This window comes from Miniopterus natalensis, chromosome 9, assembly GCF_054644295.1.
Source record: "Miniopterus natalensis isolate mMinNat1 chromosome 9, mMinNat1.hap1, whole genome shotgun sequence".
Lineage (NCBI taxonomy): Eukaryota > Metazoa > Chordata > Mammalia > Chiroptera > Miniopteridae > Miniopterus > Miniopterus natalensis.
Window position 1 is genome coordinate 5,347,875 of NC_142089.1, and position 240,865 is coordinate 5,588,739.

Below are 240,865 nucleotides of genomic sequence, written 5' to 3' on the forward strand. Positions count from 1 at the left end.
AGAGCTGACCCTAGCAGGTCAGGTGGCAGTAAGTGGCAGAGGGAGGCTTCAAGCCCGAGGCTCATCCACTCAGCCCTCTGTCTTGTATGCCACTTGTTTTATCTTTCTCGTGCCTAGCACAGTGTCACGCCTGCAGTCGGTGCTCAATCACTACCTGTCGATCACCATGGAACAGGGATGGGGACAGGCCTGGGGTCGGAGCGCTGGGGCGAGGCCCGGAGCGGTGTTGTCTTTCTGTGCATCTGTCTGCAGAACGCACCTGTCTGTCCAGTGAGGCACTGCCTCACCCGAATTGAGCCCTGAGCTGGCAAAGGCCGGAACGGACACTGCCGGGCACCCCTCCCAGTACCTTGGAGAAATCTTCTTGCTGACTCCTTGGCCAGATCCACTCCTCACCTCGATTTCCAAGGCCCTTAGACAGAGGAAAACAAACAGCCACCAACCTGGACCCCTGTCCGTAGGGAGAGGACAGGTCCTGCCAGGAAGAGCTGAGGCACGTCTGCCTTCTGGGAAATGGAGGAGTTTCCTCCTCCTGTGGGGTCTCGGGAGGGGTGGGGGGACTGGCTCTTTTCCTGGAGGGAGCCCTGAGTCAGCCAGGGTCTCCCATCCCGTCCAAGTCAGGCCAGGTCTGTCTCAGTTTCTGAGGTGGGAGAAGAGAGGACAAGCTAGGCATGGGACCAGGGCGGCACCCGGCAGAGGACCTGAGGGCCAGGGCTGGCCAGTCTGAGATGGGGCCGGAGGGGAGCGAGACGCCTGAGGCTGCCGTTGAACCAGCGAAGGTTTCCCCGCTGCAGGTTGGGGGTCAGCTGGGTACCTCCCGGCTTACTTATTTATTCATTAAAATATGTTCCCTGAGCCAGGGCTTGGTGGGAAAACCCCTTGCCTGTCCCCGAACTACCGGAGCCTCCCTCTTGACCCTGGACAGCTTTTTCAGGATTCCGGCCAAATTCCAGCCTGGACTGTGTTTGCAAACTCCCAGAGCCAATCCCGAGACCTGCTCGACTCCTGGTACTGGCGGCCCCCCTCCACCCGCCACCTGCCTGCCTTGGGGTGCTGGCTCCTTTCCCCAGGCTGGGGCAGGCACCCCACCCTGGCCGCTGCGTCGTCCAGACCCGGCACCTGCTGGCTTGCGCGGGGCCCTCGGGCCCTCATTGTCCTGACCGCTGTGGAAAAGTTTCGGGCTTCCGCTGACCTTTCTGTTTTGCCTGGTTACGCGGTGGCTGTCCCACTGACACGCATCCCCCAGCGTCATTGCCGGGGTAACTGCTCGGCCCCTGCCTGCGGCCTTTCTCCGTGGCCCTTCTCCCCCGGTTGGATTTCTCTTCTGCCTTTCTTGTCCCCTCTATTTCTCCCTCCTTCCCTCCCTCTCTCTTTTTCCACTCTTTTAACATGGTTTTCCTAAAAAGTTTTTTAATCAATCAAATTTGAGGCAGAAAATAGGTTTTGTCACGCCTGGTCCCGGGGCGGTGTGGCTCTCACTCAGGCTCCTGACAGCTCCTCAATGCAGGAAGGAGGCCAAACAGAATGTTTCTTGGGGAAAGTGCCCGTTTCCATGACACTGCCCCTTGCTGTCTGTGCTGCCCCCCTTCTCAAGCTGCCGGCTGACATGGCCTCAGCCCCCTCTGAAAGGCGGGCCGGGAGAGGGTGTGTGAGGATGGGGGAAGGGGGCAGGAGGCAGCGCTGGGGGGTAGATGGCAGCCGACAGCTGCCCCGAGCCTCCAGCCTCCGTGGCCTGAGAGGGCTGGGAGCAGGTAGGGGTGCAGGGAGAAGGAGCCTGGCCCGGTGCTGCATAATCAGCTGAGTCTCATAAATATGGGGCCTGGGAGCCGGGGCGAGACTCTCAGAAGCCAGGTCCTGGGATGTTGGTGGCTCCACAGAGGGGACTGCAGATGGATAAGGCCTCTTCAGGTCCTGGTACGCTGGTCCCAGCAGCTTCTTCACCCTTCCCTCGGCCCCTTCCCTCCTCCCCCTGGCCCATGGCAGCCCCTCTGCACCATCTCTGCCCTCCTTCCTGCCCTCCCTCCACTCCAGCATCTCTATGCTGGGCGAGCCTCTGGTCACTCCCCGCTCCCAGGCCCACGACCCCACCTTCGGCTCCCTGCAAGCTCCCCGGGCCTTCCTCCTCTAACCCCCTCTCCCTCTTCCTTCTTCCCCTCTCCATTCCACCCTCTCCTCTCTCTTCTTGCTCTCTTTTATAATTAATGATCAGTTTTAATTGGTTTGCTTAAGCAGCCTAACAGCAAATTAACAGAAGCCAGGCCAGGGCTTCCAGGCTCGAGTGGAAGACCACCGTGCTTTGGGCCTGGCCGGGGGAAGGCTGGGGCAGGGCTGACCGGCAGACTCTGCCTTGGCCGGCGGGCTGCCTGGGCAGGCTCTCAGAGGGACGGTCAGGCCACATCTGGACAGGCGCGGCGGCCAGCGTGGAGAAGGAGGCAGGATCCTCGTGCACAGATGGGCTCACGTTTGTGGCTTCTCTGTGTTCTTATTTCTCCCTCTCCATGTTCTCATTCATAGGCACGTCTTTGGAGATTAGGGTCAGGTGAAAGGGGGACGGGGTCCCACCTTTAGACTGGGGCAGGGCTTGATTTTTTTTTTTTTAAATATATCTTTATTGATTTCAGAGAGAGGAAGGGAGAGGGGAGAGAGAGAGAAACATCAATGATGAAAGAGCCATCCATCAGCTGCCTCCTACAGGCCCCACGCTGGGGATCGAACCCACAACCCGGGCATGCGCCCCGACCAGGAATAGAACCGCGATCTCCTGGATTCTAGGTTGACTCTCAACCGCTGAGCCATGCCCAGCCGGGTGGGGCAGGGCTTGATTTTGACCCATCGGTCCTCACTCATGCCGTGAGCAGAGGGGGGTAGCAGCTTGACACCTCGGGGGCGGCCATCTACTTTTTCACACGGCCAGGAGGGAGCAGTCGCAGGCAGTTGCTGTCGTTAGTCTGCCCGCGGTCAGCCACTACAGCCCGTGGCATGGTTCTGGTTCTCATTTTCTGGTTCTGGTTCTCATTTGCTGGGTACCTCAACCTCTTGGTCTTCAGTTTCTGGTCAGAGCACTTAGGATAAAGAACATTGGATGGATGGATGGATGGATGGATGGATGGATGGATGGATGGATGGATGGACGGATGGACGGACGGACGGATGGATGGATGGACGGAAGTGTGGATGGATGGGCGGGTGGACAGCTGGCAGAGAACAGATACATTAGTCATGATTCCTGAGCACGTCACTTCTCTTTCCGAGCCAGTAAGGGTGCTCTTAACTTCAGCCTTCGGAAGTGTAGGGGCTCCCGCTCCCCTCTGTGTTTCCCTGCTCTATGCCTCTCCCCTGGCCTTACAGAATCCTTCCTTAACTAAGGCAACTTTCTGGTTCTTTGCTGGGGCCCTGGGTGTGCCCAGTCACTCCCTCGCATGGCCCAGAACCAGACATCAGGGGCAATGAGAGGCAGAGAGAGACAGGAGAAGATGCCCGGGCAAGAATACAGAGATGAAGTTTAACTTCTCGGGTCCCCACTGGGGTTCAAAAACCACCCAGTGTCCCAGATCCCACCCAGATCCCACCTCTCTGCTCCCGTCAACCAGGCCACCTGCTCCTGGGGCGCATGAGGGACAGAACCTCAGTTCACCTCCTGGTCCCCACCCGGTAAACATCTCTGCCCCTCCCTATCCCTCCTCCACCCGACCAACTCCTGGAAAGTTTCCTCCCCGATTGTTCCGTGTGATCAGATCTGCAAGTTGCTCTCTAAGCTTCTTGTCACATTTTGACTTAATGAAGTGCAACTGCTGAGGGATTTGGGTTCAGCGCTCCGGTCTCCCTCGCTCCCTTGTTGTCAGAAAACAGGGTTGGTTGGGGACGGCAACACTGAGCTGCAAGTCGTTATCATTCCGGTCAGTCTGTTTAACACAAAATTAAACAAAGAACTAATTAGTGCCTCATGAATTAATAAATGCACAGTTGCTGGGGAGGAGGGGAGGGGAGAAAAAGGTGCTGGAAGGGAGATACTGGAGTTGTGGAGTTGGGGGGCTTTGGGGGTTCAAGGGAGGCCAGCCAGGGCGCCTTGAGAGATCTCAGTCAGACGAGTGTGGGATGGACAGGACAGTGATGCCGCCCTGCCGGGTCCCTGGGTGGCTGGGATGTGAGCTCTGACAGCCACGCCTGCCAGCGCCTGGCAGTGGAGCGCCAGGTCTCCATCGCCTGCCCCGTGGCCAGCCCTGCTTGGCCTCCACTTCCTCCGCTCTCCTCTCCCGCTTCTTCCCTGTCCCACTCTTCCGACCTCTGCCCTCCCCCGCGTTGGCGTGGCTCCCCCTTCCTCTCTGCTGCCCCCTGTCTCCGTCAGCCCAGCTCTCTGCAGACCCTCAGCTTCTCACCATCTGGATTAGATGGGCGGGTCTCAGGGGCCCACGAAGCAACCCTCCCTAACTTGCTCGATGCCCACCAGAGCCCTGTGTCCAGCACGGTGGGCTCTGCCCAGGCAACCCAGCGAAGGCAGCAAAAGCTGGCAGAGGACCCAGCCCTCCTTAAGAGGACGTGTCAAGTACAATTAATATTATCTGTCTAAATATGTCCTGAGAAAGGCGGGCGGGCAGAAGGACTGGGTGGCATTCCCCGAGCCCTGCACAAGGTCACCTCACCTCTCTCAATCCCCCAAGCTGATTTGGGGATTACACAGCCTAAGGAAATTGGTGTTATTCCTCGTGCATCATTGATAAGCCTCAAATGAAGGAGTGGGGAGGAAAAAACATAATAGAGAAAACTCATTCCTAATGTGGGTAGAGTTCTGAGGCCCAGGGGTGGGGGTGGGGCGGAGGGTGGCCAGGCCTGGCTCAGGCAAAGGCAGGGGGCCTGGTCAGCAGGCAGAGGGCTCCTTGGGTTTTCCATCCACATAGGGAGTCTGTCCCATTTGACCCTGGCTCTCCAGACTCACTCTGAGGAGCAGGGCCTGAACCTGGCAGGCTGGGCCGAGTATGAGTTGACTAAAGACCTCCATTCTCGCACCGTTTACCCCTCTCCTTATGTGGCCCCACTGCGGGTTGTTGTGCCTTGTGGGTAGCACCCCAGGGTAGAAGGTGATGTCAGCAGCCTGTTCCTGGGAGTTGAGGTTTCTCAGTGCCATGGCCCCTGGTCCACCCTTGACCCTCTGTCATCCACTTGCTGTAGTGAACAGCTTGACATGTGTCATTTTTATTTTCAGGGACCAGGGGAAGAGAGTAAAGGAGTGGGTGCCGCTGGATTCTGTCATTGTCCGCAGGCCCCGATGCTCAGCTTTCAGCTCATGGGACTGCTTCCACCCTCACGCTCCCATCTGTGCCATTGATCTCTGGTTAGGGGTGTCCTGAGGACCCTATTTCCACTGTGATGAGCCCCTGACAAACTCAGTGCTCACTCAGTGTGTCTGAATTCTTGACCCCCTTGGCTGACCCTAGACCAGCAGCCCCCCCACCCCCCCACCCAGAGGTGGCAGAGAGCCCTTGGGCATACAGCAGAAGACTAACAGGCTCCTCTTTCTCCCTCCTCAGGATGAAGTGACGCCCCTACTGTGCAAGAGGAGCCTCTAGGACCCGCCACGAGGTAAGGCCTGAGCCCGCTCCCCCATCCTGCGTCCTCTCCCTGACCGGTGAACCCCGGCCTGGGGCTGGTCATGCCGAGCATCCAGGAAGGGTTGGGAAGACTAAGAGAATTGGAGCCACGTTGCCCATTTGAACCTGGTGGAAAAGATGGCCTCGGTAGGAACGTCTCAGATTGGCTCTTAAGCTGGAAAGGGTCTGGGAACATCTGGATGGCAGTCTTTAGGCACCGACCGTGTTCAAGGCAATGTTGGGCAAAGCGGCATCGGGTGCCGGGGCTCGCCTGCCCGGGGGTGCCATGCACAGCTGTCTGCAGCTCAGTGTGCCTGCTGCGGTGGCCGCTGCCAGCTCTCCTAGAGGCTCCCGGTGACTTGAAAGCCCTCTCTCCAAGGAGGCTGCCGGCCCCCAGTGGCCTCCTCCTTCCTCCATGAGAGGCTGGCAGGGAAGAGGCCTCAGGCCATGGGCCCAGAGCAGGCCGCTGTCTTGCCCTTCCCCAGGCCCCGGGCTCCCCAGGCATGGCTGGGCCTTCACAGGCTGCCCCAGACCCCAAGAGGCTCCAGGAACCTCAGGGCCGCCAAGTGGCTCCAGGAACCTCAGGGCTGCCAAGTGGCTCCAGGCACCTCAGGGCCACCGGGCCGAGGCCCCAGGCAGCGCCATGTCAGAGGTGACCGGTGGAACGCCAGTGTTATGTAAATAGCGGGGCCTGCCCGGCAGGCGAGCCGGCTGGCTGCAGCCATCCATCATCCTTGCTCCGCGGGGCGGGGGACAGACACGGCACCGTGCGCCTGGCTCCAAACCTGTTTGTTTTCCCTTTGTCTCATGCGTTTTGGGCCGGCTGCGACTGGCTCCGGGTTTTGTCCTGCTGGCCCCCTCCGCCCCCCACCAGAGGAGGGTGGGGGGTGGGGGGGTGGATTCAAGAGGCTCCCACCGCGGCATCTCTTTGGGACTTCAAAGGCTCCCCCAGCATTGTCTGTGCCGGCAGGCAGTGGCCCTGAAAACGTGATCAGAGGCGGCCAGTGTAGGGCAGGCCCGGCCCGCGCCCTGCGCTCTCGCTGGGCCTCGTGGATTCCTCCCTTTGCCACCAGCACCACCCTGGTTACAGCTCTGCTCCCCAGGCCTCTCTCCTCGCCTTCCTCTCCCCTGGCGTCCCTGCTGGCCAGCTCGGCCCGCCACTCCACTCCCGTCTTCCTCTCTTAGCCACAGCCTCACACCTCTCTCACGGTACTGAGCCGCCTAGAGTGGTGGGAGCTGCAAGTCTCCACCTTTCATATCATCCAGGGCATCTGAAGCACAGTGCAGGGCTTCTTGGGATGACGGGGGCCGGGACAGATGGGTTGCTGGACATCAGTTTCCCACGCCAGCACTTGTTTTTGTTCCCTTCTTTTTCTGCATCCCCTGCTGGTAGCGAAAGCCTGACTTTCTCCTGAGGCTTCTGCCCATCCCTTTCCTCCACTTGTTGGCAAGGTTCAGATTGGATAATTCTGTCCCCCAGACAGTGGGACGGAGCTTGGCATCCCTGACCCTGAAAGTCAGCCCTAGGTGTTGCCATTCTCTGGAGCAAGACTTGGCAAAGTACAGCCTATGGGCCAAATGTGGCCCACTGCCTGTTCTTACAAATAAAGTTTTATTGGAACACAGCCACGCCCACTAGTGTTCGCATTGGCTATGGCTGCTTTCACTCTACAGTACAGAGCTGGGTAGCTACAACAGAGGATGTTTGCCCACAAAGCCTGAAATATTTACCATCTGGCCCTTAACAGAAAAAGTTTGCTGGCTCCTGCTCTGGAGGTTCTGGCTCCTGCCTTCTGCTCTTTTTTTCTTTTTAAGTGGTAATATACAAAACATGAAATTTAACGTTGTAACCCTCTTTTTAAGTATACAGTTCTCTGGCCTTAAGAACTTTCACAGTGTTGTGCAACCATCATTCCACCCTGCGCTCTTATCTTCCGTGGGATTGCTCTGAGGGGCCCAGGCAGTTGTCTGAGAGCCCTGTCCTGAGGTCCTAGGCTGCTTGCAGCCCTGATCTATGGGGGCCGCCCTCTCTCTCTCTCCTCTCTGCAGGGCCTCATCCTCTGCTCAGTCCCATCTACCTGAAAGTCCCCTCTTGTCCTCTCCTCGAGCTCTTGCTCCCCGCATCCCGTGTGTCTATCCTGTAGCCATTAGCAGATTCTCAGACCCACGGTTTCCTGTGCTGTAAGGTGAGCAGCGTATCTGCTTTGCAGGGTTATTGGGACAAGTAAGTGAGTTCATGTAGCCAAAGGTGTCTAGCCTGGGGCCTGACAAGTAGGAAGTCCCCATGTTCCCTCCTCCTCTCCCTGGGCAGGTTCCACGGAATTCCCCGCCTCTATCCCAGGACCCCTGCGTCTGACTCCTTGGAGAAGGGGAGGCTCCTGGGTCCTCCACGACTGCCGCCGGGGCCTGGGATGCTGCGTAACCTCTCTGAGCACCAGTTTCTCCATCTTGTAAAAGGGGTCCCGACCACACCACGCTCTCCCGTCACAGGCTTGTTGCAAATAGGAACTAGGACGCTTGGGGTGAAGGCGGGGGGGGGGGGGGGGGGGAGGAGGAGGCTGTGCAGGTTGTGTTGGGGCTGCTGCTGCTGCTGAAGAGTAAAGCAGGAGGCCACGTGGTGGGCACCTGCTCGGCGCAGGGGCAGGGACCAGGGACACTCTGACACATTGCTGGTGCTGTGAGCCAGGCTCCAAGCCGGGGAGGAAAGGCTGGCAGGGAGAGAGGACGGGGGAGGGGAAGGAAATGAAGCTGTGCAGCAGTCAGAGGTCTGAGATGGGAGCTGCGTCCTGGCACAGTTCACTGGCCGCCCTCTCCTGCTGCTTCGGCGGCTGCTGTCTCCCTCGCTGTCCTCTCTCCATGGGCTCCAGCCTCCTGTATACCTCGCTTTCCCCCTCCAGCCTTCTCTCTGCGTCCCCCTAGTTTCTCTTCCTCCTCGCCTTCCCACCACCAACTGCACCCCAACTCCATGGTGCGCTCTCTCTCTCTCTCTCTCTCCTCTTTTCATCTACTCCGAAGGCTTTACTTTACTTCCTTGTCACCCTAATTGATTGCATTAACCTTTCAGCGTATTGGATTTCCTCGGCCTCGTGCAGAGAGCCCTGCGCAATATGCTTATAATCTGAGCCATAATGGACAGTTTGCAGTCAACAAGCCCCTTCTCCCATCTCTGCCATCGGTCCCGTTGACATCTCTCTTGCCCAGGCCATCGTGGCCACTTCCCCCCACCGGCAAGGGTGGGGCAGTGGCATTGGGCTGGAAGGAAGCAGACACAGCTTGATCCCTCCATGGATTTCTCTGCCTCTCCCCTCATGGCTCTGCCTACCCCCCTGCCCCCCTCCACCTCTGCTTTTCCAAGCTCCCGGCCCAGGTCCTTGCCAGGCCTCTGGTCTTCGTGAGTCCTCTCAGCTGGGCACTCTGCTTCTGGGACTCTGCACGATGGGCCCAGCTTAGATTTTGGGAATCAGAGTCCCCTGGCTCCACCAAATGATTGTCAGAGCAAGCCGTGGCTCCCTAGCTTGCCTGGGCGGCTTTGAGGGGAAAGATGGTGTTGATCAGGAGGTAGAGGATGGCTGAAGAGTCTGAGCCCTCTGGGTTCTCCTGGCCCCTGAACCCACTGGAGGCCTCTGTGGACCTTCTGGAAGCTCAGCCCACTCCTGGAAAGGGTGTGGGAGCACAGGGAAGTCTGAGAGAAGGGGATCTGCTGAAGCCAAGGGAAGAGAGAGACAAAGACCTTGCTGGGGCAGGTCATGGGCATGGGGCAGCAGCAGCCTCTCCCAGTGGGCAAGGGAGCAGGGGCTTGAATACCCAGTTTGGGCCCTTTCTCCTGCACCGGTCCTGGGATTGTGATTTGGGTGCTCGGTGGGAGATGTCTCAGAGTCTCTATTTCCCATCCGATTTGGGACTAGCTTTGAACATATCTACCGGCCTTCATCAAGGGGAGAGAGACGTGATGTAAGCAAGAGAGAAGTAGGCTGGAGAGAAGCCGCTGCAGGGCGGGATGGCTCCGCCTGACAGGAGACTGGCAGGGGGAGGCAGGAAAGAATGAGAGCTGGCTTCTCACTTGGTAAGAATGAGCTCCCTCTGGTCGGTTCCCTGATGGGCACCTGCTTGTCTAGGAGAAGGTGAAGGAGCCAGCTCATGCCAGCGGCCTGGTCCTGAGAGCTCAGCGAGTCCTGGCCCGTAGGTCCTGGCTGGGGCTGGCAGCCCTCAGAAGCACAGCCCCGTCTGCCGAGTCTTCATTCATAACAGGATGGATGTCGGGTTGAATACATTAATGTCAGGCCGGAGGAGCAGGACGGAAGGTCCCCTAGCCCTGGAACTTCCTTTCTTCCGCACGGGTCTCTGCCCCCCCCACTCTGCCCATCATCTTCTGACCAACTCCCCGCCCCCCACCATCACTCCCATCACTCCGAAGGGCAAGCTTTGGCAAGAGAAGGCCGGACTGGGTCCTTCCCATCCTCTCCTAGGGATTTTGGGGGTGGGCAGAGGGCGCAGCAGGGAGAAGACAAGCAGCGAATTAAAGTTTGGTGATTGTCAGTGTCAGGAGAAGCTAAATAACCCTGTAACTAGTATGAAGGTGAATTCACGGTCTGCTGCACATGGAAAATATGAGTGCTCTGTGAGACGGGGAGAGTGAACGGCAGTCTGCCTGCCACGGTGGGCAGCCTCCTCTCCAGGGACCCGGGCAGGGAAGCAGGAGGAGGGCCATGCACTCTCCCATCCCTGCCAGGGAGCAGCCACCCAGGAGCCCTGCAAAGTACAGGGGCAGCTCAGCTGCTTGACAACCTGCTGGCTGGGCACCGGGGGCCCAGGTAGACGTTTGTAAGCACCAGCAGTATACATTCATGGGCACCAGCCGAGGCCCTAGGCCAGCCATCTAGGTCCACGTTAGTCACTAATCACTAATTCTCACTGAGCTCTCACTCTGTGCCAGGCTCTCTACTGCATGCCCTCACGAAAACTCTATGCAGTAAATGCTATCATCAATCCCCCTTCTGTCCCCACTTTTTAAATAACCACTTTATTGAGATATCATTTACTTGCAAGTGTACAACTCACAGGGTTGTGCAACCATCAACACCATCTAATTTTAGACTCTTTTCATCACCCAGAAAGAAACCCTGGACTTATTAGCAGTCTCTCTGCATTCCCCTCGACCCCCAGCCTTAAGCAGTCACTAGTTACTATTCCCTCTGAGGCCCAGAGGAGGATCGGTGACCTGATGAAGGTTGCACAGCCAGTGAGTGATGGAGCTGGGATTTGAACCGAGGTCGTGGGTCTCCAGAGCCACAGCTCTGTGAGGGACTGCCCCGTGTCTTGGCTGCCCTCCCCAACCCCAACGCACATGCCATGACGCATGTTTCCAATAGCATGGGCTCAGGCGTGTATGAGCACCAACCGAACAGGTAGGCCCAGGCGGCAACACGCATCTGTCTCCCCAGGTACACTTGCGATTCCATACAGAAAAACCTCACACCCGCAGAAGGGCAGCCAGCCTCCCCTCCTCTTGAGCCTCCTGTTCCCCAGCCCAGCTTCTGGCAAGGAGGGTTGGCACAGGAACCAGCAGCCACAGGGAGCTGAGGTGGCCAGTGAGACCTGGGTGGTTTCGGAATTTTAAAATGAGAAATCCCCGTATCTCCTGTAGCCGATAATTGTGACTGAAACGAAATGCCAACACAACATTCCAGAGCAGGTCCCTGCCCAGGTTGGGGCCACAGGCTGGGCCGTGCCCACAGGGGCAACGCGACTAGCTCAGCTCCCTGAATCACTCTCTGGCTTTCCTTCCATCTCGCACTCTCTCCTTCGCTTCTGTCGTTTTTCCTACTCACCCTTTTCTTCCCATCTACCTCTTTCTTCATCCTGCTCTCATGTTCCTACCCCAAAATGTAAAAAAAAAAAAAAAAAAAAAAAGGCTTTTGACCACACTCTTGCGCTTGCAAAATTTGGGAATTAATGTGAAACTGCCTGCCTCCGATAAGAGATAAAGACAAGGGTGAGAGACAAAGGGAAAGGTAGGCAGCAGAGACTGCCTGTTGGATTTGGTTTGGGGTTTTTTTCCTTCTTGTCTCTCCCTCCAAAGTGGAGGATCCGGCCGGGCCAGTTTGGATATTTATTAAGAAAAAGCCAAAGATAATTAACTTTTTTGTTTTTGTTTTGTTTTGCGGGTACCTCCCCTGCTGGCACTCCTGACTGCCTGGCAAATTAAACCTGCTCCCTGGGTGCTGGGCTGCCGCAACTCTACTGCTGGCTGCCCCGAAACTGCCGGGCCATCAGCTGCCCATCCAGCCACCCACCTTGGGCTTCAGACCTGGGGTCACTTTATGCCACCATTGATGCCACCTCCCCAGGTTCTTTTGACAACTAGAGCAGCCTTTAGAGCAGGGTAAGTGGCCTGGGTGGGGGAGGGGGGAGGGAGGAGGGGCTCCCATTGAGGTTGTGGCCATCGCTTTCCTAAAAATAGATGGGTGAAAGCGTGTGCTCTTCCTTGGGGCAGGGGTAGGTCTTCTGGCCAGTTCAGGGCTGTTGGCTTCCCCAAGAGAGTGAGCTAAGAATGCAGGGAGAGGCCAGATCTGGACCACGTTCATCTTTAGCTCTTCTCCCAGGAGGGTGGTCCACACCAGGGCCCAGGGCCCTTGGCAATGCTCCGGAGAAGACTTGGGGCCATGTAACCATCCGTGATATCTGTCCACCCTCGCCACCAGGCTCGGTTCCCTCCCACCTCTGACCCAGCCCAGGCCATCTGGGGGCCCCCACAGGGTGGTTAGAGACCTGGCGCTTGGGTAAGAAGCTAGCTGCCTCTGGTCTGCTGCCCTAGAACCAGGAGAGCCCTTAGGCCAAGCTGTGACCTGAGCCTGAGCCTAGTCCCAGGATCAAGAAGGTGGCAATTATAGACTTCTTGGTTAGGGACAGAGTTGAGGGCTTCTCAGGAGTCAGCATAGCCAGTAAGGAAGGCAGGTCCTCTCCAGGGGTCAGCCCAACCCCGAGCTGCACGGGTTTGGAGGTGTGGTTTGCCCCTCTGCTAAATGAACATGCCTCAGCCCTTCCCCTGACAGGGCCCCGATCCTCTGCCCACTGGCTCCATCCCCAACTGGGCAAGCAGGCAGCGATGCGAGGTCCCTCTAGGTAGAGAACCTGCTTTGGAGCTGGGCACAGAGAGGAGGGCATTTTTCAAGGATTTTGCTGGCCCTTTTTTTTTTCTATGAAATACAAGGATGTGCAATTTTTTTTGTTTCAATTTAGCATTGGAGAATTTTATAATTTAGTAATTAAAATCTCTGATAGGCTTTAGAAATTGCGGCTAATTGAATTTAATGGGAAGATGATTTTCAATTTTATTTGATTACCGGGACCCCTGGCATCGGTATTTATGGGAAAAAAATGGGAAATGTGCTGTGTGGGCTAAGATGGCATAATTGAATTAGGGATAATCGGATTTCTCCGTCATGAATTTCACTATAATTTTCCTATAATTTTCCATTAGATATCTAGTTTACAAATATTCACAAAGAAATGAAGCTCTTTCGGAATGGAGATTGCTGGCTAACAGGATTACGGGGCCAAGCGTGCGGCTGTGCCAGCCCCTATACCACCATAATGCAATCCCTGGATCTGCCTTACACTTAGCTCAAGCCTGGCCTCAGCCCCTCGCTCCGCCACCCACTTTGCCGCTCCTCTCTGCCCTTTGCTTCCTTCGTCCCTGTTTACCGCCTGCCCTGACAGCCGCCCTTCTGTGGCCCACCGCCTCTCGGGCCCTGGCCGACTATCCTGTCCTTGTGCCATGGGATCTGGGCTCTGCCCTCTGTCCCCGCCATGCTTCCCATCCACACTTTGCTCACTGCTCGCCCTGACACCCTCCCTCCGTCAGCCTGGGGAGCGCACTCACACACAAGCACACGGACTCCCTCGCAGGTGCGAACATGCTTGCTCACATGCACACACAGTCCTTTGGCCAAGGCTTCTGTGCCCTGGCCCAGTCGCCTCGGAGGGAACCAGTTTATTGGGATCCTGGGGTGGGGTGCAGGAACAAAAGGAGCTTTGTTTAAGTTTATGTGAAAGTTACAAATTCAAAATGAGAGCAGATAAAGCATGAGATACCTGGAGTGTAAACAGGCTGGTGAGTGAGAAGGCCCCAGGCTCGGGAGGGAGAGAGAATGAGTGGGCAAGCTGGGGTGTGAGGGGACTGGGAGCCAGCCACTGAGGCTTGCCTGGGGAGAGCCCACAGTTTCTCCTGGACTCATGCGAGGGCCTGGGGGGTGGGATCGCTGTGCAGGTCTCTACTTTTTCCCGTGGAGGTGAGGTGTGTAAGGAGGAGCTTGTGGCTCTGGGCCCAGGGCCTCAAGACCAGGAGAAATTGTGACGTTGGGCTGCTTGTCCCCCAAGTCCCAAGCACAAATGTCCTCACTGGGGCCTGGCCTCAGGGTCTAAGGAGGTATCACCACATCAGGATCCTCAAGTCAGAAATGGGCCATAGATGCCAGAGTTTTGGGCCTCTCCCCATCCTACGAGCACACACCCAAAGAGAAAGAGACAGATTGAAATCTGGGACCCCTCCATTACGCGGCCTCTGACTCACACCCAAGACTGAACTTGATGCCTCGGCCTTCTTCTCAGGCCTTCTCAAATCAGAACACAAGCTGGCCTCATTGCTGTGCCTCTCTGGTCTTGTTCACAAAGGCCCCTCACCCTTGGGCAGGACTTCTTAAACCTACAGTAGCTGGTTGTTGCCATCGCCTTGGCAGAGCAGAGTCTCTCCGGGCAGCTGACACCTCCCTCCACCACTGGCTGCACTTGGCGGGTAGCTCTGCCTGCTCTGCCTTCCTTCCAGCGCTCTTAGTTCTCTCTCTTCAGTCTTTCCTCCCCAGTTTTTGTCCGCCAGGGGCCTCAAAGTTACTGTGCAGCCAATCCAGTTGGCCTTGCCTCAGTGACTGGAAGGCAGGTCCTTCCGTGCCCTGATCACCATCAGCAGAAGCCCCAGAAGGACTTCAAAAGGAGCCAGCAAGCCTGTGGGTCACATACGCAGGGAGCTCCCCATACATGCAGACGCCCTCAAATGCTTCTGCCCCTGTGTCTTCAGGCTTCCTTCTGCGTCCCCGTTGCCCAGGTGGGGAAACAGACGCTCAGGATTGGGGTTTGGGATTGACGGTCGGTCTGTTGCTACAAGACCTTGCTTTGGGAAGTCATGGATGGGGGCAGTCCTGGACGCAGAGATGTCCTGAGATCCTGCATGGGGAGCAGAAGCTCATGGTCCTTCTACTGCCTGGCTGCCCTGGGCCAGCAGTTGTACCAGCCCCTGGGTAGCATGCGGCTTGGTTTGTTTTAAAGAGCTCTGCTCCCTTACTCAGAGTTTTAGCGCCAGAGGACACTCAGGAAAGCTTCTGGGCCTCCACCAGTAGGTTCCTACATAGGGATGGGGCAGGCCTGAAAGGTGGAGGCTTGTGTGACAACCAGGAATGCCAAGAAGGCATCAGGGAGAGCAGTGAAGTAAGCGAGGGATGCCAACCTCCCCGGTGAGGCCATTCGAAGGTAAAGAGCAATCCAAGAAAAAGAAGAAAAATAAAGGAAAGTGGGAGGGAGAGTGGATTGTTAACTCCCCCACTTCTTTGCCCCAAGGCCTCCCTGGGCCCTTGGCTTTGCAAAATAGAAATATTGCAACAATAGGCCAGTGCCGTTTTGCTGAAGACAGCCCGATGCCTAGAGCGAGCCCGGGGTCCTGTTCTCCTACCGCAGGCAGGCGGTGTGGCCTCGCCTGAAACAGAGGGAAGGGCGGACGCAAAAGGGACGGAGGGAGGACTGGTGGCAGTTGGATCCGGGTACTGCGGGAGCACAGCTGCCCACATTCCTGCGAGCTTGGCTGCCTCCTTCCTTGAGCCCCCCGGCCCAGTGAGCAAGTTGGCTCCCTAAAATTTAAGGAATCTCAGCTTATCCGGTGGCAGCAGGGATGGCTGGGGGGCCATGGCAGAGAGATCCACCAAAGTGACTTCTCTAGGAGAAAATGAGGAGGAGGGGCACTGAGTGGATGGAGGCGCAGGTGGCAGGACGCTGGCTCCCTGGTGGAGGGGTGCCTGTGCCCCATCTGCCAGGGCCGGCGGCGGAGGCGAGAGGGCGGGAAGCAAGCCCAAGTGATGGTGCTCGGAGTTCAGGTACCAGCTTCTGCCCTGGCGGGGTGAGGGAGGAAGGAGGTGCTGGCCCCCCGCGAGTCCCAGCTCCGGGGCTGGGGGCTGAACTTCCGAGCAGGAGGAGGAAAGAGGCCCCGAGAGCAGGGCTGTGCAGCGGGCCCGGGGTGGGCCCGGGCGGGGAGGGCACCAGGGCCCATTTTCAAGGCAAAGCCAATGCCAAGTGGGGTGCCCGCACTCCCGGAGCCCGGGGCCGGCGCGGGGTGTGGAGCCGCACGAGGCCGGCGCGCGTCTTTCCCGACACACCCAGCCCCACCAACCCCGGCGTTTTTTCTTCCTGGAGCTAAAAAAAGCAACACCTCCAGCAGCGTGAGGTTCGGGTACGAGGGGGAAACGGAGCCCCGGCACCCAGAGCCCACGGGCCACACGCGAGGGGCGGCCCGGCGGCGCGACCCCGCGGCGCTCACACCTGCGCCCGCCCGCGCGGAAAAGTTTGCGCGGCCGCGCGCGCCGCGAGCCCCGGGCCGCCCGGCGCCTGGGAGGGAGCCCGGCCGCCGCCGCCGTCGAGTCGCGCTCGCGCGGCCGGAGCGCAGAGGGGAGCGCGCGCCCGCCCGCGTCCGGCCGGAGTTGGCGCGGGGTCGCGAGCCGCGGCCGCCGAGCCCCGGCCCGCCACTCCCCCCACCCCCCCGCCGAGTCCCCGCCTCCCTCCTCCCGAAGTCTGAGGTTTGGGGGAGTCGCTGAGCCGCGCAGGCCGGCCGCCCGGGCCGGTGCGCGGAGGCCTGGCGCGCACTCGAAGGAGCCGGCGCGTGGAAGGGAGCGGGCGGGGGCGCGCGCGCGTGAAGGAGCGGGCGCGTGGGAGGGCGCGGGCGCGGGCGCGGGGCGGGCGAGCGCGAGCCCATTCACTCCGGCATCCCCGCGGGCGCGCGCGCGGGCGGGCCGAGCTCTGCTCTTTCACCTGCCGGGGCGGCGCGGGCCGGGCCCCGAGGAGGCGGCGCCGCGGCCGCCCTGCCAATCACCTCGGCGCCTGGCAGCGCCCCGGGCCGCTCCCGCCCGCCCGCTCCCTCCTGCCAAACTGTTACCCTGAGTGTTACCGTCAGGAGCAATGACATCAGGGCTTTAAAACAACTTGTTATTCGGGGAGTAATCAGTTGCAATTAGGCATTAATTAAGTATTATGAAAGTTGATTATTTAAGTGAATTCGGCTTTCGACTCTCCGACTATGGTGAGTACCCGAGTGGGGCGGGGGAGGGCCGGGGGCGCGCCGCGGGGGCTGCGACCCCGGCGCGGGGCGGGGGGCGCGGGGCGCGGGGCGCGGGGCTCGGGGCGCGGGGCGTGTGCGGGGCGGGGGCGGCGGGAGCCGGGCCGGCGGGCGGGCGGGGGCGCCCTTCGGCCTCGTGGGCTGGCCAGGCCCCGGGACCCCGGCCGCGTCTATAAATAGTTTCTCTTTTAGTTTAATAAACTCGAGAGCAGAGCGGAGCCGCTCTGCGTGCGCAATGCCGGAGCGTGAGAGCGAGCGGGGAGGGAGGGAGGGAAAGTTTCGCTCTCCCTCCCCGGGCCCCCTTCGCGTCTCTCCCCGGGTCCCGGGACGTGTCCGCCCCTCGATGGGGGGCGCGGCGAGCGGAGGGGGCGGAGGGGGCGCAGGGGGTGTGGAGTGGGGAGCATTGCGAGAGACTAAACAGATGGTTTTTTTTCTTTCCTCTTTTTTTTTTTTTTTTGACGGCGATCCTCGAAGAGTTTGGGACCAAAGAGAGGAGAATGGATCTTGGTACAGGTACCGGCCGGTGGGAACCGGGGGAGGCTCTTTCGCTTTTCTTTCGGTTCTTTTACGGAAGTTATTATTTTTAGCCCAATGAGGCGGCAGCTGGGCAGGGGCGGGGGTGGGCGGGAGGGGGTCCCGGCGCCGCGCCTCTCGCCCTGGTTTCTGGATTGCGAGGCTGCGGATGATATTGTTGTTATTTGTTACTTGCTTAGTGACTATGACTAATTTGATGCTTGTCATTACGAAAGAACAGAGGGGAGAGGGAGCTGGGGGGCACCGAGGGAAAGGATTTAGGGGTTTTTCGTGGGGGTTTTTGTTCTCCATGTTTTTTTGAATGGCTCCGTGTGTTTTCTGTGTTCTCTCCCCCCCCCCCCCCCTTCGCAAAAGATCTCTGAGTGTCTGGCTGTGGGGTGTGTGTTTTTATTTTTTTTAGTGGGGGGTGGTTTAGTTTTTGAAAGCAGCGTCCTGTTGGGAAAGGTGGTTAGTCTGGTTTCGGGGCGACTGTCTCAAGGTAAAGGAATTTAATTTATTTGGGACAAGGCAGTGTCGGATGATCAAGCTGCTTATTATGGCTAATGAGTATTTTTCACCTGGGAATCCGTGGGATGAGGCGGCTGTTATCAGTTCAAAGTGTTGGGCCCAGGACTCTCTTCCATCCCCCTTTTTAGCCCCCATCCTGGGAGGGGGGTAGACCAAACAAACTACTATAAATTTGGACCTCTGGGTTTTGCGGGGGCCTAGATGGTGCCTTGGCTAGGGTTCCAGATTGCACGGTGCTGGCCTGAGGCAGAGTGTAGCCAGAGATTTGGGTGTTTTATTGGTTTTAATCTAATTTTACTGAATATTTCTCTTCATTTCCCATCTGGGGTTCCAACCCAAGTCCAGAGTGAGATTTACCATAGCTCCTCAGTCTTTCCATTAGCCTCTCTATTGAAACCAAATTTTGACCGGGACCCTCAGATCCCAGGCTGACGAAAGCAGCTGGCTTCTTCCTAAATGTTTTTAAAAAGAATTCAGTAATAAATGGGTTGATAATTCGTTGAGACTGACCTCTGAACCCTTCAGTTTCATTCCTAGAAGGATAAGTGGTATTGGTGGCTATTAGCGTTGTTGTTTATAATGGGCCCAAGTTCATAGTATTGTCCCTTGGGACCCATGAGCTGACATTTGACCTTCTGAGGTCAAAGGGAATTGGGCAGAGAGGACTAGAAGGCTGTACTTTGGGGTCCAGGGTGGTGACATGGTGATTGGCTTGAAGTAGGGGATATGTGAGGGAGGAAGGGGTCGTTCACAGAGTGTTAAGACAGTGTCCAGCCAGGTGTGCTCTTGGTGTATCTGATGTGGAGGTCCTGAGGACCTTTGTGCCCAGGAAGGGTGTGGCACCCCCTGCTGGGCAAAGTGGTGAAGGTGTCTAAGGCCTGTGCTGCCACCCTGCCCCTCCCTGCCCCTCCCTGCCCTCCACTCCCACAGAGGAGGAGCCCGCCCCCACCTCTAATCAGGTGTCTCATCACCTCCCTCTCAGGCTCCAACCCCTTTCTTCCGAAATGGGGCCCCCACCCATCCCTATAAGAAGCAGACCTTACAGATGGGCTGGGTAATGCACCACTCCCTACCTGGGGCAGGCGAGCCTCTGCTTGTGGGCGGGCACACGAGACCCAGGTATTACTCAGCTGGAAGGCGGGGCCTTCTTCGTATTCCTCCTTCCAGCCTGGGTACCAACTGGAGCTGGCTTCCATCTTCCTGCCCTACACCTACCAGTCCTTCCCAGTCTACTGTGGGGACACAACCTCAAAGCCCTTTCTCCAGGGTGTCCCTGGCTAGGGAGAGAACTTCCTGGGCTTGTGGGTGACAGACTCTCTTGCAGCATCTCTCCTGGAACTTAGGGAGACTCATTGCTCCCAGCACTCCAGGGACAGGCTCTGGAAACTTTTCCTAGAAGCTAGAAGGGCCTCTGAGGTCAGCAGGTCCCTCTTGTAGCTGGAGTGAGGCACTCCCAGCAGGACCCAGGCCTGGGCTCTGGCCAGTCAGTGAGGGGAGGTCCAGGGTGTCAAAGTTCTGACTGTTTCTTGGAGGAGTCATCTGGTGATACCACCTCAGCCTTTTCTTTGAACTTGGAAGTTTCAGTTAATCTCAGAACTTCAGAAGAAAAACACTTTTTTCCCCTCTTTACAAAAAAAGGGAAGCAGGTGGGAACTCTGAGATCCCCTCTGAGCCATCTCTGGCTAACTCCATGGCCATCTTCCCTCCACCTCTGGGATGTACTCCCAGACACAGCCAGGGCCAGGGGCCTCATTTGTGGCCAGGATTCATTGCTGGTGCGGTGAGGGGCTCTCTTCTTTTGTGGGACTCTGGGCAGTTGCCACCCAGGGCCTCTCTAGCACAGTACAAGGCTGGAAGCACCAGGGACCCAGTAAGCATAGGATCATGGGTTAGCATCACCTCCAGCCTCGGACAGGTCCAGGTCCTGAAGTGCTCCAGCTCTAAGCGGTTCAGTAGTGGGAGAACCAAGTCTTCTCAGGAGAAGACAGCAGGACCTCCAGACCCTCAGGGGCACGTGGATCCCTTTTCCCCCCGCCATAGTTCAGCCAAGGGCTGGATCAATCTGGACGTCTTTAGCAATAAAAAATGCCGATGTCGTCCTAATTCACCAGGCCCCGAGATGACAGCAAATTTACATTTTTTAATTAAACTAGCAGCCAGTTTTTATGAGAGGGGGTTGGGTTATGCAAATCAAATGGTTGTGTACGGAAGATTAGGAGAGTTTGGGAATAAATTCCACAAATGCTAATAAAAAAAAGGAAAAGGAAAGAGAGGGAGGGAGGCAGGAGAGAGGAAGAGAGGAGGGCATAGTTCCATTAGGCCCTTTTAGAGTGATTTCCCTGGAGGAGGGGGGAGGGGAGGCAGGAGGAAGCTTTCAGACACAGGTAGGTGGTTCCTGCAGTTGGGAAGCTCCCCAGGGCTAGGCCCCCACTATGCTGATCCCTAGGCCCTGGACAACAGGAGGCCAGGTGATCATGGCTGCAAAACAGCAGTAGAGCTTTGAAAAGGAACTTGCCCTTGATTTTCTGGGATCTGGCTCTCACTGTCCCACTCTCCCTAGGGGGGACTTGAAAAGAAGGGGAGGAGCCATTCAGGGTTAGAGCTGTCCATCAGAGGATCCATGGCAGACTCTGACAGGTGAAGGGCCAAAGAGGCAAGTTCAAAGGGAAGGCCAGGGACCGCAGGGGGAACTAATGAGGGGCTGCACTGCCCAATTGGCGCCACGGCCATAGCCAAGTTGTAGCGAAGAGTCAGTGAGAGGAATCAGTGCTGCTCGCTGAGCCAGGCCTGCTGCTTTTTCCCTGGATTAAGCTCTGCTGGGACTCTAGGCTGAGTCCCCCTTGCGTTGCATACAGATCCCCCATTGCTTCTTGCTGGCCTCAGCAGTGGAGGAGGCCAGGAAGGATGGGGTCAAGGGAGCTGAGCCAGGTTGGCTCAGTAGCTTGGTTCTTGGAGTAGAATTTCCTAGTAGCCAGGAGAGCTTGGGAGGGCACACAGTCTCAGGGTAGGGGAAAAAAAGGCTACAGACTTCTTCCAGGTGGTGTCTGGCCCCTGGGGGCAAAAACCAGCTTTCCCAGCCCAGCCTCTGTGTGTCCTGCTCAGGCCCTGCTGCCCTGTCAGCCCGCCTACAGACTCTCGGGACCTCTGTGAGCCTTCTGTGCAAGGCCAGCCCCTTGCCAGGAGTGGAGGCTTCTAGGAACCTTGCTGGCTCTGGTTACACCTTAGGCCCGGTGTGTAATGAGGATTGGACAGGTTCTGGTGCTGTTTCTAAAGAAGAGATCCCCTGCTGGGTTTGGGGCAGAGCAGGTTGCCCTCAATTTTCCTTCCTCAGCCCTTCACTTGGCCAGATCCACCCACTCGACCAGTCTAAGCTGGGGCCAATCCCTGCAGTCAGGTTGGGCACCGGTTTTGCCAGTCTGCTGCAGGGGGTAGGTGCTTCAGTGCCATCTTGGCAAGAGGGAGCAGTCAGAGCCAAGGACAGAATGGGCTCACCTGGACGTAGCGAGTTTCCTGGAACCGTTCAAACAGAGGCTGGCTGTGTGTTTGGAGAGACTTGAGCATCAGATGACCTTTAAGGTCTCTGGCTCTCCGATTCCCAGTGATTCCCAATTTGATTTTACCAGGAGGGTCCAATGGGGCAATCTTGTAGGCAGGTTGAGTGGATGAGGTGAGAAGCACATCATTTGGACCTTTTTTTTGGAAGAGAGCATTTGAGATAGGTAGCTGGGGACTGTGAAGTTTGCTCAGTTATGAGATGTCAGAGCAAACTTCAAGATGAAAAGCCTGGCGCCCAGGTTCCCTCCTACAGGAGACGGAGGCAGCGAGGGCAGGTCTGGGAGGATCCCTACGGGCCCACTCCAGGCCCTTTTTCCCTGTAGGGACCAGCCAGGGAAACCCATTAACTTTCCTCTCCAAGAGGGGCACTGGGGCCAGTGGGAGTCAGACCTCAGCAGGCCTTGCTGTCACTCCCATGCTCCCCCATCCCCCATGGCCAGGGAATCTGGCTGAGTTGCAGCTCGGGTTTTTATGATGGAAAAATAAAATAAATGGAGGCACCTTTGGAGGGCTGAGTCACGGCAGCAGCATCTCCTCATTAAAGCTGCTGCCCTGGCTCAAGTCCCTGGGCAGGGGATGGGGCGGAGCCCGGGAAGGCTCCAGGCGCTGACTCCTCCTCTTCCGAGATCCTGCCAGGTTAGTGATGCCCTTGCCCCCCAGTCAGCCTCCAGCTGGCCCACCATTCTCAGAAGGGTCAGGCCATTTCTCCCACCCCCCAGCCCCAAGGCTTCCTCTTTAACCCTGCCCTCCCCGCGCTGCTTTTTAATCCTTGAGCGCCCTAGCTGGGGCCCCTCCTCCCCCCCACCACCCTCCTCACCCTCCTCCTCCTCCCGGGGAAGGAAGTCGCTCTGTAGTAATTACAGCCTGTGGGTCCCCAAGGCAAGCAGCAGCTGTTCCGGGATAGCTGGGCCAGGGTAGGCAGGAGGAGGAAGGCGCTAGGGAGGAGGAGGAGGGCTGGTGGCCCCAGCGTGCAGAGGAGGGGACTGCTTCCCTCGGACTGGTTGTGAAAGGTGGCACCTTGGTGGTCCAGCACTCACCCCTGTCACTGCCCGACTGCAGCATAGCATCTCCACACCCCAGCTTCACCAAGACTTTCCGTCCCCTGTTGGAGAAGAGACCCCATTCAGGCACTGAGGCCTGCAAGTCAGAAAGCATTCGGGAGCACCCCTGTGAGAGCAGCAGAGAGGAAGCCCGCTCGGCCCTTCCCAGGTTTTCAGGGCCTGGCTGGTGGAGGGAGACAGGTGTGTTCGTCTGTCGCACCAGACGGAGCAGCACAGGGATAGAGGGCCCAGGGAGCTTTGTGAAGGAGTGGCCTTTGAACTTGGTAAAGGATGGGAGGTATTGGGACTGATAGAGATAAGCAGACGACATTTCCTGAACCGCCGACACCTTCCAGAGTTCTCTTCTCTCTCCTGTCCTGTCCTCCTCACCCGCCCTGAGAGCATAACTCTTGGTTCCCATTGGGCAACCACAGTTTTCTGTTCTTATTGCCCAGGCTGCCCAGCTCCCTAAAGCCAGGCCCGCCTGCCTACCTTTGCCCCCCACCTTTGCAGCCTCATACCCAGTTGGCCCTGGAAAGAGATAGAGGCTGGCTGGGGATCTGCTCCTCTGAGGATCTGGTCATGCCCATGACATTGGTGTGTCGGGACAGCACTCAGACTGTGTACCCTGCCCCCAGTAGGCCAAGGCCAGGAACCCTGCTTTCTCTGCTGCTGCTGCTCGTAATGGCGACCATTAGTTAGCTCTGCACCGACATCTGCCAGGGCTTGGTACGGGGCTGGTCTTGGCCTTCCCACCGTTAGTGCGGGTGGGATGGATTGATTGATATGCCTCTTCACCAAGTGCCTCCTCAGCTTCTTAGTGGGGGCAGAAGGAGGCAGGCAGGAAACATCGGCCCATTCCCTGGGGACTTTGGTTTTAGCTCCTCGAGAGCTTTCTACAGCCTGATTTATAGGAATGAGCGGGGCTGGGATCAGGGATGACATGTAGGGAGCAAAGGGGCATAAAGATAAAGATGGCCGTTGGATGGTTGGATGGAGGCCCCGAATTATCTACTAACTATGCGTGTGGCTTGTGGCTGGGAGGGTCTGGGGTGTGAGGTCAGACTTGGCACATGAAGTCTGTTGCCTGGGCAGGACAGGAGGGCAGTACCCGGTGGGTGGTGTGGGACTCTCCTCCACTGCCTCCCTCGTCCATCTCTGTCTCCCCCAAGCAGGCATCACTGCAGCATGCCCATCCTCTCTAGGTCTTGCTTCCAGCCCCAGGATCCCTCCATTTGGTAGACCCAAGGCCAGAAAGAGGATCCACCCCACATTGCCAGGGCAGAGGCCCCCTGGTATGATGTTTTGGCTACTCCTGAGCGAGCTGGGGGGGTTTAAAGCTTCCCACAGGCAGCCTCCTGAGGGCTCTTCTGACCCCATAGTCTTGGGGAGCACCATCGGCTCTTGGCTGCTGGGACCCCTTCCTAAAGTCAAGAGGGCTTTCTCTGGGTAGAGGGCACTGCCTGGTTTTGGGGTAGAGGGGTGGAGGAGGGGAACGGGCCAATTCTGTGGTTCCAAAGACCAGGATTTCCAGAGGAAACCTTTCCGAATTGAGCTTTGACCTCTGTTGGCCTTTTCTTATAGGGCTTTCTCCATGAACTAGGGGTCCCAGGGAGGGGAAGAGTTGTATGAGAACAGGAGATGCATTAGGTCCTGGAACTCCAGTACAGTGAGAAAGCAAGAGGCCTCCATGAAGCCAGCGGGGAGGGAATCCTGAAACTGTGTGTGCTTCTCCTTGGCTATGATTTTCAGCTCCCTCTAGATCAGGGCCTCCCTCCCTGCCATTCATTCAACCCAGAAGCCCAAAGCCACAGCCAGCCTGGAGGGCTGCCTGGCGGACAGGGGAGCCTTGGGGAAGGACCGGCCAGGTGCCCCACTGCCCAGCAGGGGGCGCCCCACTGTACTGCCCTAGTACTAGGGATAGGACGCTGGTCCTGGGTCTGGTCCAAGCCTTCTGGCCATGGGTGGGGGGAAGGGAAGCCTACCTTCCCCACCCCCAGAGGTTCCTTGGCTGAGTTTGTTTTGCCAGGGTGACCTGTTTAATCATCTCATTTTCTGGTGGCCGTTTATTCCTCGTTTCCACGGTTACGGCCCCATTAAGGGGAGAAGCAATAAGGCAGCGAGTCAAACAGGTAATAAAAACATTAAAGCCCATGTGCACAGAGGGAGGGCAGGCGGTGGGAAGGGGCTCAGTGAGGTGAGACGGCCTGGGGAGGCCGCCAGGCCCGTCCTCCAGAGGCCACCGGCAGCTCCTGGCTGCAGGGAGCGGAGGACCTCTCCTGTGCCCCTGCTGCTGGGCTGTGCCCTCTGGGGGCCAAGACTTAGTATTAGCTTAGAACCATCCCCAGCCCTTGGTCCCCTGGCAACAGGCTCTATGTTGGGAAGTAAAACAGGAAGGAGAAAAGTGAGAGTGAGAGTGACAAAAGCCTCCCCCAGGACTCTGCCCGCTGCTTGGGTGACCTGTTTGCAGGCCCCACCTCACTCTCACTTGGTGGGGGTGGGGGGTGATTTCTGACATTGTTTTGAGCTCTAGAACTTTTTTTCTGCCAACTTTATCAGAAAGCATATTTGTGGTGAGTGTTGCTAACAGGGCCAGTCTGGTGAGTAAATATTCCTGGTGTGGACAGCCCCGTGACCTTGAGAGGGAAGCGCATGGCAAGGGGGGCCAAGGCCATGTAGGGAGAGGAGGCCAAGGGGCCAGGTGGCCCCTGTGCTGGGTGGGAAGCCTTCCTGGGATGGGGTGAGGGAGCCAGGGGGTTGGGTTTGTCCCTAGCAGTCTCTTCCTAGCAGGTTTGTCTCAAGCTTGAGTGACACTTATCTTGGGCTGGGTTGTATGACTTTCTCACTGGTAGGTTGGGCCAAAGTAGTTGCTGGCAGGTTTTCCTATGGGCTCCGTAGGGATGCTACCATCCTTTCCTCTTGGAAATGGAAGCTAAAAGGAAAGTCAGCCTTTTGCCAGCCCCTCTGAGCCCAGGGGCATGTGCCTCCCTCCCAGTGTCCCCTCTCTGGGGACCTCCTGAATGTCCAGGTGCCTCTGCTTGGCCCTTGAAGTTGATGTGAGCAGACTGGGTCAGTGGGGTCACCGGAGAGGAGAGGATGAGGCTGAGTCTTCCATCAGCCAGGAAAAGTAGGGGTCAGGTTGGAGTGGCAGCGCCTTTGGACCCTGAGCCAGCCTGTCCCTCAGCGGCTCGGAGAGCGCAGAGGTTTGCTGGGGCCCTGGTGAGGCGCCTGCTTTCTTTTCCTCCCCAGCGCACCGACCCTTTGCAAACTCATGGGGTGTGTTTCCAGTTATCATTTCAAAGTCGGTTTCTGACTAGAGAGGGAGAAAGAGGGGAAGGTGGGGGAAACCCTTGGCCGGGAAGCGTGTCTTGGGAATGGGCCTAGATGAGTTAATATTCTGACCAAACAATTAAAAATAGAAAATGCTCCCGCGGCACCAGCTGCTGAGGCTTTTCAGCAACTGTCACCAGCAAGTTCATGGGGCAGGTGGTGCTGGAAGGAGTTTTTCCACAAACAGCAACTATCAGAGATTACGGTGTCCCCCACTTCCCTCCCAGGGCCAGGACAGGTGTTTAGGGGGCCCCGGTCTCCTTGCACTCCCCTCAGGGACCTGGAGCCAGGGGTCTGCGCAGCCTCAGGACCGCCCTCTCCTCTCCAGGGCCCGGCCGCGGTGAAGTCATTGCCAGATGCCTTGGTAATTGCTTTAAGAATCTAACTTAAACTAAGATGAAAACTTAAATTCCTGGGTGAGGAGTAATTTTCCATCCAATAGTAAATTAATGAAAGGATTATGGCAGGGGCCTGGCTGGGAGGCTGTGCTCATCTGATAAGTCCGAGTGACTCAGGCAAAACAGCTCTAAACCAGGGGGCTCCCCCAAATCTCACGCCAGGCCTCGCCCCTGGCACCTTTTGGGCTCAGGGTCCTTCTTGATGATGGGGATCCAGCTTTTTAGAACCGCCAGGTGAGAGAGGCGCATATGCAACCTGTCTTGGGCATGAGAAGGCCCTTCGTCGTCAGTTCACCCAGGAGATGGATCACTTGTCTTGAAACCCAAGCAGGAGGGACTTTGGGAACAGTTTCCAACTGTCGTACCATGTAGGTAGCAGTGTGGTGACCAACCACCCCGGTTTGCACAGGACTGGAAAGACCCACGTCTTGTGACCCCTCCCCTACGTCTTTGAGGCAGGAGGAGGTGCTGATTGACATACTCCTCCCTCAGGGTCCTGGGGAACCCAGGCACCTTGTGACCTACAAGAGCCTCTGTCCAGGAAGGGTTACTTACAACTGGCTCCACCTAGAGCTGTCCAACACTGACCACGGCACATTCCGTGGGCTCTTGTGTCCCACTGGGTAGTGTGAACTCAAGTGGGTGTGACACATGCCTCCCGAAGCATGGGAGAGCAGGCCTGAAAACCTCTCCCAGGCATAGAGAAGGCCTTGCAGATGTGACCCCACCTCCTCCTCACCCCCTAACATCCGTGGAGAGGACACGGTACATCATGAAGATGTGGCAACAGAACCCCATGAGTTTACCTAGGGCTTCCGAGGGACTCAGAGCACACCACATATAATATCCTAATTCTTCCTTGGAGAAAAATTCAGGGAGTTGTCCTGTTTCACAGGTGGGGAAACAGGAGGCCTGTGGACACTGACAGGTTTGCTCCCAAATGCAGAGAGACAGGCACCGAGTCGAGCTTCCTGCCCATGGGGAAGAGGGGCCTCCCCAGGACCATTCCAATGGCCGTGTTGAGTAGAGGACACTTCCCGTGCCGCATGGTTACTATGCCGCCTGGTCCAAGCCTCTGCCCCATACATATCCCCCCTTAACATGTGAACGCGTCCCTGGGCCTCCTGCATGAGAGGCAGTTGTTGATACAAATGCATTTTGAGCTCTTTGGAGGAAGACTCCTCTAACGGCGTTCGTTATTGCCTACCTCCTGAGAAAGGGGCACTCCTGTCTGTTTGCGGGGAGGGTGAAGGGGGTTGGAAACATTCTGACTTGTCCCTGGTGAAATGGAAATGAATGGACTAGACGTAGGGCTCTTCAGGAAGAAGTCTAAGTGAACGGGTGTTCTAGGAGATGGGTTTGCAGCTGCATGTTTGCTGAATGTGTTTCTGTGCAAGCATGGAATTTGCTGGAAGGGAAGATCGGGACATTACACCTGGTTCAGTGGGAGACCCTTACAGCTCAGCTCACCACTGGCTGTCATTGCTGCTAAAAGGAATGGGGCTGCCATGGGAACTGTGCAGGATAAACTTGCTGCTTTGCAGACAGCTGTCCCTGCTCGGGGTTGAGCCTGGGGGCTGTATTAAGTTTGCGCAGGTGTAATCTGAGTGAGGACCCAGCTCTTCCTGGCATTGACCACACTGTGCTTGCAGAGGTGGGGACAGCCAGGTGTTCTTGGGAAGCCCCGCCCTGCTGGAGTGGCCTATTCCACCCTCCCACCCCGAAACTACCCCCACCCCAGAGGAAGGAATTATGGGGCAGTAGGACTGAGAATTCCTAGTCTAAACAACCCAGCAAAGCATGCTTGGAGAGAGAGCCAAGCCAGAGCCACAGATGGTGTGATCCGGGATTGTAACGAAGGATGGTGGCTTTGAATGTTAGATGTTATGTGGCAGTTGCTGTTCCAGCAGACAGATTGGTGAATTCCAGGCTGGGGATCTGAGTGGGCCCTCCTTTATTTATCTTCTCTCACCCGCAGGGTGTGGGATCGGAGGTGAACTAGACAGAACGGACAGACAACCCTGGAAAGACAGACAGAAGGAGCAGGGGAAAGGCAGTCAGCCGGGGCATGCCCCAGCCCCTCCAAGTACATCCCCAGCTGGAGGTCACAGCCCCTTGCTAGGATCACATGGGCCCCTTTCCCTGATAGGAAAAGGGTCGCTTTGGGGCTCCTGGGAGGCCTTCAGATGGATGGCAAATGGAGCTCCTCCCTGGAGACCCTGAGGCAGGGCCAAGAACCCAGGGAAGGAGACGGGGATGTTTTCTGTTTCCGGGTCCCTTGGGGGCCCAGGGGCAGATTGAGACAGGCTCCTTGCAGGGAAGGTGTTAACAAACAGCAGGTGATTAAACATGACAAGCGGTGACATTTCTGTGCAGGGTTCTCAGTCCCGGCAATGCCAAGAATGAAGCTATAAACCCTGACATTTTGTGTTATGCACTGAGAGATTTTTAATAGACCTCTCCCTCTTCCCCAGTCAACTCTCTTTCCCTCTTCACCTCCCCCCACCCCATTGTACCCATTGCCCCCTGTAAACCTCCTGCCTCCCCTTTCAGCCTGGCCTCCAGGAGCCTTTCTGGGCCCTGCGATTCCTGGTGTCTGGGCAGGTCTCTGGCCTCTCCCTCCCCTCGTCCTCACAGCCCCCTTCCTGCAGGGCCAGGTGCTCCACTGCCCTCCCATCTCTTCTCTCCCTTTCCTTTGATCTTTCCTATTGCCTCTCTTCTCTTGTCCCAACATCCCCCCCCCATCCTTCACTCCCTCACCTCCTTTTTTTGGGTCCTGATCTCACAGCTTCACCCTTTGCTGCGGCTGTCCCAGTTGTCTGCAGTGGCAGGTGGCTGTCCCTGTGTCCTCTTTGTGTTAATAACACTTTCAGACAGACTTGATCGCGAGTGTAGGGAGATTGCGGGGCTTGGGATGGATTTGCCCCATCTTTTTTTCAGTTGCCTTTTCTCCTTTTTGGGATGAGATGGGAGGTGGAGAGAGTTGCACCGCACTGCAAACAGTTGCTGGCTTTATTCAGAAAGGGCCTGGCTGGTAACAGTTGTCCCTCTCCCAGAGAAACGTTGGAGCAACTGGGGCCTCTTTTGTTCTCTGGGCAGAGCCCTGTGAAGGGCATTTGGAGGTGAGCGTGAAGCTCAAAGAGGGTCAGAGGCCTAGAGAAGGGGCTTCAGCCTCAGTCCTACCCAGGGAGTCCCCACCCTTGCAGACAGGAGAGGTTGCTAGAGCTCCACGGGGCTTGATACAAAAGTCAACCCCCCCCAACCCCCTCCCAATCCCAGCTCTTACCTAATGAACTTGAGAAGCACTTAGTTTGCTGTACTCATTCAGTAAATATTTATTGGGCCGGGCGCTGTGCTACAACAGTGGTCCTGTTGCGGATCCTGCAGTTGAGCGAGACGAAGGATGATGAAAGGAGTTACTACAGAAGTGCCATTGCACTGAGCAGGGTGCGATGAGCGGGAGGAGAGGGAAGGGGGCCCTGCAGAGTGTGATCATTTTGGAGAGCTTCCTGGAGGAGGTGACCTTTCAGCTGGGACCTCTGAAGAATGCCCAGGAGGGAGGGGTAGCCAGGCCCTGAGTTAGAGGCAGGTGCTCCCTGTTGCACAGGTGCTGGCGGGCAGGCCAGAGATGGACTGCGAGTTGTGCTACCTCACCGTGGCTGGGCCCCTCTGAGCTCTGGGTAACTGTTCTTCCAGCCACCTTCCTACCAGCTTAACCCATCTGTGCCTGGCATGGTGAGCAGAGGCAGAGCAGGAATGTGGCTCAGCTCTGCCCCAAGGGGATGGAGAGCGATCGGGAAGTCAGTCAGTGCCACCAAAGACTGGGGTTGCTCCTGCCTTTTCTGCCACCTGGTCTCCTGTGCTGATGACTTACTGAAGAGGGGGCAAGAGAGAGGACAGAGACCTGGCTGCAGGGCAGAGCTGCAGGAGGAAGGTACCCAGGAGAGCCTGGCTGGGATTGGCAGGGTGTCTGTGTGTCTGCTTGCCTCCCTCCTTCCCTGTGCACTAGCCTGGGCCTGGACTCCAGGAAGCCTTCCTTGAACACAGCTAGCCTCTCATGCCCTCACTGGTGTATGCAACCCTCTGGTGCTGCTGTGTCTCCCCCATTAGACTCTGAGCAGCCTGACACCCGAAACCATTCTCCTTGGGTCTCCACTGCCAGCAGGGCCAGTGTTAGTCGGTGCTTGGGATGTCTTTGAGAAACTCAACTGGAAGAGGAGGACTTGCATTAACCGTTCGAGCAGGACTAGTAAGGAGCCTGCAGACTGACCTGTGGGTCCCTGAGGTCCAGAACATAGGCTCCAGAGGTCTAGGCTCAGCTTCCTCGCCCAACCTCAGAGCTGGCCTCACATCCCAGAGTCACCCGGCCATAGCGATGGGGCAGCTGGAAGGCCTACTGCCTGGAAGGGCCCCGCAGAGCCGTAAGAGCGCTTCCCTCCTCGCTGTGCTCTGCCTTCGCCCAGAAGTCTGACCCAGGACACCCTACCTCCAGACCAGTTCTCTGAGAAGGAGAACCAGGTTGGCTTCCTGTCCCCATAAAGGATCTGGGGCAGGTTTCAGCTTTAACCTCCCCCCCCTACTCGGCCCTGCCTTTCTGCCAGACTTGGGTCCCATAATGCTACCCCTTGTCATCCACTCCCCAGAGTCCAGTGAAGACCCCACGAAGGGCCCAGAGGCTCAGCCCTCCCAGGCACTTGGCAGCTGGGAGGGAGGGGGCGTGCCAAAAGGGGAGGGGAGGGGAGTCCCAGAGACAGGACTTGGCCCTCTGCCCCTGTAGATCCGGAGCCAGGTTTTACTGTAATCCTTACATCCTGTTGCAGATCCTTAATCAGCTGGTGCCCAGGTTGGGCTGGACCCTGTGGTGACACTCAGGGCTGCAGCATGGAAAACCTGAAGTGGAGCTTCCGGAGTTGGGGTTGGGGGCTGTGAGGACGAGGCAGGTGGAGGGGAGGAGAAGGGAGCCAGGGCAAGCACAGGATATGGACAGAGCCCAGACCCACCACCCACCCACCCGACCCGGGCTGGGGGTGGAGGAGCAGCTGTTGCAGGCTGGGAACCAGGGATCTGGGAGGGTGAGGAGGGGCCCCCTGGAGAACGCCAGAGTCTGGGGGGTAGCTGCATTGCCTGTTAGCACCATCGAAACAGCTGGCCCCTGAGTCCCTCTGATAGTGAGCAAGGACTTCAGTCAAGAAACAGCAGAGAGGGGACCCTGGGTGACATAGGTTCTAGGGGTCTATACTGACCAGGGCCAAAGTCCAAGGCTGGGAGGGCTCCTGCCCTGCTGGGAGCTCTGCTTCCTGAGGAGGATGGGGCAGAGGGCCCCTGGAGAACTGCATGACCCAGGTTTGGACAGCCAGGGGACTTGGCTCTGTCAGGGGAGCCGCAGGGGCCCCCTAGCAAGGATGCAGGATCCCAGAATTGGCCATGCCTTCTGCCACAAGCAGCCGGCCCTGGTAGCCCAGTCCGGCTCTGCAGGGCCCGCATGAATCGTGGGGAGAGTTGGGGGCAGAGTGTACCCCTCCTGGACCTCAACTCCTTCAACCTGGGAGCAGGAGCAGTGGTGGAGGAGAGTGAGGGGAAATGTGCGGGCCAGAGACAGCCGCGGAGCAGAAGCCAGGCGGGAGCTGGCTGGCAGCGGGCGGGCAGACGGGCGTCTGTCCTGCCAGGGGCCCAGGCTGGCTATGCAGACAGCCTCTTTTCTATATGGAAATGAAGAATTTAGGCTAATGGAGCTCAACCATCTCTAATTTTGCGATGGCAGGAGGATTTTGATTGAAAGTAATTAAGCAAGCTAGCTGTAAAATTAATTAAAGCAAAAGGGGGGGATTTTTTATTGGATTGGATAGCGATATAGCGTCTGTCAGGCGGGGGACGGATGGGGGTGACCTGAATCCTCTGCCCTCCCCCCTCCCACTCGGGACGTTTATGTCACTTTAATCTCCTTACAGCGGCTGCTGTGCATTTGTTTGAAATAATCAAGGAAATATGGTCAGAAATTGTCAGCTTTCAGATCTAATTTACCTGACGGCCCCTGCGCGAGCCGGCGCGGCCGAGGGAGCGAGCGTGCGTGAGCGGGTGGGGGAGCCTGAGTGGGCACAGAGGACACTGGGCTCTCCGGGCTGTCCCTGGGCGGCAGGCCCTGCCCAGGGCAAGAGAAGGTGGGTGCCTCCCTGAAACAGGCCCCCATCCCACCTCCCCTCTGCCTCCCCCACACGGTGTAACCAGCTTTGGGTTTAGGGACTATAGGATCAGGGAGGTGACGGTAATTCCTTACTCCAGATGGCTGACAACTGCTAAACCCTCCACCAGGGCCGTAGTTTTAAAAATACTCTAAATTAGTCCCTTCATGTCCTCATTGTTGGCCTCAGCAAGGGGATTGTGGAGATGGGCTGTAGGGAGGGTGAGTCGGCAGCACCGTCCATAGCACCCCTCTGCCACCTGCTGCCCTCCCGATCTTCTCCCCGGGGGCTGCCTTGGGAGGCCTCTCTCCCCCAGGCCCTTCCTCTAACCCCAGAATGGTTCTTGTCCTCTCTCCCCTTCTGAGCACACCTCACAAGTTCCTGCAAGAGGAGGGCCCTTCCCTCTGACACGGGCACTGTCCTCCTGACATGATCACCCATTCGCTTGTCCTGCCCATTTCTAGTGGGTGAACCAGGCCACAGAGAGACAGACCAGGTGTGCTTCCCTTGGAGAGTTGAGGAGCCTGAAGTCCGGGCCCTGCACCCCAGGTGCTGGTTCAGAGCTCTTGAGGGTCCTCCCCAGATGGGCCAGTGGGAGGCTTAAAGCCGGTCCAGGTCCAGCAGAGAACACTGTGGTGCTTGGGGCTGGTGGGCCCGGAGCAGTCTCCAGAGGCTGCAGGAAGTTCCCCTTAAAACACAATTGTGTAGCAGTTTGATCTGGTAATAAGAGGGCCCCAGCTGGGAGCTGGGTCTCTGGATTTGTCTGGTCCTGACAAGTGGGTGGCCTGGGCTTTCAGCAAGTCTCCCAACGTCTCGGGCCTCAGACCTCTTCCAGTTCTGAAGGTCTGCGCAAAGCCTTTGCCTTGACAGCTGCCACTCTGGGGAGCTCCTTGTCCAGCCAGAGCTCCTTGCCACACCCCCGGGACAGGATAGAAGACCGGGGGTTCTAGAAACAGCCTGCTCCCAGTTGGCCCAGCTTAGAGCATACCTGTTAGGTTTCTGTCCCTGCCAGCCTTCCTCAGAGCCTTGCCTTCTGCCCACCCTTCTCCTAACCCTGAGTGCCTCCCATGCCCCCGTCTGCCAGCTTTGGTCCTGGGTGACACAGTCGGCTTCCTCCAGCAGCGAGGGGGTTTGCGTGCCACTGGTTCCTTCCAGCCTGGCTCCCAAGCAGAGCTGCTGGGGCTTGAGTAGCATCACCTACTCCCTTGTTGATCTCTCTGCCTCGACCCTCCAATCTTTGTTCACATGAGTCACTCATCTTAGGGCAGGGGCTGGAGCCCCAAAGAGCTCAGCCCAGGAAGGGGGGGAAGAAAGCTGCTGGCTCCTACTCACATTTTCAGCGCAAAGTTCTTCCTGCCCAGAGCCCAGGTGGCACTGAGGTCCGTGGGGTCCTGCACTTCCGTTGCTGGCTGTGTCCGCAGGGACCTTGGTGAGAGGCAGTGGCATGGCCAGGCACCATGAGGGCCCAGTCAGGGCCAGAGTTCCTGCCCTTTGTGCCCACCAGCTGCCCAGGAAATGGATCTCTGGAGACACGAGGTTAGAAAGTCTCTGGCCTCAGCCCAGCATCTCACCTCCACGTGTGGCTCGCAGCTGCTCACATCAGCCCCTGAGTCTGTGATGCCGAGGAGCCTGTGCCAGGGACTCGGTGGGCTGCTTGCCCTGTGCCAGGGGCTGGCTTCGGGGCTTCATGCTGGTCCAGGCTGTCAGAGGGAGGCGCCAAGGTGGACCGAGGCTATGGCAGGCCTAGGCAGGTTGGCACGCTAAGGCACAGAGGGAGGCAAAGAAGGCCAAGAGGAGGGTGGGGAGTGTTCACATGGTCCTCACGGTGTCCCCAGGTGGACCCTTTGCTCTGCCTCATAGGAAGAACCTGTGTTGGGGATGCTATACTGAAACCACTTTGGGAAATTAATGCTGTGTGGCGAGGAGAGAACTTCGATTCAATAGTGGCTCTACTTAGAGAAGGGCAGGCATGAATGGTGGGCCAGCGAGGGCAGCAGAACTGGCCATGGGCTCTGGAGTTGTAAGGTCAAAAGACAGCGATGGGAGAACACCCCCCCCCCACACACACACACACACCCCCCGACCATAGCCTGTGACAGACGGCCCAGAGAGAGGGAAGAAGTGAGAGGGCAGCTTGGGGGGCTGGTAAGTCCAGGGCCAGCCCAGCAGTACCTTGGTATCCGTTACCTGACTAGCATGAGATAACACGCATGTGTTGTGGCCACCAAGGGTTCCTGCTGTCCCTTCTTGCCCAGCCCCCAAGGCCGGCTGGCCTCCTCCAGATGGAGCCCCTCCTCTCTCTGGCCCACAGCCAGGTGTCTAAGGCTCTAGATGGAACTTGAGCAGGGAGAACAGAAAAGGCTGAAGGATGGCTGGCTGGGCCTCCCTGCCCCGGGGGCATCCTGGCCTTAGACCAGCACCCCAGGCCCATCTCCCTGAGAACCTTTGCAAATGAGGACCCCACCGGTGGGGGCCCACCCAGCCCAGCTAGCCAGGTGCTTCCTCCCTTCACGTGGGGCCCAGCTGGTGCAGCTGCTCCCATCCTCCCAGAGGGAGAGAGAAAGGCCTTTCCCCTGAGTCCTTACTCGCGCTAGAGGCCAGGGGCTTCAGGAGAGTTCTCAGGTGTGCGCTGTACTGGCCCAGCCCCGGGAGCAGGGAGAGCGGCCTGTCCGACTGGGAGAGAAGCCCAGAGTGGCTGGGGTCCAGCCCAGGAGTCATTAACTGCAGGGTCTGATGATGCCGCATTACCTGACACCTCCCCCAGCCAGGTCTGCACTGGAGCTGGCTGGATGTGACAGAGGCCCTGGGTTCCCTCCCGGAAGTGCCTGGGGCCAGTCTGGGCTCTGGCATCCCGAAGCTTCTGCAGCCAGCTTGGTGGATTTCCTGCTGATGTCAGACCTCGCTCCCGCTCATACTATCCCTGCCCACCCACTGTTCCAGATCCCGGGGGGCTGGCGGCCTCGCACAGACCCCAGGCGAACCTCCCGGACCCCTCATCCCTTCCCTCCAGCCTGGCCTTAGTTTCTTGTCCTTTAGGCCTGAAGCCTCCCTGGCCCAACCCTGGCCCCGTCCTCTGTCCCCCTGGCTTCCCAGTCACATTTTGCTGCCAGCGCAGGGCACTGAAAAACTGCTGGCACTGCCAAAAACCCTGTGTGCGCTATGACTCCCCAAACATCCCTTTATTTTTATTGTTCTGTTAATTACTGTTTAAACTTTAATAAGTCACTTCGTCAGGAGGGGGGACCTGCCGTGAGCTTTTCTGTGCAAACATGGGCCCGGGAGTGACTCGGGTGTAATATAACCCTTTATGCGATGTGGGAATGTTTAGATTGTAACAGAAACTTGTTATTTTAATGACGGTGGGGGGGGGGGGCGGGGTGATCAGAGCCCAGAAGAGGAGGAGGGTGGGCACGGCCTTGCTCCCCTCAAGTCTGCACCGGCGGCTGGGGGTGGCCTGGCCACACTGGGGTGCTCCCTTGCTGCTGCTGCTGCTAAGCATCCCGGATGCCGTGGGGCCCTTCCTGGGGCTGCCCACAGTCACGCTCACCCCAAAGGAGAGATGCCTCCTGAGAGATGCTCGGGGGGTCCAGGGCGAGAGGGTTCTTGGGCCTGGATGGCCTGGGCAGGTGAGGACCCAAGGAGAAAGTTGGGATTTGAGAGTCGGGAGAAGCAGAAGGACACCAAGAGCTCTGAGATCCCTGGGCAAAGGCAGGGCTTTGCGAGGCTGGACTCTGCCCCCAGGCTGGGGAAGAAGCAGCCCTTCCTGCTCCGGAGGCGGAACCATGCTCACAGTTACCACCCAGTATAGTGCCAGGCACCATGGGCTACACGGCTCTGTGCAGACACGTCACCCCATGTCACCCTTTCGGCAACCCTGTTTCACGTGAGAACACCAAGGCCCAGGCAGAGACGGAACTGCTTCAAGTTTCAGATGTCGCTGTGTTATTTGGAAGCTGCTGAAGTCCAGGTGCCCGAGTGTGGTCTCAGAGGACTGGACATTGTCCCGCAGTGACAGGGTGGGGAAGGGCTCCAGGCTGGCGCTGGGAACAGGACCATCCCTCTCAGCCCTCGGGCAGGGCTCACCCCTCAGGCCCCTCCTCCAGCTCCCCATCAGGAGGAAGGGCTGCAAGGTGAAAGGGACATGGAAGTAAGGGCTGTCCCCAAGACTGGGCAGGGACCACTTTTTGTTTCTCACAAGGCCTGGCTCCATCTCAGGGAGTAGGGACTTGGGGCCAGGATAGGGGTGATGGTGGCTGAGCCACCCCCTCTCATTCTGGTCACCCTGATCCTCTACACCCAGAGGCATTCCTACCCCAGACCTGCTCCAGAGTGGGTGACATCTGGAGAGGAAGCCTTTCCCCTGCTTGGGCGGGTCTCCAGAAAGGACCTCAGGACAGCTGGGCCTACTTTCCTACTTTGTCTGCCCTTGGTCTGTCTGTCTGTCCATCCATCCACAGAGCTGAGCTTCTGCTCGGTGCCAGCACTGGGTGGCAGAAGTGAAGAGCCCTGTGCTTGCCCTCGAGGGCCCATACCTGGTGGGGTTAGTGAGGGGCTGGGAGGGGGCATGACCAAGGGGGCCCAGCCCCTGCTTGCTGGGGTGCTCCCTTCTAGCCAAGGGGAAGACCCTTGCCTGTGCTCGTCTGGTCTCACCCCTCCCTCTCTGGCTGCCTCCCACAAGGGTTCCTCCTCCCTGCCTCCGGCCTGGCTGGGCCCGAGGTTCAGGGCCCAGGCTCCCTGGTGCTGGAGGCGGGAGCCCCCCAGATGGCAGCAGCGTGGGCCACGAATCGCTGAGGTTTTCCTTTTCCGAGCAGCGCGTTTCCCTAAATTGTCTTTGACTGCGTGCATGGGTAATGAAAGTTTATGCCCTTGTTAGAAGGACAGGCGGCCAGTTCCAGTTAGAACTGGGGCTGTCTCCCTGCCAGCCCCGCGGCCCCCCACCCCGGCAGGGGAGAGTGAGCACCGGTGTGTGTGTGCGCGTGTGCGTGCCCGCGAGTCCACGCCTTCTCCCTGGTGGGTAAGAAGGCTGTTAGGGGAAGGGAGAGGGGACGGGGGAAAAAGGAAAAAAAAAATTTCCATATTTGTGTAAGTTGCTTTAAAAGCATTTTATCATGTCATAAAAAAGGGAAAGTACTCTCAGAAATTGATCCTCTCCGCCAGCCCATTGGACAGAAGGACGTTGGGATGTTAATGGCCATCCTGCTCCAGGGTGGCTTATTAAAAAATTTATACATAAATGCTTAAAATTGCATAAATTATTTAAAAAAAACCAACAAAGTAAGCAATTTGAATTCCCTCTTTTCCTCCCCTTCGCTCGGGCCCGCTTCTGCGTCCCCCCTTTCCCAGCCCCTCAGCGTGGCCGTCCATCCGGGGTGTCCCCTCCTCGGGGCTTTCCCCCTCCTCTCCACTTCCCGCAGCACCCCCGGCACCACCCCGCCGCCCTCCCCGGGGTTTCCCTGCCTCACCCACAAATTAACGCAACAGCCAGCCCACCACCAAACACTCGCATGCACACGCACTAATAAAAACACCACTAATAATGCCCCAAATCGAGAAATTAAATATTAAGGCCAGAGGAGGCGGCCGCGGAGCGGAGCTGCCGCCACCGTAGCCGAACTTGGAGCTGATGAGTGTGTCTCTTGCAGGCGTGGAATGTCACCCACACATCCCGGAGACCGGAGTGGGGAGTTTTATGATGGTTTTTCATTGATTTGTTTCCCCAGCGCAGCTGCCGACCTCTATTGAGGGACAAACATAATCAGCACTGACGCAAATTAGATGGTTATTCGTTTTGAAAATTGACAGAAAAACAATAAAAAAGATGAAATGCTCCCAAATCAATAGATATAATGAAATTCAAATAATCCGAGAGATGAGGTCTCCATGGCAACTGATAATGTGGAAAAGAAAACAATTTAATAAAGGACAGACACACTTTGAAAACAGATTGGGCCCAGGGAGGGGGGCGGGCAGGCGGGTGGAGGGCTGGAGCGCGGGCTGGCGAGTGAAGGATCACTGTCCGTCCCAAGGACACCCGCCATAATTAAGCGAGGCTTTCGGCCCCAGAAAGTGCAGATTCAGGTTTTAATACACAAAATTATTTCAGGAGCAGTGAATCGGAAAGTCGTTTGTAATGACCTTCCTGAGAGGCCCGGGCGCGGGGCATGTTGGAGGCTGGGCGGCCTGGCCGGCTGAGTTATGGCATATTTGTGTTTTTATAGTGCGGAGGGGAGGGGGTGGGGGGGAGGGGGGGAGAAGGTTAAACAGTATTTACAGCTCAGTTGTTTTCAGAGAGGAAAGAGAAATAGAGTTCATGGGGAGATGCAGCGGGCAGGCGGCGGGTGAGCCAGGGAGGCCTCCGGGGTGAGGTGGGAGAAGGCGCGGGCCTGGGGGCCTTCCGCCCTCAGGCTGCCTCGCCTGGTCTTGGGGACCCAGAGGGGTGCCCCGGAGTGGCCTCCGCGCTCCTTCCTAATGGGGTCTTCTAGGTCTGGGGCTCCCCTGGGGGTGAGGCGGGAGCCTTGTCCGGGCTCTGTGCGCGTCCCGCCGCTCCGGGAGTGGAGAGTAGGGCACTGCTGGGCCACTGGAAAGGGCGCCTCTGCTTGGCACTCCGGTGTTCTCTGCACGGCCGCTGGTCACTCCTTTGTACTGTGCTGCCCTTGTGGGGTCCTGTGCCATGTCTAGGGTGTGCCCGGCCTAGGGCAGGTGGGTGAGGACCTGGGACAGCAGCAGGCCCGTGGCAGTGGCCTGCAGCCGACAGCCTCCCTGCCCCTTTCCTTGGCTTCATCTCCCAGCCAAGTGCTTCCCTTGGGCACACAAAAGGGGAAAGCTTGGTCCCTTTGGGCTTGGCAGAGGCAGGGGCCACGGAGAGGGACCGGGACCGAGCAGAGCCCCTTCCTCCGTAGCCCTTCTGAGCCACTTGCCTGGGCAGTGCAGCGTGAACGCTGAGAGCCAGTCCCCCCGATACACCCCTCCAGGCCCCGTCTCCCCTCCGGGCTGCAGGAGTCGCGTCTGTTATGGGGCCGCCACACGCAGCACTGCCAGCTTCCAGGCTGCTCTGCATGTGCACGTGTGACTGTAATATGATTGTACAAACGCGGGGATGCCTGAGTGTGTGCACGCGCGCATGGCCTGTGTGTGTGCGCCGCGCGTGTGTTTTAAATCTCCCCTGGGTGGCAACTCTTTTTTTCTCCCCTTCCTGTTTGGCTGTGACCTGGGGGAGATTGATAGCCAGCCTGTGCGGTGGATGCTAACAGTTCCCCTGATTTATAGAGTTACTTACGCTAAGTGAGGCCACTTAGACGCGTCTGGATAGTAAACCTTTTAACTGGACTAAAAAATCATAATAAATAAATAAACAAAAAGGGGCAAGTAGGGCTTAGCAACCCCCGCCCCCCAGCTTGGAGCTGTTGGGGACCGGGGGACCAGATGAGAGCCCTGGGGAAGCCAGGGACCGCTCCTCTCATCCGCAGAAGCCGGGAGGCCCTTCTGTTCCCAGCTAAGGGTGGGATTGGGCCCAAGAGGGAAGGACACCCCTCCCCTGGAAGACGGGTCCTGTTTGGAGGAGGGGCCGCAGCTGGAGGAGTTGGGGGAGGGAACTGTAAAGACGGAGCTGGGCTGTGTGCTGGGGGAGGAGAGAGGTGGGAGGGATGGCAGAGCCACCCAGAGAGCCTGTGGGGAGCAGGGGCTGGAGCTCATGTCTCTAGGACTCCTCACTCCTGTGGCACCTAAACTTTTCACCAGTGACTTTGCTTGTAATGACTTGAGCGTCGCCCCTCGTCTCAGTTGAACAGCCCCTGATGCCAGGGCCAGGATAGTCGGTGTTGCTCACATAGTACCCTCAGGGCTCAGCCCAGGGCCTGGCCTGCAGAAGGTGCCCAGAGAGGGTGATGAATGAACACAGGCACAGCACCAAACACTGGGCTGGGAACTGTCCAGTTCAAGTTCTTAAGGGTAGCAGGGGCAAGTGGGGCCCAGCAGGCCCCCGACACTGCTGCCGCCTGGATGGGAGGCTATGGGAGGTGTGTGGGGAGATCTCAGACCGTGACCTTGGACGTCTGAGTCCAGTAGGAGTACTTGGCTCCAGCACTAACGCTGGGTGACCGTGGGCAGTAACTAACTCGCTTGGTTCTGCTGCTTCATCTGGAAATGGAGACAGGACAATGGCCATGTGGGGATGTTGAGGAATCACTGAGGTGACACTTTGAAGGGCCCAGCACTGTCCCCTGCACCAAGGATGTGCTCAGAGGGTGCCAGCCACTGTATTGCTCTAGGCAGTGTGGACCAGGGCAGCCACCAGGGTGACCCATCAGCGCCCATGGTCCCCCAGCTGCCTGGCAGCAGGCAGGCAGGCACTGGACCACCCCCACCCCAGGGGACAGGTGCCTGGCCCCTGCCTCACCACCTCCTGATATACAGCGGGCATTAGGCCGCCCAAAGGGGACACTGCATCCTTAGGAAGAAATATGTCCTCATTTTTCTTAAACACCGTTTCCACTGAGTGAAATGTTTAGAAGGGACGCGCAGGGAGAACTTTATTTCCTACCAGGGAGTTCAGAGCCACCAGGCAGAGCCCATAAAGCACCCAGAGCCTGGTAGCTGACAGGCCGCCCAGCCTCGAAACACATTACTCACGGGTGGGGAGGGGCTGCCAGGCCTGCCCAGCCCCTGGGGATTGCCCCCCCACACACACACACACACGGGCAGGATGAGTGAATCTGAGACCTGAGCCCTGGGCGCTGGAGGCTATGGTCCCCCTGAGCCCAGGCCGGGGGAAGGCCTGGCCCTGACCAGGCAAGAAGGTGGAGGCTTTTCAGCCACCCCAACACCTTAGTCCCTAGAGATTAGGATGAGGGGCCCCCGTCACCCCCCAGAGCTGGCAGGAGCCCTGGCCTTCCCTAGCCTTTGGAGGGAGTGATGAGATTCCTGCCATATCGGGCCCTTCTCTTGAGGCCCTCCCTTCATTCGATTTCTGAAGCTGGCTGATTTGAATATTTATAAATATCAGTAAATTATTTATTGTAGCAATCTGCTGCACCATTTTACCCGTCGCAGTTAACACTTTAGGGGGCTCCGTGTTCTGGGAACCCGGATGGGGTGAGGAGGAGATGGGCAGGGAGGCCAAGGACTTCCCAGAGCCCACCCAGGGGACATCATGGCACCTGCTGAGCCGTGGCCTTCACGAACTCGGGCTCTAAGGTATCCTCATGGCTCCAGGATCAGTTTCCTCCCCTTTCAAATGGGACAGTGACGGCACCTGCCACACTGGCTCATTACGAGGCATTGTGAGATAGGCCATGAAAAGGTTCACGGCCAGCCCAGTCTCGCCCTCCTCTCCCACCCCGAGCAGGACCCACTCAGGTCAGACACGAGAGCTGCCGGCTGGGGGCTTGTTGAGTTTGGAGCCCTGGAGGGAAGCTTCAGACCCTGGGAGCCAGGGAGGGGCCATCCTTTGCTGAGAGGGCAGCTGCCCCAGCCCTGCCCTCTAGCCTCTCCTTTCTCCCCTACCCCCTCCGGCCAGGTGGGGTTTTCTGGCCTCAGGATCTTGTGCCCAGGTTTAGCACCGCACTTGCCTATCTGTCCCCTTTTTCCAGGTGCTTGCTTGCCAGGCCTGTGCTTGGCACAAACAGGCACCCTCTCACCTTACAGTCCTGCAGCCCTTTCAGAGGAGCACAGCTTGCCCAGGGCCCGGAGCTAGCGAGGGGCAGTGACAGGCTATGCACTCACTACTGTCTGACCCCAGGCTGTAACCATGATGCTGTGCCACCTGCCAGGGTTCGCCTCAGCCCTCCCAGAGCCACTGGGCCAGAGGCTGGAGGCTGGGAGAGCCCCGGGCTTGCCGCCTGGGTGCAGGCACCGGCCCTACTCCGTTTCCCAGGCCTGGCCAGGCCCACTCAGCTGCCTCACCCCTCACCTCAGGGGCGCCCATCCTGGGTAAGCAGCACGGGAGTCCCCCGCCTTCCACCCCCGAGCCCAAGCCTGCCTCCTGGGCAGTATTGTTCCCAGAGGAAGTGTCCAGTGTAAATAGAGCAGCGGGCAGGCTGGTGGTGGGAAGGAGATGAAAGGGGCAGTGACAGGGCCGGGGACGGATGGCTTCCTCCCATTGAGGCCTGGCCACGGCGTTTATATTCTAGGGAAGAAAGTCAGGGAATGTTTACACGGACAGGAGCCTGGGGTCAGACCACGAGGGGGGTAGTCTACAGGTCCCAGGGCCCTGATGGACAAGGGAGGGGAGAAAGGCCCCATAGGGTGGCGAGCAGGCAACTTGGACCTCGGCTCTCACACACCCCTGTCTGCTGCCCCAGCCTCACATGCTTTTCCACTTAAGGCCAGTCCCTGCCTCCTGCCCTGCACCCCAGGCCCACGTGCCTTCTTCACCTCCACCCCTGGGGCCAAGAGTAGAGTCAGAGGGAGGGCAACATCTGGAAGGCAGGTGGGCTGGGGCAGAGCAGCAGCTGGAGGGCAGGTGTAGGGGGTGTAGGTGGAGCAAAGGGGCCTGCAGGCTGGGGGTGGGCTCTGGGTGCACAGCTGCATCGCAGCTGGTGGGGGCCCAGGAGGGACCAAGCCAGGCACACAGTCGAGATCAGGAGAGGGGTGGGCTGGGCTGGGCTGGGTGGGCCCAAGTGCGGCGAGGCTCCAGGATGGGTGGGGGCCCAGGGAGGGGGGTCACCAGCAGCAAGGGCAGCCCTGGGAGCCTCTGCTTCCCTCTTCCTTGGGATAAATATTTATAGATTCATTTGCCGTCTGCCATACACACTTGGCTGCTTACCTCCCAGTAAAAATAGAGCAGGCTTCCCCACTCCCACCCTCCCCTTCCCCACAGGGCAGGGGACAGAGGGAGCAGGTGAGGCCTGCTCTGCTCTCCGTAGCCTGCAGGAGGAAACCTGGTGTCGCGGAGCCTGGAGGCTGGCCCGGAGGTTGGGTGAGATGTGTGATTAGGGGCCCCATCACTGAGCTTGGAGAAGGAGCCCCATGTCGGTGCTTGGAGACTTGGGTGTGGGCAGCACAGACTTGGAGATATGGACAAACATGGGTAGAGTGGGCATCCGGCTTGCAAGGGTGGGGCCAGCAGAGCCAAGGCCACAGGACTGGGAGGACTGGAGTGAGCCAAGCCGACCTTCCCTGACACTGGGCTGGGCTGGGCTGGGCTGGGCTGGGATCACTGGGCCCCTCTGTGGCCAAATGAGGCCATATACAGGCAACTGGCTTCAAGGCAACGATCTAGGGCCACTGGGCATTGTCTGTATCATGGGGGACAACCACCCGTGTGTACAAGCCAAGTCTACCTGTGGGCAGGCACATGTGTGACTGTCCCTGTCTATGTCTCTCAGTGGGCTTCCAGGTGTGGGGGTTTTTAGAGTGTTGATCCATGATACTGAAGCTTCTTTTAACCATGGACAGGGGAGCAGAGCTCCTCCCTAGTTTTTGACCTGTGTGGGGACTTGGGCATGCCCATCCTGTTGGGGGACATGTAAGGGAGTCCTGATGCCAAGAAGCTTCGATGGGGCTCCCTGTGCACAAAGTGTGAGCCTGGAGTGGCCACCACCCTGCTCCCAGCTCTACCACAGGGACACAGTAGGAGTAGCTCACTAAAAGGATGGATGGGCCGATGGATGGACAGGCAGACAGATGCACCCTTGTTGGCCTCTGTGGCAGGTCCCAGGCTGTACGGGACGTGTTCCTGTCATGTGCAGCCAGGCCAAGACCCTGGGCAGCCTGCTCAGCAGCCGTGGGAGGCGGCTAGCACTCAGGCGGCTTCCTTAGATTTTGGAGTGTTCGCGTTGAGCTGTCGTGTTTGGGGATTAGGCACTGCGACTGCAACTCTCGGCTGGGGAGTGGGCTTTTGGGGACTGGCCAGGCTTCCAGGGCTGCAGGAGCTGGCCAAGGCAGAGAAGGCAGAGCGAGGGCCTCAGGCAGGGATGGGTGGCCCTCAGAGGGGCTGTGAGGAGCTCTGTCCTTGGACTGCCCTGATTGAGGCCTTGCCCGGAGAGAGGGGGAGGTGATAGGAAATGGCCGGAGGAGACAAGAGAGGGCTGAGAGGACCCTGACAGGAAAAGCTGGAGGAAAGGAGATCTTCAGGCTCTCCAGTGAGCAGAGGCTGGAGTTGGGGGGGGGGGGGGGAGGCAGGGACCAGGTGGGCCAGGTAGAGGAGCTGCCAGGGGTGAGATGCCCAGGTAGGGACAGGTGCCGACCAAGTGCTGCTGGGACAGTAAGGTTGCCATGGCTGCCCCCTGGCACTTAGCTGTCTGCCCCCCATTGGGCCGTGGGGTGGGATCAGTGCTCACAAGTGGAGTCGGGCTGCTTTCCTCACCAGCTCTGCCACACGCCCAGCTCCTAAACCTGCGCACCTCCTTTATACCGATGAGGCCTGGCTGGCCGGCCTCTCAGCGGAGGTGCCGAGGACCAGACAAGTGTAGGAAATGCCTCCAGGAGCCAGGTGCTGGGAAGAAGACTGGCCCTTGCGTTTGAAGGGTCGTTGATTCCATTCATTCGTGTACAAAATACTCCTCGAACCAGCGTAGAGCCAAGCTCTGGGGTAGAGCGATGGGCAGGCTCACCGCCGGAGCTCACAGCCTAGCAGGGGGTTCAGACCCACGCCAGGCGGTCTCAGGGCAGTGTGACAGGTCGCGATTGGGAAGACCTTTGGCTTGGGGATTGGGGCAGCCTCCAGCCTGGCTGTTGACGGGGTGGCCATCCAACCTGTGTGCCTCTGACCTCTCTCCTCTCCTCTGCAGCTGAAGGCACCCGGTGCACCGACCCACCCACAGGCAAGCCCGCGATGGCGGCCAAGCGCAAAGGCGGCCTGAAGCTCAACGCCATCTGCGCCAAGCTGAGCCGCCAGGTGGTGGTGGAGAAGGGGGCAGAGGCCGCCGCCCACCCCGTGGGCAGCCCACTGAGGCCCCAGGACAAAGAGCGCAGTGGCCCTGAGTCAGGGGGGGCCCGGGCCCCCCGCAGCGAAGAAGACAAGAGGCGGGCAGTGATCGAAAAGTGGGTCAACGGGGAGTACAGTGAGGAGCCGGCACCCACCCCCTTGCTGGGCCGGACCGCCCGCGAGGGCCTGGAGCTGCCCCCCGAGGGCGTCTACATGGTGCAGCCCCAGGGCTGCAGCGATGAGGAGGACCACGGCGAGGAGCCCCCCAAGGACGGCGTGGCCGAGAAGGACGCAGACCGGGCAGCCTCCAAGGACAGCAGTGGCCCCAGTGCCAAGCAGCCTTCAGGTGGGTGTCTGAAGCCCCGGATGGAGCATAGCGGGGCGAGGAGGCCCAGGGGTAACGAGGGGTATGTCCACAGAACATGCTCACTCGCTCCCTCTTGTTCCAAATGTTGGCACCTCGTTCCAACCAATGAGGACCCCTGAGGAGGGGGGCTGGGGCCAAGCTGATGACTAGAATGGGGAGACGAGTTGGGCAGGGGTCCCAGTGAAGCACCAGGGGTGAGAAGGGAAGGGCCTGAGAAGGCAGCTTCCCAAGTGTGCGAGCACTTGGTCTGGGGGTGGGGCTGCCAAACACACAGTGGGTCTTCAGGAGGCAATGAATGGAGGGACAGATGGGCGGACAGGTAAGGGGATGGGTGAACAGACAGCGTGTGGGGAGGAAGCTACCCGGGCGTGTGTAGAGAGGAGCCTCCTGGAGGACGCAGCGGTGGGGCGTGCGGCGGGGGAGCAGCGGTCAGAGCATCGAGAGCCGCAGGAGCTGGCTGCCTGCAAAGGCCGCGTCTCCAGGAGGCTCCTCCGAGGGGCTCTCCGCCAGGCCTGTCTTCCCACTCTCCTTGCCTACGTCCCGCCATCTCCCCCACTGTCTCATGGCCACCTTCTCCTTCCCAGGGACCCCTGCTATCCTCAGCAGCACCTCTCGGGCAAGACACAGGGCCAGAGCGTGGCCCAGCCCCCATATCCCATTACACCCACCTGCCCGGGACATGTCCTCTGGCTGACCTCTTTTCCACGAGGTGGCTGAGGCCCAGCTTTTCTAGTGTCTCCTTGTCCTTAGACTCAGAGTAGCCCTGAGCCCCTTCTGCTCTGGGGAGGGAGGGCGTCACCCCTAGGCCCGTAACTCCAAGATTTGGCGTCTTTTCTCAGCTCCCCAGCCGTCTTCCCAGGCCTGTGCCTGGTGCCCCAGCCTCCCTTGCCCGCTCCCCTATCCCCTTCCCCTTCCCCCTGCAGTGAGGGGCACATCTCCTCCCTGCACGGGGAGCCCTGCGCAGCCACATAATTATGCATATAAGATATAAACAGAGCTGTTTAATTATCCTTCGCCACATCAGTGACAGAGTAATTAACAAACATTGCAAGATCAATGAGGAAAAGTGTGACCTTCAGTTTCCTCTGATAGGAAAGCCCTTGCCTTTCCCAGACACAAGGTGATTGCACTGGGCCTGAGGAGAGGGGAGGGACAGGGAGAAGGGCCTCTGTCCTTTCAGCGCCCAGCCCCTCCTACACCCAGCTCTTGTCGTCTCCCACCTCTGCCTGGACTTCTGTCTCCTGCCTCTTCTGCTCTGGGGGAGTGGAGAGCTGGGATGGCAGGAGGCAGGGCTGAAAACTCCAGGAGCCTCATGGCCCCAGGCCTCACCCTCTGGTTTGAGACCTAGTGGGACTCCAGTCAGACACCTGGGAAGGCTCGCTCAGCCCTGGGCTCTAGAGAAAGCCAGCCGGAGCCTGAGCTACCCACTATGGGCTTGGCCCCTAGGCCACCTTCTCTGGGCCCTGGGGCTGGGGAATGCAGGCCTGTGAGCTGCCCTTGGGACCCCGGCCTGGCCCCCTCCCTGCTCTAAGCCGCCTGCCCTTCAAAGCCTTGTTTCTCTGCCATATATAGTGAGGGCTCAGCTGCCTTCAGCTATTTTTAGCCCCTTTCCCTGGTCCCTGAGCCACTGAATCTAACAGAGAGAGCCCACTCCTCCCAGGCTGGGCCTCAACCCCATGGAGCTTAAGGTCAGGACAGCAGCCCACAGGTCACTGCCCCACCCCCACCCCCAGGGGCACAGCTGTCTGTTGGCTCTTTGAGCCACTCTGCCCACCTCAGGTGCCAGGTGCTGCCCATGACTGTCCTCTCCTCACCTGGTAGGGGTCCCAGTCCTCCCAAGACTGCTCTCCCTGCTCCGCCAAGGAGCTCAGAGCCTCTTTTTGCACATCCTGCTGGGTTTTCTCTGGTGCCAAGTCTTGCTCTATGAGACCGCCTCTGGGTGTGGTCTGAGAATCCCAGACCCGGCAGGTTAGGGTGGGAATCGGGAGGCGACCCCCCACCTGCTGCTCTGCCGGAGTCTTGCACCTCCCACCCCATCTTCAGCAACATCTTCCCCTGACTGTGCAGTTAGGACCCCCAGCCCAGGGTCCTACCAGTGAGTGTGCCTGAGTGTGCATGCTCTGACACAAGTGGAGAGGACACGCACATCTGCGCCTGTGTGGGTCTCACCCTCCTGTGTGCACCCATCCCTGATTCAGGGCAGAGCACATAGTAGGTGTTCAGTGCAGGAAGGGGTAGTGTGTGCTGAGGAGCCACATGTCTGCTGGGTAGAAGGTCGTGTGTGGAAGGAAGGGTGTCCCAAAGAAAAACCCCGGGGAGAATCGGATCATCTTACCTCCTGCCATCCTAAGACTCGGGGAGCTGGGCATGGGGCTTGTGTGGTTTGTGCACCTGCGTCTGTACAGTCGGGAAGGAAGCAGGGATGTGAGCTTGATTGTGAGCATGTGTGCATGTGTTTCCGTGTGGGGAGGTTGCTCCGGGGTTCTCAGTGTACCTGGAGCAGACTCAGGTGGGGCAGAAGGATGGGTTGCACTCAGGCCTGCTACCCTGGGCCAGCAGGGCCAGCCTCTCGGGCCCTCACTCTCCTCAGGGTGACCCACCCTTGCTCATGAGCACTGGTGACCAGAGGATGACGGGAGGTTTGAAGGACTCATAAATCTTGGCTGCTGGGGTGGGGGTACCTGTGTGAGTCCAAGCAAGCACATCGACAGGGTCTCCACTCCCCCCACAGCCCTGTTGTCTGGGACTATTAGTGATCTGGGTTCTGGGTGGAGCCAAGAGGCCAGGTCCTGCCAGGGATAAGGTGCCTGTGTCCATTGTGGGGCTCAAGGAGGGCCCTCCAAGCAGGCTCATCCAGGCCCACCCCAAACCCACCCACAGTGGCTCCCTCAACCCCTGGGCTCTCGCCTGACTGCCCAGCCACAGGCCCACGTCCCTACCTGTCCCCAGCCCTTGTTTTCACCCCCACCCCTGGAGGCAGGTTGAGATCTGGCCTTACTTCCAGTAAAATGACTTCTCTTTCATATTAGGCCAAGGCGAGAGCGGAGACATTTATGAAACTTTGTTTAATGTACTGAAAAGCCATCGGCCAGAACATTTAGGAAATTGATTTTCCTGGCATTGATGAACTCGTTTTATTTTACCCCAGTATTAATTACTTTTTTTTTTAAACAAATTAATTTAAGAGTCGTAAAACCTAACAAGTGAGCCAAATGTCCATAGATCATGTCCTGCTCCGCCCCCACCCCACACTGGCCCCCACCCTCTGTGGATGGGGGCTCACATGCTTGGGGGGGGCTCCTGTCCCTTGGCTCCCCTGCTCCCTCCCAGAGGTGACCGCCCATCCCCTCTGCCGCAGGAGAGGCCTCCTCGCTGCGGGACTACGCGGCTTCCACCATGACCGAGTTCCTTGGCATGTTTGGCTACGACGACCAGAACACGAGAGACGAGCTGGCCAGGAAAATCAGCTTCGAGAAGGTACAAGCAGGCCCTGCCCCTGAGGTGGCCGCCTCCTCCATGCTGCCCACCGCGGAGGACGCCCTCAGCAAGCGGGCGCGCTTCTCCAAGTACGAGGAGTACATCCGGAAGCTCAAGGCTGGCGAGCAGCTCTCCTGGCCGGCCCACGGCACCAAGGCCGAGGAGCGCGCGGGCAAGGAGGCCGTGGGCGCCCTGCCCGGCCTGCGGCTGCCCAGCAACACGGCCCACCTGGAGACCAAGGCCACCATCCTGCCGCTGCCCTCACACAGCAGCGTCCCCATGCAGGGCCTGGTGGCCCGTGCCTCCAAGTATGACTTCTTCATCCAGAAACTGAAGACGGGCGAGAACCTCCGGCCCCAGAACGGGAGCACCTACAAGAAGCCGTCCAAGTACGACCTGGAGAACGTCAAGTACCTGCACCTCTTCAAACCCGGGGAGGGCAGCCCCGACATGGGCGGGGCCATCGCCTTCAAGACGGGCAAGGTGGGGCGCCCCTCCAAGTACGACGTCCGGGCCATCCAGAAGCCGGGCCCTGCCAAGGTCCCTCCCGCCCCCAGCCTGGCTCCTGCTCCCCTCGCCAGCGTGCCCAGTGCTCCCAGCGCTGCCGGGCCAGGGCCCGAGCCGCCCGCCTCCCTGCCCTTCAACGCTCCCGAGTACCTGAAGTCGACCTTCTCGAAAACAGACTCCATCACCACGGGGACCGTCTCTACCGTCAAGTAAGGCGCGCCCCAGCCCCGCTGCCAGCTCCCAGCCCAGGCCCAGGCCCTGCCTTTGAAGCTCGCGTTTGTGGACACACACTCACACCTCCTGCATATCTGTGCACCCACACACACTCCTATTCTCATGCACGGGCTTCCGCTCACATGTGTGCTCACACGCACATGTACACTTGTCCCTCTGCCTGCATGAGTGCTCATGCTCAGTTCAGGGACCCATACACTACACATCTTGCTATACACACTCTCACACACTGGGTACTTCTGTGCATGTGCTCACGTGCTAACACACGTACCACAGACTATTGTCACCCCATTTGCCCGTGGTGGGCTTTCCCTGCCTGCCACCTCCAGGGCCAGGTACATGCAGGCCCCACATGTGGTTGGCTGGGATAGCTGTATCTGGCTTGCGGGTTCTGAAGTCCAAGCTGGTGGCCATGGCTCCTGGGTTCAGAGCCTGGACCGTGGGGAAGGCAGCGAGAGAAGGTAGGAGGCTGGGGTGAGAGTGGGCACACTCAGCGCTAAACCCTAGGCCAGTGATTTTCAACCAGTGAGCCACCAGAATTTTTAAAACATGCAATACCTGGTCTCTTTTCCCTTAGATTGTCAAATAAAAAAATGACAATAACCAACACAGCAGTAGCCGTCTGGTGTGAAATGAATTAAAATTATACCTTTTTTTTTTGGTCAGATCAGCAAAAAAATATATTTTTTGGTGTGCCGCAGAATTTTAGTGATTAGTTTATGTGTGCGGTGAGATGGAGAAAGTTGAAAATCGTTGCCCCGGGCAATGGTAAAATGATTGGCCCCAAAGATGGGGCCACAAACCTGGGAGCAGATCTGGGGAGCCGCCCACCCTCTGGTGCTGTTCTTGCCCCTTCCCCTGGGGTCCTCCCAGCGATACCTGGTGCCCTTCCTCAGCCAGCAGCTTCCTGGCTCCCAGTGTGTGAGGGGGGTCAGGACCCAATTACCAAAGCTTCTGCCCAGTTGGACTAGGCCAGACCCAGGCCCAAGGTGGAGCCCTCCAGCCTCACCAACTCCAGACTCCTTGCTGGAGTGGAGCTCATTGAACCGATGCCAGACTTCTGCCATCAGACCTGCTCAGTCCCACCCCAAGTGCCTCAACACCACTGAGCGAGGGAGAGAAAGGCCAGGGCCCCAGGGCAGGGAGCTGCCCCCAGTTGCTCCTGGGGCATGAGACCACCCCCTGTCCGCTAATCGGCTGTGCCCTGTGTGTCTCTCGCCAGGAACGGATTGCCCACAGATAAACCAGCTGTCACCGAAGATGTAAACATTTACCAGAAATATATTGCCAGGTAGGCCCCTGGGGAGGAGACTGCCATGGAGAGAAGGTCGGGGGGCACCAGGAATGCCTGGGGACTGTGGGACCATCTGTCCATATGACCACTAGTGCCAAGGTACCTGCTGCCTCCCCATGCCCACACACTCCTGCCCCCAAACTCCCCGAGGGACTGCCCTCAACCTGCCCTCTTGATGTGATCCGGGCCACACACCCTTAAGCAGCTTGTACCCCAGGCAGGATGGGGTACCTGAAGGGGCCCAATGGCAGGGTCCGGCCACAGGTGAGTGCAGGGCCCCGTCTACAGCTTACATGGGGCCCTGGGTGAGTGTGGACCACTGTGGAACTGGCCGGAATGAGAAGGGGATGTGGCCTTGGTGTGCTCCTTGGGCCAGGCCTTCGCCCTCACCACCTGGCTCCAGACCTGCCCCTTTACATCCTTAAGGCAGCAGGATTGGTAGGTAAAGAACCTTCACCTCAACAGATTCCCCCAAATCAGGCCCCGGCTGCCAGTGCCTGATGGGGCAGCACATGGCAGGGGTTGTGCCCTGGCAGCTGTCTTTCTGCTGATCATCCAGGTTCTCCTGTCCCTCTCTGTGTCTCCACCTCCCCTGTCCTCCTCTGTCTTTTCAGCTTTGCTCCACTCTCTTTATTATTATTATTATCATTATTATTATTAGTGCTTCAGCAGATGGCCCTTTTGGCAGCTTCAGCTCAAATATTTATTTGCAAGTGGCTCTCCCCCTACAAGGGGGTTTCCTCTCACTCCCGCAGTCTCACGCCATCCTGGCGGGCAGGCGGGCTGAGCCTGCCACCTTCTCCGCAGTTGTCATGGCATGCTCTCCCCTGGGTGGCCGTCCCCGAGGCTGTAAGGACCACACCCTGCAGCATCGGGGCCTGGGGAAGGCATGGGGTTTTCTGGGAGGTGGGCAGTGGCCATGCAGCTGCGGCTTCTGGCTACAGAGTTGGCTGGAGAGTGAGCTCCCAGCCTCGGGAAACCAGACAGATGCTGTGCTTTAAAAATTCATAACTCTGCACTCTTTCAAGTGTCAGGAAAGCCCAGGACAAAGAAAGCTGTCTAGCATCTCTCAGCAGTAGAGCCCTGGGCTGGCTCAGCCAGGGTCCCCAGCACCTGGCCCGGTGCTGGGCGGGTGGGCAATACCTGCACAAAAGGCACTTGGGCCACCTGGGGGCCTCCTGCCTTCACCATCTCATCCCATCCCATCCCAGGTCTCTTCCCTTCTCTGCTCTGACTTTTGGCCAGCCCAGCTTCTTCCTCCCACACTGGTGCCAGGCCTCTGTGCCTTACCTGGCACTTACTCCCAGGGCGGATGGACTCCTGGGACAGATTGACTCCCAGGGCAAATGGGCTGGCTCTGCAGCTCAATGGCTTCCTGATGGGCTCCTGATGGGCTCCATCACTTTTCCTGGCCTCCTCAGGCCTCTAGCCCTTCACCCCAGCAGACCACCTCTGCCCTCTACCACCACCCCTGGGCCCTAGGCGCTTCTCTGGGGTATAGGCTCTTCTCGACTGCTCAGGCCAAGACCACTGAAAGATTCCTCCCTGGGACTGGCACCCAGAGGTCTGAGCCTGCCCCTCCCCTCTGCAGGTTCTCGGGCAGTCAGCACTGCGGCCACATCCACTGCGCCTACCAGTACCGCGAGCACTACCACTGCCTCGACCCTGAGTGCAACTACCAGGTAATGCCCCCGGGCACCTGCCGGCTCCTGCTGCGGACAGAGCAGAGGAGCCTCTCAGAAGTGGGACGGGGAGCTCACTTCTGCTTGAGCTGCCTGAACTTAACTCAGGGAGGCAGAAAGGCCAGAAATCCACCAGCCTGTCCGTGTTCCCAGAGTCCTGCCTACAAGGCATCTAGTAGGATCGAGAGCTCTCTGCATCCTGGTGATAGTAATTCAGATTCCCATTCATTGAGCCTATCTCCCACCGAGGACCATGCCAGACAGCCCAGGCACCGTATCTAATTGGTCCTCCGCTGACTGTCCTTATGAGGTTGGTATTACTGCCCCATTTTATAGATGATAACATCGAGGTTCAGACAGATTGTCAGTTACATTCAAAGCCACCCGCTGGTGAGCCCAGAGCTAGTGAAAGTGATGGGAGTGTAAGCAGCCTGCGCAGGGGCTGCTCCCTCTGTCTCTCCAGGGAGCCCAGCCTGGCATAGCCCATAGATGGCACTGAGCGAAATGAGTTGTCTCATCAGAGCCCCTGCCCTAAAGGCTTGGTCCAGTTCATCTTCTCTGCACCTGAGCATGGCTATCGGGAGCCTGGGGGGAGATCAAGGAAGAGTCTGTGGTTCTGGAACCTTTGGAATTGTTCCAAGGGCCGGTGTGCTGGCCTTGGGGCAATCTGGGCTGCCTCAACCCCAAGCAGGGTTATTCATAGGGACACCTGAGGGCCTGGGGCCAGCAGCTGGCCTGGCGCTCTTGGCCTTGGCCAAGCCAGGCTCCTGCCAACTGGTCCTCTTCCGACAGAGGTTCACGAGCAAGCAGGACGTGATCCGCCACTACAACATGCACAAGAAGCGGGACAACTCCCTGCAGCATGGCTTCATGCGCTTCAGCCCGCTGGACGACTGCAGCGTCTACTACCACGGCTGCCACCTCAACGGGAAGAGCACCCACTACCACTGCATGCAGGTGCCCCCCGCCCCCCCACCCCAGAGGCAGGACTGCCCTCTCTCCCGGGACGGGGAACAGCGGGCAAGTGGAGAGTCCTGGGGGCTCGGGCTCGGGCAGTGGCTGGTGGGCCAGGACGGGGCCTCCCCCATGGCCATACTTGGTGCGGGTGAAATTCAGCGAGCTGTTTATACAGACCGACATTTTTCAGGCTTTACCACCAAGAGCAGCATTGCAAATGGTTCCTGAGGAGGTTTTTGTTTAATTCTTTGTTTTAATGCCACGCAGAGTCTGGGCTTTTTCAAGGTGTCAGGTCCAGGAGGAGCAACTTTGGGTTGCAAATAGCAGCCCGGTGCCTCCCCCGGTATTTGTCAGGGGGTTGTTATGGCCTCCGTGAAACAACCTGGGCCAGGAGGGGAGGGGGGCTTGCTCTCTGGGCTCTGAGATGGTGCAGACACTGGCACAGCCCAGCCTTCCCGAGTGGTCAGATTCCACTGGTTTTTACTCAATATGGCAACATTGCCTGCCTCGGCCCAGCTGGGGTGGGGTGGGAAGGGCCCTATGCCAGGAACCATCCACTGAGCGAGTCCCTGGGCTAAAGGTGACCACCAGGCCCCAGGGTCCAGCCCTGCCCACCCCTGGGGACTTTAGAGGTGGAGCCACAGATTGGGACTCCAAACCCACCTCCTGCAGGAAGGGGCTCCACCTATGCCAGGGGGGTGTCCTGGATCCCTTAAGACAACCCGACCCTCAGCACTGGCAGGGCCAGGCCCTGGAGGCCTGACAGGTCATGAGAGGTTTTCTACTGAGCTTCCTAAGTTGAGCTCGGTCCCCCAGCTGGGTGTGCACAGGTGCAGAAGCCCCCCTGACTAGGGAGGCCGGCGGCCCCAGCCCCCAGGCTCCAGCCGCACCCATCAGAACAGCCTCTCTGCCCTTGCCCGGGGGTGCCTGGCCCCGGCTCCCCTGACTGCCACCCTGGCCCCCGCAGGTGGGCTGTAACAAGGTCTATACCAGCACGTCGGATGTGATGACGCACGAGAACTTCCACAAGAAGAACACCCAGCTCATCAACGACGGCTTCCAGCGCTTCCGAGCCACGGAGGACTGTGGCACAGCCGACTGCCAGTTCTATGGGCAGAAGACCACACACTTCCACTGCAGGTACCTGGAAGGCGGGCCAGGGAGGCTCACTGGTGGGGAAGGGACAGAAGGCGGGAACCGGGCCCAAGGACCGGCTCGGGCCCTGCATCTTCAAGGAAGCAGGAACAGGAGGAGAGGGCTGCTCAGAGGCCCCGCCTCCGTGTCCATGGGAGGCCCAGACCCCTTGGGCCCTGGTGAGAGCAGGGCAGGGCCGCTCCCTGGCCCCACGAAGCCCATGACAGGCTCCCAATGTCCCATCCAGGCGCCCTGGCTGCACATTCACCTTCAAGAACAAGTGTGACATCGAGAAGCACAAGAGCTACCACATCAAAGACGACGCCTACGCCAAGGACGGCTTCAAGAAGTTCTACAAGTACGAGGAGTGCAAGTACGAGGGCTGCGTGTACAGCAAGGCCACCAACCACTTCCACTGCATCCGCGCCGGCTGCGGCTTCACCTTCACCTCCACCAGCCAGATGACCTCGCACAAGCGCAAGCACGAGCGCCGGCACATCCGCTCCTCGGGCGTGCTGGGGCTGCCGCCCTCGCTGCTGGGCGCCAAGGACACCGAGCAGGAGGAGTCCAGCAACGACGACCTGGTGGACTTCTCTGCCCTGAGCAGCAAGAACTCCAGCCTGAGCGCCTCCCCCACCAGCCAGCAGTCCTCTGCCTCCCTGGCCGCCGCCGCTGAGGCCGTGCCCGGTGCCACCAAGCCCCCCAACAGCAAGATCTCCGGGCTCCTGTCCCAGGGCCTGCCCGGCTCCATCCCCCTGGCGCTGGCCATCTCCAACGCAGGCCTCCCCGCTGCACCCTACTTCCCTATCCTCCCGGGCAGGGGGAGCGCCTCCCTGCCTGTGGGCACCCCCAGCCTCATGGGTGCCATGTCGTCCGGGGCAGCAGCCTCGGCAACGCCTGACGCATCCGCTCTGGCCGCCTCGGGAGCTGGTGACTCGGTCCCCACAGCTGCCACCTCTGTCTCGGTGCCCCCTGCCTCCATCATGGAGAGGATCTCTGCCAGCAAGGGCCTCATCTCGCCCATGATGGCCAGGCTGGCCGCGGCCGCCCTCAAGCCCTCTGCCACCTTTGATCCAGGTGAGCAGGCTGGGCCCTGCCCAGGAAGCAGGCACCTTGCACACCCCAGGAGCTCCCTGGCCTTGGGTTGCAGAGCAGAGTGGGGGGGTGTGTGTCAGAGGCATCTTCCCACTGCCCACGCCCAAGTCCCTTGCCCCTCGAACCCTTCCCTTTGCCTTGTCTCAGCCTCCATCCTGTTTCTTTCCTATTTGGGGCTCCTCATTCTGACCTGCCCGCCCCAGGCAGCTCTTGCTTCTGTCTCCTCTTCGGTGAAGTGGGGCAATAATCCTGGCCTCCTGGGGTACCTGTGCATCCCGGGCAATTGCTAGCTGCCCCCGCCCTGGCCTTCCCGCCCTGCCAAGTCACAAGCCTGGCCCCTGATGGGAGCAGCCCCCCATTCCCAGTTTTCCCTAGAGCTTCCTCCAGGTGACATGGATGGGACATGAGTCCAGCCTGGTGGCAGGTGGCTACATACACTTCAGAAATACTCAGGGAGATTCATGCCTGGACAGCCCTCGAGGCTGAGGATGCCCTTCCCTAGCTCGGCCTCAGTCCATCCCGTCCAGTAGAACTTGCTGCAACAAGGAGATGTTCTAGTCTGCACCGTCCACATGGCAGCCACAGGGCCCATGTGGCTGCTGGGGCTTCGGTTTGGCCAGTGTAACTAGGGAACCAGAAACACTGGAATTTCTTTCGTTTTAGCCACACCATTGGCTCCCATGTGGGAGCCGTGGAGCCAGTCACATCTCTGTCCCTGCCCTGGCTCACCAGGTGGGGTGATCTTCCTTTCTCTCAAGTCTTAAAATTGTTTCTGCTTTTTTACCTCTGGAATCTTTTGGCTTTTCTGTTTATCTCACTCCTCTCCTGTTTCCACCTCCGGGTGATTAGCATTAGTTGAATCCATGGGAAGAGTCGGCTCAGGTCTGGGATGTGGCTTACGTCATTCATTCATTCATTCATTCATTCATTCATTCATTCATTCATTCTTTATTCATTTGACAACCACTGGTGCTTGCTTAGGGCCAGGCACCAAGCAGGTGCTGGGGACATGGCAGGGAAGAAGAGAGACAAAAGTCCTGCCTTGTGGAGCTCACGGAACAGTGTGGGGCTAGTCTTTTCCCGGGCACATAGCTAGAAGGTGGCGAAGTCGAGACTCGGACCTCAGCAGTCTGGCTACTGAGCCCCTGCGCCCTGCTTCCCTGTGAGACTGTCTTGAGACCAGCCATGACTGAGGGTCCCTGTGGCCCAGACCTCCCAGAGGGTTGCCAGTGCTTGACAGGGCTGGTCCCCCTTTCCCTGGGGATCTTGGGGCAAGTGACTTTGGAGAGCTGCCGGAATGTGGACTCTCAGTTCTGAAAACTATCATGTCCCCAGTGGGATGCTCCCATCAGCTGGCAGCTTGGAGTGACTCACCTTACATTCCTGGGAGGGGCATCGGGCACTGCCCGGGGCCACGCCCCTCTGGCCAGGTGCCTGCAAGCTGGGGTGGGGCCCTCCAAGGCCACTCTGGGCCCAGTGGCCAGACTGTCAAGTACTTCCTTTTCAATAGAAAAATCTCCTTTCCCCCAAAGAAAGGTCAAGCAAAGAGGAGAGGGCTCGATTTCCTTTATTTTTTAATAAAATGCCACTTGCTGTCTGTGAAGCAGCGCTCTGTCAGCTGCAGCGCCTGGGGGCAGATTAATATTTCAGTCACTGGGGGATTATGGACAAAGGCTCCGTGGACACGTTCCTGTCAGCAACTTCTTGCGCCCCTACTCTGCTTGGCCTCCCGAATCCTCTGCCCCCCGCCCTAGCCTTTCCCCCACGCCCACGCCGCCAGCTCCCGCCTGGCCGCCAGGCCCAGCCTCACGTCGCTGTCCGGGACAGCTTGACGGGCGAGGTCACACAGTTTGAACCGCCCTGATTGGCTGTCAGCTTCCATCGCCCTGACCCAGCAGATGCCCCTCCTAGGCATGCTCAGTGGAAGGCAGGGCCGTCACCCCGGCAACAGTGGGAAGGGGACCTGCGGAGGGGCGCAGCTCCCAGTCTAGATCTGCCACTTTCCCTCAGCGTTAACAGAGTCTTTAATAAAAGCCTAAGCGGCAGCCGCACAAATTGACTGTGACAGTCAGTGGAGAAAATGAAGGGCCCCCACACCCGTCCCGGCCCCCTCCCCAGCCTCCCGCCCTTCTCATCCAGGAGGCCCTGAGCCCGGACAACTTGGACATAATTTTGCAATAATTATCACTTGAAGAATTGCCACACAGGGGTAGGCGTCACAGGCGATCATGTCAGTGGGGAGAATCGCTGACCAGCAGCCAGGGCTCCCCGGGGGCCCCAGCCCACCCGGCGCACTGCCCTCCCTTTGGGGGGTTCCGGTTTGTGCCCGTATGAAGCCCTCAGCCCCTCTAACACCATCTTCCCTCCCCTCCCCTGTAGGAAATGGGCAGCAGGCCACCCCTGCCAGGTTTCCCCCGGCCCCGGTGAAGCAGGAGCCTGGTGAGAACGCTGGCGCCCCAGGTTCCCACGAGGCCTCCCAGGACCGCAGTTTAGACCTGACTGTGAAGGAGCCCAGGTGAGGCGAGGCCGAGGCTCCCGCTCTGCTCCCCTGCAGGAGGCTCGGGGTACAGCACCCTCAGAGCCAGACCCCACAGGGGCAGGGGACAAGTCCTGGCCAGGGGTCATCTCCCTCCGGGCACCTGTAGCAGGCTGGCTGGAGCGCCAGGGCCGGGCGGGGGGGTGAGGCCCTGGGCTCGGTCCCGCGTACGTCTGAGCTCAAGCCCCTTGGTTTGTGTGTTCCAGTAATGAATCAAATGGCCACGCAGTCCCGGCAAATTCATCTCTTTTATCTTCGCTTATGAATCAGGTAAGAACCATCCATCACTCGCCTCCCACTCCCCCACCCAGAGAAATTAAAGCTGTGTTGGGGGGTGGGGGGATGTGTTTGTTTTTTAATGTTTTGCCTCTAATAAGATGAGTTTGTACCATTTAAATTTTGAGGCCATTTTTCATCGGATATAATTTCAGAGCCACTGCTTACAAATTAATTTAATGAACTGGCTGAAGAAATATATTCCAGCCTCTGACACCCTTTTTTTTCCCCCTTCAGATGGAGGGCTCCAAAAGCTTTCCCTGAGCCCTCCAACTTCTTTCGCTGTTAGTTATTAATTTTATTTATTTATTTTATATATATATTTTTTGTTTGTTTAAAAAGGGGTGGGGGAGGGGGACCAAAGTGGGAGCAAAGCATCAATTTCCACTTTTCGGGTTGAGTAATGGTCTCGGACGCCTTCCGCAGAGGTCGCTCCGGAATATTTATTTTAAATAATGCAGGGTCTTTGTAAATTATACATCATCTCAAATATATTTTCCCCCTTCACATGATAAATTTGACTACAGCAAGATTAATTTGGTTACTGTACACAAGTGACTGTTGAGGAGGGAGCCGGGCCTGGGCCAGACCTCACGGGGTGGAAGCCCTGGCTGGGCCCTTGGCAGGGAAGGAGCCTCCGGCTGCCCTCTGCCCTCTGCCCTCTGCCCTCTGCCCTCTGCCCTGCACCTGGTGCCTCTTCCTTCCCTCCCTCCTGTTCGCTCTGTGCTCTTCTTTCTCGTCTTAGGTCACCGCCCCCCACTGCACCCCCGCACCCCTTCCTTTCGGAGCCTCCGTCAAGCCTTTACACACACCCCCGCTCCCCCTCCTGGCCCAGCAGCATCCAGCTGTCTCCATCTGACCCCAGGAGTCCCCCTCCCTCCCTCTCTGCTCCTCCTTTGTGTGCCTTCTCTTGTTCTCAAGGAATTCGTAGGGGTTCCCCCATCCCTCCTCCTCTTGCACTTCTTTTGAAAACCTGGCAGGAAAATAACCAGGGAGCCGTGAAGTCTGGGGAAAGCTGGGCTGCAGCGTGTGCCCCGGGTCTCGAGTCTCAGCCTCAGCTTGAGTGATGGTTCCTAGCAGCACGGGGTTTGTGTGCAGGAGCCCTGGCATCTCCGCGGGCCAGGCGGCTTCCATTCAGAGGGCTCTTCCCTAGCCAGAGCCGCAAGGGGCAGGTCTCCTCCCCTCCCTGCTGCCAGCACTGCTGTCTGGTCAGGTGTGAGAGGCCCCAGTGGCCCAGAGCTACTGCTGCTCCCAGGGCAGCCGGGTCTGCGTCCTGAGGTCCCCCAGCCCCAAGCATGGCCCCTGTCCTCCTCACAGATGTCTCAGGGCAACCCCAACCTCGGCAGCCTGTTGAACATCAAGACGGAAGCAGAGGGGAGCCCCGCCGTGGAGTCCTCACCCTTCCTGGGCAAGGCCGCCAAGGCGCTGGTTCAGGAGAAGCTGTCAGAGCCCTGGAAGGTGTACCTCCGCAGGTGAGCGGCTGTCTGGGAGAGCAAGGGGGAGGGCGGGGCCGTGCCCACCTGTCCTGGTGGCTGTTGCCCAACTGCACCACACACCCTGGCCTCACCAGAGCCCCAGGGTCTCCTCTAACCAGCTGGCTTCTCTGGCCAGGTTTGGTACCAAGGACTTCTGCGACGCCCAGTGTGACTTCCTTCACAAGGCCCACTTCCACTGCGTGGTGGAGGAGTGCGGGGCACTTTTCAGCACCCTGGACGGGGCCATCAAGCATGCCAAGTGAGTTGGGGTCCTCAGAAGGGGCCCACTTAAACCCAGCCCCATTTATCCATGCTCAGCTCGGGGCTGGGTGGGGCTGGAGGCTGCACAAGCCTCTCCCTGCCTTCCGAGCAGGACCCATGTTCATTTCCCATCAGACCCCAGAAGCCGAGCTGGCTTCTTAGAGGGTGCTGCCCAGAAGCAGGCAGGTGTCCCCATCCTTCCACCTGCTCAGCCCCCAGCCAGGCCCTCTGAGCTCACCCAGGTCCAGTGCAGCCCTCAGCCCTACCCCAGTGGCTCCCTGCAGAGCCAGCTGCAGAGACCCAGCTCTGACCCAGGCAGGGACCCTCGGGGAAGGCCTTTCCAAGCCCAAACATTGCATGTGTAGATTCTCTTTGACCTAAATATAATGAAATTAATTTGTGAAACCCATTGAACTGAAAAGCGGCAAGCCCGGCGCCTGTTGTAATTGAACCCAAGACTTATAAACATTTAGAAGAGCTCGTCACTGCTCCCTGAGCCCTGATCAGGCTCACAGCAAGGCAGCGCCAGCCGCTAGTCTGCAGAAGAGCCGGCTGAAGACTGAGACCCTCCTTCAAATTTCGGTTCTGGGAAGACGGGCATCAGGAGCCAGGGCCTGCTGTCCGCCAGCCCCCTCCAAGTGGGGAGGAGCTAGGGACAGACAGACACATCGGGGAGGTCACTGCAGGAAGGCGTAGTTAGGACTGAGCCAGGAGCCAGCATTCAGGCCTGGGGGACACTGGGCCCCTAGGCTTCTGAGGCAGACAGGCAGAACCCACCACGCCCAGGCCTGCCCAACAGGGAAGGGCTGACCTGCTCGGGGCCCTCTCTGCTGCCCACCTGAGACACCCCACTCTGCCTCTTGCAGCTTCCACTTCCGGACAGAGGGAGGAGCCGCGAAGGGCAACGCAGAGGCTTCGTTCTCGGCCTCGGCTGCTGAGACCAAACCTTCCTTGGCCCCTTCGTCCCCTCCGGCGCCTCCCATCACCACGGCCACCGTGTCCTCTCTGGAGGGACCCACTCCCAGCCTGGCCGCAGTGCCCTCCACCCCCACCCTGCTCGCCTGGAAGCAGCTGGCTTCCACCATCCCCCAGATGCCTCAGATTCCAGCGTCAGTGCCTCACCTGCCCACTTCGCCCTTGGCAACGACTTCTCTAGAAAACGCCAAGCCCCAGGTCAAACCCGGATTCCTCCAGTTCCAGGAGAAGTGAGTCCCTCGATGAGCCGGGAGTCCCGTGTCCCCCGCGTCTCGGGAGTAGGTGCTAGCAAGGACCGCCAAGGAGGCGCTGCTGCCCAGCCTGCAGCTAGCCCGGGCTGTCCTTGGCCTCTCTGGGACGCCGTCACCAGGCAATGTCCTTCTAGCCAAAGATGCTGCTGCTCTGACCTCACTGCCTGTCCCAGAGCAGGTGGCCAGGGTGGGGGAGACGGTGGTGGTGGTGGCCGCTGCACCAGAGGGCCGGCGGTGGCCTGCAAGGACTGACTTGGGTGGGCCGGGAGTGGTGGGCCTCGCCTTCGAGGAAGGCTGCATCTCCCTCCAGGCCACTTGTTGGTCTCTTCTGTGGCTCCCGCCCTGGCCGAGTCTCTGCTGGGCAAGCGAAGCCACGGGTGGGGGTGAGGGGCTAGGCCCCGCTCCAGGCCCACATCTACCTGCACAGTGGCCTGAGCTCTCGGGTGGAAGGGACCTTCCTCACTGGATGGTGGTGGCACTTGCGGCGAGAACGGCGACTCTGTATCATTATGTGTGCGGCTTCCTGTTCTCAATAAAAGTAATAAATTGGATGTGAACATACACCGCCTGAGTGGCAGCTGTCCTCCCTCTCTGAGCACCGGGGCTGGGCCCGCAGCCTGGAATGGGACCTGCACTGCTCTCCCCCTTGCTTCCCTTCCCCCTCCACCTCCCCACAGGGGCAGCCCTCTGAGTCTCCCGGACTAGGTCAGAGTCCCCCCGGGGCCGGTGTTGGGGGCAGCCGTGTTGCAGCCAGGGCAGGAGGCCGAGCGCAGCACCCTCCACGCCTGTCTGCAGCCCGGGAGGCCAGGTTCTGGGGCAGGGGCTGCCACTGGCAGGGCAGGCCAGCCTCGGGGGCTGGGCCCCGCAGTCCTCCCGCCCCTGCCGGGCCCATTACTCAGCTGACTGTGAGGTTCTGTGAGGGGATGGGTGCCCACGGCCCCCAGCTGACCTGGGAGCCCAGCAGTTGTAACCTCAGCGGGACCGGACCCCAGGCACACATTCCCACTGGCCGAGGCCCGTAGGAGCAACGCTTCCCGGGAGGGCTCCCCGCCCATCTGCGCCCTGTCAGTCAGCCACATCCAGGGCCTTGCCTGAGCCATGACAGCCAGGCCTCGCTGGCACCCCGCCAGGGCTGGCAGCTCCATCCCTCATTTTCATATCCAAGAAGTTATTGCAGACAACTTTATCTAGAATCCTGAGGTGCGGCCATGGAAACTACGTGTCCCAGCATGCAACGCTCTGGGCAGCCCATAGACTGTAATCCTTTATGTACCTTCAGAGCTCCAAAAAGAAGGCAAGAATGCATGCTGGGATCTGTAGTCTCCTCGGGCTGACTCATCCTGTTGAGCAGCAGGGCAGCCCAGGGGCCATTCCTCTTGATTACACCACCAGTGACTGGGGAGCAGAACCCCAACGAGAGCAAATGTCAGGACATCGGCGGGGAGGGCACCAGGAATGCCAATGACCTTCTGGGCTGTGGTTTCATTCCAGCGATCCTTGTCTCGCGACGGACTGCAAGTATGCCAACAAGTTCCACTTCCACTGTCTCTTTGGGAACTGCAAGTACGTCTGCAAAACCTCCGGCAAGGCCGAGTCCCACTGCCTGGACCACATCAACCCCAACAACAACTTGGTGAACGTGCGAGACCAGTTTGCTTACTACTCCCTGCAGTGTCTCTGTCCCAACCAGGTCAGCACTGGAGAAGGGAGGGGCAGGGGGCAGGGATGGGCAGGGGGCAGGGAGGGAGGTGCAGGCCTCAGGACCAGCTGCTCCTGGCAGAGACTGTTTCTCAGGCCCTCTTTGAATTGGCCTCCTCCAGACTCAGGAAGGACGCTGTCTGCCCCTGGGCCCTGGAGGCCCCGGACAGGGGTTCAGATTGGTGCTCAGTTGGTGAAGTCTGTCGTTTGGTCCTAACCCTCAGTGGTGACTATATGCTGGGCAGCCAGTGTGCCCTTGGCATCATTCTGCCTCCTGGAACTAGCGAGGCTCCCTTTGCCCAAAGGCCTAGATTTTAAAATAGGCACATCGGCCACATAAAGAGACAGGAAGGGCAGATCAGATTCCCCGTAAAGGCCGCCCCTTGTCACGGTGAGCATGTGGAGGAGTCTGGACCTAAATCTGGATACAGAGAAGTGCTAAGATAGATTAGCGATGTCTGCCTAGGTTTGGGCATACAGAGAAGAGTGCTAGGATAGATTAGTGATGTCTGCTCTGGGTGTGGGTCTAGAGATGGATGGCAACAATATCAAGCAGGATGTTTCAGTCAAATGACAAAAGGGATGTACTGCTTTTTAACACATGAAAGGTCTTTACCCAATTGCGTTTTCTGATTCTGAGCACAAAGGAGCACATGTGCAAGGGGCCCACCACAGCCCGGGGACAGGTGGGACTCACGGAGTTGGCCTACCTGGTCCTGACCCCCCTGCCTCTCCCCGCAGCACTGCGAGTTCCGGATGCGTGGGCACTACCACTGTCTCCGGACCGGCTGCTACTTTGTGACCAACATCACCACCAAGCTGCCATGGCACATAAAGAAGCACGAGAAAGCTGAGCGGCGGGCAGCCAACGGGTTCAAGTACTTCACCAAGCGCGAGGAGTGCGGCCGGCTAGGTACCGGGGGCTGGGGCGGGCGGTGACTTGCAGCAGGTGGCAGGGCTGTGGCTCTGGTCCCGGAGGGCCTGGGCCGCCTCTCTGGGCACCCACCTCCTGCCTCCACGCATCAGGCTCCATGTTTTATTAAAAACATCACAGATATCAGGTCAGACATTGTCAAACTAGGAAAACAATCAAAACCCAAGAGCCCATGAGTCGGGGATGCGGGTGACTGGAGCACTGTAACCCCCGGGCAGAACGCCTGGCCTCACTAGGTGTCTAGGCACAGACTTGGTACTCTTGTCTTTCTTTTTCAAGAGGCTTTCCAGTGAGTGTCAGGAGCTCCCGAAGTTCCCGTCCTAGGACATTTGTCCATGGCTTTAACTGCAAGGGTTTTGTCTAAAATGTGCCGTGGCTTATTTGGTGGTTCATGCATTCGTTCCAGCCGATGTTCATTGAGAAACGGCTGTGTGCTGAGCTCTTGCTGCTGCAGGAGATCTGGGGGCTGGGGGGGGGAGGGGGCAGCAGCAGCTAAGATGTTTGTGTCATCTACCGTGGCCAGCACTGTGCTCAATGCTGGGGACCTTGGGGACAAGCAGGTACATGGTGGGCTAAGCCCAGAGCATCTCTGACTTGGGCTGACCCAGAGGGAAGTGGCCACGGGGCTGGGAAGAGGGGGCGACAAATGGCCCCGAGCTCAGCAGCAGATGCCTCGGTGTTAACTTTGCCACCGGGAGTTGGGCCCCAGCAAGGAAGCTGCCCACCAGCCCTGGAGCAGAGCCTCCCAGAGCTTACCCTGGGGGTACCTGTGGGGAGGTGGGGGCAGCAGGCAGGAGGGCAGAACCTCATGTTCACAGGCCTGTAGATGTGGGGCAAGAATCTGCCGAAGAAAGGACAAGCCTGGAGGGCAGGTGGTGGCCAAGCAGCCTGGGCAGAGACACATGTACTGTAGGGGAACCCTGCTGTGACTCAGGTGGTCATGGCTGCAGGGTCTTGGGGGAACATCGGTGGGCCCACTGCCGGCTGCAGACTGGCCCTTCCATGGGGGAGGGTGAGATACCCAAAGTCAACTGCCAGAAAAAAGAGGGAACAAACCTTTCCTTCAAGTATTAATTCGGAAAGAATTCATGGCCTGGGAGAGGGTTCGTAACCATAGCAACAGATGTCAACATTTGGTGGCCTATGCTGTTCCTGGGCTCGGTTTACAGGTGTCAGGAGGGTATTCTGTAGTTGCTGTTATTTACCCAACTTTGGGTGTTTTGGGGTGGTAGCTGGGGCCAAACAAAGCTGGGGGATGACATAAGACACCTGGCCAGCTCAGGTGCCATGGCAACGGACAGGCCTTCACCTGCCCTTTGCTGATACTGTTTCAATCCCGCCTGTTCTGTTTGTTCTCAGCCCAAAGCAAAGCAGAGGTGGGAGGGGGCAGGGCAGAGGGCCCGTGGCCTGCAGCCATCTAAACAAGGTCTGGGGCAGGCAGCACTTGGCTCCCCAGAGATGTGACAGGTGGCTTACTGGGAGGCGGCTGACCTAGTAGACAGGTCATTAGAGCCCCTTTCCCTGGATCCCATGGACCTCTCAGTGTTTGGGGCAGGGGATGGAGTCCAGCCTGTCACTGTCACATGCCTCTATGCTATGCTGGAGGGGAGGCCCAGGCTGTTGACAGCCAGGTGGCCTAGGACTTCCTAGGGGTGAGGTGGGGTACAGGCCCTCCTCATAGGACTGCCACCACAGGGAAAGTGCCCTTTCCCTAGATGCCATCCACCCTGGTGGCAACACTTCCCCGTGCCCAGAGTAGTGCCCGGCACGCAGTAGGCGCCCTGAGCTTTGGCCGGCCCGGGGGGCTCATGCCGGGTGGGCTGTGTCCACAGGCTGCAAGTACAACCAGGTGAACAGCCACTTCCACTGCATCCGGGAGGGCTGCCAGTTCTCCTTCCTGCTCAAGCACCAGATGACCTCCCACGCCCGGAAGCACATGCGGAGGATGCTGGGGAAGAACTTCGATCGAGTGCCCCCCTCCCAGGTGAGAGCCCCCCCAGGCAGGCTGCCCCTCCCCCACCCGGGGTCCCACTCCTGCTTCCAGGCCACCCGAATCGACAGCCACCGACAGCCTGCCCCGTGGGCAGCAGAGTCCACAGCCCAGCTTCCTCAGGGTGCCCGCTTCCTTCCAGGGCCCCTCGAGCCTGATGGACACTGAGACGGACGAGTACATGGACTACACCGGCTGCAGCCCGGGCGCCGTGTCCTCCGAGTCATCCACCATGGACCGAAGCTGCTCCAGCACCCCCGTGGGCAACGAGAGCACAGCAGCAGGTGAGCGGGACAGGGACAGTGGGCGTGGCAGGCAAGAAGGGGCAGAGGGGACCCAGGAGCTTCCAGCCTGGGCCAGGCCCCTCCTCTCAAGACCAGCGCTGCTGGGCCCAATTCAGGACAGGAAGTTCATGGTCAGGTGGCCACAAAGGAAGACAGGCCAGTGTGTAGCAAAGCCAGCTGTCTGGGACGTGGGTCAGTGAGGCCACCTCCCGCCATCCTGACCACCTCCTCAGCGCTCTGCCCTCGGCTTCGGCGTCCAGGAGGGGGCCGGGCTTGTCCTCTGAGCTGTGGGACAGAGCAGCACAGCCCCAGCCAGTGAGTGGGCACCTGCCTCGGCCCCGCCCAGCCCTGGCGCCTCCTCTGGCGCTTCTGCCATTGTCCCCAGCACGGCCCTGGGGCCCTGGAGCTGGGTCCCACCCAGGCCGGGCTCTGCACAGCCCTCGCCCAGCCCGTGGCCGCTCCTGCACTGCCTCCCCATCTGTCTCCTGCCCCCTCCTCCCCTCTCTTCTCTGTGGCACTTCTCTGCTCATCTGTCCACATATTTTCATATCATACTTGCTTCTGCCATTGGGTTTCTCATTTTGGTTCTTTTTGTTTGTGTCTTCTTTGTTTTGGTTTTTGTTTTGTTTGTTTTTTTCTGCTTCTCTCCACCCTCTCCAGGCTGCCCGGCTCCTCCTCCTCCTCCTCCTGCCGCCGCCAGCGACCAGGCTGCCCGGGTGGCCCCACAGCCCCCGCTGACCCCACCTTTCTCCCCGGCCCTGCTGCGGGCGCCCCTCCCCTCCCTCCCATGCCTCTTCTCTCCACCCTGTCTCTCATACTCTCTGCTCAGTGCCACTCTCGGAGCCACCCGGGGCCTGGCCCACCCCATCAGCAGCCCGCCCAGCTTCCCGCCCGTCACTGCCACTCCAACTCCAGTAAAAAGTGACGTCCCCCTAGTTCAGGATGCTGCAGGTAACTCACACACGCCTTCTCACCAGTGGCTGTCGCCCCAGCCAACCCCAAGGCCGGGACTCAGGACCTGACCTTTTTCTGTGGCCTGCCGGGCCAAGGACAGGGCCACCCCTGCCCCTCACAGCCCAGCACCCTGGACACCAGAGAGCCTGGTCTCTCACCCCAGGTCTGCTCCTCAGCTTCTGCTCAGCACTGGGCAGGCCAGACCACTGATGCTAGGGTCCCCTGGGATTCACCCCATCTCCGCAAGTGGCCAGAGCCCTGAAATGGCTGTGCCCGCCCCACCCCCAGCTTCCTGCAGCCAGGCAGAGCCTGCCCCTTCTGCTCTTGGGAGTTCACCTGGGACCCGGCACAAGGCAGGCAGAAGGGATTCTTGGGAAGGTTGCTGGTGCCTGGGATGTAACCAGGTTTGGAGGGTCCCGACACCAGCCTGAACCCCCAACCCTGGAGCAGGCAGGAAGAGGGAGACTCTGTGGCCCAGGCCCGCGCAGTGCTCAATGGCAGAGATGCCTCCCATCGTACCCCACGTTTGTTGCTCCTCACAGATGGGACCTGCTCTCCCCTGTCCCGCTGTGTCACCCCCTGGCTCTGCCTCTCCCTCCATTCGTTCGTGCCTCACATTCTGCCTGAGTGCCAGGCACTGTGCCAGGCCCAGGAGTATGACCAAAAGCAGGGCAGGGGGTCCCCCCCCCCCCGTGTGGACTCAGCCCCTGGAAAGCTCTGTTGCTGGCATAACCAGATGGAGCCCGCGACCTCACACCCAAAGCAGCCACTCCTCACCCCACCTGCATCTCCAGGCCCCAGGCCCTTGCCCCCTGCCAGGGACCCCACCTCAATTCAGTCCTTGATTTCATCTGCTAAGGGTGGGTGACTGGGTCCCAGGTGGACAGTGCAGCAGGGTGGTGCCGTGGGGGCTGCCTTCCAGGCAGGTCAGAGAGGTGGAGCAAGTTAGCCCCCACTCTGGGCGGGGCTAGGCCTGAGGGCTCTCTGTTGTTTCTGGGGTGTGGGGCAGGAACTGAGGTCTGCTGCCCCTTCCCTGTGACTCTGCAGCCTGGAGCTGGTCTCCCCTCACCCTGAAGCTCTGAGGGTCGCTGTGCCTCCCAGAAAGGGGGTGACAGAAGCACAGCCACAGTTGATTGGACACCTCTGGCAATGTGGGGCATCCTGAGTTCAGGGAGGCAGGTGGGGCCAGGACAGTGGGCACAGATAGGCCCTCATCCACACCTGAGCCCCTGCTGAAGTCCAGGCCCCTCAGCAGAACTGCCCTCTCCCGGCTTACTGTGGGCAGAGAACCCCAACAAGACCTTCACCTTCTGGTACCAAGGAGAAGACGGCGCTCCTCGGGGCAAGGACTTACAGCCCCAGGGCACTTGGCATCCCTTTTTCGAGTAGGCTGGTCCCACTGGAAGACAAGTGGGCCCCCAGGAAACTGGTTAGCGGGCGGGAGGAGCCACCTGTCCCTCATTAGAGGTCGAGTGTGATGGCGTCCTGGCCCCCATCCAACTTGGGTAATTACGCTCCGCTGACCTAGATTCCCCCTTCAGCTTCAATTAGCGCCGGGACGTGTCCTCACTTCCCACCCAAACTGGCCAGGAAGCGGCCACCACATCCCCCAGAGCTGCTCGCTCTGCCACAGAGGCAGAGGCCTGTGTGGTCATCCCGCAGACATGGATGACGCAAGGGCACAAGGGGAAGCCTGGGGCTCCCGGGCTGTTCTGGGAGGGGGTGCAGTGGGAGACCTCCCCCAGCCATGGGCAGGTGAGGGGCTGCCCCTCAATGCTGCCCTCTGGCCACCCTGCCAGATTTGGGGACCCTGCGTGGGTGGGATCCTGGGAACGGTGCCCACAGGGGCACTGACTTCCCCTCCCCCTCCCCAGGGAACACCATCTCCATGCCGACGGCCTCGGGGGCCAAAAAGCGCTTCTGGATCATTGAGGACATGTCCCCGTTTGGGAAGCGGCGGAAGACGGCCTCCTCGCGCAAGATGCTGGACGAGGGCATGATGCTGGAGGGCTTCCGGCGCTTCGACCTCTACGAGGACTGCAAGGACGCGGCCTGCCAGTTCTCGCTCAAGGTCACCCACTACCACTGCACGCGCGAGAACTGCGGCTACAAGTTCTGCGGGCGCACGCACATGTACAAGCACGCGCAGCACCACGACCGCGTGGACAACCTCGTGCTGGACGACTTCAAGCGCTTCAAGGCGTCGCTCAGCTGCCACTTCGCCGACTGCCCCTTCTCGGGCACCAGCACGCACTTCCACTGCCTGCGCTGCCGCTTCCGCTGCACCGACAGCACCAAGGTCACGGCGCACCGCAAGCACCACGGCAAGCAGGACGTGATCAGCGCCGCCGGCTTCTGCCAGTTCAGCTCGAGCGCGGACTGCGCCGTGCCCGACTGCAAGTACAAGCTCAAGTGCTCGCACTTCCACTGCACCTACCCCGGCTGCCGCCACACGGTCGTGGGCATGTCCCAGATGGACTCGCACAAGCGCAAGCACGAGAAGCAGGAGCGAGGGGAGCCGGGCGCCGAGGGCCCCGCGCCCGGCCCGGCCGGCGGCCTGGACGGCTCGCTGTCGCTGGGCACCGAGCCCGGGGGCTCCCTGCTCTTCCTGCAGCGGGCGGCCACCGGCCTGGGCCTGGAGCCCGGCGACGCGGGCGACCCCCTGCCCGACCGCCCCGCGCCCCGCGACGGCCCCGCCGCGCCCGCGCCCGGCCCCGCGGCCGGGGAGTCGTCGCAGGAGGAGGAGGAGGAGGAGCTGGAGCTGAACGAGGAGGAGGCGGAGGACGACGACGACGAGGAGGACGACGACGAGGACGACGACGACGACGAGGACGACGACGAGGACCTGCGCACCGACTCGGAGGAGTCGCTGCCGGAGTCGGGGCCGGGGGCGCGCAGCCCGGAGCGCGCGGCCCTCGGCGCGCCCGCCGCCCCCGCCCCCGCCCCCGCCGCCGCCTCGCCGTAGCCGCGGGGCCGAGCGCGGTGGGACGGCCGCCCGCCCGGGGCTCGCCCTTTCTTCTTCTTATTAATTTTTGTAAGAAACGGTATTTATACGTCAAGCTTCCCTCTGTACAGAGCTAGGTGTCTGTCGCGGTTCCGGCGTCGGGGGGCGCTGCGGGCTCGCCCCCCCCCCCCCGCCGCCCCGCCGGTGCTTCCGGACCCCGAGTCCGTCTCAGGGCAGAGGCGGGGCCCCGTCTGGTGCTCCGGGGCCGCCCCGCGCCCGTCGCCCGCGCAGCTCCGCGGCTGGAAGGACAGGCTGCCGAGGGCCCCTTTCTAGCCGCAGTTCGGGGATCTTCAGGGAAATAGAAGGTGCTCTTGTCCGGGGCGGGCGAGGGGAGCAGGGGTCCCCGGGGGCGAGGCGGGCGCAGAGCCCGGGCAGCTGCCCCAAGCGATCCTCCCCGCGGCCGGACCCCGGGCCCCGCGCCCACGCCCACGCCGGTGGGATTCCTTATTGCTCAGGACGGGACGGGTGCTGGGGGGCACTGGGACCCCCAACCTGACCCCCAGAGGCGGCCGGCACCGGTGGCATGCCAGGGACCCCGTGCCCCCCTCCCGGCCCTGGGGGCGGGCGGGCCGGAGGCGTCAGCACGTGGCGCTGCGAGGACCGCGGGGCAAACCTCGCGGCGGGAGCGCAGCCGGGAGCCCCCGGTCCCGCCGCGCCCCGCCGCGCCCCGCGCCCGCCGCGGGGCCTGGACCCGCTCCCAGGGGCCGGGAGGGCGCGGGGCGCGGGCGGACCGGCTGCAGGGAGGCCGCCTTCCCTCCCGACGGGGCGGGCCTCAGCCCCGGGGGCGGGGACGCGAAAGATGCGACTGTTTGGGGCTTTCATATTCAAAATGGAAACAAATGCGAGAAAGCTGTACAGTATTTTTCCTGTCAAGGTTATTATTCTACAGAGAACAAAACAAAAAAAAAATCAGGCGGCGGGAGGTGAGGGCGCGGCCCCGCCCCGCCAGCCCCGGGCCGGAGGGCGCGGGCCGGCGGCCGGAGAGGCCTTAGCAGTCGGACGCCCCGTCTGCACAGCACTGATGGGAGCTGCGTGATTCCAACGTTAACTTGAATTTTCTAGAGGCCAGAGAAAAGAGACTTATTACTGTTGATACAAGTTTGTAGTTAATTTAACATCTGAGTTTTTCTCTCTTGGTTATGCGTGTGGCTTTATAGGGCTTTTCTTTCTTTCCCAGTTTATTATTTTGTTGGGGATGCTTCTTTGTTGGCGCCACCCCCCCAGATTTGGTTCCCTTTTATGCACACGCCCCCTCCCTGGAGACCACCAGGTCGCTGAGCCCAGAGCGGGGAGGCCCCACCTGACCTGCGCTCGCCTGGCCGGTGGCTATGAGGGTGACAAGAGCCCAGGACAGGCAGCCCAAGGCCCCTCCTGTGCACCTTCTCTCCACCTCAGGCCACCAGCTGGTCTCAGGTTGGACCCTGAAACTCTGGCCACAGGCAGAGAGCAAGGCCCGGTCCCGGGGAAGGCCTGTCACCTAGAGCCGCCTCCGTGCAGACCTCCAAGGGGAGCCCGACCCAGCTGGGGGCAGTGGTTTCCTTTTTCTTTCCTTTCGTTTTTCTTGTCCTCCTGGCTGCCCACAGCCAGAAAGCCAGGACCACCTGGGCTGGGAGGGGTAGGGAGGGAGGAGCGGCCAGACGGGGCGGACCTGGTTCCACGGGCGACGTGTTTCTAAAACAGCCCCCCCAGAGCCTCCCGGGCTCTGCGGGCACCACGTGCTGCTGCTGAGCTTTCGCCCAGACTTTGTGCCCGGCCACAGAAGCGGTGAGTCTGTGGAAGGAGTTTTGTAAAGGAAAAAAAAAAAAAAACATTTTTCAATGTAGCAAAATCAAAAAAAAAAAGAAAAAAGAAGACCCTGAGAGTGCGAAGTCTAGCCTTCTGTAACCTTCATATTGCACATAGGACTACAAGCCATCGCTAGCTCATTTTGAATTTTAATGTGTAATTTTCGTTTTATTTTCTTTCTGTGGGGAAAACAATGCTTGATCCACCAATGCTCTTTTTAATGTTTTATAGCTATGTATGTGTATATATATAAATATAAAATAATATGTATGCACATATGTGTGTATATATCTATATGTATATACATATATAGATATATAGAGATATATAGAGAGGTTTTGAGACGAAAACTGCAGAACGTGAGAACCGAACTGAACAGCGTGTGCTCTGATTACTTGAATCTGGTCTCCTCGGCACCTGGTTATTAAGAACTGAATATTTTTCCACTTGAATTTAGTGCTATTAGAAATTTAATATATGTGTTTTATTTATTTGATTTTTTTTTTTTTTTTTTTGCATGACTGATGCAAGGTTTGACATTTTCACTCAATAAAAACTGGAAAAAAAATCTATCAAGTTATCTTTTATTTTGAAATCAGCCCCAAGCAGCTGGCAGGACAGCACAACCCCAGGGAGCTGTGTGCTCCAGGGCAGGGGGGAAGGAGGGAGTCAGTGACCCTTTGACCCCCACAGGGAAGGGGAAAGACCCGTTTTGTCCCTGGGATCAGGTCACGTTCTCCTAGGTGGCTGGGGGCAGATGGTGGGGGTCTTGGGCCTGGCAGGCCTCAGGGGTGACCTCCTCTCTCAGCCCTGCTAGAAGGCCCCACGAGACTCGGGAGCCAGCTTCGGGCAGAGGCGACTGGCATGGAAGCCTCTGGCCTCCGGCAAAGTCTCCCCAGGCTTCAAGAGCTCCCAGGCCCCCCACTCGGGGCAGCCCCCTCTGTCAGCCAGGGCCACTGGCAGGCGCTTGGCAGGGTCATCTATCTGCCTCCTCCCTCGGCTCCTTCCTCCTTCCTGCAGGGACCTGCCCGGGCTGGGAACGGCCCGTACCCGGATCCGATCCGGATGCTGGCTCGGCTCCTGCCTGCAGCACGCGGGGGCAGAGTCAGAGGGGGCCGAGTCCTGGGTCTGTAGCCACAGGCCCCAGGCCCTGGTGGCACCATGGCTGGGGGCTCCCCCAGAAGCATGGGTGGCAGGAGCCCTCCCGAGGGGCCTCACCCAGAATGCAGGCCTCCCGCCTCCTTGCCCTGACACTTCTGAATGGTGACCATCATCGGCACCATCCCACCAGCCTTGCCCGGAGCTCACCTTCAGGTGGCCAGACATCCCAGGGCCTCGCGGAGGGGAGGTGTGTGCCCACTGCCTTCTTCCTCTCTGAGGACATCTCACTGGATGTCACACTCTGGCAGTGGCCACACCACTGTCCTGAGGGGGGAACCGGGGCTGGGAAGGTGAGGTCCACCGCATTCCTCCCTTGGCTGGGACCTCGGCCAGGGGCTGCCTCGCCCTCACGCCCCTCGGGTCCACACCCGCCCAGCTCAGTACCATCCCCACCGCAAAGTGCCTCCTCCCCCCGCCCAGCGCAGGGCCCTTCCCTTTCTTCTTTCCTCCTGGAACGCAGCCCACAGGCTATTTACATAAATATGTTTGTAACAGACGCGAAAATATATACTTTTTTCTGTCTTATTAAAATGTTCAAGTTGGAACTCGCCTATTGTTTGTGGATATCTCGATTCTGTTAAATAAAACAGTGACTAATTTATGGGATAAAACACAAGTTCAACAAATTAAAACCATTATGGGAGCTTCACGGGCCCTGGTGGGCCGAGCAGCCCTCCCATGGGGCGCAAGGGGAGGCAAGGAGCCAAGCCCGGACCTCAGCTGGGTGGGTAGGTGGTGTGACCACAGGGCTCCCTCGGGTGCTGCAGCGGGGGGCAGAGGGGTGAGGCCCACAGGGGCTTTGGGGGGCAGCTCCCAGGGGCTCCAACTTTGGCTGCTTCTCAGGGACTCCTGGGGCAGATGGGCACTCAGGGCAGACACCCCAAAACTGCCCCCTCCTCAACTGCCCCCAGGTCTTCTGGGCCCAGGGTGGACCTCAGCAGACCCCCACACAGTGGACGGGCAGGGCCAGCACCCAAGTGAGATGCAGGACAAGGCAGGGCCCTGTGCCCAGCCCAGGGAAGGGGCACTGGGTACCAGGCACCCCTCAGGAAAGCCTCCGTGGGACAAGCACCTGCCCACTGTCCTTACTCCCGCCCCCAGGAGGGAGGGGCCTGCAGCTGGGCCGGTGCCCCACCCTAGGGGTGCGGAGTGGGCGCAGGCCCCACAACCCTTCCTGTGGTTGTTGGACTCAGTAGGAAGTGCAGTAAAACATGTTTTCACCCTGGGATTTAATTAGCGGCAGTGGTGTGAGGCTCCTACACCCCAGCTGGGGCAGGTTCAAGACTCCCGTAGCCGCCTGGGAAGAGCCAGAGCCAGCTGCACAGGCTCAGGCTGAGCTCCACAGCCTGCCCACCTCCCACAGACCTGGTGGGGCTTGGGTGCTACTAACAGCCGAGTCACCCACAGGAGCCTTGCCCCAGTCCACCTGGACCGGCGGCGACAGGGCAGCCCCCTCCCTGGGTGTGGGGCCGGCATGCCCAGTCAACCTGGGTAAAGGCAGCTTGTCCGTCCACCTTCATGAGAGGGGGACCTGGCCCCACAGGTGGCCTTGGCCCAAGCCCCAGGGTCAGGGTCAGGCCTCCAGGGAGCAGGTGGACAGCAGTCTTGGGGATCTTGCTAGGGATGAACGGGCCAGGCCTGCAGCCCCTGGGAGGGAGGAACCACCTCAGGCCGTGGGAAGGGCAGACGGGGCCCCCAGCCAGCACGGGCAGGTGGCAGCTGAAGCACCCGCCTCACCTGCTTCTGCTGTGCACCGTGAACCCCAGCCCCTGGAGGAGACCCCCACCTCGGGAGGCTTCTTCCCACCAAAGGACCCCTGGCCCTGCCCTGCCTCCCCAGCCCCTTGGTGGCCACTCTGGGCTGTCCGAGGCATCCTGGCACTGCTGGCCCCTGGGGACAACTCTCCAGGGCTGTGGGATGGGGTGGGGGAGCCGGGCACCTGAGTTTTCCAGATGCATTGAGAACTGTAAAGAGCCTTCCAGACTTGCCAGGGAGCAGGGGAAGGCCTCAGCGGTCTCCGTATGAAACAGTAAAATCTCTCCTAGAGGCACCAACTCCAAGTGCTCGGTGGAAGTACGCTGTTCACGATTCAGGTGAGAGGCACCCAGCAGCCCAGAGCGGGGGCGGGGGCTGGGGCTGGAGTGCGGTGGGGATGGGGCAGCAGGTGCGAGAAGGCGGTGGTCACACCTCAGCACGGCACCCTGAAGCGTCTGCCCCAGCAGGGGTGGGAAATGCCTGTGTAGGAGGAAAAGCAGGGGCCAGAGAGGGGTACAAGGGGTCAGCAAGGACTCAGGTCGACCCCCAGGTGAGTGCTCGACCTAAGGCTGAAGTCACACCTGCAGGTTTCAGGGGCGTCCTGCGCCTGCTCCGTCTGGAGCCTCCGAACCTCTTCTCTGGGTGCCTTGGCAGAAACAGCTTTAAACAAACAGACCAAGAAACACCAAGGATTAAGTAAACTCCTGAGGATCAGGTTGGCAGGCCCCACATAGAACGTCTCCTGCCTGCCCTTCCTCCTTGGGCTTTGAGGCTGGACTGGGACAGAGGCAGGGCTGGGGCTGGGGCTGGGCCGGGGCAGGGGCAGCCTGGGGCAATCATCAGAGGAGAGGGGCAATAAGCCTCAAGGACCAGTGCTTCAGGGTCCTGGCTGAGCACCGAGGGCCAGGAAGAGCCTCTAGAGAGCCCTCCACTCCACCTGGCGTGAGTCCCCAAGGACACAGGACTCACTTTCAGTGAGACAAGCAAGTCACACAACACTGTAGAGGAGTTTCCCATTTTTATTTAATAAGAGACACAGAGAGACACAGACAGTGAGCGAGCCCATGGGCACACCTATGAGCACACCTGCACCTGTGAAACCACATGGGGGGAAGGGGTTTGTACTCTGTTCCCTTTAAACACCTTTTTTTGTAAATACGTTTACAAATTCAGCACCCCCTCCCCCAAGCAAGTGCTCCCCTTCCGGGCCCAGGTCCCCTCAGCGGAGGAAGGCCAGCTGACGGCTCGGCAGCGGAGGGGCAGCCTGGGATGTGCCCGATGCACCCAGCGCCCCGCCTGCCGGGGCATTGCAAACCCGGGACCTGGGGCAGGAGGGTGCAGGCAGCCTCCCAGCTCCCAGCACTGGATGAGGGCTTTCCTGAAAGACTACAAAAATACATTGTAATTGGGTATAATAATCTCTCCCTTCCAGAAAGGGCCTGACAGGCGCTGCCTGCTGCTCACTTCTGCCCCATTCCAAATATTTTTACCTTATTTGGATGAAATGCATTATTTTTCTAATGAAAGGCTTTTTTTCAAAGGGCTGTTTTCCCTCCGTCCACAGCTGCCTTTATTAGGCAGCACTCACGCCGTTTTGGGGAGGGGTTTTCTGCCTGAAATCAGGCCAGGCTCTCTATGCTCAAACTCCAACATGGGCTCAGGACCCGCGGGGCCAAAGGCCTGGAGCCCAGGTTTCTCCTCAAGGAGTGCCTGTGGACCCTCTGCTGGAGAACACGCCCCCCCACCCCGCCTCCAGACGGTGAGGCCCCAGGGCCACCTCTCACCACTGCAGGTGCTCCCCGCTGCACCCCCACAGCTCTGGCTGTGTCTCCACCCAGGCCATCTGCCTTCTGGTCATCCTGTCTGGTCCCACTGCAGGACAAACCCCTAGAAAATTAGAGATGATGATAAATGGTCACCAAGCTAAAGGGAGAGACCCCCATAATGGCCACTCAGGACTGGGATCAGAGGCCCGTCCCGTAGAGAGGGCTTCAGACCAGCCGTCTTCTTGCCTGGCTCCTGGACAAGGGGGTGCTCATGACCACAGGCTAGTGGCCCAGGGGACCAAGAACCTGGATTCTCTGGGAACAGCAGGGAGGCAGAGGTTACTCTCAGTGTGGGCTCTGCTTGTCCCTAGCAACGCATGGCGGGAAAACATACTGCAGGGGTGTCACGTGAGGTTGCAAGAGTCAAAGATAAGACGTGAGGAACCAAGCCAGGGGTGGACACTCAGGTCAGAGAGAGGCCCAAGTAGCATGACCCAACACGTCCGTAGTGGCCCCTGGGCCAGAGTCAGGAAGGGGTTTGTTGCCAGGGCAGGGGGTTGGGCCCGGAGCCCTAGAAAGGAGCCTAGGCAGGAGGTGAAATGTTTCGGAGACAAAACAGTCCCAACACCAAGTCACTCACCCCTTGGCCCTGGGCCCTGGCTGTCCTCCCTCGCCAGGGCTGCAGGGCCCATGGTGGCAGGCAGTGGTGTCAGGAGGCCAGGGGAGGGCTCCCTGCAGAGGGGTGCATAGCACTGCAAAGAACCCACCTCCGCAGCAGCCAGAGCAGTCTCTGCAGTTTCCAAAGCCTTTGTGTCTGCACAAGGACCCTGATGTGACCATGCCGTCCCCACGCCTGCCCAGCACAGTGCTGTGGCTGCAGGGTGCAGAGCACTCCTTGGAAGGAGCCTCGTGCTGTTTTCCTGGGTTTAGCTAAATGCTGTGAAGGTTAAAGGGAGGCAGGGCGGGAGCGGGAGAGGAGACGGGGGAGGCAGAGCGAGTGAGACACTCTCCTGGGAGCACACTCATCCATTTAAGGAAGGAGAGCTCATCACACTCACATCAGGTCTATATACAGTAACAGGAGGTCCCTTCCTCCTGGACCAGAATGTCGCCCTTCGACACTCGGCTGAGGCTGAAACCCTCCAGGCTCAGGGTGAGCAGCCTGAGAAACCTGCCCAGCTGGGCCCCTGCATCCCCTCCTTCCCCTCCGGGCCCTCCCAGGGCTCACCTGGTGCAGCCTCAGCCATGACCCACCTCCCAGGCACTGGGAGCGCTGTGAGCAGACAGGGAGCAGCAGGCAGGAATTAAATTGTGGCAACTCAGATTTATTACAACTATGTACAGTCGTGTCTTATATTCTGAACCTATACCTGATCGCACAATGCACATGTGTTTCTGACGGGAAGGACAGACAGAGAGGCCCGATGCCTGGCTCCTATGCAGGAGTCACAGCCACATCTCGCCACAGGGGCGGTAGCTGAGCCACGACGGCAAGCGGGACAGTTGGAAGTGCAGTGTGATTTCATTGGTTTGGGAAGACAGGACATGGTGGGGCTGGGACAGGCGGCATCAGTCTCCCAGGACTTGGCTGTGGGACCTGGGAGGCCCTCGCCAGAGAGAAAGAAGCCCTGGGGGCAGAAAAGAGCCCTGGCCCCGGCAAGAAGTGAAGGGAGGAGCCACGGGGGGAGGGGAGGAGGGGGACAGCAGGCACCTGGTCAATGCAGCTCCTCCAACTCTGAGGGCAGGAGTCAGGTAAGAGCTACCTCTTGTCATGCACGGTGCTGGGTTAGCTAAGATGCTCAGCAGACACACCTGGACAAGCCCGGGTCCAGGAGGCCGGCAGAGGGGCCTCACTGACGGAACAAGGTCAAGGCTGCTGTCCGGGCTGAGCTGAGGAAGCGGCAGGTGAGAGGAGGCTGGGCGGACAGAGTGCAGCCCTGCGTGCAGGCGCCAGGGTGCCCAGGCCTCACACTGCTCCAGGCCCCAGGCCCCAGGCCCCCAGCTGGCTCAAAGTGCCTCCCGGAGCCCCAGGAGGGGCTAGGGCCGGGCGTCGGCCACCTCCAGGGACACCTGGGCCTAGTCCCGCTCGTTCTCGTTGCTGGCACCCTCGGGCCGCCGTAGCTTGTCCACCTGCTCGTTGATCTGCCCGTCGCCGCCACGGCGATCCTCCCGCTGCACGCCCCGGCGGTCCTCCCCGCCCACGTGGCCCTCGTCCTCCTCGTCGTCGCTCTTCTCTTCGCCCTGCACCTCCATCCTCACCTGGCCCTTGACATCCACGTCGCCCTCGCCCTCCTCTGGGGGACCCAGCAGGTGGTAGCTGGCAGTGGAGCCCTCGGGGCTGTGGCCCTCCTTCACAGGCGAGGGTGACGTGGACTCGTTGCTGACAGGCGAGATGTCACTGCTGCTGTGGTGGTTCACGGCGGCCGGGCTGGAGGGTGACGGTGACTTGACTGGGATCTGCCAGGACGGGATCTTTGGGGCCGAAGGGGAGGGTGGGAACTGCCTCCTGGCGGAGGAGGGGGGAGAGGGTCATGACCAGTCCTGGGGCCCCCACCCGCAGCGGAGCCACACCCTCCTCTCCCGATCCCAAGTGCTCTGAGACAGCGCCACCCAGCAGGGGACTGAAGTGAGCTCAGTCAGCCAGCCTCAGCTCCCCTCCAGCCTCCTCCTCTCAGAACCAAGGCCTCTGGAGGCTGGACCGGCTGAGATGAGGCCAGGGCTGCCCGCAGAGTGCCCTGCCCCACACAGAGGGCCTCCTGGACCCTCTTTACAGCTGCTGGACAGCCACCCTGGGGGGTCTGCCATGCCCTGGAGCCTGCTCCCCCCTGGTCCTTACACCGTCCCCACCTCCAGCCCCAGGAGAGGGAGCAGATGAGGATGGGGACCCCCAAACACCTGGGCCTCCAACTTTAACTTGTCTACTGCACTACAAAAGGGGGCCACTGCTCTGGGTCAGACACATAAAAACCAGAAGGGTGGCACTGGTGCACTTTCTTAGAAAACCTCTGAGCTCAACACTTGACAGGGAAATCAGCTCCCCAACCCTGCTTCCCGCCCCAGGCCCCGGGCCACCAGCCAGCCCAGACCAAAGCCAAGTCCGGGAGGGACCTGGGAGGTCAGGCCCTCTTGGCAACAGCTTGGAAATCGAGCTCTAGGGCAGGCGGCCCATCTCTGCCCGAGCCAAGAAGACAAAGGCCTGCTCCCCTCCTGGCTGCCCCTGTGCCCCCCAGCACTGGGGCCGGGATAGCTCTTCCTCCTCAGATCCCACCCATGGAGAGCCTCGGCCATCACCAGCATCATGGACGCTAAGGAAAAATTTAATTTACAAATTTCTTGGCTCCAATATTAGCCAACACCTGCTCTCTGTCCCCTGGCTCAAGGGCTCCTGTCTCCTAGGTTTGGGAACACAAGGGGTTTCTCCTAATGACAACCCCCAGCTCAGCCACACCTCCCTCAAGGCCAAGTTCTTTTCTTCAAAGAAGGCCTGGGAATAGGTGGCTTGGAGAGCTGGGTCCTCTGGTTGGGACCCCATCCTTGACCCTGAGTGAAGAACCACCTTGTGCCTTCGCCTCACACAGCCCCCACTAAACGCTGGCCCTGCAAAGTAATGTGAGCCCGCACAAGGCCAACCTGGGAGCCCCGCAGGTCAGGTGACCAACCCACCCCATGCCCCACGGCACAGGCCTTTCACTTTTAAAACTAGACAGTCCCTGACGAGCTGGACTGGCTCAGGTGGTTGAGCACTGTCCTGTGCACCAAAAGGTTGCCAGTTCGATTCCCAGTCAGGGCACATGCCAGGGCTGTGGGTTCGATCCCCTGTCAGGCATGTGTAGAAAGCAACGGATTGATGTTTCTCCCTCTCTCTAAGCATGTCCTCGGGTAAGGATTACAAAAACAAAAAAAATCCCAGATGGTCCCAAGCAATCCATTCAGAGGTGAAAGCACCGCCCCTGAGGAGCTCATGGAAGGTGCTGTCTCTGCAGAGGGAAACTAAGGCTAGGGGTGGGGAGGTAGGCATGCTCTGCCCCTGCCTTGAACCGTAGGATGGTCCAAACTAAGGATCCCGGCCCTCTGTGGGGACCTTTTCTGGGACCAGCTGGGACCAGGATGGAGGAGGAGGTAGCCCTGCCTGCCTGGAGGGATGGGACGCTCTCCTCTGCTCGAGGTCCTGCTTTCCTTGAGCAGGTGTTGACGGGGCCCAGAGACTGTATATATTTCAAAATTCTTATGGGCTCTGCAGACTGTCACCCTGGGCAGGGGAGGGAGGGGCCCACTGGGGATGGAAAGGTGAAGCTCAAAAGATTCCCAAACCCAATGCCTGAACCATGCAGCCCAGCCAGGGCCCCTGAGCGATGCGCCCCCTCCCAGCCATGGGCAGGCAGACCACGGGGAGCTCCCACTCCCCAGCCCCATGCCAATCCGAGCAGAAGCCCCGCCTTCTCAACTCCTACCGATTTAAAAGAAGCCCTTTGAGGGAGTTAATTTCCGACTTGAGTTCATTGATATTCTGGGACTCTAGGATCCAGTTGGTGGATGTGGTGGCCTGAAAGTCAAAACACAGGGGAACAGGATCACAGTGCTGCCTCCCTTGCGCCCTCAGAGCTGGGGTGGCAGGAGGGGTTGGACCTCGAGGACCCTGGGTATACCCAGGGCCACTCTGTCCTGTGCACCAGCCCACTCAGGAGACTGTCTGCCTGGGTCTCTCCGTTTAAATGACAGTATTAGGGAATCATTACAGGTATTTGGGTGGAACAATGGCATTCTGGTCATGTAAAATGAAATGACACAGTGACAAGAGTCCGTATCTTTTACAGATACAAACCAAAGTGTTTGCATGGACTTGAGAGGCTGTCCAGGGGTAGGGGGGTGGGCAGAGATGAGGCAGGACGGGCTGAAGCAGCAGCTGCGGCTGGGAGGGTCCTGCGGATCGCTGTGCGGGGCCTCCACTGGGTGTGTTCCATTAAACAAAACTAGTAAAATAAGTCAATTTCCACTCCCACACCAACTAGCCGGTTCCCCAGCTGCATCCCCAGCAGGCCCCGCAGACAGGCTGCACCCAGGGTGCACTTCCCAGAGCTGCTAAGAGACCTGCAGCCCTGGCCCAGTAAGGTCAGGCCCCGAACTGCACCTTGCTGTCTACAAAACCAGGCCGCTCATCCACAGCCGCTGTTTTAGAAGCACTGAGGCTCAGCAGAGAAAAAGGAGCTGTCCTAGGACTGAATGTCGATTCCTTCCCCGAGGAGACTCGCGGAGGAAACAGCCACCACAATCTCTGACAAACACCATCCTTCCTCGCATACCTTTTCCTCAGAGTGTGACGCTGTCTCCATATAAACTTCAGGGACCCCCTTTCTCTGGCAAATCTGGTTGGGATGGATGGATGGAGAAGAGGAAATTGGTGGTTCCCCCAAATGGCAGCTGCCAGTGGCCAAGCTGCCTATGAAGTGTTTATGGGCCTATTCCAGGTGTGAGGCCTCAGGTATGGGGGCCTCAGGTGGTGGGCCTGCACCATCCGGGCTGGGGGCTCCCCCGAGGTGGCTGCAAGCGCACAGGTTAATCATGCAAGGCCCCTGCCTCCCTGACACAAACAACCCAGACAACCCCAGAGGTAAGCTGAGGAGGATGTGGGGGGCCCAGGCTGTGGCGGGGGGCGGGGGGGGGGGACAACAGGACATTCCTGCCAGCCTCTGTTGGGCCCCTGACATGGGGCGGGGCTCGCAGCACCCAGCACAGCTTTGCAGGGAGAAGCTCCTCTGAGAGGCCGCAGGGCTCAGGAAGGAAAAGCTGGGGAGTCTGAGAGCAAGCGTGCAAACGCCACCCCCACCCCCGCCTTCACACACACTCCCTGGGGGCCCCACTCCAGACCACCAGATAGCACAGGCCCAGGAGCCACTGTTCTGGCTTCTCTGAAGCCTTGAAAGCTATAGCAGCCCATTAACAGGGGAGCAATTTCCACTCACCGGCCTACAAAGGACTCAGATTTCCAAACGCATGTGGTGCCAGATGCCAGGATTTAGAAATAAAATCTGACATCTGGGGCTTTTTAGCCAGTCTCTTTAAAAAACAGTTGTAGAAAACTCCCAGCCTTCAGTTTTATGTAGGTTTTTTAATTACTTAATGCTCTTCTTTTTAATTTTTTACAGTGCTGCAGTAGGAGCTTGGAAGCCAGATATAAAAACTTATATTACAGCTGAGAAAACACAGCTCCGAGTCTTTGGTTTATGGGGTAACCAGTCTTCACACATATGGGTTTAGTACCAAACCTACAAGCCTCGCTTCAGTACAGGAGAGAATGGGTGAGAGGGGGCACGGGTGGGGGACCATCAGAAAAACAGCATAAGAAGCTCAGGCGCCTCTCAACCACCAAGCACCATCCTGGGCCCCCTCCCCTTTTAAAATGCAACATGTGGTCTTAATCTTAATGGTTAAGGTCTGAAAACAGTTTTCCAATTTCCGGAATGGCTTCTGGCCATTGGCAGGCCACCACTCCAAAAGATAATAGAGGATCGTAGGGCAGGGTGGTAACCGGCCTTCTGGGTGCTTTATGGGCCACCCGCCCCTCGGGCGTACATGGTGGCTGGAGGTGGCCACCCAGCAACGGCACCACCTGAGGAGGAAGTGCAGGCAGCCCCTCTATGTGGGGATATCTGAGGTGGGGATTCTTGGGGATCCCCTTCACAGGAGGCACCCCTGATTCCATGGGAAATGAAAAGATGCCCATTTCGCTGGGTTTTTACAAATGCAAAAGATCTGAGAGAGGCTCACATCCACTGGGGTGGGTCCTTCCCTGGGAGCCACTCAGAATGGGGTCCTTAGAGCACTGGGTGGTGGAAGCAGCCAGAAAGCAACACAGGAGACAGGCATGGAGCAGGGCGGACAGTCACTGGACCACTATCTCCTGGACCCGTCTGTCCAGGACAATGCCTCAGGAATGACCTTGTCACACACCCACAGAACCCAGGCCAGAAGCCTGAAATCCTGGAGCCTATTCAGAGCATATCAGGACAATGAAGGAGACTGCCATTACAACTCCATTTTACAGATGAGGAAACTAAGACCCAGACAGGCTAAGTGCTTTGCCTGTGGTCACACAGGTAGCATGCGGCAGACGAAGATTTTAAGCCAGGCAGCCTGATCCCAGGATCTGATATTACTAAGACAGCTTCAGATTTCGGAAGTAAGACATGGAAACTGCCCCAGTCAATTCCAGCTGGCACTATACTCCACTGGGGGTTACCTGACCCCGAGACCTGGGCTTCGAGAACCTGGGTGTCACCACAGAGTTTGGCCCAGTGCCTTGGCACTCCCTCCACTTTCTACCCCCAGGCGCTCTTGGCAACTGTGACCTGCAACCTAACGTGCAGGTGGAGACCATTCTTTGCCTACAGAGCTGGGGCACCTGCGACCATGAGAGGCCATGGGCAGAGAGCTGCTGCTCCTCCCTCCTGCTGGGAGGTTGACAGGGAGACAGGAACGATGGCCTCCATCGCTGATGCCTCTTCTCTACGAGGGCAGCGTGGGCCTGTTGTATAACCAGCATGAGAAAACACCAAGTTGGACTCCAAGGAACGTGGTGAAGGGACAAGAGCAAAGAGCCATGCAGGGCATACCTGGAAGGGGAGAGGGGCAGGGACCAGTACCTTGGCTGTGGCCAGTTCATGGGCGAGCTCCTGGACTTTCTGCTGCTGCTGGATCAGCAGCTCCTGGACAGAGGCTAACGTCACCTGTAACTGAGTCACTGGGAGAGAAGAGCAGTGGTGTCTGTTAAATGACACACAGATTCTCCTTAAGCTGCAGCATGCAATCTATCAGCAGACACCGAAGCCCATAGCCCAGATGATTTATCTGCACCCTGGGCAATCTACCTGTACTGCACCTACCCTCCAGTCTTTCTGCTTCATCTTCCTACTGTGCCGTTGTCCGTGGTCAGCAGTATATCTGTCCAAAACCTCTCCCCTCTAATTAGATCTGCTGATCATTTGCCTGGCTCTCCAACTTCTGTCATGTCCGCATCCTAGGCCTCCCTGTGTCCTTGTAGAACTCATGCAGTCTCCAGTCCCGGGAGAGATGCACCTCAGATCCCACAACCTCCATGAGTGGTTGAAAACTGCAAATCTCGGTTCCCTGTTGCTCCTTCCTGCCCTCCCCATCCAACCCCAAGGTGGCCTCATTGGGGCCTCAGGGCCACCACGCTGGGGGATTTCTCAGGCTGCCTGGGACAGCAGCTCTCTCGCTTGCCTGAGTTTTTAGATTCAGAGACTCCATCTAGTAAACAAGTTTATCAAGGAGAAAAGCCACCTCTGGCGCGACAGGTCCCAGCTAATCTGGGCCATCATCGGGGCACCGGGTAATGAACGCGAGCCCCGGGAGTCGATGACAGAGGAGGTGGCCAGGGTCCCGGGAGCCACAGTAATTACAGCCTCTCTTGACCCTGCGACGGATTCTTAGAGGGAAGGGGGAAAATCGCTGAAAACCCCCCTGAAAACCTCATAGCAGCAGAAATTAAAAATGAACTTTACAGCCCTTAGAAAGGCTGTCATTTTATTCCCCTTATTAATATTCTGAGGTTGGGAGCCTTTCCGTAAAAACATAATTAATTGAGGCCGCGCCGACAGTAAACAAGCAATTTCAAATTAAACCGAAATGACGGCGGCTTCATTTGCAAATGTGAACAGATTCTCAGAGCAGATAAATGAAGTCACCACATAGAGTGGCGCGGAGGGGAGGAGGCCGAGGAGGGGCGCGCGGGGCGGGGCCATCAATCCTCACCTGTCTGCGCCACGCGGCCGCTCAGCTCGGCGAGGCTCGCCTCCATCCGCGCCAGCTGCTTCCTGTCCTCCCGGCCGCCCGCGATGAGCGGCAGCAGGTGTTTCTGCAAGAGGCAGGGGCGGTGAGGGTTTGGGCTACTGTCCAGCGATCTCACTGCAGACCGGCTTTCTCTCTGCCACCCCCCGGCTGGAAACTCTCTAAGCAAACACCATAAATGAAGGAGATGTTTGAAAGGTACCAGACTGTGATTCCAGCCGCGTAAAAAGTCCGTCTGCATAAGGACAAGGGCCAGGGACTAGAGATGAGCAAAATCAACCTGGTTTATGCCTATGAAAACTTTTTTGGTTCTTTTATTTAGTTTTCTTAATGGTGTTATATGCACTATTTCTGTAACAAAAATATTTCAAACTCTACTTTAAAACTTGTAAGACAAAAATGTGAAAGGCTATTCAAGAAAGTGATTCTGCTGGGAGGGGGCAGCCTCTGTACTTCTCTGAACCACGTGAATGGGTTATCCATTCGGAAACAAGTGAGTAAAAGTGAATGAATAAGTCACTTGAGAAACTAGATGAGAATCCACAGCAGGTTTCTGGACCTTTGGTTCTTTTATGAGGGGAGAGTATATGGATATGCTGAGGCATTGGAAGGGGTTCACCTTTCTCTAAACTGAGCCTTGAATCCTCACAACAAACTTCCTTTGAGTCAGATGCAGTCAGATTCCCCCAGAACTGAGACCAGGGGCAGAACGGAGAAAGGGGCAGAATCTGAAGGAAGTGACCATGGGGATAAAGGGCAACCAAGCTGGGGTCCCTGAATGCGGGAAGCCAGACTGGGGAGATGAGGCCGTGGAACATTCGGGAAGAGGCAGGTGGGGCGCAGCTGGTAACTGCTGCCTGCTCTGCAATGTGAAGGAGTAGCCAGTGGGCAGCGGCGGCCACTGGGAGAGCTGGATGAAAGGACATGCACTCTGAGGTCCAAGAGCTCAGGGCCCGGTGCCCCTCCATTTCAGAGGCTGAGACGAGCCCTGGTTAGCACCGTGTGGGCTGATGGGTGTGGGAACTGGCTGGCATGACCAGGGAGAACTTCGGTTCTGACTCCACTTGGGCCCCAGGTAGGAAAACAGACAGCAACATCTCCATTAAGGTTCTGAACTGGGAGGAAGAGCGGCCCTCCCAGGGGCTGTGGGAGAGCACACTTCAAGAGTGGCTCCTAAGTGGGGATGGTTTACTGGGCTCACGCGCAGAAGCACTTTCTATTCTGCAAAGTGCTTTCGACCACCATGTGAGTCATTGCCTACGACTGAGCCGAAACTTGTCCAATGCAGCCTTACACTCCAGGTAGAAAATTTCCTAAGTACAAAAGTTAAGAAATTCTTGCCCAGCCAGGCGTGGCTCAGTGGTTGAGCATCGACCTAGGATCCATGAGATCGAGGTTCGATTCCCAGTCAGGGCACATGCCTGGGTTGCCAGGCTCAATCCCCAATGACTTTCTCATCATTGATGTTTCTGTCTGTCTCTCTCTCCCTCTCCTTTCCTCTCTCTGAAATAAATAAAAAAAAATATATATATATATATATTTTTTTTTTTAAAGGAAAGAGTAGATATTTAAAAAAAAGAGGGAAAAAATTCTTATACATATAACAAACTGAAAATTCCATTTCCGAGATCAGAAATGCCAAGGGGAGGGACACATACACTACCCCAGCCTAAATCTTTAAGTATTTATAAAGCAAGATGACAGTTTACCTCTCCTTTTCTTTTTTTAATTTAAAGAAACTATCAGCAAATGTTTTAGAAATTCTCCTGTCACCACTGTGACCGATCTTCCCACGTCTCTCTTCTTTTTTACAGCCGAGAACTGATCTGCTCCCTGTCTGTTAGACCACAGGCCACCCCAGGACAGCCCCAGACGGTCAGTGCTAAGCGCAGCCTGAATCTGTGCCGTCAGTGATCGGAAGGAGGTTTTCCACACACAGGGTAAGGAAGAGGAGGCATCAGGGTGAGGGAGGGGCGGCCCAGAACACAGAACATTTTGCTTCTGGATTTCTGACACAGAAATTTCCAACTCCAAGAATAGATGTTACACAGAAAAAACTGTTGTACATTCTGCTACAACTCTGTCATTAGCTTTTGTATGAAGTCAAAAATTAAGAATCCCAGAGTGCAACCTTGAAATACGGTTCACGTGCTGGAAGTTACAACAGTGAGCCTGGGGCAAGGTAGCAGGTGGCCTCGGAAGGAAGGGGGCTTCTCCCCCGGACCAGGAGGGGGCAAGTCCTCTGGCCATGTTTTACCTTCTGTCTCTGGGGACCCACCCTGGCTCTGTATCTTCTAGAAGAGACTCATGTGTTTCCAATCAGTTAGTGCCTAGTAGCTAGTACCTGGTATCAAGGCGGTGAATGCTGGCTCATACCTGCAGCTCTGCTGTTAGCAATGATCTCTGGACCCTGAGGGATGACTGTAGAGTCTGGGGGAATCCTAGATTTACATGGATTCCAACACAGTATATAGGAGACAAAAAGTAGACCCCATAATGTGATTATGATAAGATGCTCAAAACTGGTTTTAAATACTAAAGTAGAAAAAATGGTGTACAAAGCACTTGCTATGTGCCAGGCCACAGCACTCCTCAAAGCAGCACCTTTGAGCTTCACAGCCGTCTCTTGAGGTAGCTTCTATTGTCCCCATTTAACAGATGCAGCCACTGAGCCTGTGGTCACACATCTATCATGTGGTAGAGCTAGGATGCAACACCAGCAGCTGAGCTCCACTGTCCAGTTCTTGACGGCCATGTCACTCTCTCAAATGTGGGGCTGCTTAGCACGTGCCAGTCACTGTTCTAAGTACTTGACATGGCTTGCGGCTTGATGGGCCCACAGTCACTATGGGGCAGAGACTCTGAGGAGAGATGCCCAGTCCAGTGGATGAGGTGGGGCCTAAACCTGCCAAGCACGCCTGTCCAGGGTGGGGCAAGGCCTGGACTTGAACCTCCAGAGAGTGTTGGTTAGAACATTCTGCCTCTATACATAGCCCCACTCCTGCCACGGTGCTAGGGAATGAGAGCCTCCATCCAGATAAAGCTCAGGAGAGGGGAGAATGGGGCTGAGTGCCAAGGGGGCCGTGGGGAAGGGCAGACCTACCTTGTAGAGGTGGTGAAAGCCGAATGCGATGCCCGCCATGATGACAGCCAAGGCACTGTAGTCTCTCCATCGGGAACCCACGGGGCCTGTGGTGGGGAGACAAGGCGAGTGAGGAGAAGAGGCACACGGGTCCTGCCCAGGGCTGGGAGACACGGACCAGCACCCTCGACTGACAGTGTGGACAGGCAGTGATGATAAGGCCCCACCCTGTCTTGCCCTGCTTTCCCAGTGAGCCCGTGAAGAGGAGACAACCTACAGGTGACAGATCGATAGAGCGAACTCCAGAAAGATGCAGAGGCTAAGCAGGGTCCTGGGAGAGTGGGGATGGTGGGGGAGGGGCCAGGAGTCCTTGGCAGGGCCTCGCAGGAGGCCCTTGGGGTCCCAGGGAAAGCAGTCCAGGCAGGGCACAAGCAACTGCAAAGGCAGGCTGACCCATGCTCCAAAGACAGAGGTGGCCAGTGTGGAAAGGGAGCATCTGGGCCTGACCAACCAGGGAGGGCAGCCTCGGCCAAGCCCCAAGGATACAGAGGGGCCCAGTAAACCTGGGGAGCAGAGCAGGCAGGCTGGGTGGGAGAGAGGTGGGAAAGGCAGGGCCAGGCCAAGAGTGTGCCTGAGGGACCCCAACATTCACAAGCAGAAGGCCTGAAGAAGGGGTGACACGGCCAGCTCTCTATGAGGAGGAGAAGGTAAGGCAGCCCCAAGGGCAAGCTCTGGTGAGAAGGAAGCAGGGAGGAGGCTACTGCCAGGGGCCACAAAAGGCAAGAGGGATCGGGGCCTAGAGGGACTAGGACCAGGACGGAACTGGCTTAGGAGAACCAAGTGCTGCTGTCGTGGGTGAAGCCCAGGAATGGCAGCCAGTCTCCATGGAGGGGCAGGCTCCTGGCCAGCGCTCTCAGAGCAGCCCGTACGGAAGCTCCCAGGACTCTGGTTCCACCAGAGGATGGGTGTTCTCTACTGCATGATCATCCACCCACTGATTACAATATGCTTCCACGTCCATAATCTTATCTGATGCCCCAGCAATTCTGGGAGGTGCCCAGGAAAGCACTGTGTCTCCATTTCCAATGTCCACCTGGAGTGGCTACGCCCAGGCCATGCCGTGTGGCACTCTGTCTCCTCTAAAGGGATCTGCCACTGGGGGCAGGGGCTGTTCCCAGAACTGTTGGCAGGACACAAATCAGTCTGTGAAATCAGACCAGAGTGCCGTGGGACGTTATCCTGAGACATGCGGCTGCAACGAGGCACTGGGATCCAGAACTAAGTCTGGGAGAGAAAAGGTGGAGGGAGAGCAGCACCCCAAGTCTTGGAGGAGCACCTGGCTCTCGGCTAGTGCAGCTGAAGCAGGGATTTTTTTAGGACAGACACTGGATGCTTCAGCCGTCACCTCCACCAGGGCCTGCTAGCTCCTGAGATAGTCACATCCTGGTGCTTCCTGACCCCAGGAGAGCAGGGAGGGTTGGTTCTTAAAGCTCAGTAGCAGGATGTGGGCACCGGGAGAGAAGGGGCTGCTGGGAGGCAGCTGACTAGGGGTCCAAGTGGCAAAGACCCCCAGGGGTGAGGGAGATGTCCCCTCCTCCCTGAGCTGCTGCATGAGAAGAGCCAATAAGTCTCTCTCTTTGGCCACCACACCTCTTCCCTCTCTGACTGACTGGCCTGTGGATTCCACATGAGCTTCCCAATGTGGCTGAGCCCCAGAGTCTCCTGCACAAAATGTAAACAGCAGGTGGCCTCTTCCACAGCCCTGAACTTCCCTTTTTGGTTTTACAGTCTTTGAACAGGTAATGTATGTGTGGTCTAAACCTAACGTAGCAGTCAGCCCTCTGCAAAGAGGCTCCCTCCACCAACAGCCACTGCTAACAGTTTGTTTATCAGGCCAGAGAGTTTTATGCACATTTAAGGCAATGCAGCTGTGTATAACTTTCCTTCTCTTTCCCTTTTTCTCACCCTTCTTTTGTCCCTATGGCTGCTCAATATTCCATTTAATCAAGTCCCTTCTGGTGGACGTTTAGGTGATTCCAGTCTTTTACTGCTTCCCACGATGCTGCCTGCCATCAGGGACCGCGTGCACACATCACTCACATGCATGTACAAGCATGTCTGTAGCTGCGAACGCCCGGGAAGCTGGGTCAGAGGAACATGCACCTGCAACCCTGAGATGCTGCAGCTGCTCTCCAGGGGCTGGCTCGTCCCCCAGCCCGCCCACGCGAGCCTGCTCCCTCAGGCCACTGGACAGGGTGGATCCAGCCAACGCAGGAGCAGGAAAACGTACTTCACTGCAGCTTTCACCTGCATTATCTTGTTAGGAGTGAGGACTGCGTGTCTTTTCATCTGTAGTTCCTTGTCAGTACTGTATATGGTCCATACTTTTCTACTCCATTTCTCTATCCATTTCCTTACCAATTTACAGAAACTTTTTATATGGCAGGGAAATGAGCCTTTTGCCCATGACAGGAGTTGCAACAATCCTTCAATTTATTTTTCTTTGCCTCTGCTTATGGTGCCTGTGGCAGGCAGGTGTTTTTCATATTTATACAAACATATCCGTCTGCTCCTTTCAGGGCTCTGGGGTCTGGGTGACAGCAAGCCAGGACTCCCCACGCCCTCCCAAGGTTGTGTGGGGACACTCCAGGGCTCACGTCTAAGAAGTGGGCCCCAGAAGGGCACTCTGGCTCTGACCTGCAGTGACATCCCACCCAGCAGGAATCTATGCAGATAAGCAATAGCCGCTTGTTAATCAAGCCCAGAGGCTTTTTGTCCCAGGCAAGCCTCTCTTTTGCCTCATTCCTGATCTGCTCTGCTTGGACTCCCTTGTTGCAAAATCCAACACTGAGGGCAAGTCCATTTTTAGGATGAAAAAGTGAAGACACTGGGCAACCTTTCTGTTCCAGAGGGCTTTCATCCCCACACCCAGACACCATCTAAAATCCCCAGAGAAAGCATCTTCAAAATGGCACACGTCCAGAGTATTACATTCACCCCTAGTTCCTTCAATACTCACTAAATACCCTACAAAAAAAACAGTTGCAACTAACACCTGAACCGGAATCCAGTGTGCCAGACCCTTTCCTACAAACATGCCGTGCCTCAGAAGTGCAGCCTCTCACCCGGGCACCGGAGTGGCCCAGGTGGAACAGAGGCGGTGGTTCAGGGTCCGAGAAATTGGGACCTCTCCTGCAGCAGCTCCCACCTTTCCAGAGCTCCAACCTCCTTGCACACCAGGAACACCTGTGGCTCTCTGCCAGCCGCACCCTTCACCCCACCCTGTGCCTCATTCCTGCCATGCTCCCGTTAAGAACATTTTATTGCCCCTGGTTTTCATTATTAATGAAAAGGGACCAGAATGATCTTTCCTAAAGTTCAGAGAGTCTATAAAGACAAGAAACTGAAATGCCATTCTCCTCGTTCCGGAGTGTGTGGGACAATTCTGACTCATGGCAAATGAGAGGAGAAAAACCAAGTTGGAGGCAACTCTTACCCACCGCGTGCCTTTCAGAAGGGCTGCTGAGAAAGCAGTCAGCGTGATCCAGACCTAGCTGAACCCCAGGGACAACCACCTGGAGCTTTCTCCATGCCCACCCAGGGCCACTGTCCGCACCCAGTGCAGACCTCCACAGGGGAATGAGAGCAGAGCGCTGGGAGCCACTTAAGGCTACAAGAGCCTCTCTTGTCACCGTGCTCCCTGGTCCAGAATCATACAGTCAAAGGCAGAATGGGGCTGCACTTTGGCTCCAGCTTGAAAGTGAGGGACATGGAATGAGGTGTTTGGAAGCTCCAAGTCCCAGTCTGGAAGCAGATGCCCACAGGCAACGGGGCAAGAAGAGCGTTCAAGCCCTGGCTCCACAACACCAACCAGATGGTTCCCAAAGACATTCTTCCTTCTCCTGAAGACAGACCAGCTAAAGAGAGCGACAGAGCTCTGCTAGATTTAAAGAGCCCAGAAGCAGTGGCATCTTTACTATCACCCACATGCCCATCCTCCACAGCACTTCCCAACAGGCAGGACTAGCTAGCTAGCCAAGGGGCACAGCACTTCCCCGACACACCACATCACTGGGGTCTCCTGGAGGAGGGGGAGCCTGGCATCGGTGGCAGCAGCCTTATCCTGTACAACTGGCATTTCAGGGGCTGCCCTGTGCCTTAGGCTGCGACAAGGCCAGAGGACAAGCTGTCGTGGGGAGAAACTCAACACGTTCCCTAACATTCCATGGATTCCATCAACTAGCGTGAGCTCCAACAGTCTCAGAAATTTTGGGTGATCTACGGTGTGCGGCAGCCACATCAGGGGAACAAAAGCTGCCCAGTGGCTCCTTACCTCACCGAACACTAACAAAACCGCCATGACTCAATTCCCTTAGCTATGTCTCCCAAGAAATCCTCACCTGGCAGGCGAGAACGAGCACTGTAAATAAGAACACATGCATGGCGCTGGGAAGCAGGCCCACAACACAGCCATGCTGAGCACAAAACCTCCAAGCTAGGGACTCACTGACACCACAATCCAGTAAAGGTTCAGTTCGTCAATACGGGGCTGAAAGCCACCACAGAATCATCCTGCTGAGACAACCTGCATCAGCATAACAACAGGAGAAACCAGGCAAGCCCCACTGCGGTTCCCCCACATTCATCGAATCTGGAGCCACGACCCCTCACTGCGTGGTATCCAGCTTCTCAAATCACCCCATCAGCTCTGCTCACAAGCCGCCCTGAGCATTCACTAAGACAGGCTCATCCACAGTGAGGTCCTGAAATAAAGGCCTGTTACAGCACGAGTTGCTGGGCTAAATGCATGGAGCAATGGGGGACCAGCTGAATGGCACTACAGGCTGAGCTGGGGACAGCTGGCAGTGGTCAGAGAGACATGCCGACCCAGCGAAGCAACCAGAAACAACAGCTCTGCTAGGAGCAGAAGCACCTGGGCAGCCTGCAGGGCAGAGGCATCACGGTAGTTCAGCAGCAGTCATGTCTGACCACCCAAGGCCTCTTCACACCAGCATCCTGTGAAAGACAATCTTCCACTTCTCATGAGCTGCGATGCTATCAGCAGAGTCATCTTTAGGCAGGAAGGACACTGAGGCATATCTATAGCCTCACTCATAGATTAAAAAATATGAGCCCTGATTAAACTATACGAATTCAGAAGAGTCCAGAAATAGACCTGTGCTTATATGGTCAACTGATTTTTGACAAAGAGGTCAAGGTAATTCTATGGGGAAAGGATAATTTTTGCAAAAATTGTGCTGAGACAACTGGAAATTAATAGGGGGGGAAATGGACCTCAATCCTCACCTTACACCATTCACAAAAATTAATTCAATGGATCACACACCTAGACAAAAAAACAAAAACTATAAAGTTTCTGTAAGAAAACAGGAAAAGATTTTTGCAACCTTGGGGTAGGAAAAGACGTCTTAAGATACAAAAAGCATAAACCATAAAAGGAAAAAAACTGATAGAATGGACATCATCAAAATTTTAAACTTTTGCTTTTCAGAAGGCACTATATCCAGAAAATAAAAGGGTAAGCCATAGGCTGGGAGAAAATATCTGCAAAACATATATTTGATAAAGGACCTGTGACCATAAAATACAAAAATTGTTACAATTCATTCATTAAGAAAACAAGGTGATTTTTTAAATGGGCAAAAGACTGGATGAGACACTTTACAAATGCTATATGAATGGCCAATAAGCACATACAAATATGCTTGACATCATCAATCATTAGGGAAATACAAATCAAAAGCACCATGAGATTCTATAACATACACTAATTAGTATGCTAAACTTAGAAACTGAGAATACCAATTGGTCTCAAGGATGTAGAGCACCTAAAACTATCATACATTGTTGCTGGAACAGTAAAATGGTACAACCATTTTGGAAAATAGTTTGACAATTTCTTACAAAGTTAAACATACAGCTAAGGTACGACCAAAGCATTCTACTCCTAGGTATTTACCTAAGAGAAAGGAAAGCATATCTGCATACAAAGACTTGTGTGTTCATGGCAGCATTATTCATAATAGCCCCAAAATGGAACCTGGTCAATGGATAAACAAATTATGGTAAATTCATACAATGGATGGGGGGGGGGGTGATAGAAATATGTGCAGCTCACAAAATCTAAAATATATACTACCTGGTCCTGTATGCATGTGTGACGGTTAAGAAATCAGACACAAAAGACTACATGCTATACGATTCCATTTACATGAAATTTTCTAAAAGGCAGAACTTCAGTGATAGGGAGGAGATTGCTGGTTGACAGGAACCAGGAGATGGGCAGAGGACTGATGTAAAGAGCACAAAGAAAGTTTCTGAGGTGATGGAAATTTTCAATATTGTGATTGTAGTGTTGGTTACCTGTACAATTCATCAAATTGAGTCACCTGTACAATTCATCAAATTGTACACTTAAAAATAATTAATCTTATTGTGTGTAAATTTACTTTAAAAAAGCTGACTAGACACACAAAAAATTCAAAGGAATCCAGAAATATAAAACTGCCATACAACCCAGCAACTCAAGAAATTGGAGACAACTTAAATGTCCATTGACTGGTGAACTGAGAGGGGGAATGTGGTATACATCCGTACAGTGGGATACCAGTCAGCAGTAAAAAGGAATGAAGTATTGCTACATGCCACAACATGGAAGACACTCAAAAACATTTTACTCTGTGAAAGGTGGCAGGCCACAAGGAATCACACAGGTACGATTCATTTACTTGAAATGTCCAGAAAAGGTAATGTTATAGTGACACCTGGGGCTGGAGGCGAGGTTAACAATAAAACTGGCACAAAGGATCTCATTTGGGGGATAAAAGTGCTCTAAAACTGATTTATAGTTGTGCCACTTAGTAAAGTTACTAAAAATCATTGAACTGTATACTTGAAATGGGTGAGTTTTATGGTATATAAAATAGACTTCAATAGCTTTGTTTAAAAAAATAATTTTTTAAAAAGAGTCTAGACTCAGACGCATGCATATATAAACAATTACTTTTTACTAAAGAGACAAGTAATTCGATACTGGCACGATTGGATAGCCACATGAGGAAAAACAAACCTTGAGTTTCACCTTACACCACATACAAAAATAACTGAGAAGGAAACAGATCTAAACATAAAAGCGAACACTATAAAACTTCTAGAAGAAAAATCTTTCCAACCTTGGAGTAAGCAAAGGCTTCTTAGGACACAGAACATTATAAAAGAAAAATAAAAGATATATGGATGTCATCAAATTTAAAATATTTTGCTTTTCAAAAAGCAATGTTAAGGGGGGGCAGGAGCAAGCCACAGACTAAGAGGAAATATTAACAAAGCATATATATGACAAGAACCTGAATCCAGAATACTTAAAGAACTCTTATAACTCAATAAGAAGAAAATTTTAAATGGGCAAAAGACTGAAACAGACACTTCATAAAAGATATGCACATGACAATAAGCACAAAAAGATGCTCAACATTACCAGTCATCACAGAAATGTAAACTCAAACCACCATGAGATACTACGACACACACACACTGAAACTGCTAAAATTAAAAAAACTGACAGTACCAACTGCTCGTGAGGCTATGAAACAAACGAGAACTCTCATACACTGCTGATGGGAATGCAAAATGGTACAACCACTTTGGAAAACAGTTTGGCAATTTCTGACAAAGTTAAACTTACACTTAACATATGACCCTGAAATTACACTCCTAGGCATTTACTGAAGAGGAAAACAAAACATACAAAGATGTGTACACGAATATTCACAAGAGCTTTATTCGCAGTAGCTCAAAGCTGGAAACAGCCCAAAGCCCATCAACTGGTGAATGGATAAACAAACTGTGGTGTGCCCACACCAGGCAATACCACTCAGTAATAACAAGGAAGGAACTTCTGATCCGCACAGCTTGGATGAATCTCAAAAACATTACGCCGAGCGACAGAAACCAGACACGAATGGGTACATACTGTATGATTCCATTTATATCAAACTCAAGGAAAGATAAGTCTAATCAGAAGCAACAGAAAGCAGACCAGTGGCCGCCCCGGAGTCGGGGTGGGCTGGGATCAGCTGGGAACGGGCACAAGGGAGCCTTTTAGGGTACTGGAAATATTTTACGGTGTAGTGATGGCTACACGGGAATCCACACTTATCAATACTCAAATCGTAGAATTAAAATTGGTGCATTTTATTTTATGCACATTATTCCTCAATAAAGCTGACTTTTTTTAAAAAGTATGCTCAGAATATTTTTAGAAGTGAGCTTTATAAAGGAAGGCAGCGGTAACAGAACACCCAGCAGGGGAGATTCTAAGTTCTCTCTCTGATCAGTTAGCAGCTGAGACCAAGGAAAAAAGCAAGATCTATGAATTCTAATTCGACTTTTAAAAATGCATCCTGTAATATTTGATACATACAAAAGAATATAACATTTACATAAGTGATAAAGCATGATCATAAAATTAGCAATCTTAGACCCATCTATTTTACCAGGTAAAACTTTCCAAACACCACTGAAGCTAGCCATGTGTCCTCTCCACCCAGAGGCATTCATTATGCTAAATTTAGTGTTTATTCTGACTCAAACTTTCTATGAGCTATGAGAAGCTGGGAACATGTCCCACTAGTACAAGGACTGTATTTCTCGGGCTCCCTTGCAGACAGGTATGGCCACGTGACTGAGTTCCAGCCAATGGAGAAAAAGTGGCAGTGATGTGGACAATTTCCAGGAAGAGTCCTTAGAAGGGAGCTTGCCCTTTCTTTCCCCCGTTCTTGCAGGCTGGACAGCAGAAGGGACAGTTGGAGCTGGAGCAGTCACCCAGGAGCACAAGTCGGATGCCAGCCAGGTGTCAGGGACGCAGAACAGTGAGAGGAGTTGGGTCCCTGAGGATCGGAGCCTGGGCTGCCTAGGTTTACATAACAGATAGTCTTCTATTTTGTTTAAGCCACTTTTATTTTGGGTTTTCTGTTATTTGCTGAAGAATCTTATAAACTAACACAGGCTGCATTGTCAGCACAGCCATAATCCTGGCTCCCACCAACACCAAAGACTTCCCTAGCCTGAGAAACCTAAGGAATGGCTCTGTCACCCTGTTCCTTCCTGTAACACTTGCTCTGGTCAATATCCACACATGGCATTATCTGGCACCCACACGGCACCACACCAGGTAAAGCACAAGCAAACACAGCGGGCAGGGTGGTTGCCCCTGAAAAGCTGCTATTCTAGGCCAGTCACACAGACAAAAGAAGAAAATATACTATTTCCTCAAAACTTAAGAGAAATACTTTTTTTCAAATACAAACCAGTAACTTTTACATAGCAAAAAGAGATTTGTGTGCTAAACTGGGAGAAAGGGACATAAGGGAGAAAGAAAAAGTGGGAGAGACTCCCCACACTTCATTTCCTGGTGGGAGTATCCACTCCTGCCACTCATTTACAGCCACTTCCAGAGTGGCTCACACACACCATCCTGGCCCTGGCCTTCACTGCACTCTCCTGGGATGCTCTCCTTTCAGGCTCAGGTCCAGCTATGGCTTACTGACCCACAGAGCATAGCTCAAGCCCTGCCTCCTCCAGAAGGCCTCACCAAAGACTGGCACTCTGGGTTTCCACTGTTGGTAAATTCCAAAAGCTCTCACCAGTCACAGGGTACAAGATGGCATGAAGTGGTCCTCAATGTATTTCTCCATGCACTGGGCTTCCCTCCACGGTAATCAGTGGCAAGGCCTGTCCTCACCTTCCACAGCCTGCGAGGTCAAGCACACAGGAGGCCTCACCTACTGGCTCCCGGGGCTGCCTCGATGGTTTCACTAGACAGCTTCTCAATTCTGAAGCACATTTCCATCACAATTTATCCATGCAACAAGTGTTTCTAGAACACCTGCTAAAACAGAGCCTCGGGCCGTAGATTAAGAAAAAGAAAAAGCCTTTGAGCTCAAGGAACTCACAATTTAAGGGGAAAGACAGTGGATAAACATTTCAGAGTATCTTGGTGGGAACAGGGGACTGACCAAGCCAAGGGGAGCATCCATCCTAGATGGAGTGGAGGCATCTGAGAGACTCCCTGCAGGAGCTGCAGCTGCCCCCACCCTGGAGAACAGCAGTGAGCTGGCCGGGCGGAGCATGATTGCCTCATCAACACACTCCCAGGGTGTCTTCCCAGCCCCCCTTCAGAATCTGCTCAGATGATACAAATAATTTTAATATTGGCCTAAGAATAATATAGTCACATAGGTAATACTGCCTCAAAAATAATTAGGTGATGCATTTCAAAGTGAAAAACCAATGTGCTTTGGCTGTCTTCCATCAGGGTGATGGCCTGGCTGCTGCCTCCCTCTCAGTGGTCTCTCCTGACACTCCCCATCCTGTGGTCTAGCTGCTCTCTACAGCACCTGGTTTCACGTCCACATGCCTTTGACTGGAGGTGCTTGTCCATCCAGCCTAGTCACTGAACTAATCATCCCCCCGGGTCCAATAAACACCTCCAGCTGTCCCTCACCTGTCTGTGCCACTGTCATCACCTGGGCCGGGCTCACAGGCACTACTATGTTCACATAACTGCCTTTTCGACCAGACAGGAGCAACTAGAGAGAGCCACTAGCTAGGCCTTATTAACACCGCCCAGCCCAGGGGTCTAGCGCAGTGCCGGGCACGTAGCAGGCCTTCAATACTATGTGCCTGCTCAGAGAATTAAGAAAATCAAGGGTAAGAGTATACAGCTATATGGGCTAGAAGAGAAACAAACTGAGAAAGAACATACTTTCTGTCTCACGATTTCCAATGAAATGTCAAAACCTTTCCCCAGCCCCACACATTTACATCCTATTTTAAGGAGTGACTGAAGCTGTAGGTCTGTCTTTGAAAGGCCTAAGAAAAAACTATTATTCTGCAAAATTTACACTGGCCCTGCCTATATCTCAAAGCTACCTTGCTTCTTGCCTCTCTGGGGGGAAAGAAGAAAAATCAACTCGGAACAAATCAATCAAGCAAGCATGTATTGGGACCTTCCATTCAGGAATGTGCTGGGCACCACACACACACACACACACACACACACACACACACACACACACACAAACACACACGTACACGCACGCACGTACATGCACACGCGCGCACACGTTGCTTCCTGCTTCAAAGTCGAGCAAGAAGAACCCAGAATGAGAAACACACAATGTCCCTTTTCCTCTCGATTCCCAGCCCGGCTTTTCCTGAGCCCTCCCTGACTCTCCTCTGAGCCCTGACACAGTGACCTATTCTCACGCCTCGTGACACCAAGCTTCCCCGTGGTGCCAGCCTCCCACCACTTCCACAGCGCCTTCCGGATTTCTCTAGCCCACACCAGTTCCTCTCCTTTCTGTGTTCTCGCCTTTTCTGGTCTGTAGGGTTAACTCTGGCTTTAAATCACAATGTCTTCATTATTACCCTTTTCTTAAGAGTTTATCTTCTCTCCCCAAGGGCCTGTAAGATTCTTAAAGATCAGGTTTCCAATTGCACCATGCTGTCCTGAGCACACAGTAGGCGCTTCACAACCATTGAGGAATTGAACATTCTGCTGGGTCATCTCAAGTTCAACCACATTCACCAAAGAGCAGAGATAACAAAAGAGGCACTGAGTGGGACATCTGACACCAAGCAGGAGGACCGGCAAGCCCGGAGGCAACAATCCGCGAGCACTAGGCTCCTTGCAGTGGTCTCGGAAAAGCTACCCTTCCCCAAGACGTGAGCATTTGGGGCTGAGCCCAGAGAATCCCGTTTTTTAAGACTTGGGCTTCAGGAGAGAATGTCCTTAAAAAGTCAAGAAACGCGAAGGGAAGGGCTGCCTGAGCTCCAGATGTAAACCGGCAGGAACACACATGAATGGAGGCCATAAATCCCTCCCAGGACGCAGACAATGCCTCAGCGATAAGCATGCAGATTGCACACCTAGTTCAGAAACTCCCCCGAGTTTGCTTGTAATTAAGGGGGTTAGAAAGGTAAAAAAAATATATAAACCCAATTAATCATTTAAATATTTAAAGTCAGATTCCCCTCTCTCCAGGATTAGTGTGTTTCATAACGCCGGCGCAGACAGCCCTGGTTTTACTGGGGTTCATTTCAGAGCATGTTTAAACTCGTCAGGTTGAGTGATGCTTCCAGCAACTAATCGCATGTCAAATAAAAGATATTTTATGTAATAAATTACCGCTACAAGTAATTCAAATGTCATTTATCAGTTTTATTATCAGTCAGGCAAAGTCTTCTTTCTCTATATTAATCAAAATCAAGCTTTTTTTTTTTTTGGAGCAGTTTTGACACCTCTTGGCAAAGTACAGAAGTGAAGAGGTAGAGCCAGCCTGGAGCTGAAGGGAGTGGGACAGCAGCACAAGAAGAATGATACTCACCGGTGACACCAAAACTGCAGGTATTTAAAATTGCCATTCCCATTGTTTTTATACCAGCGTCAGAGCAGGAAGGAGTCTGTCTCTGAGAAGATGTATTTTATTTTTAGGGCTAGGAGACTCTTAAAAATACTCCTACCTAAATACCTAACCGTGCAATGCTTTTTCTCAGAGAGATCTGGATGGGGATGATTTAAATGACTGAGCTGCCCCAGCTCAGCCCAGGCTTTTGCCTCTTTAGGAAATACTAACAGTTTAACCCTTTGTATGTGCTCACAGAAGGCAAATGCGCGATGTTTTAGGTCAACTCTGTGACCAGCCAGAACACTCTGTTCTGAGCAAGTTTTCAAGTAGCCGAGAGACCTGTTTGGTATTAAGCCACAGAGGAAACAGCTGGAACAGAACAGATGTGCATCTCAGAGACTTCTGCACCCCAGCTGCCACTGCCCGTCCTCAACGAATCCCATTCAATGGCTGGGCCAGGGACACAACTAAAGAAAAAGTGTGGAGACTTAGCCTTTAGTTAAAAAGAAACACAAAGAGTATGGTTAGTGACCCAAAGCAAACACAATAGGTGGGAAAGAGTCCCAGGCTGACAAGCAGCTGCTACTGACTCAGGAGCCCTATACAAGGCTCACCATGAGGCACTATTCCTCTGGTATCAGGCCACACAACGCCAATGGTTTGTTAGACTAGGTGACCATGGATGAGAGTGGTGTGAGTGTGTGCGACCTAGTCTCACCCACTCAGCTTATCCAGAAAGCAGGAGAAAGCGGTGGTCTAAATGGGATCTGTGACACACACAGCGAGTCTAACCCACTGCCTGGCCCCTGCAGTCTACACAATGATCTTGCTCCCGGTGTGGCTAAGCCAGGGAGAAAGGTGGCAGAGTGAGCCAGAAGGGAGCTCTGGACCACACAGCAGGGGTTCAAATCACCCCTTTTAAAATTGGATATCTAACACCATTTTAAATCATGTTTTGAAAAAATAAAACTTAGATAATTAAAATAAAGACAATTATAGAAAAGACATTTTAAAAGACAACAGACGGATCCAAGGCTGAGTTACATTAAAGACACAAAACTAAGCTATTTTCCATCACTTTGGAGTCAATTTTAACCTTTTTAGACTTTGTACAAGTGACTGAAAGAAGGGGCTCTGGCTGTATTTAAGAGGTGTACTTTTATTACTAGTTTGAAGAACCTTGGTTCCTGAAACAGCTTTTCTTTAAAAACAACAAAACCTCCTGTGGGTCATGGTCTCATGTAATAATTAAACACTGCATTCAAACAGGACCTTTACATTTAATCTGAAATTCTCTAACAGACTGCCACTGCATAAATACACATGGTACAGCAAGGAGGGTGTAAGGACAAGGGAGGGCAGGAGGGAGGGAGAAAGGAAGAAAGGAAAAGAGGATGGAAGGAAGGGAGGGAGGGAGGGAGGGAGGAGGGAGCAGTCTAAATGCACTAATATTAACTTTAAGAAATAAAATTGGGCCCTGGTTGGTGTACTCAGTGGTTAGAGCATCAGCCCACACACTGAAGGGTCGTGGGTTCGATTACCGGTCAAGGGCATGTACCTGGGTTACAGGTTCCACCAGGCCCCGATCAGGGCATGTGCAGGGGGCAACCAACTGATGATGTGTCTGTCTGTTGGTCTCTCTCTCCCCCTCCCTCCCTTCCACTCTCTCTAGAAATCAATGGAAAAAATATCCTCAGGTGAGGATTAACAGAAAATAAAAAAATTTAAAAATTGGGAGGCAAGTTACTTCAGTGAGCAAACGAGAATGCATTCATGAATCTGCAGCTCATGCTCATTCCTCTTAGTGAAACAGTAACATGCAAAAGCACTGCTATAAGAAAATGGAAACTGAACCAATAAGTACTTTTATAGATTCTTGCTTGTAACCACACTACTTGACATAATGCATTAATTAACTCATTTATTCTGGTCCCTCATCTCTCCTTCTTAAACCTTTGTCACATACATCCAAGTCTGTCTCGAAGATTTGGGTGTCACATTCTTCTGGAAAAAAACAAGAACCGCCAGCTACTACTCTCAGTTTCCCCAGCTGGCTGAGTCTGGGAGACTGGGAACACTGCTCTTGGCCAGAGTCCTGAATCCCAATCAAGGTAAAAGAAGGAGTTGGGGAGGGTGACTTACTGTATGGCTGAGAAATGAGGTGAGGGGGCTGGACAGGAACCACCTGTGTGGCTGAACCCAAGGACGAAGGCTCCTCGGCAGCCGTGCCTGACTGCTGGAAAGCGACATCGATCTCTTCGTCTGTCAGCCCTAGGGGAGAAGAGCACAGGATGGCAGGTGAGTACCTTTGCCACTGTCCATGGCTGCTATGAAATCCTCATTGAGAAAAGACCCTTAGAGCCACAGAACGCCTAGCATCCTGGGAAGCTGCCTTTCCGATTTCGGATTCTCTGGAACCTCTCTCAGTTGCAATTTAACCTTAAGCGACAGAATATTAGCCTCAACACTGCTTCCAAATGTGGCTCATTCAATTTCCTTAATTTATCCTTGAGTTTATTGCTGCTTTTGAAGTCGCTCCGTACTGCAATTCTCCATTCTTCCCCCGAAAACAGATACCATCAACTGCAAATGTGGCTCATTTTAATCTGTAATGGTGTTAAAAAAAAGAGGGGAAAAAACTAACAATAATGCATGAAAACAGACAGGGAAACAAAAAACTAATTATTGGGTGAGACGACTAATTAGTCTAGATCGTTTCCGAAGACGGGAATAATTTGCTTTATTTTATGACAAATGCAGAAATAAAAAGAAAAATCAGGACTGACTGTGATTAGTATGAATGGGATACAGAATGTAAAGAAGAAAATAAAACAAGAAAACAGATCAAAACAAGGCCAGGCCCAAACTTTCAGATGGTTATTACTCTAGCCTCTCACAGGCTGCCGATATCGCCGTTGGCTAGTTTCTCTTTCCCTTTTTTTTTTTAATCTTCCCGACTCTACACCACACTGCACACGGGACATGAGGAAATAGCAGGGCGCCATCTGCAGTGGCTGCACATGCGGAAATTTGCCCCTAGAGGAATGAAAGGCAAGCAAAAGACCCATGAAGACCACATTTCCAGTGGGCACGCAGCTGGGAGGTTTTCCAAGGCAGCCTGGGGACGCTGGCTCTGTGGAAAGAGGGTGAGGGCACCAACCAGCCCAAAGAATGGAACAAAGTGCAGCGCACAGGTGCGGGGAAAACTCCACGGGGCTGACTAGGAAGCAACGCGTGTGGGCAAACGTGCTCCAGCCACTGAGAGCGAGGAAGGCAGGCACGAGGTCGCCACTAGCCTGCGAAAGACCTCTCCGGCCGGCCCGTGCCATTCCGGGAATCCCAACATCCAGTCCGGCCACAACACAGAGCTTTTAAACTAGAGCCGGGAGCTTTTCCACATCTGGTCGGCAGCGCTCCATTAGAGGCCCACAGCACAGTCTAGCTGCCCCTGGGGGTAGAGGAAGTAAGTACAGGAAGTTCTGAGGATCAGCATCTTCCGAAGCCTGTGCCGCAGCTCTGTGCCCAGGGGCTCCTAGATGGAGCACATTAGCACTCTAAAGCAGGGCGCTGCCCTGCTCCGCACTGGCATTGAGTGACTGCAGCCGCCCAAACTTTTCTGGGAGAAAGCCTGAACTGTTCTAAAGGGTGCCATACCCTTCTCTTCTGCACTGGGCAGTTGAGATCTGGCCCCATTTAACACTGTGGCTCTACCCCCTCCCCACGCACACAGTGGAACTGGCCGAGGCAGGCCAGGCCACACCTCTGTGAAGTCTCTCAGCAGATTGATGGGCAGATGGAAAGGCTGCCAAGGTGCAAAGAGGGTCATTTACTGGCACTTAGCACATTCAAAATACAAAGGCTAAATCTGAGTATATGGGGCAAGATCAGGGACATCCCTCCTCCTGAATTCCCCAGCTTCCTGCAAAGGGGTTGCTTTATCATCACCTCACCCCCTAATCACAGAGGCAGGAGAGAAAGACAAGCCAGGGAAAAACGGAGAACACAGCTCCTAGACAAGAAAGGGAGCCCCTTTCAGCGTTCTGGTAGAAAAGCTACTGCTTTAACCAGCTCTCAATCCGCTGAAGAGAGCGGCACACGCAACGTCAGCACGGGCTGCCGGTCGCTGGTACACCACGGGATTCTACAAACCTGGTGGTTCGTGGGCCTTGTCAGCCGCTGGCTGCAAATGAGGATAATTTTCCCAAAAGGAGCATTCAGTTGCATTCTCATTTTCCCTTTTGGCTCTTTCAAATATAAACAAGTACGATAATGTTTAACGCTGGGGAAATATACAGTAAGTCACAGGCTGGGCTGCGGCCCTGAGAGCTGGAGCTGGTTAAAGGGACAGGACTCCCTGACCATTGTCCTGCCCTCTGGTCCTGAGCTTTGACGAAGCCTTTTTTCCTAATAAAACATGTCCCTTGCATTATTGCAGCCAAGCCCATGAGTGAGACCGCGGTTTAAAGGGCATCAGCACATCCTTCCAAGCTCTTGTTTTTCAGAGACCTTATCATTTGATGCTCTAAATTTACATTGGCTGGAAGTCTGATATCCCTGGTTCTCCGGAGAGTCAGGATTTTGATTTAGTTACATAAAGTGAATCATTTTTCTTCTTTTAAAAAAATAAGGATTTTAATGATCTCACTGAATAATATAATTTCAGAGCTGGACCATTATCCCAGTCATTGCCTTCATTTAACAGATTAAAAAAACTGAGGCCCAAGCAGGCTGAAAAATATGCCTCAAAGCATACTAGTTAAGGGCATGGCACTGCTGAGGACAGGCCAGGGCTTTCCATCTCTGGCCTGGTGACTTCCCACTAGAGCACAGTCACCAAACACCAAAGGGCAGACTGCAAAATTACGTCTTAAGTCTTGAATCTTAGGGAAGAGGTTTGACAAGGACTAGACCTCTTTTCCCCCTTCCCCAGGCAGCACCCCATCCACAGGGAAGAGCCCATGGATGCTGCTTCGGGGCTACAGCAAAACAACACAGGAGCTTAGCACCTGTGGGTCCTCTCCACAATGACACCTGGACAACTTTCTGAACACCACCGGAGTGACAAGAGTAGAGTGACCTCATCTCATTCTAACCCCAAATAAATCCGAAGGCCTCTCACAGACTGGTGCCCAGCCTTCCACAGTGTCTCTTCTTCTGGGGTGCCCTGGCTTAGGGGTGGCTGACCAGGTTCAGGACTCTGCAAGTGAATCTCTCAGGGATTCATGCGGGACTTTTGGAGACCAGGGGTAGGGGTGGGGGTCATCTCTCTCGGAACACAACCGTTAGCTACCAGTCCTGGGCTCTGGTGCTGAATGGCCCCTGCCTTTAGGGATGAGGTGCTGCCACAGAACCACACATGACACATCCAGGTTCCACCCACCCCCACTGAGAAACACCAGAGAGCTGAGACTGAGACCTTGCAGAATCCAAAAGGTTAAAAGGAATAATAAAGGAAACTGCCAATTGTAAGTGAATTATATTTGGCTCTGAAAGCTGAGGCACAGGCTATATTATAAAAGGCATCTCTTTGCGTTGTTTACCATCACCCTGACTAATGCAGACCTTTTTTTTTTGTTTTAAATAATCTCATGCAAATTAGACACACACACTTCCTTCCAGTTGATTGCTATCTGCAAGGAGTAATCTAACCGCCCAGGGACGGAGCAAGGGCTGAGCTGAGCAGAGACGGAGCAAAGGGTGTCAGTCTGTGGCAGGCAAACCTCCTCCCCTCCCCTGTCTGCTCCAAGTCTTCCTTTAGCTGCTCCCTTTGGGAGAATTAACCAACTTTAATAAAACCTAAAATCTTTCAGTTGGAGTGTCAACTGCTTGACCTGATATCACTAGCACTGTGCATTTAGGGGAACCTTCAACAACCTCACCTCTGCCGCTTGCCGACTCCAAGAGCCACCAGATATCCCCCATCTGTGACACTGACAGTTAAAATATATTACTGACAGGGAGCAAAACTAAGGAAGTCCTGCCCAGTGATTCCATCCACTCGCTAGCTTCAGCAGAGGAGGAGAAGGAGGCAAGGGGACTTGTGCAAGGTGAGCAGGAGGAGCAAGGTGTCTGGCCCTGAGGCTGTGGAGTTTTGCCTTTAAGGCCATAGCTGCCTGATCTGCAAAGCTGAGAGTACTCAATTCAGACCCCACTGTGGAAATGAAGTCCCAGGCCTGACCTCTTGGTTCTCTTTAATTTACTTCCAGAACCAGCTCCCTTTCCTGGAGCCGTCCACTGCCCCGGCACAAACACGGGCCAAGGACTTCATCCCAGCACTTCTCCAGGGTGCGAGCCTTTTAAAGGAACAGACAAGTGAGCTACATTCTATGACCACGAAAGCAAACGGCTTCAGGGCTGCCACACTTGCTTGTCTTTACCCCTTAGAAGACAAACAGATGTGCTTTCTTTTTCTAAAGGTTTTGTTAAAATACAAACAGACCCAAACTGGTGGACTCTGTGAGCTGCAGGATGCAGGTCCTTTTCCAAGTCTCAGAGGGGAGGGAGACACTGACTTCCTTCTGTGGGACTGGCTGTGCAAGGGCTTCTCAGATTTTCAGAGTAAGTAACCTCAACACTGTCCCCAGTGACCGCACGGCACTGCCACCAGGCCTGGCCCTGAGCAGGTGAAGCAGAAAGACAGATGACAGCAGACAGCGGTATTCTCTGCATCTCTCAGGTCAGACAACAACCAGGACAGCAGGGTCAGGGATAGCTGGGAAATAAGCAAGATAATGAACCTGACAGCACCTTCCAGCCCAGCCAGAGGTTTATTAGGGAACAGGGACAGAGGGCCAGTGGCAAAGGGCGGCAGTTCCACGCTGGCCACTCTGTCCATGGTCCTCCCCATCACAGTCCCTCTGCTCACAGGACTCAGGTGATTCACAGAGACCGAGCAGGGTCACCTCTCTCAGAACAACTAGTTATCTACCCGTGCACACTCTGGAAGGAGATGAGGCAGAGAAGACACCTGGCTAAAAAGACTCCCGAAATTAAAAGAAAAATCAACTCTCTCAGAAAAGGTTAGGGGAGGGGAAAGGGGGAAAAGTATCTTTATTTTATTTTATTAACATTTTGTTGGAACAGTGGAGTACAATAAGGACTCTCAGAGCCTCTAAAAGTCGTTGGATGACCTGTAGACCCCTATTTCCCAGTGCCTTGTATAAAATTGAATTTTTTAAACATAAATTACACGTAATGACGACACTGTAAAAACTAACAGTAATGGAAAGCTGTGCTGTATTTCATTAGCCTGTATTATTCCGTGCCACCTGATCCAGCCGGGCCTTGTTTATGAGTTAGTGTGTTAGCAGATGCCGATGGAAGCATTTGCTTCGACCTTGCTCTTCTCATTGGGGCATGAAATTACGACGGCAGCACCTTGATATTACAGCCATAAATACAGTAAACTGCAAATTTAAGCCAACGGCTCCTATTGTCTCTGAACATAAAGCTGATCGGTATTTATTTAAAAGGAGAACAAAAAAAATATTATATATCACCTTGTTTATGGGGCCTCCCCCACCCACATGCCAATCCCCTCCCCCAGCCCCCCAACCTGTCTAATTCAGTTGGTTAAAATATTAAGCAAATAAGCCAAATGCTTTCTTTTCTGCTGATTAACTATTCCCAAGCAGCAAAAACAGTTTTTCAGAAAACTAGTCCCAAACATCATTAGCCTGGATGAAAGAGTTTTTATAAAAACTGATCTGAGGACGAGACCAGTTCCCACCATCCTGATGCTGGTATGTCAATTTGAGAGCAAGAGGTGAGGCTGTCTCCCTTCCTAAGTGAGGGAAGTTCAAACAGCAGGAGGAAAAGTTGCTGAGGATGCCCTGAAAGTGAATGTCCTCTCAGTACCCTTCTAAAAATCGTTCGGTAAAAATGCTATTTCAAAAAGAAGCAAAACACTGCCTCCTGCCACCTAAGGAAAGAAAGAAAAATACCTAACCAAGAATATAATTCTCATCTCAACACAGGGAGCCGGGGACCTCTCATTAAAACTTGCACCAATCCCCTCCTTATCCCAGTGAACCATAAAGGCAATATATCCTTTAAATACATTAAACGTGCAAGAAAAATAAACACAAAGACAAAAGGACACTGGATATCATCCAGCCACGTCTCCTAGTATAAATCACCAAGTAAAAAGCCAGTGCAAAGCGTACTGCGCGGCTAGCTTGAAGACCGGGAGCCTGGCAGGCTCTTATTCCGCTGTGAGACTAAAGGGAAGGCAGGTCTGCTCTCCTAACTCAGTGGGAGATGATCCCTCTGGCTCTGAGAGAGGCAGAAGCCAGAAGCGAGATGCAGAAACTCAGCATGTCCAGGTTCGGAGGTTTCCTGGGTTAGTGGTGCAGCCGGCAGACAACAGCAGGCAGGCTCTGCGCCGACGGCAAGTGAAGCAGGCAGAGGACCATTTTAGCAGTGAACTAAATGCAAGTTTGGGGGAGCAGTTTAATTCCAAATCAGACAGGCTGGGGTCAGAGGATGAAGTGCCCAGTGGTATCAGTGATGTGGCCAACTCAACCAAGATCAAAACTTTTGGGGCATTTACTTCTGATACATTATCCCACAAGGCAGACGCACTCCCCTGGAGCCCTAAATTATTTCAGCCACACCAGTCACTGAGCTGAGCTCCTTCCGCACAAGGAGGAAATTTCCCTATAAAATTTATTGAGCTTCTCTGGGGAGTAGTATAACTGGCGAACAAGACAGAAGTGAGCTGCCCCTCTGTGGAACACAAATTGAGATCTCTCACATGAAAGACTGGGAGGGTTTCCAATCAGCATCATGAGGTCTATTTTTAGATCTATCATCTAAACGGGTTTTTTCTTTTAATCCCTCTCTGCTAAATTAAAAACAAAAATAAAGAGGAGTGATTTTGGTATTTGATCATCAATTCCAAAGGACAGATACTGCCGCAGCTGTCACAGACAGCAGTGTAGAATCCTGCAGGTCCTCAGCCACAGGCTAGAGCCGGCCTGCCCACAGGGCACAGACCAAATCCCTGGGAAGGCACCGTCTTTAAAGACCAAGGGGCACGATAATCAGGATCACTGCTACCTGAAGGCCACAGGCCAGGAAAGCCAAAGGTAGGTATGTTGCACATATGCAGAAAGCCAAATTAATATACACCTTTAAATATACTTGAATCTTCCTCCTGTTTTAGAAGAGGCAGTGAAGTTTGTTTTTAAAAAAAATCACCTTTGACAACCAAACAAAAAAATTTAGATCTGGAGGAAGAGCCGAAGCTCATCTGGTCTATCTCCTATTCTCTCTTCTCTTCCTTCTGTTTTACAGATCTCAGAGCCGGCACTGACTTACCCACAGCCCACGGGGACCCCAGAGGCAGAACCTGATTCCCAGCACGGTGCTCTTTTTACTGGGGGCATGGGGGGGAGCACAAGCAGCCTGCGCCCCTCCGCTCTCTGACACAGTCAACACATGTTAAATAAGCAAAGTGTTCGAATCAATCGCTTCAAAAAAGAAAACAAAAAGAATATACAAAGCATGGGGAAACTAGGTGCACAGTACATGGGGACCTCTATGATACACGCACACACACACCTTTTAGCTGTGTGTTCACCCATAAAATGTAGATAAGAAAGGGTATCACTGGTTACAGATGAAGAGGGGACTGGCAGCTGGGGTCCGAGACTGAAAGACGTTTCACTGAATATTCTTGTGCACTGTGTCCCATGGGAAATACTTCTGATGCAAAAGGATAAATTAAATTTATTAAGGACAAAAAAATATATTTGGAGGGAAAAAAATCCTAAACAAAATCACTTAGAATAGCTATGTCGCCATTTTCTGGAACAGAAAAACCAAGACAGAAGGTGTGCCCAGGAGCTGGGGTTAGAAGGCACACACAGTCTCTAAGTTCTTGCTTTTTTGCTCAACCCATTGTGGCTGTAACCACAGCAGCCAAGTACAAGGTGGCTTTTAAAAAAATGTGTTTTAAAAGGCAGGCATCTGTTCTATTTTGACACATCCTGGCTGCCTAAATGTTTCTTCCAGCTCTAAATATTTGCTTCACCAATGGAAATGTTTCCATCGCTGCAACAAAACAAACATTTGCTTTGGGATGGAAGGGTGGCCATACGTTGCTTCGTATGTTACTGAAAAGAGTCTGACTTAGGAAACAACCTACTATGGACACAAACCGAGGTGGAAGATTCTGCTCCTTGAGGAAAGCCCCGTGCCCAGAGTTCAGGGCACCAAAGCACACTCTTTGGTCACTTAGCTAAAGCTGTGAATGTTCCACGTTCATCTCTGGTTTTCTTTTACATCTTGAATCTTAAATATGCGATCAGGTTTATTATTTGGTATTCAACTGACTCCGTAAAGTTTTAAATGACCATGTTTAAAGTCCTCATATTAATCTGATATTAACACTTTAAACGTGCTATGTTCTGATAGGTCAAAACAAAAAATACTTAGTCAGCACCTGTTTGTATAGCTCAAATGAATCCGGTATTAGTTGCTATTGTCCACCTTGTTCATGGAGAGACACATATTCAGCACTTAACCAAATCCATCAATATCTGAGCGCGTATTTTGCCAGGCCATGGGAGAGAGCCAAGACCTCACCTTCCCTACCTGTTAACTGGCAGCTTCCCTAAGACCCCTTCCCCCAAATTCTTATTCTGGATGGGTATTGTGTCTATCTTTTACTATGATACATATAACCTTAAAAATATATAGCTATATGACCTATAACATAAACAGGACATTATTGATAACAAAAGTAGCACAACTGCAAAAAACATGGAAAACAAAGCATAGAGAAAATAAAAAATTCCACTCTCTACCCAGAAATAACAGTAAGAATTCATTAAACCCAGTGTCAAAGAATGTTTTAGGAGCTTTTCACATTTTCAATTCTTTAAATCCCAACACTAACCCTGCACAGGCCCGCTGAGGTGCACAACCCCAGGGCCCCGCGTCACAGCATCTATGGCACCTTGTGGGGCCGTGCGGTGCCTCATCCACGTGGCCAGAGGTGGCCCTGGTGCCCCCAGGAAACAGGTGCTTTGTTCTCCCCACTTTGCAGATGGGAAGCCCAGGCACATGGCAGGCAGCAGCCTCTCTGAGGTCCCAGTGTCCTCACAGGGAGCAGGGCACGAACCCAGTCGGGCAGGCCTCAGAGCCCCGCCCTTCCCCACGATGCCATACAACAGGAGGGGAAATATTCCAGCACATCATTCAGGCATCTTGGTCAAGTTACTAAGACTGAACTTTTTCAAATTAAAGATGACTTTTTGTATGAGAATACTCAAAGCCGGTAAAGGTGCTGTGTGCGTGCAAACAGAGAAACTTCTGAAAGACAATTTGGCACTGTATCTCAAGAGCATTTAAAAATGGTCATACCCTTTGACTCACAACTTTACTTCTAAGAAATAATAATGTACAAAGATACCTAATCTCTATATTTTTAACAATAGCAAAAAATTTAAATAACCTAAGTGTCCAAAGAGGAATGATTAGGCAAGTTGCGGACTATTTCAATAATGTAATAATATTCAAATGTTCACATTCATATGAACAATTTCTGGATGGCATGGGAAAATGCTTTTGATACATTAAGACGTAAAAAGCAGATGTTATATTCATAGCATGATCTCAATTACATTTTTAAAAAGAACAAAAGGAAGCAAGAGGGTTGCATCATTTTTAACTTAATCTAAATTCAACTTAGAATGTTCAGAAGGAAAGAGAGAAGGAAATGGTGGGGGGGTCCCACCATTTCATTCAGGGAGTGTGGTATCTTCAAGCGAGCCACAGAGGGGAGCTTGAATGTACTGCCTGCTCATCAGCTCATTCATTCCCACACCCCCTTGCAGTCTGCGCACCCTGCCCCAGTGCATTTCCCCCATACAACTTGGCACCCATATGCAAAGCCAACCCTGGCGTTTGGTGTTAAACCAAAGGTCTGTTTCACTGTGAAGGAAAATGTGGCTGTATTGGACTTCTGCAAGGCAAAACACCAGTCTCCTGCATAATATCTTTCTGAGGGATTTTTAGAAATTATTCCTTTGAATATTTTGATTTATTTTTAGAGAGAGAGGAAGGGAAAGGGAGAAAGAGAAACACCGATGTGAGAGCAGAACATCAATCAGCTGCCATCTGCATGCCCTTTGCCAGGGATGAAGCACACAACCCAGGCACATGACCTGCCCGGGAATAGAACAAGCAACCTTTTGGTACATGGATGATGCCCAATCCACTGAGCCACACCAGCCAGGGCTTAGAAATTATTTTTAAAAATTAGTATTTAATAGACATATTTCCACAGTACATGCTATATTGTAAAGATACAAAAGGGTATATAGTGAAATGTTAATGCCTTCCCAATCCTGTCACCTGGCCACCAGTTTTATCTTCCAGAGACAACCAAAGTCATCAGTTTCTTATATGCCTTCAGAGATAGTCTGTGAACATGAAAGTGCTCTTATATACTCACCTAATATGTATCCCATATATTATATACCTGGGCATGTGAATTTTTATACAAACAGTAGCATAGTATGAACACTATTCTACACCTTGCTATTTTTAATTAATATATCTCAGCATTCCATGTTAGTATCTATAAGTTGTCGAGTTCTGTTTAATGGCTGTACGGCATTCCATTAAATGGATGTGCTACAACTTATTTAACTTGTCCCCTATTGAACATTTACTGCTACAGACAAATCTTAAAGTACAAACCCTGTATGTGCCATCTGTACACGTGCCAGTACGCCCCTGCAAGCAGGCTCAGATACAGGTGGTTTTCATTTTTAAAGTACTGACACACTGCCCTCCTCAGAGGCTGTTTCCACTTCCATTCCCACTAGTGTGGGTCTCTTTCCCACAACCTTGACTACATGATGCTATGATGCTATCGAGCTTTTCATCTTTGTTGTTCTAGAAGGTAAAAAAAAAAATTGGTCTCATTGTAGTTTAAGTACACCTTTGTTTAATGTACAGAGAAGCACACGCATCTTAAGTGCACAGCTTAATGAATTTTCACACAGTGAGAGCATCCATGTAAGTACGACCCAGGTGAAAATGTGGAGTGACAGCCTCCAGGAGCATCCCTCACGTCTCCTAGTCACCACGTACCTTCCAACAGCACGGAGAAGAATGCTCACTTCCCACCCTTCTATAAATGGAGGAACACAGAAAGCATCCTTTCATACAGCGCATCTGTGGCTCAGCATGAAGCTTGTGAGGTCCGTCCACACTGGCGCTGCAGCCACGGCTCATCCACTCTAACTGCTGTACAATATTCTTACACGGGATAAGAATGGACCACAGTTTATCTGTTTCCAGTCTGGGACCATCTATGAATAGTGCTGTTGCTATCAACATTCTTACAGATCTATTTGGAGGGGAGCTGCTGGATCATCTGAAGTATGCGTGTTATCAGCTTTAGCAGACACTGTCGACAGTTTCCAAAGTATTACACCAACTCGAGCTCACACCAGTGGGAACAAGATTCCCAGCTGTTCCACACCCAGCACCCAAGCCCTCGGTTCCTCAGTTTCAGCCATTCTGATGGGTATGAAGCAACACCTCATCCTGATTTTAATGGGCATTTCTCTGATGACTAATGAAGCTGAGCATCCTTTTTGTATTGTTACTGTCTTTACTGGGTACAGTGTCGTATGTATGTATGTGCATATATAATAATTTTTAAAATTGAAAATTTTTCAACTACAGTTGACATACAGCATTATATTAGTTTTAGGTGTCCAACATAGTGACCATCTTATGAAGCGATCACTCTATATGACATTTATATCCATATAAAAATAGGGTTTGTTATTCTGTTGTTAAATGTTGTTTGGTCTGTACTACCAATTATCAAGAAAGGTATTTTAAAACTTTCTGTTATGATAGATTCGTCCAGTTCTCCTTTCAGTTCTGTCCAGTTTTGCTTTAAGTATATTGAAGGTCTGCTTACTGAGAAATGTTAAACCTTCCCCGTGATGACCACTCTGAAGTTTACTTCTCCGTCTCGTCTGAGGCGAGGACCAGGTTTATCCTGCTTAATATATGCGTGGTATCTTTTTCCATCACTTTACCTTTAATCCTGTGTCTTTTCATTAAAGGTGTGTTTGATGTAAGCAGCACTGAATTGGGTTTAGGCTGTGTGTTTTTTAATCTAATCTTGGCAAACTTTGCTTTTAATAGTCTATTTACATTTATTGTAAATACTGAAGTTTGGGGGGTTGATAGCTTTCATGTTACAATTTGTTTTCCTTTTGATCTCTTTAATGACTTCTCTTCTCTCTTCCTGCCAACTTTTTTGCTCAGGTTTTCCCTCTGTTAGCTTGTAGTCAAGGTGGTTTCTGATGGATTGCTCGCAGTAAAGTTACTAACTTTCCTCTAATAGTTATGAAAGAGTATGAAGGAGACATTCTGCTATTTCTCTTCTACCTCCCACCTCTCGTTTTAGCGCCATCAGTGGATCCTGTCCGCAGTGATTAATAGTGAGGTGTTCGCCTAATGGGGGATCTTCAGTTTTCAAGAGTGAAGTCCTGAGACTAAAATGTTTGAGAACCAGTATCCTGGACGTCACAAACCATCCCTGACTGTGCCCCCCATTTTAGCACTGAGAACACTTTCACTCCCTCCCTCTGCCTTTGTGCTATTGTCACACATTCAATACACACGCATGTTAAGCCCCACCACAGCGTGATCACTATGGACACTAACTCACACTGCTGCTTGCCCTTTCCTGGGCTCCTCACTCCCTCCTGCATCCCGCAGGATTGCCTTCGTGTTTCCTTCAGTGCAGCATGCCGGCCACGGGCTCTCTCAGCACTGTTTATCCAGAAATGTTGGTATTTCCCTCTGCTTTTAACAAATGCTGTATTGTGAAATAATTTCAGATTTACAGAAGAGGTGCAAAAATCGTACAAGAAATTCTCATATATGTCACCTAGAGTTTTCAAAGGTTAAATTTATTGCCCATTCTTTATTATTCTCTGTCAATCTATCAATATAAGTATCTCTGAACTTTCTGAGACTAAGTGATAGGAATGATGCCCCTTTCTTCCTAAATGTTTCAGTACCATTTCCTGATGTGGGGAGGGGGTAGTTCATGCTCATATATAACCACAGTACAATTATCAAAATCAAGAAGTTAACACTGTTAAATTTATGTCTGTGGCAGATCCCTCGTCTGACCTCAGTTTGAATTAACCCAGCTGCCTGCCTTATACCTCTACTTGGATATCTAACAGAAATCTCAAGCTCAGCACGTCCAACACTGAGCTCCTCATCTCACCCCACCAAAGCTCTCCACTCCTACTTAATAAGTCCGTCCTCCTAGGCACAAGGCCAAAAACCTTGGAGACATCCTAAACTTCTGCTTCTCTTTCAGACTCCAGATCCAATGAATCAGGATGTGCTGTGGGATTTCCTTTCAAACGATATTCAGGGATCTGAGTGAGGGCTTCCACTCCCTGACGAGTCTCCCAGCTCCCCCCCTTGCTCTCCAACCGTCTATTCTTAATGCAGCAGCGACAGTGATCCTGACAGAGCTCAAGTCAGATTAGATCACTCCTTTGCTTAAAAGCCTCTGATGGTTCCCATTTCACTAGAAGTAAACCCGAATTCCTCAATTCTCTGCATGCCACGCTTCCTGTCACTGCTGTGACCTCCCCTCTCACTACAATCCACCTTGCCTGCCCACTGGCCGCCTTTCTGTTCCTAGAATTTGCCAGACAGGCTCCCTCTTCAGGCCTTTCAGGGACAGTTCCCTTTTCCCAGAACTCTCCCCAGAAACCTGCATGGCTTGCTTCCTCATTTTCTTCAAGCTTTTGCTCAAATGTCACCTTAGTGGGGGTCTTTCCAGACCCTTCCGTTTAAAATTACAGCCTTCCACGAACTCTGTATTGTTCTTACTTTACTTATGTTATGCTTACACTTTATTCTACTTACTGCCGTCTCCCTTCCTCCCCACCATTAGAATGTAAGCTCATGAAGGCAGAAACGTGGGTCTATTTATTCATGGCTGTGTTCCCAGTGCCTAGAACAGTGCTCAGCTTCTATTAGCGCCTGGCAGGTGTTCAACAAACTGTAGAAAAAAATAAATGGAATCCCAACATGCAAAATAATAAAAGTAATGTTGCTTGGGTTTGGGGAGCCAGCTGGATCATGGAGAAAACCCAGAGTCCCACCTTCTTGTCCCCTCTTTACCCCTGAAACATCTCTTTAGAACCTCCAAGGAGCCTTGAGGTAAGTGTACAAACTGTTACCATGTACTCACCCTGTACTAAGGCAAACTAGTCTGCCCCTCAGCCCTGACACGCCTTGCATTCTCCAGTCTTCTGCTGATACTCCACCCATCACAGGCTTCTCCCAGTCCTACTCAGACCCTGTCAGTTGTTCTGGGCCATCCAGAACTTTCTCTGTTCAGCCAGCCAGAAGCACTTGCCTATAGCAATGACTACCTATCCGATACTCCTCTGCTGTCAAACATAGATTGCTTTGTAACCTTTCTTTTGTCTTCTATGGTTTTCTAAGGATCCTAATATGGTTGAACATTACTATCTGACTGATTCACTGCTATACCCCAAAGGCTAACACACTGACCAACTTGTAGTGAACATTCACTGAAAATTTGTTGAGACACTTAACTCATCCAATAAAGAGTTCTTGGAAGGTTGTAATTTTAAACAGAAGACATTTTGAAGCTCCATCCCATGCAATAAAGCAGGAAATAAAAATTAAATGTCTAAGAGTTAGAAAGGTCACAAAATAATCAATTGTAAACAATGATTATATACACATTTAAAAAAATTAATATAATCATAAGAAAGTTCAATGAGGTGGCTAGATATATAATATATGTATTTTTAATTCAGTAGCACTCCTATGCACCAGCAGTAAGTAATTAAAAAATTAAATGAAAAGAAATTCCTATCATAGTAGCCACAAGAAGTATAAAATTACTATGTCTGACTTCAGATAGAGAAAGACAAATACCATACAATCGATTTCACTTATATGTGGAATCTAAAGAACAAAATAAACAAACAGAAACAGACTCATAGATACAAAAGACTGACAGTTGTCAGAGGGGAGGGGCTTAGGGGGGCTGGGTGAAAAAAAACTGAAAAGGGATTGAGAAGTACAAATTAGTAGTTACAAGATAGTCAAGTGGATGTCAAGTACAGCATAGGGAATATTGTCAATAATATTGTAATAACCATGTATGAGACCAGGTGGGTACCTGAAACATTGAAGGGACCACTCTTATAAAGTACATGATTTTCTAACCACTACATTTGAAACTAATACAGAACAATATTAAATGTAAACTATAATTGAAACTAAAAAAATTTAAAAAACAAAACCAACAAAATTACTATGAATAACCTTAAAGTATGATAGATCTATGTAAAGAAAACCTTACAAAGAGAAATAAAAGGGTACTGAAATAAAAGAAAAAGGCTTTCAAAAGTAACTTGAAAGGTCTGACACTATTCCAATAAAGATCCCAATTATTTTCTCAAAAATTCTGAAACCTTATCTTGCATAAGCATGTAAGAATGCACAAGTAAGATGCCCTGGCAGTTGTGGCTCAGTTGGTCGGGCGTCGTCTGTGCACCAAGAAGTTGCAGGTTCGATTCCCAGTCAGAGCACATGCCCGGGCTGAGAACTCAATCCCTGGGAGGGGGCATGCAGGAGGCAGCAGATTGATGTTTTGCTCTCACATCAATGTTTCTCTCTCTCCATTCCCCTTCCTCTCTAATCACTTTTTTAAAATCTGAAAAAGAAAACCAATAGAATGCACAAGTAAAAATAATAAGGAATACTTGGTAGTTCATTGTCTCCTCTACTAGACATTTAGATATACTTCTTTATATTTACTTAAAACTGGTTCCTCTAGGTATTACAATATGCATCCTTATCAGGTTCTACTCTGAATTATACTACTTTACATATTAAGAATCTTACTATGATGCACATTATATGTGCCATATTTCATGTATTAATACATTTCATTAAAAAGCAATAATTTCATTCACACACCCCTTCTGATCTTTGTCCTATGTTCATCACCTATACATATATACATGTGTGTGTTATCCAACAATATCTTACTATTGCTATAGACAAATGACTTTTACAGGATTTAAGACTAAAAATTAAAATAGTATTCTATATTTACTCACATATTTAACATTCCCTGTGCTCTTTTCTTCTTGGGATTCAAACTTCTATCTGATATTATTTTCTCTTCAGCATCATCTTCCATTGATATTTATTACAATACAGGTCTGCTGGTAACAACTTCTCTGAGCTTACATCTAAAACTATCTTTCCTTCTTCTTGATGACTGATGAATATTTCCAGTGTAAATAATTCTAGGTTGACAGTTTTCTCTTTTTTAGCATTTTGAAGATATCACTCCATCATCTAGTGGGCTACATGGCTCCAGACTATACATCAGCCATCATTCTGATCACTGTTCCCCTTTGTCTTCAGTATCCAGTAGTTCCACTACGTGATACCTACGTGTAATTTTCTTTGTATTTATCCTGCTTGGGGCTGGCCATGTTTCCTGGGCTGCTGGGGCAGGGGTGTTTAAGTCATAATGGGAAAACGTTCAGCTAGCCTTTCCTTGAATACTTTTTTCCTGCCTTATTCTGCTCAGCTTTGGGGGCTGCGGTTACCCGTATGTTAGGCAACTTGATTTTGTGTCACACATCATTGGGGCTCTGGTACTATTTTTCAATCTGTTTTTCCACTATGTACTGTAGTTTGGATGATGTCTATCAACTTGTATTCAAGAGCACTGATCCCTTCTTTTCTTGTGCCCAATATGCTACTATTCCCATCCAGTGACATTTCAGTGACAGATTTTACATTTTTCAGTTGTAAGACTTCCACACATGGTTCTTTTTTACAACTTCTATATCTCTATTGAAACTCCCCATTCATCCTTTCAGCCATTTTTAATATACATTCTTTCCACATAATTTTTCATATTATTTCAAAGTTCTTTTCTTGTCCATAAGTCTACTTCTTTGGATTGACTTTTCACTTCGCTATGGGTCACAAGGGCCTGTTTCTTCATCTTCACATGTCTAGTGAGTTTTGATTTTATAGTGGACATTGTGGATGGTAGGACTTTATGCTGCACATTGTGGAGAAGCTATAGATTATGTGTTCTCCCTCTGAAGAACTGAGTTTCATCAAATTACTAACATATCACCTTGATCTTAGGCAGGCTCAGTTTTTTACTTTATTTCTTTTTTGTGCTTAGTCCCAGAGAAAAAGCCACAGTCCTAGGATGTACTGCTGCTTCTAAGGGGTGGTCTTCTGGGATTTCAAAGTGTTTACCAAGACACTTTGATAAGACTCAACCTCTAAATTCTGCCTTTCCTATAGAAGATAGCTGCTGAAATCTCTGCTGGACTCTGCCACCTACTGCGTGCATGGGCAGTTCAGGAGTTAGCCTAGAATTTGAGGGGTGTTTATATGCAGAGTTTGGGGTTACCACTCCAAGGTTCTCTTCCTGGAATATCCATCCTCAAGTTCTAGTCACTCTGGCATCCTTAAAACCCATCCCCCAGTTCCTCAAACCAATACTACAGCAGCTTCATGCTTGAGTTCTATTTGCTAGAACCTGAGAATTAGGGAATATCTCAAGGAAAAGGGATATATATAGGTAACTGACTCTCACCCAGAATGGTTCCTCCTCTCAGGAATCAAATTCACTTCGTTTCTGCTTGCTGCTGGTTGCTCTCCTGTGCCTTCAATGTTTCTCAAATATTTTGTCCAGAACTTATATTGTTATTGGTGGGAATGTTATGCTGATACAACATACTCAGTCATTACTGAAAGCCAGACTCTAACTCAATGTTTTTAAAAGAGAATAAAGAAGTGAGCCTTGTTCTTACACATATGAAAACTGATGATAAAGATACAGCAATCAAAACATTACAGCACTTGCATAAGGATGTTTTTGGTCAATAGATATTCTTGAAAGAGGCCTTGTTACATACTGAAGTTTAATATATAATAAATGAAGTATAACAAACAAACGGGGAAATTGCTTTGTCTATTTGAAGGGCAATTTTGGAAAAAGTGATGTCTGAAAGTAGTTTCATTTCATATCACCTCATTAATTTCAGCTTAAAGGGTTAAATATCAAAACATAAAGCGTAAAAATGAAAGTAAAATATGGGTAAACATTTAATTTATCACCCTGGTTTGGTGCTTGCAGACAAACTATTGAACCTCTCTTCCTCATTTTTTTCCTCAAAGGCAAGAAGATAAAAAAAATTAAAAAAAGACCTACCTCATAGGATTTTTTGTGATTGAATAAAATAAGGGCACTCAGCTCACTGCCTGACACATAATCAGCCCTCAATAAATGTTAGCTGTTGCTATTGTTGTTACTGTAATTATTATTATTTAATAATTACGGAAAAGGAATTTCTTTCATAAAAATAATAGAGAAAATATCAGAAGATTGATAGATTTGATTATGTGAAAATAATCACTTTTATATATTAAAAAACATAAAAGGCAAGGAACAAAGGAGAAAATATTTGCAAACATGACAAAGAATTAATATTCTTAATACATGCAGGGCATTTAAAGATCAATAAGTAAAGTACTAATATCCCAGTAGAAAATAAAGAATTGAATAAACATTTCTGAGAATAAACATATTTTAAAAGTCTATGTTATTAATCAAATAAATGCAAATTAAAACCTGAGAAAGTGATCCTGTTGCTGTTTGGTTGTTTTTTAGTTTAGCGACCAAACACATTTAGCATATTGAGACAGGTACTCATAGTCTGTGGTAAAGAAAGCAGTATGACTATTTGGAAAACTGTGGCTTTGTATAAAAAGGTCATACCCTGTGATTCAATACTTCCTCTTTTCAGGAACCTATTTTGAGGGAGTATCAAAAAGTGCTATTTACCATTTTTTTCTAATTCCCATATATAAAAAATAAGATGGAAAATAAAGTAAATCCTCATTTCAAGAAGCTCAAAGAATAACAGTGGAAACATCCAAACAAAGTAGATAAAAGAGAGTTCTGTGGAAGAGTTTTAAATTTTCCAAGTAGCCAAATTTTTCTTACAGGACTTCTTATTGTAAATTTTAGTTTTATTGCTTTATGGAAGGGGGCAGTGTGGTACATGATTTCTGCTTCTGGAGATTTTTCTTTGTGGCCAAATTATATAACTTTTTATGAATGTCCCATGGGTACTGAAAAAATCTGAATATTCCATTTTATGTGTATAAATTCTATATAGTTATATATCAAACAAGCTTATTATGTTATACAATTGTTTCATTTTATTTATTTTTTGCCTTTTGGTTTATTAAATTTTGAATAATATCTTCAACTAAGTGGTTTTAAATTCTACTTGTATATTCTTTTAAAATATGTTTTATTGATTCCAGAGAGAGGAAAGGGGGGGGAGAGAGAGAGAAAGAGAGAGAGAGAAGCATCGATGCAAGAGAGAAACATCAATTGGCTGCCTCCTGCATGCCTCCTACCGAGATCAAGCCTGCAACCCAGGCATGTGCTCCAATCAGAATCAAACCAGCAACCCTTTGGTGCACAGGATGATGCGCAACCAACTGAGCCATGTCAGCCAGGACAGGGCTTTGGCTATTTTAAATAAACCTGCTACATACATTCTATATGTACTCATTTCTTTTGTGTCTATATCTAGAGTAAGGGAATTTCTGGGTCACAAAACAAGCATGTATTTAACTTTAGTGGAAAATGCCAAACAGTTTTTTCAAAGTGGCTGCACTCCCACCAGCAATGTATGGGGGCTACAGCTGTTCCACATTTATGCCAACACTTGGTATTCTCTGTCTTTAATTTTAGCCACTCTGGTAGGTATGTAATGGTGACTCAGTGTAGTTTCAAATTCTATTACTCTGATGAATAATGATGCCAGGCATCTTTTTATATGCTCATTAACCATTTGGAAATACCCTTTAATAAAAATACCTGTTCAAGCCTTTCATACCTTTTTTAAATTAGGTTACTTGGCTTTTTTTCTTATTGATTTGTAGCTCTTTCTGTAGTCTAGATACAAGACCTCTGTCAGATACATATATTGCAAACATTTTCTTCCAGTGTATAGGTTGTCCTTTCACTTTCTTGTCTTTTCCACTTTCTATATGAACAGAAGTTTTTAGTTTGATATAGTTTTTTTTCCTTTTATGACAGTGGGTTTTATAGCCTAATTAAGAAATATTTTCCTACCCCAAGGTCAAGAAGATATTCTGCTGTGTTTTTCTAGAAGCTTTATAGATTTACCATTCTCGTTTATGTATGTTGTGAGCTAAGGGTCAAAGTTGATTTTTTTCACATGAGTATCTGATTACTCCAGTGCCAATTTTTTTGGAGCAGTGGCACATTCTGTAAAATTTATTTACTGATCAACATATAATTATAGAGAGCCTACTAAGTCAGACATTGTGCTGGAGTTGTAAATAAATCCATGAACAAAAAAGATATTCTTGCCCTCATGGAATCTAGTGAGCAGTTTAACAAGTTGGGTCTGAGAGCCCTTAATTTCAGAAAATTCTTGATCTGAGGAAGCAGTGGAGTAAAATCCCTTTAACTTTGTGTCCAGTATCTAGCCAACTGATTGCACTAAATTAACTGAAAACTCCAGGTTCCGCTTCAATTTTTCCCAGATTGATGGTCATTGAAGAAAGGATCATGAAGAAAACTCACTCCTTTTGATATTTTTCTGATTATAGAAGCAATATTCAAAAATTGAAAACAACTGTTTTAATAGAGAAAAACTGAAAGGAGCCAGATGAGAAAAATCACTTACATGCCCACCATCCAGAAGTAATTACTGTTAATATCTTGAACACAAAATGGAATTATACCTTAGCTGAAGATTCTAGAGCTATGTATACAGTGAAAATTTTGTAGAGTCAAAATTGCTCTTGAAAGTCCTTTTAAAATATATATATACACACACATACACACACACACACATACATACATGTATATGTGTGTGTGTGTATGTGTGTGTGTGTGTTTATTGATTTCAGAGAGAAGAAGGGAGAGGTAGATAGATAGATAGAAACACCCATAATGAGAGAGTCACTGATCAGCTGCCTCCTACACACCCCTTACTGAGATTCGAGCAGGAACCTGGGCATGTGCCCTGACCAGGAATCGAACATGACCTCCTGGTTCATAGGTCAACACTCAAACACTGAGCTACGTCAGCTGGGCTTGAAAGGAGACTTCCAGCTGGACCTGGCAGCTTGAATACATAGCTCTGATTCTGATTTTAACTCATCCTACATTAATTAACATGTTAAAAAGGATTCATGCCCAAAGACTTTCCAATCAGATTTTGGGGCCTCTCTCTTATATAATAGCCAGCCAAGGATCACCAGATTTTGAGAGAAACCTCAAAAATAAAAATCAGGGTCCCCAAAACATACTAAAAAACCTAAGAAAAAACAAACTAGGGAGGAACAGAAATAATATTCTCGGGGGAGGGGGGTAGAAAGAGATCTGTTTCACCCAAGAAACAAGAACTGTATGCTAGTAAGAAAGGAAAAAAAGAACAGTAAGAAAAAATAATCACTATTTATTGTAAATTAAAGATCTGAGCAGAAAAAATTGTTCAAGAGAAATATGCACAGAGCTGTCAACTCCTATAACAATGCCAACTACTGCTTCCGGAGGCTCTTCTTGAGGTGTCACTCTTTTCAGAAATGTGTCCATGGTGGTTGGCTTGGTTTCTTTCTTTTTTCATCACAGATCTGCTTGTAAGCAGACAGGACACCGTGAACATTCCTCTCTGTTAATGAAAACCTCTGGTGTTGGGGCCGGGTGTTCAAACTTCAAGGAGCTTGCTGAGGTCTGCAAAAGCATCTTCTGAACCCTCTCCTGTGAATTTTCTTGGGGGTTCTTTTCCTGCAGGTTCCCATTCTTCCTCTTTTTCAGTCCTGTTCCAGTCCCAGCAACTCGGTCAATCCCTCAGGAGCCACCTCTAGCTGCTCCTCAGCGCCACCCTGTCCCACAGCCGGGTTAAGGCTGTGTGCCATCTGGCCACAGCCGTGTGGATTTTTGCAGCCCCTCATCCTCAGCCAGTCCTCTGAAGTCACAGCTAGGACATCGCTGGCACCAGCTTTGCAGTTCCATTATGATCTTACGGGACCACCGTCCTAGACGTGCTCCATCACTGACTGACACACTGTTATGTGGTGCATGACTATATTTGAAAAATAAGAGGGTTAGAAAATCACTGTTCAGAAACCCTCATAATAAATGATATGAAGCAACTGTTAAGGATTCAGCAAGCCTCATAATAACTGATTAAGAGTCATTAATGGATACTAAAAATAGTGGGTAAAAGTTGATGAAAAGATATTTACATAGTCTCGAAGTATCTCCTCAAAAGACATTTATTAATTACTAAGAGAAAAAATATAACTTTATAGTGGAGAAACATGGGAGAGAACTGCAACCAACAGAATAAGTGAAATCACCACCAGCAGGACAAATCAATGTCGTGTGCCTCCAGAGAGGGTGCGCTGAGAAAGACAAAACCACTCGAGCTATTCCCGCCCAAAGTGCAGGAACTACATATAGTCGAGGGAAAGACCAGACAAATCCAAATTCAGTTACAGGCTTCAAAACTGGTCTATATGTCCTACAAAAATGTCAAGGGCATAAAAGACAAAGAAAGCCTGAGGAACACTGTTCCAAATTAAAGAAGCCTAAAGAGATACGACAACCAGAAGCAACTCGTGGTCATGGACTAGACTGCAGACCAGGAAAAAATCATCTTTTCTTTTTTTGCTATAAAGGACATTAGAATAACTGAATAAATCTGAACAAGGTCTAGAGATTACACAATAGGATTTAATCACATTATTTTCTTGATTTTTACACACACACACGCATGCACACACACACGTGTGTAATGTGTATGTACACGAGGAAGGGAGAGAAAGGGCCAAGAAGGAAGGGGGAGGAGACAGAGGAAGCATGAGGACGAGGGGGGGAAGCATGGGCAGGAGAGGGGAAGCATGGGGAGGAGAGGGGAAGCATGGGGAGGAGAGGGGAAGCATGGGGAGGAGAGGGGAAGCATGGGCAGGAGAGGGGAAGCATGGGGAGGAGAGGGGAAGCATGGGGAGGAGAGGGGAAGCATGGGGAGGAGAGAGGAAGCATGGGGAGGAGAGGGGAAGCATGGGGAGGAGAGGGGAAGCATGGGGAGGAGACGGGAAGCATGGGGAGGAGAGGGGAAGCATGAGGACGAGGGGGGGAAGCATGGAGAGGAGAGGGGAAGCATGGGGAGGAGAGAGGAAGCATGGGGAGGAGAGAGGAAGCATGGGGAGGAGAGAGGAAGCATGGGGAGGAGAGGGGAAGCATGAGGACGAGGGGGGGAAGCATGGAGAGGAGAGGGGAAGCATGGGGAGGAGAGGGGAAGCATGGGGAGGAGAGAGGAAGCATGGGGAGGAGAGGGGAAGCATGAGGACGAGGGGGGGAAGCATGGGGAGGAGACGGGAAGCATGGGGAGGAGAGGGGAAGCATGAGGACGAGGGGGGGAAGCATGGAGAGGAGAGGGGAAGCATGGGGAGGAGAGGGGAAGCATGGGGAGGAGAGAGGAAGCATGGGGAGGAGAGGGGAAGCATGGGGAGGAGAGGGGAAGCATGGGGAGGAGAGAGGAAGCATGGGGAGGAGAGGGGAAGCATGAGGACGAGGGGGGGAAGCATGGAGAGGACAGGGGAAGCATGGGGAGGAGAGGGGAAGCATGGGGAGGAGAGGGGAAGCATGGGGAGGAGAGGGGAAGCATGGGGAGGAGAGGGGAAGCATGGGGAGGAGACGGGAAGCATGGGGAGGAGACGGGAAGCATGGGGAGGAGACGGGAAGCATGGGGAGGAGACGGGAAGCATGGGGAGGAGACGGGAAGCATGGGGAGGAGAGGGGAAGCATGAGGACGAGGGGGGGAAGCATGGAGAGGAGAGGGGAAGCATGGGGAGGAGAGGGGACGCATGGGGAGGAGAGGGGAAGCATGGGGAGGAGACAGAGGAAGCATGAGGACGAGGGGGGGAAGCATGGGGAGGAGACGGGAAGCATGGGGAGGAGAGGGGAAGCATGAGGACGAGGGGGGGAAGCATGGAGAGGAGAGGGGAAGCATGGGGAGGAGAGGGGACGCATGGGGAGGAGAGGGGAAGCATGAGGACGAGGGGGGGAAGCATGGAGAGGAGAGGGGAAGCATGGGGAGGAGAGGGGAAGCATGGGGAGGAGAGAGGAAGCATGGGGAGGAGAGGGGAAGCATGGGGAGGAGACGGGAAGCATGGGGAGGAGAGGGGAAGCATGAGGACGAGGGGGGGAAGCATGAAGACGAGGGGGGGAAGCATGGAGAGGAGACGGGAAGCATGGAGAGGAGACGGGAAGCATGGGGAGGAGAGGGGAAGCATGGGGAGGAGAGGGGAAGCATGGGGAGGAGAGGGGAAGCATGGGGAGGAGAGGGGAAGCATGGGGAGGAGACGGGAAGCATGGGGAGGAGAGGGGAAGCATGGGGAGGAGACGGGAAGCATGGGGAGGAGAGTGTCCATGTGAAGTAAATGTGAACATTTCAGCAATCTGGGTGAAGATATAAATGACTACTCCTGCAGTTTATTTAAAAATATATTACTATTATTAAAAGAATCACGTCAAAAACTTTAAAACTGAAGAAAAATGAAGTCATTTTCCAACACACAAAATCAGGGGACCCCTCAGCAGCACACCTGCACTAAATGGAACACTAAAGTTTTGTGGACAGGAGGACTGCCACCCTAGACGAAGCACAGGAATGCAGGAAGGTATAGGGAGCAAAGAAAAGAACATATATAAACACATACTAACTGTAGAAAACAGTATGTAGGCTCTGAAATCTGTGTAGTACGAAACTGCCCAAAAAAATCCCCCAATAACAGAAAAGACAGGCAGAGGTTCCGGAGCTGGAGTGCTCTCAGGCGCTAGCCTTGCGGGAACAGGGCTGTATGAAGTAAGTCAAAGACATCTGCAATCTCCAGGGTGGTGCTTCTCAAACATTTCGGTCTCTAGTCCCCTTTACACTCTTAGAAAGTATGAAGGATCCCAAACAACTTTTGTTAGTGAAGATCATATATATTGATACTTATATTAAAATCAAAACTGAGAAATTTTTAAAAATTCATTCATTAAAAATAACAATAAACTTATTATGTGTTAATATGAATAACATTTTTATTAAAAAAATAACTAGTTTCCAAAACAACAAAAAAAGAATTAGTGAGAAGAATAGCATGATTTAACTTGTCTACAAATGTCTTTTCTGTCTGGCTTAATAGAAGACAACTGGATTCTCCTATCTGCTCTGCATCGAATCTGTCGTGCTGAGTTGGCTTGGTTAAAGCAAATGAAAACACAGCCTAGCAAATATATACTGGAAGAAGGAAGGAGCCTTTTAACAGCTTTCTCTGGTACTTGTGGATATTCTTCTGTGATACTACAAACTAGACAAGTGGTAGTTTCTCAAGGATTAGTTGCAATGTGGTATCTGAAACCATATCAATAAACTTTCTTATCTTGTTCCATTAAAATCCATTGGTGTAGCTTGCACTCTGAATGGATATTTTATTCATATGTAATTTTGTAAAATCGTACACTATAATTTAGGAAACATTAGGTTCTGTAAGGTATACAGAGCTTCTGAATGTCGACATACTTTTTACATAATATCAAAAAAGCACACTCAATATCACATGATCTCATCAGGATTCTTTAAGAGTCAGGAAACTGACTGGCTCACGATGTTGGATACACATTTTCCAAAATTCTAATTTCATAGCAATCTTTAAATTGTATCAATGAACCAACAAACAGTATGACTTCCTTGAAACATCAGGCTCACTTTTTTCGTTTTTGAGAAAATGTCTTCCGGCCACTGAAGTCTGACTTATCACTGTTTCTCTGTCACTGATTCAAGTAAAAATGATACCCAAGAAAAAAGCAGCTAGGTCAGCTTATAACTCAGGCAATCGCGTAAGTACGGCTCCTCGGGACAACCACTGTCCTTCAGCACAAGCAGAAGTACTTAATGTGCACTTCCTACTGTGCCACACAGACATTACCAAGACGCATACTCAAGTGGCATCACTTTTACTCTTTCCTCAAGGACACTTTAAGTGAAATGGGCTTTTCTAAACTGCAAGTGCATGCAGTAAAAATACAATGAGAGGCCAGCAGTTCTACCTACCAAGGCTTTTGCGCCATCGCTGCAAATGTCAACACAGTGAAAAAGGCAAGTAACGTCTTACTACTGGCTATGAAAATTGTCTTGATTTCATGGACTCCCTAAAAGGGTTTTGAGAACCACTGATCTAATCTAAGGACAAAAAGAAATCTTAAACTTTACAAAGAAATGTTGATAATAATAATAGTTTGTAACTTAAAAAACACTTTTTATTTATATTACAGGACACAATAAATGATAATCTATCAAACTTGTTAAGAACCCAGTGTGGCAAGGAAAACTCTGTAATGTTAAGTTTGTATTGCATGTATATGTATACGCACACGTATCATGTAAATAAATACAAATGAAACCGTGTGCTTGCGTGTGTGTGTGTGTGTGTGTGTGTGTGCGCACGTGTGCGCATAGTTCTGTGCACTAAAGAAGACAAGGAAACAGAGACAGCCCAGAAGCAATGCATGTAACTAGTGTCCAGATCCTGGCTTCGAAGTATCATTCTCACTAAAGAAACCTTGGGAAAATGTCTGATCCCAGGCATGGGGCACAGACAGTATAAGGTATACCTGAGACATCTGCGCCAAGAAGCAAGGGACCCAGGAGCCAACCTGAACAGACACCCACTGACCAAACCTGGAACAATGTGAACATTAAAAAGAAATATGACAATAATGAATGATAACACTCTGAACTAAAAAGAGTATGTAGTGATACTCAAAAGCAAATGAGAGCAAGGGGGTGGTGGTGAGAAAGCTCTACTTTACAGAATACTAGATAATACATTTATTAAAAAATAATAAAATTAGAAAATTACAATTTTTAAAATCCCAAAGAAATAGTTCATTCAAACAAGGATCTTCAACAGATGCTAAAACCACTGAATGAAAGGCTGTCGAGTAACAAGATAATGTGATCTCAAAGAAGCACTTCTCGGATTCCTTATTAATTACAAAGGGGAATGCGTACCCTTACAATGGAGAGATCTGGGAGTCACCTCATTACCCAAATGGTCAGCGCAGCCTCACCAGTGGGAAGAACCTGACACTGCTCGCCTTAGGACGTGGCGCAATACTGGGTATGCAACATTGCTTATAAAGTATTCTTGCCAAAAATGTTTTCTCTTACTCTTATAAAGAGGAAGCAATGGGACAAATGCACAGCATGTTATATTCTATAAAACTGACCTGGCCACTTCCGAAAAGTCAATGACAAATAAAACAAGAAGAGGCAGGAGGACAGTTCATGATGAGGAGGACGAGTGGGGAAATACCCCGATCACAGGCTACGAAGGAAAGATAAGGGCAGCTGGGAAGTTAGAATATGGAATATATGTCAGCTGATTTTACGGAATTAGTTCATTTTCTTAGGTGTGAAGATATGGTGTTATATGGGAGAATGTCCTATTTTAGGAGATATACGCTGATATAATTAGGGTTGAAGTGTCATGATATCTGCAACTTTTAAACAGTCAGAAAAAAGTGTGTGGGGTGTGTGTGTGTGTGTGTGTGTGTGTGTGTGTGTGTGTAGAAAGAGTGAGAGACAGATAAAGGAAATGTGGTAAAATGTTAACTAAGAATGTGGCAAAATGTTAACTATACATCTGGGTGTTTATTGCACCATTCAGTTTTTCTATACATTTGAGACTGTCCAACATAAGAAGATGAGACAATCAGGCTGGAAAGAGTATAAGCAGACAGGATTTGGTCCTGTAAGAAATGAAGAACCACCCCAAATTTCTGTGCAGGGAGGAGCAGCTTAAAGCAGAGTGAGTCTTTTCATCTGGGGGCTGTGCACAGAGGGGACCAGAAGTGGTGAGATGGGAAACAAGGGCCCCGGCCTGCAGCTACCCAGACCCAAGTTAATAAAATGACCCCACTGTTCCATCCATTACCATAATCTGTCTCAGGGTGAGAGTAATAGCAGCCTGATGACACAGAAGCTGCCATTAGTATACTTGTCCTTGAGATGGGGAAGGTCTCTCTACTCCTGTAGAATAAATAGAAATAAATAGTCTGATATCCCAGTGTTCCTGCTGCATGTACTCTTTCAGCCCAAACTTGCCCTTTCTACTTGGAGTCCCCATTTGTAAGAGGGGCTGAAGTGGTGCTGGTCAGCTGTGGCAGCCCTGATTTTAACCCCCAGCCCCTCCACATCCCTCTCCATGCAGGCTGCAACAATTACGGTCCAGCCACTGAGCTACTGGCCAAGTGACTTTGGAAGTCATGTCCTCTGTCTTTCAGCTTTTCTGTCTAGAAAAAAAAACAACACACACACACAGAAAAAAACGCAGACTTTCTCCTCTAATACAAGGCTGTTATGAGATGTCAAACAATATTGGCCAAAAGAGGTGAAAAACAGAGTCCCTTGGACATTAAGAGTCTAGGATCACCATGATTCTTTCTTTCCTATCCCTATGCCCTTCATTTCTAAACTAATGCTGTGAAGAAAAGGAGGTAGTGAGCTCATAGCCATTTTACCTCCTTGAGCACCTAGACTTAATTACTCCTATTCTGGAAGACCCAGCCAAAATAATAATAAAGTCATAGAACACTGGAAAGGGAAAATATTTTCACATGATGTGCTAAGAGAAAACCTAAGAGAACCAATAAGAACAATTAGTACCATTAAAAAGAATACAGTAAGATAATTTTAAATGCACAGAAATCAATAACTTTCCTAAATATTAGCCAAGGTCAATTAGAAAATATAATTAAAATAAAGGCCCTATAGCAATAAAGATAAATAAAAAACACTTAGAATTAAAGGAAATACGTGGGAACTACGCAAGAACTATGTAAAACTTCATGGATAAAAAACATACTCTGCTTGAAAGACACACCACACTCATGGATGGAAAGACTGCATATTGCAACGATGCCAATTCTTTCCAAAGCAGTCTTTATGTTGAATGCAATGATAATAAAAATTCCGAAAGGATTTTATCTTTGATTGGCCATGGCAGGGGTGGGGTGGGACCAAGGAGGAGACGTGATAAAGTGATTCTAAACCGAGTTCAGAAGTACACGAGGGACAGAAATATTCTCAAAGAAAAACAGGAGAGTACAACTTACAATAACAGATAAAATGTATAACCAATCTACAACAATAAAGACATTGCCATATTAGCACAACAGCCAATAGGTAAATCAAGATTGAGAACAGACATCCTAATCACAGAGCAGTGTACTGAAGAGCATCCTATATGCTAAAGGTGACGTGAAATGAGTGGGGGAAGAAATAAACTGTTCAATAAATGGTGCTAGAACAATCAGGTTGGTCACAAGGAAAAAATAAACTTATATCCCCTGCTGTTCTACTAACAACAAAGCAAATTCCATAAAAGAAAACTAAAACCATAAAAGAAAAAGGGTAAGCAAATAATTCTCCACTCTTAAGGCTGTGGCCGAGAGCTCTGAACCCCGTTGCTGAGATGGTGGCTGGCAGAGCCTATGAAAGGGCAGGTCGGCAATGCAGATTAAAATGAAAACAACCCTGTCTTCTTAACCCAGGTTCCAACTCTAAGGTTTTTACCCTAAAAAGGTAATCACAAAAGAAAATACCTTTATCAAGGATATTAAAGAAGAGCTGTTATAGTGGTGAAAATGAAAATAATCTAGATGTCCATCAAGGGGACTGGTTACAATAAATTATGGTATATACTCGCAGCAGAACACCAGGCGGTAATTAAAATTGATGACAGAGATCTGTGTTTCTGGACATGAACTATGCCCAAGATGCAGCATCAAGAAGGAAAAAGAAAGGAAAAAAGGATGGGAAGAGAGGCAAAACCTAGGGTGATTTATAAATGACTGTAAGGTCACACCCAACAGTTCCAGCAGCAGCCAAAAGGCAAGCAGAGTCTAACCTCAGCTTCCAGATTTGTGTCCCCCCGTCCCATCACACACACACACACACCCGCCAAGTCACAGATCCTTCCAGGTGCCTCCGTCTCTCAGTCTATAAAATGGGGATAAAAAACACAAGTGCCACTATCACCCCCTCCACGTCCCTAGGGTGCTCTGAGGATTAATTAGTGGTATTTGTGGAGTGTGTTACTGTACTGAGTTATTACAGAAAATTTTCCATCAAGCTCATCAGCTCCTTAAGGTTCTCAAGCAAAACTAAAGAAGTTTTGATGAAATGCCCCAAAGGCAAGCCAGCCTGGTAATAATGAAGCAGGAGAAGAAACACCCGGCAACCGTCCCCTCTCCCCGCATCGGGTGAGGCGGGGCCGGTTTCATCAGCACTCCCCCAGGATGAAGTCAGCGCACACCGACTGCCTCTGGCCTCAACTGGGACAATCACCACACTGCAACCTGAGTCCCCAGGGCTCCTTATTAGTACAATAGAAACCCTTCACGCTCACAGAGAGACCTAGAGACTGACAGAGACTGAGCCTAAAAGGCAGACATGTGTATCAGCACCCCCCAGTCACTCCAGAACCCATCCCCTAATGAAGGTACAGGGACAGATGTGCACGGCTCCCCTCTGCCACATGTCAGCCTATCCTGTGGAATTCTGATGGCAGCTCTGGGAATATCCAAGAAGAAACAGGCAGAGCACTGAATATCATGCACTGCAGCTGGGGGACAGAAGACAGAGGCTGTGCCACTACAGGGGCAGACGGGACATACTGCAAATCCCCACCATTCCCATAAATCTCACCACAGCACCACAGCACAGAGGACCCTGCCAACAGCAGTGAACACGCAGGGGACGCCGTGTGGGGAAGGCCACCTGTAAGCTCTCCCTTTGGCCAGTGCTCTGCGGAATGCCTACTCTGGGCTGTGTGACAGCCCAGTAAGCTGGAATGTTCTGTCCTGGAGAGTCTGTGCCATGCACATTCTTCCAAATCATTCTGCTTCCTTCCGTCCCCTAATTCCCATGTCTCTCTTTCTCCGTCTGTGCCATCCCGTCTCTCAAATCTATTCCTGCATGTCCCCAGGGCTGGAATGAAGCAAGTTCTACTGTTATGATGCAACACCTGGCCACAGGTGAGGCCTGGACTCCTCTGGAAACCTAATGAATGGCAACAGCAGCTTGTGTTCACCTTGACAGCACACAGGTGCTGGTAAATGTCGACCTCCGGGGTATTGGTAAACATGGGTCTCTGGCCCTTCGCCCTCATGGGTGCGGGCACACGGGCACGCACACTTCCACACCTAGCTGGCTCTGCTCCTGCACCTCAAAAACAAATTATTTAACCACTCTCATCCCTGAGGATCAGAGCTTTAATTTCAGACACCCAGCTCCCCAGCTTGTCTCACACGGTGGAACATTCTGATAGGTTAAATGCAGCCATTTAATTGCTGTAATAAGAGTGCTTTGGGGGTTTCCCTTAAACATTGATTTTCCCCCTCTCATTTTACACGGAAAGCCATTTTTAACATATTTTTCTCTGTGATTTTTCCCATCCTCCCCGCGCTATGTACGGAGGGGAGGAGGAATAGACAGGCGCTCTAAGTCAACGCCTTGAAGAGCTAGTTCAGGAGTGAATGGGTAACAATACCAAACATCCAAACCATTCATTGAAAATCTTTTTAATATTTTAAATTTTTAAATTAAAAAAAGGCAGAAGGGAGAGGTGAAAGCCACCGAAGTAGACTACGACAGTGACGTATAGGGCAGGAATGGTCAATGAGACTGCATAGGTGCACAAGGTACACTAGGTAGACCTGGTGTAGGTTATGGGGGGAGGGGCGTCCCTGGTTTTACTGAGGGGACAGGCGGGGTGAGTTCCAAGATGCTCAGCATGTGCTCTAATGCTGCCCCAAGTTGAACAAGGAAGTTGTTTTCCATAGAAAGGCTGGACAAAAGCCAACTGAGCAAGACACCTATAGAGAAGAAACTTGCTTGCAGATATACTTTTAAAAAACAACTATACAATCTCTACGCTTTTCAAAACCGCAGATCATAATTCACTGTCAAAACAAGTCCACTTGTGCCCCAGGCACGGTACCAGACGAGCTGAGGTGTCTTGAGGCTGCAGTCCTGTGAGACCAGCTCAAGAGGAAGGGCTTGCAGAAGGGAAATGCTCTTCCCCAACCCTCCTGCAGGTGACCTGGAATCAGTCTCAGGACAGTCACCCACGGCCCGTTGCTCTGGAATCTCCCAGGAAGACGTTAAATTACTAACCAGGTCCTTCTTAACATCACTCCCATTGGAACTTCTGACCTAGGCGCTGCCTCAGTTCCAGGATAGTTTTTACCCCCGAACTCATCGATTTATCAGAGAAGGCCCTCTGCCACTCAAAAACCAAGGCACATGCAAGGTCAGGTCATTGTCACCATCATGTCACTCAGTATGCAGGGAGGCCTGACACTGGTGGAGACCATGTTCAGCAAGGCCGGCTGTCATGAGAAGACGGTGGAAATACACACAAGCAGGACCTAAACTTTCAAACCCAGGGAAGAGCAAATAAGGAGTGGATGACAGGGGTGGGAAAGAAGCATCTGGAAGACACGTTCTCAGTGGCAGGTGGGGGTCACAGCCCACCGTGATCGTAGTCCAATGCAGTGGGAGCCTCTTCTTGGCAGGAGAGGCAGGCTTCCTTGGGAGCAGGGGCTGGCTTCCCATTGGGAAGCCATTTCCAGATGAAACAGCACTGACTTCAGAAATGCCGCCTTTCCTTTCTTCAGAGCACCTCAAATCTCAGTGGAACCACTTAAGGGAGTCTGTGTGAGAGCATGCCTAACAGTCACCCTGTGGAAGCAACTCTGAGAGCCAGGGGACCTGCGCTGCACATCTGGATGTCTAAGGGGGAGAGGGCCTGGCCGTGGAGTCGTGAACTGCATGATCGCTAGCCACGGCACAGTATAGGGCCCCCGGGGAGTCCCCTCTAGGCCTTCTCCTTCCCTCGCACTGTCTTTGACTCCTGGCCCACACTCTCTCCACTCTGGCTTTCCTCCATGCCAGCTCCCTAGGCCACACACCTGGACAGTAAGCCCGGGCCCCTCCCTCTGTTCATTCCTTACATCCATTCATCCACCAATTCCCAGGCTCCATTGCCTCACTCTCCCTAAGCCACCCTCTCCATCCCCACAACTGCCCTTGTTCATCCATCATTTCTCACCTGAATCACTGCTGGGAACTGCCTTCCCTACCTTCAGAGAAAGCTTCCTGAAATATAAATATGATACACTACAACTCTACATAAAACTCTTCAATGGCTTCCCCCCACCCACATAACAAAACCCAAACCTGTGAGTAAAACACATCTAAGGCCTGACGTCCACCCACCTCTCCAACTGATCAGCCTGTTTCCTGAGTCTCTCAGGACCATTCCTTGCCTTGGATATTATGTTCCCGCCCCATCCCTGCAGGGGATAGTCACCACTGCTTAGCAAACCCTAAATACAACTAACCCTCTTGTAGGGCCCCTATATAGGTAACCTCCTCTATGACTCCTTTTTAAAATAATCCTTCCCCACTAGTCCTCCTCACCCACCACAAAACTGACCCCTTTCTCCTCTGGGCCTCTACCTGTATACTTGTCATAGCACCTGTAATGTTTTATCACCCCTACGACACCTGCTTACATATCGTGAAACCCCACTAGACTGCTAACATTAAATCTCATGTTTGTATTTTCAGTGCTCAGCACAAATATCGGGATATGAAAGAAATGCACGATTAATAAATGGTTAGTGAATGATTGGAAGGATGGATGATTTTTCCACTGTATCATACCGCCTCTATGTGCAAAATTGTCTGGAAACTAGCAAATTATACAAACAGATAATAGACATATGAAAAAGAGCAACAAACTCTGCAAATGACTCCAAAAAGCAGATAATTTTAAAACTTTTATGTTCTGTGTAAATATGCATTAGAACTTCATGATTACATTTTTGTTAAGACTAACATTCAAATCATTGTGCATCCCTGGCCCCACACAGGTTGGAAAGGGAGCAGAGCTACAGAGAATCAAAGGAAAACCGGTTTAAGATTAAGCTTTGGAGCCCGGCTGGCGTGGCTCAGCGGTTGAGCATTGACCTAGGATCCAGGCGATCGGAGTTTGATTCCCTGTCAGGGCACATGCCCAGGTTGTGGGCTCGATCCCCCAGTTGGGGGCATGCAGGAGGCGGCCGATCAATGACTCTCTCATCACTGATGTTTCTCTCTCTCTCTCCCTCTCCTTTCCTCTCTCTGAAATCAATAAAGACATATTTTTTTAAAAAAGATTAAACTTTGGTGGTGAATATTCACAAGTGAATAGCTGAGAGCTAACTGAACCTGTGTACTCTTGGTTTAAACAAATAACTACCATTTCCTCAAAACAAACAGAGTGATTATGGTAAGCCCAGGTTAGCTTTCAGCAGTATTCACGATATACATTAACTGCCCTGGAACCACCTCGAGATAATCTCAGAGCTGGTCTGTGCTGCTGGGCAGGGCTTCCTAATGCACCAGCCTCCAGTATTCTGTGTAATGACATCCGAGCTGATGGAGGTGAGCTCTGCTCCGTGGAGGTTCGACTCCTGAGAGTGGATCTTAAAGGTGAGGCACAGCAGCTCAGGAGAAAGTCGATTTAATTTGTTTAATATCATAAAAAGGGACATTTCCACATGGACAGCAAGGACATGAATATCATGTGTGTATGGCAGAATTATAAACGCATTTTTGGCGAAATTCAATAAAGCTGATTCTACTGCATAAGGTCAGCAATTTACTATAAAAAATGATATGATTGCAATTTTTAATATAACCCATGTATTTGCTGCAAGATGCTCCAGAAGATTGTGTAATGTAGCCATTCGACCTCTCCACCGGAGCAGAGATCACCTTATTTACCCTTTCCTGTCCTGATAAAACCCTCCATAGGGAACAACAAAGTCAACAGCACTTACCAGCAGAGCCATCCTCTGCGAGTCCAAGCCTCCCTCTCCACCAACCTGAGAAAAGACTCTCTGGGTCAGAGCCCTCATGGAAGGCAGCAAGAGAATCTCCAGAACTAAATAAAACTAAAATTAATTCATCTTCTATTCCTGATAATAGAAATGTATGTGGAAAAGCGTGGATGGAGTAGCCTCCATGGTCATCCTAGGCTTCAATTCTAATAATGGGATTCTTCAAGGAGAGAGCCCTAATCCACAGGAGCAGACAATGCCTGAAATTCAACAACTCAATGCTGACGGGGACCTGCTCCTCAAATTCAGTGGACTTCCGTAATTCTCCATGCTCACGTGCACATTTTTTGAGGAAATAACTTGGGTTACCATGAAGATCAAATGAGCAAATGTATGTGCGAATGCTTTTAAACTATAAAGCAAAATACATATGCCAGCAGTTATTCTTACATCTGTATCCAATCATCTTGGGCTTGCTTGTAAATTACAGTAACTGTATTACTGTGGTTTCCACCATCTCATCACCCAGTCTGCTGAGGGCATGGACATCTGCGTCCCCACCACACTCAGCACAGTGCTCAGCAGACAGCAGACCAGGAGTGCTTGGTGAACAGAGCTGAACCTGGCCACTGGATATGACAAATTCTAGATTAGGGGACATAAAACTCACTACAACTTTTATTTTCAGTGGCGTCTCCAGATGGAAGCTGGTATGATGTCCCTCCTATTTTCACTGACGACTCCAGTCCCACCATGGGGTCCTGGATCCCATCAAGCCCTTTTCCCGCCTCGGAGTCTCTGAGCTGGCTGTCCCTCTGCCCATGCTCCTGTTCTCTGTGTTCTGGTTTCAGCAACCCTCCCAATGCAAACCTTCCCCACCCTCTGGCCCCCTTGCCCTCCCAATATTCTCTATCATAGCACTTTAACTATAACAATTTTGCACATTTCACATTTCTGGGGGAGGCTCTGTCTACTCCAAAGTACTGTCTCTTTTATTTAACATATATTCTCAGTCCCAGGGCCAGCCCAGTGCCTTGTGAAAAATAGGCACTGAATAAATACTTAATGACCTGATAAATGAATAGTAAAAATCATTCAAAATCAAGCAGTAAGATCTTCAAACAACAGTGCTATTTTCTATTATTTCTAATTTAGTACTTTGTCTCCTCTTTTCAGGACTGCTTAAAGGAGTCTTTGATTGAAAAAAATGTAAGTAAATATCAGAAATGGACTCAAAAGAGGTCATCATGAAGCTCCATATTTACTCTCTCTCAATTACATTCTGTACAAATTAGCTCTGTTTGTAAGCGAAACCGATTTTTCTAACTGCCTCTTCTTCAAACTCAACCTGTGTTCTTTGGGCCAAGACCCCCAATTTTGCAATTAGAATAATTTAATTGACAATTCTGCTTGTGGCTCACAAAGCAGGAGAGGGTATGGCCCTGTACTTCAGCTTCGCAGGTGTACCTCTGTCAGTGGTAAAATATTTCTCTTGTTTAAGAGTACAGATCCAGCTGGAAGCCAAAACAAAGTGGGAGAGAGCCCCACTCCCATGCACTTTAGGTTTCACTGAAAAGATGACATTTATATGGCTGTGATATTTAATTTATCACAGAGGGTCATGATGTTTTCCCCCTGAAATGCCATGATAGGGTAAACTTCAACTTTATGAATGAAAGCCTTTGCAACCATTTAACTGAAAATCTACACAAAATTTAAAGACCACCATATTTACTTACTAAAGACAATCTACTCAACAACCTAATTACAGAAAGACTACTGTAAAGGGCTTTAAAACTAAAAAGGAATAATTAACAGTGAGAGACGAGAGCATTCCCAAGTCCTCTGTCTGATGAAAGGGGTTAATTCTGGGAGGATTAGCTTCTACCAGAACGTTTTAGAAACGAAACACGGGTCTGTTTCAAGTTGGAAGGAAAATCAGCAGTGTTGTTCAAGTCGCAGCACAATTTAAATATAAGTCTGCACACCCCATCACTCTATTTACTCAGGACCTTTAGTGAGCTACCTCTAGTTACCTCAAAAAATGCAGATGACAAAGCTTTTGACTGATCAACCTAGCATGCCAATGGTGAAAAGTAAATTTAAAATAAAAGCACACTAACTTACGCTTTACGAATACAGACACTCCAATACACACACACACACACACACTCGGCAGTGGTAGCAGATAAATTCATTTTTATAAGGCATAGGCTCAAAAAAAAATGTTAATATAACAATGGATTGGTAAATGAGTGCTATGTAATATTTTAAAGTCTTTCTAATTATAGTCCAATCAACATAAAATATTTTCCAGTAGAGACTGCCTTATGTTGCAGCGTATGTTAAGTTTCAGAAATCCCTGCTTCCACATTTTCCAACAGTTCCCATAAACCCACATATCATGCAGTCCCTCTGGTGAAAACTCCCTACCCTGCCCTAACAGATAAATCTCATTAGAAGAACTCCCAGACTAAGTGAGGCCAGAAAGGAGTGACAAGTATTCTTAAAACCATCTCAGAAAGGCAGTGGCGATACAGAACACATCAATATTTATCTCTTGGACAAACCAGAGATACATCACTACAGCTTCTGTTAACAATTTAAGGCCCAGCTCTTCTCAAAAACAACAAAAATAGTTGACTAAGAAGTCTCCTTCCCTCATATATACACACAATTTGCAGTGTTGAATGGAATACTTTAGATTTACAATAAACCACTGCCACCTGCTTACAGACTAAAACATGAACCATCTTTTGGCAGACATCTTTTATTAGCATGCTTTGGAGCAAAATGAATGCTCCCTTTATCTTGTGGGTTATCTAAATGGCTGAAAAATCCCAAGTTAAGCCTTCAGTAAGAAAGAGGCTTGTGCCCAGCCAGCGTGGCTCAGTGGTTGGGCATTGACCTCTAATCCAGGAGATCGAGGTTCGAGTCCTGGTTGGGGCACATGCCCGGGTTGCGGGCTCGGTCCCTGGAAGGAGGTGTGCAGGAGGGAGCAATCAGTGACTCTTATCATTGATGTTTCTCTCTCTCTGTTCCTCTCTCTGAAATCAATAAAAAATATTTAAAAAAAAAAAAAAAAAAAAAGGCTTGTGATATAAATGGGCCTGTACTGTTTGGGGGCAAATTTGTGAATCTTTTTCCTTCTACGATTCCTCTGCTAGCGCTCAGCATCCATCCCCACCTCCTTCTGGGGTGCCTGCCTGTATCAAAGAGGTTGCAACACCCAAAGCTACCCTTCCCAGACTCCCTGGCAGCTGAGTCCTGAATGGGAATTCAAAGCACTCACAGGTGATCTGGGAAGTGGAAGGAGGCAGAAGACCTGGAAACGCTGATTGCTGCAAACATCAGCAGACATAGCAGATAACTTCATTTTTATAGGGCATAGGCTCAAAAAAATGTTAATTTAACAATGGATTGGTAAATTGATTGGCAGCAGGAGGGAAACACTGAGGTTTCCCATTGTAGTGTCCAGTCTCTGCAGAGGTAGAAGCTGAGTTCATACTCCAATGTCCTGCCACTGTTTTCACAGACGTCAGGACATTGCAGTGGTGACTTCCTGATCCCTAGACCATAGCTACCTATGAGGTTGTGCTCTTGAACTCAAAAGTCCCAGTGGTAGCCTCCTGATCCCCCAATTTCCTGAATGAGGGAAACAGAGAGAGCAGTTCTCCTGGGAAGTTACCCTTCAATGTTCCTGGAGGTCTCACCTTGAGTCCATTTCTCTGACCCTGTCAATAGTGAGCAAGCTCCTAACTGCCTGTATTAGATCCCTCTCTGCTCAAAATTCGTAGAGATTCCTACTGCATGAATCTTTTTTAACAATAAGTTTATCTTTTTAACATAACATTACAGAAAACTCAGTAGAGCCTATTAAGAATATACCTTCTAAGAGGAAATACAGTACGATCATTGTCACTGTCAATGAAGCCTTTACTTTAGTGCCAGGCACTCCGCTAAGCACTTGTCACATGATTCTCATCTATTTCATTCTTACAAGAACTTTGCGCAGTAAATACTATCATTAAGCCCATTTTACAGATAAAGAAACTATGGCACAGGGAGGTTAAGAATTGTATCGAGAGCCACTCAGGTAGGTGGTGGGAAGCTGGGATCTGAACCAGGCTGCCTATGCCCTAGTCCCTCCCAGCTGAAGTATTCCAAATGTGAACAGCTGTTCTGTCACTCTTAGGAATGCTTCCAAAGCCATGTGGTTTTACTACTGGAAACAAATTACAAACATGACACCTGCCCCAGCCTATTCTCCCAGCTCAAAGGCTGGTGCACGCACACACCACTGGGAGAACACAAAACGGCACATCCACTTTCAAAGGTGGTTTGGAAGCTTCTTCAGAGTTAAACACACACCTACCATATGACCCAGACATCCCACCCCATGAGAAAAAGAATTATATGGCCCTGCAAAGATTTATTCACAAATATTCATAGTAACTTTATTTAACAGCTAAAATAACCCTCACAGGTTATTAGTTACAAATAACTAATGTATCCAAACAATGGAACACTATGCAGCAATAAAAAGGAATGGACCACTGATGTATCTAACCATGCAGACGAAATCTGAGTGAAGAAAGCCAGAACAATAAAAGGGAACATACTACACTATACAATTCCCTTCATATAAAACTCTAGAAAAGGCGAACTAATCCACAGTGAAAAGCAGAGCAGTCCCTGCCTGGGTCCAGGGTGTGCTGGGGGAGGCAGAAGGGAGGAATTACAAGGGGAATGAGGAAACATCTGGGAGTGATCAGTGAGTTAGTTATCTTGCTTGCAGTGATGGTTTCACAGGTATTTTTCAAAATTCACAAAATTTTTTAAATTGCACAAATTAAATATGTATAGTTTACTTTAAGTCAATTATACCTCAATAAAGTTGTTTAACACAATGGAACAGCCCTGAGAGTCATCTTCAGTCCTGTCTCCCTCACCTTCACATCCAATCTACTATTGAGCATGGCACCCTCTGTCTTCTAGAGTTCTGCGGTTCGCCCTTCCTTTCCAGAAAGTATGCGACAATACAGCTCAGAAGACTGGTCCTAGTTCTGATACTGCATTTATTTGCAATAGTTAACCTTTCTGACCCTCCGTTTCCTCATCTGCAAAATGGGAGATTCATTAAATCATATATTCATTCAACACATATTTAGGAGCCTGTCTACTACAAAGATTATAGTGAAGAAAACTTTAACTAATGCATTTGTTATATAGGCCATAAAAGTCCCTACATAAATATATTATCATTTCTATTTCCATTTCTACTGCCACCTTCCCAGTCCATATCCTGCACACCTGACAACGGACTCAGTAGGACCTTCTTTGTAGCTGGTTTTATTATTGTCGAGCAATTCAGTTCAATTTAGGCTGGTGAACTTTCTCAGGTGGAGTTTTCACACTATCAACTGGTTCAAAAGCACTGTCGCCTGGTATTTATAATACTGAGTTGAAATACTGGCTCCTCCCTTACTGCCCATCTCACCAATCTCAATTCCCTTCCTCCGTGCAGACCCCTTGGACCAACCAGCTAATTGCACACATCTACACACGAGCCTCCCTCACTAACTATGCCCCTCCCACTCTTGTCTGACCATCTACGCCCACTGCCTCCCTCAATGTCTAGGTCAAAACTGAGCTGAGTTGATCTAAGCAACTTAGGAAAAGTGTTTTCACTGGATACCATAAGACTAAAGACCAAAAAAATGTGTATAAACGCTGCACTCTACCTGGTAAAGGTATACAGGTTAGAAAACCTGACACTACATGATACTGGAGTTGAACAGATACCTAAATCGTAGACTTAAGAAAAACCAAGCTCCTTTTGAAACTGTTCTGGTGTCTTCTAATTCCAGTCGTGCATTCATTCACTCCCTCCTTCACTAGTCTCCAGCTGAGGCTGGCTAAACCGGGTGCTGAGGATGCCAGAAAGAATGAGACATGGTCACTGGCCTCGAGATGCTCACAGTCTAGTGAGCTTTATACTCTGGTCTCTCCCTTGTCTGACTTTGCTGACTTCTAGCTGACATACTGCTATATTTCATGGATACACATGGATCTAGGTGATAAGCACTTGGCATCCATTTCCACTCCTCCTGATGAGCCTCTTATACAAGACAGGTACTCCACTTTTCTTTCATGAGGTGTCTGATGTAATAATATTCTGCATACAGTAGGCACTAAATAAAGGCTGACCACCTAACCGATGGCCTAGGACCTATAAAACGTCCAAGGACAAAGAAAGCTGAGCTGCATACTTCATCTGAAAAACGATAACCCTCAAGTTTCTGAAGCTTTCCACTTATTTAAATGTTTATTTTAAATCAAAAATTAAATTTATGAGCCCATATCCCTTCAGAAACAGGCAAAAAGAATTCTTCTAGAAAGAAAGCATTTTTCAAGTAACCAATGACCAGAATGTCCTCTCAGAATCCAAATCTGTGCTAAGTGTTAATAATAAATCGCTATGCTGGTGTGTGTTTTTTGTCTTATTAATGTCTTTCTACCTAGAAAAGAGTTTTATATTCTCTTTGGGGGAACATAATCTCATAAAATTTTAAGCAAGAAAAATATACCCTAGCCTCCCCATATACAAAATGCTTTTATTTCAGCGCAGTGTCGAACTAACAGGCATCGAACAGTATCCACACAAGAACATTCACTGAGGCACTGACAATAAAACAGCAAAACACAAGAATCAACCTATATGTTCACTACTTCGGGACTGGTTAAAAAAAACTGCGAGACGTGTACAGTGGAATACTACGCAGCCACTGGGAAGGAGGAAGCAAACCTGTATATACGGACGTGGAAGGGCTACCAAGATATTATGTCAATTGTAATGGTAAAGTGTAAAACCTGTTGCAACCACTGTACTTAAAAAGTGTTCGTGTTTCTGTGGGGGAGTAATAGATAGTAACATGCTTTCATATGGGTACATTATCATTGGAATGATACGTAAGAAACTGTTAATAGCATCCTCTGGGGGAAAGAATGGGGGGCAGGAGCGAGAGACAGGAGGAAGACTTATTTTTCACTGTATATCCTTCTTTACTATTTTGAATTTTTGAAGTCACATACATATCTTAATCTTTCAAAAAGTTAAAAGAAAAACTTTAATACAGTAGCACTCCCCACCCCATCCACGGTTTCAATTTCTGCAGTTTTGATTAACCATGGTCAACCACAGTCTAGAAACAGTAAACAGAAGATTCTAGAGCCATAGCCAGTGTGGCTCAGTTGGTTGGGCATCATCCCAGGCACCAAAAGGTCACCAGTTCAATTCCCAGTCAGAGCACATGCCTGGGTTGCAGGCTCGATCCCTGCTAGGGGGCATGTAGGAGGCAGCCAATCGATGTTTCTTTCTCACTCTTCCTTTCTCTCTCTCTAAAATCAATAAAAACATATTTTTAAAAAGAAAAACAAAATTCCAGAAATAAGCACTTCATAAGTTTTAAATTACACACCCTTCTGAGTAGCAGGATGAAATCTCGAGCCCTTCCACTCCATCTGGCTGGAAAGGCGAATCACCCTTCTGTCCACTGTATCCACGCTGTATACACTCACCCGTCAGTCACTACTCACCCTCTCAGTCATCAGCTCAACCGTCCCGGTGTCGCAGTGCTTACGTTGCAGTGACCCTTATTTTACCTAATAGTAAAAGCACAGGAACAGTAACACTGGCCACTCAGATATGCCAGAGAAGCCATAAAGTGCTTCCTGCAAGTGAAAAGGTGTGTCTGACAGGAAAAAACATAGTCTATACAGGGTTCTGTACTATCCACAGTTCCAGGCAACCGCTGGGGTCTTGGAACTTACCCACCGCAGATAAGGGGGGACTAATGCACATGACAATGTCACTTTTCTTTGTAGTATTGTTGCAGTACACAAGTTTAAGAAAAGAAGAATCCTTTTCAGGGAAAACTCTCAAAGCAACTGGTTAAATCCAGAGAGCTGTGTTATTTCCCCCCAAGCTCTGCCACTGTCCTGCTCCCATTATAGGGTGAAGTGCAGGAACCTACTTGACTCAGCCTGCTTTGGGGAGGTGCTGTCAGCTCCCCTCTGAATGGAGAAGCCATGCATCCCTATTTCCACAGCGTTCAGCTGGTCTAGCTACTATAGCTCTTACCCTAGATGCTGAGGAAAAGCTGTGGAGTTCAAGACAAGTTTGGATAACAAGGGGAACAGGAAAATTGATGGGGGGAACACCAGTCAGTGTGATGAATGCGCTGGTCCAGAACAGCAGGTGATGGATATGCAGATGCAAGACTGGCAGGGAAGGAAGATGGTCCGTTCACAACAGATGGATGGAGATGCTCAATCATCCTTAGGAATGAGCACGTGGCTGCCACACACAGCCCTGCCTGCTTGGCACCAGCGGCCCCCCACTCACCTGCAGGGCACAGCCTCCCACCCCTGGAGGCTCTCTGCTCCGGACCCACACCAGGGCAGGGCAGGGCCGGGCCGGGAGACAGCAGCAGGCAGCGTGTGAGGAAGATGCCACTCAAATGCAGGCTGGACTCTCTGGGACGGACTCTTCCTCCAGCTTCCAAAAGCATACCCATTTCGTCTCTCTGGTGGCTCTCACTCCTGAGTAAGGCTGTACTGCTGGGGTGACCTGTTTGCCCAGGGCTGAGGAGCTGCCCAGGACATAATTCCAGGGCTAAAATTGGGGCACTCCTGGGCAAACCAGAACCAATGGTCACCCTACTTATGGGCCATTGTCCTCTCCTTGTTTTCTCCCTCTCCATGGTCAGTGAGAGAGAAACTATTCAGTTCAAGCTCATGGCTGAGTAGAACTCCTCGGGTAGGGCACTCGTTTCCTCCAGTCATCCGAGACTAACAGAGAAGTAAAACAACACAAGAGAAATCATCCTACCCTTGTCTTTTCTCAGAACGAGACCATCTTTTTAAAATGTCCGTGATATGCAGGGCTCAATTACTCCAGCAGTATGGGAATGAATGTAAGCCTTTTGTTTGTTTGTCTGTTTAATGAATGTAAGACTTGATGCTGCCATCCAAGTCTCGTTAACAAAGAATCAGAGGGGCCAGGCCACCCCTCGCAGGGCCAATGCTATTCGTTCCAGCTCAGCCACAGGAGTTCCTGAAGGCGAAGGAACGGCCACGATCAAGCGCGGGTGGTAGCTGGCAAGATCCCCGTCCCCTTCCCCACCCCTCCAAGCTATCTGCTGGACCCAAGCTCCAGAAAAAACAGCGTTAAAACAAGACTTCTGGTTTCTCTAAGACACATTAAAGAATTAATTGCTGAAAGAGAAAATTAATTTTAGAAACACATGAGGTTACTTTTTTTTCCTGGAGATGGGGGAGGAAACGCAGTTATTTTCGTTTTCATCCTGGGGGCACAAGCTGGGAGCTGTCCAGTCGATAACCTGGCCATCAGAACAAGGTTTGTAATTAAAAGGTCAGTGACCTGGAAAGCCAGGGCCCCACTCCCAGAGCTTCTCAGTAATGACGGAGCTATTAAATTAAGACTGTTATGAAATCAATGCTAAAAAAGCTTTCATGGTAACGAGATTCCATTCAAGGACATGCAAACTACCTCATGAAATGGACGTAAATGATAAAAAAGAAAAGTAATAAAAGAGAGTTAAATTGAAACCTGTGTAAGAATTTACTTCCCCTTAAAATACCCCAATGAGAGAAGCCCTTCACCTCTACCCCACTCCCAAGGTTGAGACCATCAGGTTTCTCCCTCAAGTTCACTTCCAGCAAGGAGGCAGTTTTGCGACGGGGGTTCCACTTCCAGCGTAAGAGGAGATGTTTCGCCATTTAGAATGAGGAAGTGTAGCTGTGTGCTGTTTGGTTTTCCTCCCCACCCCCAGACCACTTCTTAGATGAGGAGGAATACTGCCTTGGACTTACACACTCAAGAGGGCGCAGTAAGTACAAGCATCAGTCAACACCACCGGCCCCACTATGCAGGATTCTACAGAAAATCATGGAGCAAGCTAACAGAAAGCCCCATGCGCCTCCCACCCCATCTACCCTTCAACTCCCTTCCCCCTCGAGCAGGCATTACTTTTCCCCACCTTACGCTCAGCCTGCCAAACATGTTTGGAAGCAGATTGCCTCCTACATTTTGTGGTTGGATAAAGTGTCAGACCAACATAAGCCTATTGACAACAATGACCAAGCCTCTAACTTTCTGCACTGATGCGACTGCTGTTTGTAAGCTGGACTGCAGCCTGATTCAAGCCCGAATCTGATGCCTGTCTGGTCAGAAGTGCTGCGTTACATAGGCCAGCTCTGGGCAGGCTTAAACCCCACGCACGGTCCACTTCCCTTCACATGGGGCTGACTCTGCAGTTGATGTGTCATCTGCAGAATCGAGTGGTTGGGGGGGAAAATCATTTATTCTAATACTCTGAAGGTGAACAGCTGCTTTTCTCTTTCATCCAAAAAAATCCCGATAAAAGAAATGTTGTAAATTACACAAAATGGCAGTACAAACTTCAAAGAAAATGATAAATGATTCTAATAACTTCATGTTTCTCATTAATGACTCCATATTCAGACTTTAAAGCATCCGAAAAAGATCTCCGAAAAACAAAAATAAAAAAACACAAACACAAAAGACCTTTGCAAACCATAGTCTTCCATCCTGATGCCACTCTCCACTAGCCCCCACCACCTCTCCAGCCCCCAAAATCAGAGCGCACACATCTAAACTGTCAGTAACAGAGGCAGGAAGCAGCCCCTGCTCCGGGCTGCGGTTTCACAATAAAACAAACTCAGCTGATGTGCTAAAGTTACCCTCATTTTCCACTGAACTGACATGCACTACAGGGACCTCAATTTCTATATTAAATATTAAATAATATTAAAAGAAAAACAAAATTGGATTTGCCTTTTCAGGAAAGAGATGTTTATTAAAAAAAAGAAAGTCAAGATTATAATTCAAGGCAGTGCTCCACTGCAATTCCCCGAAGTGACATTTGCTAGGAAAAGCCAAGACTACAGAGCTGCGAGCTCGCCCAACACCAGCACTCCCCACCCACCACTGCAATGAGTCCTTCGGGGAGACACCAATGGTGAGAGTACCAGAACCTTGCCCCCCCCCCCCCCCCCCCCCCGCCTCCAAGACAGCCTCCCCATTCCCAAAGTACAAGTCTCCTTCCTTCTCAGTTTCTGTTAGGGACAGAGTACATGTTCGCTGCTTTGCAAAAGCCCCTCCTCCCTCATCCTATCAGAGATGGTACCAAGCTGTGCTGATCGCATCCCCTCACCCTGGGAACAACTGGAAATTTAAAAAAGGAAGTTTAAATCCACGAAGGGGCTCTTTTTGCCCAGGCGCTGATCAAACCTCAGCATTCTCTGCAAAGGTCCCGCCAGAACTTACCCTACTGTGATCACCTCAAAAATGGGTAATTATTGACTAAAGGAGCATTTTCGAAGATAATGGAGGTATGTGATTAAGTCTGGAAGAAGGGTAGGGTGCCGCTCAAGGTTCCTGGCTGCCTAAAATTCTAAAAACACTAACACACGTGAAGGGTCGAGAAGGAATTAAGCCCACTGTCAACAAATACTCATTTCCTTCAGGTCTTTGCTCACATGCCACCCTCTGGGTGAGATATGCTCTAATCACCTGGTATAAAAGTGCGATCCATGCCCACACCACACCGCAGTACTCAACCCACGTGCCAAGGTACTTGCCATTTCACATGCCACATGCTTTGTTTTTTCATTTACTTGTCCGCCTTCCCAGTCAGAACTGAAGCTCTGAGAGGGCAGAAATTTTGTCTGCTCCCGACTAAAGCAGAGCATGGTGCAGGATAAACACTCCTTCTTAAAGGAATTAATTTATCAGTTGTGTTTTCTTTTAAAAAGGAGCAACAAATAACAATTGTACAAAACAGTTTCCTCGCTACAGTGATTATTAGCCAACTAACTCAAAAGAAGTATTATTTGGTCCATAGTTTCTCTCTCTCTCTTTTTTTCTCTCCCTCTCCCAGTCAGGGATTTATTAAAATTAAACAGATTAGATGGAGCTCCTGATACTAAAACTGCTCAGCAAAGCCTGCGGTGGGGAAGTGCCGGGCAAACACCAGAGACATTTGTCTCTAAATTGCTCTAAATACCCTCTGCAAATGAAATTCTAACCCAGCTGCGTTTGAGAGAAAATGAGGAATAACTGGTCATTGTCAGTGGAAGAGAAGATCAGGCAGTTATAATATTGCACAATATACTGGGGCGAAGGATCTCTCGGCAACCATAGATTTTGTCTCAGGTTACCCCGGGTAATCAACACAGCTTTTAGGCTCAGCTTTCCCCAGCTTCAATGCTTTGATGAGAGAGCTGAAATCCCCAAGCTTTTATGATTAATTACTCCCCATAGGTACACATATTTCAAGGAAAAACTCTTTTATGGCATGATGGTTGCGGAGTGGAGAGGCCAGCCAACGCACTCCAAATTTTAATAATCTCCTACTGATGGGGGGCGAGCAGGATGCTGCCAGCAGGCACACAGCGCCCCTCTCCAGCTCGGTCCCAGGGACCGGCTCAAGGCAGCCTCTGAATAGCTGCCTGTGAATGAAATGTTTGGGCGTTTGCCCTGACCTGCGAGCGCAGCCCTGGAACACGGTCCTGCAGGGTCACCTCAGTGGGATACCATGGAGCAGACGGAGGAAATACCACCAAACCACTCCACCTGCTTTTCCAGCCACAAATGACTTAAAGCCCAAAGCCCAGAGTTTTGAGGCTGGCATTTCAGCTCTTGAAGGAAAGAGAGGTCTGTTGGGGGAAGAAAACTCTTTCCTCCCTCATGGTTATGAGCTTTCTAGAGAAAAATGAAAAATCGGATTTGTTTGTTTGTTTGGGGGTTTTTGGTTAACAAAAAGAAAATATCCTGAATTTCAACAGAGCCAGGATAGATTCTGTATGCTTCAGACAATACTGAATTTGTCAAGATCCATTTAATCCATGCCTATAGAAATACCATAGAACCAGTGACCTACCACTTCAATCTGTAAATCAGGTGAACCCCAAGCCTGACCTTTGCCTGACCTTGTTTATTCACCTCATCTCCCTTTTCCTTCACTCCTTTCCTCCTCACTCCTACTAAAGCAGCTTGGCCTAAAGCCAGTCATTCTGCAGTCAGGGCCCTTCTCAGAACGGAGCGGAAAGCAGAGGTCATATCCAGTAGGCCTCTCTGCCACTAAATGCTGCTTGTGCCAGACTGTCCTGGGCCAAGGCGTTCATCTTATAGCTGGAGCTCAATTATCTGAATTAGATCATCTCTCTGCTCCACTGTTAGGAAAAAGCCAGCACTCCCCCTGGGTGGCACCCCTCACCCCCACCCCTGCATTAGTGGGTCAGTTATAGGCGATCCTTCCATCCACACTGGCTTCCACCTGCCCCGTCCCCGGTCGCCTTCTGCAGGCCACTGTGCATGGCCATGGGGAACCTGTACCTTTCTTCTTGAGGAAGGCTCTCCTGGTCGCAAGTGGGCTCTGGCGGACCCGGGAGTTCTGCAGGAACTTCACTGCTGTGGCAATCTGGTGGGGAGATAAAACAAAGAAGCAAAGTAAACTTTCAAAATTAAAAATCCGGTAAGTTTACCCAACGTCCATACAAATAGCACACAACTATGGTCACATTTATAACCAGTTATTTCTCACATTTAAAAATCTATCTGAACAAAGCGCTATGTCAGTTCCCTCCCTTCACTGGTTTCCTGTATTTGATTCTATCAAACCCAATCCCCTCAGCCTAGCTTTTAAGACCTGCAACGATCTTTCCCTGATCTCCCTGTTCAAGCTGGCTCTTCATACACCACGGCAGGTAGCTCTCTCCTGGCCATGCTCATTCACATCACGACATTTGTGCCCATGCCATGCCCTTTTTCTAGAAGGCCTCCTTTCCCCACCTCTACCTGTTTAAACATTTCACACACACACACCCCAGCACAGCCTTTTACAGCCTGTTCTAATTCCCTGAAGCCCTCCCTATATAAGCAAGCCGTCTCTGATCTCCCTACTCTCAGCTTCCTCAATGCTTGTCGTGTGTACTGTATAATTGAAGACATAATTACACTGTCTTCTAATGCTCAGGCTGCCTCCCCAAACACACTGCAAGAACCTGAAGGGACGAGACCATGCTGCCTCTACAGAGCCCAGCAAAGTGCGGAACATCTACCACTGGGTCGATTACCTACAAGGCAACATGCACAGCCATTCACACTGGTCCTTCTCATGCAACGGCGCTCGATTCTGAAGAGCTTTCAAAGGACAGAGTTTGGGGTTTCGTGGCTAAAAGCTGACAGAATGACAGCTTACCTATCTACCTTGGCATGATAGTTAAGAAATCGTCATATCTATGAGTGAGCCAGGTAGAGGACAGAAGAAGTGCTGAAGGTATGCACCTTCACATCACTCGGCACACACTAACCGTGACATCCCAGACACCAGCAATGGGAACCTGCCCCCGGTAGGAAAGGGGCCATTTTAAATGACTGCCATAATTCATCTCATCAAAGCCAAAAGAGTAATATAGTCTCGTGTTACAGGTAAAGTCAACAGGCACTGCAGTCCACGCATAAGCTGTTGAAAGAAAAAAATTTCTAAGGGGCCAAATATAAGAAGTTGTCTAAGATCCTTCAAAAACTAAGGGTAGCAGTTATACAGAGATTCAAACAGAAAGCACTGTGACTACAAGTGGAAAACAAATTACAAATATCCTCTTCATATTTTATATGAATTTAATCTTGAGACCAGACAGACTTCTCTGATGACAAAATATGTGAGGATGAATCAGAAAGAAAAACAAAAAGCCAGGGCAATTCCTTATATATTTTCCTGGCATCCTGCTGGGAGAGGCCTGCCTAACACATTCTCCCCACAGGATGAAGTCAGGGATGCCAGTGTTTAAGGTTTGGGCCTGTGAGTGAAAGGAAACCTAGTGTTCCTCGAGACTGGTTATAATCTGCAAACATATTAGCCACCATCATGAACTGCAGTGATCACCAACCAGTCCTGGACTAGAGAAGACGATGCTCGAGAGTCTAGAACCCCCAAACTACACCCCCCCACAGCCCTCAACCAGATCGCCTCAGGCTTCACCAAAATCAAGAAACATTGGACAAACATCCCCCAAACGGGTACATTTTAATAAAGAGATGGGAGAGGGGAAAGAAAGAAGGGAAAAAGCAAAAGGAAAGGGGAGGAGGAGGGAAAAAGAGGGGAGAGGGAAGCGGCAGTGGAACAAAAAAGGAGTCAGAGGAGCAGAGCAGAAGGGGAGGCGATAGGACAGGAAAGGGGAGAAGTGCAAGGGGAAGGAGAAAGCAACAAGGAGCGAGCCGTGCCCCGGAAAGAGATGGACGGTGAGTCACACAGCCATCGGCCCCCAGGGTCAGTGCCAATGTGCACAGCTCAGATGGCCCAGGGATCACTGTTTACTCGGAGAAAAAAATACACCTGGACACATGAGACAACTGGAGCACTGGCATCAGGCGGCAGCCTCCACACACTGGGGCGTGTGTGCCAGGTGCAGGTGTCGGAGGAAACACGGCCGAGCAGGTCCTAGGCAGGAGATGCTAACAGCACGGCTCCGCTCATTTACCCATAAGCACACACCTTTCCCTCATCCTTCCAAAATTTCCCATGACAGAGAAAGAAAGCAGAATCCCACCACTAAAACGCACAGGCTTCACCTTGCTTTTTTAATATAGTCCTTGGTATATGCATTTCTGGTCAGAGAGCAAAGTTCTGATGGGTTTAATGGTGCACTCAATGCAGTGCTTGGCGCATTCCATCAATTTTTTTTAAAAAATTGCATCTCTTATTTCTTTAAATACATTAATCAGCCTAGTGTAGGCAAAACGGATCCATCGGACAATGCAATAAACATGAATTATCATCTATCCAACACGCATAATGGCTTAAAAATACATAATAGCAGGTGTAGTTTAAATGATTAGTTATTACACCTGTGGTGGGTCTGATTCAATTGGGAAAAATCATCTTTAATAGGTTAAAAGGTTTAGATCACCAGGCTTTCCTTAAAGTGGCTGTAGAGAGGGGATGATGGAGTGCTCTGTCATTAGTAATTCATTTAAGACAAACGTGGGGGATATAGCAAAGAACAGCATAAACGAGCGAATCCAATTTAAACATCAGGTAAAGTAGAAAACACCTTTTAAAAAAGCAAGATAAATGAATTTGGAAGGGAGATGAAATTGACGTATTTATTTTAACGGGAATTTGACAAAGTCCCGGCACACTTCAAACTTGCAAAAATATGAACAATTTCTTTTAAAGTTTCCATTCACTAATTTCAAGCCATATAAGATAATACTGCCAAACACCTACATAAAGTATATTTGGGGCTTGTTTATGTTCCTCTTGATCTTTGTCTGAAAATGCAGGCGACAGGCAAATCACATATTTAACAGCATCGATATCACTACGCCAGATGCAAAAATATAAAGCATCCAAACTAACAGCCTCAACATAATGTGCTGAATAAGAAAGAGACCCAGCTAAGCAGCTACATGTAAGTATGAACATATGAAAACCTCTCTCCTCCTGCCACTAATTTCTTCAGCTACTCTCTACTCTCCTCCTCCCTCCGCATAGGAACTGGCCCTACAATAGGGGGACAAAGACCTGTCCAACCTAGAATTTTATAATCCCTTTGTATAGATTTCCCATACACAGATTTACCCCCCAATGCAAAGACTTTAACACACTAAACACAATGACAATGCACTTGGTCTGCATCTTGTGTTCCCCTATTGTTGGACACTTTTCATTAACTTCATGAAGCACTTCAACGGACTCTTTCGTCTGCAGAGGTCTAGCACACACAACACACTTTTGTTGGATGAAATGATGGGGTGCCTGCAGCCTGTCCTGTATTATGCTGTGATTTTCTAATTAGGAGATGAATGTGACTATTTATGGGTTATATCTGTGGCCAACTAAATTACATAAATTCTGGCCAAATCTTCCGTCTCAATGTCAAAGATGTAAAACGGAGACTGAAACTTTATTGCGCATGTTGTGGGAGTGCAGCAGGCCAGGGGAAATCCTGGCGCAAAGCACCTGATACCGTGTGGAAGCCACTTGCTTCTGACACCATGTTAAACATGGCACTGGCTCTCCTTTCTCCTCCTCTCGCACAGTGAGAGTACTTAATGAGCGCACCTTGAGTTACCAGTAGCTGATTTCATAAAAATAAAGCCAACGAACTCAGAAGAAAACAGAAGCAAAGTTCTCTATGTATAGGGAACTGACCCTATTCCTATAACCCTGCCTTCTCCCTCCCTCTCCCAAAAGCAAAATAAAACAACCCTGCCACCAACTCCACTATTTTAGGGAAATTTGGTAACTTTCACTGTTTATCACTTAAAGCTAGAGGTGAAACTGAGGTACAAAGAACAGGAGTAATTCTTGCCTTTGCAGTAGTTCTGCTGAAGTGACTGTCAGCAACCCGGGGAAAAAAGAGGACTTCAGGTTGAAAACACCTTTGCATCCAAGATGATTGGCCAACTGAGAGAGATTTGTGTTTGAGAGACCAGGATTTGTAACTGTATAAATCAATGGAATACAGTATACTCAGGGGCTATCTACGATGAACTATGTGCTGTTAAATGCATTGTGTAGGATAAGTAATCCCTGGTGAGAAGAATCGAGGTTCCTGACAGTCCTCATGGAAGAGCTGCTTCCTATGTGTTTTCTGCTCTCCTACAAAAGACCTGCACACTGTCATCTCCAGAATGCACACTTTATTTTCTGCACCAGGCTTGGGGAGGGGGGACACATGGAGCTTGCCTAATAATGAACCTGGGGTTTGAGGGAGCCTTAGCACTTTGCACCTGACATGTAAACCTGATGCATTGTCTCCAGTGACACTTATTTGGAATGTCACCAATTCCAGCACTCCTGTATGCTACATACACATCTATCTCCTAAAATGTGAGCATTCATTAGCCATTTTAAAATATTAAAAATATTCAAAAATTAATGACACTAACAACCAGAGCCAAGCCCCTTTTAACCCAGAGAGATCACAACCACAAAGCAAAAGAAAATGACCGATATGCAGGCCGAAACCCCATTCCAACACTGCACTGCTACACCTGCGCGGCTCAGATTCAATTGCCTGTGAAAGGTTCCTCGCTTACTCGTACTCTAAAGTAGATAGATACCCAAATCCTGTTAACAAGCGGTAAACCAAAGAAACTGGAGTTGTAACAAGACTGACTTTAAAAGGTCGGCACTGCCGAGAGTGAGAGAACCCTCTTCAAACAGAAATGCTGCATTTTAGTAAGAAATCAGTACTCTGTCAGGAGTTCCTTGACAAATATGGTCATCGGTGGCACAAGGAAATAGTTGCAAAGCAGCTGTTAATCAGAGAAACACATCGGAGAACGCTGATGCTAGCACTCATGAAAAAAATGCAACGGGCTAATTATGAAGCTATATATCTCACTAAAGAGGCCGTGTTCCTTGAGATTCCAGGCGAAGCACTCTCGGCGCCAGGGTCCTAGGACAACATAATTCTAGTGTTCTGCACCTGAGCTGCGGTTCACAACCCCAGGCTCTCTTTCTAGCTAAGGGATATGCTAGAAAGGACAGGAAGGCAGCCACCCTGGAAGCAGGGCCATCCACAGCCACATTCCAAAATGTTCCACAAACACACCCAAAGGTGTCAGATCCTTAACCAAAGTGAGAGAAAACCTGGGGGCAAGCAAAAGAAATGTGGGGATTATCACTCTAAGTGTGGCAGGGAAGCAAAGGGCAGGGGAGGAAATGGGTGTGAGCTTCCATAGAGGAGAGCTGCCCCCAACCACCAAAATGAAAAGAAAGAAAGAAAAAAGAGGCAATAAACAGAAAATAGAGACCGTTGTGTTCGACATCTATGTCCAAGGGAGGAAGGGAGAGAGAGAGAGCTGCTCTCAGAGTGTGAAATGCGACTCGGGGAAGCCGAGGGTCTAGCAAGCAGGTGAGAGGGGAAAGTTAATATGCAGAGGAAGGCTCGGTCAGCCAAAATTCAATACGATCCTCGGCAAGGACACGGAGGAACGAGGCTCCCCGAAACCAGACGCGCGGGAGTGGGGGAGGGGCGCCGCCGCCCGCGGAGCACAGCGGGGGGGGGGGGGGGACGGCGAGAGGGGAATAACCTTGAGGTGGGCCGCGCGCGCCCCAGCCCCAGCCCCAGCCCCAGCCCCAGCCCCAGCCCCAGCCCCAGCCCCAGCGCGGAGCCAAAGTGCCCCCTAGCCGGCGGCGGCGGCCGCGCAGCCCGGGTGGCCGCTCCGCCAAGTCGCACAGCCCAAATGAAGTGTTTTCACTCAGGGAAAATGAAATGTTTTGCAAGATGAAACAGAATGAAAATTGAGGTTTTAGGTAATTACTAGTTGGCATTTACATATCACGGGCTGGTTCAACACCTATTCATTTTCCTCTTTTATTTTCAATTTTTTAAAATTGCTCATTAAAAATGAACAGATGACAGTGGCAGGATTTTTTTTTTTTTTTTACACTCTTTCTCTTTCTCTGAGGGTTACAAAATCAAGAGGTACTTTTAGCCTGGTTATCTACAATTAACACACACACACACACACACACACACACGAAGGTATGTTTTATTTGCATCAAGTCAACAAAAGCCGGGAAATTCAAAAACAAAGACAGTGGGCTACACTAGAGGCAGCCTCCTGCGCCTGGGTCGCCTGGGTCGCCTGGGTTGCCTGGGTCGCCTGGGTCGCCTGGGTCGCCTGGGTCAGGAGCCGCCAGCAAGTGCCCTGGCACTCAAGGAGTTAAAGGAAAGAGCCTCTCTTTCAACTTGGAATTTCCTGGTTTTTGTCACTGTGTCCTTCCCATTGTTGATCTGGGTTACAACCCTATACTAATTAAGCTGTGGGCCCTAATTTCCTTTGTTTTACTTTCCTCGGTCCTTTTTGTTTTTCACATTAAAGAAATAAAACAGCTCTGGCTGAAGTGCACAAGAGTTGACATGGTAGAACATAGTATTTTTAAGGTCTATCGTGTAAGTCTGCATTTAGGGAATTCCAAAGCATGCATTATTGACCCTAGTCTCTCTTAGAACACATTGACATATGTAGTAAAAGCATTTAGGAAAAGTAGCAACATCATATGCACAAAACTACCTTTCTAAGTGAAATAGCTCTGTGCTTAAATTTTTCTTGGCCCCAGCTAAAAATATTGCATGAACTGCTTGTCAGACAGAATGTCACTGTTTGGTTATTAAACTAGTTTTTCCAGAAATGTATGTGGGAATAAAAAGCATTTAGACCAACATGTACTATTTAATGTCACTGATGTGACTTTAGGGATGGAAAAGTGACTCTGGAGAAGGCTCCGCTGCCACCCTGCAGCAGGAGGGAGCTGGTGCAGCTGAGAGCAGAGGCTGGAGAGCGGAGCTCCTGATCCAGAGGCCGACAGTAACCACATTACAGAAACGGCTCTCTCGCGCTCACACTTGCCGGAGAGGAAATGAAACCCTTGCTCTGGGTTGAGAAGATCAAAGTTCCTTTTTAGGAAAGGCTGAGAAGGAAAAGGATTTTCTCCCTCAGAGAGAAAGAAAAGCAAATTTAAATGCCTTGTCCCCACGCATCCCCACCTGAATTTAGATCGCAGCCCCTCTAATTCTTGATGCAACCAACAAAGCAGTAACCCAAAGAGGGGAGAGGAAAAGGATGACATTTGCCTTTTCCTTGGCTTTGAAATCCAACTGGCAGCAAATTGTTTGAAGTCCTGTTTAGAGAAGAAACTGTAATAGCCTCCATACTGAAAAGAGAAGGCAAATGCCATTATACACGGATCACGGTAGCAGTGACCTCAGCAGAGAAGGCAAATGAGCTGGCTGCAAGTCGGAGGCTCGGCTGGCGTGCCAGGAACAGAAATAAAGGGTTTACGTGCCAAAGACACGTAGCAAGAGTTGGGTGCTTGGTCCCAGGAGATACGAAGGAAAGGCAAGGAGTTCAGTTTCTTAACACAGTGTTTTTCAAGAGCTCCTTGCCTGTGCCTTCTTCCAATCCCCCTTGTCTTTATATTTTCCATTTTCCTCTAATTTCCTTGCACAGTAAAGAAGAAGCAGAGAACACCCAGGCTTCGTGTTGTAAAATTAATGAAGGTGTCAAGCTGTTGAGTTGAATCACTCCGAAGGAATGTAATGACTCAGTGTCCAAGATGCTCCCTAGAACTGTGAGCTCACTCAGTGACGGTGGCTGGTGACTCCAGCACTAAAAAATATGTAGCATACAGTCCGCAGGACCTTCCTAATGATACCACCGCCTCTACTTCCTAGTCCCTTCCTCTCCGCCACAGGAGGCTGCTGAAGGTTACTTCTTCTGCCCTCCAAATCCTTCAGATGCTCAGCAGATGAACCAATGCTTTGGCTCCCCCTTCTTTTGAAGTCAGGACAAGGCGGAGATGGGTAAACTCCAGCATGCACCATTGAGATGTGAGGTGATTAGGATGGGGGCAAAGAAAGGTTAAATGTGGATAGTGAAACCTCCAAGCATGAAGTCATCACTGGGGCTAGACAGGGAATAGATGGCCACCAGATGGTGCAAGACAGGGACCCTTCACAACGGCTTAGCACCTTCTGCTCTCAGGGCAATGCGATGGGCTCATAGATTCCAAGGAAGATGAGCTCTGCACCAAGAAATTCTGTCTACCATCACCCCACAGACAGCACAAAACTAAAACCTCTGAGGAGTCAATTAATGGCAGTCCTATCAGACATCCTAACCACTGCCCCCCAAAAAATGCAGAAAGACTAAATGTTAAAAAATAGATTTGAATACAAAAAAAAAAAGTAGTAGTAGTGATGGCCTAGAAATAGTATGAATCCAATAGATAGCAAGAAAAGAATTTAAAATGACAAAGTGTCATTATTTACAATAGTCAAAATATGGAAACAATCTAAGTGTTCATCAATGGGTGAACAGATACTGTGGTATATATACAATGGAATAATATTCAGCCATAAAAAAGAATGAAATCTTGCTATTTGCTACAAAACAGATGAACTTTGAGAACATTATGCTAAGTGAAATAAGTCAGACAAAGACAAATACCTTAGGATCTCTCTTTTATGAGGAGCCTAAAACAAATAACAAAAACAAAAAACAAGCTCATAGCCCTGGTCGGGTAGGTCGGTTGGTTGGAGTGTTGTCCCGATGCGCCAAGGTTGCAGGTTCAATCCCCGGTCAGGGCACATACAGGAATCAACCAGTGAGTGCATGGGTAAGTGGAACAACAAAATTTATCTTTCTCTCTCCCTCTCTCTCCCTCTCTCTCTCCCTCTCTCAAGTAAATAAATAAAATAAATAAAAATTTAAAAAGAAAAAAAAAAAGCCAAGCTCACGGATACAGAGACTGGTAGTTAGTTGCCAGAGGTGGGGGGGGGGAGAAGGGTAAAGGGGGTATAAGTTTGTTTTTTTTTAAATCTAATGGTGTTACAGATGTACGACATAACTTCACTGAAGTGAGTGGGAGGAAATTTACCTAAGTAACTTAGAAAATGAGTAGAGACTACAAGACTAAGGATTAAAGGAACTGTATGTTAGCACTGTACTGAGTTAATAAAGCTGTGTCCCATGGGAGTACAGGTTAACCATTCTGATACCACTATGCATGTATACTGGGATTGAGTAGTGGTAAAAAAGAAGAGATACATTTTAAAAAAACAGTAACAGTATACCTCAAGACTTTCCTTTGTACTGTGCCAGACAAATGAGGAAACAAGGTCTAGCTCTTTCCATATGGTCACATTCTGCTTACCTTTTAAAAAAAAAAAAAAAAATATATATATATATATATATATATATATATTTGTTTTGGGGGGTTTTTTTTAGAGAGAAAGGAAGGGAGAGGGAGAGACTGACACATCCATGAGAGAGAAACATCAACATTGATCGGCTACCTCCTGCACGCCCCCTGCTGGGGATCGAGCCCAAAACCTGGGCATGTGCCCTGACGGCAATTGAAGGAGCGGCTCTGGGTGCATGGGTTGATGCTCAACCACTGAGCCACGCTGGCCCAGCCTGCTTACCTTTTTGCTTTTATACTTGATCTTCCCTCTCTGCATGTAGTTTTCCTTGCTTAATCTACTGAATTAATTTATACAACCCCCACCCCATAAAAAGGAATTTTCAGCTAAGCCCACCTGGACCCCTTTGTAACTAACCTGCAACTTCTTTGGCCTCTAAGCTAGATGGTGCTTAACTGGGCAATACATTATTTAAAATATTTGTCATACAAAAATTAAAAAATAAAATGACAAATGTTGGTAGCCTTTAAATCGCCTTTAGATCCCCTGGAAAGCAGAAGAAAGTAAACAATTAAGATCTGCTACTAACAGAAGACCACCAAGTCCCAGTTCCTGCTATTATTTTAGATTCTTCTCTGGCCTAAGGAAAAAAATAAAAGTATGAGTTCCAAAAGTATGATTCATAATAGAGTAAGCTGGCAGACTCAAAAATTTTCAAATTTACAGTAAGACAGGGATTAGAAACGCTTTCTTCTATTCAAATGGTCAAATGAACTCAGCTCCTCTCAGAGGAAAGGTACCCTCCTCACCAAGCACAGTCCGAGAGTGAACAGGAAGAGGTTATCCACCGAGACTGTGAAGTCAGTGGAACCAACTCTGGCAATAACTGGGTGACACATGTCAGATGTACCTCACATCCACATGAAATAAGCTGGTGGTCAGGTTCTATTTTCTAAGAAAGCTTTATCTGACATAGGTCGCACCTTGGCAGATGACTTCAGAAGTAACTTATCCACACAAAGAGTGCAGCAGAGAGAAGCTAAGCCTCTGACACAGATGATGAAAGAGTCATCATTTTCTACTGTGGAACTGATTCTCATACCCACTGTCAGATTTGTACCCACAGTACCAAGGTGTAGATTTGGAAGAGAAACCAACTCAAGAGATAACACCCCAGTCGCCTTCTCTAATAAGCCCCAGTTTAGAAGTGCTTAGCTTGGCAAGGAAATCCACAGCACACAAAAGAATCGAATGGTGATCATCATGGCTTTGAACCACCCAGGAATCTCTCACCAAACATCAGAGGCATCCTACTAACAACCAGAGTACCAATAAGCAAACACTTTCAAAAATAAACGATTCAACAAAGGCCTACTAGACACCAGAGCCACCTTGGCCCGGAGGCTCTCATTACAAGTCCCCTACCTCTCATGGGAAGCTAACGGGAGGGTCTTTAAGCCCTACATCTGATTTCTTACCAATCATGGTAATCTAACATAAGCATGTGATTTACTCACAATTAACACCAAATTTAAACAATTCTCACCATTAAGCAAATAGGTTCTATTGAGCACCACCCTCCTCCTAAATCAATGGTAACTCATTACTAATTCCTCCCAGCTCTGTCTGGGAAACAGAGACGTTCACTTTTTTTGTTATCTGAAGGATTATGAATTCCCATCCTGCTTTGCAACCTTCTTGCCTCTCCACACCCCACTCACAGGGTAAGATACTTTGAAATTACAAAAACCCCTACGTTTCCGCAATTTGGCAAAAGCTTCCTGAGACATCACTCATCGTTTTCTGCTCATTGCCCTCTCTCCCTCTTCTTGCCTGTTTAAACACATGGACAAAGAGTTATTAACTTTTACAGGAAAACCAAATAAAATAACGTCGAAGCAAAAATGCGGTGATGTCAGGCTGCAGCTAGCACCATTCATCTGTGGGAATCTGATTAGCGCTCGAGTGGCAGAGCTACCTGGAAAAGTGCTCACAATCAAATAAAAAAATGATACCAAAACATTAACCTGATGGCTAAAAACTCCACATTTAAACAGTTAAAGTAATAAAGGAGCTTTTATTGAGTATTTTTTATATTTCATTATGCCCCAAATTGACGAGGACTCCCGGATACATTTTCTAGACTTTTGGTTCCTCAAATCAAATGCTCTCTTGGACTTTTTTTTTTTTTTTAACTAAAAGGAAACCGCATTTCTTGTAAATTTGAATGAAAGGGCTGAAGCTTCTCCTACAATATCAATATCAGCCTTGAGTGCAAACACAGCCAAACATTGCAACAAACAAGCCTTTTTTTTGGTTTATGTACTTTAATTCTGAACCTGCCTGTAGCCAGCAGAGATTTTTTTCTCTGTGATTTTTACCTAAACAAATCTTTTATTTCCTCACCCACACAGGTTTTGCTCAAAGCTGGTAGGGAAGGGAACTTGGCAGAGGAGCAGGGCAGAAAGAAAATGGGTTTCAAGACACCTGCACACTGGGTCCGACCCTAACACTACCGTGCCCTGAAACCCAGGCTCTCACATCCCTGCTGTGCCTCAGATTCCTTCATTTCTGTAAAAGAAGGGCTTAAACAGGTGACCTCTTGACCATCCAGCTGTGCCATTTTATAATTTCTAAGTTAACTCCATGAGGCAGCCTGTGACACTTGGGCCAGGCATGTGGGCTTGAGTCAAGGAGGGTCAAGGACAAGGCCCAACTGTTCCAGAGCTCAGCTTTCCAGTCTCATCCAATTAAAAAAAGAAAACCAACAGAACGGGAAGGAGAGGGAAAGGGAGAAGAAATCACTGCTGCCAAAAAAGAAGTTACAAATCCCATATATTATACACACCGGCAAAGCTTTACTCACACTACTTACTATGTATTTTATATACAAGTTTAGGTAGCTGGTGCCCAAATCACAGAAGATTAAAAACTGCGAACAAGAAAGGCGAAACAAGCCAGCTCCTAAAGACCATGAAGCGGGAAAAAAGCCAAGCAACAAATGTCAAGAGAGAAACATCTATGAAAAGCAAACAATAACCTCAAGAAGTTTATTAGTTTGGGGTAATTTAGCAAAGGTGGAGTCATTTAGAGTCAGGAAAAGTAGACAACATATCTGTATATCAACAGGTTTTGAAAATAGAGCTATACTTACAACACAATATAAACATTTATATCTAAAATGACGATCCTGAGTCATTGGGATTAAACTATATTCCAGATACTCTGCCTAATAAAGCAAAAAAGCATACAACCCATTTTATGTTAATTCCAGCCAATAGTTTTAAAGTATTTTGTTTTCTTTTCATGTGGATCTCAGTGGCCATCTAGAAAATGTGGCTGCAATTTCTAGAAAACGTGGCTGTCCAGAATGACTCATCCCAGGAGGTGGCAGGGATGGTGGTTTTCCTAAACTGAACTAGAACAGTTTTTATTCAAGTTGGATTAAGCAGCAGGAAGCCAGAGATTAAATAATGAATAGTTACTAAGCATTCACTGGATCCGTACAGTGTACCGGGCACGTATAAAACCAAGCAGAACAAGCAGAGATGCTGCTTTTGCTGTTACAACCTAGGACAAGGAACGAAGCCAAAAGAGATCTTAGGCCCTCTGGTCCCACCAATGATCTAGAACGCCCCCTTCAACAACCTTGACAGACGATCAGTGAGCGTCCACTTGAATCTTATAATGAATAGAGAACTCATTCTCTGAGGAGACTGTCAATTCATTTTCAGGAGTTCTTCTTTAAACTGAGTTGAAGTCTACTTTCCTGAACCTTTTATCCATTGGCCCTAGTTCTCTGTAGGAAAACAATACTAACTGGTCCACTTTTTGAAACAATGCTGGGTGAGGAATAACAGGAGGCCTCTGTCACCTGGCTGTTTTTCCTATAAAAGCATTTCCCTTACTCTGCTTATTAACTAAATGTGAACACCAGTTTCACTGTATAACAGTTTCATGAATTCTGCTCGTAAGCTTGGTAAGAGCAGCCTTGCCCTTTCTGGGAGAGCCAAGGCTACACCTGTAATGTCAGAATGCATTAGCAATAATAAAGGCCACAGTAATGCAAGAGACGACTTCAAACACACGTCACTGCAGAATGGCCAAATTCAATCAAATATGGCAGCACTTCCTACAGTACTGTGACCACTGGGGCCAGCGCGTGTGACGTGGGCCCACTTACTGGAAGCTGCTGGAATCAGAAAGTGAGCGCTCTGCTTCGAGACTGTAATGGACAGGTTTTTACCAGCCCATAAGTGGTTTGGCATCCTTCTTTCCCAGGAATTACCTAGAAATTCATTTAACATCTGAAGACTACAAATGAAACTTCAGAAGGCTAAAAGTACATGAAGATAAATCAATGAATTCATCTTAAAGATACACGATTCTTACGGGGAGGAATGTAAACTGCCAGGAGTGGTGATCAAGAATCAAAGGCAAAGATGACCTGGCCTTATTCTACCTCAGTCGCCCACTTCCTCATGACTCCAGAGTTACTCGGCTTTCCTGTTTCTGCTTCCTCATCTGTAAAATGGAACTACTGCTGCCCAGAGACTCACCAAAGTGCTACAAGGAGTAATTAGTTAGCATTTATGTAATACTTTTGATCTTCAAAGTAGGATTATTAGGCTATAAAGTAGAGTAGATGTGGTTTGAAAAATCTTTTAAAAACCTAAAATCAAGCATGCAAGCAAATTCAGAGGACAAAACAGGCTGACATCACCTCCCAACAGGCAGATCCCTCCACCGCCATGGGCACCCACTACCTGCCCTAATCTGCATTTGCGTGTGGAAACAAAGGTGTAAGAATGTTTTATTAGGAAAAAACGGGAGGAGGTGGGAAGGAGAGAGAGGAGAAAGAGGCTAGAAGAAGGGCAGTGAAGAAAATGTAAACAGGGGGAGAGAGAAAAAGGAGACGGAAGGAAACAGAAAATGGAAAGAAAAGGCAAATCCTATCCTTAGAAGAGCAAAACCAGAGAGAGAGGAAGAAAAGGTAAATGAAAAAAAATGGAAAAGAAATCTTTATTAAGGAAGGGGACAAATAAAAAGTATATCCTATTTCAAAGATAAAAAAGGCAATGGTAAAAGTTAAAAATTAAAAAGAAAAAAGAGCAGGACGAAAAGTGGAGGGTGGAAAAGGGCGTAAAGCTTTCAGGGACATGTCTGGGAGCCAGAGAGCTGGGGAGGAGTCATCAGCCAGTGCGCGGTGCGCCTACAGTGATACCGCGCGGGTCAATTCATTTAGCACTGCCCTGTGCGTTCACAGAAAAGTACCCCTGATATAATAAAGGCTCATAAACACGCAGAAATTGGGTTAGTCCCGTTTCGAATTCCTGCCAAACAATGGTTCAGAAAAATGAAGCTCTATTTTAATTAGCTGGATTCACGAGTGATTTGATAACAGCAGATGCTGTCTGGATGCTTTCAGCTTGATGGGCTCCACATACATGAACTTACAGTGGTTCTGATGCAATTAGGTATTTCTTTCTGCTCCAACATGCCAGGCCCAAGGACCTGAGTCTATGTGTAGCCCCCTACACGTTGCTATATTTATCTGCACGTTAATATTTTAAATCATGAAGACGAGAAAAGTGACCACATAAGAGAAGTACAAAAGTATTTTTTAAAAGTCACTGGTTGGTAGAAGAGAATACTCTCAAGAGTTTTTCTTTCTGCTGGGGAAAGAAAAGTTGGGCAGCTGAGAAAAAGCCACACAGGGAGGCATCTGTGTAGAAATATTTAATGTCAAAGCTGAAACACAACAGGCCGTGTACTTCCAATTTTGCAATTCCAGTCCACTGTTACAGCAAAGGATTAGCGCGTGCCTAATGCACAGCCCGACCTGGGACTAAGTGGCCTTCGAAATGTTCTTTGTAATCAGGCATCCTATTATAACTCAGAGCACCGTTTCCTGAGACAGGCGGGGTGTTCAGAACCGCAACCCTGCGAGTCCAAGTATTTCACCAGGTGCTTTCAAGCTGGGCACCTTACTGCCCCCTCTCCCTTTTAAGCACTCTCCTCCAAAGAGCATTCTGTTTGCTTTTCCCAAAGCACTCTGCCCTCTGCTAGGACCACTTAGAGCAACACCACCCATAAGCACAGAGCTGCTGAGGACCTGCGTAAAGCAAGAGCCGCTTCCAGGATTGGGACTCGCCTAACAGGAGGACCTGATCTGTTAATTATCTGTCAGTTTGTCACGGCTGGGCTGGGAAGGATTTTGAAAAGGGGGGTACTGGGAGGAAGCGCTCTACTAGGTGGTGTGCTCCTCGTCCTGAAATTCCAAATTAGGTTTTCAAAATCATTCACCCCGTTGGAGGACACATAGTATGGAGGGTGGAAAAGAGAGATGCAAGAGTTTTAACCAATTCATTCGGACCGAAAGAAGGGCACCTGAACCCCACCGTGATCACAAGCACGCAAAGAGAAACTCGTGCCCCCCACGCTCGCTGAGAGGACAAACCGGACATAATGGCCTCTGCACCGCCTCCCCTGCGGCGCGAACAAGCTGAGCGCTGTAAATCAAGAACGAAATCCCTGTGCCCGGGAAGCACAGGAGAAGCATTTCTTCAGGAAAGAGCTCGGAGATGCTGCCTGCTTCTGCATCAGCATCTCAGGGCAAGTGTTGGGAAGGCAAGAAGCTCCAGGCCAGCAGCCGAAGGAAAAATATGTATTTATTATATATAGTAGGCCTTCTTCAAAAGTTATTTATTTCACAAAACCACTCTGCTAAATAGAGGTTTCAATCTAATTGGAACTGCAATCTGCATATTGTAAATGCACCAAATGACAGACTCCAAGACTTCTACCCCGGTTTATGGTAGATTTTCCAATACACATAATACAAGAGTGTAAGAAAAGAGCACAGAGAATTATCCTAAAATATATACATATTTGTATTTATTTATATTTATATATAATTTTCTCTCAGCTCCTTGCAATCCCTAAAGGAGGGGCAGAGGGTCCAGGCTGTGAAATAGGGTAATGCTTATGAAACCACGGGAGACAAAGCCAGTGAGGAGAAAGGAGGCTCGTGGTGGCCTTCGGTTTGTGCTCAGCTGTGTTCGGCCGTCTGTTCAGTCACACTGGTCTTTGGTGAGCCCCACTCACCACTAGTCTCCTTTCCTTCTTGGGGGACTCGAGGAGGGGGACCCTACTCATCTTAACTCTCCCCCCTCCTAAACACATCCCAAATTAACCATGGTTAATTAACAGAGATGCAAATAGTCACGGACCCAGACCAAAATAAAGGTTTTTGACAAGAAGTAAAAAGAAACCTTATAAAGCAAATAGAAAAATTTAAAAAGAAAAGGGGGGAGGGAGCATCCAAGGCTCTAAAACAAAAGGTCAACCTACAAATAATTGAGGAAATGAGAAAGAAAAGGGACAGGTCAGGACTCCCGTAATGGTCGAAATGTTCCGTCTGCACCTCTGGGTTTACATTGGAAAGTGACTTGGACAGGGCAGAGGTACTGTTCTGGGGGAAAAGCGAGGAACAAGAGTCATGGACGCCCAGGACTAATCTCCCTATGTTACATTCAAATGTACTTTCTGCTTCCTATTCCCATCACTCATTTCAAGAAAGAAACTGTTTAATTTTTTTCAAAACTGCATCCCAAGAGTCCAAAGATATCCCTAGCTTTCTTAAAAACTAAGCATCTTCTACTCGACAGCAACTCCTTCCTGCCCTCCATACTTGAAAACTCTGGACAATACCAGCCTCCGTCACAGAGGGTAACCTTCAACAACAACAAAAAAAATTAATTCAAAGCTTCAGGGTCCCCATTAAAAAGAAGAAAAATAGAAAGAATAAATATGAATTTGAAGGGGAATTCTGCCAAAACCTAACCCTCCCAAATCTGGTTCGGCCACATTCTTACCCACAGCCTGTACTTCTCGGTACCTCCCCACATTTTTCAAAGCGCAGCTGCACAGACCTCTTAAAATTCAGATTTCTAGCACCTATAATTACAGGGCACTCGAGCCAGGCTCCTTTAATTAATGAACCTGACTCCTCTGTCTTCAAGGGAAATCTGTATAAGGACTATATCACAGGGGTGAACTGACCCGATCAGTGCTATCTGCTCACTCTGCCCAAAGGCAGCTAGGGCTCCATACCTCCAACAGGAGAGTGAAGTTGCCCCAACCACCCTATGTTCCTGCCTCCACTCACATCCCAGTCTGGAACAAGCCCATTACACAGTTAAGGCCATGAAACATTTCTTGGAACTTAAAGGGAGAGAAGGAAGCTTTTTCCTGGCTGTGACCAGCAAATCCAAAGAGAATTCGATTCTCCCTGGCTCGAGTGCTCCCCTGATTTCACTTTCTTCCCTCTCCCGGGGTGAAGCAGGGGGTGAGGGCAGGAGAGACAGCTGCTGTTCGAGGCTGAACAAGCAACAGAGGGAGAGCCTGGGCTTGAAAACTCTGGACAAGAAAGGAACACAACAGACCCAGGACTGACACTCATCCCAGAGCTGAAATGAAACTGGTAGAGAAGGCCATCCCTCTTCAGAGCAAACAGGCAGAAAGGGGTCTTGGAATGAAGCTCTTGTTCACAAGGTCTGGAGGAGAATTTGAGCACATCCCAAGGACAATAAATTTACCTCGAGGTAAATTAACCTCGAGTCCTATCCCCAGGTGGCTGTGCCCATTCTCGATACAACTCCTCTCTAAACAAATACCTGATCAGTTTTTAAAGAACTGGTTTTCCCTCTGGCTGCTGTGGGCAGCATAGCCTAGTACTGTTTGTATCTGCTGCACTCGCCAGGACGGCCTAGAGTTGCTCTCCTACAAGTGGCTCTGGGTTGGCTCATGACCATGTTCACTGGAAAGCAGGCTGCCTCTGGCTGCAACAAAGACTGGAAACCATTGCAAACAAAGCCATAGATGCCAGAACAGACAAGGCCTGGGTCAAGTCAAGACGACCCCAGGTAAAGTTTCAGGTAGGAGATTTGAGATCCAGTAGAAGACTCCAAGGGATCTGGCAATAATGAAAACAGGTTTTGTTCAGTCACTACCATCTGATAACCCTTTCTCAAGGGTTCCTCAGTCCCACAGCAAACCCAGTCGGGGAACGGCATTACTGACCAATAAACACACCCCTTCTACAGGTAGAGAAAAAGTTCTTGGACTTTGTACCCAGGAACATATTTTCTGCAGTTTTCCCAATTTCTCAACTGTGATTTTGGGTTACAAAATGAGGCTGGGAAAATACTGGAGAACAGCACTGGGGTTAATAAATGAAAACTTGATGCCCAGCTGGCTTGGCTCAGCAGTTGAGCATCGACCTATGATAAAGGAGATCATGGTTTGATTCCCAGTTAGGGCACATGCCTGGATTTCGGGATCGATCCCCAGCAGGGGGCATGCAGGAGGCAGCCGATCAATGACTCATCCTTGATGTTTCTCTCTCTCCCTCTTCCTTCCTCTCTCTTAAATCAATAAAAATATAAAATTAAAAAAAACAAACAAAAAAAAAACTTGAGGCACACTGTCCTGGCTTTAGTTCTTCCCAGGGCAATTTACAGGGTAAATGTCAAAAATTTAATTCGGGGTGCTGGCCGGGTAGCTCAGTTGGTTAGAGTGTTATCCCAACACACCAAGGTTGTGAGTTCGATCTTGGGTCAGGACACATACAAGAATCAAGCAATGAATGCATAAATAAGTGGAACAACAAATAGATGTCTCTCTCACTCTCTCTCGCTTTCTCTCCCTCTCTAAAATCAATTTTAAAATAATAAATAAAATTGAATTTGGTCATTCATATTCTGCCAGAAAAGGGGGCTTTAACATTTAACATCCAGTGAGCTCATAATGTTGTGAATACAATTTTGAAAGGGGGAAAATAGTAACATCAGTCTATCCAATAGCTAAACCCTCAAATCAAAGCAAGGTATGATCACTGACCACTGAGTCTAACTCCACAGCATGTCCCGTTTCCTGGCACGAGACTTGCCATCTCTATATGCAACACCCAGTCGCTAACATAGACCATTAGATCTGCTCTCCCATTAGATCTGTCTCCAAATCCATCAGCACACTGCACCCTGAACCCACTGACCCTGGAGCTGCAGTGGAGCCGCAGGCTGAGAGCCCCACAGAATGATCGTAAGGAGCTACTGCTGCTGTGTTCGAAAATCACTAGCAGCCAGAGCTGGGTGAAGGATTTTTTAATTTGGTTTGGTTTTCCAACCAAGACATTCTCAAAGTTCATTGTTCTTTGAAGTGGAAGCATTTAATTCTCTAACAAACAAACAATTAGAAGCACAAGACTAGAGAGAACACGGAATTGAGGACGAAGGTCAGTACATATGAAAATAGGGGCTGGGCAGGAGCTGAGATCAGGAATGTCCAGGGATTCTTGGCACGGAGCTCACACCAGTCAGCCAGGCACTCTCTTTCCAGGGTGTCTCAAGGGGAAATCACCCATCGATCCTAGGCACACGCGTTCTAGGACCAATCCCTTACCTCAGAACAGCTTCTGCCTCAAATTCCTGCTTGTGCTTTAATGTTTAAATTATTAAATGCATTAATGTATTTACATTATTCAAGTCTTATGTGCATTTTTCTAAGATAATTTATGTATAAGAGTTTGAATGTCCATGACTGTTAATGTCTACAACCCTTCCTGTTCATTATTGATTCTGGAAGAAAAAAAAAAAGTCAGAGTTTTAATGCCTTATTTTTAATGTATTAAGAGTCTGAATAAGTGCATTCTCTTTTTTCTTTTGTAATTTCATAATTTAAGTAGTACATTTATTAAACTGACACAGTATGAATTGTGGTGAAGCCTGGCACGGCTCCACGCTGCCGGAGCAGCCAGCTGGAGGAACACGCCCGTTCCTCTGTGACCAGGGCGGCTGGCTCAGCCCTCATCCCACAGCCCACCTCCAGCCCACCTCCACAAGGCTGGTGGGGCAGCAGGGGGGCTGTGGGCACTCGTCAAATTTAGGCTGTTCGGGAGAGTCTCTTCCTCCTTTTTAAAGTTCTTGCTCAAATCCTCTCTCCCTGTTAAATGGGTTTCCAGGATGCAGTTGAGCTGCCTCTTTTTTTAAGGTGGAACTTTCTGCTCATTGGAAGCCCTCATCTGCTGTGCTCCGGGTAATTCCCAAACAGAGCTCATAATCAGCACACGGTTTTCAAGAACACTAAAAATTCCAGACAATAAAAATGCCAGAGTTTAGCACAGCAAAAACGAGCAAACACCACAACCACTTTTAAAAGTGGGATCTCAAAATGCAGACAAATACCTCAAACAGACACAGCTCCTCAAACTTGAACAGAAAAACTTTTCTTTTGAAATCCAGTTTCCACAGCAGAAAAGCCCTCTTTCAGCTATAGCCAAGTAGAGCGACAGTGACACCCAATGGCCTATGAGTTCCATCCCAGCTGAGCATTCCCCCTGGCTCTCCCCAGTAGGTCTCAGGCCCAGAGTTCCTGTGTGAACCTGGAAGCTCTAAAGGAAAAATCAGATATCAGCTGCTCATCAAAAAGCTAAGTCGCTAATGGATAACTCTCCTGCTGCTACATGGGACACACTCTCTCTCTGTATGTATGTATGTAACTATGCACATGTGTGCAAACTGCACAGGAGAGGACACACCAGTACAGCCTCTTTCTGGTGGGTGACTTGATCACATGAGCACATACATACACACAGATGCACAATACGGGGACTGGGCAACACTGTACAAATCAACTTGGAGTGAGAGAAAGGAAGTTGCTCACTGCTGTTTTACTACCTGACTCTGCCACTTCTCATGTCATCCACGTACACATATGCACCCGTTTATAAATATATGTATACATTTTGTACTTTTCATATATTTTCTTTTTTCTATTTTTTCCTGTTTCCTTCTTTTCTATTTTCTCTTCTTTTTTGGCTACTCATTACCATTCTTTAACTGTTACAATTTATATCAGCATATAATGTTAAATAATTACAGGGAGCGGAGCTCACTCTAGTGAGGATATAAACGCGCTGTGGGAATCTACAGATTTAAACAAATAACACTCACAGCAGGGGGTGAGCGGATGAATTAGCATTAATATCCTGCCTGGGAGATCCCAGTGCACTGGTACTGCTTAAATACAGATCTTTTCTGTAACAGTCAATATGACAGCTCCCGGCAATACAGCCCCTTTCCCTTTCCCAGTCAATATAGCAGCCAGTGAAAATAGAAACGTCCCTATAGCAATCAATATAGCAGCCAGCTAAAATAAACCCTTCCCTTTTAAGGGCTATATAATAGTCAGCTAAATGGAAGAATTGGCACCCCTGCTGGATAGCTCAGCAGAGAGGCCAAGGAATGAACAGGCCACAAGCACTAATGATCCTTGTGCTCAAACAGGCCCTGCCCAGGAAGGGGGAAGACATCATAGGCAGGGAGCCTGCGACGGACACTTGGCAGGCTGCTCTGAGTCCCAAGGAGTAAATAAATGCCCAGGTCATAAGCGAGCCAGAGGGCACCCCTCACTGAGGTTTAATTAAAATGGCCAGAGGCTCTAGAATCCTTGTTCAGACTGTCAGCTGGCATGAGGGAGCACTGCCTCGGGTGGGGAGGGAAAGTATCTTGATCTGCACCCCTTTTGTCCCGCCCCAGCCCCCGAAGGGAAGGGTATTAAGTTAACAGTCTGTGGTTTTCTGTTTTCCAGCAGCAGGGACAGAGGTTGTGTCAGAATCATACAACCAGCCAAGTAGGTAAAAAACATGGCATTCTATGTTGAATGCCACCCAGCAGATATATAGAACCCGTTTTTAAAATTCACAGCCATGAATCTATTAAATACTGTAACAATACCATCTTTCCCCTACTCACAGCATGGGAACACTCTCCTTCCTTGGAGACAGGTAGGAAAGAAGTTGTATTATAGCATAATTCAAAGGGTGGCTCACTCTGAAGGCCAAAAAAACTAAAGGCCTTTAAAAAAAGAAGAAAAAGCACACACAGAACATTTGGTTAAGAGAAGCTCCAATGCATTTAAAGTCACCGTTCTTTTTCCTTGTAAGTAGCTATTTCTAAAATTAGTTCCACCAGCATGAATTTGACAAATGTGGATACAACCACTGACACCAGCGCCAACTTCCAACCAGAGCTCCTGAGGTGGATGCTGGGACTGTTATGCTCCACACACACGCACATTGGGGACGCCCCTCCCCACTTCATTACGATTCCACAATCTGTCTGCCATCCTGTGGGTAAACCCACAGAGGGTCCCTGCTTCCCCAGCCAGGTGTTTAACACCCAGTGATGCTCATGTCATCAATCAGGTGACTCGGGCAAGTGCCACAGTGTCAGAAACTGCAGGGAAAAAAGGTCCTGAAAGTTTTGAGAGCTCAAGTCCTAAAAAATTTAGATCCTCCCACCCTACCTACATCTGAAGACTGAGCAGGTGCTCTTCATTTCAGGAAGTCCAGTTAGATAACATCTCAGGAGAAGAAAACACGATGCAGACCCCTTCTGCAAACATTTGATGAGGGACACCAGCACTCATCGGTCCCACAGTTCATCCTAAGACATCCTAGTGCTCTCAGTGCTACTATGGCCATGGCAGCCATTCAAGAGAGGAGATGGATATGTGGGGCAGAGCTGGGATGCACCTATGATTTTACAAAATGCAGCAGCACAAAAAGTGAGATACTGTTATGACCTGAAAAGGCACACAGCCTCTGGAGCTGAAGCCAACAGACACTTCACAAACACTGATGTGCATGGCCATTCCTACTTGTGCACCACACAAAAACTGGAAGGCGTTCACTCTCAATCAGATGGCAGTGCAGCTGGGAAGAACGCACCATGCAGTTAGCAGAAACTACTTCAGCTACAGATGCCATGGTAGCCGCCCAAAGTGAGGGAGGGGCAGCCAGGAGGAGAGAGAGTAATGAAAGAAAAAATAATTATGAAAGAGAGAGAGAAAAGCGAGACATAAAAAAAAGATTAGAGATAACGGAGGAGGTAAAATAAAAAAGACAAAAACGTCACTTTTTGCATTTACAGTTTAAAGCTTTCAGGGCATTTTATGAAGTGACAGTTGCAATAAAACAAACAGAATGATGAGTCATCCAGTTTCCAACTTCTGAGTCAAAAGGGGCTGTTTCTAGACAAAGCGAAAAGTAGCCCCTCGCCCGCACACTTAACGATGCCTGTCGCCGCTACAGACAGGATGTGGAGCAAGAGCGGGAGGTGGGAGTGAGCACTGTCTTTGCTGGTCCCAGTGTCACTGCGAATAAAGACTGTCAAGATTTAAACCATAATAATGGAAAGGCTATAAAGGTCTCAGCTGTAATGTTTCCTCTGATGTTCCCTTTCATAAAATGCCCGCTTTATGTTGCCTACATGGCAATGATACACTACACACCCACGAAAGTGTGTGCCCCAGTGGGAATGAGGCAGGCACCCTAAGTTCCCAGCAGGCAGCCAGGCAGCAACTGTGCACTCCCTCCAGCCCCTTGGCTCATCACCACCATCTACATGTGTGAAGATACACACTCACATATGCACACGTTCTACAAATATGTACTGAATGCCTACTTCCTGCCAGGAGCTAAGCAATAAGGATACATGCCCATCTCACAGAGGATTTAAAAAGGTGCCTAGGTGCCAAAAGCCTAGGAAACAAACAAACAATGTATTCTGCTTGGAAATATGACAATATGACATGGGGACTCCTCTGCTACTTCAGCACCTAGCAGCCTTAGACAAGAGCTTGGCAGCCCAACAGTGAGATGCAACTTTGCCCCCTCCTAAGCCAGAGCGAAGAAGAGCTGGAATAAAAATCAGATAAATGCTCAAAAAGGTGGTAAAACTGACACCCACAAAGACTTGCCTTTACTTGGATTCAGCAGGCAAAACTGTACAGAAAACCACTGGTTTCAAGACAACCTTTTATCTGTAGCCTGCCACCTAACCATTCTAGGCACCAGGGAACCGCAAAGAAAAACAAAACCTCTCCACGTTAATACCTTATGGGCAAAGAGGTAGGGACTAAGAAAGGACACGTGGACGTGAGGACCACACTAGGGATGAAATGTGGTTGGAATCTGGAAATCAGGGAGACCGAGTGATGCAATTAGGGAAGTCAAGGCACAAAATTAGGAAAGGACCCATCTAGTGAAGCCTGACTCAGTGGCAAATACAGAGCAACTCACATTGGCTGGGTGGGCAGCCAGTGCCAACCACAAACCATCACTGGGCTGCTTCCCTGTTGATCTATAATTGGCGAGTCTGTGATAGAGCTACCAATTATCTTTTGGCCCCCTGTACTTAGTTTACAGACAAAGGGAAGCAGGAGAGACCAGTTAGTAATGAGGAAGTAATGGCCACTAAAATACATTGTATTTTACAGAGCTGCTTCGGCAGGAAAAGCCATTCGGAAAATAAAACTTGAAAGAATAAAATAAGCTAGAGAAACTCAATTTTCTTCTCCCTTCCTCCCAAAGCCACACTTAGGATAAAATGAGGTTTGTGCAGGTTAATCCTTATGAGGTAAGAAAAAAATGATTAAATACATTAAAAAAATCAATTGTACATTAAACCAAATCCAGGAACTGCAAAAACAAACACCGCAGCATCCCTCCAGCCGGCTGAGCTCTGCAGCCTGGTCAGCAGGGGATACCCCCACCTGACGGAGCCCATGAGGTAATGGAAGGAGCAGGAAGGAAGGGGAGATGGAGGTGGGAGGGGCGGAGAGGGAGGTAATCTAGATTTCTCTGAAATAAAGGTATTTCTAGACATTCCAAAGGAAGAAACAAAATGGGCTCTGGAGACCAGGCTGCATTCTTCAAAGCTCCAACAGAAACAACAATGATGATGATAATCACTTGATAAACAAGGGTTATAAACCACTTCCCTGCCAAATGACCTGCCACTATTTCCAGTTATTTCTTCTGCTCATTAGCAGATCTATTCACTGCCATTTTTCAGCGAGACAACAGAGAGAGAGCTGTCAAGGTGAGGTTAAGAGACACGCCTTTGTCTCTGAGGAAAGCCACTCCTGAAGCCAGGATGGAAACTCCTACCCACCCCCAGGGCTTTGGGTCCTCGGATGAAAGCCCACAGGAACGCAAAGCCCGAGAGGAGCCACCAGTCACCAGCTCCTCCACAGTGGAGTCAGGGCTGAGAATTCTTAGCTTAATCCTACATAAACTTCACAGGGCTGAAATGTCGCGGCCAATTTGCTTCTTTCTCCATGTGCACTGCAACCACCCAGTCCTGCCTGCAGCCAACCCTAGTCCATCACTTGCTGTAGCCACACAACTGGAGGAAGATCTGAGTCAGGGCTGTGGTGAAATCTGTGCTTCTGGGATGACCGGGAGCTAGTTACTTCGACAAGGCACAAGGTGCCCACGTGTCAGTCATGGGCCCCAAAGTCTAAAAAAATGACAAATCCAAAGTTCCCCCCCTTAATGTGCTTCTGAAATGAGTCACTGAGAATTGAAGAGAAAGCTCTGCACGCTGGGCTGGGGGGTGGGGCTGGGGTTGAGGGACATGCTGACAGGAAAAACAGGTAATCAACCATATGACAGTGGTGTTCCCAACAGAATAAAAACGCGTACCCACAGGGGAAAGTTTCAAAACAGCTAAACATTATTCGAGTGGTTATCAATGGCAACAAGATCTGACAAAAAGATTTTGCTCTCCTAAAGACACCTCTATTCTCATTTCAAAGCAGGTGAACTCTGCCGCCTTAACTCTGACAGTGAGGGGCTTGTGGATTGGGATGTGGGCACAGATGAAGGGTCTACCTGAGGGCAGAGAAAGCAGAGATGGAAGATGCTGGCTGCTGTAGTTTCTGATGTGGACTCAGGTGACTCCCTGAAGGCCTACCTGTGCGGCATCACTTCAAGAGCTAAAGTAAAAAGCAAACTGCTCGCCTGTGGAGCCTTCCCTCTGCCAATAGGAGACGGAATGACAAGCAGCTGCTGCCCCCTAGAAGCTTCGAGGGACACAGCACCTGCTCTACAGACAGAAGATGAAAAGACCCTATCATCTCGCCTCCATCCTGTAACCTGTCATTAGTGAGGTGCATGGGTGCAGACGCCTCCTCCAAGAACGAGGCGGCCCACCTCACCTGTGATGAATTAATAGGTGCCCTTTGACAGCCAAGATGCATACAAAAGACTCCGAGCAGGCAGCAGCTTCAGAGGGAGCAGGATCACCAGGCAGCCCCTGAGCCCAAGCCCCTCTCCCACACACGGCACGGTCCTGAGGAGAGCTCAGCAGTGCAGGCTTTAGGGCTTAAATCCCAGTCCTGCCACTTACCGGCATAGGAACCTGTCTGCCCTGGGGTTCTTTCCTCACTGTAAACTGAGCAAAAGAGTCATCTCACCAGTGTCTCAGGATAAAACAAAATAACAAAAATACAGAAACCAGTACGAGGCCAGCCATTCAAACAGCACAAGCCCTCCTGGCCGCTGTGATCAGAGGTCGTAATTGGTCAGTTAATGGAAAAATCAGTTAAAGTGGGGAATCATTAAAAATGGAGCCTCCTCTGCATACTTTAAACATTTCACATTAACTTAAAACCTATAAATGTACAGTCATTTGCTAATCTTTTGATGTAAAGCCAAGGCTTTTTCTTTGAGTGCGGGCCCATAGACTGAAGCTCCCAGACAGACGTCTTTCTTGCATAAACCCCACCCATAACACACCCTTCACAATTTCTAAAGCAAAGCTAGAACTCAAAGAAATTAGTAAAGCAAATCAAAGTACCAAATACTTCTAGATTTTTATGATCTTCCCCTAGCTTAACTGTCGTCTTGCACACACCTCAACAGACAGCAATCTTTTTAGCAACTCACACTTACCAAAGCTTAGTTTTCATAGAACCCTTTTTACGTTTATGTTTGTAAAACATGATATTTGTGGATCTCTCTGTTCACATTTATTTATATTTCATCCGTTTACAGCACATTTAGTAAACTTCCTAAAGTGTTAACAAATACAATTGGCACACACAGGTTCGAGACGAAGTGGCTGGGCAGTGGCCCATGCAGGGCACCCTGGGCCTGGGTGAGTACGTTCCTCGGTGCCACAACAGCTAGTCGCTTGCTTCAAGGAGTGTGTCTAATGCAAGCTCTTAACACTTTTTAAAAAATATGTATTTATTGATACCGCCACTTCATTGCACAAGAGATTTGACATGACTTTCAAAAGGATACCAAGACTAAAGAATATAGCCAAAGGAAAGAATGAGGAAGGGGGAAAAGAGGTCTAACAAATGTTGCTTACTTTTTCCCCTTCTCAATCAAAATCCATTTTTGGTAAACTGTGGAAAAACTAAACCATTTATACAAATAACCAATTTACATGCCTGATTCTATTAGCAGCGCCTTTCCACCAGGCTGGAAAAAGTGGCCCTGTCCCTATAGATCCTTTTGCTGTGACCCTATCAGGTCATGGGACACAGAGCAAGAGGGAAAAACCTCTTGGTGGATACTGCTGGGTGGAGGGAGTGACCGCTGACCCAGAGCGTCACCCCCAGACTCAGTAAGCACAAACAGGAGAGCTGTGCCACCTGGGTCACTGCTAAGGCAAGAGGTCACAAAGGTGACAGCATGTCTTCTTCTCAACAAGGGCAATTTATCTAGACCCCCATCCCCTGGGGGCTATGAGCTAGCTCCTCTCTGAATCCCAGTGTCAGGGAGTGCCCCGGGTAGATCCACCTCAAGAATCACTCAGTGTCGGCCCCATCTCTAGACTGCTCAGACAAACTCGTAGCAGCAGAGGAGATCTGCGGAGGGGCAACCATAAATCTTGGCTATAACTACAAACCATAAAAGAGAGGCGAGCTGGGAGGGAAGGCCGGCGACTGGCGGCCGAAGCGCTTCTCCAAAGCACCACTTCACCCCCCATACCGCCCCACTGCCCCCCACCCCCCCCACCCCAGAGCGGCTTCTCCCGCACAGGGTGGGATTAACTACAAGAGCATACTTTCAAACCCAAATTGGTCTATGTGCTTTGACAATGGGCTCCAATGTTTGAAATTGAAATCATCCTGCAAAATGCAGGGCACACAGCTGCCCTAGGTACGTAACATTCAGTGATCCTCAAAATGGGTGCTTGTGGGGAGTTTCCTGAGCTTGCCACATGGAATAGCCATCCTTTAGGTCACACTTAAAAAGACCCTTCTAAATGAAGCTTCTTTCAAATGAGATTAATAGTCAATTCTAAAGGAAAGAAGAACCTCCGAGAATGTCCTTCTGCCCAAATACAAGCTTTGTACAGCTCATCTTCAGCAACGGTTCAGCAGCACCCGAGGGAACCGGAGGGCTGCATGTCCCGGAGAGAAGGGAGGACACGGCCCACTCCTTCTGAAAGAATGACGCTGGTGACAAGATTAAAGACTGAACGCCCCGCACTATGTGGCTCTGAGAAAGGCTCTCGAGTGCCCAGTTCCTCAGTTCCCACATCTCCAAGGTGAGGACACTGTGTGGTTATCCAACAGCCGGGGCCTCTGATTACAGGAACTGCAGCAAATATAAAGTGTTACCAGGAAAGCCAGGAGCCCAAAGTATAAACAAAGCTGAATAACTATTTCAAATTCCATTTCTCTAATTATTACCCCTAAGAGTTTCGATTCATCTAATAATTATTTGTAAAAGGAAACCTTAAAACTGAAAAGCAACCTCTTCATTTACCTGAAAGAGGAAAGAACTTGAAAGGCAACCGCCGAGTTTATTTAATAAACCCTCCCAGTCCATAATAGGAAGGGCGGGTAGGAAGACGCAGTCATCTCAAATCAGTGAGTGGCCTAGAGATTACAGAAGAGCCACCCGGAGACGGAATGAGGCTTTTCTCAAGTTTGTCCTTTTCCGCATTTAGTTCTAAGCCGTTTTCCTCCCCACTGGGGGACGGGCGGCCATCTCGGGCACTCTCCCGGCGAGGGGTGTCAGTGTTAAAGGAGCAGTTTTGCACTGCTGATGAGAGGGGAGTGAGGAGGAGGAACGCCAACATGTTCCTATCTGATAAGTTCCCAGGCCACAGGCCCAGTATGCGGGGTCTGAGCACACGACAATGTCACCAGCAGAGAGCTACACCAGGAGCCCCACCTTCCAGCTGTTTACACTACATTTCAGTCCCAAGTTTCTTAGCCTGTGTTGCTAGTAACAGTCTAAATACTAAAACCTACGGATAGTTCATTTCTTAAGAAATAAATAGCCCTGGCTGGGTTGCTCAGTGGTTGGAGCATCGTCCCACGCACCAAAAAGCTGTGGGTTCGATCACCAGTCAGGGCACATGCCTAGGTTGTGGATCGGGGGCAACTGATCAATGTTTCTCTCTCGCATCCGTGTTTCTTTTTCTCACGTCGATGTTTCTCTCTCTCTAGCCCTCTTCCTCTCTCTTTAAAATAATCAATAAACATATCCTCGGGTAAGGAAGTGAATGAATGAATGCACGAATGAAGCAGATTTAGCATTATCCCTATGTCGTCCTCAGTCACCTACATCCAAACGTCCCTTAGTGAGAATCAGAGGTAGAAATTACAGCTCACGTGAGCAAGCCTAGCTCTGCTACAGCCCACAGAAATCAACCACTACATATTTTTAAAATAATAATGCTTAATATTGTAGATTTGCCATATTTATTTATTTACTTACTTACTTATTTTTCCGGGGGGGGGGTGACAATTTTCTAAAATCTCTTAAAATGACTGGTTTCATTGCCCCTATGCTTGTAAAATACTTTCATGAATACAATATTAAAATCAAGTTTATTTCCCTACCAAGTCCTTTGGATTTCATTTTATAAAAATGTATGTGTTACATGTTCTCCATACACATATATACACACATCCATAATGCACATGAGTGTACACACAAAGAAATACACTGAGCATGTGGATGTCGTCCTTCAGAAATGTCTTAGTGGGAAAAACATGAGAGCCACCTAGCCACAATGAGCCCGCCAGCAAGTTCACCAAAGTAACCACAAAGATACAAACACAGGGAGGTACTTGCCAGGACTACGTGAGAGGTCTCTAGAAGACAGGCAACTAGCCACAGCCATTCTTAAAGAGAAGCTCACAGCCCGGCCAGGCGTGGCTCAGCGGTTGAGCATTGACCTAGGATCCAGGAGATCAGGGTTTGATTCCCAGTCAGGGCACATGCCCGGGTTGCAGGCTAGGCAGCCGATCAATGACTCTCTCATCATTGATGTTTCTATCTCTCTCTCTCCCCCCCCTTTCCTCTCTCTGAAATCAATAAAGATGTATTTTAAAAAAAAAAAGAGAGAGAGAAGCTCACAGACTAGCTCCCTGAATTCATCAAGATGGCCTTTTGATTACCAGCCTCTAGTTAACTAACTTAAAAAGTAAAGAGAAAATCTGTAGGTATCCAGGTGTAAGGCAGACGAGCTCCCCTGAAAGGCCTAAGATCAAACACAGGCTGCAGATCAAACCCCCCGGCCAATGAAGTTCCATCTTAGCCTCAAGGAGAAACCTGAGGACGCGGAGTCCTTCTGTACTTAGAGGGCAGGACTACTGACACGCAGCCTGAGTCTGTAGGTATATGGCGTCCTTATTTTGAAGAATTCAGCAGACCAAAAAATACTAGTGTTAGGGAAGGTGATAAGGTAGAAATTACCATCGTCGTTTATAAAAATACATTCATGTAGTTTGGCATTATTCTTTTGGTGGGTGGATAACGCAAAAGGAGAGAAACAAAGAACAAACAAACAAACAAACCTATACCTTCTAGTTAAAGGAACAGAAAGTGGTAGAAGATTCATCCATTAGGAAGAGCTTGGAGTCAATGAGCAAAACACTGAAATTCGAGTTTAGCCAAAACCCATAAGCATTGTATAAAGTAGATGAGCAACAGCGTGCTAAATACTGATAAACTTGTTGCATTGAAACAGCAAGCAGACATGTAAATGAAACTTATTTATTACTTACCTCAAATAACCTAAAATCATATGACTAAAAGGACTCTCAGAAGGTTTCTTAGCCCCAGTTTCTATACCCAAGCAAGACAGGAACTGAGTTACTCCACGCAGGCAATGTCCACCCATTCTTTTTTTTCCATATATTTTTATTGATTTGAGAAAGAGGAAGGGAGAGGGAGAGAGAGAGAGAAACATCAATGATGAGAGAGAGTCATTGATCTGCTGCCTCCTGCATGCCACCTGTCGGGGATCGAGCCTGCAACCCGGGCATGTGCCCTGACCAGTATTCCAACCCTGACAGTGATCTCCGGGATCCTAGGTCGATGCGCAACCGCTGAGCCACACCCAGCCAGCTCTCCACCCATTCTTAAAGACCTATCAGCGAGGCAGGACTTGATCGTGCTGGAGCCACTCAACCCAGAGCCTCCACGTAAGCCTGAGCATGTATCCACACAGTGACGAGAAAACTCAGGTCTACAGGAAATCCAGGTTTGCACAGGTTTGGGAGGAGTTGGAGGTCAGCACTCTGCAGGGCTGTCCAAACTCTGCCCTGGGAGAAAAAGCTCAGTGAAGGAAGAACAAAGAAGAAAAAGTAATCGGCTATTTTAACTTTAGCAAAGAGTTCTGTGACTAACAATTAGATTTCAACTGGGAGTTTACAGAAGTTATCAAGACTGGTCTGTTCACCAGTCTCTAGCCCTGAGAACTCTACATTACAGAGCAACTATACCACTAACACGGTCAGGGTGCCGGGGAGGCCTTGGCGGGAGAAGGAGTGAAAGGGCAAGAGAGGGCAACATGCAGCGTCATTGCTTGGATGGAATCAAGACAAGGGGATGGATATAAACACAAATATGTCATTTAGAAACTACAAGACCATACTTCTCAGCACAAAATCACAAGCCTGTTTTTATGACCCATAGAGGACAGAAATGAACATCAGGCCCTCCTTCCCTAGCAAATAAAGCAAACAATAATGTAGAAGCCCAAATACACCCACCTACTGTCAATGTCATTTGCACTGTACTCACTGCTCAATAGAGCTTCTTGTAACCCCCCTTTTTAATAAGGAGAAAATTATTCCAAAGTGATCATCTAGTTCTGGAGACAAAGAATAAGAGTATTTGCCTTTAGCATCCCATGCTTAGCACTTTTACTATAGAGAACAGGCAGCTCCCATTAAGGAAATTTGCACTCAGCTAAAAACAAAAACAAAAATAGCATAGCAGGGTGTTCCCTCAGCACTGAACTATCCCATTCCTCCAGACCTGGCTTCCAGCTCCACAAAACCCACCCTGAGCACCCCTCTTCCCACACCCCACTTCCTCTGCAACTTCTCTACATAATGAGGGCTCTCTCAGACTCCAAGCCAGGCAGCTCTGCACCAATTACACACGATTGTGTACTATTTGTTAAATTATACACAGCCCTGTGCTCTTTGCTAATTGCTTCAGGTATACAAATGCCTTTTCTCTCCCAGATAAAATACATAGATTACTTGAGGAAAAGAGTTTTAGCCTTCAGTTGTCTGTTCCTCCCCAGCATCTGGGAAATGGGGAAACAGCTAACACCCACGGCCAGAGGAACCCTGCGGAAGGATGACTCGGGCTGAGTGCTGTCAGGCTTTCCGTGGTTGAGGACTGCCACCCATCACTTCTCCAGTACCCTGGTGACTCTCCCAGGCCTGCTGACAGTTCAGAGCAGCTTGTCCTGTACCCACAACCTGCCACACGAGCCATCTCTAGCCCCTTCGTGGGCTCCTCTGCCTGGCACCCTCCCACAGCCACTCCCAGAAGGCAGAAGTAGCTCACACAAGACTATACAACTCGGCTGGTGCCCTCATTTAATCAGGCTGCTGCAAATGGTTGGCCAAAAGCAATAAGGCCATGACTGAGAGACTGTGGGAGTTTAATATAAAAAAATTAATAAAAAAAGAGGGGTCTACCTTTTAATAGGGCCCTAATTACCCAACTCATACGATCAGCCCAAATGAGATGGGAGTTTATTTCGGGGGTTTTTTTTAATTATTGTTTTTTTATATATGTATAAATTGCTGCTATGTGTTTTCTTTCCTCTGAGCAATTATGCAGCAAGTACGTAAAGAGGGGAAAAAATATTAATTAAATATAAGGTAATTGTAGAGTTGGCCTGGAGAGAATGAGTCTGAACTCTGGACAATCGCAGGCTACTAGGGTTTGAAGACTGCTCAGGGCCTCCCAGAAAAGAAAGAAATAAAAATACAACCAACCAACAAGCAGATGCACAGTACAGCAGGAAAAGAGCAGTGTACAGAAACCTTGGCAGAGCAAAGGGGCTGCAGGGATCCAAATACCCAGAAATCAGTGAGGCTGCCAACTGCTTAGGGCTCCCTGCTAGAAAGAACCTCCCAGGGTTTGTCCAATCATGCCCCCCAAAATGGATCAGCCACTCTCCTGGTGATCAACAGTTAAATCAGGAGATCAAAATTTAAACAGAGACTGAAGAAGTAAAGGACTGAAGAGGACTGTCATGTTCAATTTGGATGTTAGTCCAAAGCCAACAACTTCAGCCCAAGGGGCACTGTGGTGGGCACTGTGGCAGGTCCCATGGGAAACGCTCGGGCTCCCTACCTAAGATACTGGCAAAGCAAAGTCTTCTCTGGCTTTCACACCACCATGACCTCAAGGAAGAAGTCAGGCAATTCCAAGAGAGTGAAATGAAGCCACTGGGGGGCTGGGTGGGAAATGAGCAGTACTTGGTAACAACAGGTGACACGATGACAGTAGTACTCTCCTGAAACAGTCCAAGTGGGCCTGTATTGCCCTGGTCTTTCTGCAGTTCAGCCAAATCCAACTCCCCTCTGCCCTGGAAAGCCTCCAAACAGGCTAGATTTCGGACTTGCTCACACCAGCTAAGGACTTCACATCACCTCCTCCCACTACTGCTAGAAGGAAGGAAGGAAGGAAGGGAGGGAGGGAGGGAGGGAGGGAGGGAGGGAGGGAGGGAGGAAAACAGGCGAAACGAGAGCCCCCCATAGAAACAGAAGCTCAGTGGTAAATCCGTAAGCTTGCTGTCAATATTGAGAGAGAGAAAAAGCTCTGAAAAGTTCAACCTAAAGCTGGCGCCTCCAAAAAACTTGTCTGGTTTGTGCAGAACACGTCTCTCCCCAGCCAACATGACTGACAACAGGCCTTGAAATGCAAAACAGTATAAAATAGGGCCCAGGCAGGAACTCTGGCTCAAACTCCCAGAGCAAAAGCACTTAGTCAAGAAAATCACTTTTGGTACTTAGTAAGCCTCTTCTCTGTCGACAGTATAAGCAGGTACATTGGAAACAAATACCACAAACCTAACTACCAACCAGTACCTGTTCGTCAAGGGCCACCTGAGGTGCTCTCATCTTTTGGAGCAAAGAACAGCTATTCCAGACAATCAAGCAGCAAATTGGTTAGGCCCAGCAACCTCACTCCCACTCAGCCCCCAAAGGTTTCAAGCGCCCCACTAAATACTACTGAGCAGCAGTAAACCAAATGGTGCATCACCAACTGGGGTAGATGCTTTTAGTTCCAGAAAAGACCAGGCTTTGCCCTGGCCAGGTAGCCCACCTGGCTAGAGTGTTGTCCCGAAATGCCAAGGTTGCGGGTTCAATGCCCAGTTAGGATATATACAAGAATCAACCAATGAATGCATAAATAAGTGGAACAACAAACCAATGTTTCTCTCCCTCTCTCATAAAAAAAAAAAAAAAAAAAGACCAGGCTTTAGTAAAGAGATCTCACTAATCCCTGATGCCAGAAAGTCAGAAGTCAAAGGTTACTGACAGGGTTAGCCTCCACACAACACCTACTTTTAAAGGGACACTACTGATGTAAAACTGTAAGATCGTGGGTCTCTTGAAACTCACATTATACTTTAACTATTAGAAAATGATACACCTGTATCCTGGGTTCTTACCAGTGGCTCTCGGGGCATCACATTTTCACTTCCTGGAGTAGAGCTTGGCTGCAAAGAAAAACAGAAACAAAAATAAGATCACAGTGCCACCCAATGGACATCAAAAACTAAAGACATTCTACTCTCAAGCAACACACACAAACCTCTTTCTCGCCACTTTTTCACACTGCAGTGTGTGCTGGGCAGGGTACCTGTAAGAAGTAGCCCGAAGAGTCTAAAGTTCCAGCAAACATGAAGAGGCTGTGTGGGTTCAGTGTCAGCACCTCAACAAGGCTGGTTTAGCTTAGGAGGGCCCAAGACCAGCAGCTGAGCAGCAGGGGCTAAGGACCATCACAAAATCCACAGAAATAGCAAAGTTCAGAGGAAAGGCGTTAAGTAAAACCTCCCTTTGCCACCTCCCAACATTTTGACCAAGAAAGGCAGAGCAAAAGTGGAAAACCATATCCAGCCACAAGGGGGCCCCAGTTGCCCACACTCAGGATTTTTCTCTGGGCATCTATTTGGAGCCAGGGAGTGAGAACTAGTTACCTGGTTCCTACACCAGTCACTGAGGACACTGGTCCACAGTAGAAAAGAATGCCAGGCTTAAATCCTTTTTTCAAAATAAGCTAGTGACAGGCTGACAGATAAACAGACCAACCACCAACCAGCAGGCAGGCAGCATTGTGGCCCACTCACCTGGCTCTAATCTGTTGCCTTCTCCTCTGGATCTCTCCCTTACCCTTACATCTGCCTTCAACCCTTGGCTGGTCTTACCAAAATTTAGAGAAAGGGAAAGACAGAGACAGAGACAGAGACAGATACGCTCGGAGGAAATTTATAAACCTCTAAAAGAATAAAACAAGCAGTTTGAGTGAGTTATGATTGGTTTACTGTTACTGATGTTCAAGCCAATTTCCAATTATCTACAGATAATATCCAGACAAGTGCAGCTAATATGTGGTCTCAGGAGCCAGCCTCCAGCATCCACAGTCCTTCCAGCTAGCTCAAGATGGCAAGTGCCAGGCCTCCTAGGAAAAAGAATAGGAGGTAGGAAAGGGAAGAGTCCAGTCCACAGAGGGTCCCCAAAGATTTCCTTATGCCCAGTTGCCACCACACAGCTGGCACACAGCACAGTGGCAAGGACTGTTGGAAGATGGCCTCTATCTCCTCATCCCAAGTCCTGTCTCAGGAGCTCCTTCTTGTCCCAGGAGAAGGCCAGTCGGCATGAAACTAACTAGCAAGTCTCAGGGCAGTGAGCCTGCTTTCCTCGCGCGCCCCCCTCCCCCCCCCCACCCCGGACTCAGGCATCAATAAGCTCCTGCATTTAGATCTCTAGCCCAGACCCCTCTGAGTTCTACATCCAACTGCCTACCTGCCTCCTCTTGGACTTAAGTCCACAGCAGATTCATAATTCTCTCCCTCTGCCACACATGTCCTTTCCCAGTGTTCCCTGTCTGAGTGAACAGGACAACCTTCCACCAAAATATGTGACTAGAATCCACAAGGCCATCCTTGACAGCTCCTTCTGTCTCACTTGCCAGAGCTAACACATCATCAAGTCCTGCCAATACTCCTTCCTAAATATCCATGGCCTCAGTCCATTCACTTCTCTCCATACCCAGTGCCAGCACCATGGTCCAAGCTTCCAAAATATCCTGCCTGGACCACTGCAGTTCACCCACATCCATGCTGCCTCTCTTCCAATTTATTCTCCACACCGCAAACAAACTATCATTTCTAAATGATAATCTGATCATCTCACCCCCCATCCACCCACCCACCCCAGGAAACAACAACTCTAATACACAGAAAAAACTTCTCAGCGTGGCCTGCAAGGCCTTGCATCTATCTACTCTGACTACATCTCAGGTCTGTGGGCATTCCCCAGCTCTGCCCACAAGAGACACATTAGCCTCCGCTTCCTCTGTCAACTGGGCCCTTGCACATGCTATTCCTTCCTTTCCCTCTTAACTTGTCCTCCGGATCTCAGCTAAGTCACTTCCTCAGGGCAACATTCCCTCTCTGACAGACATGACAGGCTCAAATCTCCCTATTCTACACTCACAGCCTGCACCTCCCCTTCCAGGACTGAGCAGAACTGCACCTTCACGTGTGTCTATCAGATGGATGACTGCGTCCCTCACCAGATTATAAACTCTAGAACTGTGTTTGTTTTTCACTGTATCCCTAACGCCCAGGGCAGGATCAGCCTTCCATAGACATTTGCAGGATGAACGATGGGCAAAAAAGAGGACCATGGTTCTAACTCAGCTAAATGGACTAAATGTCAAAGCTGATTACTTCCTGAAGGCTTCCTTCACTCCATTTGGTAAATACTGAGTTGCTAACATTTACTTAGCTCTTCCTTCACTTAATTCTCACAATAAATTTATAAAATTATTGCTGATGAGGAAACTGAGGCAAGGGAGGTTAACTAACTCATCCATGATGACTCAGCTAGTAACTGGTACTAAAGGGACCTAAACCTTCTAATTAATCAAAATAATCACATTTTGTTTAGACCACATTTTATTAAGCAACAATCTTAATGCTACCCCATAAATAATAATGTAGGTTTTTTGACTAGATGAAACAGTCTAACGCAAACAGCTTTAGTATTTAGGAGGCCTCATTCAGACTTAACCCAAAACTTTCTTCCTGAGAGATCACCAAGGAACTTCCCTTAAATTAGGTTATCTCTTGAATAGCTAATATTTGCCAAAAGGAAACTTTAAACAGTATACAGTACCAAGTCTCTCTCATCATATACCTTTCTGTACCTTTTAAAATTATGAACCATGTAAGTATATTCTGCTTTTAAAATTTTTTAAAGGAAGCTTTCCTCTCATCCCGACACTCAGTCCCTTCTTCCTTAGTGACCCACCACTGATGCTAGCTCCTTGTATTTCCTCCATGATATTCAAAGGGCAGAAGAAGCACATATATGTGTACACGTCCTTACAAAGGCACTTCAAGCAGCAACACTCTCCAAATTCCTCAAGGTTTGGCTTCCCCAAGCCTGCTGGGGTCCCAGCACACCAATGCCAGACCTCCAAACTCAATCTCGGGGCTAAAGAGAGGAGCAAGCGTTTCCCCAAACCATATTCCAACTCACAGTGCTGTCTGAGGTCAAACAGACCTTATCAGTGAATACACAGAGGGCTTCTCGCCAATCTGGGAACTGCCCAATACTAACTATATTCTAGATAATTCTCTAGCGTATCTGCCGTCTAAAATGGTCCATCCCCCATTTCCTGTCTCAGTGTCCTTTAGAAAAGTGTCTCTTGATGACCAAAACAGCCTTCATCTTTACTACTCCCCGTACTGATTTCCTTGATAATACCATCTGAAATTCTTCACCGGGTAACTAGTTCATTATCTATCTCTCCCCACTAGATTTTAAGCTCCTTGAAGACAGGCACTCTATTTTACTGAAGGCTGGTCTTCAGCACTTAGAATATCATTGGTACTCAATAAATATGTGCCTACGCTTCTTTTAATCTAAAAAGTTAAAACAAAACAACCATTCTGTATACATAATCCCCAGTGAGGCAAGCAGAGGAACCAGCAGTGTCTTGTCTTTCCCTGGAACACTTCACCTACCACATAAAACAAAACTGGCCTCTTCTCAAGGCAATGTTGTGGCCTGTTGGTTCTCCACCCTGGGGCGGAATCACCCCCCAGGGGCATTTGAAAATGTGTGGTGTTTCTGGCTATCACAATGACCATGGAGTCCCCATTTAGAGGGTAGGAACCTGGGAGGCTAAATATCCTGCAAAGTATGCAATGAAGAACTACCCACCTAAACCACCAACAGGTCCCTCGGAGGAGCCTGACCACTCCGAGTCCTTGTGCTGGGAGGACAGACCCCAGCTTTAACAGGCAGTTCTACGTGCTGCTTCAAATAAGGAAAAGGCTTGGGCAGCCAACTGATAAAAGCCCAGCACTTCTTTGATGAAAGCCCAGCACTTCTCAAACACCTGCCCCCTACATCAACCCCCTTTGGGTGGTCAAGTCTATTTTCTGTCTTGAGACAGATCCCTACAAATTAAATTCCAACTGGATCCTGGAAATCTTGACAGGGTGGTCTATGATGTTAAAACCAGTAATAATAATAGTAAGGTTTAAAAACCACAGCTGAAGTCTATTGCAAAGGTGTAAAAAGCAGTCTCTAGGTGATCCACAGTCAGGATCCTTCAGGGCCAGACTGCAAGAGCTGGGAGGGAAGAGCAGAGGCAGAAGCCTGCTTTAAAGACAGATGGACACACAAAAGAGACCCAGTGGCAGAGAGAAAAAGGCTCTCAGTTTAACAGACAAAAATGCTCTTGTTCCTGTTGCCCAGGCACTGACCTTCCCCAGCCAGGTCAGCCCATGTGCTGACCTTGCTGCACAGCAAAGATGAACAGCACACACAGCTCAGGTCTGAGCAACCAGAAGGACACCCAGGTCTAAGGTCTAGGCGCGCTCACCTGAAACCTGCCAAGTGATGGCGTAACTCTGGGCACATCCTAAGCTGGTCTGGTCTATAGTTCTTTGCTGAAGAGTAAGATCCAATTCAACAACGAATTTTTGAGAGGCACTGGCACAAGGGCGAGCATGTGAGCTTTGGCATTAATAACTGAGTGGCTGTGGGTATACTGCCCAACCTCTCAGAGCTGGCTTCCTCCTCTAGGGGGCAATGGGGATAATACCAGCACCTCCCATTCAAGATGAGGTGAAGTAAGGGAAGCTGTACAATGTCACTGCTCTGCTCAAAATCACCAGTAGGCTGCTGCTCTGTCTCAGATGGAGTAACAGGGGCCAGATTTACCTTCCCGCTGCAAACAGCTAGAAAACTAAATAAAATAATTGGCACCAGTGTTTGTAGACACTGGACAGCAGGCAGTACAGGATTGTGATTCCTGACAGGACATAAGCAAACAATATGACCCCTAAGATCACCCTGGCTGAACATTTCAGGCCAAGGAGAGCTGGGGGAGTGTGTGGGGGGGGGGGGGGGGCCAGCAGAGCATGGCAGTCTCACTGAGAGAAGTTGGGGTTCAGGGAGACCAAGGCAGCTGAAAGTTGCAGGACAGTGCTCCAGAGAGGGGAGAGCTATGCAGAAAGAGAGCTCCAGAAATCTGCACAGAGGTTCCCTTAAGTTTTTGCTGAATATTAAAATTTGTGCATGCACAGAATGAAACCCCACGAGGCTGAAAAAAGAGTGATGAAGTAGCTGTGAGCTGAACAGTGCCCAGAACCCTCACAGGTCTCACAAGTCCCAAGCACCAGAGTGGAGTGTCCTCCTGCTCACTCAGTAGAGACCAGGAAGGGCCACATCTTGGTGGGGGAGTCAGATTATCCCTAGGGTAAAAGCAACCCTAGATCTACCCTAAAAAGCTTAAAAACAGGACTTGAAAGAATCAAAATGAACCAAAAGGAACTTAAGTACCCACCAGAACAAAGCTCAACACTCTGTAAGGACCACGAAATCCAGAGCTTCAACAATGTAAAATTCAGCCTCTGGCATCCAGTCAAAAATCTCAACATATGTCAAGAAGCAGGAAAGTGTGATCCATAATAATAAGAAAAATCAGAAAAAATAATTAGGAGGCAAGAACATTAAAACAGTATTATAACTTTATTCAAGAATTTAATTCAAACAAGAATATCAAATCATTATGTTGTATACCTGAGACTAATACAATGTTGTATGTCAATTATACCTCAAATTTTTAAAAAATCATAATTTAAAAGAAAACACAATCATAATGAGGAAAGAAATATAAGGTATAAAAAAAAAGTAGAATACATTCAGCGGCCACAGCCACTGAGCAGATCGGACTCCTCTCGGTCACCGGCCTCACTCCCCTTCCTTTGCAACAATGTTTGACAAAACCGATATGGCTGAGATTGAGACATTCGATAAGTCAAAATTCAAGACAGAAACACAACAGAAAAATCCACTGCCTTCAAATGAAACAACTGAGCCGGAGAAGCAGCAGGCGAATTGTAATGAGGCAGCACCACCAATGCGCACTGTACGCTCCACACACACTGCCTCTTATTTTACTTCTTTTAGCTGTTTAACTTTGTAAGATGCCAAGAGATTGGATCAGATTAAATGACTGTGCTGCCCCTTTTCACATCAGAGAACTACTGACAAGGAAGGCTGCACCTGCCTGGCTGGCTGGCTGGCAGGGAAGGAAAAGAACTTGCATGTTTGTGAAGGAAGAAGCTGTGTGGGATGACAGTGAAATCTAGAGTAGAAACCAAGCCGGTCCAAAGTGTCCTGCAGGCTGTAAAATGCAGTTTAATCAGAGTGCCATTTTCTTTTTGTTCAAATTATTTTAATTAATTGGAATGCTTGATTTTTTAATACGCAAATAAAGTTTTCAAATGTGAAAAAAAGAATATAGAGATGAAAAATATAATACCTGAAATAAAAATTTCACTGAATGGAATGACAGCCGATTAGATACTGCAGAAGAAAAGGTAAGTGCACTTGAAGACATGGCAGCAGAAACAGACCCAAACGAAGAACAGAGAGGGGAGAAAGACTAAAAAAAAATTTTTGAAGCAATAATGACTGAAAATTTTCCAAGTTTGATGAAAACTACAAATTCACAGATCCAAGAAGCTTAACAAGCTCTCAGCAGAGCAAACAAAAGCATATTAAAGCACATCATAATCAAACTGCTAAAAATCCATGACAAAAGGAAAATCTTATAAATAGCCAGAAAAAGAGAGAAGCATTACCTACAGGTAACTGATCAAGATTAAGAGTGACTTCACATTTCTGATCAGACTATGCAAGCCAAAAAATAAAATGGAATAGTATCATTAAAATGCCCATGGGGAAAAAAATGTCAACCTAGAATTCTAAATCCACTGACAATACATTTCAAAAATGAAAATACCAGATGAAAACTTGATCTACAGAAAAGAAAAATCCCAGAAATTATGTATATGATGGTAAATATAAGCAATATTTTAAATATATATTTTTTTGTTTGAAAAAGATCATTTAAAATGTACTGTGTGGTTTATGACACGTGGAAGTAAAATCAATGACACTAATAGTATAGTGGATGAGAGGGGAACTAGAAGCATACTGTTGTTAGGTTCTTACATTATATATTAATTGGTAGACTATCATTTGAAAGTAGTCTGTGGTAACTTAAATTAACATATTATAAACCTTAGAGCAATCACTAATAAACAAAAAACAACCAAAAAAGTAGAGGTACAGTTAAACCAAGAATACAGATAAAATGAAATCCTGAAAAACAATTCAATCCAAAAGAAGAAAACAGGGAACAAAAAACAGATTTTAAAAATTGTAAGATGGGACTTAAATCCAACCATAAATTAAACACTACAATTAAAAGAGATTGTCAGACTGGATGAAGGGAATGGGGGAGGGGCAACAAGACCTAGCTGTCTAGGCTGTCTATCAAAAAGCCCACTTTAAAGAAAAAAAGCCAAAGAATGGAAAATGATATACCATGCAAACACTAATCATAAGAAAGCTGCAGTGGCAATATTAATTTCAGGCACTTCAAAGTAACAGATATTGCCAATGATAAACAGGGACATTTCAAAAATAAAGGGGTCAATCAAGAAGACATCATAATCCTGAGTAAGTATGTACACAATAACAGAGTTTCAAAATACATGAAGTAAATCAGGCAGAATTAAAAAGATAAGTAGACAAATCCACAGTTACAGTTGCAGACATTAATAATCCTCTCTCCTTAACCAAAAGTCAGTAAAAATACAGGAGGCCTAAAAACACTGTCAACCAACATAGCCTGACATTTGTAGAACACTCCGACAGCAGAATATACATTATTTTCAAGTTCATAAGGAAAATTCACCAAGACAGGCCACAAAACAAATCTCAAATTTAAAAGATTTGAAACTATACAGAGTATGTTCTCTGGCCACAGCAGAATTAAACCAGAAATCGATAACAGAAAAAAATCTGAACAAATCCCAAATATTTGGAAATTAAACAACAGACTTCTAAGTAATCTATGCGTCAAAGAAGAAACCAGAGGGGAACTTAGAAAATATTCTGAACTGAATGAAAATGAAAACACAGCATATCTAAATTGTGGAATGCAACTAAAGCAGTGCTTAGAGGAAAATTTACAATTTTAGGTACTGACTTTAGAAAAGAAGATAGAAAAATAAGAGCAAATGAAACCTGGAGGAATAGAAGGAAATAAATACATGATATAAAAATTGCAAACAGAGGAAAATCAATTAAATAAAAGCTTGTTTTCTGAAGACACTAATTTCCAATATTATAAATGGAAAAGAGGAAATCACTACATTTCTACAAACACTTAAAAGATAATAATGAAATATTATTAAATACTTTAAAACAACAAATTTGACAACTAAAATAATATGAACAAGTTCCTTGAGACACAACATACCAAATTGACACTAGGAGAAAACAGAAAAGTTTAATAGCCTTATATCTACTTTAAAATAATACATAATAATTTAAAACAAAAAAGGAAAGAAAACTATAAATCAATATCCCCTCATAAACATAAATCTAAAAATCCTTAACAAATACTGACAAACCAAATCCAGCAATATATAAAAAGGATAATACATTATGACCGAGTGGAACTCACTGGACACATGCGAGATTGGTTTAACATTTGAAAAATCAATCAACATAAATCAAAAGTTAACAGAATAAAGGAGAAAAACAGTAAGATCAACTCAACAGAGAGCAAAAGGAGCACCTGACAACACTCAGTGAATTAAAAATAAAAGTTGAATCTCCTCCACTTGATAAAGGGCACCCACAAAAAAGCTATAAGCTAGCATCGAATTTAAATGTGAATGACTGATGCATTTCCCCCAAGATGAGAAACAGAGCAAGACTGTCTCCTCTCATTACTCCTTTCTACATTGTACTAGAAGGCCTAGACTTATGTACAACACTGCAAGAAAAATAAAGGCATATATTGGAAAGAATTAAAGCTGTTCCTAGGAATAAACTTAACCAAGGATGTAAAAGACCTGTACTCGGAAAACTAGGTGACACTGAAAAAAGAAATAGAGAAAGATTTAAACAAGTGGAAGAATATACCATGTTCATGGACTGGAAGAATTAATATCATTAAAATGTCCATACTACTCAAAGCAATTTATAAATTTAATGCAATTCCTATGAAAATACCAACAGCATATTTCACAGACCTAGAACAAACATTTCGAAAATTTATATGGAACCAAAAAAGACCCCGAATAGCTGCAGCCATCTTGAGAAAAAAGAACAGAGTGGGAGGGATCACATTACCAGACTTCAAACTGTATTACAAAGCCACTGTAATCAAAACGGCCTGGTATGCGTACAACAACAGGCATATAGATCAATGGAACAGAACAGAGACCCCAGAAATAGACCCACACCATTATGGTCAGTTAATATTTGACAAAGGAGGGAAGAGTATCCAATGGAGTAAAGACAGTCTCTTCAATAAGTGGTGCTGGGAAAATTGGACAGATACATGCAAAAGAATGAAACTAGACCACTAACTTTCACCATACACAAAAATAAACTCAAAATGGATAAAAGATTTAAATGTAAGTCACGAAACCATAAAAATCCTGGAAGAAAACATAGGCAGTAAAGTCACAGACATGACACATAGTGGACTTTTCACTGATACATCTCCTAGGGCAAGAGAAACAAAAGAAAAAATAAACATATGGGACTACATCAAACTAAAAAGCTTCTGCACAGCAAAAGAAAACAGCCTCAAAATACAAAGGAACCCCACGGTCTGGGAAAACATATTTGCCAAGGATGCATCTGATAAGGGGCTAATTTCCAAAGTGTACAAAGAACTCATAGTGCTCAGCAAGAGGAAGACAAACAACCCAATTAAGAAATGGGCAAAGGACTTAAATAGACACTTCTCCAAAGAGGACATACGGATGGCCAAGAGACACATGAGAAAATGCTCAATGCCGATAATCATCAGAGAGATGCAAATTAAAACCAAAATGAGGTATCACCTTACACCTGTCAGTATGGCTGCCATCAACAAATCAACAAACGACATATGCTGGCGAGCGTGGCGAAGGGGGAACCCTAGTACACTGCTGGTGGGAATGCAGACTGGTGCAGCCACTATGGAAAACAGTATGGAGATTCCTCAAAAAATTAGAAATGGAGCTGCCTTTTGACCCAGTGATTCCACTCCTAGGAATGTATCCTAAGAATCCTGAAACATTCATCAGAAAGAATATATGTACCACGATGTTCATAGCAGCACAGTTTACAATAGCTAAGATCTGGAAACAGCCCAAGTGCCCACCAGTAGATGAGTGGATTAAAAAGCTGTGGGACATTCACACCATGGAGTACTATGCAGCTGTAAAGAAGAAGGATCTCATACCCTTTGGGACAGGATGGAGGGACCTGGAGAATATTATGCTAAGTCAAATAAGCCAGGCAGCGAAAGACAAATATCACATGATCTCGCTTATACGTGGAATCTAAAGAACTTAATAAAATGATGAACAGAATAGATTCAATGACATGGAAGCATAGATGAGACTGATGAATGTCAGAGGGATGGAGGAGGACGGGTGGGTGGGGGGAGAGAGAGTAACCAAAGAATTTATATGCATATATGCACAACCCAAGGACACAGACAATGGTGGGGAGAGGGACTGGGGAGGGGGAAGGGATGGGGTGGAACGGGTCATTGGGGAGAAAAAGAGACATCTGTAATATTTTAAACAAAAATAAAATTTAAAAAAATAATAATAAAAAATAATAATAATAAAATAAAATAAAGAATTAAAGCTGTTTTTATTTGTGGATAGCACTATCATCTTCAGAGAAATCTACAAAAAAGTTATTAGAATTATGAGTTTAACAAGGTTGCAGAAATAAGGTCAACACACAAAACTCAATTTTATTGAGTTTTTCTGTTAACTTGGTGACTTATATACTCATACTGAACAACAAAAAATTAAATATAAAAAGTAAAATCCATGAATATAATAACCAGCAAAAATATGAAATGTTTATAGAGAAACAAGAGAATGTGTACAGACCTACACACTTAAAACTAAAACACATTATTGGGAAAAATCAAAGAAGGCCTAAATGGAGACACATACCACGTTAATGAATTAGAAGATCAATATTGTTAGGATGTCAATTCTCCCGTAAACTGATCTATAGATTCCACATAATTACAATAAAAATTCCACCAAGCTTTTTTGTAGGAATTGATAAACTGATTCTAAGATTTATATACAAATACAAAAGACTAGAGCTAAAACAATTCAGAAAATGAATACAGCCTGGCCAGGTGTGGCTCAGAGGTTGAGCATGGACCTATGATCCAGGAGATGGAAGTTCGATTCCTGGTCAGGGCACATGCCCAGGTTGCCGGCTTGATCCCCAGCAGGGGGCGTGCAGGAGGCAGCTGATCAATGATTCTCTCATCATTGATGTTTTTCTCTCTCTCTCCCCCTCTCCCTTCTTCTCTCTGAAATCAATAAAGATATATTTTTTAAAAAAGAAAATGAATACAGAAAATGAATCTTAAATACGTGATTTCAAGATTATGCAGTAGGACAGACATATGTATAGACAAATGGAACAAAACAGAGTCCAGAAATTGATCTTTGTATATACAATGTTTTTAAATTTTTGACAAAGGTGGCAAGATAATTCAATGCAGAAAGGGTAATCTGTTAAACAAATGATGATGGAACTGACATCCACATGGGGGAAAAACAGGCCTCAGCCTTTACAAATAAGCACAGGAAAAGATACTCAAAATTATTAGTTACCACAGAAATGTAAACTCAAACCACAGTACCACCACACACTCACTAGAATAGCTAAAATTAAAAAGACAGACGACATCAAGTATTCTTGTAAACATGGGGCAACTGGAACTCTCATACACTGCTGATGGGAAAGAAAACCAGCACAACTTTGCAAACTCTTAGGCAATTTATTATAAAACTAAACGTGCAACTACATGACCCAGCAATTGCACTCAGATATTTATCAAGAAAAATGAAAACATATCCCCACAAACACTTATACATGAATATTTATAGTAGCCCCAAACTAGAAACGATCATGTGGGAACAGACTATAAGGTGACTCTGATGATCCCCACCTCCTGGCATTCATACACTAGTTTTGTCCCCTTGAGTGTGGGTGGTACCTGTGACTTACTTCTGGCAAAGGCGACAGGATGCATGTAACTACATGTACATGGTTACAATACATAAGACCGAAATGTCCAATTTGCGAAGAGATTTTCTTCCTTGCTGGCTGTGAGGAAGCAAGTGTCCATGTTGAGAAGACACACTTGACAGCAACCTCAGCCCCTCTGACTGGAGTCCATAAGGAACTGAATGCTGTCTACCACCACGGGTTAGAAACAGATCGTTCCACCCTGGCTAGCGTGGCTAAGTGGTTAGAGCACTGGCCTGCAGAATGAAGAGTCCCGGGTTTGATTCCAGCCAAGGGCACATACCTAGGTCGCAGGCTCAATCCCTGGCCCTGGTCGGGGGTGCATGTGAGAGGCAACCGATCAATGTGTCTCTCTCACATCGATGTTTCTCTCTCTCTCTCCCTCTCCCTTCCACTCTCTCTGAGAAGCAATGGAAAAAATATCCTCCAGTGCAGATTTAAAAAAAAGAAAAGAAAAGAAACAGATCCTTCCCCTGTCCAGACTCAGATTACAGCCCCAGCAGACACCTTGATAGCCACCTGGGAGACTCAGCTAAACTGTGTCCTGATCCTGACCTGTGGAAACTGAGACAATAGATGTAGGTTGTTTTAAACTGCTAAGTCTGTGGTCATACTCTTATGCATCAATAGATCATGAATATAATCCTAATGCCCACCAACTGGTGAACATATCAACAAATGCTGGTCTATCTGCACCACAGAGTACAGCTCACTAACAAAAAGTACTGAATACAGTGCTGATGCACACAACACAAAGTTCACAAATACTCTGGGCAAAAGAAGTGACGCAAAAGAGTATGTGCATTATGAATTCATTCACATGAAATTCTAGGGAAGACATGATAATCTACAGTGACAGAAAGCAGTTAGATTTCCTAAGGCCAAAGACCAAAGGCCAGGAATTTCTGGGAAGCAACATGAGGGAACATTCAGGAATACTGGAATTGTCCTGATTTCACTGGGATGGTGGTCACACAGGAATATATATATTTGTCAACATTCACTAAACTGACCACAACACACCTACTTAATTCCACAGTAAAGTTTTTGGCCACAAGAAATTTGTGACTCAATAAGATATTAAACTAAGGAATTACAAATATTAGCAAAGTTGCAAAGAAAGTGACGTTTAGAAAAAGCTATCTTCACAGTGGAGAAATCTGATAGACACTACCTTAACCAAGCAATCAAACGTATCCTCAATAATGGAACAAACCAGTGTTACAGGCCTCCTGATGTGACTCACCGAGGACACAATGACAGCCATGCAGTATTCTCACAAAAAATGTTTAACCTGGATCTAAACGTGAGGAAGCAAATCAGACTAATCCAGGTAGCGGACACTACAGAACAAATGGTCCGGACTCTCCTGAGCATCAGTATCATGAAAAATGAAAAGGCAGGTGAACTCACCAGAAATGCATACGTATGTTCACAAAAAGGCATATAAAGTATGTATTTTCACAGCAGCACCAACTGTCATAACCCAAAAGGTGAAACAATCTACATGTCCATTAAGGGCAGAACGGTTAATAACAAATAAATGGACAAATGTGTTCACACAATGTAAAAACTATATATAGCAGTAAAAGTGAAATGTCCCTGTTCACAACATGGATAATCTCATAAATGTAATGATGAGTGAAGGAAGCCAGACACACTTTATGATTCTGTTTATATAACGCTCAAAAACAGACAAAATTAACCTATGGATTTTAAGTCAGAATAGGGGCAACCTCTGGGGGTTAGACAGTGATGGACACTAGCAGGACTTCTGAGGTCCTAGTAATGTCTGATTTATTGATCTGGGTACTGGTTACAATTCACCTAGCCAGACAAACAATTTGTATGTTCTCTGGACATATGTTAAACTTCAGTAAAAGATCTTTTTTTAAATGTTAAAGGCTAGGGAACCATCCTACATTAAAGCAGACGAAAGAGATCAGTCAACACAATCTGTTTCTTGATTGGATCCTGATATTTTTAACTGGGAAAATTTGAATGTGGGCTGTATTAAGTAATATTTTATCAATACTAAATTTCTTTCATGACGATATTGTAGTTATGTAAGAGAATAACCTTACTCTTATGAAAGGTGAAGTATTACAAGATAAAATATTGTGATGTCTGTAACTTACTATCAAATCCTTTAAAAAAAAAAAAAGATACATCAGGAGCCCTGGCCAGGGTGGCTCAGTTGGTTGGGTATCATCCTGTGCACCAAAAAGACTGCCGGTTCAATTCCCAGTCAGGGCACATGCCCGAGTTGCCGGCTCCACCCTGGGCAGGGGGAATGCAGGAGGCAGCCAATTAATGTTCCACTCTCACATCCATGTTTCCCTCCTCCTCCCTTCCTCTCTTTCTTAAAAAAAATATATATGTGTGTGTATATATGCACACACACACATATATATGGAGACTGAGATAAAACAAATTCAATGTAAACTGTATCTGGTGAAGCTTTTATGGGAGTTTTATAGCTCTCTGTATTATTCTTTCAACTTTTCTATAGGTTGGGAAATTTTCAAAATAAAAAGTTGAGGGAAAAGCTCTCGTTTGCACTGCTGTCATTCAAGAGTCCTTAGCCTTCCCAAACTGCATGTAGAGACTTAGAGAAGAAAACTCACTCTCACTGAGCACTTAGTATGCATGACATGCTTTGTTATTTTTTTAATTTCTTTATTGGCTTGAGAGAGAGAGGGAGAGAGAGAGAGAGAGAGAAACGACGATTTGTTGTTCCACTTATAGATGCATTTATTGATTGATTCTTGTATGTGCCCTGACCAGAGATGGAAGCTGCAACCTTGGCATATCAGGACAACACTCTAACCAACTGAGCCACCCAGCCAGGGCATGACATTCTCTTTACATCTGTGACTTCAATTGACTCTCAGAGCAACCCTCCAGGGTAACTTATTACTCCCATTTTACAGAGGAGAAAATTGATGCTCAGAGAGGTGGAGGGACAAGTCCAATAGTTAGAGAGTGCTAGGGTTCAAACTGAAGTGTGTCAGACACAAGGCCCTGCTATCCCACCCCATAACATCTTCCTTGGGCTCTTCTCCTTTCCCTGCTTCTGTTTTCTCAATACAAAATTTACTATGTCCAGTGAGCCTCAATAGATTTGAAATCTATGCTCTGTAATAATACTCAATATTCAACAACCATTAGACAAGCAGATTGAACCATGCCTCTACTCTCCACTGAAGACAGAAAAGTTGGTGGGTAAGTATGGAAATAGGGATAACATTTCCTCTTCCTATGGGCCATAACATGTACAGACTAGACGGGACTTTAATCAGAGATTAGACAGCAACATGGGGAAGCCAGAGCAAGGATATGAATGAAGCAATAAATGCAATCCCAACAGACCGTCCTGAAGGCAGACTACGACGACTATGCTATTATGAAAAAGTAAGTATATCCCTGAAATCTAAAAGTCGCGAAGAACAACTAAGATAAACACCAGCATTTGGGGTGTTCCTTTAAATTTCAAGGAAATTACTTCAGAACAAATAACTTTAGTGGACAACATAAAAAATCATACCCCAAAAGACATTATAATAGGGCTTGAGGAAAAGTTTAGATCACTTGTGAATGAAAACTCAGAGTTTCTTGAATGGAATTATAATAGATAAGACACTATGTCAGGCACTGTTCTAAAATAACTCATTGAATCCTCAAGGGTAACCCTATGAGACAGGCACTAGTGTCATTCCTCTCTTACAGCTGGAGAATCTAAGGCCAGAGAAGTTAATATTTATCCACCATCACTCAGCTGGTCATAGTGGGGCTAGGACTCGAAGCCAGTGGGGATGGCTTCAGAGCTCACGCTTTTAACCACCGCTCTACACTGCCTGTTAAGGACGAAAGCGTTGGTTATACATCCTTCATCTTTCAAAATGAGATACTGAGGCCACAAGGCCCACTAACAAACTTCTATGAGACAGAATACTGCCTCAGCCCCACGCAGTAATGCAGCTCGTACCATATAAGCCAAGTTTGGGGGAATTCTCCAAACAGTTCCTTCCATTCCACTCTGCTTTGACTAGAGAAAAAGGAAACCAGGTTTACCAGGACTTAAAAATGAAATGGTGGCTCAGCTGGTAGGGCATCAGCCTGTGCACTGGGCACCTGCCAGCTCCATCCCCAGTAGGGGGTGTGCATGAGGCAGCCAATCAACACTGCGCTCTCCCATTGATGTTTTTCTCTCTCTCTCTCCCTTCCTCTCTCTCTAAAAATCAATAAATTATTCTTTCTAAAAGAATGAAATGGCAAGTAACTGGTAAAAAGAGCCGGTTCACTTGAAAAGTGTGCTTTTGCAGCTTATTGTTAGAAAGTGGGAGAATCTGGCATGAAGAGTTCGTTTTCCTCCAGGTTGCCAGTGTATTCTGATGCAATCCCATCTCTACCAGCTTTGGAAAGGAGGGCAAAGGAGAAACGGAGCTGAAAACCAAATAAGCGCTGGCCAAGTCCCCTTAAAGGACCTTACGTCCTTTCCACATGTACAGAGACGGCAATTTCCAGAACCAAAAAAAAAAAACCTCTGGGTATTAAATGGCTCCAAGTGGCAAGGTTTTTAGTAATGCTCACAGCACCAGCAAATAGAAGAACCAGAGGCTGAAGTCACCCGTTAGTCCCAGCCTGTGGGCATTCCTAACATATAACAGTTGAGCGAAGCCCAGATTCTGAGGAGTCTCAGCATTTCAGCAAGCTCACTGGGGTAAAGCAAGAAAGGAGGGGCCCCCCTCTCAGGACACTCCTCACACTCGGGAATTCCTGACAGCCAGGCGGCCAGCATCGGCCCTAATGATTCCCCATGTTTTACCATCCAGACATCTTCTTTCTGAATCATTCCCTCTGCTAATGGAAGCCGGCCTGGGGAACACACAACTCCTCTAAGTGCGATTCCCATAATAAACTTGTCATGAAGAACAGAGGAGTAAGGAAGGAACACCAAGCGGCCGGAAGGAAGGAAAACGCCAGCAGGCCGCTGCAAAGTCCACAGGTGTTTCAAGGGGGCGACAGGCGAGTGAGGGGGTCCAGGACGGCACCATTTCCTCCGTCCTCTAATTCCAACTAAATTTAAACACTTTCGGCTCACGGGTGGAGTCGCGCACACCTGGGCTTTAAATCCAGGCTCAGTCGGGCACAGGATCAAGGGCACGGCACAGCCCCTTTAGGATCCACTTCTGCAAAATGGTGGTTAACGGCCTGTGCACTTCATAAGGGTTCAAGTGAGCACTGAACGAGATGATAAACGTAACTGGTCCTGGGCATGACAGCACACACGCGGGGAACGCGGGGAACGCGGGGTGCGGCTCAGCCCGCCTCGGCCCTAGCCCCTCCGCCACGGGACCACCCGGCCCTCGGAGGCCTCGTCGCCCCACCGCTTCCCGACAGCGGGCTGCAGGCATGAGCCCTGGTCCTCAAGGTCCCCTTCCTGGATGCTGTGAGGTTTGGCTGAACCTGTGGCTGAAAAGCTAGATCGGCGCTCTCGATCCAGAAAAGCACCCTCGGGGAGGCGAGGGCCGAGCCTCAGCCCCAAGCCCCGTGGCGTCTCTTGTTTACATGGAGTCCCATTCCCACCAACGCGCTGAGAGGCTCCGACCCTCCGGCTGGCCTAGGGGAGCGCAAAGGTGGCTAACGACGGAGGGGGGCTGCGGGGCCACCCCAGGAGGCGGAGGCTGGGGGGGGGGCCTGATGGAGTCAGGCCCCTCCCGGGAGCAGCAGCCCGGAACCCCCGAGCCTCTCACTCCCCTCCTCAAGCAGCAGCCCTCGCAGCCCAAGGCTGGGGGCTTCTCGACGGTCCCGCCACCGCCCCGGCCAAGCTCAAGGGAGACCCCCAGGGGCCGGCAGGTGGGTAGTGGGACCTGCGGGCGCCCCGAGCCCGGCTGGGGAAGGTGGTCAGTGAGGGGTCACCGGGGGAGGGGCCGGGCGGCGAGGACCTGGGAGGGGCGGGGCGGGGCCGCGCGGGGGCAGGGGGGCCGGGCCCCGATTTCCGAGGCGCAGGGTCCGCACTCGACTCCCCGCCGCACCCCGAGCGCCCCGTGCAGCTGGGGTCTCCGCCACCGCGGCCGGGCAGTCAGTCCCACTCCCCTCACCTGGCTCGGCTGCTCTGCCTGCTCCGAGGACGCCATCTTTCTGAGGCCTGACTAATCTATCGCCGCCGGGCGAGGCTTCTCCCAGGCGCCCTCGCTCCCGCTCTCGCGCCCAGACTGAAGTAGCCGAAACCGAGCGTGTCGATAGGGGGGGTCCCAGGCGCGGTTTTCATCAGGTCTCTGCTTTCCTCCCATAAAGACTCGAGGTCGGCCCTTTTTGCGTACTTATCTGTGTATTTTTCTTACTGAATCAAACCTCTGCCCATCCCCACAGCGCACTGGGTTTATGTAGGGACTCGCTGAGTATTGAATGAATGAATGAATGAATGAATGAATGAATGAATGAATGAATGAATGTGAAAAGGCTTGGAAATTAATTAATGGTTCCGTTCAGTTACCACTTATTGAGCGCCTACTCTTTGCCAGGCACTTTGATAGGCGCTAGAAATAAAAAGATCCAAGACTCAACCCCTGCTCCCAAGGGCAAGCCAAACACACACACACACACACACACACACACACACACACACACACAGTTTCAGCATCTTGGAGAAGATAATAGTGTGCAGGCCTACTGGGAGGACACAGAATAGGAGGCTTCTTGGAGAGTAGAGTGCAAATGTGAAATTTAAATGTACACAAAAGGGTTGGGTTGCATACGTTTCAACTATTAGTTCATGTTGTAGCTGTGGTTTATTGGCTGTGGAGTTTTCAAGAGTGATGCCTCATTTCACAGTTCCTTCTACCAAACACTTTTAGTTTTTTAAATATGTTTTTATTTATTTCAGAGAGAGGGAGGGAGGGAGGGAGGGAGGGGGAGAGAAAAGAAAGAGAGAGAGAGAGAGAGAGAGAGAGAGAGAGAGAGAGAGAGAGAGAGAGAGAGAGAGAGAAACATCAATGATGAGAGTCATTGATCGGCTGCCTCCTGCACGCCCCCTGCTGGGCATCAAGTCTGAAACCCGGGCATGTGCCCTGACCGGGAATCAAACCCTTATCTCCTGGTTCATGGGTCAGCACTCAACCACTGAGCCACCCCGGCAGGGTCTACCAAACACTTTTAAATGGCTGCCCTTTTCTTATGAGATAATACCTCCTTTCCTTTCATGAACAAAATATGAGACTGACCTTGAATGAATGTGGGCTGACAATTATTTCTTGTTTACATAAAAGGACACTTTTAATGGAGGAACTGTTTTGATAATTTTTCTTATTATTTTAACTTAAATATTGGGTTTTCATGGGGGAAAAAACACAGACTTTTCCTTAAGTAGCAGTATTAGAACAAGGACCAATATATTGCCAAGCGGCATATGGACAATCTCAGTGATGTGGTTCGCCTTCCCTCTTTCCTCTCTGATGTCTTTTAGACGCTAATGTTTAACTTATTTACCGAATTTTGTTATGCGTCCAACCCAACTTACAGAGCTTGGAGCAGGGGATGGAACGGAAATGTGTGAGTATCGTATGCTTCTCTGTTATGTTGTTCAGTAAGACTGAAAACTACACTCATCAATTTTTTAAACTGACTTCCTTCTGGTTGACCTGAAACATGGGACATCTTACAGATCTTTTCAGGTTGGAAAGGGAAAACAAATGAACGCAGGACAATGACAGGCTTTTATTTAAGTATTAAAAGTACGCATGTATACGTGTAAATAGGAGTGCTCTTACAATTCAAGGGAGTATGCATGCGTGTCCTCCATACGGCAAAATAAATCCCTGTTGAGCTCCTTTTGATCGCGCGACTGCCGCTGCTAGATATAAGGTAGGGAAAAAAACTCCTCCTAGATCGAATTGCGCGACGTAACCCAGTCGGCTTTGCACCCGGAGACTACAGCTCCCAGCATGGCCCGGGGCCCGCACGCGATTAGTGTTCATGAGAACTACATCTCCCGGCGTTCCTTGGTCCCACGCGTGATTTGCTACAGGGAGGACTACATCTCCCGGCATGCCGCGGGCCGGGGTGGGGAGGGGGCACCGGCGACCAGCCTCCGCGACTTCCTGGAGTCAGTCAGGTGCCACTCCCGCAGAGGATGGACGTGTACGGGGGCGCCGGGGCCCCGGAACCCGGCGAGCATCAGGCGCTAAAGCCGTGTCTGCTGCGCCGCAACCACAGCCTCGAACAGCACGGCGTGGCGGCCTCCTGCCTCGAGGATCTGCGGAGCAAGGGTAGGCGCGGGACCGGCGCGAGGCCTGGGGGGGACCCGGGGGCGGGGGCCTGGGGCTGAGGGGATCCCCGGCCGGGTGAGCATGGCGGGCGGGGGCAAGGCGGGGTGAGGAGAGGCGACTTGGGTTTCTCGAAGCTCTTGGAGCCTCGGGACAGAAACGACTCTCGTGGACGGAGCGATGTCCCAAGTTTCAAAGCGTTTTGCAAGCGCTTTAACGTAGCGCGCGGGAGCCGGGCTGTGGTGGGAAGGCAGACGGGGAGCGCTTCGCAGATTAAGGCGGACCCGGTTTAGGGACCTCGCCTGAAATCACGTCGGTCTGGGACCGTTCCCAGCCTCGGGCGTTCCTGTCACTCGGGCGCGCTGAGATGAGCCCGCGGCCGGGCGGGCGGGGCGGGCGGTTCCCACCCGCCGCTCCCGCAGGTGGGCGCCTGTGCGGGCAGGAGGGGCTGCCACCGGCCGTTCCGGGGCCCAGACGGGATCGCATGCTGGGCGTGGCCGAGCTGACGGAGGTTCTGAGCCCCGCGCCCACACTGTTACTAGCCGCTTGACCAGCCATCTCTCCACCCTCAGTTTTCTCCTTGGCAGCGGGTATATTTCCAGCCCGGCTTCCCAGGATTGTCAGGACTCGGAGGAGGTGATACATGCAGATAGTTTACAAGTGTTATTAGTCTGCAGAAATAAGTTGTTTAACCAGAGAAGTTCTACCTGCCCCGAGTGCGAGGGGTCCCCCAGGGATGTAGTCCCAGCGTGTGCCAGGGTCCAGTGCTTCCTCCCAGGGTCACTAAGCCCCGCGAGACGGCAGACGGAAGTGGCCAAAGTACTGCAGATGCTTTAGGGGCATGGCTTTTGCCATGTAAGTGTTTAATTTTTTTTTCCCCCTCTCTTTTTAAATACCAGTTCTGTCGCTTAATGTGTGATCTTGGACAAGTTACTTAAGTTCTCTGAGCCTTGGGTTTGATGTCTGTAAAATAGGAATAACAATAGTACCTACCTTATAGGATTGTTAAGAGATCAAATACTTTATATGAAAAGTACTTAGAACAGTACCAGGCACGTGGAAGTGTTGCATTACTGCTACTAAAGCTGTGGTGGTTATTGTCGTTTTCGTTACCTACCAGGAATTCTGCTAGGCATACAAATTGAGAGTGAAAGGATGGCTGTAGTTTCCTTATGGATATTTGTCAGTTGCCAAACATTTTATTTCTCTTAGCCTATGACATCCTGGCCATTGATAAGTCCCTGGCACCAATCACCCTGGTCCTGGCAGAGGATGGCACCATAGTAGATGATGACGATTACTTCCTGTGTCTGCCTTCTAATACTAAGTTTGTGGCATTGGCCGGTAATGAGAAGTGGGCGTACAACAACTCAGGTAAGAAATGCTGGCCATGTATGGAATGATCTATGCAACACAACATCCATCGTGATTCATTTTACTGCTCAGGCACCTGGTTGCTGCTTGGCTGTTTAGGCATTTATGTAGCAAATGTTTACTGAGCACCTTCTGTATGCCAAGTGTGGTGCTCAGTCTGGGGGTGAAGATGAGTCAGACATGGGCCCGTTCTCAAGTAACTCACAGACCGACAGCAACTAAAATGCAGCATGGCGGAGCTATCGGAGCCACAGGAAGAGTCAGGCTGCCCCAGCTGCATCCTGGCTCTGCCATTGACTAGCCGGCCCCCGTGGCCAAATTACTTGTAGCATCTCCTCACCGCAGTTGTGAAAACCAAAAATGCCTCCAGACACTGTCAAATGTCTCCTGGGGGCAAAGTCACTACCACTTGAGAACCACTGATAGAAAGCATTTAGATCTCACCCGTGTCACAAGTAAGGGCTCAATAAATGTTACCTGTCACCATCATCACTGGAGATAAAAGGGAACTAATATTGATGAGCAAGGGTCAAAGAGCCAAAGAAGTCTCTTAAGGAAAGTCCTCATGCCAGTAAATTGAGGAATTAACCTTCAGCAATGGCTCTAGCAGCCACCTCTGTACTCAGCCCCAGGGACAGCAGTGGCCGCAGCTCCTCCAGTCGAGCGTAAGACCAATCCACAAGCATAGACATGCTGGTGAGAATGAATGTTTCATATACAAAAACAGAACACACCCAGAGACACAAACACGAGCCTAAAGGTAGGATCCTGGGTATGCGTGACCATACATTGGGTATAAGTAGCTTCTTTCCATAGAAGAATAAAGAGAAGTTTCATACAGAAATAAAGTGAAGATGGAAGGAGAGGGAAAATTAAGATCCTGGTTGGGGATTGGCTTTCCCATAAATCCTTGAGAAAAAGTGCTTCCTTCTCCATTGAAATTATTCTAAATGGTCAGTCCGAAGGATGTGCAGACATCCTGGGGGGTTGCGTATGTTGGCGGAGGAGGTGGAACAGCACTTCAAGTTCATCTGACCGTGACTGGCCTTTTCCCCTGTGTATCAGACGGAGGTACTGCTTGGCTTTCCCAGGAGTCCGTGGACATAGATGAAACAGACAGCGGGGCAGGGGTGAAGTGGAAGAATGTGGCCCGGCAGCTGAAGGAAGATCTGTCCAGCATCATCCTCTTGTCAGAGGAAGACCTCCAAGTAAGCCTCCCCCATGGCCCACGGCCACGCGGCTGGCCTCTGCCGCCCTCAGCACTCTCTTAGTTCCCATGCCTCTTGCCATCAATGCTTTTGTTATTTATTAATTTTCACATACTTCTTAGATGACAACCAAGATTCTTCATTTCCTAATTTGCTCACCGGAGTAGGAATTTTTCAGCCCTCACCTTGCATCAGAATCACCTGTGGAGCTTTTGAAGCAAACAAATGCCCAGGCCCACCCAGACGCATTAGGCCACCCTGGGGTCCAGGACGTTCTGCCAGAGAACATGGAAGTGGAGGCGCTCCATTAAATCCCAGCTCATCTCTGTGACTTTGAGCCAGAATCTTAGCTTCTCTTCCGGCGTTACCTCTCCAGTAAAGCTGGGATAAAGTAGTATGTGTTAGTTCAAAGACATATTTATTGAGCCCCTGCCCTGTGTCTGGTGTGCCTCAGTACACTGGGGTCCAGTGGTGAACAGGCAGCCACAGTCCCTGCTTTGATGGAACCAAATTCTGATGAAGGGAGGCAGATAAGACAAGAAGTGTATGACACAGGACAGTGTGCTGAGCAAGGGGGCTACTTTAGATTGGGAGATCAAGGCAGTTCCATTCAAAAAAAAAGGAAGGCCCCCTTCAAGGAGGCGACCTTTTGGTTATTTTATAAATGTATATGTTTATTTTGAGTAAGTAATATGAATACATTCACATGTTTAAAAATCCAAGAGGTATAGAAGGATACCCAGGTAGCCAAAAAGTGAAAGCAGCCCAATGTCCACCAACTGATGAGTAAGTAAAATGGTAAAATGTGATATATCTGTCTACTGGAATATTACTCAGCCATAAAAAGGAATGAATTATTAACACGCACTGCAACATGGATAAACCTTGAAAACAATGCTAAGGGAAAGAAGCCAGATGTGAAAGGCCGCATATTTTATGATTGTATTTGTAATAAAAAGGCCAGAATACCCAAACCTGTAGTGATAGAATGTAGATTAGCTGTTGCCTAGGGCTGGGGTTGGTGGGGAGCTTTGAGGAGAAATAGGGAGTGACTGCTAATAGGTATGGGGTTTCTTTCTGGGGTAGTGAAAATGTTCTAAAATGGTTGTGCTGATGATTGCAGGGCTCTGTGAATATGCTAAAACCCACTGAACTGTACACTTTGTATGGGTGAATTGCATGGGATGAAATTATGTCTCAATAAAGCTATTGTCGGGTGTTTACAAGGAAGTCTGACCCCTGCCCCTAGCTACCAGGTTTCTCTTCCTGGAGACAAGCCACCTGTCAGTTTCCTCCTGTTCCAGAGACATTCCGCATATAAATATGTATATATTTTCTCCTCCCGTGTTACACAGTGGGAGCATATCTAGCCTGTTTTTAAAGAAGTATTTGGAGAGTATCCAGATCAGTAGATAAGAGACATCTGGTTCTTTTTTACCACTGCATACAATTACATTTCATGCATGTACCGTGATTTGTTTATCGAGTCTCCCCAACTGGTAGACGCTGGGGTTGTCATCAGACAACGCTGCAAAAAAACATACACCAATGTCGTTTTGCACACATGCCTGTGCATAAAATACATATATAGAAGTATAGTTGATAAGCATTGGCAGGTTTCCAAGAGGTGACGATTAAGTTGAGAGCTGAAGGACAGGATGGAGCCTGCCTTGGAAAGTTGGGGCCAGCCCAGCTGGGCGTGGCTCAGCAGTTGAGCATCCACCTAGGGTCCAGGAGATCACCGTTTGATGCCCGGTCAGGGCAGATGCCCGGGTTGCAGCTCAATCCCTAGTTGAGGGGCATGCAGGAGGCAGCCGATCAATGCCTTTCTTCATTGATGTGTGTGTCTCTCTCTCTCCCTCTCCCTTTCTCTCTCTGAAGTCAATAAAGATATATTTTAAAAAAAGAAAGGCCCCGGCCGGTCATGGCTCAGCAGTTGAGCTTCGCATCGACCTAGGATCCAGGCGATCGGGGTTCGATTCCCTGTCAGGGCACATGCCTGGGTTGTGGGCCTGATCCCCAGGAGGCAGCCAATCAATGACTCTCTCATCATTGATGTTTTTATCTCTCTCTCCCTCTCCTTTCCTCTCTCTGAAATCAATAAAGATATATTAAAAAAAAAAAAGTTGGGGCCAGAGTGTTCCAGGCAAAGGGAAGACAGGAGCAAGCTTGAGGGTTTTTTCTTAAAAAACAAGATCCCTCCCCACCCCAGCACACTACAGGAGCACCACAGGCCTCACAAAATAGGAACATCAGAAAGAGTGAACACAGCCTTGTGGGCTGGGCTCCGTGGGGAAGTTCAGGGCACTCAAAGGGGACTTGCAGAGGCTGGCCGGGCAGATGAAGGAAAGGCACCACCACAGCAGGGTCTGCGGGAATGAGAACAGATGGGAGGGAAGGGAAGAAGTTCAGGAGGTACAAACCTTATGATGTAGGTACTAGTATTACCCTATTTTACAGACAATGAAAATGAGGCTAGAGAGTTTAGTAACCGCCCACGAATTTCAACAATTGGCTCTTCCTGTTATGAAGACTATTTTTGCTCTAGTATATGTCAAAAGAGTGAGCCTTCTTAAAAATTATCCTTATAGCAGATTTAGGATATAGTGAGGCCTCTTTTATTTCAGACTGGACATGTTATTTAAAAGCTTAGTATAGTTTATATTTTTAAAATAGTCTTTTAAAGCTATGAACATGTATAATAAAAATGTTTAAGATTAAAATCATTCGAAAAACTTTTGCTTAAAACAATCTCATATCAATTCATTATATAAATCATACACCTCCTTTATATTCTAATTGAGTGGGGGTTTTGTAACTGTTTTTATTGATTTCTTTAGAGAGAGAGAAAGGGAGAGGGAGAGAGTGATAGAAACACCAATGAGAAATGTCGGTCAGCTGCCTCCCTCACCCTTCCCACCCCCACTGGGGATGGAGCCCAAAACATGGGCATCGAGCCTGCAATCTGGGCATGTGCCCTGACCTGGAACCAAACCAGTGACCTCTTGGTACACGGAACAGTGCTCAACCAACTGAACCACACAGGCCAGGCACAGTTGGGTTTTTAATATCAGGATTTTGTTTAGATTTTAATGAGGCACTAGGGCATCTTTCCAAATTTTTTCACCAGAGGAAAACTGAAAAAATTGCATACTCTCTCTTGTCTCTTAAGCAGCCATATTAGGTAACTTTGGAAAGTAGATTAAATGAGTTTCTGAAACTGATGAATTTGAGAGAGATAATACCATACTTAGAAAGTACTTATAGGTTTTCTTGACCTGGCCAGTTTTCTCAGTGGTTAGAGCATCTTCATGCAGACTGAAGGGTCCTGGGTTCAATTCCAGCCCACGGCACGTACCTCAGTTGCAGGCCCAGCCCCCAGCCTGGGTCAGGACTTGAGTGGGAAGCAACCAATCAATGTGTCTCTCACATCGATCTCTCTCTCTCTCTCTCTCTCTCTCCCTCCCTCCCTCCCTCCCTCCCCCCCCCCCCTTCCACTCTCTGAAAAAGCAATGGGAAAAAATATCCTCAGGTGAGGATTTTTAAAAAAAAGAAAATACTCCTAGGTTTCTTAAAGTCCATATTTGCCTGTCAGGTGCTCATCGATGTTCCCTGCTCAGACCTGGCTCAGGAACTATGCCAAAGTTGTGTCACCGTCCAGGGGCTCCAGAACACCCTCCAGCAGGTGCTTGACCAGAGAGAGGAGGCCCGTCAGTCCAAGCAGCTCTTGGAGCTTTACCTCCAGGCTTTGGAGAAGGAGGGCAGCATCTTGTCCAAGCAGCCAGGTAGGACTCGGTGGCTGGGGAGTGACACCGACTCCGTGCCATAGAGCCTTTCCCTCAGAACCAAATGTAACGTAGTCAGAAACGGCATGGCCACGGTTGCTGGCATCTTGAAATGACGTTTCTGTCTTGTCCGCCTGATTCTTCTGATTGGTGCTTTGTGTAGCTGTGTTTCCACAGTGTGCTGATCTCCATCTCACGTCTGCTTTGCAGATTCCCAAGCTGGCTTCAGTGACAAGGGGGACGCAGTGGACACGGGTATGCGCAGAGAGAGCTCCTCCGAAATTGCCCTTTCAAGCCAGATCCTTACTGCACTGAAGGAGAAGCCTGCTCCAGAGCTGAGTTTGTCTAGTCAGGATTTGGAGGTGGGCCAGAGCCAGGGGCCCTGAACCGCAGAGAACGTCTCCCCCTGGAGGTGTAGTATAGCCCTGCAGAGGCTCGCGTGGGGTTTGTTCCACCTCTGCAGACCCTGAGTCTTAGCTGCCAATTTGCCTATTGTATGCCAGAGCATTTGCAAGCATCTCGTGTAATCTAAATCAGAATGGCTTAAACAAAATGGGTGCACTCCCACAGACCATCAAACATTATTTTCTGATCCACAGTGGGTAATGAGGTGACGAAGCCTGACGGGGGCCAGGCTCAGCTTCTGACACGGCCCTGGTTCTGTCAGTGCCACGTGGAAGTTTCACAGGCAGTCGAGGCACAGACACTGTCACAGGGAAAGGCACACTCCAGGGGACCACCCTGTGCTGGCTCCAAGACCAGGGAACTAGAAGCTTGACAAAGAGAACCCATCACAGTGGGAGCTGCTTCACCTTTGTCCCTGTCCCAACTACCTCCCCATTGTTACTAGAAGGGAAGGAAGCTGTATTGACTTGAACTTGGCTAAATTTCCTGTAGGGGAAGACTCTGTAGCTGCTCCCGGTAAACTTTCCAAAGAGCCTTTCCCGTTGGTGTTTGGTAAGAGAAGGCCTGTGACAGTGTAACATGAAGGAGACCTGGCATTTCTGCAGGGACATGACAGACGGGTGTCGCCTAACTTCACGCCCCTAAAGAAGCCGTGGGAGCGGCAGGTGAGGCGGGCAGAGGTCGTGGTTCTCAGTGCTTCTTCTTCTTGCCGCAGTTGGTTACCAAGGAAGACCCCAAAGCACTGGCTGTTGCTTTGAACTGGGACATAAAGAAGACGGAAACTGTCCAACAGGCCTGTGATCAGGAGCTGAGCCTGCGCCTGCAGCAGATACAGAGTTTGCATTCGCTCAGGAACATTTCAGCAAGGAGGAACTCGCTGCCCGGGGAACTGCAGGATCCCAAACGAGCCAAACGAGACCCCTCCTAGCTGGAGCTGCAGATATGCCAAAGAGAACCCTGTGACCTTGGTTTTGTTATCAGTAAATCCCTTCAGCCTTTCAGCTACCTATATACCTCTCTGCCCCCTGCCTCAGAGCACGTTTTCCTGGGAGAGGCTGGAAGACTATTCCAGATCTCAGCGTCTCCCCTTCTACCCATTTTGAATGTCACTGCACCAATGTATCCCACCTCCTCTTACATGTTCTTATGTTCTCAGATTTAAAGTAATTGCAAAGGGCAGTGAAAAGAAATTGTCATATTTCAGACTCACTGCCCTGTTCTAAAAATAGAAATGCAGAGCTTAAACAAATAATGGTAGAGAAGGTGAGATAATAGTGTTGATTATGGCCACAATCTTGTTTCTCATGTTAATGAGCTTTTTTGTTTGTCGGTTCAAAGGCACATATTAAGTTTGCATACCATAGGGACATACAGAGAGTCTCACCATTTCTATTTGGCAATTCAGTGTTGTGAAATTATATCTGAAACTCTTCAGTTTTCTAATACGTTTTATCAGCAGGGAGTATAAAAGGTCATTAAATCGATTTCCTTGCGCTATGGCTCCAAGTCTCTCTGGGTGCAAAGCAGAGACTTCTGGTTTACGTTCTTCCTGTTTCTGTACAAACTTACTCTTCAGGTTTTGTAATCTGGTTTGCTGGTAGGGAAAAGATAATGGGTTATCATTGACTTGGTTTTTTTTAAAGCATTCTTAAAGGAAAATAGAATGCTATTAAGAGATACATTGGCTAATTATAAGGTAAAGAAATATAACAGTAAGTCCAGTGGGTGCAGAAGACAAATAGAACAGAAAGAACTGTTTCCTTCTCCCGTAGTCTTTAAGGAGGCTCAGATGTACTCAGCACCCTTCCACTAATGCCTCACCCTTGGTTCTCTCTCATTAGCCCCAACATTTCCTTTTTAATAGCGTCTTTTGTTATGCCTCCTTAATTATCCTCAAATGAAAGCCAGGGCTGCTAACCTGCCTACACTCGTACTCTCAACAGCACTGACAGAATACCCCAAATGTAGTATTTCAGAAGAAACAAGGAAAATTTCCAATAAAATGGCATGCATCTCAGTACGTCTCTGTCTGGACATGACTGTACCATGGGCACAATGAAGCTGTAAGAAGCTTGTAGTTAGACAAGCATCATAAATTGCCATGACTTTGACCGAGGCAGCCAGGCTTAGTGCATAGTGACTGTCAACTCAGACGCCACAAGCAGCGCTGCCCTTTGTAATGGGATTTCCCCTACCAGTGACCTTCTGAACAAAATAACATCTTTTTTTCACAGGTGGCTGCATACCTGAAAAATCCAGGGAACATTTAAACTGGGGGAAATACTTTGTATTTATATATACAATAGAATTCGGTTTCGGGCTAGGATAATTTGGAACAGGTTTTCATCCATATGAATGCCCAGCATGACGTTCAAAAGTCACGCAGAATATGGGACAATTCTTCACTGTGGGGAACTGTCCCATGAATTACTGGAAGACTTGCATTCCCACCTCCTGCCTCTACCTGCTCAATGCCAGTAGCAACCTTTAGGTGTTGAGACAACTAAAAGCTTCACATATTTTCAAAATGCCCCCAAAGAGGCAGTAATGCCAGCTGGGGATTTCCATAGCACCTACCGCATTGGCACCTCACAAAAATGAGCGAGCTGGGCAAGGCATGGCTTGTCACCTCTCATTTTATACATGAGCGAAGCTGTGCTCAGCGAGGTTCAGGGACTGGCCTCCTGTCTCAATCGGGGGGCCAGGATTCAAAGGCAGGTCTTCTGGTTCTAATTCCCGTGCTCTCCACTTGTATTTTCTTACGGGTGCACACTCTTCAGTTCTACATCCAGATCACTGGCTTTGCTGTACTAATCAGTTGGAGGCAGCTCCCACCAGCAAGGGCCTGAGATGTCTACAACACAACTGCCAAAAGATTTCTAATTGCAGTCATTGTGCGGGTGGGGTAGGAGATGTAAGTCAGCGTCGGGAACACCGCAGTTGGCACAATGGTAAAGGAAGCTAAGAATGGCACCTCTCTTCTCCAAGTCTCTCGTATTTTTGTCACAGGCACAGCGGAGCTTTGGGTGACTGGCCTGGCGGTTGGTATTCTGTACCTGAAACTCACCAAGCATCTCCACTGCACGGGATAATGGAAAAAGTACCCTGGGTTTGGAGCGAGACAAACCCATGCTGAATCTAACTTTTTGGGACCTTAGTTTCCAAAATATAAGGTTAGTGTAAGGCCTCAAGATTGAAAGGACGAGGAAGTGCAGGGGACCTAGCCTAACAGGCTGCAGAGCGGTTCCCTTGCATTTCCCCAGGGACAGAGATGGGGCGGGAGCAGAGGCAGGGCTGTGTTCTTAGGAGGCGCCTGGCGATGGGTCTCCAGGGCAAAGACCTCAGTCTGCAAACTCTAGCCCAAATGTGTAGAGAGCGGTTGCAAACACATTACACTGCCCCTGGTGACCATTTACCCTCCCTCCACCGCCTCCAGGCCTGCTAAAATAGAAAAGTAGCCACACAGCAATAGGCCTAAAAATAGGAGGGAGGACAGGCCTCGCCTGCCCTACGGTAGGAAAGAATGCCAACGAAAGCAGCTGGGGCTAATGAACTCCACATTAGCCATACTCCATTCTTTCAACTCAAGTCGAATGCTGGTCCCCATTAGGCAACTGGCTGTGACAGGAGCTGTGCTAATTACCACTTACCAACCCTTAATTTCTGGGTAAAAGCAAAAGGAAAAACTAATGGGTTTTTCATTTTCCAGAGAGAAAGGAATAAAATAATAGTTGTCTGCAAAAAAAAAACAAAACAAAAAAACCTGCATTAACACAAGATTAATGTGCCTTTGCTAACCAGATTGTTTAGCTGTTTAATTTCCTAATTTTATTTATATATATTTTCTGCCTCCAGGGTTTTTCAACATTTTATTTGTAGGGTTTTGCCTTACATTATCTTGGCTGTGTCTTTTATAACTTGAGGTTTTTAAGGACTTTGAAAATGACCCAGGCTGAACACCCTTCCACTGCCTGGGTCCTCTACATAGCTGACTGCGGGGTCCTCCATCCTATTTGAAAGCCTCCAGTGAGGGAGCTAGACTCACTCCCCAGGAGCTGCTCTGGATTTTCAGATTGCAGAACCTTAAAGTTGGGTATCTGCTTGAATTAGATAACCATTGCACAATTACGCGAAGTAAAACAACAGGTTAATGCATAGATACTGGGCTTTCTTCAATATTTTCCAATACCAATGTTCCCAGAACTATAACCAAAAAATTCTAGCTTTTCTCCAGCTTACAATTATTTTACTAAGACAAACACATGTATTCTTGACCACTTAACTACTTAATTATAAAGGAAAAGGGTAAGTTATTGTTTTTATTAGGGTTATGAGAAACGAAATAGCGGGTTGCTCAGCTTTTCCTTTCTAGTCTAGAAACAGAAAATTTCCTTCTTTTTATCACCCGATTTGTTGAAGATGGGATCTACATATCCATGGGAGAAGCTACTTCTGTTAAGATGTGGGTTATCCCTTCAGCAGGTGCTGTTAAATTAAGTATCTCCCAGGAGCTTACTGGCCTGAGTTTCCTAAAGCCTGGGACAGTTTGCTGTCAGCACCGAAATATGAATAGTAGGAAGGGATTTCTGTCCAGTGCTTATGTCACAATTCTTCCTCAGCAGGCAGGGATCTATTCTGGTGATAAATGCTGGAAATAAATGCAAGAGAATGAATTAGAAATTGTGCAGGTGCTGACATCCCAGCTGTGCCCATTTGACTCTTGAACTACAGAAAGGCAGACTTTAAAAGAAGTCTAGCAAAAACCTGATAGTAGGAAATTACCCCAATTTATTAATCACGAGCATATTAATCTAGTCTAACACGCAGCTGGTGCCAGTTAACATTTTATTAATTCCCCTGAGCTAAGGTAGGCTTTGCCTTGATGGATCGCCCAGCAGCATCGTTAGTTTAGCCTCATTATGCTTCCAACATTACTTAGTTCAAGTTAAAATCCCAGGCTTAAGGACTGTGTGTGCATGACCTTCACCGAAACTGAAAAACAAGGGCCATGCTTTCTTCTAGAAAAACCTTGTAAGACAAAGTTCTGAAGGTTAGATGGTCTTTCAGGCAGACCTCTTCCACCAGTGCGCTGACCCAATTACTGGTCTCCTAAAGCTGCTGTGTTTGGAAATGTGGATGCTATTAAGGCTCTTCTGTCACATTATACTTTTACTCAGCAAGCGATTATGAATATGAACTCAGCTCTGCGGAAAACAGAACAGAACGGTCAGCAGTCAGACCCCGAGAGTGCTCCCCTGGGGTCAGGGAAGAGAACAGTATCACAGAGTCCTCCGGCCAGCCTTTGCCGGTTTCCTCAGCGTCAGGCCTGACCCTCAGAAACTTCTCCTAACTCCAGGTATGAATCGCTAGGCTTTAAAGTTTAGCATCTAAAAACCTCACCCTGGAAGTTTACTTTAGAACCTATGACTGAAGAGTTGTAAACGTGCATAATTAAGCAAGGATTTGGGTGCTATGGGGGAAGAACTGAAAACTTGATTAGGGTTTTGAAACGGAGCAACTTGTGCAGACCAAAATCCTGGTCCACCTGGGGCTCAACGGTGGCTCTGCATATCCCAGAAAAGGAACTCCCCTCCTCTAACACTCACTGTCCCTCTGCGGGAAGTGACTGAGGAATGGGGGAACACACAATTATACGCATAATACATTCCGATACGTGTGCACCTGTCTCCGAACGAGGTCCGGGCCCTGGCACTGCAGGTTCTCAGAGTAGGAGCTGGGGCAGCCGGCTACACAAGCTGGGCAGCAGCGCTGCTGTTTCGGGTTTGAACTCAACCTGAAGCGCTCACCCCTGAAAAGAATTCTAACAAATTAACTTACTAATTAAAGCTAATATGTGTTTAACAGCAGGTTGGAATGTAACTTTTATAAACTTGTCAGTATGATGTCTGCTTAATAGCATGACATTTGTTTTTAAATTAATTTTTGCTAAATCATGAAGAATAACCGTTTTGCTCTTTGAGCACTGCTAAAAATTTGCTTTTAGTATGAGGGAAACATTTTTTATATTAGACAATTTATATCAACAGAAACTGAAATAAGATGTTACTCTGAACTCTTAAATATGCAGTCTCTTGCTACATATCTGATTTTAAATCAAAGAAAGGCAGACATAATGAAGGTGGAGGGAAAGCCCCATGGCTGCATTGTGTACAATACGGCAAAACCCACAAAAATCTATCAAAAACATTCGCCCTGGGTTCCAGATTACTCAAGACGCTCAGTATCGGGGATTACTGGAGTTTAAATAAAAAATACTTTTCAAATTACACAGAAACAAGAAGACAACTGCATAAAGAAAGGTCACGGCTGCTTAATACATTTTATTTGGATCCATGGTTACACTTCCTTGCACGCGTCATCAGTGGAGTTTTACTTGCAGGAGGAGAAGGTCTTCCAGAAGAAATTCTTGCAGGGCACCTTCTCTGGGGGCGTGGACTGCTGAGGGGGCGGGCCTCCCTGCCGTTTGGACACCTCCCTGGCTTCCCCTCCCATGAAGGGCGCTGCACCGGCCTGGGAGGTCCACTCGTACCACCAAGCAAGGAAAGTCAACGGGCTGTTTTTCTTTATTTCTGCCACTTCCTGCATATGCTTTTAAAAAGAAGCAGAGGGCAAAGAAAAATCAACCACCTGGCTCAGCCAGCGCTTGAAGATAAATCCTTCCTTCCTTCCAAAAAATTTACTCCAGAGCCATAAATCACATATCCATTTAAGAGATGAGCAAGTTAAGAGAACACCTTAACGGCACTGCTGCAATTAAAGGGAAAGTTACGAATTTTCAATCAAGGAAAGAAAAAGACTTATTTTGCCCATAATCTTTGCTGAGGACCTTAATTGGAAGAGGCCAGGAGATCTATCGTTTTCGATCTATCATTTTCCCCGATAAGTGACTGGCAACTAAGAAGCCCCCAGGGTGATCAGGCCAACTGAGCACGGCTTCCCCATCTCTGGTCTTACTCCTGGCTGTCCACAAATTGCTCTTCAAGGCAGATCAGACTGAGATGTTACATTCTGGTCTTTCAAACTCCTTAAAAAGCTTCCAGGAGGAATCTGATGATAAATGATTTGTCTGAAACTCATCTGGTAATTTCAGAGAAAAATCCATTTTTAATGGTCAATTTTATATACTCTTCTTGGAACTTTTTCAAAATGGAAAAAAAGAGAAGAAAAATAAATCACCTCATGGAGTTACGAGTTCTCACAATGAAAAATGTAACGCTGTCAGTTCCTCTGAGCCAGTGAGAACATGCGCTGTGTATACAAATTAAGGTTCCAGAAGTGTGTGTGTGTGTGTGTGTGTGTGTGTGTGTGTGACTAATACTGCAGTGAGCTCCACGACTGCACTGCAATAGCCTGGTGCAATCAATGAACATTCAGAGACCAGCAGGCGGAGACCGCAGCATGAAGACACTCCTCTTGAGTTCCAGAACTTTCAACTTCCTAGGCTGGGACAACGGAAGGTAAACGAGACTCTGGTCTGTGTGGACACCACAGTACCGCAGGGCCGCAGGGGAGCACTATGAAGGTCAGCCCTGTAGCCTGTCCTACACACTCAGCCACGCGGACGCTGGGGAGGCCACAGGCACGGCCAAACAGACCAGGCAGCATGCAGCGAATGAGGGGCTACTCACCCCGTCGCTGTCCCGGCCTTTCAGGGGAAGGGCGGCGGTGGCTGCGGAGAGCAGCAGCAGCAGGCAGAGCGGCAGCGGCATGCTGCGGGCAGGCTGGCGCTCCTCTCCGGCTCTGTGGCCGCTCATCTTGCTCGGCAGCCCTGAAATCGGTGTTTTGTGGACGTGGGTCTCTTCTTTGGAGACGGGGGCGTATTTTTAGCTCAACCTGCAGCTGTTTTTTTGTATACATACCTGTGTAAAGCCTGCACCCCCCTTCCCTCACACTCGAGCAGTGACGCATATGCCAGAGCAATTTTGGATGGGACGTAACCCTTCATTAAAGACGCAGGTCTTTCTTTGCCTGTGCTTAGAGCAGATTTGCTCTTCCTTTGCAATTCATGTGCACTTGCTTCTGAAGTTCACTTCCTCATAATCATGCCTACAGAAAGCAGGAAGCCATGAGGACAAACCGAGTGATTTAACACAGTATAAACAGCCTTGGATAAGGAGCTGACAATCTGAAATTTTGCCCATAGAAGAGTAGCACTGACTCTGCCATGAGCAGAAGAAACAGGGAGGCAATGAGGACTCAGGGGGCCGCTTACAGCATCGCCTGGTTTCACCAAATCACAGGCAAGGACAACCAAGTGCTCGTCCCCCAGCCTTCAGGGAGCTGATCCTCTAATGTTTGATGCAAGAATGTGTTTCTGAAAAGAGGTACAATAGGAACTTTGATTGAAAGAAAAAACAAAGACTGTTCATTCTAAAGGGCAGAACAGGACCCAGATAGAAGGTGGAAGATTTTTGTCTAGCAACAGAAGAAACTTGTAATGATTAGCATCCAAAACAGAGAGGGCTCTCGTCCCTGGAGGTTAGCGGAGCCTGGGGAACCACACGTCAGAAATGCGGTAGAAGGGGTTCCCAGTTGGCAGGAAGATGGACTAATGACTTCTACGGGTTCTCTATAAACTCCACAGTTCAGTACAGGGAACAGCATGTCCCGATTGACTTTTCCTGGACATCGGCTGTGTATGAGGCAGAGCACCCCTTTCCAGCACATTCCAGCTATTGCCATGCAGAAAGGGATGCTTTGAAACTCCCCTGGCTCATAATTTCAGTAATAAAAAACATGGATCTCTTATTTTAAGCTTTTTGAGGAACTGGTATAACAAGGAAGACAACAAATATCAGTAGTGTAAACTGCCCCACCTATGTTAGCAGGCCACATTCATTTTAGACATCTGCCTCTTTAGGGTTGACTGTCTGCCTATATGGTCAGGAGGTCTAGTCAAAGTTCAGATGAGCTCCAGGGCTCTGAGGGAGCAAGCCCATGAAAAAGAGTCCTCTAGAACTCCTTTTTGCCAACTGTCACCAAAGATGGAGTCATAAAGGATGACCGACATTGCCCTGTACATCCAGAGTAAGCTGAACCCTAGCTGGACCACACAGTGGGGACGAGGCAGCGCTGAGAGCACGGGGAGTGAAATCAGCTATTTCTCAGCAAGTCTGACCGCCCCTGCATCACAATCCCTGAGCAACGTAAGAGCGTTCGTCTGAGATACAAGCAGGCCATACATAAATGTGCCAAACAAACCAAAAGATTACATGAACATCAAGTCACAATTCCCATCTGGCTAGAAAATGTAATATCAAAATACTCGTGCCAGCAGGGAGGCGCCCTCTGTGACCCTCTAATCAGAGACAGGTCACCCATGGCGCACGCAGGCTCACCACTGACTCACGTGTACACCTTGTTCCTGGAGCTGTGGAAATCTATAAAAATAAGAGGCATTATAAAGCCTCTTATTGTCACATATACCCTGGCTGTGAGGTAATTTTAACCCTATGTTACCGGTAACCACACAAAGTTTCAGAAAGTCATACAACTACTAGAGTGGCAAAAGCAGGATGCAAATCTAGACTTGGCAACCTCTGGAAAGTCCATAGTATCTAGTCTCTAGACTCAACTTGAGAAGCTGTGTGATTTCCTTTTTCCTTCACTGATGTGACACACAGATGTACCAATTAACATCTAAGATCAGTTATTTGCAGAAGCTGAAACTAAAGTTTGAATTCAGTGCTTTACTATGACCACAGCTTATCATCTTTTTTTGACACAGACTTTAGGATGTCTTTTGATAATCATATTTGGCAGGCCTTTTTTTCTCTCGCCCCCTCTCAAGTCAGCACCCCAAATGGTCTGTAGATCCTCGGCAGTTGGTTAACCTCTTCAAGCTTCAGCTTGCTCACCAGGAAAACGGGGATAACCAAATACACCCTGAACAAGCTGTGGAAACCCAGTGAGGTATGACAGGGAGCACCCAGAGCAGGCCTGGCACACAGAAAGGGCTCTGTAATGCCAGGCCCTGCTCTTCACCCCTACTGCCCCAACAGGAAAAAGGCACGCCCTGGACCTCTAAGAAACACCGAAAAGAACTGGGGCTCCTGGAAGCATCACCTCACAAACTAAGACAGAGGACAACATCCTGAAGCATTTGGAGTCATAGACCAGGTCTTCCTCTCAACAAAACTTATTCCCAGCGGAACCACAGTTTAATTACAAAATCCAGAGGAAAATCACATCTATTTGGAGAAAATCACCTTTAAATAAGTAAAAAGAACCATTTCCCAACATCAACGTTTTTACCTTGTGATCAACAAGTGACATGGGTTTAAAACATCGGTAATCAAAAGAACTAAATTCATCTTTCAGGAACTGTCAGCCTGAAAAATTATGTAAAAGAATAACTATAATTTTGCTTGGAAAAAATCAACCATATTTAACTACTAACACAATTTTATTAGTTGCAATAGATATAATTTCCAATATACACCATTCAAACACAAACCTTTTTACGTGGTTCAATAATACACGGTATGGGAATATTTTGCTTAATAGTTTCCAGTTCTCTTTGAAACTAGCGTTCGCGGTCAGAGACTTGGAAAATACGGCACAAAAAGCCTCCTGGCCTTCTTTTTAAATCTCCACTTATCCCTTCAAATTTCCCTCTGTGGCAACATGCGTCCTTGGTGGCTCTCCCTGCTGAGGGCTTTTTCCAGCCGGCGAAGGCCTTGGACTCTCACGCTCCGCGCCCCCAGCCCCCGCTGGTACCAGTGAAGCCCTGCTCGCTCCCTCTAATTTCTTCTGCTTCTTTGCTTTTCGTTCCACGTTACACTGAGCGAGCTCTTCATTTTTCCCTGTGATGTATTTTAGCTACAAAAAATTTTAAAAATTATATTTTTATCTGGTTGTAAAGCCATTTCACACCCTCTCCCAACCACTCCCGCTCAAAGAATTTGGGTGGAAGAGCCTGGGTCACATTCCTTAGAGTTAAGCAGAGCTTCACATTTTTTCTGGTAGCAGGAACCAATTGCAAAAGTCAGCTCACTGCCTCTCACGTATGCTTCCAGACCAGAAGGAGTTCCTCAAGTAATCACTGAATTAAAACCTGGGGCTTGCGGAAGGTATGCCAATCACAAATATACTTCACAAAGCACAAATCTGGTCAAATCCCCCTAAATTTATCCAACTAAAATTATTCAGCAACTACTATGTACCACATACTAGAAACACAGGTAAATAAGACAAGGTCCCTGCCTTCAGGGAGACTGACTAGTCAAATGCACAAATTTAACTGCATATCTTCATTACTAAGCTTCTATCAGATGAAAAAAATTAAGAGTCCAAAATAAATACAGTATTCTGACATAAACAAGTAAGCAATAGCAGATAATTTTGCAATTAATACTCTAAGAGGACGTGCATTCGCCGTTCCTTTGTAAAAGAAAGAAACTGCTCACCACAGCTGACCAAGTCACAGTTAGAACTCAGAATTTACTGATTCACAGCACGCCAGGCTCCTCAGCTAGTTCACTTGGGAATTATACCATCCTTAACCTTGACTTAAACTTTAGAGAAAGGATGATAGAAGAGCAAAGGCCAAAAAGAGCCTAGTAGAAGCAGCACTGATTCGGGGTTAGAAGGTCAAGGTTGAGCTGTGAACCAGAGAGCTTCGTATTTAACTGGAAAGCTACCAACCCCACTTGCCTGGCCTGTAAAATGGGCTAATAAATCGTGTTGTTAAAAACCCTCATAGAGTGATTGTGAGGCTTAATGTGTGTTACATATCTATAAAAGCCCCTGTAAATGGTCAATTGCTATAGAAAATCATTCAACAACTACTTATTGAGCACCTACTTTGTGTCAGGCCCTATTCTAAGCACAGCAGATGGAGCTGAGGAGAAAGGCAGAAGTCTCTGCCCTCGTGGAGCTAACATTATAGGGAGGAACAGAAAGTATTTTAACTGCTAGGATCAGACTAAGGAAACCTCAGAGGTGTCCTGGATCTGCCATCGGCACAGCCACTAGGCTGGGATGATCACAGCATCACCTGTAAAACGAGGGCTTGGTCAAGATGACTTCTAGACTTCTTTGAAAAGACAGAATCTTTCCTGCCCATCCCAGCTATACAGATACCCTTTCCATACCTGGCCCCTCAGGAAAATTGTGAGCACCATAAAGAAACTATCCCCACACACTCTAACCTGTGACCCATCTCTGACATCATGCTGTAAATGAAACATGGGACCAAAGTTTTGAGATATTACAAAAAGGCAAACTATGAAATCTAGAGAGTGCTGATTAGAAAATTTCAAATTGGCTTGGCAAGATCCATCTTAATGAAAGGAAGCCCATAAATTATGGGCAGGTCTGATTGGTTCAACCATCTCCCGTTTTTAATGCAAGGTGCCCCGGGGAATCACTGCACGGCTGCGAGTGATTAATTGGAAATAATGTATTCTGATGGGAAAGGGGAGTGAGGGAAGAAATTCATCTCTCACCAGTGAATTACTCCTCCTGGCTAAGAGCTTCACATCTTCCGTGTTAATTGTGCTTCTTTTCGCATGTCTGTAGAAAGGGCAGAAACAATTCACCAAAATGTTTGGTATTATTTAAAGTTTTGATGAAACACAAAAGTTCATGGTCAGACTTCAGGCTAGCAAGCATCTCTAAGTAATCCATCTTTTCAGATTAAGGTCATTAAGCAACAGTGACACAAAAATGAATGAAGTGACTAGCTAAGACACCAATTAAATAAAAAGACCAAGAGAAAGCAGAAGCCCATCTGTCCACCTCCACTGCGGTCCAAGGATGCCTGAGGGATAGAGGCATGGAAAGGAGTCTGAGGCATTAACCTTCCAAAGGAACCCACTTGGTCACAATGGTCACAGAAAAGCAAGGTCACTGTACACCTTGAGAGAAAAGAGAAATTGGCAGTCTCACAATACAAAGACCACCTCTGCTTAAAATAGCCCGGCCAGTGGTTGAGCGTCAATCCAGGAACCAAGAGGTCACTGTTCGATTCCCGGTCAGGGCACATGCCCCGGTTGCGAGCTCAATCCCTAGTGGGGGCGTGCAGGAGGCAGCTGATCGATGTTTCTCATCAATGTTCCTATCTCTCTATCCCTCTCCCTCCCTCTCCCTCTAAAAACCAATAAAAACATATTTAAAAAGACAGAGAGGCATTAAATAGATGAGTGAAGAAAATTTCCTTGAGGCATGGCTCCACTCAAACCAAGATCCTGAAGCTCTTCTCCAAGGGCTAACTTACAGGAAAAAGCTTATGCAGATGTCTCCTAACACAGTAACCCATTTCCCCACAAGGAGGTAATGTGTTCCCTCAACCTTGACAAGAGCCTGGTTAGAACAAAGAACAACATTTAAACCAGACTCTGTTTCTTGCTCATAACTTGGACTCAAACTCGCATTCCAGTCCTCTTATGTTTGCTTTAAAAAGTAATTGAGGCTTGGCCCAGTAATTCAGTTGGTTAGAGGATCGTCCCAAAATGCCAAGGTTGTAGGTTTGATCCCTGGTCAGGGCACATACAAGAAGCAACCAATGAAAGCATAAATAAGTGGACCAACAAATCAATGTTTCTCTCTCTCTCAAATCAATAAATTTAAAAAAATTTAAAGGTACCTTGAGATAATAAGCTCTATTCAATAATTTATTTAAGGATCATGCTGTCCAAAGGGCAACTGTGCTGAAGTAGAGGAACCCTGCTCTAAGTGGACAAAACTTCACCTTCAAATCAAACCTGTCTACTTATTTACACTTTTGTGTCTCCCTTTGTAATAAAGAAGTTCTATTTTCAAAAAAAAGGGAGAAAAGAAATGGCAAGTAAAGGTGATAAATGTATTTCACAGGAGACATGGGGTGGGAGGATAATGGGCCACACGTAAGATTAACAATGAATAATCCATATGAGCTATCAGTATCCCATAATATTATCTTATCCCTTTTGGCCAAGTTGAAGATGCTAAGCGGTTTTTAGGGACTCATATATACAGGAACAAGAAAGATTTAGAGCCTGCCCTCTGAGAACCTTCAGCTTTAATTCATTCAAAATATTCACCCGAGAAACAGCTACTAGGAGCAAGGTGAAAAGTATGGGGTGTGGGAGAGGCTGGCACCAAATCAGAAGCGGTAGCAAATTAGAAAGCTTTGGCCCTTTCAGGCCTTAGTCATTCAAATTGCTTCATAAAAGCAATTCGTTGCAATTGTTTTCAATTACGTGAGGTACTAATTGAAGAGATGAGTATAAATCACCTGTAAAAGCTAAAGCTTCACCAGCTGGAAACAAGTCACCCTCTTTTCAAGGAGTGTGCGTCTCACTCGGAACAAACGTGGCAAATGGGAGCCTGATGTGGACCCACGCTGTCATTATGCGGCCACCTGGGAGCAATCACCGCCTGTAGCTCACTGCGGCGGGGGAACCAGACCCTAGCATCACCCCATCCTGCAGAAATGGTCTTAAAAGCATGCATGCCCCGCACATTCATGCCTTTTTAACCTGGAACTGAAGAACTTTAGTTCTCTTAACAAAAAATACTTGGGAAACTTCAAAAAATACCAAATCAAGTCTGAATGGATGTGATTAAAGCAGATGTTATATTCTTGAGGAATCATGATTGGAGATGAGCCTCCACAAAATACAAAAAAAATGAATAGCCAAAGCTCTCCTGAAACAGACCCGCAGGTGGGGAGTATCGACAGAATGCAAACAAAGACAGCGGCTCTTTACCTACCTTGCAAACATTTCAAGGTCTTGGGCAAAATTTTCTGAAAGAGAAAGAGAGATGTGCTTCAGCTACCTTATCTCAGTCTTATTTCAGGAGGGAAAGTGCAACCTGCAGTAAGTACAGTGACTTAAAACAAACCCACTTCCGGCGGCCCCGCGGCACCGACGCCTTTAGCTCTTTGATTCATTACGGCCCCCTTGTCCTTCCGGCGACCCTGACCTTCATTACAAGCTCTCTGGTCATTGTGGCTACACCCTTCATTCCTAGAAACTATCCCTTAACTTTACATTTTGCTACAAGTTAGGGCTTGTGAGGACATTAATTCCCTGTGAAGTCAAGCAAATACCAATGCCGCAAGTTCACCTGTCAAATAAACTACGGGTGATATAAAAACGTTATAAAGCAATGAAATAAAAAATTTAATGTCTAATGTTCCAGGCAGTTTAAAACAATAAAATAAAGGTGCTAATGCCCCAGTGTTAGTGTAATAGGAAAAAATAGCTCTTCCATAAACTACCCAAATCTGACAGCCAAGAAAAGAACTGTTTTATGAACAGTGTCCGGTGATAATGTCCTGTCTGGTGGTGACACGCCCCTCAGCACCCACCCACACATTTCTCCCAGGCACTTCGACCCCTGGGGCTTGTATACAGAGACAGGAAGGCCAGGGCTTCGTACCACACTGCCGGAACGTCACCTCCGAAATCGCTGCGACGGTCTGCTTGCTGAGCCGCACCTCCTTGTCCGAGGCAATCTCCTCGCAAAGACAGCCCACGGTGTAGTGGACTGCTGCCTTCAGCCTCTGCAGCAGAAACCAAAACACCTCATGGGGGAGGTTACAAATAAGAGCCTTTTCCCTCTTAAAAAATTAAGACCAAGGAGAGGGCCTGCTCAGTCCAATTTCTGCAGCACTTTCCATAATGGCTCAGTGACTTCTCAAGTGTACTAATAAATTAACAAGGCCCTCTGGAGTGTGACTTGTAGAAACATTACTCCCTGGTTAATGGTTATGATTTAGGTCAAGTAAAAAAGATAAGGAATTACGATGGGAGGTCAGCGGGGACAGAAGTCAGATGGTACTTGCAAAGGGTCTGCGTGACTTGACTCAGTCCACAAACGTGCACCAAGTTCCCACTGAGTAAAGGCATATGCTGGGTGCTTGGGGAGCACAATGAAAAACCACACGGAGATTTCTTGCCTGGACGGGGGTTAATCAAGCAAATGCAAAAGGACCCCTTCCCTCTGCTGCAGGACCCTGCAGCCCCACACCTGCACGGGACGAAGGATGAATGATCAGGACAGAACCGGAAAGGTTCGGGAAGGCACGTCTGACCCTCCTTTGAGTGTTGGTTTGCTATCCCACCTCTGCAGGACCCTCAGAGCTCCTCGGCAGCCCCTTCAGGTATGGAAAACGTCTCTCTTCCCCACGCAGAGAAGCAAAACAAGCTAAGCCAAGGTCTCAGTCTCAGATCAACAAACCTGTGTATACTCCATCTCTGTGCTGGACACAGAGCTGAGCGGGACATGGAGACAGCCGAATCCAAGACAGCAAGTGTTCACAGTAGAGGCAAGAGGAGGAACTGCAGGAACACAAGTCCAGGAACCCGAGGAAAGCGACAGGCAGATAAGTGGGGCACCCAGCTTCCTTAGTTTCAGATCTCACAAGGCTAGGTAAACTGAGGATTTGGCCGGAGGAGACAAAGGGACCATCACCCTGGGAGGGATAAAGACCATTTAAGGTCATCTTCTTTAGGTATGTGTGGGATGGGGTCAGGGTGAGAGAATGGGACAGGGATCCTTCTGAGTGCTCCAGGCAGTCTTCTCTGTCCCTCCTCCTTCCCAGCCCCCTGGATGGGCTAAGGGCCTCTTCAATGCCACAGATGCATAGAGCTAAACCGCTACACTCTAAACTCCGCAAGGACAGGACAGCGTCAGTTTGTTCACCACTATCCACCTAGTGCCAAGAACGGCTGCTTGAATGAATGGTCCTCAACCTGCTCACCACCGCTTAGAGAATGAAGCTCAAACTTCTCAGCCTGGAAGCGGGAGGAGGGCAGTAAAGGGGGTCAAATATATGGTGACAGAAGATCTGACTTTGGGTGGTGCACAGCTAATGTATCATAGAACTGTACACTTGAAACCTATCTAACTTTATTAACCAGTGTCACCCCAATATGTTAAATAAATAAAAAACTTTCTCAGCCCATCTTTGTAGTCTTACTCATTTAATCAGTATGAACGTACTGTTTACTGATGGCCAGGCTCGGTACCAGAGGCTGGGAACACACAAGTGAAAAGGACAGGCCTCATCACCAAAGGTGTATCTCCCACTACACCTCTGCCAGGAATGGGCTCTTCAAAACCATCAGTGTCACCGAAGACGAAGCTGGAGAGCTGCTCCAGGGAAGACCAGAGAGAAGGGACTCCTGAATGCAATGCATGATCCTGGGATGGGTCCCGGGTGAAGGAAAAAGACCACGAAAAGAAACATCTTTGGGCCCAGCCGGATGTGGCTCAGAGGCTGAACATCGACCTAGGATCCAGGCGATCAGGGTTCAATTCCCGGTCGGGGCACATGCCCGGGTTGCGGGCTCGATCCCCAGTCGGGGGCGGGCGTGCAGGAGGCGGCCGATCAATGACTCTCATCATTGACGTTTCTCTCTCTCTCTCTCTCCCTCTCCTTTCCTCTCTCTGAAATCAATAAAGATACATTAAAAAAAAAAGAAAGAAAGAAACATCCTCGGGGCGAATGGGGAAACGTGACTATGGACTGGGCGTCATCTAACGGAACTAGAATTGTATCAGTACCGAGCTTCCTGAGTGCAATAACCGAGATTACGTCGGAGAATGACCTGTCGTTGGGAGATACACTCTAAAGTATTAACATGTAAAGGGGATGTGTCAAGAATCTGCGATTAATTCTTAAATAACTCAGGAAAAAAGGAGAGAGTAAGTACCGCCGTAGGTTAACAACTGGCGAGTGGGGGCGAGGGGGGTATGGGTGTTGAGAACACGGGTCTTGGAGCTTTTTCTGAAGGCTTCTCAAAACAAAAGAGAGGGTCAGGGGAAGAGCTTCTGAAGTCCAGCACGTCCCAGGACGGACACCCCCGGGCGGGGCTCATCCGCGTGTCCCTTCGGGCTGTCGCCCGGTTCCCGCTTTCCAGCCCCTTCCAGCGCTAGGATCTCCTGCCTCCGCCACGCGGAACTCACTCCCGCGGCCGATGACAGGCGGGGCTGAGTCCCCGCACCGACCCCGACTTTCCACGTAAGGAAGCTGAGTGTGGCACAGTCGCCACCACCCTCGGGGAGCCGAAGGGTGGACGGCGGCGCCGGGCGGCGCGGGCTTGCGCGCAGCTCCGAGGCCGGCTGCTGCTCTGCAGGACCGAGCGGGCACCGCTGGCTCTGGCCAGCATGCCAGGGCTCGTGCCCCGCGCCGGGCACCGCGCTAAGAGCTTTGCCTGGACGCCCTTCGCCGCTCCCGGCCCATCCTCACACCCCCTCTGTCCGAGAAGGGAGGCCGAGGCCGCCGCAGCGCCCGACCGCCAGACGCCCGCGCGCGCCGCACCGGGCAGGCGTCGTCCTCCTGCCCGCGTTACCGTGGAAACCGTCTCCTAGCACCCAGTTACCCTCCCCACCCCCACCCCACCGCCATACGCATGCGCCGGCGCCGCCGCCGGAGCCCGAGCGGGCCCGGGGGCGCCCTCGGCCCCTGGGGGGGGGGGCGGACACCGAGGCGAGGCCCGGCCGAGGCCTCCGGGGTTTCCCTCTCCAGAGGCTCGACGCCGTCGTCCCCAGCCCAGCCGGGCCGCGGTCTCCCTGTACCTGTCGATGAGAGAATCGCTGCTGCTCCTCGGCCCCGTCCTCCTCCTCCTCCATCACAGCGGCGGATCCGGGCGGGCGCGCAGGCGGCGACCTGGACGCCGGCGCAGTCGGATTTCCCGCCGCGGCGCCCGGCGACGGACCGCGCGGAGGGACAAAGCGCGAAGCTCCACGCTCCCTGGCGCGCGCGCGCCCCCCCTGGCGGCCGCTGCGGGAAGGGCCCTTCGCGGTTCGCCTGTTCCAACCCCTGCTCTGCTTTAGGGGGCGAGGGGACCAGCGAGCTCCCTGTGGACCCCAGACCGGCTCCTTGCCCGGCACAGCGGGAAAGAACGTGTGTGTGACAACAGCATTGTTCCCCAACATTCTTTCTTTCTTTTTTTTTTATAGAGGGGAAGGAAGAGAAACATCCATGTGAAAGCAAGGAATCCATGGGCTGCCTCCTGCACGCCCCCTACCGGGGGTCGAGCCCGCAGCAGGGATCGCGTCCCAGCGGGGGCATGTGCCCTGACGGGCGATCAAACCAGCAAACTCTCTGTGCTTGGAACGATGCCCAGCCCACTGAGCCACACTGGCCAGGGCTGTGCCGCATCATTTTTTTTTTTTAATATACCTTTATTGATTTCAGAGAGAGGAAAGGAGGGGGAGAGAGAGAGAGAGAAACATCAATGATGAGTCACCGATCCGCCGCCTCCTGCATGCCCCCAACTGGGGGAGGGACCCTGAAACTCCGGCATCCACCCGACCAGGAATCGAACCCTGATTGTCTGGATCCTAGGTCGAGGCTCAAACACTGAGCCACGCCCGGCCAGGCCACAGCATTCTTTACTGTAACTTCCATACAGCTCTAACTTCCCTGTGCCTTGCAAAATCCACTGTGAGTTTTTATAATTCTGCAGCTGGCTGCAGTGTTAACAGAATCAGACCACCGGTGAAGGCTTGGTCACCAATCCGTTCAGCCAGTAAGTCGCTCACCTCGTTGCCACTGAAAAAGAAGTATAGTTTTGATATGAACGTTGACTGATTCTCCTTTATGTTTAAGAGGTGAACGTGAAACAATGAAACCCAAGCTTGGATTTTCACTGCCTTCGAACTTTCTCCGGTAATTTCCCACCGTCCCAACGTCATGCTTTCCGAGCTTCACTTCGTATCTCGATGACATGAGCAAGGGAATTCTTTGCTGAATCAAATAATAGCGTTCAAGTACTGGAACGATATTTCCTCAATGCTTTGCGCTGCTCACAATGTAAAGGCTCCAGACAAGGTACACGTTCAAGCCTAACCTGCATAATTAACATTTTCCACATTACTTCGTTAACAGTCAACAGCAAATCGAGCCCTGATTTGTAGCACTTGCCAATTTCCGTGGTGTAAATACTCCCATCACTGCCAATTTCAAACTACCACTGTGGAGCCACGAAACTCAGAATTAGGAAGGGGCGCTTCACCCACCATATAGATACGATAGATGTAAATAATGTCAAGAAAATAGGTAGAAGAAAAATGTACAATATAGCAACATAATTGGGAATGATGAGTTTTGACTTTTCATCACCTTTGTTTTTAATATAACTTATTTAAGCCCTGGTTTATGTACCTTAATTTTTAGTAATGTCTGTTTGTGTCTGGTTTTCAGAATTCCTGAAAATTTATTTATACTTTTTTAATTTATTGCTTCACAGAGTCCCAGTGAGAGCCCCAATACCTGGCGCATCACCAGTGCTCATTAAAGCGTTACTGAAAATCTGAATCTCACAGGCAGGCTGGACCTTCAGAGCACCAGCACTGCAAGAACCCCGACTTTTTTTTTTTTTTAAGCTTCATCCAAGGATATTTTTTCCATTGCTTTTCAGAGAGAATGAGAGGCGGGGGGGTGGGGGGAGAGAGAGAGAGAAACATCGATGTGAGAGAGATACTTTGATTGGTTGCCTCCCGCACACACCCTAACCGGGGCCGGGATGGAGGCTGTAACCGAGGTACGTGCCCTTGGCGGGCCTCGAACCAGGGATCCTTAAGTCCGTGGGCTGACACTCTAACCACAGAGCCAAACTGGTGAGGGCAGGGCCTGGGCTTTTTAAAAGAAACTAGACTTAGTTACGCATTTTCTAAAGCCTCATCACAGCCACCAGGGGAAAAGAGTATTTTGGGGACCCCTCCCACTTCTTTCAGGGCTTAGGGCTGGAAAGCGTTTCACGGTGCGGCCCCGACGGCCTCAGCCCATCCCGCTCTTGCCCACGTTCCCAGCACCTCCCCGCGTGCTAAAATCGGCTGCTGAAGGAGAGGAGGCTCAGTGTCTGTTTATTTGTGCTTAACTTGGCCCATCTCAGCTGAAGCCTGAGCCTGAGCGGCGGGGCTGAGGGGCAGAGATTCAACATGCAGAGCAGCTGGGGCTAGTTGTCCACTCAACCGAAGGATGTTATGCTTCCAAATAACCTCTAAGGGGTTCTTGGAAGCCCAAAGCTCTCATGCATTTAAACTGCCAGTTTAGAGTGATGTCCTCCGTGACACAGAGAAAAAGCTTGCAGACCCGTAGGGCCAAATAATCTTATTTTCATTTAAGCAAAAAGGCATATAGATCTCGGGGGGGGGGGGGATTGAAAGGAGCAGAAAAGATACATAACACACAGTGAACCTCTGAGCCAGGGGACCCAGAGAAACAGATAAGGGCCCTCAAACTGTTCACTTGATAAATCCCTGTAGTCTGCATTTTTAAACAAGCTCGTGTTTCTTTTACAATTAAAGGTAAGCTCATAAGCCACCCCTCCTCCTCTTTGTCCTCTTAAGTCGCCTCAAGTCCCCAAATCGTGTGGGGGCTGAGACACGGAGAACCTCTTTCTGATCCATTTCCACTGCCTCTGAGAGATGGGCGCCAGTCGCCTCCTCTCCCCACTGCTCCCTGGGGAATCCAAGTCTCCTGGGAGGGTCCTCAGTGCCACCCACTCGGGACAGACCTCTGGTGGGATCTCCCGAATCCACCGCCCCTGCCTTAGAGGCGCACTCTGCCCTCCTGTCGCCCTCCCTGCCCCCTAACTCCTGCAGCTGCCGGGTCTCCAGCAACAAGCTGGGGGCGGGGGTGATCCCAGCCCTGTGGCAGGAAAGAAGGTGGGCTGGGGGGGGGGGGGTGGTGATGGGGGGGGGGTGACGAGCTCCTGCCCTAGGGCCAGACCTTGGGTTCAGAGCCCAGCCTCTCTCACAAGCTTTGTGACCCTGAGCAAGTCACAGAACCTCTCCAAGCCTCAGTGCCCTCATTCAGAGAGCGGGGATCATAGTACCAGCCTCACAGAGCAGTTGTGAGGTTTAAACTGCGCACTTAAGTGCTCAAGAAATAGGCCGTCTCTACACTCTGTGCTTCGCATGGTATCTCATTTTAAAGCGGTTACTTCCCAGGGAGGAAGAACATTATTCTGGTGACACTTGTGGAATATTCAGCCACTTTAGAGCCTGGAGAAAAAGGCCCAGGGCTGAGCTATTACATTACAGAAAATGAATATATTTGGTTGGAAGTACCTCCCCCGGGCGGAGCGAGTTCTGCACGCCGGCCACTAGATGTCAGGGCAGGCCGGCCGCCGGCGGTCACAGCGGCCAGCACTCAGGCCCACTGGCTCCCGACTTTGTTCCCGGCGTTTATCCGTCGCAGCTGCCCTCAGAGGAAGGCACTGTCACCCTCCCTTTGTGTGTGAGGGAGCAGAGTCCCAGAGGCGAAAGAGCTTTGCGGGAGGTAAAGCTGCCAGCAAGTGGTCCGCGCAGCTTTGGCTCCGAGCAGCCTGGCTTGAGGGTCTCGCTCTCGCCGTAAATGAGCTCGGACACGTGTGGGTTTCCCGAACCCTCCCCGGCTGCATTGCACCGGGCACCACACGCATTGGGTTCGATAGCAGCCATCATTTATTTCCCCTAAAATTGCTCGGTAAAAACGCCCATTCCGAAGCCAATCTCCGTTAGCTGTTAAGTGTATTTTATAAGCTCAGGAGGTCAGGACTTCTGACTTTCCTCACCATTGGACAAGTGAGGGCGCAGTGCTTGACACATAGTAGGTATACAATAAAGATGCCAGTGAGGAAATGAATTGTACACACTGAGCGCATGGACTCTGGCAGCACCGCATGGCTGGGGTTCAAGTTCCAGTTCTTCAGGTGCTACGTGACCTTGGAAGTTGCCACACATCCATGTGCTTCATCGGTGAATTGGGGTAATAACGACACCGCCTGCTTCAGGGTGCTGTATCAATGCGTTAACTTGGCACAGCGCCTGGCAGACACTCTGAGAGCTGCTCTATTCTTAAATACGCCGTCTACACGGTGTGAGACCCTCAGGAAAACCCTACACAGGGCCAGGGGGCCCAACTTCCCCGTGGAACAAATTGTCCTTCCCCAGGGAAGCATGTGTGGCAGATTATATTTTCAAAAAGAACCCCCGGAACAAAACTACCTCCTGACCCACTTGGTCCTCTGTCGAGAACCTTCCCACGCCACCATCGAGGGGGAGAGTCTAATAATACTCCTCCCCTTGAATTTGGGTCCCTTGTGGTTCGCTCCTGATGCGATGCGGCTGAAACGATGCTGTGTGACCTCCGTGGCTAGGTCTTAAAAGGCAACGCTGGGTCCACTTTGTTCGCTGGAACTCTCCCCTTTGGAGCCCTGAAACATCATGTAAGACATTTGCTGAGGCCCCGTGGCCGGTGTGGCTCAGCTGGTTGGGCGTGGTCCTGGGCACCAAAGGGTTTCAGGCTTGATCCCCAGTAGGGGAAGTGCCGGGAGGAGGTGGCTAATTGATTTCTCTCTCACATCGATGTTTCTCTCTCTCTCTCTCCCTCTATCTCTAAAAACCAATTTTTAAAAATGTTTTTTTTTTTTCAAAAAGAAGTTTGCTGAGCCGGAGGGCAGCCATGGGCTGAGGTAACCCAAGGCCACATGGTGAGGCCACTTGTACCTTTTCCAGCTGATAGTCCTCCCTAGCTGAGGCCCCAGCCAGCAGCCAGCATGTACCACCAGATGAATGAAGACAGACACCTCCAAGGGATCCGAGCCACAGAGTGCCCCCCAAGCTTTCCAGTCTTCCTAGCTGAGGGCCCAGACGCTGTGAAACAGGGACGAGCCGTCTCCCCCACGCCCACCCCACCCCCGCCTTCTGAATTCCTAACCACAGACTTAGGGGAATAATAACATGCCACTGAGTTTGGTTATATGCTGTTCAGTAGTAACTGGAACAGCAAATAAGATTACTAGATAGTAAACATATATATATATGCTAACATCTATTACATACTGAACACAGCACACAGTTACGCACCACTCGGTGACGGGTACATTTTGAGAACTGTGTTGTTCGGTGAGTCCGTCGTTGTGGGAACATCCTAGAGGCACTTACACAAGCCTAGACGGTTCAGCCCACCGCTCACCTGGGCTCTACGTCTACCACCGACGTGGATGTGGCCGGCCGGCGACCTGAACGCCGTCGTTACGCGGTGTGGCTGTGTGTATATCCTGAAGGTCTCTAGCCCTCCTGAAAGACGGGGCTCCACGTCTGCCTCCAAGAGTGTGTAAGGCCTGCGAGTCCCCTGCCTGAAGTCTCTTGTCTGATCCACGTGTCTTTAGAACTCACTCTTTTGTGCCCCAAGTAAAGCAGAAAGAAGCGGCCCCACCCCTTGGCTAGAATAGCCACCAGCCTGTCCCTGCGGCGAGGCTGGACGGGTGGACCTGGCGGGGCGGGGCGGCTCTGCCACCTCCACCCGCTTCCAGGGCCCTCCGGCCGCCTCGCCTTCAGCGGGTGGGCGAGAAACAGGCACCTGCACGCATGCGCTGTGCGGTGGGCCCGCCTTTAAGCCTCCGAGCGGCCCTGGAGGTAGCTCTTACTACCCTGACCTTCAGGGACGCAGGAAGCGAGAGCGAATCAGTGGTGGGGCTAAGCTGCGGCCCAGCAGGATGGGTGCAGAGCCAGGCTCCTCACCGTGGGCCTGGCTGCCTTTAGAGCTAACGGCGTTCTTTATTGATCTTTTTCAAATAAGTCACGGCGTGTGAAATTCCAAAGGCGTAAAAGCATATATAGTAGAGAAAGTGGCCCTGCCAAGGACCTGGGCAGAGGACCTGGCACATTGACAATAAAAGTAGCTTTTATTATTTATTATTTCAGATGAAGAAATGGAAACTCACAGGACTTAAAAAACCTGCCCAAGGTGCCAGTGCCAGGAGACAGTAGTTAGGGTTTGAACTCTTCATGCTAAAATAACCACTCCAGCCCGGCCAGTGTGGCTCAGTGGTTGACCGTTGACCTAGGAACCAAGAGGTCAGGGTTTGATTCCGTCAGGGCACTTGCCTGAGTTTGGGGCTCGATCCCCAGCAGGGGGCCTGCAGAGGCAGCCACTCGATGTCTCTCTCATTGATGTTTCTCTCTCTCCCTCTCCCTTCCTTTCTCTAAAAAGCAATAAAAAAATAAAATTTAAAAATAACTACTCTAGCTCTGGTGCTTCAACGTGGAGAAGCTCCAACCTGGGTCAGCTGCGGGCGTGTCAGAAATGCAGGGTGTGTGGCCGGCCCCAGGTTGGGTCAGAATCTGCTTCTTGCTGGCTCCTCTGGAAGTGGGGGTGGGGTGGGTTCAGTTTGATTACCTGCGCTGGCCTCCTGGCCTCCACCTCCCTTACCCACAGCTACTGTGCAGCACACAGGAGCCCCCAGGAACCTCCTGAGGGCTGGTTTGCCACAGGAAGTCACCGCTGGGTGCCCTGAAGTAATGTCTGGTTCCTGACTCAGAAATCCCACTGCTCCAGGGACGGGCACGCCCTGGAGTGGTGATGCTAATAACCACCACTTACGTGGGTGCGTATCATGTGCCCATCGCTGGTCGGGTTTTCCCAGGTGAATCCTCAAAATAGCCTCAAGGAGCCAGTACCATTATTAACCCCATTTTACAAGTGAGAAAACTGAGACCAGGGGTAGTAACTATTTTGCCCGAAGTCATACAGCTTGTAAGTAGAGGGACTTGGACTGAACCCAGGGCACCACTCACAGCTTCGGGAGTGGGAAGCAGGGCCCGGAAGTCCTGGCTCTGCCTGATCATTAGGTTCAGAGGTTCACAGCCTTGAAAAGAATCCTGAATCCTGAGCCATGACTCAGTGGGTGGCAGTGGTGAGGGTGGGAGGGGGCAACTGGGGCAGGTCAGAGGGGTCACTGTCCAGGCTGATCGGTTCTTGAAGACTGTCCCCCAGGCAGCTCACTGCCCCCTGCATTCCCCTGAGAGATGAGGGGTCCGATTAGAGACACTACCTGTGTAAACATGGAAGCCGTCTGCTCTCCTCAGGCCCCCTCAGGGCTTCCTAAAGCACGCCAGGAAGCCTTCTGAGTTGAGCAGCTAGAGGAAAAGCCACCAGGTGGGTGCCCCGGCTACACAGTAGGAACAGTCAGTATGCCATTTAAAAAAATTTTTTATATCTTTATTGATTTCAGAGAGGGAAGGGAGAGGAGGAGAGAGAAACATCAATCATGAGTCATTGATCGGCTGCCTCCTGCATGCCCCCTGCTGGGGATCGATCCCGAAACCCAGGCCATGTGCCCTGACCGGGAATCAACGTAGGTCGATGCTCAGCTGCTGAGCCACACCGGCCGGGCATTATGTTATCTTTTTATAAGATGAAGTGATAAGGCCTGATTCCAGGAGCAGGCTTAGGTTGCTAAAAACTGCACACCAATCCGTGGGCCTGGCTAAGAGACAAAAAGACACAGGCATGGGAAAGAGAAGGAACCAGACCAAGCAGAGCCCATCATTTGAATGTAACCGTCTAAAATGTTTGTGATGAGACATCTGACATAGGAAAAGGCATAAAGGATGTTGCAATGAGCATCCATAACCCACTGCCCGACCTGAG

General features: G+C 50.1%; 4 protein-coding genes across 8 annotated transcripts; 2 read left to right on the top strand and 2 right to left on the bottom strand.

Moving 5' to 3' along the window:
- Positions 1–17,407: 17,407 nt before the first annotated feature.
- Positions 17,408–70,710, top strand: CASZ1 (castor zinc finger 1). Its single transcript, XM_087820783.1, has 18 exons — positions 17,408–17,469; positions 45,228–45,710; positions 49,090–49,924; positions 51,172–51,240; positions 52,835–52,925; positions 53,718–53,882; positions 54,850–55,022; positions 55,264–56,093; positions 58,491–58,626; positions 58,854–58,917; positions 60,241–60,395; positions 60,535–60,657; positions 61,526–61,864; positions 63,377–63,575; positions 64,325–64,496; positions 66,350–66,501; positions 66,650–66,791; positions 69,620–70,710. The coding sequence occupies exons 1-18, from the start codon at positions 17,454–17,456 to the stop codon at positions 70,708–70,710; spliced, it is 5,235 nt and encodes a 1,744-aa protein (XP_087676909.1). The 5' UTR covers positions 17,408–17,453.
- Positions 70,711–78,909: 8,199 nt separating this feature from the next.
- On the bottom strand, positions 78,910–205,583 carry PEX14 (peroxisomal biogenesis factor 14). Its single transcript, XM_016214631.2, has 9 exons — positions 205,548–205,583; positions 187,218–187,265; positions 152,075–152,159; positions 103,677–103,805; positions 89,125–89,210; positions 85,986–86,088; positions 84,857–84,954; positions 81,668–81,759; positions 78,910–79,722 (listed from the first exon to the last, which is right to left on the bottom strand). The coding sequence occupies exons 1-9, from the start codon at positions 205,581–205,583 to the stop codon at positions 79,293–79,295; spliced, it is 1,107 nt and encodes a 368-aa protein (XP_016070117.1). The 3' UTR covers positions 78,910–79,292.
- A 1,974-nt stretch (positions 205,584–207,557) lies between these two features.
- On the top strand, positions 207,558–215,975 carry DFFA (DNA fragmentation factor subunit alpha). 2 transcript variants are annotated; one of them, XM_087820115.1, is made up of 6 exons: positions 207,558–207,713; positions 208,923–209,084; positions 210,150–210,292; positions 213,888–214,077; positions 214,288–214,439; positions 215,198–215,975. In XM_087820115.1, exons 1-6 carry the CDS (start codon positions 207,578–207,580, stop codon positions 215,408–215,410), a joined length of 996 nt encoding a protein of 331 aa, XP_087676241.1. In that variant the 5' UTR covers positions 207,558–207,577; the 3' UTR covers positions 215,411–215,975. The 2 variants fall into 2 exon arrangements, with proteins under 2 accessions (XP_087676241.1, XP_087676242.1); XM_087820116.1 differs by having other exon boundaries at positions 214,288–214,489; positions 215,198–215,279.
- Positions 215,976–220,847: 4,872 nt separating this feature from the next.
- Positions 220,848–233,082, bottom strand: CENPS (centromere protein S). Of its 4 annotated transcripts, XM_016214711.2 has the most exons (6): positions 231,439–231,844; positions 230,674–230,774; positions 229,873–229,996; positions 229,201–229,234; positions 226,953–227,019; positions 224,890–225,324 (listed from the first exon to the last, which is right to left on the bottom strand). In XM_016214711.2, exons 2-6 carry the CDS (start codon positions 230,686–230,688, stop codon positions 225,100–225,102), a joined length of 465 nt encoding a protein of 154 aa, XP_016070197.2. In that variant the 5' UTR covers positions 230,689–230,774; positions 231,439–231,844; the 3' UTR covers positions 224,890–225,099. The 4 variants fall into 4 exon arrangements, with proteins under 4 accessions (XP_087676244.1, XP_087676245.1, XP_016070197.2 ...); XM_087820118.1 differs by lacking the exons at positions 224,890–225,324; positions 230,674–230,774; positions 231,439–231,844 and adding exons at positions 220,848–221,091; positions 233,017–233,082; XM_087820117.1 differs by lacking the exons at positions 230,674–230,774; positions 231,439–231,844 and adding an exon at positions 233,017–233,082.
- Positions 233,083–240,865: the final 7,783 nt, after the last annotated feature.

Excerpts from the sequence above, each read along its gene's own strand:
- DFFA (XM_087820115.1), top strand. The coding sequence starts at position 207,578 with ATGGACGTGTACGGGGGCGCCGGGGCCCCGGAACCCGGCGAGCATCAG. Across the intron at positions 210,293-213,887 it reads TGTCAGAGGAAGACCTCCAA|GTGCTCATCGATGTTCCCTG; the intron begins GTAAGCCTCCCC and ends TTTGCCTGTCAG. Across the intron at positions 214,440-215,197 it reads TGTCTAGTCAGGATTTGGAG|TTGGTTACCAAGGAAGACCC; the intron begins GTGGGCCAGAGC and ends TTCTTGCCGCAG.
- CENPS (XM_087820117.1), bottom strand. The coding sequence starts at position 233,070 with ATGGAGGAGGAGGAGGACGGGGCCGAGGAGCAGCAGCGATTCTCTCAT. Across the intron at positions 229,997-233,016 it reads AGCGATTCTCTCATCGACAG|AGGCTGAAGGCAGCAGTCCA; the intron begins GTACAGGGAGAC and ends TTTCTGCTGCAG. Across the intron at positions 229,235-229,872 it reads GGTGACGTTCCGGCAGTGTG|AAAATTTTGCCCAAGACCTT; the intron begins GTACGAAGCCCT and ends TTTCTCTTTCAG.
- PEX14 (XM_016214631.2), bottom strand. The coding sequence starts at position 205,583 with ATGGCGTCCTCGGAGCAGGCAGAGCAGCCGAGCCAG. Across the intron at positions 187,266-205,547 it reads AGGCAGAGCAGCCGAGCCAG|CCAAGCTCTACTCCAGGAAG; the intron begins GTGAGGGGAGTG and ends TTTTCTTTGCAG. Across the intron at positions 84,955-85,985 it reads CGGCCGCGTGGCGCAGACAG|TGACTCAGTTACAGGTGACG; the intron begins GTGAGGATTGAT and ends CTTCTCTCCCAG.
- CASZ1 (XM_087820783.1), top strand. Across the intron at positions 53,883-54,849 it reads CCCACTACCACTGCATGCAG|GTGGGCTGTAACAAGGTCTA; the intron begins GTGCCCCCCGCC and ends TGGCCCCCGCAG. Across the intron at positions 60,396-60,534 it reads TGGAAGGTGTACCTCCGCAG|GTTTGGTACCAAGGACTTCT; the intron begins GTGAGCGGCTGT and ends TTCTCTGGCCAG.